Source organism: Delphinapterus leucas, chromosome 1 (assembly GCF_059928025.1).
Source record: "Delphinapterus leucas isolate spDelLeu-1000000601 "Yukka" chromosome 1, BTC_Dleu_Yukka2, whole genome shotgun sequence".
NCBI classification, from domain to species: domain Eukaryota; kingdom Metazoa; phylum Chordata; class Mammalia; order Artiodactyla; family Monodontidae; genus Delphinapterus; species Delphinapterus leucas.
Genome location: NC_143129.1, coordinates 126,220,358 through 126,508,715, shown reverse-complemented (window position 1 = coordinate 126,508,715; position 288,358 = coordinate 126,220,358). Strand labels below are relative to the sequence as shown.

At 35.3% G+C, this 288,358-nt stretch overlaps 1 protein-coding gene across 1 annotated transcript; it reads right to left on the bottom strand.

The window, feature by feature from the left end:
* Positions 1-54,346: 54,346 nt before the first annotated feature.
* LRRIQ3 (leucine rich repeats and IQ motif containing 3) lies at positions 54,347-286,935 on the bottom strand. The gene is made up of 7 exons (XM_089920929.1): positions 280,472-286,935; positions 275,158-275,503; positions 241,499-241,632; positions 184,525-184,681; positions 143,919-144,027; positions 74,835-75,564; positions 54,347-68,824 (listed from the first exon to the last, which is right to left on the bottom strand). The coding sequence occupies exons 1-7, from the start codon at positions 280,717-280,719 to the stop codon at positions 68,668-68,670; spliced, it is 1,881 nt and encodes a 626-aa protein (XP_089777055.1). The 5' UTR covers positions 280,720-286,935; the 3' UTR covers positions 54,347-68,667.
* Between the last annotated feature and the right edge of the window lie 1,423 nt (positions 286,936-288,358).

Below are 288,358 nucleotides of genomic sequence, written 5' to 3'. Positions count from 1 at the left end.
TATCCTCCAAAATTATGATAATGGTGTTGTTAAAGAAAGTACTATGGGTCTGTAGACAATGTCTTCAAGGACGAGAACAACAAGATGACTACAACAAGAAGGTGTTTGGGTTGGCATAATTTTATGGCATGAGATTCAAAGAGGGAGGACTTAGATAAGAGGGAGGAGAGTAAACTAAAAGCAGCTAGGAGAAAAAGGAGGAAAACCATACTTGTTTCCCTTCTCCTGCCCAGGCAGTATTGTACAAGGAGAGTGGGAAAGAAAACAGCTACCACTTGAAATGGCTTCAAGGAAGTAGTGTCATCAGGTGAGAGGTAGATTTCCTATGGAGCAAGAGGGTGAGGATAGAAGACATTTCTCTGAAGTTCACTGTGAGTTGCAGAGGACAAATCATTATGGTTTCAGAAGTTGGAAAAGAGTGACATCAGAAACGGGAATGTACAGTTTTTTGGAGATTGGGTTCTAAAGTCTAAAGAAAGAGTGTGTGGGGGTGTGACAGATGTGACCTTCCTGCGTTAACTAAAATAAAAAGGCTATCTAAATCGGATGTATGTCAAATGCATTCTTGAAGGACAGGGATCTAACAGTTCAGGCATAAGACTCTGGTAAAGGGAACCTGGCCTTTGGGCTGTGGGGCTTTTAAGTTCCTTAATTGAGGATAAACCAGATCCTCTTTTGTCATGATCAGGAGCTGGGATCCAAGCCTTATAGTTACAGCAGTATATAATAAGGTGAAATCTTAACTTTCCACTCTACCCTGCTAAGCTACATTAATTGTTGGATGAGTACCAGCCCTTTCCCTAACATTACCAAGGGATTTAAGAGGATTCACCTTCAGCAACAGAAAAGCTGTATGGCCTATCAGTGACTTCTAGCTCTACTCAGCCACCTCCAAACCACGAATTAACCTCTTGGTTTTGCAGAGGGGCATCTTCCTCTGAGGGCGGGTAAGATTAAGGAGGATTACTTTTACCTCTCAGCCTACACTCATGTATTAAATCCCATTCTCTCAGCTATTGATAAATTTCTGTCCATTATGCCTGTGATGCTAGTCACTGACCATGCTTAGAAGACTCTTGAGGACAGTCAAGACATAAAATAGGAAAGGGAAGGATGTGAATACCACCTGTAACTTTCTACTAATCCAGAAGCCAAGGGAACCAGGACAAAAATGATAGAACAGAACCCAGGTGCTTATTGGGCCACCTAGACAATTATATATGGGGAGACTAATTAACCTTCCTTATTACTGGTATTTACCTATATATAGGGTGAAATATAAAAACCATGTCACATTCAAGAGTCAAAGAAGGCACTTATTCAGAATTACATTCCCATCCAACAAGTGTAAATCAGACTGTTCCAGGCAAATGAATGTATCATCACTTTGTCTATATGCATGTCTGGTCAAGGAGCCAAGCACCCCTTGGCTAGCCAACAAATAACCAAAAAGCAGCTTAATTATCTAAAGTTATGCTGGCCAAGGAGTCAAGGCTAATTGGTTGCCTCTAAGCCTCAGGTCTCTTTAGCTATTTTGCTTGGCATAGTTGACAGATTCTCTATTGTCTTGGAGTTCTGTTACTCCTATACACCCTCCTCCGTAGGCCAGAGACTGGCCATGGGTCCTAGAAGGGAGCCCTAGAAAACTTTGAAAGCCTAGGGTGATTGCTGCCAGGGCTTAGCTCTTATGGATCCAAGGCTGTAAAGGGAAAGATAACTGTATACATAGAAAAAACAACCTATGAAAGTCTTGTTATCCAGTGCAGAAAGGAACATGAATTGTTAAAAGGGTCAACCAATTAGAGGCTATCCTTCCTATAATGAACACAAGCATTGCATGTAGTTGAGCAAGGCTGGTGTTCATGGCTGCAGGGAATTATAGTAAGTGCTGGATAAGAGAGGAATATATAAGGAAGTGTTGTGGGGTAAAGGAGGAACTGATCAATTCCAATGAAGTGAAGGTGCTTTAGATAGTTCTTGAAGGGAAAGTTGAAAATATATGAATATATGAGATAGACAAGGAGGGCACTGTAGGCAGAAGGGATAAAATTTGCAAAGGTATAAAGGAAACATCAAATTTCAGGAAACTACACAATTCAATGTGTCTACCAATAATAGTGATTACTACCATTCATCAAGTGTCTCCTTTATGCCAAGAATTGTATTAAACTCTTTTCAACAATTCAGCATGGTCGACTCTATACCACATCCCCTTCTAAGAAATAATAGTCTGACTCTAGAAGTTTTGAAGAATGATACAGATCTTTCTCAAAAGTTTCTTTAAAAGAAAGGCATGAGAGTTTTACATAGCACTTTATACAGGAAACTGTTGAGCAAGGGAACTATCTAATAGGATTCATAAAAAGTTTCTCAATCTAGGAAGCTCTTTGAATTTTTTTGATGATATTTCAATTTTACTACTGGAAACCAGAAATGCTCAATTTTGTTCTAGCCCTAGGAATATTTTTTAGGCAGGCCATTCCTATCAATTGGTCTGAAATGTGTAGGTAAGAGGAATCATAGATTTACTATACAGATTAAATTATTGTGTATAACAGAATATAAGCTGTAATGTGGAATAAATTATGTATGAATCAGTGAATTTATGTGTGGGTTAGCTTCAACATATGATTAATCTGTTGAACATCTAAAGAAGCAACAGAAGTTGAGGAAAGGATTGACACAGGACTGCACTACAAACTGCAGAAATGAACTCACAACCAGATGGGGGATAAACTATTCCACTATTAATAGAGAAATCACCAACAATGTATCCAAGAATCATTTAAAAATATTAACTTGTGAAGTCCACAATGATTTACAATGTACTTACACATACATTGCTTCATTAGATTCTCAAAACCAAGTGGCATAATTAATATATTTTTCCCATTTACAAATGTAGAAATTCAAGTTGTTAAAGGTCTTGCTAGCTCTGATTAAAGATTCAGCAATACCACAATATCAAAAATGTTGATGGAATGGATGAGATCCTCTTATGATTCTTTCTAATTTGTATTTATTTAATATAGATAATGGCATGGATATAATGTACTAGTTTATAGATTATGCCTGATATAACTTTTCTGGATTAAAAGATCTTCTCATTTAGTTTCATAAGTATAAAACTATTGTAGATTTTACTAATGTGTACAATTCTTAGGATACTCCAAGAACCTGGTATTTTATTAAAGCTCTGCTTTCAACCTATTTCTACTAACTTTCTCTTTTGAAAATATATCACTCATATTTGAATTTATTAAGTATACAGTTAGCTATGCTGATTTTCACCAGATTAACTATTATACATTCTACTCCAAGCTTGCCACGTTCTTCAACAAATTTTTCATTCATTTGGGCCAGTTAACTTAGTCAAACAAGTGGTCATTTACTTGAAAAGATTCAAATGACTTTGGGATAAAATGAGGTGAGCTGTTGATCAAGTTAAACCATCTACATGGCAGCCCTGTGCATTGGCATGCAAAACAAAGCAACAATCCATACTTTTTAAAAGAAGAAACATGCTCCCCACGCAGAGCAGTGAGAGCCTCACAGAGGCAGCCACAGGTCAGACACAGGCCTATTTACTCTGCCCAATAAATCTATGTGGACTAGAGAGACCCTCCCTAAATAAGGAACATGCTGGAACTGCAAGGAATTCTTGTAGGGGGACGAAGTGTGATAAAGGAAAGAGCAAAAGACAGTTCTCCACCAGTCAGGAGACCAGAATTTGAGTCCTGACATGGCTGGTGACCAGTGGTGAGAACATGAGCAGGCCATTTTTCTCAGATTTCTAATCTCATACTTAGAAGTAATAACATTTGCCCTTCCCATTTCAAGGACTGCTCGGAGCCCCAGAAGCAATTATATACATGAGCTCATGTTGAAAAATATAAAATACTATACAGATATGAAAAACATAATTTTCTGCCTTGGTCTCTCTCATGAACTAGTGAATGACATTGAGGACAAAGGGTATACAAGAGAAGCTGAGCTCCTGGTTCTTTAAACATTTTTTGAGAGAGAAGAGATTGAAAATTTTGTTGTGATTCCATTTAAATTTAATAAACATTTATGGAGATCTATATGTATATATATACAACATTATGATGGCCCTTATAAGGAACAGACAATATAAAGGTGATTAGGTGGACCTCCCGAATTCAAAGAAGCTTGCTAAATGAAAGAAACACTGTGGAACTGGAAAGGTGCAAGTAAATTCTCCAACACATTAACACAAGTGTAATGAAGGGGAATTTTTCAGCAGAATCTGAAGGATGATTAAGAGTTTGAGAAGTGGAGAAAAAATAGAAGAAACAATCATACTAGGTAAAGTAACAACATAAGCACAGGGATAGAAATGTGAGTGTAAAATACACAGGAAGGATGAAGAGGAGAAATGCTGAAGCCTTGGATGCAAGGGGGAAATGCAGTGAGGAATCAATACATCAGGTGAGATTAGAGGTTCCTAAACACTTTGTTGTGTGCACTTGCTAATCCGCCCAGCAAAATACCAACACTTTGGTTCAGATATTTGATTTCCAGAGTCCATTCTTTCCACATTAGATCCTGTTGATCAAACTTTACATCTGAGCAGCTCTGGGGATATCTGGCACCTCTCTACTTCCTAGAAAATGTTCAGAGCCAATGCATCCAAATTAGATTATACTTTGATCAAACTGCCATTGAGCTCAATAAAAGGTTCCCTTCATGCTCTGTCATCCAACAAAACAGATAAGTATCAACCAAAAAATTATTTGTGAAGAGAATATTAAAGAATTGAACTTGAAAACAATTTCCAAAAGCCTATTGCCTAAAGGCATTGAAGAATCCTTGGAAATTTTTCTGAGCAGTCAGTGTGTCTGTGCGCAAGTGATCGAATTCATGTGCTTGCTGAAATTATACAATGGAGACATACAGCGGAAATGTAAAACCGAGATACTCATTATCAACATCAAATGGTCTCTGAGAGTCTTCCCACCTTATATTTACATGGGCAAGCGACTTCAGATCCTCCCTAGTGACCCTGGTTTAGCCCAAGTCTCTAAAACTAAAAAGGGATGACTTCCATTACATTTACAAGTGGTGTCACTTTTACCTAAGAATTATGATTTTACCGGACCTCTGTACATAAATAACTTGACTTAGCTTATTCAAAATGAAACTCTCCATTTCCACCCCAAGTCCCGCCTCTGCCACATTCTTGCAGTATCAGTCAGGATAGGCTACGCTGCAGTAACAATCCCCAATACTGTATGTACATACTGTGCTCACTCTGAGAACCACTATCTGGAACATCACTGATCATTACAGAAGACAAAAAGAGAAACATGGAGAGTCTCTCTTGGCAATCAAATGCTTGGCCCTGAACTGAAACCACATTTCAATATCAAAGTCCAGTTTATGGTCGTATCAGATGTTTTATCAGTCTTGTTATCATTTCACATTGATAAAAATTCTCAGATTTTTTTAATAGACTGGTACAAAATCATTTCTTTCCCAAACTGTATTTGTGAAAAGTATATGACTGTATTTATTCTTGAAAGGCTTTTCTTGTTCTTTTTACACCAGTAGTTTTACCCTAACAAACATGTTATCTATCATATGAACTCATATTTCCAGTTTGGGGCCATTTTCTTAAGTGTATTCATTTGTGTACGAGGATTATATTTCTTAAAACTTCTTGAAAGGAAATGATTCTTCTGAGTCAAATCTATTGAAATCTCTTCAAAGTTTCAAAGCCAATACATCAACCACTTTTAACCTGAGTTCTAAGTTGCAGCACCATCTTCCTCATAAGTCTTAAAACTCCAGAATTTTCTAAAAATATTAAATGTGTACATCTAAAACTTGCTTTTCATAGATTAAATTTAGATAATTAAGAGATTTAATATAGATTCTAAATATTATCAGACCCAAAGGAGTATAGTTATAGAACAGATAGGAATGAAAGAATAATAGTAAAACCAGAAATTTCATAATGGTGCACTGCGTTAAGGTCAACTAGGGTGTGATTGATAAGTAGTAAAAATTCAGTTTAAAATATTTTTCTGACTGGTCTTCCAACATACGCAAAAGTTTATTTTTCAAAATACAAAAGAAATTTTGTATCAGACCCTCAGGATAGAGAAAATATCAGACATGGCCACTGCTTCAAGAAATATATTTCCTAAAGTGGGATGAGTAGCAGACATGTTAATCAACAGAGTACCAGAGGTGATTTCAAGTCTGACTACTTTGTTGTGTTCAAAAGGACACACTTATAAGTTTGATTAATAATTTAAACTACTTTTGAGTATATTGGACAAAACTGGAAAAGTGATATCAAGATATCAAACCACAAACCATAATATTCAGTAATTGATCCTTTACTACCAACTGAAATATTCCCCTAGATCCTCCTGTGGAGAATCAGGGTGAGTCCATTCATTGCACTGACCAAACCAACTAGAGCCAGAGTTTATATTTTAAAGGGTTAAAGCTGGAGTAATTGATCCTATAGGAGATGGTCAAGGGTGGGGAGAATCATAGTAGGGAGTCTGAACTAATGTGCACACAGATCACGAAGGCCAAGCCAGGAAACCCAGAATCAGTCAACAAGTCTAAAGAAAAGGCTCAGGGCCAAAGACAATATATTCAGACAACAGTAAGTTGTCAGTGGTAATGAGAAAGAAGAGAGGTTAGAAGCAACATAAGGAATATTCTGGACTGTCTCGAATGGAACTGAAATGTCATCAACTTTGTGCTTACTGTTAGAGTGTATTGAACTGGTTTAAAGTGAGAGAATGTGGTTGGACAAGTTTCTATAACATTTATTGATCTAGTAAGGATTCTTCTTGTTTCTAGTAAGGATTCTTCTTGTTTCAAGGGGAAAATATCTAAATATCTCTGGTATATAAAGCCAAAAAATTGAATTCATTAAAATACTAAAGTTGCTAATAATAACAATATAACATTTAATAATATTACAATCAAAGGAAGAGCTAAGTGACTAAGATTCAGTTTAAAGAGGTAGCAGGCAGGTCCAGACACCAGGATAGCAAGGAATCATGGATCTTGATTCTAGAGTCTAGAGCACTACCATTACCTTGACACAGCTCCAAGGGTCAAATTTCTTATCCTAGATCAATAAACTATGGCCAGCAGGTCAGAGTCATGTAATCCAGAAGGGGAATCAGTGTGGGCTAAATCATCCCAAGAGGTGGCTACTATATTTTCTTACAGTTAGTGATCAAATACAGATGTGAAAGTAACTTTTTGTTGTAAAGAAGCCACATCTAATTTCAAAACCAAACAAATGAAGTAGCTATTATATAGCACAGAACCTCTCAGATAACTGAATTTAAACCAGTAGATTTCCCTGTCCCTCAGCCCTTTTGAGGTCAGTGTTTGCTTTAATGATTCTCCAAATAAAGCCAGTCTTTGTGCAGTAGCATTATGAAGTCATAAAATGGCATTGAGAGATACCTGGCTTTTCTGGATTCCAAGTACCAAGAACAGTGTCTGCACACAGAGGCACTTAATATTTGTTGGATAATGTTAACAAATGAAGAAGTGCTTTCTCTGGTAACTTCTAACTTCCAGAGATTTCTGGAATACAGCAGCCTTTCGATTGGACATTATAGGCAGTGAATATAATTGTCTCTAGATGACCTTATAATTGTTGGCACAAAATCAAATAAAACTCGTGATTGTCTACAGAGGTCTGAGTGTTTCTGGATGAGAAAGTATATGAGAAAGCATATCAACTAAGAAGTCAGGGTATCTTCCAAGACCCAATAGAACCCCTGAGTCAGAGGCTAAGATACTGCTCTGTAGAGCAAGCAACCATGGTAAAGTCAATTGCATGACAGTTTTATCCTTTATTATTATATTTTGCATTGCCTAGGGCTTTATTCTAGAAGCATTCGTTTTGAAAATCCAATAAGATTATTAGTTCTATTCACTTCCTTTACGTGATGGTAGTACACATTTGACTTTGTTTCTGTACTTTATCAGCAGCTGGCCCTTAGGCACAAGAACTTTTGCAGCAAAACACAATAAATAGTGACCAGAATAAGCCAGGGCCTGTAGGGCACAACCATACATTGTTGTGGATACGAATATTGTGCATGCGAACATTGCATTTTCACTTCTGGACAACCTCGTGCAATGCCACAGTTTAATTCTCAACATATCCCAGAAAGAGAACAATTCTTACTGTCCTCAGGGCAAATTTATTAGGGATACAAAGAAGCTAAAGAAATTAAGCCATTTTCTCTGCTATGAGAGAACAACAACGCCAAAATCAAAGGGAGCCATAGTCAGAGTTCAAAGCCTGGGCAATTACCACATACCCATAAACCTTGTTCTCACTCAAGGTCAAAGTTTTCCATTTGGGGAACCCCCTTCTTGTTAAACTACTTTCAGAAAATGAAAATGACTTAAGTACCTCGAGGGAGAGACTCTTTCATTTGGAACACATGGTGCCTACCCACAGGGAAGATAGGAATCAACTGTCTAAATTGCTTCTATTGTCCTCACTACTGCTCTTTTGAGCGCCCTCAAAGTTAACTCTGCCACAAGGCATAGGTGACTAGATAATTGAGGAACAGCAGGGAACAGAGTACTTGCCCCAAGAGCTATTTCTTAAAGGGATTTTATGATCATCATCTTTATAATAGGGGAATTCTAAAAACATAGAAGTTGAAGAAGTGCTATTAAAAGCATTGATAACTCATTTAACATAGCATTTTCCAAAGGCATTGACCTTGGGATTGTTTCTTATAGAACATGTCCTGAGGCACATGCTGCATGCTTTGGAAAATGAAGGATCGGGAGTGCCTGTTGGAGAGCATACGGGTGGTGCTCTCTCTTGAAGACACTGAGTGTCTGATAATCAGCGAATTACCTTTTAGAGCTAACATCCTGAGTGCGACTCCCTCGGTCCTTACCCCACCTGGCCTGCTAGCACATCGTGATTCAGAGACCAGCGAAATCTCAACTGACCAGGTGTAGTTATAGTGAAGCTAAACAGTTTCAACAGCATGCCTCAGAGCCTGAGAGACGTAGAATGTACAAGGAGTCAGCAACCACATTTGAGAAAAGAAATGTATGATTTGCTTCCTGGAAAAGTACAGGAGACCAACAGTGTGTGTGATCAATTTAAGTACTGTACCCCACAGGTGGAGCCCATCTAGCACATTAGCGGAGCATAATTTAGAAAAAAAAGAGGAGGGGGAGCAGGTAGAAAAGGAGAGGGGGAACGAAGAAGAGATAAAAAGGGAATTGAGGAGAAAAGAAAAAGATCATTCAAAAGAAGCCCACTGAGAAAACTTTTATCGGCTTCAACTTAGAAGCGTAGATGTTTTGGCAATTAAGCATTTGGGACGTGAAAAGAGAGAGGTTTCATTCCCCAGGATTGAGAGAGCTATGGGTCCTTTCACCCCTGGAGATCTCGTTCTGAAGTGCATTTACTCTATCAAGGCTTTGGAACACTATTGAGGCTGAAGGAAGCACTTCTACCCTATAGAGATAATGAGCCAATAAGGAGGTTAATTTACAGGAGGGATCAGACTCACAAGCCTAGCTGCAAGAAGGCTTTTAGTCAGAGTAACACATTTCTCAGTACAGGTTTTGTGGGTTGCCCACCTACAGAGTTGTCCAATATTCAACTGAGTCACACCAAAACATTACACAACTATTCTAAGTAGAATACTGCCCATCACAAAGCCCATGTTCTACGTGGTTATCAGGGGAAAAGGGGTATTTTGGGAGCATACAATCTGAGAAGTGATTTCTGCTATGACTTACGTTGTGCTCCTTTCATTCAGGGCTCTGGGCCTTGACTTTAGGCACGTAGGGCTGATTCTGTGGGAGCTCCCCAGACATGAGGCCAGTAGGAGTTAGATCCTTGCATCTTCACTCTGACAACACCTAAAAAGATGCCTTTTTCATAACCATACCCTGATATACCCAAGATTTCTCTCAATTCCTGATCGAATCCATCAACAATATCTATTAGCTTTATCTTTAAAACATACTGTGTATCCAACTGTTTCCTACCATCCCCATTGCTATAATTCTAGTCCAAGTCACCATGATGTGTCTCCTGGACATCTGCCATAAGTTCCAATGATTTCTCTCATTCCCTGTTTTCTCACCACTCTTACCCCACAGTCCATTTCTTGGTTAACAAACTGGCCTCCATACACAGAGGGCAAGGAGAGACCGAAGAAAGAGGCAGTTACTCCAGATTGGTAGGTGGCAGGTTTAATAAGCAAAAGAGAACTTACTTATGAGGCTTGTCTTGGGCGGTTGCAAGATGAGTAGATCTCTGCATACACCTGCCAGAATCTTAAAAGCTTATAAAGGCCTTAGCTGGGTTTAATCACGTATACCATCCAGATGGTCTTAATAACACATTGCTCTCTTAAGGCTGCATCCTCGAAAACAGCTCCAGCTGTGGGAGCGGTAGGCGGAGCGTACATCCAAGGAAAAGAGAGGGAGTAAGGAGCCCGATTGCTCAGGTCCCCTTAACTAGCAGCTACATCCTCTCAGTGACTCCCTCCAACATCATTCTCCACCAAACAAACCGAGTGGAGTTTTTATATCAAGTCTCATCTATTCCCTTTCCTTCCATGACTTCCTATTGCAATTAGAGTAAAAAAAAAAAAAAAAGCATTTTCAAAGCCTACAGTATCCCAGCTTCTGCCCATTTCTTTTAATTAAACTCCTGCTCTGTGCCCCTTATTCAGTATACTCTAGCCACACTGGCCTTCACTTTGTCCCTGGAGCACGTCAAGTTTATTCTCCTTCAAGGCATTTGCCCATGTTGATGGCTCTGCCTGGATTGTTTTTGTACGCAGGTCTCCTTATGACTGCCTTCTTCTCATCTTTCAGGTCCAAGTTTAAAAACTCATTTCCTCAGATAGGGCTTCTCTGATCATCACCAAACCTATCCTTGCCATCACTCTTACCTTATTCATTTTGTTTATATGTTTATTGTCAGACTATTCAATAGAAATGTAAGCTCCATGATTACAAGAACCTGGTCAGCTTATTCACTGATGTATTTTCAATGCCTATAATAGTGATTGATACAAAGTAGGCACTTTAAAAATGTTTCTTAAATAGATAAATGAATGAAAACATGCCACTTGGACTGAAACTAACCTCGGTCAAATCTTGCAACCATAGGAATCCTAAACTAGCCGTGACCTTCTAAGAGTATTGTTGCTGCAGTCTCTCTTCTTATCCTTCCTTGTACAGGATTGACAGGATGCCTACCTGATTGGAGCTTATCTAGCATGTGTATTTTCTCCATAAAGCATATCACAGCCTTTCTGCCCTTAGGAAAACCAGACAGCACTTCAGCACTATGCTTGGGGAACATTTTAAACAGAGAAATTACCCAAATGTGGCACTAAATACACTGCAAAAAGAACACATTTACGACCTGAGAGCTGAAACAAGGCAAGAGTAGCTCCTTGTTCACTGACCTCAGCTGGGAATGAGCTTGTCCAAAGATTCAATTTTTTGGCTACTCTGCCATGTCTGGGAATGACCACAAAAGCACTGTGAGTTGATAGTGAGATTACAAATAAATTTTAGCAAGTAGGTAAATTTGAAAATACAGAATCCACGGGTAATGAGAATCAACTGTATTAGACACTCCCTTATTCAAAGTGCCACCGGCACTCTCTTGCTGGCTTTCTCCCCGCTCCCCATTGCCTCAGACTTTTACCATCTTGATGGTTTATTTCAACTCCCTTCAATTTCCCATATTGTTTTCTCATCCAATTCTCCTAGATTACACCTCTCACACAAATTCTTGTCGTTCTACTATGAGAAGTGGTATATCCAAAGCCATTCTTCAAGAGATACATCTAACAAATGACTACACAGAGCCAGCAATGACTGAGATTATAGCCTTTCCTATTACATAGTGTCTTAGTTTCCTAGGGTTGCCATAACACAGTACCACAAATTGGGTGGCTTAGAACAACATAAATTTATTGTCTCACAGTTCTGGAGGCTGGAAGTCCATAATCAAGGTGATGGTAGGTCAATGTTCCCTCTGAAACCTGATGGGGAGGATCTGTCCTTGCATCTTTCTGGCTTCTGGTGGCTGGCCAGCAAGCCTTGTGATTCCTTAGCTTGCAGCTTCAGCACTTCAACCTCTGCCTCCATCATCAAGTGGCATTCTCCCCACATGTGTCTCTGTATCTCTGACAACTTTTCTTCACCTGAGTGAAGGGAGGCTAGTGAGATGGGTAGATTTTGCAAGCTGGGGAGTGTTCTATCAAATTTCTGAGATGTGTGAATATAGGCTTCAGGAGGCTTTATACATTCCCATGCACTCAAGTATTATGCACTTGGGAACAGTTTACAGTGACAGCTAACTTTCAGCTCTATTGCCCCACTTAAGAATTATTTCCCTATTTCTTGGTGCCCTCATCTGAAGGTAAATAGGAATAGAAAATATTTGTTAAATTCTCTCTCAAACACAGTGACCACCCCCCCTTCACTAAGAACTCTGCTTCTCTCCAAAGGGACGAGCCTCGGCAGCCAAATTTGCAGTATCTGACACTGCCTGATCATATTTGATTGGACAAGGTGTGTACTAAGCTGGACCATTAACATCATCTCTCTCAGAAGTTTGTTTTAATGAGAGATAGATGGTTTCTGCTAGTTAGTTGAATTGAGAACAGCTAAATTTGGCAGCTGTAAGGAAATGATCTTCCATTATATTCACGGAGAAGCAGAAAGAGAAAAATCAAATAGACTTGAAAGGGGAAGCCATGATGAGAGACCATGAGTTCCATAAAAAGAAAGATCAAGAAAGTTTCTACCTGAGCCTGACAATTCATATTTTCATCCTACTGGAGTGTCAAGTATACTTTCTGCCATCGTGCTCCATGGGACACACTTGTGTCCAGTTAATAAGCATTTCCTCCTTTTTTACCCTAGTTTGATTTACTTCTGTTTTTGCAACTAAGTAGTCTTCATTAAAATGAAATTCAGTTAGATCTTTCCATCAGTTGTCAGTCTCCTGGATAAGAGAGTTGAGCTACTAACATGAGGCTAGAAAGAGAGAATTTCTTTAATCTCCTGTAAAAGTTATCTGACCAGCAATGGTGATACATAAATGACTCAACTGCAATATTTTAATCATACGAGAAATGAGATGATTCTTGACCAAAAATGATCCAACTGACATGGGTACTTTTTCTCCTACCTATTTTTAATGAAATACACACTTCTTGTAAAGCAGCGTTAATAAATTTAGGGTCAACCCTTCAATTTAGTACACTGCAAGTATAACTGATTCCTATGTGCCTGCAACATATTTCTATTTTTTTTTTCCTACAATCTACCAACTTGTTCCTACCTCTGCCAGAGGCTAGGATACCTTAAAAATCTTAACAGAGGACTGGTTTAACAGTTCCATCCCAAGTTTTGTCATTTCACATTGATATTAAGCTTAATGAGTTTCAGTTGTCATCATGTTTTGTTAAAACACAAGCCTTATGTTGTTTTTAACATTGCTTTCTTTTTTTAAAAGACATTTTCAAGGTTTCCTAAAATGTTATGTCAGATATGATACACTTGCCCTGGAGCCTTTTATCTTCACAGTGCTCAGAAGCTGGCATCTAAAATGCTGTGATCATGTTCTACAACAGATATTCACTCATTCATTTATACTCCAAATTTTGTGGAACATTCTCCAAAGGCGATGTCTTTGTGAGGCACTGGTCCTGCCTTCAAGAATCTTACAACTTAGTAGGAAAGCTAAGATATATACACATTAATCTAATTAAGTTAGAAAACATCAGTATCTTAAGAGAGAGCATTCAGAGACCAAGATAGCATTACTTCTGGATAAGCAGATTAGGAAATATTTTGTGAAAGAATAAAATTGGAAATATGAGAAACTGAGAAAAGATTAGACTGGAAACAAGATAAAGGTAAAAACTTAAAAATGGTGTGTGGAGTATCTATCTTCTTGGCGTTTTTAAAGTTAAAAAAACAAATATTTTACTTCAAATCCAGCTAAAATATATATCCCTTTTGTTTTTACTGATGGCTTTTAACAACCCTGTGTTTATCAGAAAATCCCATGTTATTTTCATCTTTGCTAATGGCCTTCCCTAAGGTGATTGAAAGTCTTCCCATAGTCATAAGGCAAGCCAGCCCCTTTAGAGTCAACATATTTCATCCCTTTACCATGGTTTATAGCACCTGTTACTAAGCCTCCCAATTCCTTGAAAATTTTGCAGAGCAAACAACTGTCTGTTCTTCATATCTGTCATGTCCTTCAACATGTCTGTCCTAATCATGAATAAACCCCAGTGAATAGAACCCCATTATGAATCAGAGTACTCAGCAAAAGAAGGGCTCAATGAAGAAATGTATGTCTCCAATTGAAGGATATTTGTTTATACCCAGAGTACCGGGGAGAAAATCATTTAAGCTCAAGTAAGAATTCAACTAACCTGCCATTTCATGTGCATGCTGTTTCCAAGTGATAAAAATATCTCACTTGATATTTTATAAGTCTGAATGGAGTATTAGCAGGAAATCCAGGAAGGAGCATGGCTGAATCCCCAAGTTTAAGTTATGTAAAATTAAATGTCTTTTGCCTCATGAAATCTGCAACACTTCAGGGACCAAAAGGTTGCGTAGTTCTCTCCAAGCCGAAGCAAATTCTGCCTTGGTTTATGCTATAGACTATGTAGGATTAAGCTATTCATTTCTCCATCCAAGGAAGAAATATATGGGAAGCTGACATTTAATCCACATTTGTCTTTTCTTCTGTCATCCTGTTTAGAGGACAAGCATCATGCATTATGGATGTACTTTTATGTTAGCTGGAGAGTCTTCCCTCATCTACACTCAATCTGCATCCTTTCCGTCCAAGGCAGAGATAAAGAGCCTCCCTCACCAGTGTGAACTTCCAGTGAATATACGGATGGAAATACACAAACTAGTTGCAAAGATATGAAAAGAGAAGACTAGATTTGATCACCTGAAGGGAGCAAGGATTTCTCTTTCTGACACCAGGAGAGGCTGGATCACCTGACCTCAGCAGATCAGTTCACAAACCCTGAGCTGCCCTGGAACATGAATACTTTCATTTCAGCAGGCCTGGGGCTGTGACCCAGACCTGCAATGGAGGATTCTGCCATTGTTAACCACACAAAGGCATCCAGCTAAGAGGACAAGAGGAGGCTGACATCCAGTTCACAGGCCAAGACATGCTTCTGGAAGAAGTAACATGTTTTTCTAATTCACACAGAAGTGTTCTCCTTTCAGAAACCATGGGCTTGAAGGACTTCACCTGCTCTGATGGAGTGCTTCTCCTAATTCCCTCAGAGGCATGGTATGGGCTAGTATTGGCCTAGAAACAAATACCAAAATAAAGCTGTTTAGTCTCTCTTATTAAGAGATAAATAATACTAAATACAAAGTGGAAATAGTATGTCTTAAACATTTACTATGCCTCTGGCACTCTATTAGTTGTTTTCTTGCAATCTATTAAACCTTCCATAAACTTTATAAGGTAGATGCTATTACAAAAAACCTTCTTCTTAAACATCTTTCACATAAAGGATTCTCTAATCATTTGACATTCTCCACCTCCTCCCTGAAACATACTGAACAATGTTCATCAAACACTGAATGCTTGTAACCACCAGGCCACTCTTTAATACTAAAGAGTACTGAAGAATGCTTTTTCTTCATCCAGAGTTTGAGTTTTATGCTAATCAGCTGAGGTGGATTCTCAACATTTTAAGGTCAGTTGTCATTATTTTGAAATTATGTTATTTTAATAACTTGTAAACCAAAAAAAAATTCCTTAAGAAAGAAAGTTGTTTTCTATAAACATTAAGTAGAATATTTAGGGAGTTGAATAAAGATGGGTCAATAAAAAGAAAATCTGTGGAATTATATGTTTATGCAACCACTTTAAAAACAAAAATAAATAAAATAAAAATAGAGAAATATTGTAAACAGACTACTTCCCAAGTGTCTAAGTTCTCACTCCTTTTAAAGAAACTAAGACTGAAAATCATAGAAGAAACGTAGTGGGTATGGTTTATGCAAGACCTCACAGAAGTCCAATCAGCAGAGCTGTACTAAAATAAATGTTTTTTATTCTTCCTCAAACTATTGGCAAATGAGTATGTGTTTAAGTTATAATCAAATGCTTAAGTCTGTATACATCACTTTTTGTGATTGATCACTTTAACTTTTTAAGAGCATTTCTACTGTATTATTAACATTAGAGATGATGCAAATGAGTCAGCTTGGTATGTGAGTTGCAAAAATATCACAGCAAAGAGACAACAGAGCCCCACATTTACCCTTCTATATCCAGCCCCGAGATACATCTTAAGATCCTGTTAATTTGACCTTGCCTCAGATCTGCAGCCTCATCTACTGCCAGCACTCCACTCATATTCTAAGCTAGATCCACGATAAACTGCCTTGAGTTTCCCTAATGCTCTATGTTCTATCATTCTCTCTGACTTCTAAGCCTTTAAACTTGGAACCACCTGTTAAAAACATTCTTCCCTTTCCATATTACCTGGAAAACATTTATTTAATAGCCTTTAAGTTTCAAAATTGGTGTCATTTCTTCTAGGATTATATCTATGACATTACTCTCACTAAGGATTAAAGCCCCTTTTATACAGCATCTTTATTTAAGCCTTTTAATCTTTCATCATACTAGTTATTGCCTCTTGCTTATAATTTTGTCCCAAATAGAGTACAAGCACATGTATTTTAAGCTCAAGATCTCTGTATAGCCCATCATTGTATACATAGTATCAAATCTAATGTCTGGCACATAATTGGTGATCAATACATATTTGTGGAAGGAAATCAGGAAGGGAGATACTCTGAGAGAATTTTAATCAATCTTTTTTATAAGGTAGGAAAATTATAGTGTCACCAAAAGATTATGAACTGTAAGAATGAATAACATGCCATGAAATTCTATATTTTAAAATTTCATTGCCATTACAGGAATTACATTATTTCAGACTCTGCTAATTAAAAATGTATAATTATTCAGTCATAGACTAGTAAATTGTATCCTTGTAAATTTGAAGGATAAAAAAAGTCAACTTTCAAAGCCAAAGAAGAGTATGAAAAAGGATTACAGGGGAAATATTTATCTGATTTAAAAGAATTACTCAAAACTCATTAGGAGCATTTATCTGCATAAAAGTAACCAATAGTATAAGTGCAATTCATTGTTTTCTGTTTTTTACAGCTGGTTCCTTAGCAGGTTTTCTGTGCAATTCTTTCTTAACCTAGATTAGGTTACCTAAAAGTAATGAAATCCATTTTAAAATTATAATTTAAAATTTTAATCAATTTAAATATCCTATTTCAAGCAGTTCTCAAACTTTTTTCTACAATACACATGAAGGATAATCATTTATCTCATCATTCATATGCTCATTCAATGAGCATTTATTAAGAGCCTACTATTTTCCAAGTCCTTTGCTAACACTGTAAATATAGCAAAGAGCAAACAAATATGACCCATCTTCTCATGGAGCTTATATTGGACTGGAGAAACAGAAAAAACAAACAAACAACAACATGAATAAGTGACAAGTGCTCTATGATGAAAATAAAAGTGTGATGTGACATGGAGTTATTTCAAACTGAATGATCAGAAAAACATTTTTCTGAGGAGGAGATATTTAAAATAAAACTGCATAGTAAAGAGGAACCAGCCATTCAAAATGCAGTCAAAGCATTCCAGGCAGGCGAGCATAAAATAAGGGCAGAGAGATTAGCAGGGACTGGATCATGGAGAGCTTTGTAAACTAAGAGCTTGGGTTTTATTATAAGTGTAATTGTGTGTAACTGGAGATTTTAAAGAGATGAGAGATCGAATGTGATTCCAAATGTCCTACACATACTCTGTAAAGACTGGCTTAGTAGAGACACAGGTTAAGGAGGAGGGGAACAGAATGGAAATACTGAAATCACTAAAGAGGCCATTTTATTTGTCAACATGACACTAAATGGTAGCACTGGAGAAATAAAAGAGTGGACAATTTTAGGAGATTTTAAAGGAAGAGTCTATAGAACTTTCAAATGTTTGTCAGAGGTGAGGAAAAAAGATTGACTCCTATGTTTTGGGGTTGAGCTACTAAATAGTAATGACATTCGCTCAGATGGGACAGATTAGGGAACAATTCAGTTGGGATGGAGGACCAAGACCTCTGCTTTGGATACTTAATAATTGAGATACTTACTAAGTACCCAAATAGATAATTCATAGAGGGTTGGTCCATGAGCCTGGGGTTTAAAGAAGAGATTGAGGTGAAAATAATAGACTTAGGATTCACCAGCAGAGAGATTGAATTTAAAGCCATAAAATTGGATGAAATCACCTAACAAAAGAGTAGAGACTGAAAATGAAAAAAAAAATGGTACCCACAAACAAGATGTATGACACACCAATATTTAAAATTGTGCAAAGGCATTGAAGACAGTGGAAGAGAAGCAGAAGTCATGAGGGAAAATGAAAGCCAACAAAATGTATTACCATAGAATCCAGAAGAAGAAAAAATTCCAAGGAGGAGGCCGTCATCTACTATGACAAATGCTGTTGAAATCTAGTAAAATGAAGAGAGACCAAAGTGGACTACTCACTTTGGCAAGATAATGGTTATTAGATACAAAACATGATGAACAATTTTAGTAGAGTGGTAGCCATGGAGGTCAGATTAACATGAGTTGAAGGAATGATGAAAGTGGAGGAATACAGAGAATACAAATGGATAACTCAAGAAATTTTACTATAAAAAAATGAAAAACAAAATGAGGATATACTTGAAGTGGGACATGACCTCAAAAGAAACTGAGTAAAAAAGACCTGTTCCTCAACCTAGCTCTGACTACTGTCAACTAGTGGGACCTTGGGAAAATTGCATAATTTTCATAAACCTCTGCAAAATGAGATTTCTCATCTGTACCTCACAGAGTTTCTATGAATATCAAATTTGATCACATATATATATATATATATATATATATATATATATATAAATAAAGTTCTTTGTGTAATTGCTGGATTGTATTAAGCCCTCTTTTATGGTAATGTTGTTATTATTATTTTCCTCTTTTCCTTCTGAAAAACTGGCATTAATGAATATTTTCCTCCTTGTCTTCAGCACATCTTACAAAAAGAATCAGGCTTAAAATTCCATTAGGGTATCTGTCAATTCTGGTGAAGGAGAGCAAGTCTCTTATAATATTATTAAGACAAAAAAAAAAAAACTTAAGTAACAGTATGATACCTATTTTATATTTGCTTCCAAAATGATAAGAGGTCAATTTAACATCCAGTTAGAATTACTATATAATCCCAAATTTTGGTTATATTTCTAGCTTGTCAATAGATTTTATTTTTGTAATTATTTTACAAATATATATGACACAGATATATATGTATGTCAAAATATATTTGTCTTTAATTGTGAGTTAATTATAATTTATGGTCAGTTTCAAGAATTCCAAAGATAATAATTAGAGAATCTAAGAGTTATCTTTCAAATATCAGCCAGAAATCTAGTTGGTCCTAGGATGGATTTTGACATTCTCTTAAGTAAAAGTCATTTACAAAGTCCTCACAAAGTTAAAGTCAAGCAAATATGTATAATAAGAAATTTAACTATTAATTTGTTCATTTCAGGATGGAGATTGGAACATTTTATGTTGTTTTGGAATTGCAGCTAAAACCTCAAAGTTCACTCAAAAGAAAGTTACCAAAAATGTGCCCCCAGGACTTACCGAACCATCATTCCTACATAACTCCCTGTCTACCTATTCAAGTAAAAGTCTAGGGAGTTTGAGGAATTTCTCCAAGTAGCAGTTACCCACTAAGAGAAAGAATGTAATCAGAAGACGGTGTTTCCACAGACAATTGAGGAGATGCTCCAAGAGAAACCACTCACAGAGACTGAAGTTGCCTGCATGTGTGGCGTTTTCTAAAAACTAAACAGTTTCTTTTCTAACACTGACCAATTCTCTAATTCTCTGACACCAACTGGGGTTCAATAATTCAATTCAATTCGTATACTAACTACCCAGAGTTAGCACAGACCCCACAGGTTACGGGCTCAGCCCCACAAGCCCGCTGAAAATAGGTGCCCAGGCTACCCACACTTTTGCCCAGATGATTACAAATTCAAGGGTCATCACAACTTCATCTTCAGGTTTGATAATTCAGTAGAATGACTCACCACAATTCAGTAAAGCACTTTACTTACAAAAACCAGTTTATTATAAAAGATAACTCAGGAACAGCCAAATGGAAGAGATGCACAAGGCAAAGTATAGGAGGAGGTGGTACAGAGCCCATGCCCTCTCTGGGCACACCAGCCTCCCAGCACAGTGATGTATTCACCAACCTGGAAAGCACCCTGACTCCTGTTATTAACAATAAATTCAGGTTTCATTATGTGGGCAATTAAATCATTGGCAATTAATTATTGAACTCAATCTCTAGCCCCTTTCTGATCCCCCAAAGCTGGGGGTGGGACTGAACGTTCTAACACTCTAATCATGCATTTGGTTTTTCTGGGGACAAAACCCCATCCTGAAACTATCTAGGGGCCCACCAAGAGTCACCTTGTGAGCATTCCCAACAGTAAATTGCAAGGAGCTCTGTGCCAGGAACTGGGGACAAAAACCAAAGTTATTTTTCATTATATCACACTGCATTAAAGGCAACCTGGCACCTTATTCCTCTTGGATATTTGCAGTGGCCTGATAACTGTCCTTATGCCACTTCCAGAAAGGGGCAGCTTCTGGCAAAGCAGAGAGGGTGCACTGAGCTTTAGTTCTTTTAATATTTGCCTGAAACTTCCTTTAAAAAAGGTAAAGCAAGAATTAACATAACTCATTTGAGCATGTTAAGTAGAGTTTATTCTTCTCTAAATTGGTTATTTATTCATTCAATATGAATTTTTTTAATGCACCAAGCCAAACACTGTTCTAGTTGTGCTGAATACAACTACAAACAGAGCAAAGCCCCTCTTTTGTTCATGGACGACACATTGTAATGGAGGAGACCAGAGAGTAAAGAAGCAAGCACATATATGTAATAGTTTCAAAGGAAAGTGCTATAAAAAAAAAAGCAGGGTAAGAGTACAGGGACTTGGGGTAGGAAAGTGAGGCTATGCTAGAGAGGCCCTCATTGTGGAGTTGATATTTGAGCAGAGATTTGAGGGAAATGCAGAAGCAAGCCACATGAAAATCCAGTGGACTTATTTTGCTATTTCTCAAAATATGAATGAATACGGGAACTTTAAAATAACTAAAGAAGAAATTCAGGTTAAAGTAATGATAGTCTAAAGTAGAAAAGGAAAGCTTAGATAGTCTAATTATCTGATAAGCATGTCTTGTTTACAATTTACCAACAACCTCTCTTTGTGTAGCAATCTTAACAAAAATAAAGGAAACATATCCAATTTTATGTCTTTCATACACACTAATGCTTTACAAGAACTTATTTTTTAAATCATGTAAACTGTATATTGCCTTCCAATCAATATGTGGAAATCAATGATGTAATGATACCTAATGAGATTTGAGGGATGTAATGCTTCTTCTTGTTCTTTAAGTGTGGAAGTTTGAATTATATGGATCAATAGACAATGATCTAAACTGCCCTTTCTAGCAGACAAAAGGGTATATCCAACTAAAGAACTAGGTTATGCAGGCACTTGGTGCAATTACTTTCTCCTTTAAAACCCACTAAAAAGTTTTCTTATTTTTCTGCTATGACATTTCCTTTATTTGAATTGTGGTCAATTCTGGATTTCCCTTTTGACCACTACCACACTGTCTGCTACTTTAGAACAGGAACTGTGCTTTACTCACTGATTTACTCCTCATTCAGCAAGGGCCTGCACATACTAGGTAGAAATAAATGTTTGCTTCATTTAATTTAAAATTCTAGCTTTAATAGATAATATATTTGAATTGTTCAACAATCAAAATGGTATAAAGAGAGCTTTTACTCCCACACCCCTCCATCCCCATTGCCCAACCCCCCACCTTGCCCAACAGTTAACAACTCTCTTGGATCTTTTTTCAGTTTCTTTATCTAAACAAACACAGATATAAATAAGTGTAAACCCTTATTTTCTCCAACTCTTACACAAAGATGAATATAAACCTTTATTGTTTTGCTTCTGACATTTTTCTAATTTAATAATGTGTCTTTCTGTAACCAAATGCCTATATGCTTTTTGTTGCACCTGCATAGTACTCTGTTCTGTAGCTGCATTTCCACTGTCCTAAATGGTATTATAATTAATAACCTTTGCTTTGTGGTAGGTAGAATTCTATGACCACTGATGATCGACACCTTTATATAATCCCCCAGCCCTTGAGTGTGGGAGGGACCTGTGTATATGATGGATTATCACTCCCATGATTAACATGTTATATGGCTCAGTTACCTTAAGAAAGAGGTTCATCTAGGTGGGCCTGACCTAATCAGGCAAACCCTTAAAAGCGATGGGGCTCTTCTTGAAGAAAGGAATTCTTTTTTTTTTTTAAATGTGGTCTGTTCCTTTACTGCTATCTTCCCCACTACCACCACCAAAACCAGGTAGGGTTTCCATTTTCCGTCCCCTCCCCCAAAAGGCACTACCTCCTTCCCAGGCAACAGCTGAGGGAGGACAGGACTTCAGGCTGGAGCTGTCATTAGGCCCTCCCCCAGCCCGGAGCCAGGGAGGGGAAGTGACAGATGGTGAGGGATGGATGGATGGATAGATGGACAGAGGGCTGGAGAAGGTGGGACCAAGAAGGGGACAGGGAGGGCTACTCCAAGCAGAGGCCTGCTCCTTCCAGCCTTGCCTCTGGGGATAGGAGAGGCATGACTGACCATCAGGGTGGGGGTGGTGCCCAGCTGGGCCACAACTCTTCTGGGGTGTCCAATAAACACGCAGACTCAGCACGGCTGATGCCTTGTGTCTCAGGGCTGCAAGAGCCACACACACCTTGGTTTCCCCTCAATAAGCCTAAGGGCAGCAGGAGAGGGTGGAAGAGGAAAGCAGCCCCTGCCCTGGGAGCCTCACAGGCTGCACCAGGAGAGTAGCCAGCCTGGGGTAGGGGCAGCCAGGTCTCGGAAGTGGCTAACCCACACATCATAGATGCTTTTGTTGGGTGGCACCCCCTGGAAGAGGGCGTCTGGATCCCAAGAGCAGCCTTGGGGGACCTCAGGTTTCAGGGGCCACCTCCCAATAGCCTGTGCTGTTTGAGGGGGCCACCAGGGGCAGGAGGTGGGTGGCAGTGGGACCAGTGGCATTACCATGTTGGGAGTGTAAATGGACACGTAGGAGGTGGGCAGCTGCCCCCAAAATGAGGCCCTGTGACCTCCACCAGAGAGTCCCGCAGGGTCTGGGGTACCCTGCAATAGTGGAGGGGCCAGGCTCTGGGCTCAGGGGAGAGGGGTGAGGGCCTGCTCTTTCCACCCTGGGAAGTTTCCCCCTCTGCTCCCATGGGCCCTGGGAGGGGGGCAGATGGGCCACAAAGGCCTCTCAGAGGGCAGGAGTGGAGTGGGTACCTTGAAGAAAGGAATTCTAAGCAAGAAAAAATACTCCATGGCTAGATTTGAAAAAGGGCAGAGACACATGACAAAGAATGTAAGCAACTTTTTAAAATGAGAGCAACCCCAGCTCCCAGCCAGCAAGAAAATGGAGACCTCAGTGCTATTACTGCAAGAAACTGAATTCTGCCAAGGACCCAAAGGAACTTGGAAGGGGACTCTAAGCTCCAGATGATAAGACAGCCCAGCCAGCATCTTGATTTCAATCTGTGACACCCTGAGCAGAGAAGCCAGTTATGTCACAGCTAGACTTCGGACCTACAGAAACTGTGAGATGATACATTTTGTCATTTTAAGTCTTTCAAGTTTGTGGTAACTTGTTACATGACTCCCCTTTATCAGAGTTTCTCAGGCTGTTCTTACTTGCTTAATTATTTTCCATATAAACTTTTTAGCTCTAGAAAAATAAAACTACGGTATTTTTAAATTAACTTAGGGACAATCGATAGTTTATTTAAGCATTATTTTTAATTTTAAGCATCTCTATTTTAAGAACATATTAATTATTTCCATTTTATGTCTACTTTTACTGAAAAAAAAGTATCCATTCAGGAACTATCCAGAGGAAAGTATCCATGGAGGTAACTTGCATTCTCTGTTGTGTAGCATAGATTTCTTTCTAGGAAACTGTTAAGCTTGGGGCTTATGGTAGTTTCTCAGGGCTGCCATAACAAAGTACCACAAACTAGGTAGCTTAAACAATGAACATTTATTGTCTTATAATTCTGGATGCTAGAAGTCCAAAATCAGGGTGTCAGCAGGGTTGATTTCTGGGAGGGTACATCTGTTCCATGCCTCTCTCCTAGCTTCTGGTAGTCTCAGGCTTTGATTTATAGATGATATTTTACCTGTGTCTTTATATCATCTTTCCTGTACGGCTCTCTGTCTCTGAGTCCAAATTTCCCCTTTTTGTGATAACACAACCATATTGGATAGAGCCCACCTTAGACCTCATCTTAACTTGATCATCTATTTCCCAATATGGTCACATTCACAGGTACTTGGAGTGCAACATCTTTTGGGGAACACCATTCAACCCAACAGAAGCCCTCTTCCGTGGTTTTTACACGGATATTTGGTTCCAACTCCAGTAAAAATATGAAGAGTGATTTTTAAAAAATCTTTTCTAAACTCTACTACCTTATAACTAAGTCACAAGAGATTTTTTTATGGAAAAATACTAAAAATAATAAAGAGTTAAACTTTTTAAAGCCCAAGACTCTTCACAATTCTTAAATGATGAGCTCAGCTTAAACTATATAAAGCATGTTTTCTTACAGAAATTTCTGACTCATCATATTCTTGGGAAGAAAAATCAAACAAACTGAACTCCAAACTTGTCAACTACCAAGATACTTGGGGAAAAAAAAAAAAAGCTTAATTTTACTTTATTGCATTACTTGAAGTTTAGTTAGCATTTCATAGGGAAGGTACACCTGATCCTTTCAGAGTTTAATGAGTTTCAGTTCTTAAGTAAACCTTTATTGGAGGAAATTAAGATCTTGCAAGATCTTAAATGGAACAAAAGCAAAATCAAAAGCTAGTGGTGAGGAAGGTCATAACCTCAAACACAATCGTTTAATCATTTGTTACCATATGCTGGGAATTCATTACACTTCAACCAGCAGCTGTTGAGAGCAGGCTCACCTGAGTCTGAAAATAAGAAACGACTTATATGCCTTGGAGTCAAATACAAATCTGGATCAGATCTAATGGACAATTTACTATATTCTGCCACTCTTAATTTAATCTAACACGTGCATATGCGTGTGTGTGTGTGTGTGTGTGTGTGTGTGTGTGACTTTCATTGTGATGAACATGGTAGTCCAGGCTTAAGGAAGAGGAGTGGAAAGAAGGAATGAGATTTATCCAAATTCCTTTTTCCTTTTGATAACTGTAATTCTACTCCTCTGTATGCATGCAATTTTTTTTTTTTTGCTTTTCCCTTCTATTTCTGAAAGAAAAATTGAAAGTCTAAAGCAGCTTCTTTTCTTTCTCTTTCTCTTCTGCTTCCCCCTCTGCCTTTGTCTCCCTCTTCCACTATTGCATCTAATGACTTTGTCATAGACGCTAGCAATCAGCAGTGAAGGCTGATCATCTTATTGGAATCACCTCTGCATTTATAATATCACCCTGAATTCTACCTTTTCTTTGGAAACGGAGCACCCTTGAGTCCATAAAAATTATACCAACTCACTCAGCTTAGGAAAGGCTTCTTATTGTTTTAATTACTATTATTGATATTAATGTCGTTATTTTTATCTTTGCTTATTTTTTTTCCCTTTTCATTTATGCAGATTTGTAGAGTATTGAAGCAAAGGGAGGAGGAGAATCAAGTTGTCCAGAGTAAGCAAGCTTCTAGATGGACAAACTGAAGATGAGATGCTCAAGTAGTCTATGTAGGGCAGTCTGCATAGAAAGACAGACCTTACTTTATCCTTAGTGTAGCCATGATAACATATAACAGCAAGGGAACCATAGAGATCCTCTGGTTGGGTCAAACCTCCACAGATGAATAACCTGAGGCCACAGTCTTGCAAACAGTGGCTATTATAGAGTCCACTGATTAACCCCAATACACATTCTCTCCTCTTCCCTTTTAGCAGTGAATTTTGGCTTCATAGCTAGAGACTATATTTCAAAACTTCCTGAATTAGATTTCTATTGCTGCCATAACAAGCTATCAAAATTTATCAGCTTAAAATAACTCCCATTTATTATCTGTCACAGTTCTGTAGCCAAGAAGTCCAGGTGATTCAGCTGAATTATTGACCCAGTGCCTCACAAAGCCAAAATCGGGATGGTGGTTGGACTAAGCTCTTACCAAAGACCCTGAGCAAGAATCTGCTTCTAGTCTCAGATTGTTGGCAGAATTCAGTTCCTTGACATTTTAAAAACTGAGGTCTGTCTTTCCTTAATACACAACCCTTCATCTTCAAATCAACAATGGCATATTGAATTCTTCTCATGCTTTGAATCTCTGACTTCCCTTCTGTTTCAACCACAGAAAGATCTCTGTTTTTAATGGTTCCTGTGCTTATATTAGACCCAACTGTATAATCCAGGATAATCTCTATTTACCTTAAATTCAGCTGATTAGTCATTTTAATTACATCCCTTTTGACATATAATTAAACATATTCATTAGAGAAACATTAGAGGGCAAAGGTTATGGATAGCACAATTCTGCCTACTACACCTGTCTTGCAGTAGAAGCCACCATGCCAGGGCCACCACTCTGCACAACACCAGGGGGCATCATGATCATGAAATACAATGCAAATGTTGCCTCTTGGAGGTTTACAACGTGGGAGAAGCATACTATATAACTAGGTTTAACCAATGGGATGCAAATGGAAATTATATGTATGACTTCACATTATTTTAAACACAAAGTCTCTTGCCCTGTTTTTTTGTTCTCCTTTTCTGCTAACTTGAAAATGGCAATAATGTGAGCAATCTTATTAAGTAAAAAAAGGAAAATAATTCTCTTGTGTTTTATGGTCTCTTTGTTATGGCAGTTTACCTTGCTAAATGTGTTGCAGAATCAAGATTAAGATCCAGGTCCCTTGATTCCCAGTCCAGGTCTTTTTATTGTCATATTGTCTCTCCTTACTCACATATGTGTTTAGTTCTAAACACTGCAACTAAACATGGAGCTTATTGCTTTAAGTTCCTTCCCACTTGGTAGTCTAACATATTCTGGTCTCTCCTCCATTATCCTCCTCTTGTGCTCTCCAAAAGGTCTGTAAGAGTCTGAGATTGGGGAGAGATGGCAGGCCTGGTTGGAGTTTGAAAAGGCATGGTTTGTGTTAGTAATATTAAGGACAAGGGACTTAGTTGGGTGAGGCTGACTTATGTAACACCTCAAGTCTCTTTAGATAAGAAATATGGGAGTAAAAGACGTTTCATTATCTATACAAATTCCTGAAAAGTGGTGAATAATTTTAGCACAAAATAAAATGTACCATAATAAAGAAAAAGCAAAAGATATGTTCTAGTAAATATAAAGAAAATATCAAGCATGTCCATTTTACACACATCGATGTGAAGAGTAACTAAATAGTTTACAGAAAAAAATTGAGTACCTAAAAGTATGCATTCATAAAATAAAATTATTGGCAATCCCCCATCAAGTAATAGATAGCATTTGTGTATATCCAATAGCTATATTTTTCTGCTTCTTCATTAAATGGCATTCAAAATCTTCGTCATGTTCCAGATTTAGCAATTTCATTAATCTTGGCATCAGTGTGAGTATTGTTCTGATGAAGCCCTCTCTAAGGAGAGAATGCAGCTAATGTCTGTGATCTCTTAGCTCTTTTCATTCTGGCTGATAACTTTCCTCTTGACTCCAATTGCTTCTACAGTGCTGAGCTTCCCTGAAATGTTACTGACGATTTTCAGGCATTATTTATATTAAAGAAGATAAACCTCAGGAAACATGTAAGTGTACAGAGTGTAATCTAAGATAATTTAAGGAGTACAAAATCCCAAGGTAACTGGGAATGCAGATGTTGGCTGGGAAATTGCCTTATATCATGCTGAATAGTTTCATATTAGGTTTCGCCTTGATATTTGGAAGTGCTTTTGAATCAACTAATAGTATGGCTAACAATATAATCCCCACCTTGCAAAACATTATGTAAATTGTGTAATTATACAAGTTATTCCTATATATTAATAAAGGTGCTTTTGTTTTCACTCTATTCTCAAAAAACATGAAATAATTATGGATAGATTGGGTCGCCAGTTTATCAGCCACAGATAGATATTGTTTCTTCTAGGGATGGCTGAGGAGTTAAAGGCGAATGCCTAGGAAAGGTATAAATAATATTAACAAACAGAGAGGAGACAATAAAAGTTAGCAGGGTCCTGGGAGTCAGGCCCTTTGCTATCTACACTGCCTTTTGCAAGTTACTAAATAATTCTGAGTCGGCTTCCTCTTCTAAGACATGGGGATCCTAGTACCTACCTCTCCATGGATTTTTGAGAATAAAATGAGGAAAAGGTAGAAAGCATATATCCATAGTTCTTGAAACCTAGTGGGTACCCGATAATGGTCTTCTCTTAGTTCTTCCAGACTTTGTAGGGGAGACTGAAAAGGTAAAGGTTTAGAGACTGGGATATTCCCTGGGTACGAGTTCATTACCAGCCTCTACTAGTAGATAGTAGAGGAGTACGCCAGGCCAAGCTACTCTTTCTTCAAGGAGGCTATTATAGCTAAATTTACCCCATGTATTAGTTTTCTTTTGCTGTATAACAAATAACCACAAATTTAGTGGTTAAAAGCAACACAAATTTGTTATCTTAGTTTCCATGTGTCAGAGGTCAAAGTGAGGCTTGACTGGTCCTCTGCTCCATGTCTTATCAGGGTATAATAAAGGTGTCAGCTGGGGCCGCGTTCTCATCTGCACTTCATGGTCCTCTTCCAGATTGTTGGAAGAATTCAGTTTCTGCAGTTTTAGGACTGAGACTTCCATTTCTTGATGGCTGTTGGCTGTGAGTCACTCTCAGCTACTAGAGGCCACTGCCAGGTCCTAGCCAAGCTGCCACAACACTGATCCTTAATTCCTCAAAGCAAACAGACCCTTGTATAACACAACCTAACCAAGAGTATAACTGCAAAATCATATTCTCAGGTCCTGCCATGCTTAAGGGGAGAGGACTATATAAGATCCTTATGCCAGTTGGTGGAAATCTTGGGGGCCGTCACAGAATTCTGCATACCATACTCTACTAACTTGTTTCAAAGCAAAGTAATAAGATTCTGAGTCAGGAAGAAATAATATTTTTCCTCCATCAAAGTCTCTTTGTGGACCCAAGTGTTGCCATATCCTGCTGGTGTATCACCCTTCACAAACTGATTAGAAAAATCTTAGATACCAGATTCTAATCCTCTGCCATTCTGAAAAGACATTACTAGTCAGTCCCTTCATTCACATAGAAAATACGTTTTTGTCTTTTATTATTGATGTACAGTTGATTTACAATATTATAGTAGTTTCAGGTGTACAATATAGTGATTCAATATTTTTATAGATTGTACTCCATTTAAAGTTATTATAAAATAATGGCTACATTTCCCTGTGCTCTACAATATATCTTTGTTTCTTATTTATTTTATATAAAGTAGTTTATCTCTTAATCCCCTACCCCTATCTTGCCCTTTCCTACCCCCTATTCCACTGGTAACCACTAGTTTGTTTTCTATATCTGTGAGTCTGATTCTGTTTTGTTGTATACATTCACTTGTTTTTTTTTTTTTATTTTTTACATATAAGTAATAACATAGAGTATTTGTCTTTCTGTCTGACTTATTTTGCTAAGCATAATACTCTCTAGGTCCATCCACATTTTTCACAGAACTAGAATAATCCTAAAATTTATATGGAACCACAAAAACCCTGAATTGCAAGCACAATCTTGAGAAAAAAGAACAAAGCTGGAATTATCATGCTCCCTGGCTTCAGACTATACTACAAATCTACAGTAATCAAAAGATCATGACACTGGCACAAACACAGACACATGGATCAATGGAACAGAATAGAGAGCCCAGAAATAAACCCAGGAACTTATGGTCAATTAATCTATGACAAATCTTCCTTCTGCAGATTCTGAGGAGAAAGTCTGTTTCCTTGTCTTTTTCAGCTTCTAGATTCTTTCCTTATTCCTTGGTTTTTGGCTACTTCCTCAATCATCAAAGTGTAACAACTTCAAATCTCTCTTTTCTATCATTTCCTTCTCCTCTTGCATTTTCCTATAAGCAGCAAGAAGAAACCAGGACACACCTTCAATACTTTTCTTGTAAAGATTCTCAGCTAAATATATAAGTTGATTTCTTACATATTCCTAGAAAACAGGTTAAGGGCATCCAAAATATAATGGTAGGAGAGGCATAGCATAAAAGTTATAGACAACCTCACTCAAAAGGAGAGAAAATGAAAAAGAGAAAAAAAGTCACTGATCTCAAGTAATTTCAAAATCCAACAAAGCCAGCTCCACTACATTTTAAAGCCTAGGAATAATCCTCTGCAACTTGAGCCTCACCCCTCTTGGTCAGCAGCTCCACTCTGACTCATCCTTCCTTTTTCATGAAGGGTAGCATGTTTGTAGCTAAGTGGTTTTCCTCAGCCTATTTCCTGTTTATAGAATTTGGAGACTCCAACAGCCTTCCTTCATTTCATCTCCTCTCCATCCCTTTAGGGCAATGCTGGAAGTATTTCTGCTGCTGAAATAGTCTGAAAATTTTGTGGGTTTTCAGTGAATACATGGGGATTCATTCCATCAAACAGGAAGCTTTTTCACAGGTCTTTCTTAGATTATTCCATCTATATTTTTGGCTCCTCCTAAGTTGTCAAAGGAAATCCATGAGTCACATATCTAATCTCCTCAAAGAGTCTTATGTATGACTGAATACTGTGACTTGTTGTTCTTTCTGGGGTACTAACAAAAGATTGTCCAACCAGACCCTTGGTTTTTCTTCAAAGCACACTTTTCTGACAGTGAATCTCCTAACTGTAGCTTTTTTTTTTTTTTATAATCTAGATAGGCTGAAAAATTTCAAAACCATCAAAACCTGATTCTTTTTTGATTAATAGTTGTTTCCTCAATTTATTGCTTCCTCTCTCATATTACTGGAAGCAGGAAGAAGAAACCAAGCCTCATCTTCAATACTTTGCTTAGAAATATCAGCTAAATATCCAAGTTCATCATTTACAAGTAAGGAACACAATTCAGGTAACCTTTCTGCCATACATAAAAAAGGATCCCCTTTCCTCCAGTTTCCAATAATATGTTGTTTTATTAGATTTTAAGGTTATTTTGATGGCAAGACACAATAGACTGACACTTGAATAGAAGAAAGGCAGAACTCACTGGACAGCTACATGTAAAAGGATGAGATTAGAACATTTCCTCACACCATATACAAAAATAAACTCAAAATGGATTAAAGACCTAAATGTAAGACCTGAAATCATAAAACTCCTGGAGGAGAATATAGGCACAACACTCTTTGACATAAATCATAGCAATATTTTGGAGGAATCTGTCTCCTAAGGCAAAATAAATAATAGCAAAAATAAACAAATGGGACCTAGTTAAATTTAAAAGCTTTTGCACAGCAAAGGAAGCCATTGACAAAACAAAAAGACAACCTAGTGAATGGGAGGAAATATCTGCAAATGATATGACTGAGAAGGGGTTAATACCAAAAATAAATAAACAGCTCAGACAACTTAATATTAAAATACTTAATATTATAAAAACAAACAACCCAATTTAAAAATGGGCAAAAGACCAGAATAGACATTTTTTTCAAAGAAGACATACAGATGGCCAACAGGTACATGAAAAGATGCTCAATATCACTAATATCAGAGAAATGCAAATCAAAACCACAATGAGATATTACCTCACACCTGTCAGAATGGCTAACATCAAAAAGTCTAAAATAACAAATGTTGTTGAGGATGTGGAGAAAAGAGAACCCTTGTGCACTGTTGGTGGGGATGTAAATTGGTTCAGGCACTATGGAAAACAGCATGGAGGTTTCTCAAGAACCTGAAAACAGAACTTCCATACAATCCAGGAATTCCACTGCTGGGTATATATCTGAAGAAAATGAAAACACTAATTCAAAAAGATACATGTACCCCCCGCAATGTTCATAGCAGCATTATTTACAATTGCCAAGATATGGAAACAACCCAAGTGTCCGTCAACAAGTGAATAGATAAAGAAGATGTGGTATACATATACAATGGAATATTATTCAGCCATAAAAAGAATGAAATTCTGTCCTTTGCAACAATATAGATGGAGGGTATTATATTTAGAGAAATAAGTCAGACAGTAAAAGATATATACTCTATGTAATCACTTATATGTGGAAACTAAAAAATAAAACAAATGAATCTATACAACAAAACAGAAACAGACTCACAGATTTAGAGAACAAACTAGTGGTTACTAGTGAGAAGAGGGGTTGGGGAGGGGCAAAATAAGGTTAAGGGATTAAGAGACATAAACTACTATGTATAAAATTAAAAAGCAATAAGGATATAGTGTACAGCACAGTGAAACAGCCATTATTTTGTAATAACTTTAAGTGGAGTATAATCTATAAAACTATTGAGTCACTAGGTTGTACTCCTGAAACTAATATAATATTATAAACCAACTATACTTCTATTAAAAAAATAAAATACATATTCACACACACACACACATACAAGGGAGAGCATCCTTGTCAAGTGCCAGATGTCAGGGAGAAGCATTCTTGTACCATTAATTGTGCTTATATGTTTATTAAAATACACTTTATCAGATTATGAAAGTTTCCTTCTGCTGCTGTCATGCTGAGAATATACACCATGATTGGAAAAAAAAAAAAGAAGAGAAAGGCAGAACTCTTTTCTACTTACAGCTCTAAATGAGAGAAGGCTGCCATGCAGCCATTCAGAAGGTTGCAACCAGGGAGAAGGTAACAGCAGGCTGAAGCTGTAGGGGATGCTTATGTATGGTAAGTGGAGTGAGGCTTGCTAGGTTTCATAGGCTTCCTGTGGATTAGCTAATTTGAATAATTTCTCAGGCTCTGGAGCAAATGGGCTGTCCCTACTTGTCTGGTACCTGGTCCTGTGGTAATTACAGCCGGTGCATAGTGGCTCAGATATGAGTGCCTGATAAAGGAAGTGGTTGAGGTGTGGACTGAATCAGCTGCTACATAAAAGGAGACCTGGAAGGCTTCTAGCCAGGGCCTCAAATTTAGGTGAAGAGAGAGAGAAAGAGAGAAGGATTGAAGGAAGGAAGGAAGGAAGGAAGGGAGGGAGGAAGGAAGGAAAGAAAGAAGGAAGGAAGGAAGGGAGGGAGGGAGAAAGAAAAAGAAAGAGTGAGAGAGAGAGAAAGAAAGGGTGGAGGGAGGGAGGAAGGGAGGGAGAGAGAAAGGAAAAGAGAAAGAAAGAAAGAAGAGAGAGAGAAAGAAAGAAGGGAAGGAGGGAGGAAGGAAAGAAAAGAGAGAGAGGAAGGGAGAAAGAGAGGGAGGGAAGGATGGGAGAGAAAGAAGGGAAGGAAGGGAAAAAAAAGAACTCATGTCACATATGTTTTTAATGTCCTTCTAAGCCCTCACCAACAGATCTTTTAACAGTCTATTTCTACCAACAGTCTGTTCAAGGCAATCTAGGCATTTTCTGTCTTGTTCTTCAAAGTTCTTCCAGCTTCTCTCTACCCGTTATTCAATTCCAAAACCACTTTCACAGACAAGTGTATTCTAAAATTGGCTTTTTCCACTAAATATATATTGGACATTTCACCAAAGTAGTAATATAGATCTACTTATTTTTCATAGTTGTATAGTCTATTCCATTATGTGGCTGTGTTCTCATTTATTTGTAAGTTCTCATTTCTGGGCACTTAGGTGTTTCTTAATTTTTTACTTTTCTAAATAGTGCTACAGTTGACATTTAGAAACTCTTTGAGTACTTATACAAGTATATATAAATTTTAAAAATCAATTTTGACATGAAAGTCTCTATCAGGATTTTGATTGGAATCACATTAAATGTAATGATTTATTTGCAGATAATTAAAGTCTTTACAATAGCACCCACAATATCTTTTATCTAGGTCTTCTTTTATGTCCTTTAATAGAGTTTAAAGTTTTCCCCCAAATTGTGTGCATAAACTCTTAAATTTATTTTTAGATACATCAGAATTATTGTTGCTTGTTGAAAATAGAATCTTACTTTCCATTAGTTTTTCTGGTTGTTTCTGGCTCTATAGAGGAATGCTTATTTCTGTATGTTAATCTTATATCCAGCCTCCTTCAGGACTCTCTTCTTAGTTCTAGTAGTTTGTTGAATTTTATGGCTTTCTATGCAAAGTATTATGTTGTGTGAAAATAATGACTACTTAACCTCTTCCCTCTGTAGTAGGCACTGTTCAGTGTGCCCATCCCCCAGCTGCTATGGATGTTACTGCTAATAGCTCACACAGGCCAGTCTCTCACAGGATGGGTCTTCAGTCGTGACCTGCCTCACCAAAAGGTGTCTGGGAATTATGCTCCTTCCCTCCAAGGGTGACCCATATCCAATGACTGATGGGATGAGACTCCCTTGCCTTGAGACAGAATAAAACTTGGGTTCAATTTACACTTCAGAGATCTTCCCAGGAATTTATTTGAGACTAAACTTCATCTAAAACAGTGTTTGTCAGCCCTTTGTTTTTCATTATTGTTCCCCTAAAGAGCCTTTATAGACAGTTTTGTCCCTAATCACTTACCCCCATGAAATTTTGATACCACAGGTAGATCATCTATCAACTATCTGTTTATGTACTATGGTCCTTTGGAGGGATACACCCCTCTGTAATATCTTTCACCCCTACCCCAATAACCAATTTTCACTCCCTTCAGGGTGATACTGTCCCAATGAAAGCACATAATCTAAACTACATCCTTGCTTAATTTCTTTCCCTAGCGATAGCTTCCCTCCTCCCTTGTAGGTTTCTCCTGAGCACATTCCCTGTATAAATTATTTGTACACGAATACTCATCACATGTTCTGCCTCTAGAGCCTCCAAATTAAGACACCTTACATTCTTGTCTAGTTATATACTTTTTAATCATTGTAATATAAGTTCCACTTTTTTCTTTTGTGTTATGTATTTCTGAGCATTGTTCTATAAGAATTTTAAAATATTTTTGTCAAGGCAAAAAAAAAATACTAATTGGAGCTTGATTTTAATTATATTAAACTTGCAATATAAGTTTAGACAAGCTGACATTTTAACAGTACTCAGGCTTATCAACCAGAAATATGGTATACTCATTTACTGAAGCATTCTTTCATGCCTCTCAGTAAAATAGTACATGCATTTCTCATTCAAGTTATTCCTACATGTTTTACATTATTTGTTACTGCAAATGGAATTTTAAAATTATTAGTAGTATTTTATTTTCTGACTGCTTATTGTTACTATGGAAGTGGTAAGCATTTCTCTTTATAAATGATTTCAAGGATATATTTAAGAGTAAAACCACTGCATTTTCAGATAATGCCAGGTCAAGTAGAATTGCTACTATCTTAAGAATAGGTAAGTAATTCAAAGTTAACAAAAAGTAGATAGAAATAAAATCAGGATCAAAACACAGGTGTGCACTTAATGATTTTTTTTTAAAAGGAGAGTCTAAAGAAAGACATTATAAATAAATCAAAAGAAGATGAAATGGACTGAAGTCACAGGAGTTCATAAGTCTAAGCAGAAATGTAAAGTGTATGATGCTCTCTGAAAACAAACAAACAATGGGCAAGACAACTAGACTGTTAAAAAAGAAAAGGTCAAGCAAGAGCCTGCAAGTAATCATCTTTATTCAGCAATAACTGGGCTCCTGGTATAATAATGAATTGTTGGGGGCCAACATTGCTACCAATAATCGCTTCTTTCATAGTAGTTTACTTTCTTTCACTAAATGTTTTAGAATCATCGAATCATTAATGTTGGAGTTATTTGACAACTTAGTTTGTCTTCCTTATATAAAAAATAAGGGAATGTAAGCTCCAAGTAGGCAAAGTTAAGCTCCAATTAAGCAAAATTATTTTCCCTGATTTCCCTTTTTTGGTTAAAGTCAACAGAATTCATCTAAGCCAGAAATCTGGGTTATCTTAATCCCACATCCAATCAGTGATCCAATTGCTCTTTATTTTTGAATCTTAAACACACACCTCACTAACTCATAGCCACAGAGGTATTTTAGGTCCTCATCATTGTCTCCATTCTTTCATGCCACAAGTATTTCTGTGCAGCTTCTGCCAGACACATACTGCACCAGACACTGCAAATTCAACAGCAAAATTCTGTTCGTCTCTGTATTAGGCTCCCACTTACTCCTTATTTTGATCTATCTTCAATACATTTCCTGAAGAATTGTTACAAAACACAAATCTTATTACAATTTTCCTTGACTAAAATTATCAGTAACTTTCCACTACCTAATGGAACTAACATTGAACCCATTAGCTCTCCTCAATGTGATCTGTCCATATGATTCACCTCCCTTTCCTGCTTATGTATGCTTTTGGTCTACCATCCCACAGATCCTGTGCTATAGCCACAAAGAAGTATTAACGTTTACCCAAATATGACAGGTACTTTCATATTGTAAACATAGAATGTTAGCCTCCCTTTCTCTAGTATATTTGGGGGAAAGTGAGTATGTCTTGTATCTGATCCCGAGTCATCCCTTGGCTGTTGCTGTCATATGAGATATGATTTTCCCTACTGCTCTCAGCTCTAGTTCTGGTCATCATTCACTCTATGGCTGGGTAACAACTGATGTTCCAGGATGCTCTGATCTTCTATATAGTGCTGCCACTGCAGTGCTAGCTGCAGTGGAAGGTGATATGGGGACAGACACTCCTTCCTTTATGGGCCCATCCGTAATTCTCCACAAGAATCAAGACAAAAAGTCTTATGTATGTAACAGACTTTACTGCAGTGTTGATAACTAGAAGAATTAAAATGAAGGTAAACAAATCTAGATGCTATGCATGATTGTTCCTTGTGTTCAAGGAAAAAGAATCCTTAATTCCTTTGTTCCTAGAATTGCTTTCCCATCCTGACATTCCTCCTCTCTCTCTGAAGGAACTGCATTCTTCAGCGCATCCCAGGGTTAGTGTTCATCCCACCCTACCCCTGCCCCCTTCCCACCAGAATACTCGAACCCATCTCTAAACACTGAAGTTGCTCTAGCTTTAGAACCATGAGGCTTCAGCAGTACAGTCCAGGGAGTGCATTAGAAAACTCCAAGGAATGTTTTGTCACATCATGTATATTCCTTTAAGATCGCCATCACGGTGTGAGGTACCAATATACCTCCTAATTCTTCCTGTAGTTTTGGGGTAGGTAACTATTGAGACATGTACACATACAAAGAAGCCCTTTATAAGAACATTAGAAATGAGTCTAAAACCACGTTAAAGCAAGTTTTTTCTATATGCAAAAGGCCTGCACTATTTCCCCTGGTCACAATTTATGTAGAACTGAATCTTAAAAGAGCAAATTTACCTTCTTTTAACATTCTTTTTCTAAGTCCCAGAGAATGCCCAAAGGATTATTGGATCTTTAAAAGTAGGCCATTAGGATACCTTTACAAACGTTAGAACCATCCATTGCATGCTCCTGTCCAGAAAAACAAAAAGCGAAAAACAAAAAACAGGGTTAGCCATGTGAGTGTTAGAGAGAGAAGGAAGAAAAATGATTGCCTTTTTATTTAAAATATTTTCACATCTTTTCACTTATTTCTCCTGCTAAAAATGCCACTTCTTCTAATGAAGAGATTCAAGTTGAAATGTGTTCTCTGGGATGCCTGTCCCTACTCCCCTGCAGTTTATCCAATAGTCTCCCCTGGGCCTCACATTAAATAACCTGCACTTACCTCCACTGTAGCTCTTAACACATTTCTGTGTTTGTTTACACCTGTCTGTCCCATGTAGCCTGTGAGTGAGCTCCTGTGAGGACAAGAGCTATGTTTTATTCATCTTTGTCTTCTAGTATGTTATCACCATAGGTGCTTAATAAATTTTTTGTGAATAAATGAAAGAAGGCATAAATTCCTAAAGTTATACAAGTTAGTGGCAGAGTAGACAGCAAAACTCAGACTTTCTGCCTCCTACTCTAGTATTTTCTACAAACATTACCTAATTTAGTCTCCAAGTAACAATTAATTTCCAAATTGCAGGCTTGAAATTCAAGAGATTTAATGAATTTTTCAAGGTCATACTCATAATGTCAGAAGTGCCATTATTTCAGTCAAGATAGGCTAGATTATGCTGCAGAAATGACCTAAAAATTCCAAAGGCCTAAAACAACAAAGTTCTATCTGTCGTTCCTCCTACAGTTTCACTATGGGTTAGGAGGGGGACTTAACACCTTCATTCAAAGACAAAGGCTGATAGAGCAGCCATAGTTGCGAGCATTGCTTATCTCTGTGCCAGAGGAAAAAAAGTGTTTTGGCACTAGCTGCCGCATGGAAGTTACACATGTTGCTTCCATTTGCAACTCATTGAATAAAACTGGTTATGGTCCCCACCCACCAACAAGGAGATCGTGAAGTACAATTCTACCATGTTCCTAGACGGAGATACTTGGTTAGCAACCATTTTTCATAGAAATTCAGGTTGGTCAGGACTATTGCAGAGATATCTATAAGTATACCACAGATGTTTAAGTTGAGTATAATTTTCATGTCTAGACTAGAATCCTTTCTCCCAAGCAGTTCTGGGATCTCCTTATTTCAGGAAAGATAAAATAGATGTGGGCTATATTTTAAGATGATTCAGATTAAATAAAACAAATGTGAAGCTGTTCAATAAATTATACATCTTGGCTTAAAACTAAGATATTTGAATGAAAAATAGCTGACTTCAACCATAGAGAAGATGATTATAGGAAAAACCATGACAAGTTGTTCTTAGATGACTCAATATAAAGAAATGGACTTAAAGTCAATTTATAAATTTAAATTGGGTGATTTTCATAAGAGTTATATAAAAATGTCATGGCATACAAAAAAAAGGACACAATATTCTAGACCTAAGTTCATCATTAATTAGCTATGTGTCCTTGGGTCTTTGGTAGGCATATATCTTGCTATATAAAATGAAAACTGCAAGAGATGTATAAGGTTCCTTGCAATTTAAAATTATTTGACCCATGTCATTCAGCTTGTCATAATTCAATTTAGGAGTAACTGCTATAGTAATTAGAGTGATAATAACTGCTGTAGCAAGTACACCCCAAAAGCTCAATGGCTTAAAATAACATAATTTTATTTTTCACCCACATAACAGTATTCCTATTTGACAGGTGGCCTTTTTCCATACTCTGATTCAGGGACCCAGATTTTTTCCATCTAGTGACTACATCCTCCACTGGAGCCTCAGAGTTCTCCGCCACCAGTCAGAAGAAGCAGGGAGAAGAGTGGAGAAGCCCAGTCCAGAAGTGGCACACATCACTTCTGCTCACCTTTTGTTGGACAAGGTCCTCACTGGTGAGAACACATGGCCTCATCTGGATACAAGGGAGACTGGAAAATGCAGTCCCCGGCTGCAGACTCTTCTCCCAGCACCAACTTCATACTGTGGAAGTAGGGATTCAAATTTGTGGAGAACATCTAGCCCTCATCTAGTCTTTCTTGATGGCCACCTCCCTCCTTCAAAGAATTAACCACTCCTCTCTGTTGATCCCCTTGTACTCAGACAGAGTGCTATCCTGGTACCTCCATCACTTGATAAATATTCAAGGGCAGGGACCACTTTTTATTTAGTCTTGCACTTCTCAACACATGGTCCTATTCCTGGAACAAAGTAATTATTCAATAACAAATTTTTACTAAATGAATTTTCTCAAAATCCTCTCTGCCACCTTTGTGTTTTTTCACAGTATGTGAACTTGGAAAAGCACCTTAAATCTAAAAGAATTTTGTTATAGAACTTTATCAGAACCCAATGATCCTGCAAAGCTGTTAGGGATATTATATGAAAAAACTTATTAAGTGTCTAGATACAAATGATGATTCCCAGCCCTTAATTCTCCACTGGAAACCACAACCCCTTCATAAGTAGATGGAGGGCAAGGTTCTTTTTGATATCCTGATTTTAGGGACAGGGCTTGAAATACTCCTTCATTCTTTCAGTTTATGTCCATAAACCTTAGGTTTTTAAATGAAAAAGATAAGTCATATCATACCTCTAGAAAGACAGAATAATTAGACTGTGTAAACTTACAAAAAAATATGTATGTGTACCCTGAAAAACAACATTTAGACTTTATAGAAAACACCTAGAAGATTTTGTCCATAAGCAACAATGAGACATTTTGGAAAAATAAAGTTTTAGGTCAATTCTTATTTAGTCCAGACCAAATATATAAATATGTAATGATATGTTTATTGCAGAATCCATTCATTTATCTGACAAACATTTATTAAGCACCTACTTTGACTTATGAATGTAGACTGTTTAGGAAAAAAATCAAGCCATTTTTTCATATTACCTGGATAATTATAGAATGCTCATCATTGGATATGCAGCAAGATCTTTGGGGAGCATTTTAAATTATAACACGTACATGGCTCTTTAAGGACAAGAGGCCACATCTACCCATTGCTTGAATCCCCAATAAATATTTATAGAATAAATTATTATCAAAATAAATCCTCTGGGTTTTCTTCAATCCCTTATTAAAACATTTTACCTATGACAATGTCGAACTTTATCAGAATCCAGCGATTCTAGAAAACAGAAATGTTTAAAAACAAACAAACAAAACATCTTTTTTTGTTCCAGGCAGTGGTTTACTGCCTGGAGTTAGGTAAGAATAATGGATGCTCCCCTTGTTTACCTATGACAGAGCCAAACAAAATCCCTCTCTTTGACTTACTAATGATTAGCTGAACTGCTTGTCTCCACTGATCAATCAGAACAGAATGCTTATTAAGCAAAGTTTGGTTAAGCCTCTCTCCTTCCTGCAGGCCTCTGAACTTTGACCTGAGCCAGCATAAAACTCCTTAAGAACCCATCCTGAGAATAGGCAGCATTAGAGTAACACACTCTCTGATCCACACTTTCATCCCACTTCCCACATTCTGTTTTTTCTAGCCTTATTTTTCCCTATAAAAGACAAAACCCTGTCTGACTAATTTTTGAATGCTTGCAAATCTCATGGCTCATTGCAATAGTCCCCATCCCCCTATTAAAATAGACCCTTTCCCCTGTTGCAATAATCCTTTCCAAAAAGTCTCTTCTTTCTTCCAGTTTTGTTTTTTATATTATACCTACTTTAAAAGAAAATTACTCTCCCCCAACACACCCCATACACAAATGTGAACTAAATATCTAATAGACTCCTGACTTTATTTTTCCATCTGACCTCATAGGTATGATTTTATGACTCTCTGACGTAAAAATGTGTATTAAAATTCAAGCTGAGTAAAGGTAAATATTTATACCAAATAAATATAATTTTGCAAATAAGAGTTCTGCATTCCATCTTTGGGTCTGGGGAGCATTTGTAGAAGGACTACCTGAATGTTAGGGGCTACTCTGTTTTTATTATCAAACTCTCTTTCCTTAAGATTGAATATGTACTGCCATCTACTGGTAAGTGGTGCATAATCAAGTCAATACAAATAGTGTTGCTTCCACAAAATTATGTGAGCATACTTGCTGAAAAGATGGTCTTCTCAAATATATAACAGACTTAACAACAAATATTTATGTTCTGTATGCATTATATATTGATCCACCATGTTTAAATACTCTTTTGTCTCAGATTTTCTCAAAAACATTTTTTAGTTGGTAAAATATTTTTAAATGATTCGGGGTTAAATATCTGAGCAATTCAAATCATTACATACATTGAACAGGGTAGTAAAGTTCAGTATAATACAGAGCTCTGATGCAAAAAGTATGGTGTGTAGACTAGCAGTACCAGTATCATTTGGAAACTTGTTAGAAATGCAGAATCTTAGGCTTCTCCCCACACCCACTTGAACAGAATCTGCATTTTAACAAGATCATTAGGTAATGTATATGCACATTAAAGTTTAAGCACTGATACAAAGTACTGTATAGCACTGTATATCAAAAAACTTTTTTTCTTTAAAGGGAAGTGCTCAAGACTTTTGTCATGGTTTCAGAATTATTTTTCAATCTTCAAATGGATTTCATCTTGCAATTAATTTTTTTTGAATCACTGTAAGATCAATTGAAGCAGTCTTGAAACAAATTATACCTCTGTTAAAGAAAGATAAAGAACAATACCCTCAGACTATATGTTAATATTACATTTGTGCATATTGAGGTTCATTATACTGTTCAGCAGCATTGATGAGACTTCCCATAAGATTAATTACTGAAATAACCATGCCAGCAGCCTTCCAAGTAGGTCAAGGGATAGATAATCAAGGGAAAGATCCAACCAAACTAAGGAGTTGGAGTTGAGAATAAGGTCAATTCAGGCAGTAAATCACATGCACATGGGCACATACACATACATACATTGACAAGGAACTACCAAAATCAAGTTGACAGGCCACAGGAGCCAAACTTTAACAGTTCCCTGGTTGTTCATGGGTCCCACAATTACATGTATTAGAAGGGGGTGCCATTGCCTCAAGCAATTTTATTTACGGTACCAGATGCCTCTTACTTGAAAAAGGAACACAGATAAAAGTGTACATTCTACAGAGTAAAGGGCATAGCCTCAGTTTTTCATGAGCTATATATAAAAGGCCATTTTGGGGGGAAATTTGTTAAGACTTTCTTCATGGTTGAGCACACAATTTTTAAACACTTCATGTATGCTTGAAAATGTGCATTTTCTAGTTATTGGGTGCTAAGTAGAGAAATCAAAATTGTTAATTATGTTGTCCATGTTTATACCATTACTAACTTTTTTCTCTGTCTGACCCATCAATTAATATACATACATTAGTGTCTCCCACTATGATGATGAATTTTTTTAAATGTATCTTGTTCTAGCAATTTTGCTCCCTGAATTTTAAGGCTATTCTACTAGACTGTTTATATTTTTCTGAGGAATATAGTATTAAAATTATATTGTGAACCTCTTCATTTTTAATAATGCTTTCATCTTAAATTTTTATGATTTATACTACCCAAAGTAGGCCAAACCTCACAGGTTAAGGGCACAGCCTTCCACAAGACTTCACTACAAGCAGTACCCAAGAGTTCAGGTGTCCAGAGGGCCACCTTCACTGCTAACCAGCTGGCTATAATTTCGTATAGGTTCTTTATATATGTTGAATACTAACCACTTACTAGATATATGATTTACAAATATTCTCTTCCATTCCATAGGTTGATTTTTCATTTTGTTGATGATCCTTTCCTGTGCAGAAGCTTTTAGTTTGATGTCATCCCACTCGTTTGTTTTTGTTGTCTTTTCTTTTGGTATCAGTGGAACTTTAATTTTCAAAGACAAAGACCGCCTTTCTAGGATTTCCTTTGTGTTGCCTTTTGCAGCAGGATTGAGATGACACTATTCATATCCACAAATAAATCTTCTGTCCATTCTCCTCCAGCAGTTGTTTCAGCAAATGCTCATTAAATTCCTAGCCAGGTGTCATTTTCTAATATCAAGGGTTCTAAGGCATCTAGAAGTCTAGGCATTCTATCATTAGTAGAGGTATAGGCAAAACCTCTCGCTAACTCACAATACACAAAGAGAGGTGGCGAGATAGACATTGGAACTGTAATGTCTCTTCAACTGTCTCATACTCCAGTTTTCTGTTGCCTAAATTAAAGCCTCACAATATTCTGCCTAGATTATTTTTAACAACTTCCTAATGGGCTTCCAATCTTGTCCCCTTCAAACCCATTCTCCACTTTACACGCAGAATGATCTTTCTAAATCACCCACTTAATTATGTCACTCCTGTCCTCAAAATCCTACATTATCTTGCAGCTGCTCTTAGGATAAAGTCCCAAATTCTGATAATACCTTTCTGGCCTTTTAAAAAATGAATTTCAATTAGTTCAATTCACTCTGCTATCTTTGTCCTTCAGGTCATTGCTCTTGCTTTTGTTTCTACCTGGAATACTCTTTCCACATCATCTCTTCATGTGGCTAACTCAGCTAAGCCCTTAATCCTTGCATGAAATGTTCCTAAATTTCCAAAGGCCAGATGAGATGCTGCCCTCCTCTACCATCAAGTACTACCGTAGAACTCAGTACTTAACTCATTGCAGCACTTATCACTCTCTTATAGTTACCTGTGTACTCCTCTGTTTTCTCAACCACTCTAAATTCCTTGAGGGTCAGCATCATATCTTAACTTGTTCACTATTCTATTTCTAACACCTAGCAGTGCATTCACATAGTAAGTGTTCAGTAAATTTTTTCTGCATGGGTGAATTAGTAAAATAACAAAATTATTCAGAAAAAGATATATGTTTGTTTTCTGCCAATATTTTCTTCTGTGAGTAGAACTGTTCCCAAACTCATTTTTAGAGAATAATTTTCACTAATCTGAATACACTGGAATGTTGCTCTAAAGTTAACAGATACAAAGAAGTAACATTTTATGTAAAATAAACTCATGTTGGACTCCATCCAGATAGAGTTAGTTGCTGATGTTCCCCAAAGTACTTCATTATAAGGTGGCCAGATTTGAAAGGCTTGGATGCCAAAATGTACGGCTAAAACATGTCTCTCTTACAAGGTAAGCCTTTCCAGCACAAGAAATGCTCCAGTGCTTTGCTTCAAAACACTGAAGTGCTTGACATGTAAGGAAATTTGTTAAAGATGATAGGTATTTTGAGATATTAAAAAAAGAGTAGAGAAGTGAAGCTTTTGTTCATAAAAGAGAACTCTTTTGTTTTGCAAATCGAGTTTAATTCACACAGACACAAATATCCGCCACTCACTGGAAAGAAAAGTGTGAATTTTTTTTTTTTTTTTAAGGGAGAGAAAAATACTGTACTTTAAATGATCTTATTCTCCTACCTTGCCAAACTGGAATCATGCATAGCTCTTTATAATACTTCATGTCACCTTGCAAGAATGAAAACAAAACAAAAAGCTAGCACATTTTTTTGTAAAATAAAGAAGCACAACCCACACACATATGGTCACCTTATCTTTGATAAAAGAGGCAAGAATATACAATGGAGAAAAGACAGCCTCTTCAATAAGTGGTGCTGGGAAAATTGGACAGCTACATGCAAAAGAATGAAATTAGAACACTTCCTAACACCATACACACAAAAAAGCTCAAAATGGATTAAAGACCAAAATGTATGGCCAGGCACTATAAAACTCTTAGAGGAAAACATAGGAAGAACACTCTATGACATAAATCACAGCAAGATCCTTTTTGACCCACCTCCTAGAGAAATGGAAATAAAAACAAAAATAAACAAAGGGGACCTAATGAAACTTAAAAGCGTTTGCACAGCAAAGGAAACCATAAACAAGACCAAAAGACAGCCCTCAGAATGGGAGAAAATATTTGCAAATGAAGCAACTGACAAAGGATTAATCTCCAAAATTTACAAGCAGATCATGCAGATCATGCAGCTCAATATAAAAAAAACCAAACAATCTAATCCAAAAATGGGCAGAAGACCTAAATAGATGTTTCTCCAAAGAAGATATACAGAATGCCAACAAACACATGAAAGAATGCTCAACATTACTAATTATTAGAGCAATGAAAATCAAAATTACAATGAGGTATCACCTCACACCAGTCATAATGGCCATCATCCAAAAATCCACAAACAATAAATTCTGGAGAGGGTGTGGATAAAAGGGAACCCTCTTGCACTGTAGGTGGGAATGTAAATTGATACAGCCACTATGGAGAACAGTATGGAGGTTCCTTAAAAAACTAAAAATAGGGCTTCCCTGGTGGCGCAGTGGTTGGGAGTCTGCCTGCCGATGCAGGGGACGTGGGTTCGTGCCCTGGTCCGGGAGGATCCCACGTGCCGCGGAGCGGCTGGGCCCGTGAGCCATGGCCACTGGGCCTGCGCGTCCGGATCCTGTGCTCCATGACGGGAGGGGCCACAGCGGTGAGAGGCCCACGTACTGCAAAAAAAAAAACAAAAAAAAACTATAAATAGAACTACCATACGACCCAGCAATCCCACTACTGGGCATATCCCTTGAGAAAAACCATAATTCAAAGAGACATGTACCACAATGTTTATTGCAGCACTATTTACAATAGCCAGGACATGGAAGCAACCTAAGTGTCCATCGACAGATGAATGCAGAAAGAAGATGTGGCACATATATACAATGGAATATTACTCAGCCATAAAAAGAAATGAAATTGAGTTATTTGTAGTGAGGTGGATGGACCTTGAGTCTGTCATACAGAGTGAAGTAAGTCAGAAAGAGAAAAACAAATATCGAATGCTAACACATATATATGGAATCTAGAAAAAAAAAGGTTCTGATGAACATAGGGGCAGGACAGGAATAAAGACACAGATGTAGAGAATGGATTTGAGGACACGGAGAGGGGCAAGTGTAAGATGGGATGAAGTGAGAGAGTGGCATTGACATATATACACTACCAAATGTAACACAATAGCACAGAGAGATCAGCTTGGTGCTTTGTAATCATGTAGAGGGGTGAGATAGGGAGGGTGGGAGGGAGATGCAAGAGGGAGGGGATATGGGGATATATGTATATGTATAGCTGATTCACTTTGTTATACAGCAGAAACTAACTTAGCATTGTAAAGCAATTATATTCCAATAAAGGTGTTAAAAAATAAAAGAAGCGCAAATGTGATAATTTGGTGTATTATTGCAAACAAAGCACACGTTTTGAATGCTTCAGAGAAATATAACACTGTAGGTTGTTTTTTTTTTTTTAACATCTTTATTGGAGTCTAATTGCTTCACAACGGTGTGTTAGTTTCTGCTTTATAACAAAGTGAATCAGTTATGCATATACATATGTCCCCATAACTCTTCCCTCTTGCATCTCCCTCCCTCCCAACCTCCCTATCCCACCCCTCTAGGTGGTCACAAAGCACCTAGCTGATCTCCCTGTGCTATGCAGCTGCTTCCCACTCAAGCTAGTAGGTTGTTTCTTATAACTGTATGCCAGGATGCCTATCAAAAGCACGTGCATGTCTAGTCAAGAGGCTGACATAGTTTCAAAGAGAGGCCATTAATCTGGTGACAGCGCTCCATTAAACTAACTCTGCAAATCATTTTGTTGGAGGAATGAAATATTGAAGTGAGAGTAGGACCCTTGTTTAATCGTCATTATTGACTAATTACAACACGATTGCTTAGGGACAAGCCAATTTTTTGTACCATGTAGAAAGATAACAAAGATAAAGAAACTTATCCCATTTGCAGCAACTCAGCGTTTTAAGGGCATACATTTCTCCTTTTGACTCTCCACAGAAAACAAAGAGAAAGAAACTTGTTCTTCTATTTTAGTTAGGATGGATGGGAGCAGATTTAATTTAAGGTAACTTACAATTACTATAACACATTTTTATTCTGTGAATAAACTATATGAAAAATTCAATAGAATTCTGAATAACTTATTATCTAATATCTCCACTTTACACACTACTAAAGCTGATTATTTGTCTCTCAAAAAATAAAGTTTCTTAGATTTTGGTTTCCAATATAGAGATATGACAATAACAGCCAGAAAAATATTGATGTAACTAAAGGAATTAAATATCTGTTAAGGTTGCATTTACCAGCTTTTTAATTTAATCTAAGTTTGCCATTAGGAAAACTCATGAGATTCTTTGCCATTAGGAAAACTCAGAATGTAGATAATAGCAAAGATAGCTAAATCTACAAATCACCCCCTTGCCTAAACCTCTACTAACAAATTCCACAAAGCAACTTCAAGTTAAAGTATTAATGATCAGGAAAATGACCAAAAGGTGAGTAGCAAAAGAGAAAAGAAAGAAAAGAGGACTCTGGAAAATGCGTTAACTGCAAGATTAACTCTCAAAATACTCCTTTATGAGGCGGTGGGGGGTGGGAGGAGAAGGATTCTTCCATTGAATAAAATGTAGGCCAAAGTTTGTCCTGCTGGGTGTAAGTAATATATACACAGAGATCTAATATATTATGAGATATAAATAGAGTAACTGAACAGGCTGCATGAGACAGTGGAATAAAATTTAGTTTCTGTAACTGCAGAATGATGCAGGAATTGATTAAGTATTTTTCACCCACATATAAAATATCCTGAGTGTCTATAGTTGCTGCGCTAGGTGCAGGAACAGTGGTCAGTAAGACAGGTACAGTAACTGCCTTCATGAATCTTTAGAAAAACAGATATTAGGTAAATGACTACAATTAATTAATAATTCATTCATCAACACTGTGAAAAGTCTATGAGGAAATAAAGGGTGCTATGAAAATACAAAAAAAGGACCTGACTGAGTCTGAGACGGAATTATCCTCCGAGGAAGTAAAACTTAAAGGTGACAAGGGGGTTATTCCATTTAACAAAAACGATATTGAGCATACGCTGTGTGTAAGGTACCACAACTATTCTTCCTGAACAACAGTGGTAGAAGGCATACCTCTAAATGTATTCCCAGGACCAAGAATGGATAGCGAAGTCTGAATGAATAGCTTGCATTCTGCATTCATTAATATCTTGCCCAAGAAAGAGTCCTCTCAACACATGTTCTAGGACCAGATCCTATAATGACGTGAAAACAATGGTCCCAAGAAGCCTCTAGAGCTGGACTTTCTAGTGGAACATGGGTGGTTATAGGGCTGATAATTTGGGTACATGAAGCTCCAGTTCTTCTGGCTTCAAAAGCTTCCATTTTATATTATATATATATATATATATATATATATATATATATAATATATATAATTACTCAGCTGTAAAGGAAGGATAAAATAATGCCATTTGCAGCAATATGGATGGACCTAGAGATTATCATGAAGTGAAGTAAGTCAGACAAAGACAAATATCATATGATACCATTTATATGTGTAATCTTAAAAAATGATACAAAGGAACTTATTTACAAAACAGAAATAGACTCACAGACATAGAAAACAAACTCATGGTTACCACAGGGGAAAGCAGGGGAAGGGATAAATTAGGGACTTGGGATTAACAGATACACACTACCATATATAAAATAGGTAAACAAGGACCTACTGTATAGCACAGGGAACTATATTTGATATCTTATAATAACCTATAGTGGAAATCTGAAAAAGAATATATAACTGAATCACTTTGCTGTACACCTGAAATACTGTAAATCAACTATACTTCAATTAAAAATGCATGAAAAAGATAAAAGAAAATACACCCCCCCCACCAAGAAGAAACCTTCCATTTTATGTCTCTTATTCAGTAGGCTGAATTAATATCACCCTTAGGACATGGGCTTCTGTTTAGGAAAATGGTAGAAACCTGCCAGGCTGTTTTTAGCCTTTATATCAGTAGAAATCCTGAACTCTATAAATCCAATAACATTACATGTATGGACGGTACTTCAATAAGTGAGTACTCAACTGGTAATGATTATCCATGTAAAACAGTATTGGTAATTTGTCAAGCGAATCTGAATGAACAATATGGTTTGCTCCATTCTTTTAAGAAGAAATATGAGTGCCTTAGTAGGTAGATAATGATGAAGATCACCATTCTCATTATGATAAGAACTCATGTTTATTAAGTGCTTACTATGTTGCAGACCCTGAATAAAGCATTTAATATACATGATCTCACTTAAGTCTCCCAATAAGTCTATGAGAAATGCTGTAATCATCTTACAGATGAGAAAGTTTGTTCACTTATTGTCATTCAAAAAGTATATTTTATACCAGGCACATTTTCTGTACTCTGGGAACACAAACCAGATCGGTATTTGTAAAGTGATGGAGGCTACACTCAGCAAATGGTGGACCCAGGATTTGAACCCATAATCTTATCTACCATGCTTTTATCCTCCCATTGTTAATGGTAGTCAATATTCAAAAATTTAATGAAATTTCAATTTTAATTCAACTCTGAGTTGCAAAGTTCAGAGATAAAGGCAGGAAAGAGGTCTCTTGAGGAGAAGTGTTTGTTGTTCTTCAAGTCACCTTCCTTACAGCTACAGTGACTCTCACTTGTTGCACTGGGCCTCCACCACCTTCTGGGCAAAGCAGATCCCATGAAAGCTATGGTCTGCGTGTGTTGTTTGATTTTAATTTAAAAAGGATTTTTAAAGTAGCCAAAAATTTTAAAGTCAGTTTAAGAAGCATATTTTAAGGTTTTGTTTTTTGGGTTGTTTTGTTTTGTTTTACCCATTCATCTGATTCAGTGGCCCTTTATTGACTTTCTCATGTTGTGTCTCCTCTTTGCTGTTTTCTTGGAAAGTGAATCTATTCCTTCTTTATTTTCTTGACACTAATATAGATGGTCCTATCACCTAAAAAGGTAAATTAAACCTGTAAGAGCTACAAGTTTGCTGGTTCAGTGATGACATGCCAGGGTTAAAGTAAGTTGATTACAACTCAAGACACCAGAAATGACCAAAGAAGAATCACTGGTATATGTCCATATTTACTCACTTAATGAAGGAACAAAATGATATTATATGGATGACAAAGTACATTGTAGTAGTGACTAATCTGATTTTAATTGCTCCAGAGTCCTAGTTCTTCCTTTCTCTATTTTTGAATAATGTTCAAACAAATCAATTCTTTTTTCATAGAAGACTTTTTTCACATCATTAAAATTGAGAAAAAATCCTATATGTCATTGTGCTATTGGTTTCCATTTTAAATATGCCTACACATTTTCATTTGGAAATTGTTTGGAATTCTGGGCTAAAGCCTCTGTGAGTATTTGGCCAATTATGCCAAAAAGCTCAAGACAAATGAGACCCCTCTGAATGATCTAGTTTTGCATACAATGGAGATAAAACAATTGATGAGAAAACAGATCATTATCTAAGTCTTGCAGATTTACTTTTAACAATAAGATTGTTGATTTTTTTAACTGTATGAAAAATGTACCACTGTGCCCTTCTGAAAATGAAAATTTCCATGGATACTGTTACAATTTCAAGTACGAGGTCATCTGAAAAACGTTCTTGTGATCATTTCTAGCCTAGCCATTTAGCTAAGGTTAAAAGCAAACAATACCAGTTATTTTTATGTTTATTCAAGTGTTACCTTTTCAAACTTGAATTTATACAGTTTACTTCATATTGTTCACCTGTTTTAGCTATTTTTCATAGTTGGTAAATTCATTTCAGGTACATAAAATGCTTTTTTCTCTCCCCTCCCGTTTTTGCTCATCTCCAGTTTCGGAAGCTTATAGGTAGTATGAGACAGGAATTGATACAGTTGCTGCTGTTAACTACATTCATCAACTGTCAACTGTGTGCATGATATCAGATTGCATTAAGTACTGTGGAAAGTTATAAGTAGATAGATACTTAGCTTCTGCCCTCAATGAATGTGCAGTCTAATGAAATTCATATACACTCCTGGAAAGGTAAGATACCCTAGAGAAACATATTACAAGTATTTAAAGAGCAATATTTTCAAGTGCCAGTTCAACTGTCATAGAGAAATGTCTCTCATTCTTTGCTTAAAAAAATTTCATTGGGATTCCATTGCTAGTACTATTAAGAGCAATAGATATCAAAAGGGCCATGAAAGACCCAAGGATCTACAAAGATAACGTGGTAATTAAATTTTACAGAATGTCTAATAAATGCCAAGCCGGGGAGCTTTACATACATCATTTCACTTAATCCTCATGACAACCCTGCCTACAAGGTTTATCCCCATTTTCCACATGAGGAACTGAGGCTTAGAGAAATTAAGTATTTAGTTAGGTCATATAGCTAATAATGGCAGAGTCTGGAATGAAAACAAATTATTCTAACTCCAAAGTCCAAACTTTTCCCATTTCCCCACATGGCCTCTCAAGCTTCTTTACCTGGCCAATCTAATTTTCTCAACTATTTCTCCCTGCTATATTGTCTATGTCTACTCTCTGACCTCAGCCAATTTTTCATTATCTCCTCCTCTTTCTTTTGCACCTTTCTTCCTGGGCTGAACTGTATGTTGTCACCTCACTGGATGACACCAGCACCACCACCAGGCACTGCAACTTCTTGAACTTCTGTGTGGGGCCCAGCCTCTCCAGCCATGCTTTTGGCTACAGTCAGTGACTGGCTGTCTAATCCACCAGATCCACTTTCAGACTTTCCCTTCCTTCCCTCCTCACACATTCTTTAATCCCTAAACTCCCTTTAATCCCAACAATACCTTTTGAAACTGAGACTTATACAATTCCCAATTTATAAAGCTCCTCTTTCTTATCATCATTCATGTAATTGCAATCAATTTTTAATAGATAATTCTAGGGAAAGGGGATTAGTATTAATTGAGCAGTTTCTGTGCCTGACAGACAATGTCTGCTGGGTCTTGTGCATCTTACCTGGTTTTATTTCCAATAAGTCATTATATCTAAGGTAACTGCTCACTCTCCTGAATGTCCAGGGTATTTATTGACTCAACTCAACAAATGTTTACCAAGTGCTCATTATATATCAGGCACTGTGTGGGTTGCTGATGAGAAAGTGATGAGAGGACAGGTCTCTACCCTCAAGAATCTTACAGCCTATGGGAAGAAAGTCAATGGACAAATACAGCACTATGTCATAAAAAATAATCACAGCCATGATTAGGGTCATATGCACATATGGAAGGGACACCAGACTCAGAATGGGAGTAGGAAGGGTAAAGTGAGAAGGAAAATTTTCCAAGGGAGGTATATACATAGGCTATCTCTCAATTCTGAATATGGCTAAGCCAAAACAAGTAGGTGGTAGGCTAGAACACTGCCGGGAAAAAGAGGCACCATCTTCAGAGTGGCTGCGTGTGACTGGAGAACAGTGTAGTAGATGCTGGTGGCGAGCTAGAGGCAGGAGGAACCACATCTCAAAGGGCTTTGTGTGCCAGGCTAAGTTGCCTAGACATTAATCTTAAGGCAATGGGGAGGAATTAACAGTTTATTTTTAGCTAAGTGAGTCTAGATTTATACTTTAGAAATGTTGATGTGCCTGAGGTTTGGAGATAGAAAAGCTAGAAGAAGAAGAGAATTAAGGAGAGAAGTTAAGTGACTTCTCTGCAGTATATCCAAGACAAAGATGATGAGTGTCTGAACTAGTGAAGGCAAAACGTACTTTGCTTTAAGAAATAGATTTTAAAGATGTTAAATAGAAATGGCCTATAGGTTACTAGATACAGGGAAAAGAGGGGGACAGTGGAGCAGTTGGATCTAGGATGATGCCTTGGTGTCTGCTTTGGATGGTGGGGCCCTGGGGAAGAGCAGCATTGGTCGGATGGAGGAGGAGTTGAGAGTACCTTTGGTTATAGCTTGAGGTATCTACCAAAATTTCAAATGGGAATGCCCAGTGTACATTTCTGTATGAATCGATTGGGATGTATCACATGTTCATTTTTATTGTAAATTACTATCTCATGTGCATTTTTAATCTGACCAAATATTATTTTTTAATTATTTGAGCAAAGAGTGGGCATTGCCTTTTAATTCTTTGCATTCATCACTGATCAAGCACAATATACTGCTTATGGTGGGAGCTCAGTAAAGATTTGTTTCTTGACAATTGAATTGATTGATTAATTGCTATGGGTTGACTCTAATACATACCAAGTAAAGTTAGATAAAGTTTGCCTGCAAAGGCTTCATAAAGGTTTTATGTGTGAAGGTTAGAAGAATAGCAGCATAGTATAATTATGAAAACTTTATGTATTTTTTACATGTAACCCTAAATATGTAGTATCCTGAAAGTAATTATTTATATATATTTTGAGAACAAAGATTGTCTTATTTTGCCCTCCATCTTCTCCCCAGCTTTTATGGCATGAAGTAGGTATTCAAAATACATTTTTTGAATAAATGTGAAAACCACAATCACTAGGTCACAGTGTATTTAAATAGCTATCTACAATTTATATACCACAATTCCAAATTATGAAAACCTATATTTAATAACAGTTACATTAAATAATAGATGGAGTTTACCCAACTTTTACCATCCAATAATCAAAAAGTATCTTTGTTTACTATGTTTGTAATATATTTGCAGTTGGAGTCTGTCCCTTTATATCTGAGCAATTCTGCCTTCTGCTAGTGATGTCAGATAGAGGAGAGGCAGAGAGACCAAGAGATTAATGAAACAACCCATCAAGTTGTTTGAAAGGCAAAAATATATAAGAAAATCAAATCTGTTGAAATGCCCTATCCAAAGAGTGATGGTTGCATATTGTGTAAATTTACAGTTTCTGGAGGGAAGAAAAAAAAAAAACTAAAGGAAAACTTCTGGGAGATAAATTGTTAATGACTTGTAAAGATGTCCATTTTGGAAAAACACAGACTATCATCTTCTCCTCAGTGTCTACGTTACACCCTGGTAGCAAAGAACATTAACTCATTCTGACCATAAAGTGAAATTAACTACACTGGGGAGTACTGAGTCCATTAGTGAAAATAGTTTCCCAAGGCTCTTGGTTAGTGATGGACTCAGGCACCATGAAATAAGGGGGCAAGCTAGTCTTTTCAAAGAAAACTGAGTACTTTAGAACAGAGTTATTGCCTGTAATTTATAGGAGAAAGGAAAGGCAAAATCAGGTGAACCCTGCTGTATCTTACAATTCTCCAGAAAGTAGTAGTGAAAATGGAGCAGAAAAAACACACATACACAATATTTTAGGACAGTACCAGACTTAAGCCAGTGGGAGGTAAAAGGTAAAATAATATCCCTCAAATAGTGCTATAATGCAATAAACTATATTATTCAACTCATCATACAAAATATATTCTAATAGAAATAAATTCATTTTAAATGTTGGTAAGTTGTAAAATTGCATGACAAAGAAATTAGTAATATTTCAAAGGAAAAAATACGGAATGAGAAAGTATGTTTAAATAACAATCATAAGAAGTAAAAATATCTATATATCACTCAAAACAAATATCATTAATAAAATAATCATGGAAACATTCATTAAATTTAGATAATTTCCCTCTTTAAAGAAAACTCCTATTTTCTTAGTTTTCCTTCTCAGCTCCTTCTGAGGCAAGTGACAAGTCGATCTGTAGCTGACAGTCAAATTCTCCCTGGACCTATCTTTGCTTTTCTTGACATTTAATTTCTCAAGGTCAGTTTTTTTGTTTAAAAATATATCAATCCTAGTAAGAATTCTGAGTTCAAATTCTTTTCTAAACCTGGCTCACTTGACAGAATATAAGATTTTTGAAATGCAAAAAATTTTATTTATTAAAAGCCACAATCAGGTCAGACTTGAAAAGAGATATAGAAAGAAGAAGAAGAAGGAGAAGAAGAAGAAGAAACAGGAGAAGGAGAAGGAGAAGAAGAAGAAGAAGAAGAAGAAGAAGGAGGAGGAGGAGGAGGAGGAGGAGAAGAAGAAGAAGAAGAAGAAGAGAGAGGAGGAGGAGGAGGAGGAGGAAGAAGAAGAAGAGGAAGAAGAAGGGGGAGGAGGAGGGAGAAGAAGAGGCAGCAGCAATGCAAAATTATAGTATTAGGACTTACTTGATGTATATTTTAGGAAGACATGCTTGCTTTTTGAGTCTTACAGGAATTAGAGTCACTGTGAATGATCTGTATTCATTCATTTATTCCTTCATTCACTCGTTTATTTTAAAAACATTTTTAAGGACTCTTTATATACCAATTACTATTCTAATTATTAAATATATATGGCATAGATCTTAAGTTTCCATATATGTGTAAATATCAGAAATTAAGTCTCCTTGGAATTAGCAGTTAAAAAGAATGCCCAAATATTCTCCATACTATAGGTGAGTATGGCTGTGCATGTCCCAAAACATTTTATCTGCTTCCCAGCATTTCTTAAAGCCCTTGTGTTAGGCAAGTCCATGTGAAAATTTCTGGACAAAGGGCTAAAAGCAAATGTGACATATATCACTTTGGAGCCAAGAAATTTATGGGCTGTTGGACTATGTTCTTTCCACTATGCTCCCTTTCCTTGCCATAGCAGCCTTGGAGATCATGTGTAACAGATGCTGAAGCTATAAAATGGTGATGCCTTCCTCAGGCCCATCGGACATGTAGTATCAGTGAGAAATGAACTAAGTAGGACTAAGTCACTGAGACTGGAGGGTCTGTCACCCTAGCCTGACTATTTCAGGTCAAACAGCATGAAGAGATTATCCTGAAATGATAGAGGAAGTGCTGATATGAAATACAAAGGTTATATTTCAAACATGTCTTGACTTCTAGAAACTATGCATATCAATTCAGAAGTATTGCATATTATATAAATACAACATTCATTTCTCACCTGGTTGGTGACCATCTCTATTCATGAGAGTATGAAAGAAGGTTCTGTAGCTCTGACAGTCACATTTTCTCAAGGATTCTTTCCTTCCTCATCAAGAGATTTCCAGGTTTCCAGTCTGTGGAGGAAGAGTTATACTGAAGACAAAGGGACTTTTAAATTTTAGTACCCATTGTTTTATAGGCCCCTTCCAAGATCTTTTGCCAAACTTTATATTTGTAATTTCAGATAATTTTTCTAAAAGAGGATTCTCTCAAGTTGAGTAAGTTTCAGGACCAATAAAAACCTGGATCCAGCCCTACCTGGTCTTTTATATTACACTTCTTACCTAGCACTAGGTGTTACCTGTTTTCACCAGGTATTGTCATTCTCTCCAAAAGTAAACTATATGAAAAAGTACCTCTTACCTGGCACTAGGCATTATGCTTCCGTTTTCATCAGGTATATATCTCACTCTCCTAAAGTAAAGTAGATAAAAAGGCCTTTTCTCCTCATGGTCTGGGAAAGTATCATGTATATATTTCCCTTTTAGGCAATTAAACCCAAGAGATAGTTCCCTTGGCTGAGTGTTTAAACCACTGCTTTTCTAGCTTCAGTTATTTTCAGTAGCTCTCATTTGCACATATAGACCGGCACTGCTTATGTTCAAATGGAAACACATACATACACCCACAGACTTAAGAGCACACACAGTAAGTATATTTTATGATGTGTTGTGTTCTTTTTTTTGCCATATATTAAGGTGACTTTATAATAGAGACCTTTACCACAGGCCAATATCAGGTAAACAAGGCCAGTGTCTACAGATTTCTGACACACAAGTCATCCGTTTTCATGAGGCTCAGCTTATCTCCAAGGCCACGTATTGTACTCTGAGGCAAATTACCTGAACAATTAAAAGCCTGTGCTGATGATTTTTTTGGAGCTAGCACTCCCTGGACCTTCAAATATAAGAAAAGCAATGTTTGTATGATAAGCAGGTGGCTTTTGTCTTTTGCAACGCACTTTACTTTGTGTATCATGAGAGTAGTGGCATGATCGTGGCTGTCATTTTCATAGGGAGCCTAACTGCAGTCTGTATTCTGGCTAGCAGAATGGCAGCAGGAGAGGAGACAGGAGGCCAGGAAAAGTATAGTTAACAATTATGCATGCAGGTAGTGTGTTAGGAACTCTTTCCAAAGCTATGATAAAGTACTTCATTCTTTGTTTAAACTCTCATAATCACTCTTCTTCTTTATCTAAAGAGTCACATTTGGAGGGCTTCCCTGGCGGCACAGTGGTTGAGAGTCCGCCTGCCGATGCAGGGGACACGGGTTCATGCCCTGGTCTGGGAAGATCCCACATGCCGCGGAGCGTCTGGGCCCGTGAGCCATGGCCGCTGAGCCTGCGCGTCCGGAGGCTGTGCTCTGCAACGGGAGAGGCCACAACAGTGAGAAGCCCGTGTACCGCAAAAATTAAATTTAAAAAAAAAAAAAAAAAAGAGTCACATTTTTAGAAGAAGCAAAATTCTAAAAAAAAAAGTCAGCTTTCAAGTTTGTTTTTTCCCTCTAAATGTGGGAAAAAGGGAGAGTAGGAGGTTTTTGAAATTACTATAAATGGGGCTTTTAACCTAAACGTTGATTCCTCACCAAAACAGTTGAGATGGTTAATTCAAAGAATAAGGCAGATGAGAGTTTACTTCTTGAAATTTTAGTGGTACTTAATGACTTTATCTCAATTTTATCAGTCTGTAAATTATATTCATCAATCTGTTGCCCCTTCACAGGTGAGAAGATTTTAATAAAAACAAATATCTTAAAGGACAATCCTTTGTTCTTGAAACTATTCCAAGGACTAAATAGTATACAGAGAAAAAAAAAAATTTACTATTTTCTTAGCACTGGGATACAAAATTAAATATAATACTAGTCAAATGGGTGGAACAGTATGTAATTAATTTTGTTGTAATGCCACGTAATAAATATTATAATGGAGGCATGCACAGAAGCACTGTGGGAAAACTCTTGCAGAGATACACTTCAACTCTAAAAGATCAATCAGAAATTCTCCAAGAAGAAAAGAGGATAAGGGAAATTAAGACAAAGGAATTTGAGAATTGTGAATATTCAAATGGCTGGAACATTGGGATTGAGAGTTGGCTAGAAAGGCAGGGGTTGGCAAGGTCATTAAGGATTTTTTTTCTGCTAAATGAAAAGGGTTTTGACTTCATCCTATAACAATGGAGACACAACCAAAGAGTAGATTTGCATTTTAGAAGGATATGCAAGGCAGATTTGAGGAAAGAATTAGTAAGAATTAAACATTGCCATTGGAGAGTCAGAGATGGAGAGTTTTGAAAGCCTAGATAAGAACATGGACAGGATTTGATTATATAAGGTATGAGGTAAAGAAGGATGTTTGGGATGACCCATAGGATAGGTTCTAAACAGAAAGAAAGTTATTTTAGTTCATAGCATGTTGAGTTTGAGTTCTGTGGAGGACATCCAAGTAAACATATGCAGTGGATGGTTAGAAATATATCTGGAGCTCAGGAGCGATGCTTTTAGGACCTGTTAGAATATAAGCTATACCAAAACCATGGCCCTGCATTCTGTCAATCAGAAAACAAATATGGACTGAGAAAAAAATTGTAGACAGAAGGATGAGTAACAACAACATTTAAGGAAAAAACAATAGGAGTGCAAAAAAAGGTCAAAGAGTAAGGAAGAATATGAAGAACAGCACATGGTATCATGGAAGTTGAGGTGTAAAAAGATGTAGCAAAGAGGAAGAAATCAATATTATCCAATGCTTCCACAAATTCCAGAAAAATAAGGACTAAAAATTGCTGATTTAACCAATAGAAGATTATTAGTGATAGTTTTAAAGGTGATGCCACTGGAGTGTCATAGGAGGTAATAGAAATCTGATTTTACAGAATTGACATGTATATTTCAGTATACACACTTATAATAAAAATAAATATATATATAAGCAGTTTTTCTGTTCTTTTTTTGGATGTAGACTTTAAGAAAAATCTTTCAACTTAATTATCAAAGTGAACACACACTAAATCACAGCTGAGGAAGACATCAGTGAATGATCACTGAGGACCACCTATAGTGTATAGGACTCTGCTAGAGACAGCTGGGAACAGAAAAATGTTGACACACATTCCTGACCCCAAGGATTTTATAACCTAACTGGAGATGTTAAACAAGAAGACAGATGATCATAATACAAGGGAAGATGAGTGTCACAGGGCTGTAGCCTCAAAGTACCATGATTGACTTTTAACATGTGTCTTCTCATTACCAGCCTCTGATGCATTCCCTTCCAATTTCCCCAAAAGCTGAAAAGTTACAGCACTGAAAATGATTAACAATAATCATTTATTAATGTAAATATAAATTAATATAATAATTAATAACATTATTATAGCATTTTTTATGGCCCTGGCACTGTTCTGGGTGTTTTACATTCACTACATTCTCCATGATTGGTTATTATAACCATTTGACAAATGATTAAGACAAAAAGCCTACTGTGCCACTTTCAGAAAAGAAACCATTTACACTTGAAAATTAAGGTTTGTTGAGGTCAACTAAGTGTATTAGAATTTTTCTTATTCTTGCATGCAACTGACAACATTGCTAGTGAAACAATAAATGTACTCAGTGGAAGGATATTAGGTAACTCATATCAACAGGAGAAATCTGGGGACTGAGCTCAGAAAAATGAGCTAAAACCAAAGGAGGCTAGGTAGCAGTAGTTCAGGCTGGACAATGCCACAGAAATGATCAACTTTTGGTTTGCTAATCCTGGAAATTTGATGCTGTCACTATTGAACTCTTTTTTTTTTTTTTTTTTTTTTATTGAACTCTTAATGTCACCGTGAATGACCTCTTAATGGTCTTTGGTCTTTGTACCACTTTTTCAGGATGAAAAGTACTAGCATGAGCATCAAATGGCTGGCAGAAGTTGGGGTGACAATTATTTGATCCTTCTAAATTTTGTGTGGGGACACAGGTCCATAGCTCAAAGCATGATCTAACCAAAAGTATTTCCCCTGAAAAAGGGTATTTAGATGATATAGAGACAAAAACGCAAAAAAGAACTTGACAAATACCCAGCTACACCTTTCTTCTGATGCTAACACTTTTCATTCCCCCCAAAAGTGACTCAATTCTAACACAAATATTCTTTATTCAACAAAAAAGCCCCCATACATCCATTTCTATAAGGGAAACAATCCAAAGTCTCATTAGTTGCTATATCCTACTCGGAGCTCAGGATCACTGTACGATGTCCCTTCCTCTTTAGGCCTATTATAATTACATTAATATTACACATATGGACTAGGGGAAATGGAGAGGAAGAATAAAAGATACCAATTAAACTATAAAAATATGTTCATGACACAACAATGAAAATGATATGAGTAGAAGCTATAATCTTTATTTCTGTATGTATTTATGAGGCCATAGTTTAAATATATGACTCCCTCCACTGTGGTAGACAGGCCTGTTTATTCCCTAAAAACCCACAAAGTGGGAGGGTTTTCTGCAATTTAAGAAGGGTGTTGAGATACAGATTTTTTTTTTTAAAAAAAAGGTTAAATGCCCACCAAACTGAGAAAAACATTCTCTAGTCTATCAGTACTTTGCCTCATTAGCTGAAAAAACTCCACTTTCCTAAAATAAGGTAGGAAGATAGATTATTCCCCTATCACTTCTTCCTCTTGGTTCAAACTCAGGATCTGTAGCAGCATAAAAATGGGATAACTCTTTCCCAATATGTGCAAGTACTGCCATTTACACTTCATTCTGCTGAATGACTCTGTATATTCATCCACTTATGATACATGAATTACAATACACAGTTGGTCAGAGAGAGGATATGCTTGGATGTGTTGGGTGATGCTGATATTAACACATATTGGACCTAGTTACCACAGGGGTATGTGTGAGGCCAAAGACAAGAAGAGCTCAGCTAACAATCACGTATCAGTGACCCAGAAAGTGGTAGAGTTGGGTGGAGGGGTTGGGTGGGAAGCAGAGAAGAGAGATTGGTGAAAAGGACACACATACACACCTAAATCTGAAATGAAAGACTCCAAAATGTTAACAGTGATTATCTATAGGTTGCAACCTTTTAAATGCTATTAATTTTATTTTATAAGTTTTAATGTATTCTCTACTTTTCAAAAATGATATTGCTTTTATAATTGAAATACAATATTTTAAGTACTATCGTGGTTCAGAAGGTGTAAAATACATCTAATTGAAATAATCAGGCAAATTTTCATAGACCACATTATTGGGGTATTAGGTATCTTGAGAAATTATTCTGCTAGTATTTGTGATATGGAGCATTCCAGCTGGGAGGGAGAAATACTGACATCAAAGGAGGAAAGCAGAAAATCATGGCATTTTTAAGAACCATTGGTATTCAGCATGATTGGAACATAAGTAACCAAGAATACTAGTAGAAGATAAATACTAGAAACAAATCAGGGAATTTGATAGCACTTCTAAAGAGAGAATTCTGGGCAGAGATCAAATATTGTTCTTTAATTTTTTTTATTGTGTATATGCCTGCACATACATGGAATCTGTGTTTGTCTATGGGTAGAAAGATAAGAAATTATCCTGATTAAGTCTAGAATCTGCACAGAAGGCAAGAGTCATTCTATGAAAGAGTGAAACAGAATTCTAAGAAACTTTTAAAAATGAACTGGCTGGAAGAGTGGAGTAGGGAAACTAATTATATATATATATATATACACACACACACACATAAATTTACATATATAAATGTACATTTATATATAATATACAATATATATTACTATCTCAGTTTAATTGAGAAAAACTTTCTGTGCTGATTTTAGACATAAGCAATCTGAAAATACTGACATTCAAAGGAAGTGGAGGGGACTAACATGGGTAACACTTAAACGCCAGTAACCAGTAACACCAGTAACACTTACATGGCTTTCAGTAATTATTTGTAAGACAGATATGAAACAAGTAAACAAGTATTTGTTATGAATTCTCCATTTATCAATATTCTTTGTTCACTTTGAATTACTTCTAGATGAGAAAGCCTCAAATATTTCATATATATATATATATATATATATATATTTTTTTCCCCTTTGTGTGCTCTAGTTTGGGTAATTTCTAATTTCTCTTGACTGTCTTCAAGTTCTTTCTGCTCTGCCCAGTATGCTAATAAACCCATCCAATAAATTCTTAATTTATTATATGGCATTTTTAACTTCTAGAAATTGACTTGGTTCTCTTTTAGAGATTTTATGTCCCTGTTAAAATTCTCTATCTTTTAATCCATTTGGTTGATTTTTTCCTCTAATTTTTAAAATATTTATGAAACATTTTACATAAAGTTCTTGTCTACTGATTGCAACATCTGGGGCATCTGTGGTCATATTTTCCTACGTACTCATGCGTCTCACAGCTTTCTTTATTGTATGTAAGACACTATGTTTAAAATAACTTGAGAGAATGGAGTACATTTTGTTTTCACTTAAAGAGGGCAAGACCTTCCAGGCTGCTAAGAGCAAGGAATTGTTCACTTCTATCCAATTAAGGATTGAGTAGGATGGGGGACCTATTGCAGCTTTAGTATTTTTTTGTTCTGTGGTTTTGAGGGTGAAATCAACCATATGTATATTACCAATTCCTCATTCTAGCAGGTCTTTGGAATCTAACCATGAAGGTTACACATCTCTCTCTCTCTTTCTCTCTCTCTCTCTGCTTTCAGGCACTGCCTTCCAGCTTCCTGAATTACTAAAACTCAGCAGAAGTTCTACTGGAGATATTCAGCAAGGAGAACTAACTCTGCATCTGAGGGTTTTAAAGATTCTAATCCATTATACCAACCCAAAAGTCTTTGTAAATTTATAAATTATGAAAATATAAATTTAAAATTAACCCAGTAAAATCGCTCTGCCTGATGAGTCCAAGTCTCAGCCTACCCATGCCCAGATTTTGGCATTTCTACTCACCTAGGAAGGGGTCCTCCCTATTAAGAATTCAGTGCCTACACTTTTCCTTGCAACTACAGCTCTCCAACTGTCAGACAGATAGATACATACATGCATAATACATAATACACACATACATGGAGAGAGAGGGAGAGAGAGTCTGAGAGAGAATGGTTATCCATTTTGGCTAGTTGTTATGGGGAAATGTGACTTCCTATTCTACTCCCGCTATTGATTTCGAGTTTCATAGCATTGTGTTTGGAAAAGATACTTGACACAATTTCTATCTTCTTGAATTTGTTGAGACAGGTTTTGTGGCCCAACATATGATCTGTCCTGGAGAGTTTTCTTTATATGCTGGAGAAGAATTCTGCTTCTGTTCAAAAGAATATTCTATGTATGTCTGCTAGGTCCATCTTGTCTAAAATATTCAAATGCACTGTTTCTTTATTAATTGTCTGTCTGATGACTTTTCCATTGTGTGAGTCAAGTATTAAAGTGCTCTATTATTGTACTGTTGTTTATTTCTTCTTTTAGTTCTGTTAGTATTTTTATATATATATACTTAGGTGCTTCAGTGTTAGGTGCATAAATATCTACCATTTTATCTTGTTGTGAATTGACCCCTTATCATTATATAATGACCTTGTTGTCTTTTGTCACCATTTTTAGCCTAAAGTGTATTTCATCTGATATAAGTATAGCTACCCCTGCTCTCTATGGTTACCATTTGCTTGCAATATCTTTTCCTATCCCCTCACTTTGAGCCTATGTGTATCCTTAAAGCTAAAGTGAGTCTCTTGTAGGCATCAGTATCACTGGATCTTATTTTTTAATCCATTCAGTTATTCTATTTCTTGATTGGAGAATTTAATCCATTTACATTTAAAGTAATTGTTGATAGTTAAGGTCTTACTATTGCCATTTTGTTAACTGTTTACTGACCGTTTTACAATTTCTCTGTTCCTATCTTCTCTTGCTGTCTTACTTTTTGATTTGATGACTTCTTGTGGTGGTATACTTTGATTTCTTTACTTTAATCTTTTGTGTATCTACTACAGGTTTTTCCTTTGTGGTTACCATGAGGTTTACATAAAATGTGTTAAAGTTATAACATCCTATGCTAACATATTAACATGATAACAACTTAACTTTGATAGCATACAGAAACTATACTTACCCCCTTACATTTTAGGTTATTGATGTTACAAAATACATCTTTTTATATTGTGTAACCAATAACAAATTATTGTAGTTAGTAATAAATAGTCAAAATAATAGGCAGACTAGCCAAATAATAGGAATAAAACTTTTATCTGGGAACATTTTGAGAGTCTCTTACTATGCTTGCTCTTGGATGATTATGTGAATGAACGTATATTTGCATAATGGCTCCTTTCTCTTGCTTTTGTCTTATCCGTCCCTTTAACCTTCCCAGCAAATGACTTTAGATAGGTCTTTTTAGCTTCTGTAATTCCAAGGCTCACTCCTGCTGGCAGATAAAAATGCAATTTTAGGAAATATTTTTTTCAAAACACAATACAAAGGTATCAAAAAGACACTAGGTGAATTTAAAGAGAATAAGTCATTTCTTATGAATCCATGAAATCTCTACTGCCTTTGTACGTAAGTATGCCGCCATGAACTGAGTGCTTACCGTGATATAGTAATATCCTAAACACTTTACATACATCATCTCATTTATGAATGAAGAAACTGAAATTTCTATTGAACTTCCAAAGAATTTAAGCTCAGGTCTTTCTGATTCCAAAGCCTGTGCTCTTAATCATTGCACTCTATTATTATAGAGCTTGGACTAGTGGATTGATTATCAGACAGAAAATACAAATTTAACCTTGGTTCTAAGAAAGATAAAGAGGAAAAGCTTGCTAAGTGACCTCTTAATTTTCTTCTAAGATGAGATGCTGCTGCTGTAATCTCTGGATACTGCTTCAGGCCTATAGTGGTCACTGCTTCTGTTAAGGAAACTCTAGGAAGAAGTGAAAAGAAATCTTTTCTTCTAACAGTATCTGACTATTCGAAGAAAGTGCTCACAGTATGTCACCTCTTTGGCTCTAATCCCCTTTTTTTTCCATCACCCTCTTTTTTAGTGTAACCTGCTGCTACTTCTTCCTATTAACCTTGACTTCAGTATAGCACTTTCCTATTTAAGCAAATTTTGTCCTGGTGTTTGTACATTGGTTTCAATGATGATTTATTTTGAAATACTTCAGTATTATTATCATGTGTAAACAAAGTTATTTTAATCTGTAAAAATACTTTAGGATAACCTTATTTGCATAAGGAATGTTGTAAGTAGTTATTTATTTGAGAAGTTGGTTATGTTTAACATTTGTATTGGGTTAGAAGAATCTAGCACCCTTGCATATATAAGGTCTAAAAAATTGCAAGCCCAACTATCTATATTAAGGGTCGGAAACTATCACCACCCTTGGGCCAAATCCGACAAACCTCCTGTTTTTGTAAATAAATTTTTACTGCAACACAAGCACACTCATTTTTTTTCATCTTATCTATGGCTGCTTTTGTGCCACAACATGGAATTGAGTAGTTGCAACATATACCATATGGTACACAAAGCTTAAAATATTTACTGTCTTGTCCTCAGTGAAAACGTTTGCCAAGGAACAAAACACGTGTTCTTGATCACACTACAAGCAGTGATTTGGGAACCCAGACTCTTTTCATCTTGTGGCTCAGCCATCTTTAACATGTGTTTTCCAAGGTGGCAAAAGAAGAGGAAAAATAATGGAGGACAGTGCATGGTATATACCTGGAAGGGCTGCCAATCACTTTTACCCAGATTCCATTGGTCAAAATTCAGTCCTTTGCCTTGATTAACTGAGTAAGGAGGCTGGAAAATATGGGCTATTTGTGTCCTGAAGAAACAGAAAATAGGTTTGGTGAAAAGCTAGCCAGTCTCTGCCAAAGAGACCTTCTGCAAATTGAATTTTTGGGCTTCATGTTTAATATGTGGTGAGGTAAGAGAAAGAAGTCAAAGGTATATTCTAAAATTTTAATATGGGAAACTTTAGATGGTTATGAACCTAGGGAAGTTTGGGAATATAGAAAGAGAAGCAAGATTGGAAAGGGAGGGAAATAGTAAAAAATAATAATAAATTCCATCTCAATGTATGATTTTTTAAAAGATTTTATGCATTCAAAGTAGAGGTATCTAGCATGCATTTGGAAATATAGGAGATATATGAAATTTAAGATATAACCTAGAGATACATATTTTTGATTCTTCAAAACATAAACAGCAAGCAGCAGTAAAAGTCATGAGGTTGACCTGGGACCACACATAAATAGGAAAACAGAGCTATAAACAGAAAAAGCATTGTGTGTAATATAATATCTGCATTAGTACAAAGTAATAGAAATACAGAGATGAGTAAAATCGTCTTTGCCTTAAAGAAGCTCACAGTTGGGTGGAAACTAGCAAGGAAATTATCAATTACCTGTTGTGTGATAAAGATTACAAAAGATCTGTAGTATGGAATGGGAACATATAGAAAGGGCAACAAATAGTAAATAAAGGTATTGATTGAATGAATGAATTATATCCAAATATATAATACAAAAAATTCTACCATTCCTTGAGAAAGTGTCCCTTAGCTCTTAGATAGTTGACAAATCCTCCTATAAGTACACAGAAAAGACTTCTGCATCCACTACTACACACTTACCTTTATTAAGTGCCTACTCTGTGGAATGCACTATGTTGCTTTTTGTGTTTTTCTCATTCAAGTCTCATAACAATGCTACATGACATGGACTATTATTTTTAATTAAATGCCAAAAATATATGTATTATTTCCAAATACAGAACAGAAAAACGGGGTAACAGAGAGATTATCTAATTTGTTATGGAAATCTACATCTGTCACACTTTTACCACTTCACTGTATACCCCTTTGTTCTTTTTGAAGAATAATTAGAAACACCAATACGACTTGCTCATTAGTTATCTGCAAATTAACAAGAAAAGGGAGAACTGATACCATGGATTTAAATAGACAGCTATTATTTTACAGAACATAAGGAAAATGCTACTAGCATTTTTTAGCAGTCCAGCATAGAAGCACAATGAACAACTGCTGTTGTAAAATATTTAATTTTGGGAAATTTACCATAGACTAATAAAATTAGAGAATTTTAAAAAGAAACACTTAAAAACTTGCATATATAACTGATGAGTATTAAAGAGAAATTTTGAATGGCATTAGTTACATTGTATTAAGTGAGCAATGTCATAGTAAGTGAGACATTTATCTTTCTAGATTGAAAATACTATTGAAAATCGACTAAAATTTTACAAAGAATTTTTGTATCTTTTTATATTGTTCTTTATTTTTCAAATTCTACACCATGAATATGTATTAAATAGACTTAAAATGAATATATACCATTTCTGAATACTTTATGATCACAATTACTCAATTACATGCATCCTTTCTCTCTCTATTTCTCCTCTCTGCCCCCCATATATGTAAAGGCAAACACATTGAAAGTAAATATACAAAAATCTTACAATCTTCTAGGAAGTTAATAGGAATGTTTAATTTCCCTTTTACAATTTATATTTTCTGAATTTTTATAAGAACATGAGTCACCAATATAATGGTGAAACTTTTATTTTGAAAAAAGAAATTGTTTTAACAAAATAAACAGGAAATATAATTAAATATGTGAAAGCAGGCAAAGAAACTAATCAAAGAACACAGTGTTTTAATAAGTCAATAGCTGGGGCCGAAATTACTATTCTAAGGTTGCCAGAGAAACTGAGAATGGCTTACAAATTGCTGTACTCAGGTTATGAAACAATACAAGCAATGCCTTTGCAGTATTTCCTGCAATAATTTAAATCACTTTTCATTGTTCCTTGGGTATCTGGATATGTAAGGAACCTTTAGGTGAGCCAACTCAACCTGATTTAAGTTAAATTATGATCGAGAAGAGAAACATTTTAATCACTCTTTATATTTTTAGAAGATTTACATACAAATCCATCTTGTGAGATAGAGTACTTCTTCTTTTATAGTATTATTTCAAAGTGCTTTAACTAAAAATAATGGCCATAAATCAAAATGACCATAGACTGTGATCTGGCATTGGTTCACTTTGTCATTCCATCGGGAACTTTAAGGATTAAATTCTTTTTCACAATTGCAGCTTTTGTTTTAGTATCTTGAAATCTTTCACAAGCTTTTTGAAAGGCAATTATATCATTAACAATCTTTTCTTCACAGTGTCTTTTATATATTTCTTGAGCCCTAAGAAGAAAAAAGTAAGGTAACAGAATAAGATACTTTTAAATGACTAAAACCATAACAATCAATCAAATTGTTAATGATAATTAAATGTTTTCAAAATAGATATATACAAAATGGGAAAAAGATAGAACTCCACTTATTGCTTAAAATATTATTATATCATTAAATAATATTCATCTTGGGCTAATATTTCTAAGTTTTCTATTAGCTATAACTGAGAATTTTTACAAATGCTGGCTTAGATTCCCAAAGAGGCATCTAACCAAACTATGCCATGACTTGCAGAACTTTTACTTAAGCCTCACTAAATCCAAGCTCTTTCTAGGACTCTACTATGGACTGAACTATGACCTCCACAAATTCAAATGTTGAAGTCCTAACCCACAGTATCTTAGAATTGACTGTATTTGGAGAAAGGCCTTTTAGAGGTGTCCTTATGAGAAGATGAAGGAACACCAAGGATGTGTATACACAGAACAAAGGCCATGTGAGGACACAGTGAGAAGGCAGGCATCTTCAAACCAAGGAGAGGGGCCTCAGGGAAAACCAAACCTGACAACACCTTCATCTTGGACTTCTAGTCTCCAGAACTTGAGAAGACAAATTTCTGTGGCTTAGGTTACCCAGTCTGTGGTATTTTGTTATGGTAGCCCTAGCAGACTCTGATTAAGTTAGAGAAAGGTGAACCAGGTTACTCTGGCAAACCTGAGAAATGTCATGGGCCTTAGGAAAATTCATTCATTCATCCTCATTCATTCAAGAGTTATGTATTATAATGCTTGGCACTACCCCTAGATCCTGGAAACATAAAGATAAATAAGACATGATATAATTTTGAGAAGCTTGTAGAAAGTAAAGAGAAATAAAGGTATATGAACATATAAATGAAATACATATATTTATTTGTATTTAAGTATACTCAGAAATGTGGACTTAGGGAGTGGAAGAGAGGCCTAAGTCTAGAAAGTCTGCAACTTATTGACTATGTGATTTTGGACAAGTTACTTAAGTCTTAGGGAGTGGAAGAGAGGCCTAAGTCTAGAAAGTCTGCAACTTATTGACTATGTGATTTTGGACAAGTTACTTAAGTTCTCTCTATCTCACTTTCTTCATCTTTAAAAAGGGAATAATTCAACTCATGGGGTTTAGTAAAGGACTAAATGAGTTAATACATTTAAAATCCTTAGAGGAGTACCTAACATTTAATAATTTATTTTATTGTATGGATAACAGTGGCATTCATCAGGATAGGAAACTTAAGAGCAGCCAGATGGGAAGAAAGATTAGAATTCTATTTCGGCAATACTGAGTTTAAAGAGCCTGGCTATCTATATGGAAATGTCTAGGGAGCTGAATACAAAGAAACAATGGCTTATGGTTAGGAGTACACATAGTGAAACCATTCTGCTTGGATTTGAAATCCAGATCTGCAATTTACTGATTGATTTTTGGACAAGTTATTTAAGCTCTACATGCATCATTTCTTCACCTTTAAGAAGGGGCAATCCAACTCATAGGGTTTAGTAGGGAGTAAATGAGCTAATACATTTAAAATCCTTAGAGGAAGGCTGGTATTTAATAATCACTCAATGAAAATTAGCTACAACTCTTTTGAAATAGGAGCTCTGGAGAGTAGTCATGTCTGGACATGCAACAGAGTAGAAGTCACAGAAAAATAGACCTTGCACATGTAATTAATTAATGGTACTAATTCAGTCTAAGACATTTATTGAAATAGCCCTGCTACAGATAACAATTATAAACTTGGACAAAATGTAAAAAACAAACTATTTAAAAGAATTGAAGAGTGAAAAACATAATAATCTATTATATCAATATTTATATATACCAGAATCGAACAACTGGAAAATGAAATTAAGAAATTCCATTTACTATACCATCAAAAAATAAATACTTTGACATAAGTTTAATAAAAAGCATGCAAGGCCTATACCTGAATATGATAAAATATTGCTGAAAAAAGTTAAAGAAAATTTAAATTAATGGAGAGTTATATCGTGTTCAAGGATTGGAAGACAATATTACTAAGATGTCAGTTCTCCCCAAATTAATATGCAAAGAGCTTTTTGGATAGAAATTAACATTTAAATTTGTTTTAAATATATATGTGATTAAATTTAGATTACCATTTATTTTAAATGTATTAACTTTAGGTAATTTGAATGTTTTAAAAGCTAATTGTACATGGAAATGCAAAGGTCCTGGAATAACCAAAGCAATCGTAAGAAAGGAGAAAAAAGGAGTCTGTATTTTCCTATTGCTATAAAACAAACTATTATAAAATGTATTGGCTTACAACAACCATGTATTATCTCATAATTTCCATGGGTCAGAAGTCCAGGAACAGCATGGCTCAGCTGGATTTTCTGCTTGGGTTCTCACAAGACTGAAATCAAGGTGTCAGCCAGGGCCATGGTTCTCATCCAGGTCTTGAGGTTCTCTTTCCAAGATTGCTGGTTGTTGTCAGAATTCATTTCCTTCTCACTTTTTCTACATGGCTCCCTTCATCTTTAGGTCAGCCGTGTCATGTCAAGTCTTTCTCCTACTTTGATTCCCTCTGACTTTCTCTCCTGCCTCTGCATTTCAAGGCTCATGCAATATGCTGCCCCCATCTGAATAATCCAGAATAATCTTCCTATTTTAAGGTCAATTCTCAATTACATGTGCAGAGTCCCTTTGCCATGTAAGGTAGCATATCCATGAGTGTAGTATTGATGGGGACAAGGGCAGGCTTCCCAAAGATATGCCACTCTGGAATGTAAATTATTTTGAGCTAAAAACAATCCAGGTCCAAAAGAACCTTTGAACTTCCCCCTTACTGCCTAAATGAAATTAAAATAGGGGGCCTGTGCCAGGAAGAAGCTGTCACCATAGTTACTATAGTAAAGTATTGGGCATTGTAGACAGGGAGGAACCTACCAAAGCCCATTTGATCAAAGTGCCTTATTGTCTTAGGATGGCCCAGCAAATATGTTTTTACCAAACATTAACTACTTTTGTTCTTCCTGTGAATAACCTTACTTCCCCTTGAAGCCTCAGACCCCCACCTTCTTCTCCTTAGTCCAGAGTATATATATACCTTACCTTGCCTTGCTGACTTTGGAATACTTCATACTTACATGGATTCCCTTTGCACATGTAATACATTTGGTTTTCTCCTGTTAATCTGCCTTATGCTATTTTACTTGCCAGCCAAAGGAACTAATAGGGGAAAGAGGAGAAATTTCCCCTCCCCCACCATCTCTTATCCTATTCTTAGTCCTAGGGCTCAGGGCATGGTATCTTCTTGGGGGCCATAATTCTGCCTAGCACAGAGGTCTTGCATTACCCACTTCCAGGCTTACTAAGAGCAAAAACAGAGGGATTATTAGCTCTTAACAGGAAAATGGGAACCTAATCCTGAGACAGTAGAAAAGGAAATGAGGATAAATATAGGATATGTAGAATTTTATAGATAGGGAATTGGAAAATTGAACAAATTCAAGCTTGAAGGCCTAAAATTCCTTTGGGACAGAGTGACTTGTTGAGAAGGAAAGGTCAGAGGTGGTATGTGCATAGGAAGCTCTATAGCTGATGAGGTTTAAAATCACTTTTGTAGGTAATGGGAGAAAGAGCAAGCACCTGAGGGAGCAGCTAAAGTTGGAGGCCATAGAATTGATATCAGCATAAATCTACAAGTCACTGATGTCTTCTAGCCATTTTTACCTGAATACAAAAAATGAAGATAGATAATTGGATTGTTCCAAGGTAGGGGCTGAGGCGGTTAGCATGGTGGAGGCAATGAAAGAAAAAGACATCAGGGACACTGGGTGAAATGGAAAAAAGAATAATCGAATGAAAGAACCCTGGAAGCTACACTAGAAAGTCTATAAGAAAGGTTATTTGAGGGATGAGTGTCACAATATATTTGAAGAATACATGTGGTGAAAGTAAAGGAAAAAAAGAGTTGAAAAGATAAAGATTTTAGCCATAAGTAAATATATGAGTTTAAAATTTAAGAGGTGGTGCAGTTCCAAGTGATGAGGTGGCGTTTATATATCTATGGAAATGAGTTTAAAGGGTTCTGGGATCCAAAAATGTTTAGGTTAGGTTAGGCAATTGGGAGGGTTGTTCTTCTGAATTTGGAAGTTAACAGTGATAACGGCAGAAGCTGGATAAAGAAAAGCTTTATATATCAGGATATGAGGACCACAGGGAATGAAGAGGGTAGTCAAGAAGGTCAATTGATGACAAAAATAAGGACAAGAAGAAGATGATGTAATTGGATAACTGCCTTAGGTGCCAGATCTTCCAAGCTAAATGATACTCTACTTCAAAATGTACACGATGCTGTTCTGCCCTGAGCAGTGTCATCACTTTTTTCGAGTAGGGACAAGAATATTTGGGGAAACTTATGACCAGCTTTTACCTGATATAGAAATTCTTTCATTTTAAAGTCTCTTTTTAATTCCTTCTTAAACACTCCTATGGGTATTTTATCAATTTCCTAAACTAGAGCTTTATGGTTCCCCTTTCTTCATTCATTTTTCCTCATTCCAGAGCAGGATCAGGAAGTTATATTCTCAGTAATGACTTCACTAGTTATTGAGATTCACCAGAATACTTTTAGGTGAAGTGTTTGATACGTTAATGAAGAATCAAATGGCAGAAAAAGAATTGAGAAACTTCTGAAGTCTCTAGACAGATTTTACTTTTTTGAGTCACAGCTCTTTTCTGCACATTGATAATCTTTATTTGAAAACATTTATAATAAAACTCAGTAATGCCTTTTAGGATACATTATTGACATAACCAGAACATTGCCTTATTCCTGTGTACTCTCAAGGATAATATCTGTGCAGCAGCTTACAAGAGAAGATAATTCAGTTAATACACATTAGGAAGCTCACTTGACTCTGTATCCTCTACAGATTAATGATGGCCAGACATTCAATTTGCTGTAATAAAACTAAGCTGCTTAAATTTTCTTTAACATTGATTTGTGCTAGACTTACATTTTGATATACCAGACTACTAGCTTTCATTCTCTTTTCCAAAATATATATTTTCTATTAAATTATAAAAAAAATTATTTCCAAAATCTTTCTCTCTCTCTCTCTCTCTCTCTCTCTCACACACACACACACACACACACACACACACACACAAAGTATACATTAAGGAAAATGTTTTTAAATTTTGGAGGAGAAAAATATATTTTTCATACTTAAAAAGATATTATATAAAGTACCTCAGTAAATAGCTTTAAATTTACTTATCGCTAGGAAAAGACAAATGCTTTCTTCTTATTTTACACTCCTTTCTAGTACAGACTACTTTTTTTAAACAATAGCATTTTAAAATGTAAATGAAATAACCAGTTATAATGATCTTTAAGTATTTCTAGATAAGCCTTAAACATACGTATTCACAGTTTGGTCACTTAAAATATAACCAGGATAAAACTGGCTGATAAGCTTCAATCTAATATCAGAAGAAAAAAAAAAAACAAAACTGTGAAAGACACACAAGGGTAAAAAAGGGTAAAAAAAAATTACTGGGGGTCCTGTCTGGTGTACCCTTTAGAATTATCTGTGTCTTTTCATCTCTTTGAGCTATTTTACAACTCTATAAGCTGAGGAAGAGGATGACCAAACCTCTAGAAACTTGATGGAGAAGACAGGTGACAGATCGGTATGACAACCTTACCCTTGTTTACTGTGCTTTTCCTGGTAACCTCTCATAATTGGTTCTCCGTCCTCAACACCTCCTTTTGTCTTTAGCTGAAGATTGTATTTAAGGTGATGGCTTCAGCTACTTGGGGGAGTTACTCAGTTTTCCCGGGTCCCTCCCACGTGTAGATGTTATTAAACTTTTGTTTGATTTTCTCCTGTTAATCTGTCTCACATCCATTTAGTTCTTAAACCAGCCAGGAGAACCTAGAAGGCAGAGGAAAATTTTTTCCTCCCCAACAATGTAAAAGCTTCTATTATATCAAAACTGTACCTACCTAATTTCCTTCATTTGTTTAAGTAAATCCTTTTGATATTTTTCAGTTGCCAGTTTTTGCTGAACAATTAGGCTCTTCTCTTTTAAGACAGCCTGCTTCTTCTCCAATCTGTCAATTTTAGTCATTTCTTTGGTCAAAAGAGCGCGCTCATTATTTAAGTTTTGAATTAATAAACGGTCTTTAGCCTTTTGTTTTTTTTCTTCCAGAAACAGGACTCTCCTCTCTTTAACTTTCTCAAGGTAGTTGGATCTGTCCTGCCAAAGTCGTTGTAAACCATTCTGAATGGTCTTATTATCTCTTGCAGTTAGTTTATGTGTAGCATATATTTTCTTATTTAAATTTTCTTGAATAGTTAATCTAACTCGTTCTTGGGCCACTTGTGCCACGCTTACAGCTGTTACTTTATTTTTATAGCTTGCCTGCTTCTTTTGTTCTGAGCAATATTTATCAATATCATAAAGTGCTTGGAGTTTCATACCAGTTCTTTGTGTTGTAAAAAACTCTCTTCTTACACTCTTCTCCAACAGCATGTCTTTTATTTTAATTACTGGTTTTTGATGAGTGGTAGAAAGTGGCTCGGTATACACAGGAAAATAATCTTGTTCTTTTGCTTTCAATAATGCAGCATACCTCAGTGAATCTGAAGTATGTACTGGTAGTTTGAACATTGATATCCTAAAATTGACATCCAATTCTTCATCCTCAATTTTATCTTCAGACGCTTTCTGACCTACATCACACAGCAGACAAATACAATCCATTAAACAAGTGTTAAGCACAGTTTATTTTCTGTCCCAGTTGTTTTGAAAGCCACATTAATAAAATTGACAAGAACTTGTTATTTACTTTATTAAGGGGCATTTTCCCCAACTGATATTCCTTTTCAATTTGTGATTTAATCATGATTTTTGGAGAGAAAAATCACTATTGGAATATTTTAACAAAGAAATGCACTGATTCCTATATTTCCTTTATTATCTCTCACAATTATTTAACTTGCACTGACTTAATAGCAGCATTTTACCTTATACTTATTACTTAATCATACATATTATTTTTACATATAGTTATTATTACCTCATATTTGCAAGGGACTTTGTAATTCATTTTACCTTATTTTTCTTAACTCTGGTGGAAACTAACAGCTGCCTTAAAAGTTGCTTTTCCCTTCACTGGATACTCAAAGAAATGAAATCTCTCAGCCTCCTTTGCTATTATGTGTGGCTGTGAGACTAAGTCTTCTCTAGGACATTGTCAGCAAAAGTTATATGTGTCATTTCTGGTCCAAGGCTATTAAGAAACAAATGTGCTTCCTCTATATTTTCTTTCTTCTTCTGACCCGCTGCACAGAGATTAGGATAAAGTGCTAGAAGATGGTAGATCTACAAGGTAGAAGGACTCTGGCTCCCTGAATCCCTGCTTGAAAAAGTACTCACTGACCAGGATTATCCAACTTGGACTCTTATGGAAGCCAGAAATAAAAGGTAATTATATTTGATCAATATATGTTTCTGGGTTTATTTGTTATCAGAGCCAAGCTATCCAATATAAAAACCTGAATCACATTGTTGTTCATTATTTATTTTCTGACAAACCAGATGATGAATTTAGGACCAGGTGGCAAATACAGGTAAAAAAAGAATGCTTATTAATCTTCAGAAAAGATGTTTCCCGTGTTTGACTGATTCCCTCTCTCTATTGAAATTGAATCTCTGCTAACTCTAGTCTATGAGGGTTTCATCTTTTCTAATCTTTTAATCTTCTAATAGAAGACTCTCTTAAAGTTTTTATATGTCATAATGACAAATCTGATGGTGGAACATTTATGGAAATTAAGGTGGCCATGAAGAAAGGCAGAACCTGTGGGCTAGTCAGGCAGTAGGAAAGAAGTGAACAGGTAGGATTTTCACTTGAGGCCACAGGAATAATAACATTAGAAAAGGAAGCAGAGCCTAGAGCAAAGTAGAAAAATAAGGCTAGCAAGTGAAAGCCAAGGTGTCCAAAAATAAGCATTAAGAGTTTGAATCCAAAGCAAGGCACTAGAGACTCAGAGGAATGAAAGCCAGAATTTCAAGTCTAGAGTAAACAGGGTGTGGTCTGGAACAACTACCTAGAAAATGTACTCTTATGGGTAAATTTAATTTTATGTGTAAACCTTGACATGGGAAACCTGACCAAGAATGAAAGATCAGGGATAGAAAACACAACACTAAAATGTTCCTAAAGGTTCTGGTTTGTGTGGAGTGAGGGAGTTTTCCCATACCACCAAACGACGCTCTGACACAAGCTGGGTGTCCTACAATTCAACCTAATTCTGATACTACCTACCTGGAGATAGGATCAGATCCCACAGGTTAAGAGCTCAGTCCTACCATCCTGCCCTCCCCCTTCTCTCTTTGGATGCTAATTGCAAGTCTGAGATAGGAGGGAAGGGGGCAGGGCACAACCTTTAAAAGAATGCCACAGTACTTGAGGATACACAAAAACTGGTTAGAACCAAGATGGCTTAAGACTGAACTTCCAGTAGATCTTGAGCCTCAGTATACGCTCACTGTAATACATCAGCATGCTAAATGACACTCCCACAGGTGCCATGACAGTTCCTAGGCTGACCATAAAAGGCCAAAAAGTGGGCAGTGGCCTAATTCTTGGAAATCGCTGCCCCTTCCCCAAATTAGTTGGAATAATCCTCCCACTTGTTAGCCTATGAAATTACCCAGCCCATAAAGCTAACAACCCTATATCCTGGGGCCTCTTGCCTTCTGAGACAGCCCACACTCTGTCTATGGAGTGTATATCTCCCTGAATAATTCTGCTTTCACTCTATTTCTGCTCGCTCTTGAATGCTTTCCTGTGCAAAGCCAAGGAACCTCACTTGGTGGTCTGCCCCAAGGACTTGCCCAAGACCTGGGATGTGACCATTCTCTTGCACCCCATTTCCTGCAACAAGTCCATCTTATCATGTGTGCTTCTGACCAACCAGCTATAGATTGGAGGTTCCAACAACCCTCTCCTTGGTATCAATTAATTTGCTAGAGCAGCTCACAGAACTCAGACAAACATTTAAGTGAGTAAATTACTGGTTTGTTATAAAAGGATATAACTCAGGAACAACCAGAGGGAAGAGATGCATAGGGCAAGGGACTGGAAAAGGGTGAGAAGCTTCCGTGCTCTCTCTCTAAGCACATCACTCTCCCTGAAACTCCATGTGTTCACCAATCTGGAAGCTCTCTGCACCCAGTCCTTTGGAGTTTTATGGAGGCTTCATTACGCAGGTGTGATTGATCAAATCACTGGCCTTTGACAACTGAACTCAATCCAGCTACTCTTCCCTCCCCAGAGGTCAGGTTTGGGATTGAAAGTTCTAACCCTCTAATCATGTGGTTGATTCCCCTGGAAACCAGCCCCCATCCTTAGATGAGTTCCAAAAGTCACCTCACTAGCATAACAAAAGACGTCTTTGTTGCTCTGCTTTCATCACTTAGGAAGTGTCAGGAGCTCTATGCCAGAACAGGGGACAAAGACCAAATATATCTTTCTTGTTATAAGTCACAACATCACAGTTACCAATATATATATATGTTTGTCCCTTAATAGTTCAATGTAAGTAAGTCTTGCCTCCTTGGTGAAACTGGAGGCTCTTTGAAGATAGAAGCTGTACTTCATTGTGTATACTAACTATAATTACTTTTTGGCTAATGATTGACATTTTTCTCAGTGGTTGGTTGAACATAATCCCATTAGTACTTTTAAAAACCTCCCAGTTTCCTTCTCTGCTTCAAGATATCACTCACTGCTATACAATTCATCTTTTAAAACTAGGACTCTAATCATGTCATGCCTTCTACCCAGACAAAGGAAAACAAAACCTTCATGGTCCTTTACAGTTAAGCTTAGGATCCTATATTATAGGAGAAGAGCTCCATTTTTTTCCCCCCATACATCTGCCACATCTTTCTATCTTTGGGCTTTTGCTTATGTTATTTAATGTTTTGTCCAGTATGTTGTTTTCCCTATTTACGTAAGTTCAAATTCTATGCATTTTTCAAGGTCTCTTCACATGTCACTTTTCTTTATTCTTTAAATAAGAGTGGGTAGTTTTTAAATTCTCATATCACTTCCTTCCTTATAGAATTTACCACACATTTCATTTATATTAAAGCTCTATGTAGTAATTCTTTGCCATAGTAGCAAGCTAGATATAATTTCCTTAGTGGTAGGGACTGTACTTTTTTTTTTTTCATCCTCCATTCTTAGTATTTTGCAGAGAGTAGGGTTTTCTTTTTAGGGGGGTAGTGGGCTTAACTAAATAGTAAATGCCAATAAATATATTTGTTGGATGGATGAGTAGATGAATGGATGAGTGAATCTGTTGCTCAAGATCAATGTCCTTTGCATAGTGGTGAAAGCCTAAAATCTGGAGACAATTTGGCTGGATTTGAATCTAGTTCTACTATTTACTAAGTGTAGGCAAGTTATTCAATTCTCTGGGCTTCAGTCTGATAACTGTGGATGATAATACCCAATTTATAGGGTTCTAACAGGATTAAGTGAATTAATAAAATGAAAAAAGCCTGATAAAGTGTAATATATAATTATTAGAGCAGGGCCTGACAAAGAGTAAGAACAATATGTTATTGTTTTTTTCATTATATTTGATATGGAAAACAAGGAGTTTATCTTATCTCTTTAATTCCATCAATGGCATAGCATTCAAATAGCCACATAATTTAGTAATGAGTGGGGAAAATACAGCAAAGCATTTTATCACACCCCTCAACATCCACTGGACAGTTAACACAGAACATACAGGAAAGCCTTCTTTGTATGTATATTTTGTTTCAGGACTTTATAATTCATCTCATTCATTACGGTAAAAACAGAAGTCAAGTGATGGAAATGTTCTCATATTTCCATAACCAAATTTATAAACTTGTCTGTACATTCATGCATCTTCTTCTACCCTGATACAATGAAGGAAGCATCCCTTCTTTCAGCAGAGGCCAAATTCTTTACATGTGCTTTGGTCCCATTCCCCTTTAGCTTCGCTTCTGCGATTATCTTAATTCTCTCCTTTATCATCCCCTCACTACTGGATCATTCACAGCCATGTTTAAACTACCATTACCACCTCTACCACCACCAATGCAAGAACAACACCACTCCCCTGACCCTCATTGCCCTCTAGCTACTGTTCCATTTTTCCTGTTTGATTTCAGATTGTCTCCCTGTACTATGTCCTTTTATTCACCTTTTATTAATTTTTCAATTTATCAATTTTTTATTTATATATGGATTTCAACTCTACTGTACTCACCCACCTGTTGAAACTCTCCCTAACAAAAGCTTCTATGGTGATAAATACAAGGGACACTTTTTTTCTGTTCTAATCTTTCTTGAACTCTCAATGGCATTTAACACAGCTGATCATTTCTCCTCCTTGAAATCTTTCTTTTTTCATATTTTCTGATTTCCAGATTCTCTAAAGCTCTCCTGATATCCTGAAGATATCTCTTTTTTTTTCCCCTATGTTGTTTAAAGCTCTCCTGATTTTTCTTCCAGCTTTCTGATGACTTCTTCTTAGTTTTGTTTTCAGACTCTTTCTTTTCACCAAATTTCTGGAGTTGTTGAGGACTTGATACTAGGTCCCCTTCCCATCTCTATTTTCTCTTCTGAAGTGAATCACATTCATGGCTTTAAATATCAATCTCTATGCTGATAACTCTCAAATTTATCATTTCCACTTGGAAGTCTTATAGGTATTTTTCAAACTTGGCACATTCAAAACACATTCAAAAGATCTCAGTTGCTACCAATAATTAATTCCCTCTAAAATCAGCCCTTTATCTCAACAAATAACACCTAATAGTTTATTCATATTATCGATCAGTCTTGTAGAGTTTACCTCAAAAACATAGCTCAGATTAATTGATTCTGTTCTTCCATTTCCTTGCTATCACCCTAATTCAGGTTTCTATCAACTCTTACTTTGGCTATTTGCAATGTCTACTTAAGTAGTCTCTGCGTTTCCCAACACACAATTTCCCACACAGTGATGAAGCCACAATAATCTCTTGAAATTGTGTCTTTAAAGATCTATGGCTTCCATATGCCTTCATGATAAAATTCAAATTACTTGTCATGGCCTATAAAGCCTTGCATGCTTTTATACTTGTTTACTTACCTAATATAATCTTCCAACTACAATTTATCATTTACTTTAATATTGATTACCTCATAAGAAAGATATTACTGATCACCAATCATAACAATACAGTTAATATTTACTGAATGATTGCTACATGTCAAATTGTTCTGAGTCCTTTAAACAAATTATCTCATTTAGTCCTCTTACCAATCTTATGAGGTAAGTACTGTACTATTTTTATCCCCATTTTCAGATAAAGGAACTGAGGCTTAAGGAAGCAGTCAACTGTTGAAGTAAGATCCTAACATCTAGCTAACATCTGGCAAAAAACAAAACAAAACAAAACAAAACAATCCTGAGGACTCTGGAGAATGTTCAAAAGCAAGTAGTTTTTAAGAGTGTGTTTAAAAAAAGTCAACATTCTTATAACAGAATCCAGAGAATTATGTAACATTTGCAATGCCAACAATATAACCCAAAACACATACTATTAATGAAAATTTTTTCATGAAAGATAGCACTTCATATAAAATACACAACTCATGCAACCACATATGCCATTTAGGCTCCTCCTTTCTGTAGTCTCTGTGAAGTGGTACAATATTAAGTAGATTATGCTAAATTGAGGATTTATATTATAATCCCTAGAGAAAATAAATATATAATGTGAAGAGGTTCAATGAAAAATCCAACAGATAAATTAAAATGGATTATAAAATGTATTTGAATAATCAAAAAAACAGGAAAAAAAGAAACAGAGAAACAAAAACTGAAGACATTTACAAACCAGAGCAGAAAACAAGTAAAATGGTCCTGATCTAATAAGATTAATGTCCTTAAAAGAAGAGATACCAGACAGCTTACTTTCTCCACCTCTCCATGCACACAGACTAAAATGGCCACATGAGCACACAGCAAGATGTCTGGCATGTACAAGCCAGAATGAGAGGCCTCCCTAAAAATGACCATGCTAGTACCCTGATCTTGGATTTCCAGCCTCCAGAACTGTGAGAAAATAAATTTCTGTTGTTTAAGCTCCCCATTCTGTAGCATTTTATTATTGAAGCCCAAGAAGACCAATACAAAAGGAGTACTCTCTCTTCTGAATTTCTAAGCACAGTTCCCCAGCTGGTGTGATGTGGCATACTAGTGAGCTGTTAATGAATAACGGAGTGCCCAGAGACACTGATCACCCTTGTGGAGAGTGGAGTTACTACAGCCTCTAGGCACCCCTTTGCCATAAATTTTATCTAGAGCCTTTGGAGTCAAGTGTGATCTGACGTTACTCTACAGTCATGGCAATAGAACGGGGCTCAGGAGGCTTTCTATCACTTGAAAATGTACTTGAGCAGTGAGTTACTGTGTGTGGTGCTATTTACTATCGACAAGAGACTCATGAAATAGGTGCTTAATATTGCACATAGCCCAAGGTGCGGCTGATCTGGGGTAGTGGCTCTCAAATCCAGACTATAGTCATCCCTCCGTATCCACAATGGGTTGATGCTCATGTCCCTTACGTAAAACGGTGTAGTATTTGCATATAACCTATGCACGTACTCCTGAATCATCTATAGATTACTTAAAATACCTAACACAAGGTAAATGCTTTGTAAATAGTTGCCTGTGAGTAGCAAATTCAAATTTTGGTTTTTCAAACTTTCTGGAAATTTTTTTCTGAATATCTTAGATCGAGTTGGTTAAATCTGTAGATGTGGAACTGTCAGATATGGAGGGCTGACTATACACATATATCAGATACTTCAATCCATTTTTGGTTGATAAACATTTTTAATGACATACTTCCTAGAAGCAGAATGGCTTTTCTTCTGTAAATTAGAGTTTCATCATGATTTTGAAATATAGGATGATATAAAAATTCAATTAGATTTGAAGTCCATTCACATTTTCACACACATACAATCAAGGTTATACTTGTCAATGAAAGAAATGGGAAAATAAATTCTTGCACAGAATCTTTCAACTATTGGAAATGTCTGAGTGACTGTAAAAAGTTTTATATTTTTATCAGTTATTCAGCCTAAATTACTTGTTATTGGAGACGATGAAGACTTAAAAATGATTATAATTAAAACTTGGTATATTAAATACCTATTGCTACTTAACGAATTACTCTAAAACATAAAGGCTTTAAAACAATAAACTTTTATTATTTCAGTTTCTTTAGGGTAAAAATGCAAGAGTAGCCTAGCTGGGTGGCTGAGGCTCAGAGTTTCCCAATGATATTATAATTAAGATGTCAGCCAGGGTTGCAGGCATCCAAAGGCTTGACTGCAGTTGGAGGATTCCATTCCAAGTCTGCTCGTTCACCTGACTAATGACAAAGGTCTAAATTTCTTACTGGCTGTTGGTTGAAGGCCTCAGTTCCTTGCTGTGGGTCTTTCAAAATAACTACTTGGTATACATATGTGTTCTTCTGACATGGCAGCTGACTTTCCCCCGATCAAGTGATCTAACAGAGAGCCCAGAGCAGGACAAAATATCTTCTGTGATGAGTCTTGTGAGTCACATATCATCTCTTTTGCCATATTCTATTCTTTATATTTAAGTCCCTAAGTCCACCCCACAAGGGAAGGAGAATTAGGCTCCACTTTTTGAAGGGAAGAGTATCAGTGGATTTGTGGACATATTTTAAAAATCACTGCATCTTGTGTAAATATTTTATGTTCATGGAATTCAAGCTCAAGTCCAACAATGAGATGGTTTTAAAGACATTATTTATAAGTTTTATATAAACTCAAAATTTGATATCTAATATTTTATATTCTATTTTTATTACTGTAATTAGATAATATAAACAATAAATTTTCTACTAATTACAAACTCTCTCTCATTTTAACCTAGCACACTTTACAAATATTATTATTATTGATTTGTGCCATAACTGGAAGCACTGTCTTATAGCAGTGGGACAAAATCCACTCAGATAGTTCATAAAGAATTCTGCTTGTGCTATAGCTGCGCATCTTAACTCTTTCAGTAAGTTTTAGTTCTTAAAGGATAGGGGATATGTTATATATATCTTTATATCCTCTACTACAGTTAGCATAGTGTTCTGCACTTTTGGTATACAATTTAAAAAATTCAACTATTTATTAAATATAAGTATTAAATACAAAACTAGAATTTAAAAAAATACATGTGAAATGACTTTTAAATGTATTAATTTTTCTCAGAGACAGTTTGTGTTTTATAAGGAAGTCAAGAGTTCCACTACAAGATTTAAGTATAGCAGAGGGATGACCAATTTGAATTATCTGATATGTACTTTCCTCATCACGTTAACTTATTCTTTCTTTTCCATTTTTCCCTTCTACTGACACCTTTTTTCCACTTAACAGCATTTTTGCTTCACCTGTGTATTACCTGACAATGGCATCAAGGTTCTTTATTAGATCCAGCTGACAGCATTAAGAGCCAAACAGTGACTATAATAATCCAGGAGGTTGCAAAGTGAACTTTCCATACAAGCAAGTATAAGGTCTACATGTATAACAGCTTTGTATTGGTGACATTTTCCCTGCTTCTTTTATATTATTACAAGACAAAAATAATAATCACAAAAGTCACTTATATACAAGTTCAAATCTGTGAGGCAGATTGGTGATCTGAGCAGCTTCTATATAACCTGGAGTGACTTGATATCCAGTAAGAACTTGTCAGTAACAATAGGCCCCAAAATGGCATTCTTTTTTGTGAATTAGGGAATTGACAATAAATATAATCCAAATGAAAAGGCCTGAAGGTCACCTATCTAATATATATAAGGCAAGCAATACTATAAGGGGCAACATCTTTGAATATGAAGGGCATTGACATAAAATATTGCAAACAAACTGTCAAAACACAGTTCAAATAGAAAAGGAAAAACATGACATGAGGAAGTTTTGGTACTGCATCTCTGACCCAAACTTACCATAGGAAAATGCCTAGAGATAGATTGTTGCATATTTCCTAAACATTGCTTGACACTGTTATGGAGTTAATCCTTTACCTAAACTGCTGAGTCACATAAGAAAATAATTTATATAACTCTATTTAACGCTCCTCCTTTGTATAGCAATTTTTTTCAGAAAAAAAATTAGAACTGGCTACTTGAATTACAGGCTTAAAAATGACAATTACTTGGCCATTGATTTAAAGAACTGTCATAAGATTGAAGAAAATAAGGTATTAACATAGTTTCTAGTTGCACACTTAACCTGAAAGACAAGAGCAGGGTATCAGAATCATGACTGGGTACACACATAGGTGTTCTCAGAAACCCCTGGTTGAATTTTTAAATGACAAGAAGCTCTTTAATACTCACCATTAAATTATTATTTATGCTTCCTCCATATAAAAAGAGATGTTTAACAAATTGTAACTATTAAGCAAATAACATGAAAATCTGAAACCCAGGCAAAATTCATGCTAGGTTTTTTTTTTTTCTTTAATGCTGCTACAAAAAATGGAAAGGAATCTGTCCATTAAGCAATCCTTTAATAAAATTATGGAGTCACATTTGGATGTCATGCCTGCCAATGATTTCTGTTCCAAAATAAGTAGTAAAATGGCCTAAAGACCTTCACACTTAGAGAAACTCCATTGCAAGGAAGTCTTTTATATCTAACACATCACCCCACTTTAAAAAATAAAAAGCAAAAAACACTCAGGGTCCAAATATACTCAGAAGCTTTTCTGTTTCTTTGTTTTCTCTTTCTTTTGCTATTTCTTAAGCAGAAGGCTAAAAGGAGTGCACACACACACAAAATGGTGAAATGTTTAATACTGTTTTGGTAGATAATAGAGGGCATAAAGTAGCTCTCTGTCTTAGTGTCTTAAAATGTCTTAGTACTTATTTTAAAAGTACATAGTTTACCATGTTGCTTTTTAGCATTCTTTTCTTTCAACTTGAAGAACTCCCTTTAGCCATTTTCTTGTAAGGCAGGTCTAGGGGTAATAAACTCCCACAATTTTTCCTCTAATATCAGGAACAAAGTAAGGATGTCATCCTGTCCAAAATAGTACTGGAAGTTCTAGCCAGAGTAATTAGAGAAGAAAAAGAAATAAAAGGCATCTAAAATCAGAAAGGGAGAAGCAAAATTTTCCCTGTTTGCAGAAGACATGATTCTGTATCTAGAAAACTCTAAAGACCCCACCACCACACACACACAAATGATTAGAACTGAGTAATCCAGTAAAGTCACAGGATACAAAATCAACATACACAAATCAGTTTCATTTCTATACACTAATGACAAACTATGTGAAAAAGAAATTAATAAATCAGTCACATTTATAATAGCATTAAAACAATGAAATACTAAGAAATAGATTTAACAAAGCTGGTGAGAAATCTCTACACTGAAAACATTAAGACATTGATGAAAGAAAATGAAGACACAAATACACAGAAAGATATCTCATGCTCAAGGACCAGAAGAATATTGTTAAAATGTCCATACTACACAAAGCAATCTACAAATTCAGTTCAATCCCTATCAAAATCCTAATGGCATAGTTTACAGAAATAGAAAAAGAACAATTCTACAATTGATATGAAAGCACAAAAGACCACAAATTGCCAAATCAACCTTGAGAAAGAACATAGCTAGAAGCATCACACTCCATGATTTCAAAATATATTACAAAGCTACAGTAATAAAAACACTAGCGCACTGGCAGAAAGACTTTTAACAAATGGAGAATAGAATAGAGCCCAGAAATAAATCTGTGTATATACAGTCAACTGTTCTTTAACAAAGGTGCCAAGAATATACTAGGGAGAAAGGATAGTCTCTTAAATAAACCGTGTAGGGAAAACTGGATCTCTACATGCAAAAGAATAAAATTGAAATCTTATCTCATATTAAACACAAAAAATCACTCAAAACAGACTAAAGACTTAAATATAGGACGTGAAACACTAAAACTCCTAGAAGAAAATATAGGAGAAATGTCATGACATCAGTCTTGACAATGATTTAATGGATATGACACCAAAAGCACAGGCAACAAAAGCAAAAATAGAAAAATGAGATTACATCAAACTAAAAAGCTTCTGCACAACAAAGCAAACAATCAACAGAGTAAAAAGGCAACCTATGGAATGGGAAAAAATATTTGCAAATTATATGTCTGATACAGGTTTAATCTCCAAAATAAATAAGAAACTCCTAAAACTCAATAGTAAAAAAAATTAATATTACAATTTTTAAAATAGACTAAAGACATGAATAGATATTTCTCCAAAGAAGATATACAAAATGGCCAACAGACATATTAAAAAATGTTTGGAGGGGGAGGGATAAATTGGGAGATTAGGACTGACATATACACACTACTATATATAAAATAGATAACTAATAAGTACCTGCTGTATAGCACAGGGAACTCTTCACAATACTCTGTAATGACCTATATGGAAAAGAATCTAAAAAAGAGTGGATATATGTATAACTGATTCACTTTGCTGTGCAGCAGAAACTAACACTACATTGTAAATCGACTATACTCCAATAAAAATTTTTTTAAAAAAAGCACGTAGGGGGTAGTGAAAGGCCAAAAAAAATAAATAAATAAGGTTCAATGTCACTAGTCATCAGGAAAATGTAAGTCAAAACCACAATGAGATATTACCTCATACCTGTCAGGGTCAAAAAAACAAAAGACAAGTGTTGGTAAGGATATGGAGAAATTGGAACCCTTGCACACTGTTGGTGGCAATGCAGCCACTATGGAAAACAGTATGGAGGTTCCTAAAAAATTCAAAATAGAACTACCCCATATGATCCAGAAATCCAATTTCTGGGTATTTGCCAGAAAGAACTGAAATCAAGATCTTGAAGAAATATTAGCACTCCTATTTCATTGCAGCATTATTCACAATAACCAAAATGTGGAAACAAATGTCTGTAACAGATGAATGGATAAAGAAAATGTGACATATACATAGAATAGAATATAAAATATACTCAGCCTTAAAAAAAAAAGGAAATTCTGCAATATGGGACAACATAAATGAGCCTTGAGGACATTATTCTAACTGAAATAAGCCAGTCACAGAAAGACATATACTGCATGATTCCATTTATATGAGGTATCTAAAAGAGTCAAATTCATAGAATCAAGTGGAATGCTGTTGCCAAGGGCTGGGGAGAAGGAAATGGGGAGTTACTAATCAACTGGCATAAAGTTTCAGTTAAACAAGATGAATAAGCTCTAGAGGTCTGCTTTTCAACATGGTATCAGTAGTCAACATACTGTATTGTACACTTAAAATTTGTTAAGAGGGTAGATTTCATGTTAAGAGTTCTTACCAGAACAAAATAATTCTTTTTATAAAAGTACAGAGTTAGGCCTAATCCACAAAATGCACCTCCCCACTTTGAATTTAACTAGTGTCTACAATGCAAACAATGATAGATGTATTTCCTCCTTGCTTTCACCCTTCTTTTATATTTTTCTTCAGTTTAAATATGCAGAGACCAAAAGATATTGTCAAGTTTCAGTGCAGCAATTAGAGTAGCCAGAACAGCTAGACCTTAAGTGTTATTTAAATAAGTCCCTTTAAGTAATTCTTAGGATATCAACCTCGAAATGACCCAATTTTATGATAAGATCCAATGATACAAGCTTCAAAGTATAAATCAACAAATAGAAATGTCAGAAACCTCATAGAATCTTCAGAGACTACATACAGTTCACTGTAATGTAGATATTTAGGATTTTTAATTGTTACTTGTGGTCATATTAGAGTTCATTTTTCTCTTTTTTCTCATTACTAAATTATTAATATCTATTTCATTTCTATTATAATTCATTCTGATATGTTAATTATTCTTTTATTTTAATTTCTTTTTGGATAATTTACCTAGTAAGTCCAAGACTCTGTGAGCATTTATCCAAGCTCACATCTCAACTCTCAATTTCAGTGTTTTATTAATGTAATATATACCAATTTCTTCCAATGGCAGCTACTTAAAATTACATATAGTCTCAATGAAGACCTTAATAGCTTCAAGCTTCCTAGAGTCATTTTGATTTATTCATCTATTTATCCATTCTTCCATCCATTCGTATTTCAGTAGCTTGAAAATTCAGTTGAAATTCAGGAACAGGTGTAAAATTTCTTATTCAAACTCCTTCCAGTTCTTAATTTTCCTAATTTTTCCTCTAAATTTTATCTTCCTTTTTAATTGTTTTCGAATTATTCGGTTTCTATGGATATTTTCAATCTTTCTTTAATAAAAAAGTTTTTTGCTGTTAAATGTAGCAATCAGATAACAAATATAATATACATGAAAAATGTATACTTAGCATTGAACATTTGCTATGTGTAAGACACTTTTGTAGACAAGGGAGGTGAGGCACTATGAAAGACACAGTCTTATGGAACTTCTAGTGGGAGAAGACAGATAAAATCATAAACAAGAAAATATCAAGGAATAAGTGCTCTGATGAAAATCAATCAGGTTAAAATGACAGCAAGTCTAGTAATTATATTAGATAGGCAAGAAAGATTTTTTAAAGGAAATTCAATTTTATCTCAAATCTGAAAGATAATAAGGAATATTCAGTGGGAAAATTTTGGGGAAAAGAGTATTCCAGGAGAAATGAGAAGCTACTGAAAAGATAATAGGCAGGAACACATGGTCTGTTAGGGATACAGAAAGAAAGCCATTTTTGCTAGACCTCAGTGAGCAAAAGGAGGGTGGTGTGAGATGTGGTCAGAGAAGTACGGCAGGAACCAGATTAAATGGGACATTGTAGGCCACAGGAAAAAAGTTTGGATATTATTCTGAGATTTAGAGCCGTTTAAGTAGGTGAGTGATATGATGTGTGATTTCACCATGAAGAAAATGGATGTGAACGTGGACCGCGAGAGTTAAAGGAGGGAAACTGTTTTAAAGGCTACCATAGAGGCCCAAACAAGATATGACGGCAGGTAGGGCTAGAGTGAAAGCAATGAAGTTGCACAGAAGAGGAAAGATTTAGGATATGCTTTAAAGGCAAAGCCAATAAGGCTTGATGACAAATCAGATCACAGAGGAGAGGGGAAAAAAATACAATCAAGGATGAATGCTAGCATTTTGGATTGAGGGACTGAATGGATGGCGATGCCATGTGCTGAGACAAGAAATACAGGAAAAAAATCAGATTTGATGACCTAGATTAAATATTCTTATACGCGTTAATCTTTTTGAAGTTCATAGCTTTCATACTCAAACACGAGCTAATGTTTCACTAATGGCGCATTTAAATTCTTTATCTAAAAAAATCATTTTTTGTTAATACAATGTCATTTAAAATATTTTATCCTAAAAATAAGAAGATCATTTTGAACTCATACTATTTGCTTCTGTTTACATGATTACTAATAATACTCAGGTAAAAATTGAGGAAAATGACACCTTTGTATACTTTTTATTTAAGAACACCTGGTAATTTTGAGGTACAGCTACAATTTCCACAAACTGAATTATTCAACGAAGGGCAACACAATTTGTTTAGATACAGTTTACCATATGAAAAATAAATATTTGATAAAAAGAAATTATCCTTATATTTGTACTTCATATTAACTTCTCTATTTAAGAGCAAAACAAGTAGACCACATTATAATCAATTTATTTTCAATTATCTCAACAGTTTTACTGTCACATGAACATTTAGCACTCACAGGAACACAGAAGCCAGTACCATTTGTGGTCAATGGAACTTATCTGGTTATTCTAAATGTATTATACATTTATGAGCCACCTGTGAAGAAACAAATGGTCTAAGACTTCAGTGTAGCTATGATATGAATGCTCAAAAATGGATTTGAAGCAGTTGATCTTTTCAACAAAGTGTCTGACATCTCAGCACAAGTAGATGGCCTTGTGTGGTAAATAGGCTTTGAGGCAGCTTTGAGTTCTGGTGAAGCAAAGAATAGGAAGGAAAGGAAAAATAAAGTAAATGTAAAGAAAAAAGCAGAGACAACTTCTGTCATGCACTGAGTTTTCCCTGATTAAGGCACATAAATGTCACTGAAATTACAGTGACAGTGGCCATTTTCTTCCAAGATGAATTTTCTTAGTAACAATACAAAAGTGTCTGAGTTCTTCCACTACCCCATCCCATTACATATACACACATAATGTGGTATAAATGGCCTAAGATATGATCCAAGATCATCATCATAATTGAAGGTTACAAAAAACTGTATATCTCACATGTAACAGAGTTATATTGGAAACTGACTGCAATAGGATAGAAAGTTAGAAAGATGCAGAGAAATTATCTTTCCACTTAATACCATTAATGTATTTCTGAAAACTAGACATTCTGTGTGAAACTACTATCCAGGAGCCTATTTGTCTATATTCTACATGGGAAAAATTGTAATGTATTACAAGTTAACCACAAAAACCTATAATTTCCAAAAACAATCCCTTGAAAGTGATAGCAGTACAATACATATTTATAAGCACCTTACATACTAATATGTAAAATACTTAAAATATTGTTACTTGATCATCAACTAATAAGGTTGCTTACAAATCGTTGTTTTGATTGCAATGTTGTTTCAATTGCTCCTGTTAATGACAGCAACATCTCAGATAAACATCACCATTGTTGACATCCGCATGTTTTAAAAATGTTTACCTGTGACTTTTTCAAGATATTTACTGAGATATATTTAATATACCATGAAAATTAACCATTAAACCATTAAAGTGTACCATACAATGATTCTAATATATTCAGAGTTCTGCAACCATCACCACAATCTAGATTTAGAATATTTTTATTATGCCAAAAAGAAATGCTACAACCATTAGAGTCACTCTCCAGCCCCCAGCCTCCACCACCTCACCACACCTAGGCAATGACTTATCTACCTTACATCCCTATAGATTTATATATACTGGACATTTATTACAAATGAGATCATAAATATGTGGTCTTTTGTGATGAGTTTCATTATTCCAAAGAACTCAATTGCAGCTTTATGATTTCTTTCCTTTTTAAGTTTGCCTTTTGTATAATTTTAGAAACTTCTACTTATCTGGTAATTTTAGATAGAACAAAATATTCAAAAAATTCCATGCCTAGCCATAAACAGTGAAAACCAAAATAAATTTCTCTCTGGGCAAATGTTGGCTCAGTATTAAGGTCAAACTTTCTATAGGTTCCTGAATTACTATGAATCAGTCTTTTGATGATTATATTATTTTCCTTTACCCAGGTTCACCATTTCTGTAAGCTTCTAAGGAACATGATGCCTCCGTCTATTTTTGCTCCAACAGCAGGATCTTAATTTGAAGATCTAAACTTCTCAACCTAATATCCTGTCAAATATGCGTTCAACTTGGACCACACTGACCACCCAGATCATACTAGTCCAACTCTACTGAAAAAATGGTTTGCCTCTTCCATTCTGTTGATTTTGGACCGTTGGACAGTAAGAATCACTGTTGGATAGTGATTAGGCGAATAAAACCAAGAATAAAATTAGCTGGATTTCTGAAATGCCATATCCTAGTATTTCAGAAAGTAACTTTAAGCAAGATATTTAACTTCCAAGGCCACAGTTTCTTCATCTATAAAATGGAAGAACAAAACTGCCTACTTTACAGATAAGCTGTGAGGATTGAGTGAAAAATGTTTGTCACATTGGAAAAATTTTTTAAATCTAGGTTTTATTATCTAAGCTATAAATTTCACTTTGAACTCTACAAATTCTCACTTCCTTGATGATGACAGACATTTCATTTACACAAAGGCCTTTTTTTCCACACTCCTAGATGTTGTCTCAGAATCTGTCTCAGAATCTCAGAAACAAAAACAGCACTGTAGGAAGAGCGCTGCAATTAATTAGAATACACTGTAAGCCAATACACATTTACCATCTTTATCTGAGATAATAAATTTTGATTAACCTTTTATTATACAATAATTACAAATCCTTTCTGGAGCTTTTCTCTCTTTATAATATACTTGAACTACACTTCTTAGCCTCAAATATCTGTCACACCTGACTATTTTCAAACAAAACAAAATTCTAGATTGTGTAAATCTTAAAACTGATATTAATCCAGATTTGCAATTAATTTTTAGTTTAAAGGTAATTGTTTATCCATTTATTTGTTCACTATTCTTTTTGATATTTTCAAATGACATGTTTATTGAGATATAATTCACATACCAAAGAATATATCTTTTTAAAGTATGCAATTACAGTAATCAAGACAGTGTGGTATTGAGGAAGAACAGAAAAATAGACCAATGGAACAGAAGGAAGAGCCTAGAAATAGACCCACATAAATATAGTAAACTAATCGTTAACAAAGAAACAAAGGCAATACAATGGAGCAAACTAGTCTTTTCAACAAGTGATGCTGGATCAACTAGACATCCACATGCAAAAAAATGAACCCAGACACAGATTTTATGGCCTTTACAAAAATCAACTCAAAATGGGTCATGGACCTAAACCTTAAGTAAGCTTAAAATTACTTTCTGAAATACTAGGATATGGCATTTCAGAAATCCAACTAATTCTGTTCCTGGTTGAATTCTTAGATGAAAATACAGAAGAAAACCTGGATTACCTTGGGTATAGCAATGGCTTTATAGATGCAGCATCAAAGGCACAATCCTTGAAAGGAAAAATTGATATACTGCACTTTATTAAAATTAAAAATTTCTGCTCTGAGAAAGATGACATCAATAGAATGAGAAGACAAGCCACAAACTTAGAGGAAACATTTGCAAAAGACATATCAGATAAAGGGCTAGTATCCAAGATATAGAAAGGGTTCCTAAAACTCAACAATAAGAAAACAAGCAATCTAATTAATAAAATTGGCAAAGATAAAAACAGACACCTCACCTGAGAAGATACATAGTTGGCAAATAAACATATGAAGATATTCAACAGCATATATCATTAAGGAATTGCAAATGAAAGCAACAAAGAGATATAGTACACTCTATTAGAACTGTGAAAATCCAAAACAATGACAATACCAAATGCTGGGGGGGTATATGGAGCAACAGGAAATCTCATTCATTGCTGGTAGAAATACAAAACGGTACAGCTACTTTGGAAGACAGTTTGGCAGGTTCTTACAAAACCAAACATTGTCTTACCATATGATCCAGTAATCATGATCTCTGGTATTTAACCAAATGAATTGAAAACTTATGTCCACATAAAAACCTGCACATGGATATTTATAGCAACTTTATTCGTAATTGACAAACTTGGAAGTAACCAAGATGCCTTTCATACGTGAATGGATAAGTAGACTAGGAACATATACACAATGCAGTATTATTCAGCACTAAAAATAAATGAGCAGTGCAGAAGATCTACAAGGATATAGAAGGCTTCACCAACACTATAAGACCTAACAGACCACCCAATGACAGAATACATATTCTTCTCAAGTGGCCACATTCTCCAGGATAGACCATATATTAGGCTATGGAACAACATCCAATGTGCAAAATGATTTTCTGAGATCATAATTGGTATTGTTTTAAAATTGTAGATCAAGTTGGAATAGTGGTAATATTGTGTCTCCCTATCTATGAAAACAGAATATCTCTCCAATTATTTAATTCTTTGATATTGTCCACCCTAGTTTTATAGTTTTCCTCACCAAGATACTGTATATAATATCTGCATGTAGATAGATAGATAGATAGATAAATTCAGATTTAGATTTTATCTATTTCACTTGGGGGGGGTTGCTAAGGTGAATAGTAAGTTTTTCTTTTCAAATTCCACTTCTTAATTGCTGGTATGTAGGAAATTGATAGAATTTGTACATTAACTTTTTACCATTTAACCTTGCTATAATCACTTAATAGTTCCAGGAGGGCCTTTAAGGAAAACATGTATGCATAGAAAATAATGTTATTTGCAAACAAAATTTTATTTCTTCTTCCTTAACATGTTTATATTTCATTTCCTTTTCTTGTATTACAGCATTAACTACAATTTCCAGAGTGATATAGAAATGCAATGATGAGAGGGAATATCCTTGCCTTGTTTCTGATCTTTGTAAGAAAAACTAAATGGCTGAATGCATATGACAACAAGACTCATATATACACTGCCTAGAGGAGACTCACTTCAGATCTAAAGGCACAAAGAGACTGAAAGTGAGGAGATGAATAAAGGTATTCCATGAAAATGGAAATCAAAAGAAAGCCAAGGTAGCAATACTTATACCAGACAAAACCGACAATAAAATAAAGACTGTTACGAGAGACAAAGAAGTACACTACATAATGAGCAAGGGATCAATCCAAGAAGATATAACAATTGTATATATATGTGCATCCAACATAGGAGCACCTAAATATATAAAGTAAATATAAATAGGCATAAAGGGATATATCAAGAGTAACACAATAATAGTAGGGGACTTAAACACCCCACTTATATCAATGGACAGATTTCCAGACAGAAAATCAATAAGGAAACACTGGCCTTAAATGATGCATTAGACCAACTGAACTTAATTGATATATATAGAACATTCCATCCAAAAGCAGCAGAATACACATTCTTTTCAAGTGCATACCATTCCAAAATCTATGGGATGCAGCAAAAACAGTTCTAAGAGGGAAGTTTAGAGCAATACAAGCTTACCTCAGGAAATAAGAAAAATCTCAAATAAACAACCTAATCTTACATCTAAAGGAATTAGAGAAAGAAGAACAAACAAAACTGAAAGTTAGCAGAAGGAAATAAATCATAAAGATCAGCACAGAAATAAATGAAATAGAGGTGAAGAACACAATAGAAAAGATCAATGAAACTAAAAGATAGTTCATTGAAAAGATAAACAAAATTGATTAACCTTTAACTAAACTCATCAAGAAAAAAGAGGGCCCAAACTGATAAAATCAGAAATGAAAATGGAGAAGTTACAACTGACCCAACAGAAATACAGAAGATCATAAGAGACAACTACAAGCACTACATGCCAATAAAATGGACAACCTGGAAGAAATGGACAAGTTCTTAGAAAGGTACAATCTTCCAAGACTTAACCAGGAAGAAATAGAAAATATGAACAGACCAATTACTAGTAATGAAATTGAATCAGTAATTAAAAAACTCCCAACAGACAAAAGTCCAGGACCAGGGGCTTCCCTGGTGGCGCAGTGGTTGAGAGTCCACCTGCCAATACAGGGGACATGGGCTCGTGTCCTGGTCCGGGAAGATCCCACATGCTGCAGAGTGGCTGCGCCCATGATCCATGGCCACTGAGCCTGTGCGTCCGGAGCCTGTGCTCCACAATGGGAGAGGCCACAACAGTGAGAGGCCTGTGTACCACACACACAAAAAAAGTCCAGGACCAGATGGCTTCACAGATGAACTGTACTAGACATTTAGAGAAGAGTTACACCGATCCTTCTCAAACTATTCCAAAAAATTTCAGAGGAAGGAACATTTCCAAACTCATTCTATGAGGTCAGCATCACCCTGATACCAAAACCAAACAAAGGTATTATGGAAAAAGAAAATTATAGGTCATTGTCACTCATAAACATAAATGTAAAAATTATCAACAAAAATACTAGCAAACTGGTGCTTGGTTCAAGATGGCGGAGTAGAAGGACATGTGCTCACTCCCTCTTGTGAGAGCACCGGAATCACCACTAACTGCTGAACAATTATCAATAGGAAGACACTGGAACTCACCGAAAAAGATAATGCACATCCAAAGACAAAGGAGAAACCACAATGAGATGGTAGGAGGGACACGATCACAATAAAATCAAATCCCATAACCGCTGGGTGGATGAATCACAAACTGGAGAACGATTATACCACAGAAGTCCACCCACTGGAGTGAAGGTTCTGAGCCCCACGTCAGGCTTCCTAACCTGGGGTTCTGGCAATATAGGAATGATCAGTATTGTGAAAATGACTGTAATACCCAAAGAAATCTACAGATTCAGTGCAATCCCTATCAAATTACCAATGGCCTTTTTTTAACAAAACTAGAAAAATAACCTTAAAATTTGTATGGAGACACAAAAGACCCCAAATAGCCAAAGCAATCTTGAGGGAAAAAAACGGAGCTGGAGGAATCAGACTCCCTGACTTCAGACTATACTACAAAGCTACAGTAATCAAGATAATATGGTACTGGCACAAAAACAGAAATACAGAACAATGGAACAGGATAGAAAGCCCAGAGATAAACCCATGCACCTATGGTCAACTAATCTATGACAAAGGAGGCAAGGATATACAATGGAGAAAAGACAGTCTCTTCACTAAGTGGTGCTGGGAAAACTGGACAGCTACATGTAAAAGAATGAAATTAGAACACTTACTAACACCATACACAAAAATAAACTCAAAATGGATTAAAGACCTAAATGTAAGACTGAACACTATAAAACTCTTAGAGGGAAACATAGGAATAACACACTTTGACATAAAGCACTGCAAGATCTTTTTTGACTCACCTCCTAGAGTAATGGAAATGAAAGCAAAAAAATATAAATGGGACCTAATGAAACTTAAAAGCTTTTGCACAGCAAAGGAAACTACAAACAAGACAAAAAGACAACCCTCAGAATGGAAGAAAATATTTGAAAATGAATCAACAGACAAAGGATTAATCTCCAAAATATATAAACAGGTCAGGTAGCTCAATATTAAAAACCAAACAACCCAATCCAAAAATGGGCAGAAGACCTAAATAGACATCTCTCCAAAGAAGACATACAGATGGCCAAGAGGCACATGAAAAGCTGCTCAGCATCACTAATTATTAGAGAAATGGAAATCAAACCACAATGAGGTATCACCTCATACCAGTTAGAATGGGCATCATCAGAAAATCCACAAACAACAAATGCTGGAGTGGGTGTGGAGGAAAGGGAACCCTCTTACACTGTTGCTGGGAATGTAAATTGATACAGCCACTATGGAGAACAGTATGGAGGTTCCTTAAAAAACTAAAAATAGAATTACCATATGACCCAGCAATCCCACTACTGGGCATGTGCCCAGAGAAAACCATAATTCAGCAAGGCACATGCACCCCAATGTTCACTGCAGCACTATTTTCAATAGCCAGGTCATGGAAGCAACCTAAATGTCCATCAACAGAGGAATGGATAAAAAAGATGTTGTACATATATACAATGGAATATTACTCAGCTATAAAAAGGAACGAAATTGGGTCATTTGTAGAGATGTGGATGGACCTAGAGACTGTCATACAGAGTGAAGTAAGTCAGAAAGAGAAAAACAAATATCGTATATTAACACATATATGTGGAACCTAGAAAAATGGTACAGATGAACCAGTTTGCAAGGCAGAAATAGAGACACAGATGTAGAGAACAAACATATGGACACCAAGGGGGAAAAGTGGGGGGTGGGTGATGGGATGAATTGGGGGATTGGGCTTGACATATATACACTGATTTGTATAAAATAGATAACTAATATGAACCTGCTCCTTAAAAATAAAATAAAATTCAAAAAAAATACTAGCAAACCAAATCAAACACTACATTAAAAGGATCATACACCAAGATCAAGTGAGATTTATCCCAGGAATACAAGGATTTTTCACTATTCACAAATCAATCAATGTGATACACCACACTAAGAAACTGAGGAATAAAAATCATATGATTATCTCAATAGATGCAGAAAAAGCTTTTGACAAAGTTTAACATAAATTTGTGATAAAAACTCTCCAGAAAGTAGGCACAGGGAGAACCTACCTCAACATAATAAAGTTCATATAAGACAAACCCACAGCTAACATCATATTCAGCAGTAAAAAGCTAAAAGCATCTTCTCTAAGATCGGGAACAAGAGCAGGATGCCCACTCTTGCCACTTTTATTCAACATAATATAGGAAGTCCTAGCCACAACAAACAGACAAAAAAAAAAAAAAAAAGAAATAAAAATAATCCAAATTGGAAAGGAAGTAAAACTGTCACTGTCTGCAGATGACATGATAGTATATATAGAACATCCTAACGATATCACCAGAAAACTACTAGAGCTCATCAGTGAATTCATTAAAGTTGCAGGACACAAAAGTAATACACAGAACTCTGTTGCATTTCTGTACACTAACAACAGAAGATCAGAAAGATAAATCAAGAAAGCAATCTCATTTTCCATTGCATCAAAAAGAATAAAATACCTAGGAATAAACCTACTTAAGGAGGTAAAAGACTTGTACTCAGAGAACCATAAGAAAGTGATAAAAGAAGTTGAAGACAACAAAAACAGATGGAAAGATATAACATGTCCTTGGATGGGAAGATTTAATATTGTTAAAAAGACCATAATGCCCAAGGCAACCTACAGATTCAATACAATCTCTATCAAAATACCAATGGCATTCTTCACAGAACAAGGACAAATAATTTTAAAATTTGTGTGCAAACAAAAAAGACCACAAATAGCCAAAACAATATTGAGAAAGGAACACAGAGCTGGAGAAATCACGGTCCCTGACTTCTGACTATATTACAAAGCTACAGTAATCAAAACAGTATGGTACTGGCAAAAAACAGACACAAAAATCAATGGAACAGAATCAGGAGCCCAGAAACCAACCCACACACTATGGTCAATTAATCTACAACAAAGGAGACAAGAATATACAATGGAGGAAAAAACGTTTTCTCAATAAGTAGTGCTGGGAAAACTGGACAGATACATGTAAAAGAATAAAATTAGAACATTCTCTCACAGCATATACAAAAATAAACTCAAAATGGATTAAAGACCTAATTGTAAGACTGAGAACCATAAAACTCCTAGAGGAAAGCATAGGCAGAACATTCTTTGACATAAATCACAACAGTAGTGTTTTGGATCTGCCTCCTAAAGCAAAGGAAGTAAAAGCAAAACAGATTGGACCTAATTCAACTTAAAAGCTTTTGCACAGCAAAGGCAACACTGATGAAATGAAAATACAATCTACTGAATGGAAGAAAATGTTTGGAAATGTTATGACAAATAACAGGTTAATATCCAAAATATATAAACATCTCATACAACTCGACATCAATAAAAGCAAACAACCACTTAAAAATAGGCAGAAGACCTTAATAGACATTTTTCCAAAGAAGGCACACAGATGGTCAATGATGGCCAATGGGCATATGAATAGATGTGCAACATCACTAATCATCAGGGAAATGCAAATCTAAACCACAATGACATATCACCTCACACCTGTTAGAATAGCTAGTATCAAAAAAAAAAAAAAAACCCACTAATAATAAATGTTGGCAAGGATGTGGAGAAAAGGGAGCCCTTGTACACTGTTGGCAGGAATGTAAATTGGTGCAGCCACTGTGGAAAACAGTATGAAGGTTTCTCAAAGAACCAAAATTAGAACTGCCATATGAACCAGCAATTCCACCCCTGGGTTTATATTAAAACAAACAAACAAATATGAATTTGAAAAGATACATGAACTCCAATGTTCATAGCATTATTATTTACAAGATATGGAAGAAACCTAAGTGTCCATCAACAGATGAATGGTAAATAAGTAGTAATATATGGGACTTCCCTGGCAGTCCAGTGGTTAAGACTTTGCCTTCCAATGCAGGGGGTGTGGGTTCAATCCCTGGTCAGGGAGCTAAGATCCCACATGCCATGCCTTGCGGCCAAAAAAAAACAAAACATAAAACAGAAGCTATATTGTAACAAATTCAATAAAGATTTATAAAAAAAGAAGTAGTAGTATATATATGATGGAATACTACTCAGCCATTACAAAGAATGAAATTTTGTCATTTGTAACAACATGAATGGACTTGGAGGGTATTATGCTAAGTGAAATAAGTCAGAGAAAGACAAATACAGTATGATATCACTTATCTGTGGAACCTAAAAAATAGAAGAAACTAGTGAAAATAACAAAAAAAGAAACAGACTCACAGATATAGAGAACAAATTAGTGGTTACCAATTAGGAGAGGGAAGGGGGAGGGGCAAGAAAGGGGTAGGAGATTAAGAGGTACAAACTATAATGTATAAAATTAGCTACAATGATTCATTGTACAATACAGGAAATACAGCCAAAAATTTACAATAACTCTAAATGGAGTATAACCTTTAACAATTGTGAATCACTATATTGTACACCTCTAAATTATATAATACTGTACATCAACCATACTTCAACACAAAAAAGGAAAAAAATCCATTCTGATTTTCATTAAAAAAAAAAAAAATTCTAGCTTCTTGCCATTAAGCATGAAATTAGCTATAGACTTTTGTATTCTTTCCCAAGTTGAGGAAGTTCCCGTTTCCTAGTTTACTTTGAGTTTTTATCATCAATGTGTGTTGGATTTTGTCAAATGATTTTACTGTATTGAATGGTCACATGATTTTTCTTTCTTAGCCTGTTCATGTAATTGATTATGTTATTTGATTTTTGTATGTTGAACCAGGTTTGGATACCTGGTATAAATCCCACTTAGTCATGGTTATGTTTCTTTTCATTCATCAGTGGATTCAATATGGCAATATTTTGTTGAGAATTTTTACATCTATGTTTATGGAATACATTGGTCTGTAGTTTTCTTTCCTTGCAATATCTTTTTCTTATTTTCTTACAAGGGTAATTTTGGCCTCATAAAATTAGTTAAAAAGTATTCCCTCTGCTTATATCTTCTGAAATAAACTGTAGAGAATAAGTGTGATTTCCTTCTTAAATCCTTGGTAGAATTGACCAATAAATCCATCTAGGTCTGTTGCTTTATGATTTGGAAGGTTATTAATTATTGATTTAATTTCTTTAATAGATATAGGCCTGTATGATTGTCAATTTCTTCTTGTGTGAATTTTGGAAGATTTTGTCTTTCAGAAATTGATTCATTTCATCTTGACTATCAAATCTGTGGGCATGAAGTTGTTTTATTCATTTATTAGCCTTTTAATGACCATGGGATCAGAAGTGATATCGCCTCTTTATAAATATCTGATATTAATAAAACTGTGGCCTTTCTCTTTTTCTTAATTAGCTTTCCTAGAGGCTTATCAATTTTATATATATTTTCAAAGAGCCAATTTTTTTCTTTTGTTGATATTCTCTATTGATTTCTTGTTTTCAAATTCAGTTATTTCTGCTCTAAATTTTATTATCTGTTTTCTTCTCTTATTTTGAACTATAAATTCGTCTTATTTCTCTAGTTTCTTAAGGTGGGAGATTAAATTATTGCATTTAGATCTTTCTCCTACTCTAAAATATGCATTCAATGCTCTAAATTTCCCTCTAAACCCTGATTTTGCTGTATCCCAGTAATTTTGGTAAGTTGTATTTTCATTTATTTACATATTTAAATTTTCTCTTGAGATCTTCTTTGGCTTATATATTATTTAGAAACATTTTATTTAATTTCCAAGTATTTTGGGATTTTTCCAGCTATCTTTCTGTTATTGGTAGTTTCATTCCATTGTGGTCTGAAAGCAGATATTGTATGATTCCTATTCTTTTAAATTTTAGTGTTTTTAATGGCCCAGGACATGTTCTATCTTGGTGAATGTCCCATGTGAGCTTAAGAAGAATGGGTATTCTGCTGTTGCTGCATGAAGTAATCTATAGATATTCCTTATACCCAGTAGTTTGATAGTGTTTGGGGTTCAACTATGTCCTTACAGATTTTCTGCCTGCTGGATCTGTCCAATTCTGATAGACAGGTGTTGAAGTCTTCAACTATTACAGTGAATTCATCTATTTCTCTTTGCTGTTTTTTTCAGTTTTTGCCTCACATATTTTGATGCTCTGTTGTTAGGCACATAAATGTTAAGGACTGCTATGTCTTCTTGGAGAAATGACCCCTTATTGTTATTTAATGCCTCTATTTATGCCTGATAACTTTCCATTGTCTAAAGTCTGCTCTGTCCACTAACAAGCCCATCAAAGACATTCTTCATTACTGTTAAGGTGTTTTTCATCTCTAGTATTTGCTTTCAGTTCTTTCTTAGAATTTTCATCTCTCTCCTTACATAGGCCATCTGTTCTTTCATGCTGTCTACTTTATCCATTAGATTCCTTAGCATATTAATCATAGTTGTTTTAAATTATGGCCTGATAATTGCAACAGCCCTACCATATCTGAGTCTAATTCTGATCTTTGCCCTATCTATTCAAGTTGTGTTATTTTATGTCTCATAGTTTTTTCCTGATAGTGGACAGGATGTAGTGGGTAAAATGCATTGCTGTAAATAGGCCTTCATTAATGTTTGCAGTAAGGTGTCAGGGAAGGGAAGCATTCTATGGTCCTATTATTAGGTCTCAGTGTTTTAGTGAGCCTTGCCTCCGGACTATAAACTTCACATGTGTTTTCAGTCAACTCCTCCCTTAAGTGGGATAGGAATGCTAGATGGTAGTTGTATTTCCCATCTTCCATGTGGAAAGCTAGACTTGGCTTTGGTTAGGTAGGTATTTTCTTTAAAATCAGTTAGGCTCTGATTAAACCTCAGTAGTTTAGGCTCTTGTTATACAGTTTCTCTTAAGGGCAGACCTTGTTGTTAGGAAGAATAGAATGCTCCTGTGTATTTCAAAGTGATTCCTTTCACCCTCTCTTTGTGAGAAGCCTGAAAGTGTATTTCTCCAATATTTACTGTGAGAACTTATTTAAAGCTCCAGGAGGTAAAACTCACAAAAATGTGGGGGGTCCCTTAATGACTGGGTCCCCTTGTCACTTTTATCTCTCAGACTTTGCCACATTGTGCCTCTAGCAATCCATTAATCATTTCAGGTTTTCCTACTCTGGCACTGGTTCCTCCAGAGGTTTCTGCTCACTGTTTCTCATTGAAAACTGTTCTGATTGCTCCTGAGCATGTGCACAGAACTTCTTGATCCTCAAGGTTGACTGTGATCCCAGGAGTATTCTTTGCTGTCCTTTCCCATGGTATCTCTGTTAAACTTCTGGGTGTTCTGTCACTTCACTTGTTGCTACCAGTTTCATGGAATTATCAACACCCTCTTATTGCTCTCCACCAAAATATCCATTGCTTTAAACAATGTCCTTTGGCATGGAACTTTCCAACTGTTTCAGATAAACTCAATCTTTTTAGTCAGAGATCCAGAACTTTTCATCCTTATGGTCTGCTTCACCTCCTAGGTAGAACTTCTGTTCCACTACATAGAAGGTGGGGTGAGGGCAGGGGCCTGTTTCTACTGGAATGATAGTCCTGCTCTATGAGCAGACGCATAGAAAGAAAAGTGGTAGCCTCTGGTCTTATTTGTTTCCCCCTCCCTGTATGGAAGCTCTGACCTAAGAGGAAGCTGGAGTAGGGGTAATCTAGTCCCAGTTTTCTCACCCTTCCATGCCTGAGGTAGAGAGCTTCCACTTATGAGTAGAGGCTAGGAGAGGGTAGGGGTCTTCTGTCTTTGCCAGACTGGAATACAGCTTCTGCAACATAGGGCTAGGGGAGGGAGAAATGCCAACAGCCTACCCCTCCAGGGTATAACTGTAGCCCTACACTAGGAACTGAAGGAAAGAAGAACACTCTTTTCAGCCTCATCTGTCCAGAGTAGAGTATCCTAGGTAGAGGTTCTGTTTCTTTAACTTGGAGCAAAACTGAAGTGGGCAAAGAAGCAGGTCATGGCTCACATGCCACAAACTCTCACTTTTTACTGAGATTTAGTAGATTTTCTTGAATGAATGTTCTCCATTTGCTATATGTCCTTTGGATAATTTACAGGGACTTTAAATGATTGCTTTTTATAATTTTCACCAGTTAAATGGTGGTTTTGCCGGAGAGAGGGTCTGACAGTCCTCTCTGGAAGTCCCCCTTCTACATAGGATTTCGACTTTATTAAACTTGCAATGTGACTCTAGGCTTTTGCCACATATTATTTTGCTTGGGGTTTGTTGGGGGTTGTGAATGTAATTTTTTTCCTTTATGAATATGGCTAAAAAAGGTTATATTTAAAGATAACTATGAAGAGGAGTACAACAGGGTAGGCCTGAGTTCTGATATTCGGGTTACTTACAAGCCTCTTCCCATTTAGCCAAACTTATCATTCTTCACTCACTATACACTAGGTTCATAGGACTTCATTTTGATCCTCAAATATATGAAGCTTGTTCCTATTTTATAACTTTTGTTGTTGCCTTTGCTTGGCATACTTTTTGGCATACTACAACGTTCACATGGATCTTTCCTTTTCATCACAGAACAAGTACTATCTCTTCAGAAGCGACCTTACTTTTCTAAAGCAGACTGACATATAAAGAAGGTTGTGTTACCTAAAGTACCCCATCACCCTTCCCTAAACACTCTATCAGATTTCTATTTTTAATTCATATTACTTACTACCATTTTTTAACATAGATCTTTACTGGAGTATAATTGCTTCACAATATTGTATTAGTTTCTGTTGTACGACAAAGTGAATCAGCCATAGGCATACATATATCCCCACCTCCCTTCCCTCTTGCGTCTCCCTCCCACCCTCCTTACCCCATCCCTCTAGGTCATTGCAAAGCACCAAGCTGATCTCCCTGTGCTATGCTGCTGCTTCCCACTAGCTATTTTCCATTCAGTAGTATATATATGTCGATGCTACTCTCACTTCACCCCAGCTTCCCCCTCCCCCCTCCCTGTGTCCTCAAGTCCACTCTCTATGTCTACATCTTTATTCCTGCCCTGCCGCTAGGTTCATCAGTACCATTTTTCTTTTTTAGATTCCATATATATGTGTTAGCATATGGTATTTGTTTTTCTCTTTCTGACTTCATTCTGTACGACAGACTCTAGGTCCATCTACCTCGCTACAAATAACTCAATTTTGTTTCTTTTTATAGCTGAGTAATACTCCATTGTATATATGTGCCACATCTACTTTATCCATTCATTTGTTTGTTGTCTATATTCCTGCTTTAGAATGTAAACCCCATGAAATCAGGAATTTTGATTCTGTAGTCAGAGCACCTAGATCAACTTCTTATTCAGAGTATCACTTTATACCTTTAAAAATTGAGAACTTTGAAGAGCTTTTAAAATTTATACCATATTGTAAATTAAAACAGAATTTTAAAAATTATTCATTTAAGAATAAAAAAGTCATTACATGTTAAAGTCAGTGATGCTATCATCACATATGTAGCCTCTGGAAAACTCTACCTATGAGAAAATGAAAGTGTAAAGGACAAATAATGTCTTACTATTATCATGAAAATAATTTAAATTTTGTAGACCTCCAGAAAGAACTGCTGGCCTACAGTGTCTGATATTACAGTAGCAACCTAAAGACAATGTATTTACCACCAAAGAATTACAAACTATGACAAAATAGATGGCACTACAAACCAGCCAATTAATTTTACTGTCTTCTTCATATACTCTCAGCAAATGCTTATCCCAGCTTTTGCTTGCATACTTTCATTGAAGGATGTCACTAATTCTTGAAGTAGTTCATTTTAATTTTAAGCTTCTCTAATTTTAAGAAAGTTTGTGTATCAAGAAAGTCATCCCTTGCTTAATTCCAAGCCCCATAGCATCATAATTATACTTCCCGAAATGATCTTCCGTTGGTTATGATGCTTTTAAAGGGTGAACCATAATCTGAACACAAAGTACTGGTGTAAGAGTCCTGTCATTAGAGTGTAACGATAGGCTTTTCTTTCATTCTAAATGCCATAATATATAAAACCAAAGACCTACCAGCTATTGAACAGGCACAGAATACACTCTCCATTCATAATAAGATTGAGGGCAACTGAAAGTCTAACTCTATATCACATGAATTTGCTTTAAGCCATGTATCCTTTAGTCTGTGTTTAAATGGTTTTTCTAGGTGAAAAGTTTATACCTATTCTTATAAAATATTATTGTATGGGATTGAGCTTATTGTTTCAGTCTCAATATTCATAATCCTATTCTTTCATTGGATATTAGCTAACTCTTCCAGCCTCATGAAATATATAATCATGCTGTTTATACTTTATACTAGGTCTTTCCTAAAAATAGTGAAATAAAGAGGGGGTACCAAGCTATTCCATTAAAAATATAAGTCCAAGTTAATACTGATTCACTTATAATTGTTGTTAAGTATTAGAAAAAACTGTACCTATGTCTAAATATTTTCCACTTTATCCAGAATGTTCTTATGAGAATCTCTTTAATTCAAAGATATGCCTGAAATCAAGATAGACTGTATAGAAATTATCTATTGTTGTTTTAATACATAAAAATGGAAATTAGATTTAATTGACATAATTTGTACTCAGTAATCCCCTATGGGCCTCTATCATTTACCACCTATCTTGGTAAATTCTCAAAAATATTTTATGCAATGGATAAATTTCTTGGTGAAACCACAGAGAAATTTCATAGATAAAAGCTCAGGTCTATCAGCATATGAGGTCTAACAATAACAACAGAAACAATAACAGCAGCAGCTAACATCTATTGAACATTTACTACATGCTAGATATTTTACTGTGTGACTGAATTTATGCCATGTGCTCAGCCTTATGCCAAGTACTATACACATCTGTTATTAATTAATTTTTATAGCAGACTTGTGGAATACCTTTTTAGTACATCCTTTTATTATACCCTTTTGACTAAATAAGATGCAATACTATAGTTAGAATAATTAACACTAGCAGATAAAACTTAAAATCGAATGGTTAACAAAGGTTGATTTTTTACTCATGTAAATCTAAATTAGATGGGACCTCCCTCTTCTACAGTGTAGCGAGACCATCTGAAACATGAGCTCTCCAAGGACTTTGAAGGGAAAAAAGTGAGGGAATGGTGTGCTTAACTACCTTACCCCAGAAGTAACGTACTTACTTCGAATGGCAATCTACTGACTAGAACTAAATTTTATGGCCCCAATCAAACTTCGAGAGAAGCTGGGAACTGTACAGAAACAAGTGGAATATTTTGTAAGCACAAAACCATTGCCAGAGGTCACCACAGATCCTTTCATCCCCTTTTTTCCTAAATATAAAATATACTCCTGAAGAAAATAATTGAAAGTCCCATCAAGTTCAGCATCTCTAGATGTGTGCAACAGTCTATTAATCAGGTCTGGATAAAGTTTTGTCTAAAGACTAATGAATTACAAAGACAAGTCATCTGCCTCCTGCCCCACCCGTCCATACACATACTGAATATACATACTGGTATAGGGAAAAATCAACTAAAAATGGGAAGAACGGGAGGCACACACTAGTCACTGGTACCCTCTGTGAAGCTCTCCTACCTTTAGGTGTGGATGGTTCCTGGATTAGTCCTGATACTGCTTTTTGTGAGGAGTTCTGTCTTTCATTATCCTCCTTGGCCATATCTCAGGTGGGGCAAATTGCCTACTTTGGAGGCTACAAAAGCTTTCTCAGTGTATTTCCTGCTTGTTTGCTAAAGATTGGAGACTCAAGTGTATATTTAAGTCTTGGATGATCAAAGATACTTCAGACTAAGATACTCTGGTAATACCTCTGCATTAAAATTTCAGATGTTGATCTATTTCCTTCTGTCTGTTCCATGTGCCAGTAATCACATTTAGAAGTCTTTGGAATCATACGTAGCCCTCAGATCTGTTTTTTTTTTTCTTACTTTCTTCCAATCTCTCTAGCAATTAATGGAAGTTACTATGAAGCTATCTGCAACAATAGGTGGGAAGCCCACACACTTAATCTAATCTCTGTCCTAAATCACCATTTTCAACTAAGAGGTTTGGGCCTTTGTCTCAAAGCCTTATTAAATCTCCTGTTTTGTTTTACTATTTGGGATTATAGAAGCAGACAGATTTTCCATAGGTGCAAAGCCCTAAATTTCTGAACTCTCCATTCTCTTTTATTTTGCTTTGAAAACCAGCTACTTTGCTGAGATCTTCTTTCTTTCTATAGGGTAATTTGCCAAACACAGTCCAGAATCAATACTCTGTTTTTCAACTTTTTCCCCTAAAGCCATAAGTTAGTAGACACATAGTTTGCCTTCCAAGTTATAACAGGGAAATGCTTTGCTACTACAAAACTTAGATTGCCATTTTTTCTAGTCTCTATCTGCTAGTTTTTTCTCTATCTGACCAGTTTTCGCATCTGGTCACTAAGATGAGACAATATTTAAGGTTTTGCTATGGTATCAATTTCTGTATTTATCAGCATAATTAACCTTAATTTCTATCTCTATAAACACAGTAGCTTAGCACAGTAAAGATTTATCTATTTCTCATCTAAGAACCAATGTGTGTCAGTAGTACCTTTCAGATATGCTAATGGAACACATGGCCTCCAAGATCTACAAGCAGGGAAAGAGAATGATGCTCTTAATTGCTTTTACTCTGAAGTGATTAAGTTTCACTTTTGCTCACCATCAAGTAGACGGAAATAATCACATAAATCCTAAGTGCGTGGGAAACTGGGCAATGTAGGAGAGTATATGGAATATATGGTATTGTCGCTTAGAATCAGAAAGTAAATCCAAATATATCTGACTCAAAAACCTATTTTCTTTCCATCAAGCTATACTTACTTTCATTTGAATTTAACCTTCTCCCTCTCCGTTCTTGGTAGTAAGAATATTAAATATACTTGAAAAGCAATGTGAATTATTATACTGATATAAAATATATTTTTGTTTTCTTTGAATTTTATATCTGGCAACAAAGGTTTCTAGTTTTATATGCATGAGTATACTCTAATTACTCATCTGAAGTAATTTAGTTGATACTGCTTTATATCCTGGACTAAAATTCAGTCATTCCAGCAAACAATTTAGGAGAAAATAAAAAAAAAAGCACCGTTCAAATTGCTTAAAGCACAAATGGATTGAAATCAGCAAGATATGATAAATTGGATGAATTTGGAAGAAAAATGTTGGAGGCAGAAAATGTAATGTGTTTCAATGGAAACCATAAAATATCCTTTAGACTCTTCATTGCAGACTCATAAGTAGATTTAGAAAGACAAAGTATATAATGGAGGTAAAATAACTAAAAGTTGTATAAATCTGATCACAGGCACTTGGATATAATGACCCTCAAATAATTAACCCTGTGACCTTATATTCTGAATTGGAAATAGCAGTTTTGTTCTCAGAAATGTCTTTTATAGTTGGCACTTTCTGAAAAATATCTGAATTTGCTTCCTCATAACTGTACCTGAAATATAAATGCTGTCTGAAATAACTGTATAAAATTGTCCCATCTTTCAGCTATACTTATAATAGAGGGTTAAGAAAACACTAACACACACTTGTAGACACAAGTGTGTAGACATTGTGTGTGTAGACACACAATGTCTATCTGGTATGCCATACTCTTTCAGTATAAATCAAGAAATTTATGTCTAATTTCTAACAATGGAAAAATCTCAAAATACTAGATAGAACAGGTATTTGTGAAGCATCATGTCTCTTTAAAAAATCTGACCTGCAGTATTTCACAAAGAAAAAATAAAATATTTGGTTAAGCAATATAAAATAAAAACTAGAAGTTATTATAGGTTTAATTTAAGTTAAATAAGATAAATCATATATTTATTACAAGCTAGTAATTAGTAAGAGGAATATTGGATAATATAAAAAACAATCAGCAGTTAAGCTGTCATGTATAATTTGACTGATTTATTTGCTAATATAAATGAAACAATGTAGTATATACCCTTATTCATATGTTACAGGTAGGGCTTTTTAACTTCATAATCTTACAGAAGTTCCGCTGACACATGTAATATCATGTCTACCACTAATATGCTAGTTCCATGAGGGTAGGGTTTTACATGCCTTGTTTACTGTTGGATTTTGAATACCTAGAGCTGTTAAAAATTATATATGTAGTAATAACCTAAAGTGTAGTTTTAAAAAATCTAAGTGTAATAAAATACTCTCTAAATTTCAAAACCTGTGGGAAGTGTGGGAGGAAGGTGTTAAAGTATCCGAACAGTGACCCATTCATTCTGTTTATAAGGTGCCCATGGGGAAAGGAAAGAATGCAGATGATCTGGTCTAATTCCCATGCCATCTGGAACTCCAGAAAAAAAAATGGGCAATGATATTTTCTAGGAGGAAGAGACCTTATCTATTGAATGACCTTAGCAGGATGGTGCCTGGCTAAAGGATTGCTTGTATTAAATAAACCTAGAATGTATGAGGTTACACTCTCTGGAGAATGTCATAGAAACTATACAACTTTCTGAAATATAAAGTAGAAATATTTCATAATGGAAACACTTGCCTCTGTGTGAGGTAAACCCATAAACCTCACTAGAGATTTCATCTATTTTGCTGGGCCATACGTGCAAATGCTTCAAGGGAAGAAAGAACCTGGAAAGCCACCCCAACGTCCCAGATCTCTCCCCCTTCATCTGAGCCTCTTGATTATTTGTATCCTTGAAATTATTAGTAAAGTTTTAAATTGGCCTATGGATGAGAGAAAGTGAGAATGACACATAACTTATGTAATCATATAATATATCATTCAATTTGGGACATGTTCAAGGCTGAAAGGCACTATTACTAATAATTACACCAGGCACTAATTGAAACTTTCCAGAGCAAAAGTGAGACACATAGTCATGGTACAAATAGCCATGGGTGCTTCATTCATTAGTGTATTTGTTTATCTGATAAATATTTTAAAAGTTTTGGCAACTTGAAATGTCATGGTGAGAAAGTAAACAGGGAAATATGGTCCCATGTAGGAGTTTCAATACTCAGCATGTATAAACTATGAGTTATTCTGGCTGGTCTTACAGTAACAATATAAGGATCAGAAAAATCACAGTATGACATAATTATATGTTATTTCTAATTAAACATTAAAAATCATATATTACCCTTGTGGATAGTTTGCTTCCCCACATTATGTTTATCCATTTGTTTACTTGTTGCCATGCAATTTACCTCTCTCAGATAAAGATAGTTTTCATTTATACATTGATTCAAGATCACTTAAGAATACTCTGTGTGGGTACGATACACTGCCAAATGTTAGGGAAGACAGAGAGAAAGAAAAGCCAGTCATTATTTTCAATAAATTCATATTTTGGCAGGGGGAAGTTTGCCAAAAACAATCATAATAAAAAGTACATATAGGAGTTCCCTGGTGGAGCAGTGGTTAAGAATCTGCCTGCCAATGCTGGGGCACAGGTTTGAGCCCTGGTCTGGGAAGATCCCACATGCTGTGGAGCAACTAAGCTCATGTGCCACAACTCCAGAGCCTATGCTCTACAGCCCACAAGCCACAACTACTGAGCCCATGCTCTGCAGCAAGAGAAACCACTGTAATGAGAAGCCTGTGTACCAGAACGAAGAGTAGCCTCCACTCGCCACAACTAGAGAAGGCCCATGTGCAGCAATGAGACCCAAAGCAGCCAAAAATAAATTAATTAAATAAATAAAAATTTTACAGAAGTACGTATAGAGTGTTATGAGATGTGTAAGATGAAGGCATTAATTGTAATTATTGAGGAGAACAAAAGCTTCGTGGAGAAAACAAATGTAATCAAGGTATTGAAGAACAAGTGGGTTTCAACAGGCAAAAATGGATACATTTCAGTTGGAGGAAAAAACATAAGCAAAGGCACAGTGTCATGTTCTTGGAATTATAAGCAGCACTGTATACGTAACTGGAATATAGCCTTTGTAAAGAAGGATAAGCATTGAGATATCAGAGAATCTCTGGGAATATGTTCTCACAGGTTAAAATAAAACTGTATCAAGAAAAAGATAACAATCTGGACAACAGATGCTACAAGAAGCAAAATTAGAAAAAAAATTTCAAATAATTATATTGAACTTACCAAAAAAAGAAAAGGGAATAAAAAGTAATATAAAACAAGAATGAGAAAAATTAGTAATAAAGGATATAAGTGAAAATCTTAGTTAGGTAGACGATACAAACAGTAAAATGGATGTTACTAAAGAATAATTCATGAGTTTAAAGATCAGACTGAGCAATTTTCCCAAAAGAAGTCTGGGAAGGATGAAGAGATACAAAATTAAAAAGAAACTGAAAGATACAGAGAAGAGAAGTAAAAGTGCTTAGGTAACTGGTGTCCCAGAAGGCGAGAAAAATAAAAATGGAAAGGAGAAAATATGTGAAGAAATAAATGTAAGATATGCTAAGTAGAAGAAAGAGTAAAAATAAATAAATATATATATATAAATATATAAATATATATATATATATATAATGTAACCATATTGTAGTGAAATTTAAAGACCAAAGACAGAGAGACAACTTTAAAAGCTTCTAAAGGAATAAGAATAAAATGATATCAGGTTTCTCAACAGCAACACTGAATGCAAGAAGACAATGGAGTGATAGTTTTGAAATACAGGCATAATTCAGAGATACTATAGGTTCAGTTCCAGACCACCATGATAAAGCAAATATAGCAATAAAGTGAGACCCACACATTTTTTGGTTTCCCAGTGGATGTAAATTATATTTACACTATAGTATATTCTATTAAGTGTGCAATAGTCTTATGTTGAAAAATGTATATACCTTAATTAAAAGTACTTTATTACTAAAAACTGCTAACCATCATCTGAGATTTCAGCAAGTCTTGGGAGATCTTGCCCTGACGTTGATGGCTGCTGGCTGAAGTGTGGTAGTTGCTGAACATCAGGGTGATTGTGGCAATTTCTTAAAATAAGACAGTAATGAAATTTACCTCATCAATCCACTCTTCCTTTCACAAACAATTTCTCTGTAGCATGCAATGCTGTTTTATAGCATTTTACCCATAGTAGAACTTTCAAAATTAGAGTCAATCCTCTGAAACCCTGTCGCTGCTTTGTCAACTAAGTTTATGTAATATTCTAAATCCTCTGTGGTCATTTCAACAATGTTCACAGCATCTTCACCAGGAGTAGATTCCATCTCAAGAAACCACTTTGCTCATCTATAAGATGCAACTCCTCATTTGTTAAAGTTTTATCATGAGATTGAAGCAGTTCAGTCACATGTTCAGCCTCCACTTCTAATTCTTTTGGTATTCCCACCACATCTGCAGTTACTTCCTCCACTGAAGTCTTGAACTCCTCAAAGTCATCCATAAGGGTTGGAATCAACTTCTTTCAAACTCCTATTAGTGTTGGTATTTTGATCTCCTCCCATAAATCATGAATGTTCTTAACAGCATCTACAATGGTGAATCCTTTCCAGAAGGTTTTCAATTTACTTCGCAAAGATCCATCAGAGGAATTGCTATTTATGGCAACTATAGCTGTACAAAATATATTTCTTAAAATAAGACTTGAAAGTAGAAATTACTCCTTGATCAATGGACTGCAGAATGGATATTGTGTTAGTAGGCATGAGAGAAACATTAATCTCATCATATATCTCCATATGAACTATTGGATGAGCAGTTTCATTTTCAATGAGCAGTAATGTTTTGAAAGAAATCTTTTTTTCTAAGTGGTAGGTCTAAACAGTGGGTTTAATACTCAGGAAACCATGTTGTAAAGAGATGTGCTGTCATCTAGGCTTTATTGTTCCATTAATAGAACACAGACAGAGAAGATTTAGCATAATTCTAAGGACCCTAGGATTTTCAGGATGGTAAATGAGCATTGGCTTCAATTTAAAATCCCCAGCTGCATTAGCACATAACAAGAGAGTCCTTTGAAACCAAACATTGACTTTTCCTCTCTAACTATGAAAGTCCTCAATGGCGTCTTCTTCCAATATAAGGCTGTTTTGTCTACATTAAAAATCTGTTGTTCAGTGTAGACACTTTCATTAATTATCTTGGCTAGATCTTCTGGATAACTTGGTGCAGCTTCTACATCAGCACTTTGTGTTTCACCTTGTACTTTTATATTATGGAGATGGCTTCTTTCCTTCAACCTCATAAACCAAACTGCTAGCTTCAAACTTTTCTTCTGCAGCTTCCTCGGCTCTCTCATCATTCATAGGATTGAAGAGAGTTAGGGTCTTGCTCTGGATTAAGCTTTGGCTTAAGGGAATGATGGCTGGCTTGATTGGCTTGATTTTCTATCCAGACCACTAAAACTTTCTCAATATCAGTAATAAGAATGTTTTGCTTTCTTATTATTCATGTGTTCACTGGAGTAGCACTTTTAATTCCTTCAAGAATTTGTCCTTTGCATTTACAACTTGGCTAACTGTTTGGTGCAAGATGCCCAGCTTTTGACTTGCCTTTCTCAATAAGCTTAATCATTTCTAGCTTTTTTGTTTTTTTTTTTTTAATTTATTTATTTTTGGCTGTGTTGGGTCTTCGTTTCTGTGTGAGGGCTTTCTCTAGTTGAGGCAAGCGGGGGCCACTCTTCATCGCGGTGCACAGGCCTCTCACTATTGTGGCCTCTCTTGTTGCAGAGCACGGGCTCCAGATGTGCAGGCTCAGTAGTTGTGGCTCACAGGCCTAGTTGCTCTGAGGCATGTGGAATCTTCCCAGACCAGGGCTTGAACCCGTGTCCCCTGCATTGGCAGGCAGATTCTCAACCACTGCACCACCAGGGAAGCCCCCATTTCTAGCTTTTGATTTAAAGTGAAAGATGTTTGTCTCTTCCTTTCACCTGAACACTTTGAGGCCATTGTAGGGTTATTACTTGGCCTAGTTTCACTATTTTTGTGTCTCAAGGAATAAGGGAGGCCCAAACAGATGGCAAGAGATGGGGGAATGGCTGGTTGGTGGAGCAGTCAGAACACGCATAACAGTTATTGATTAAATTAATCATCTTTTATGGGCATGGTTTGTGGTGCCCCAAAACAATTATAATAGCAATATCAAATATCATTGATTACAGATCACCATAACAAATATAATAATGAAAAAGTTACAAATACTGCAAGAATTACCAAAATGTGAAACAGAGACACAAAGAAAGAAAATGTGGTTGGAAAAACACTGCCAATAGACTTGCTTGATGCACATTGCCATAAGCCTTCAATTTGTAAAAAATGCATATCTACAAAGTGCAATAAAGCAAAGTGCAATAAAATGAAGTATGTCTGTATTGAAAGAAAATAATCTTAAACATAGACTTTAAAATTTATGGTACTTCCCTGGTGGGCCAGTGGTAAAGAATCTGCCTTACAATGCAGGGGACATGCGTTCGATCCCTGGTCCGGGAACTAAGATCCCACATGCCGTGGGGCAATTAAGCCCGTGTGCCATAACTACTGAGTTTGTGTGCCTCAACTAGAGAGCCTGCATGCTGCAAACTACAAAGCCCACATGCTCTGGAACCCGTGCGCCATAACTACAGAGCCCATGTGCCCTGGAGCCTGCACGCCACAACTAGAGAGAAAAAAACCCACATGACTAAACTAGAGAGAAGCCCACACACCACAACTAGAAAGAAGCCCGCATGCCACAACTAAAAAGAAGCCTGCAAGCTGCAATGAAAGATCCTGCCTGCCTCAACGAAGATCCCATGTGCCACAACTAAGACCCAACGCAGCCAAAAATTAATTAATTAATTAATTTAAATTTAGCCAACTTATTGTTCAAATGTGAGGGTAAAAAATTATTGTCTACGATAAAAGGTAAAAGGTTTTCTACTATAGCCTCATATATTAAACACTTTTGAAGAAAAGTGAGATGAAACAAGATGAAAAATCAGCCTAGGAGTTGCAAATGGTATGGAAAGTAAGGTCAAACCAACTACTTGATAAGATTTATCTGTTCTTAAAAAAAGTTTTTTTTTAAATAAAATCAAATAGAAAATAAGGAGTATATATATGATGACACAACTAAAACCTAAACAATAATAGGACTTGATCCTGGACAAAAAATAGAATATTAGTCAGATAACTGGCAAAACATGAATATGGTTCACAGATAAGATAGTATTGTATGAATGTTAATTAAATTTCTGGTTTTGATAATTGTGCTATGATTATATAAGATGTAATATATGGGGGATGGGTGAAGGATATTTAGGAATAATTTGCAATTTTTGTAACTTCTGTAATTTGAAATGATTTCAAAATAAAAAGTCAAAGGGAAGAAAAAAATGTAGATATCAAATATGAAGAAAAATAAGAAAAAAAGCAGAAACAGAACTGGCAGAACTGGAAAAAAAATGTAGAAGCTAGAAATAGGCCCAACTATCTCAATAAATATAGTAAAAATAAATGGAGTACAGAAACTGGACCAACAATTTCCTATTTTCATAACATATATATATATATATATATATATATATATATAAAACAAAAATTCAAAAGTGAAAAGATGAAAAAATATATTAGGAATATTTTATCCAAAATACACCTGAGCAGCTATACTAATATCAGACAATAGAGGGTATGAGGAAAAAGCATTATCAGGAATAAATGAGATAAATATATAATAATAAAAGATTCAATTTACCAAAAATATGTAGCAATTATAATCATGTGGGTACTTCATAAAATAACTTCAAAATTTGACAGAATTAAGGAGAAGCAAACAAATTCACATTTTTAGTGGAAGATTTCAACATATCTCTTTCAATTCTTGGTTAAGTAGACAAAAGAAAAATCAGCAAAGAAATAGAATATTTGGATAACAATGAAAAGTGTGATCTAATGGACTTAAGAATTTGTCATAACTAGTTTTTTACAAACACCAAAAAATAGGTAGAAGCAGGGATTGAAAAGGATTCGTCTTATGAAAATCATGAAAGTTAAAAGAGGCTGCTTCCTATGGGACTGCAACAGCACTCTTCCCACTCAATACTCTCAGAATTGCTCATCTTTCAATTTAGAGTAAATTAATAAGTAGCCCAGAAAGGTTTGCATCTCAAACACAATGGTTTTACTTAATAATAACTAAATAGTAAAAGGAGGAGACTGCCAAACTTCCTAATCTTCCAAACTAAGGTTTGTTGAACCCATACTTGAGTATGGTCAGAGAAAGAAATTATACCAATCATTCTGAAAGGAAATCTTTATACTGAAGGAAGGAGAAACACTGCTAAGAAGAAAAGGCATTTCTCATCCTGTATGACCTTAACTATATATTTGAATATGTTATTATTTAAAAATTGGTAAAGTGGATTAAAATGATCCTAAATAGAAAAATGTAATAATTGCAAAGTAACAGAAAATACTACTTGGTTAAAGAAAATAAAAGTAATTTTTAATAGTGACTTGATAAAAACTCATACTAAAAAAATAATAATAAACTGTTGAAGCAACATCAGTACAATTTCTGGCTGCTTTAAAATTGACCAATTTGTTAAAGCAAGTATAAGTTAATTGTGATTTAAATAAAATAAATATGGGGGGAATGTTATTTTTACTTTAATTCTTCTAATTATAATGATTTTAGATAAGTAAGATACTCTTTAACTCTCATGGCTTTTTTTAAACATCAGAAACATTAAAATAAATGGGAAATAATTAATAGAATTTTATATAAAATGGGTGGGTCCACAATATTTGGAATGATAGAGGGAGTGACAGATTTTATTAGGTTTCATAGATTCAGATAGCTTAATCTAATACAACCATATTTCCATACATATGATTTAATTATTACATAGTGATACATTTACAGTCCTCAGGAGACATCACGGTGAAACAGAAAGGGCACTAGATTTTGAATCAGGAAACCAAGCCTGGGAATAGTACAGCTCTGAAACTTTTGGATTATGTGACCTTGGATAAATTATCTTAGCTCTTTAGACTCACTTTCCTCATCTGTAAAAGAGAAGTAATAAAATTAAATTAAATGTTACAATGTGACATTATCTAGCACTGGGATGGTTAACACATTTTAATGTTGATGATCCACTGATTGTGGCTGCACAAAGCATTCACTTGAGAGGGAAGTCAATCAGGATTCAGCATGATTTAAAAGTGATGTTTTCCAAGGGTTAAAACATCCCTTGTCTGTAACAGAATATGTGCTCCAAAACTCCCTATTCCCTCCTTTTCACCTTCCTACCTTTCCTTACTTTTCCTTACTTTCATATATTTAATATAAAATGTGAATACAAGTTGGATCAATTTAAAATATCAATATAGATTTCAGATAAAAAAGAAAGAGTTAAATTGTTTAAACATATTCAGTTTTTTTTTGTTTCCTCCCTATACCCCAGTACCATAATCAAAAAGAAAAGAACATGGAAAGACAATGAGACAGAAAGAAATAAAATAGCAGTGACACCAAAAAAAACATTTGGAAGCTGGAAAGCAGATGAATGAAAGGTAACAGACAACAGATATTATAAAGTTTAATGCAAGGAAACAAAGAAGAAGAAAGCTGATTCACAATACAGAACACTAAAAAGGCAGGGAATTTGAAACATGGTTTAAATAATTGTTTGAAAGGCATAATTAGGTCAACAGATCGTTCGGCAGCCATATATAACCAAGTGACTCCTCCACCCTTTTGTCCTGATGGGAGACTAAAATTCATCCTCCAGAGAAGTTAAACCAGAGAGATTCTGCATTCAGGGACATCAAGGACAGCTAAGGATTCAGGGGTACCTGACTGAAAACTGGGAAATGAAACTCCTCATGCCAAGTTTTGCTGAGAACAGTGACAGTTACTCAAATATCACAGGCAAGATATTGGAACAGTCAACTTTTAAAGAAACCACATATTACAGGTCCTTGAATAAAGAATATTTATTCCCCAATTAATTATCCTACATTAAAGCTCACAAATCAATAAAACCCAACCATATGTATGAACAGAGTATCTAAGTGGCATTTTAGAACCTTATCTTTTTTTCTTATTCACTTTTATTTTTAAAATTTTTATTGGAGTATAGCTGATTTATAGTGTTCTGTTGGTACAGCAAAGTGCATCAGTTATACATATACACATATCCACTTGGTTTTTTTTAGATTCTTTTCCCCTATAGGCCATTACAGAGTACTGAGTAGCATTCCCTGTGCTATATAGCAGGTTATTATTAGTTATCTATTTTATATATAGTAGTGTGTATATGTCAGTCCCAATCTCCCAATTTATCCCTCCCCTCCTTATCCCCTGGTAGCCATAAGTTTATTTTCTACATCTGTGACTCTATTTCTGTTCAGTAAATAAGTTCATTTGTACTCTTTTATTTTTTTAAGATTCCACGTATAAGCGATATCATTTGATATTTGTCTATCTGTGTCTGACTTACTTCACTCAGTATGACAATCTCTAGGCCCATGCATGTTGATGTAAATGGCATTGTTTTGTTCTTTGTTATGGCCAAGTAATATTCCATTGTATATATGTACCACATCTTCTTTATCCATTCCTCTGTTGATGGACATTTAGGTTGCTTCCATGTCCTGACTGTTGTAAATAGTACTGCAATGAACATTGGGATGCATGTATCTTTTTGAATTATGGTGTTCTCCGGGTATATGCCCAGGAGTGGGATTGCTGGGTCATTTTAAAATATGAGTGAACAAAGAAGGATTAGCAGAATTTTTTAGAAAATCTCTAAGAATAAAGTAACTTGGAAGAATAGCAGAACATAGTATGCAGAAGAACCACCCACAAACACACAAACAAATCTATATGATATTCATATCCTCAGAGATATAGAGAAGATATTGCATCTATGAACTAAGAACAGTATGTGTGTATTTTAGAAATTTTATTACATAATTAAAAAAATAGAGTTAGAAGAAAAAAATGAGTAAATATCCCACGAAAGTGGATAAATATAAATAGAGATGAGGAAATAAGTGATAAAAAGTAGAAAAATAAGTGATAAAAAGTAGAAAAATAAGTGATAAAAAGTAGAAATCACTACAGAATGACTAAAATAACTTTATAGAAGCTTTGGAAATGAGTCAAAGATTTACAGCGACTAAGCAAATACCCAATCAGGAAGAAGCCACATTCAAAACATTAAGATATTTCATAGCATTTTTACTTGCAGTTTCCCACCCCCACCCCAGTGTGGTGAAGCACAGTCAGGAGGAATCAGCCCATTTTTAGTTTCTCTTCCTTAGGATGAAATGAACAGAGTAGAACTTGTTTGGAATGTTCTAGCCTGTTTCTGGGCTGAAGGAGGACTGGTGTGTGTCTCACCTGACCCAAGGCTCAGAAGAGAAATGGAAATACAGTTTAGACTCCAGGCTAGAAACCAAAGAAATAGTAGTGAGCACCATAAAAACTGCAGGGAACTGCTGATCCACAGACCCCAGGGGGAAAACAATGTGGACTGAGAAATACAATAGAAAAATCTAAGGCCCCAAAATAAAGCTGGCAAGAAACCTTTGGGAAATTAAGACATTTCACCAGGGGACATAAAACAACAATAAACAAATGGGACCTAATGAAACTTAAAAGCTTTTGCACAGGAAAGGAAACCATAAACAAAACAAAAAGACAACCTAAAGAATCAGAGAAAATATTTGCAAATGATGCAACTGACAAGGGATTACTCTCCAAAATATACAAACAGCTCATACAGCTCAATATCAAAAGAAACAAACAACCCAATCAAAAATGGGCAGAAGATCTATAAAAAACATTTCTCCAAAGAAGACATACATACGGCCAAATGACACATGAAAAGATGTTCAACATTGCTAATTATTAGAGAAATGAAAATCAAAACTACCATCGGGTATCACCTCACACTGGTCAGAATGGCCAACATCAAAAAGTCTATAAATAATAAATGCTGAAGAAGGTATGGAGAAAAAGGAATCCTCCTACAGTGCTGGTCTGAATGTAAATTGGTACAGCCACTGTGGAAAACAGTATGGAGGTTCCTTAAAAAACTAAACATAGAGTCACCATATGATCCAGCAATCACACTCCTAGGCATATATCTGCAGAAAGACATAATTTGAAAAGATACATGCATCCCAGTGTTCATAGAAGTACAATTTACAATAGCCAAGACATGGAAGCAACCTAAGTGCCCATCAATAAATGAATGGATAAAGAAGATGTGATATATGTGTGTGTGTGTGTGTGTGTGTGTGTATGTGTGTGTGTATGTGTGTAATGGAATATTACTCAGCCAAACAAAAGAATGAAATAATGCCATTTGTAGAAACATGGATGGACCTAGAGATTATCATAAGTAAAGCAAGCCAGATGGAGAAAGACAAATATCATATGATATTACTTATATGTGGAATCTAAAACAGTGATACAAATGAACTCATTTAGAAGACAGAAATAGACTCACAGACATAGAAAACAAACTTATTGTTACCAAAGGGGAAAGGGTGGGAGAGGAGGGATAAATTAGGAGTTTGCAGTTAAAATATACACACTACTATATATAATATAGATAACAAGAACCTAGTGTATAGTACAGGGAACTATACTCAATATATTATAATAACCCATAATAGAAGTAAATGTAAAAAAATATATATATATATATATATGTACGTATAACTAAATCACTTTGCTGTATACCTGAAATTAATACAACATTATAAATCAACCATATTTCAATAATTTTTTTTTAAAGTACCTAGGAAAAACTGAAAGAAATGAAAAGCCACACATACACTGACCCAGAGAGACTGCCTGCCCAGAAAAGACCCAAGAAGACCTTAAGCATTCACCCTGAGCTGAACTCAAGGCTCAGGATTTCACTAAATAATAAGAATCTTCCATGCAAGTCTGCAAAGACTGGAAAAGGTGGCTATTTTACAAATGTCTAATTTTCAGCAATCAATCACAAGGCATACAAAAGAAATAGGGAAACAAGGCCCATTCAAAGGACAAAAAATAAATCCCCTGAAACCACCCCTGAAGAAACACATATATCAGCCTTACTAGACAAAGATTTTAAAACAACTGTTTTAAAATTTGCTCAAAGAGACAAAAGAAAAATATAGACAAAGGACTAAAGGAAATAAGGAAAAAAAATGAATAAGAATATCAACAAAGACATAGAAATAATAAAAAAGAATCAAACAGAATTCAGGGTGGCAGAAAAATAAAATAACCAAATTGAAAAAGTTCACTGGAGGGGTTCAAAAGTAGACATTAACAAAAGGCAAGCAGAATCAGCAAAAGTTAAAGACAGCCCATTTGAAATAATTGAGTCTGAGAAACAAAATGAAGAGAGAATGAAGATAAATGAACAGAGACTAAGAAACTTATGAGATACCATCAAATGCACTGATATATGCATCATGGTAGACCCAGAAGGAGAAGAGAGAAAGGAGCAGAGAGGTTATTTGAACAAATAATGGCTGAACATCCCAAATTTGAGGAAATACATAAATTTGCAAATCAAAGAAGCTCTGTGAACTCCAAGGAAGATAAACAAAATCAGACCCATATTGAAAGACATTATAAATAAACTGTCAAAAGCCAAAAGCAAGGAGAGCACCTTGAAAGCCAAAAGAGAAAAGTGACTCATCATATACAAAGCATTTGCAATACGACAATAAGCAGATGTATCAGCAGAAACTTTATAATCCAGAAGGCAGTGGGATGATATATTTAAAGTGATGAATAATTTTTTTAAAACTGTCAACTGAAAATTCTGTATTTAGTAAAACTATCTTTGATAGTCAATTTTACGTGTCAGTTTAGGCGATGGTACCCAGATATTTGTTCACACATTATTCTAGATGCTTCTGTGAAGGTATATTTTAGATAAGATTAACACTTAACCAGTAGACCATGAGTAAGGATACTATATAATAAAATAAAGACAAAAAGACATTATATAATAAAATAAGGACATTATATAATAAAGACATTATATAATAAAAGGGTTGATTCACTAAGAAGATATAATAATTATAAACACACATGCGCCAAACATCAGATTTACAAAATATATGATGCAAACATTTACAGAATTGAAAGCAGAAGTAAACAACTCTGCATTAAATAGTAGGAGACTTCAGTGCCTCACTTTCAATATAGGATAGAACAACAAAGAGATCAATAAGTAAACAAAGGAGTCGAAAAAAACTATAGACCAATTGGACCTAAGAGACATATGCAAAACACTCTATCAACAACATCAGAATATACATTTTTCTCAAGTGCACATGGAGCATGATCCAGGATATGCAATATGTTAGGTTGTAAGACAAATTTTAATAAATTTTAAAATTAAAATCATACCAAGTATACTTTCCAATCATAAGGAAATGAAAGAAATCAACAGCACAAGGAAAACTGGACAATTCACAAATGTGTGAAAGTTAAATGGCACACTCTTAAACAGCCAATAAATCAAAGAAGAAATCACAATGGAAATTATAAAATATCTTGAGACAAACAAAAATGAATACACAGTATTTTAAAACTTATGGGATGCAGCAAAATCAGTGCTAAGAAGCAAGTGTATGGCTGTAAATGATTACATTATAAAAGAAGAAAGGTCTCAAATAAACAATCTAACTTTATACTTTATGGAACTAGAAGAAAAAACTAAACTTAAAGCTAGCAGAAGAAAGGAAATAATGAATATTAGAATAGAAATAACCAAAATAGAATTATAAAAACAACAGAGAATGTCACTGAAAACAAGATTTGGTTCTGCAAAAAGATAAACAATATTGACAAATCTTTATCTAGAAAGACTAAAGAAAAAAGAGAGATAAGGATCAAATAACTAAAATCAGAAATCAAAGGGGACATTATTAAAATTTTAGAAAAATTTAAAATATTATAAAAGAGTACTATAAACAACGGTATTCAAATAAATTGGATAACTTAGATGAAATGGTCAAATTCCTAGAAACATGCACCTACCAGTATTAAATCATGAAGAAACAGAATCAGTAATCAAAAACTTCCCAACATTTTCCCAAAAAAAGTCAAAGACCAGATGGCTCTACTAGTGAAGAAGAATAAACAGCAATCCTTCTCAAATTCATCCAAAAAAATTGAAGAGCAAGGATTACCTCCTAACTCCTATGAGGTTACATTAGCCTGATACCTAAGCCAGACAGATAAACTATAAGAAATGAAAACGAATATCCCTTATGAATACTGATGTGAAAATCCTCAACAAAATACTAGAAAATTCAATTAAACAGCACATTAAAAATATTATACACCGAGACTCTGGGAGGGCTCATGCCAAGGAGTACTTGCCAGAACTTCTGCTGCCAGTGTTCTTGTCCCCACGGTGAGCCACAGCCACACCCCGCCTCTGCAGGAGGCCCTCCAACACTAGCAGCTTAAACCATGATGATGGAGGAGGCTTCCGGGTAGATGGCGGAAGCGTAAGATGCGGAGATCACCTTCCTCCCCACAGATACACCAGAAATACATCTACACGTGGGACAACTCTTACAGAACACCTACTGAACACTGGCAGAAGATCTCAGACCTCCCAAAAGGCAAAGAAACCCCCCACGTACCTGGGTAGGGCAAACGAAAAAAGAAAAAACAGAGACAAAAGGATAGGGACGGGACCTGCACCAGTGGGAGGGAGCTGTGAAGGAGAAAAGGTTTCCACACACTAGGAAGCCCCTTCGTGGGCGGAGACTGCGGGTGGCGGAGGGGGAAAGCTTCGGAGCCGCAGAAGAGAGCGCAGCCACTAGGGTGCGGGGGGCAAAGCGGAGAGATTCTCGCACAGAGGATCAGGGCTGACCGGCACTCACCAGCCCGAGAGGCTTGTCTGCTCACCCACCAGGGCGGGTGGAGCTGAATTTCGGCTTCGGTTGGTGCACCGGGAGAGGGCTGGGGTTGGCAGTGTGAACACAGCCTTTAGGGCATTAGTGCACCACAGCTACCCAGGAGGGAGTCTGGGGAAAAGTCTGGACCTGCCGAAGAGGCAAGAAACTTTTTCTTCTCTCTTTGTTTCCTGGTGCGCGAGGAGAGGGAATTAAGAGTGCTGCTTAAAGGAGCTCCAGAGACGGGCGTGAGCCTCCGCTAAAAGCGAGGACCCCAGAGACGGGCATGAGATGCAAAGGCTGCTGCTGCTGCCACCAAGAAGCCTGTGTGCGAGCACAGGTTACCATCCACACCCCCCTTCCGGGGAACCTGTCCAGCCCGCCACTGCCAGGGTCCCAGGATCCAGGGACAACTTCCCCAGTAGAACGCACGGCACGCCTCAGGCTGGTGCAATGTCACATTGGCCTCTGCCACCGCAGGCTTGCCCCACACTCCGTGCCCCTCCCTCTCCCCCGGCCTGAGTGAGCCAGAGCCCCTGAATCAGCGGCTCCTTTAACCCCGTCCTATCTGATCGAAGAACAGAAGCCCTCCGGGGACCTACATGCAGAGGCGGGGCCAAATCGAAAACTGAGCCCCTGGGAGCTGTGAGAACAAAGAAGAGAAAGGGAAATCTCTCCCAGCAGCCTCAGAAGTAGTGGATTAAAGCTCCACAATCAACTTGATGTCTCTGGAATACATGAATAGACAACGAATCATCCCATATTGAGGAGGTGGACTTTGAGAGCAAGATTTATGCTGTATAGCTTTCCTTCCACCATTTGCTCTAGGGTTCTATCCGTCCTTTTTTTTTTTTTTCTTTTTTTTTAAATTTTTTTCTTAATAATTAATGTTTTATATTAATAACTTTATTTTATTTTATCTTTATTTTATTTTACTTTATCTTATTTTTCTTTCTTTTTTTCCTTCCTTCCCTCCTTCCTTCCTTCCTCCCGCCCTCCCTCACTCCCTGCCTCCTTTCTTCCTTTCTTTCATTCGTTACTTCTTTCTTTCTTTCTTTCTTTCTACTTCTACTACTTCGTTCTCTCTACTTTTTCTCTCTTTTATTCTGAGCTATGTGGATGAAAGGCTCTTGGTGCTGCAGCCAGAAGTCAGTGCTGTGCTCTGAGGTGGGAGAGCCAACTTCAGGACACTGGTCAACAAGAGACCTCCCAGCTCCACATAATATCAAACGGCAAAAATCTCCCAGAGATCTCCATCTCAACACCAGCACCCAGCTTCACTCAATGACCAGCAAGCCACAGTTCTGGACATCCTATGCCAAACAACTAGCAAGACAGGAACACAACCCCATCCATTAGCAGAGAGGCTGCCGAAAATCATAATAAGTCCACAGACACCCCAAAACACACCACCAGACGTGGACGTGCCCACCAGAAAGACAAGATCCAGCCTCATCCACCAGAACACAGGCACTAGTCCCCTCCACCAGGAAGCCTACACAACCCACTAAACCAACCTTAGCCACTGGGGACAGACACCAACAACAATGGGAACTACAAACCTGCAGCCTGCAAAAAGGAGACCCCAAACACAGTAAGATAAGCAAAATGAGAAGACAGAACACACAGCAGATGAAGAAGCAAGATTAAAACACACCAGACCTAACAAATGAAGAGGAAATAGGCAGTCTACCTGAAAAACAATTCAGAATAATGATAGTAAAGATGATCCAAAATCTTGGAAATAGAAAGGACAAAATGCAAGAAACATTTAACAAAGACCTAGAAGAACTAAAGTTGAAACAAACAACGATGAACAACACAATAAATGAAATTAAAAATACTCTAGATGGGATCAATAGCAGAATAAGTGAGGCAGAAGAACGGATAAGTGACCTGGAAGACAAAATAGTGGAAATAACTATTGCAGAGCAGAATAAAGAAAAAAGAATGAAAAGAACTGAAGACAGTCTCAGAGACCTCTGGGACAACATTAAACGCACCAACATTCGAATTATAGGGGTTCCAGAAGAAGAAGAGAAAAAGAAAGGGACTGAGAAAATATTTGAAGAGATTATAGTTAAACACTTCCCTACTGTGGGAAAGGAAATAGTCAATCAAGTCCAGGAAGCACAGAGAGTCCCATATAGGATAAATCCAAGGAAAAACATGCCAAGACACATATTAATCAAACTGTCAAAAATTAAATACAAAGAAAACATATTAAAAGCAGCAAGGGCAAAACAACAAATAATACACAAGGGAATACCCATCAGGTTAACAGCTGATCTTTTAGCAGAAACTCTGCAAGCCAGAAGGGACTGGCAGGACATATTTAAAGTGATGAAGGAGCAAAACCTGCAAACAAGCTTACTCTACCCAGCAAGGATCTCATTCAGATTTGATGGAGAAATTAAAACCTTTACAGACAAGCAAAAGCTGAGAGAGTTCAGCACCACCAAACCAGCTTTACAACAACTGCTAAAGGAACTTCTCTAGGCAAGAAGCACAAGAGAAGGAAAAGACCTACAATAATGAACCCAAAACAATTAAGAAAATGGTCATAGGAACATACATATCAATAATTACCTTAAATGTAAATGGATTAAATACGCCAACCAAAAGACACAGACTGGCTGAAAGGATACAAAAACAAGACCCATATATATGCTGTCTACAAGAGACCCACTTCAGACCTAGAGACACATACAGACTGAAAGTAAGGGAATGAAAAAAGATATTTCATGCAAATGGAAACCAAAAGAAAGCTGGAGTAGCAATTTTCATATCACACAAAATAGATTTTAAAATAAAGACTATTACAAGAAACAAAGAAGGACACTACATAATGGTCAAGGGATCGATCCAAGAAGAAGATATAACAATTGTAAATATTTATGTACCCAACATGGGAGCACCTCAATACATAAGGCAAATACTAACAGCCATAAAAGGGGAAATCGACAGTAACACATTCATAGTAGGGGACTTTAACACCCTACTTTCACCAATTGACAGATCATCCAAAATGAAAATAAATAAGGAAACACAAGCTTTAAATGATACCTTAAACAAGATGGACTTAATTGATATTTATAGGACATTCCATCCAAGAACAACAGAATACACATTTTTCTCAAGTGCTCATTGAACATTCTCCAGGATAGATCATATCTTGGGTCACAAGCCAAGCCTTGGTAAATTTAAGAAAATTGAAATTGTTTCAACTAACTTTTCCGACCACAACGCTATGAGACTAGATATCAATTACAGGAAAAGATATGTAAAAAATAGAAACACATGGAGGCTAAACAATACACTACTTAATAACGAAGTGATCACTGAGGAAATCAAAGAGATAATAAAAAAATACCTAGAAACAAATGACAATGGAGACACGACGACCCAAAGTCTATGGGATGCAGCAAAAGCAGATCTAAGAGGGAAGCTTATAGCAATACCATCCTACCTTAAGAAACAGGAAACATCTCGAACAAACAACCTAACCTTGCACCTAAAGCAATTATAGAAAGAAGAACAAAAAAATCCCCAAAGTTAGCAGAAGGAAAGAAATCATAAAAATCAGATCAGAAATAAATGAAAAAGAAATGAAGGAAGCAGTAGCAAAGATCAATAAAACTAAAAGCTGGTTCTTTGAGAAGATAAACAAAATGGAAAAACCATTAGCCAGACTCATCAAGACAAAAATGGAGAAGACTCAAATCAATAGAATTAGAAATGAAAAAGGAGAAATAACAATGGACACTGCAGAAATACAAAAGACCATGAGAGATTACTACAAGCAACTCTATGCCAATAAAATGGACAACCTGGAAGAAATGGACAAATTCTTAGAAATGCACAACCTGCCAAGGCTGAATCAGGAAGAAATAGAAAATATGAACATGCCAATCACAAGCACTGAAATTGAAACTGTGATTAAAAATCTTCCAACAAACAAAAGCCCAGGACCAGATGGCTTCACAAGAGAATTCTACCAAATATTTAGAGAAGAGCTAACACCTATCCTTCTCAAACTCTTCCAAAATATAGCAGAGTGAGGAACACTCCCAAACTCTTTCTACGAGGCCAGCATCACCTTGATACCAAAACCAGACAAGGATGTCACAAAGAAAGAAAACTACAGGCCAATATCACTGATGAACATAGATGCAAAAATCCTCAACAAAATACTAGCAAACAGAATCCAACAGCACATTAAAAGGATCATACACCATGATCAAGTGGGGTTTATTCCAGGAATGCAAGGATTCTTCAATATACGCAAAACAATCAATGTGATAAACCATATTAACAAATTGAAGGAGAAAAACCATATGATCATCTCAACAGATGCAGAGAAATCTTTCAACAAAATCCAACACCCATTTATGATAAAAACCCTCCAGAAAGTAGGCCTAGAGGGAACTTTCCTTAACATAATAAAGGCCATATATGACAAACACACAGCCAACATCATCCTCAATGGTGAAAAACAGAAAGCATTTCCACTAAGATCAGGAACAAGAGAAGGTTGCCCACTCTCACCACTGTTATTCAACATAGTTTTGGAAGTTTTAGCCACAGCATCAGAGAAAAAAAGGAAATAAAAGGAATCCAAATTGGAAAAGAAGAGGTAAAGCTGTCACTGTTTGCAGATGACATGATACTATAGATAGAGAATCCTAAAGATGCTACCAGAAAACTACTAGAGCGAATCAATGAATTTGGTAAAGTAGCAGGATACAAAATTAATGCACAGAAATCTCTAGCATTCCTATACACTAAGGATGAAAAATCTGAAAGTAAAATGAAGAAAACACTCCCATTTACCATGGTAACAAAAAGAATAAAATATCTAGGAATAAACCTACCTAAGGAGACAAAAGACCTGCATGCAGAAAATTATAAGACATTGATGAAAGAAATTAAAGATGATACAAATAGATGGAGAGATATACCACGTTCTTGGATTGGAAGAATCAACATTGTGAAAATGACTCTACTACCCAAAGCAATCTACAGATTCAATGCAATCCCTATCAAACTACCACTGGTATTTTTCACAGAACTAGAACAAAAAATTTCACAATTTGTATGGAAACACAAAAGACCCCGAATAGCCAAAGCAATCTTGAGAACGAAAATCAGAGCTGGAGGAATCAGGCTCCCTGACTTCAGACTATACTACAAAGCTACAGGAATCAAGACAGTATGGTACTTGCAGAAAAACAGAAAGATAGATCAATGGAACAGGATAGAAAGCCCAGAGATAAACCCCCGCACATATGGTCACCTTATCTTTGATAAAGGAGGCAGGAATGTACAGTGGAGAAAGGACAGTCTCTCCAAAAAGTGGTGCTGGGAAAACTGGACAGGTACATGTAAAAGTATGAGACTAGATCACTCCCTAACACCATACACAAAAATGGATTAAAGACCTTAATGTAAGGCTAGAAACTATCAAACTCTTAGAAGAAAACATAGGCAGAACACTCTATGACATAAATCACAGCAAAATCCTTTTTGACCCACCTCCTAGAGAAATGGAAATAAAAACAAAAATAAACAAATGGGATCTAATGAAACTTCAAAGCTTTTCCACAGCAAAGGAAACCATTAACAAGACCAAAAGACAACCCTCAGAATGGGAGAAAATATTTGCAAATGAAGCAACTGACAAAGGATTAATCTCCAAAATTTATAAACAGCTCATGCAGCTCAATAACAAAAAAACAAACAACTCAATCCAAAAATGGGCAGAAGACCTAAATAGACATTTCTTCAAACATATACAGACTGCCAACAAACACATGAAAGAATGCTCAACTTCATTAATCATTAGAGAAATGAAAATCAAAACTACAATGAGATATCATCTCACAACAGTCAAAATGGCCATCATCAAAAAATCTAGAAATGATAAATGCTGGAGAGCGTGTGGAGAAAAGGGAACCCTCTTGCACTATTGGTGGGAATGTAAATTGATACAGCCACTATGGAGAACAGTATGGAGGTTCCTTAAAAAACTACAAATAGAACTACCATATGACCCAGCCATCCCACTACTGGGCATATACCCTGAGAAAACCATAATTCAAAAAGAGTCATGTACCAAAATGTTCATTGCAGCTCTACTTACAATAGCCCAGAGATGGAAACAGCCTAAGTGTCCGTCATCATATGAATGGATAAAGAAGATGTGGCACATATATACAATGGAATATTACTCAGCCATAAAAAGAAACGAAATTGAGCTATTTGTAATGAGGTGGATAGACCTAAAGTCTGTCATACAGAGTGAAGTAAGTCAGAAAGAGAAAGACAAATACCATATACTAACACATATATATATGGAATTTAAGGAAAAAAAAATGTCTTGAAGCACCTAGGGGTAAGACAGGAATAAAGACACAGACCTACTAGAGAATAGACTTGAGGATATGGGCAGGGGGAAGGATAAGCTGTGACAAAGTGAGAGAGAGCCATGCACATATATACACTACCAAACGTAAGGTAGACAGCTAGTGGGAAGCAGCTGCATAGCACAGGGAGATCAGCTCGGTGCTTTGTGAGCAGCTGGAGGGGTGGGATAGGGATGTGTGAGGGAGGGAGATGCAAGAGGTAAGAGATATGGGAACATATGTATATGTATAACTGATTCACTTTGTTATAAAGCCGAAACTAACACACCATTGTAAAGCAATTATATGCCAATAAAGATGTAGAAAAATATATATATTATACACCAAGAACAACTGGGATTTATTCCTGGAATGAAAAAATGGCACAATATATGAAAATCAATGTAAAATACATTAACAGAATGAAGGGAAAAAACCACACAATTATCTTAATCAATTCAGGAAAAAAACTGACAAAATTCAACACCCTTTGATGATAAAAACACCCAACAAACAGGGAATAGGAGGAAACTACCTCAACATATTAATGGTATATAAGAAAAAAGCACAGCTAACATCATAGTCAATGTAAAACACTGTAAATTTTTCCTCTGAGATCAGAAATAAGAAAAGGATGCCCACTTTTATCATTGTATTTAATATAGTGCTTCAAGTCCTAGCCAGAGCATTTAGGCAAGGAAATGAATTAAAACACATGCAAATCAGAAAGGAAGAAATAAAATTTTCTCTCTTCATAGAGTACATATCCTATATGCAGAAAACCCTAAAGATTTTACACACACACACACCCCATACTCACAAAATTCTGTCAGAATTAATAGACAAATTTAGTAAAATTACAGCATACAAAGCTAACACGCAAATATCATTTGTGTTTCTACACATTAACAATGAGGAATACCAAAAGGAAATAAAGAAAACAATTCCATTTATAATAGTATCAAGAAGACTAAAATATATAGAACAAACTTAACCAAGGAGGTGAGCAGCCTGTACACTGAAACCTTAACGTGTTGCTGAAATAAATTAAACATGACACAAATAAATGGAAAGACATCCTGTGTTTATGAACTTGAAGACTTAATATTATTAAGCTTCTATTCAAAGTAATCTACGAATTCAATGCAATCCCTATCAAAATCCAATTGTTCTCACACATACACCCCCATTTTAAAACTTACTACAAAGCTTTGGTAATCAAAACAGTGTGGCCCTGATATAAAGACAGACATACAGATCAATGTAAACAGAATAAGAGCCCAGATGTAAACTGCACACAGGGTCAAATATCTTTCAACATGGGTATCAGAACTATTCAATGGGGAAAGGACAATCTTTTCAACTCCATTTCATATGCAAAAAAGTGGGTTCCTTACTTAACACCATATACAAAAATTAACCCCAAATGGATCAACAGTCTAAACATAAGAACTAAAACTATAAAACTCTTAGAGGGAAACACAGGGCAAAACGTTTCATGACATTGGATTGTGCAATGACTTCTTGGTTATAACACCAAAAGCACATATGACACACAAAAAACAAATAGCCTGTACTTCATCAAAATTTAAAACTTGTGCATCAAAAGTAAAAAGGCAAACGACAGCATGGGAGAAAATATTTGTGCATGGGAGAAAATATTTGTAAGTCATATATCCGATAGACGATTGATATCCAGAATACATAAAAAATCATATAGCTCAGCAACAAATATCAAACAATCCAATTAGGAAATGAGCAAAAGATATGAATAGACATTTTTCCAAAGAAGATATACATACAGTAGATAAGCACAATAAAAGATACCCAGGGAGGGACCTTCAAGATGGTGGAGGAGTAAGACGTGGAGATCACCTCCCTACCCACAAATACATCAGAAATACATTTACATGTGGAAAAATGCCTACACAACACCTACTGAACACAGGCAGAAGACTTCAGACCTCCCCAAAGGCAAGAAACTCCCCATGTACCTGGGTAGGGCAAAAGAAAAAAGAAAAATCAGACACAGAATAGGGATGGTATCTGCACCTCTGGGAGGGAGCTGTGAAGGAGGAAAAGTTTCCACACACTAGGAAGCACCTCCACTGTTAGAGACGGGGGGTTGGGGGGGAAGCTTCAGAGCCACGGAGGAGAGCACAGCACCAGGGGCTCAGAGGGCAAAGCAGAGAAATCCCCACACAGAGGATCAGGAATGACCATCACTCACCAGCCTGAGAGGCTTGTCTGCTCACCCACTGGGGTGGGTGGGGCTGAGAGCTGAAGCTCGGGCTTCAGAGGTCAGGTCCCAGGGAGAGGACTGGGGTTGGCTGTGTGAGCACAGCCTGAAGGGGGCTAGTGCACCACAGCTAGCCGGGAGGGAGTCCAAGAAAATATCTGGAACTGACTAAGGCAAGAGACCATTGTTTCGGGGTGCGCGAGGAGAGGGGATTCAGACCACAACCTAAACAAGCTCCAGAGACAGCCGCAAGCCAAATTTATCAATGTGGACACCAGAGACAGGGGCATGAAATGCTAAGGTTGCTTTTGCAGCCACCAAGGAGCCTGTGTGCAACAACAGGTCACTAACCACACCTCCCCTCCAAGGAGCCTGTGCAGCCAGCCACTGCCAGGGTCCTGTGATACAGGGACAACCTCCCCAGGAGAATACACAGCATGCCTCAGGCTGTTGCAATGTCAAGCTGGCCTCTACAGCCACAGGCTCGCCCTGCATTCTGTACCTCTCCCTCCCCATGGTCTGAGTGAGCCAGAGCCACCTAATCAGCTGCTACTTTAACCCTGTTCTGTCTGGGTGGGGAACACATGCCCTCAGGCAACCTACATGAAGAGGCAGCGCCAAATCCAAAGCTGAACCGGAGGAGCTGTGCGAATAAAGAAGAGAAAGGGAAATCTCTCCCAGCAGCTCAGGAGCATCGGACTGAATCTCCACAATAAACTTGATGTACCCTGCATCTGTGGAATACCTGAATAGACAAGAAATCATCCCAAAATTGAGGTGGCAGATTTTGGGAGCCACTGTAGACTTCGGGTTTGCTTTCTGCATATAATTTGTTTCTGGTTTTATGTTTATCTTAGTTTAGTATTTAGAGCTTATTATCACTGGTAGATTTGTTTATTGATTTGGTTGCTCTTTTCCTTTTTTTAAAAAAAAATATATATTTTTCCTTTTTCTCTTTTTTTGAGTGTGCATACGTATACTTCTTTGTGAGATTTTGTCTGTATAGCTTTGCTTTTACTATTTGTCTTACAGTTCTGTCTGTCCTTTTTAGTTCTTTTTTTTTTTTTACTACAGTTTTTAGCACTTGTTATCTATTAGTGGATTTGTTTTCTGGTTTTGTTGCTCTCTTCTTTTTTCTTTCTTTCTTATTATGTTTTTATTTTTTTACTTTTAATAATATTTTTCTTATTTTAATAACTTTATTTTATTTCTTTCTTTCATTCTTTCTTTTTTTTTTCTCCCTTTTCTTCTGAGCCTTGCAGCTGACAGGGTCTTGGTGCTCTGGCCAGGTGTCAGGTGTGAGCCTCTGAGGTGGGAGAGCCGAGTTCAGGACATTGGTCTGCCAGAGACCTCATGGCTCCACGTAATAACAAATGGCAAATGCTCTCCCAGAGATCTCCATCTCAACACTAGACCCAGCTCCACTCAAAGACCAGGAAGCTACAGTGCTGGACAGCCCATGCCAAACAACTAGCAAGACAGGAACACAACTCCACCCATTAGCAGAGAGGATGCCTAAAATCAAAATAAGGTCACAGACACCCCAAAACATACCACCAGACGTGGTCCTGCCCACCAGAAAGACAAGATCCAGCCTCATCCACCAAAACACAGACACCAGTTCCCTCCACCAGGAAGCCTACACAACCCACTAAACCGACCTTAGTGACTGGGGGCAGACACCAAAAACAATGGAAATTACGAACCTGCATCCTGCAAAAAGGAGACCCCAAACACAGTAAATTAAGGAAAATGAGAAGACAGAGAAATACATAGCAGAGGAAGGAGCAAGGTAAAAACCCACCAGACCAAACAAATGAAGAGGAAATAAGCAGTCTACGTGAAAAAGAATTCAGAGTAATGATACTAAACATGATCCAAAATCTTGGAAATAGGATGGAGAAAATACAAGAAACGTTTAACATGGACCTAGAAGAACTAAAGAGCAAACAAACAAGGATGAACAACAAAATAAATGAAATTAAAAATTCTCTAGAAGGAATCAGTAGCAGAATAAGTGAGGCAGAAGAACGGATAAGTGACCTGGACCATAAAATAGTGGAAATAACTACCACAGAGCAGAATAAAGAAAAAAGAATGAGAAGAATTGAGGACAGTCTCAGAGACCTCAGGGACAACATTAAACACACCAACATTCAAATTATAGGAGTTCCAGAAGAAGAAGAGAAAAAGAAAGGGACTGAGAAACTATCTGAAGAGATTATAGTTGAAAACTTCCTGAATATGGGAAAGGAAATAGTTAATCAAGTCCAGGAAGTGCGGAGAGTACCATAGAGGACAAATCCAAGGAGAAACATGCCAACACACATATTAATCAAACTATCAAAAATCAAATACAAAGAAAAAATATTAAAAGCAGCAAGGGAAAAGCAACAAATAACTTACAAGGGAATCCGCATAAGGTTAACTGCTGATCTTTCAGCAGAAACTCTGAAAGGCAGAAGGGACTGGCAGGACATATTTAAAGTGATGAAGGAAAAACCTACAACCAAGATTACTCTACCCAGCAAGAATCTCATTCAGATTCGATGGAGAAATTAAAATCTTTACAGACAAGAAGAGCTAAGAGAATTCAGTACCACCAAACCAGCTTTACAGCAAACGCTAAAGGAACTTCTGAAGGCAGGAAACACAAGAGAAGGAAAAGGCCTACAATAACAAACCCAAAACAATTAAGGAAATGGTAATAGGAACATACATATTGATAATTACCTTAAATGAAAATGGACTAAATACCCCAACCAAAAGACACAGACTGGCTGAATGGATACAAAAACAAGACCCATATATATGCTGTCTACAAGAGACCCACTTCAGACCCAGGGACACATACAGACTGAAAGTGAGGGAATGGAAAAAGATATTCCATGCAAATGGAAATCAAAAGAAAGCTGGAGTAGCAATTCTCATATCAGACAAAATAGACTTTAAAATAAAGACTATTTATTACAAGAGACAAAGAAGGACACTACAGAATGATCAAGGGATCAATCCAAGAAGATGTAATAATTGTAAATATTTATGCACCCAACATAGGAGCACCTCAATACATAAGGCAAATGCTAACAGCCATAAAAGAGGAAATCGAAGGTAACACAATCATAGTAGGGGACTTTAAGGCCCCACTTTCACCAATGGACAGATCATCCAAAATGAAAATAAATAAGGAAACACAAGCTTTAAATGATACATTAAACAAGATGGACTTAATTGACATTTATAGCACATTCCATCCAAAACCAACAGAATACACTCTCCTCTCAAGTGCTCATGGAACATACTCCAGGATAGATCATATCTTGGGTCACAAATGAAGCCTTGGTAAATTTAAGAAAATTTGAATCGTATCAAGTATCTATTCCAACAAAAATGCTATGAGACTAGATATCAATTTCAGGAAAAAATCTGTAAAAAATACAAACACATGGAGGCTAAACAATACCCTACTAAATAACCAAGAGATCACTGAAGAAAACAAAGAGGAAATCAAAAAATACCTAGAAACAAATGACAATGAAAACACGACAAACCAAAACCTATGGGAAGCATCAAAAGCAGTTCTAACAGGGATGTTTATAGCAATACAATCCTACCTCAAGAAACATCTCAAATAAACAAACTCACCTTACACCTAAAGCAATTAGAGAAAGAACAAAAAAAAATCCAATGTTAGCAGAAGGAAAGAAATCATAAAGATCAGATCAGAAATAAATGAAAAAGAAATGAAGGAAACAATAGCAAATATCAATAAAACTAAAATCTGGTTCTTTGAGAAGATAAACAAAAATTGATAACCATTAGCCAGACTCATCAAGAAAAAAAGGGAGAAGACTCAAAAGAATTAGAAATGAAAAAGGAGAAATAACAACTGACTGCAAAAATACAAAGGATCATGAGAGATTATTACAAGCAACTATATGTCAATAAAATGGATAACCTGGAAGAAACAGACAAACTCTTAGAAAAGCACAACCTTCCGAGGCTGAACCAGGAAGAAATAGAAAATATAAACAGACCAATCACAAGCACTGAAATTGAGACTGATTAAAAATCTTCCAACAAACAAAAGCCCAGGACCCGATGGCTTCACATGCAAATTCTATCAAGTATTTAGAGAAGAGCTAACACCTATCCTTCTCAAACTCTTCCAAAATATAGCAGAGGGAGAAACACTCCCAAATTCATTCTACGAGCCCACCATCACCCTGTACCAAAACCAAAAAACGATTTCACAAAAAAAGAAAACTACAGGCCAATAACACATAGATGCAAAAATCCTCAACAAAATACTAGGAGACAGAATCCAACAGCATATTAAAAGGATCGTATACCATGATCAAGTGGGATTTATCCCAGGAATGGAAAGATTCTTCAATATACACAATCAATGTGATAAACCGTACTAACAAATTGAAGGAGAAAAACCATATGATCATCTCAATAGATGCAGAAAAAGCTTTTGACAAAATTCAACACCCATTTATGAAAAATACCATCCAGAAAGTAGCCATAGAGGGAACTTACCTTAACATAATAAAGGCCATATATGACAGACAGCATCATTCTCAATGGTGAAAAATTGAAACCATTTCCACTACAATCAGGAACAAGACAAGGTTGTCCACTCCACCACTATTATTCACTGTAGTTTTGGAAGTTTTAGCCACAGCAATCAGAGAAGAAAAAGAAGTAAAAGGAACCCATATCGAAAAAGAAGAAATAAAACTGTCACTGTTTCCAGATGACAAGATACTATACATAGAGAATCCTAAAGATGCCACCAGAAAACTACTAGAGCTAATCAATGAATTTGGTAAAGTAGCAGGATACAAAATTTATGCACAGAAATCTTGCATTTCTATACAAGAATGATGAAAAATCTGAAAGAGAAATTAAGGAAACACTCCCATTTACCATTGCAACAAAAAGAATAAAATCCCTAGGAATAAACCTACCTAAGGAGACACAAGACCTGTATGCAGAAAACTATGACACTGTGGAAGAAAAATTAAAGCTGATACAAACAGATGGAGAGACATACCATGTTCTTGGATTGGAAGAATCAACATTGTGAAAATGATGGTACTACCCAAGCAATCTACAGATTCAACGCAATCCCTATCAAACTAACAATGGCATTTTTTACAGAACTAGAACAAAAAATTTCACAATTTATATGGAAACACAAAAGACCCAGAATAGCCAAAGCAATCTTGAGAGAGAAAAACAGTGATGGAGGAATCAGGCTCCCAGACTTCAGACTATACTACAAAGCTATAGTAATCAAGACAGTATGGTACTGGCACAGAAACAGAAATATAGATCAATGGAACAGGATAGAAAGCTGATAGATAAACCCAAGCACATATGGGCACCTTATCTTTGATAAAGAGGCAAGAATATACAATGGAGAAAAGACAGCCTCTTCAATTAGTTGTGCTGGGAAAACTGGACAGCTGCATGTAAAAGAATGCAATTAGAACATTCCCTAACACCATACACAAAAATAAACTAAAATGGATTAAAGACCTAAATGTATGGCCAGACAGTATAAGACTCTTAGAGGAAACATAGGCAGAACACTCTATGACATAAGTCACAGCAAGGTCCTGTTTGACCCACCTCTTAGAGAAAGGGAAGTAAAAAACAAAAATGAACAAATGGGACCTAGTGAAACTTAAAACCTTTTGCACAGCAAAGGAAACCATAAGCAAGACGAAAAGACAACCCTCAGAATGTGAGAAAATGTTTGCAAACGAAGCAACTGACAAGGTTTTTTCTCCAAAATATACAAGCAGCTCATGCAGGTGAATATCAAAAAAAACAAACAACCCAATTCAAAAATGGGCAGAAGACCTAAAAAGACATTCTGTAAAGAAGATATACCAATTGCCAACAAACACATGAAAGGATGCTCAACATCACTAATCATTAGAGAAATGCAAATCAAAACTACAATGAGGTATCACCTCACACCAGTCAGAATGTCCATCATCAAAAAATCCACAAACGATAAATGCTGGAGAGGGTGTGGAGAAAAGGGAACCCTTTTGTACTGTTGGTGGGAACGTAAATTGATACAGCCATTATGGAGAACAGTATCGAGCTTCCTTAGAAAACTAAAAATATAACTACCATATGACCCAGCAATCCCACTAGTGGGCATATACCCTGAGAAAACCATAATTCAAAGAGAGTCATGTACCACAATGTTCACTGCAGCTCTATTTACAATAGCCAGGACATGGAAGCAACATAAGTATCCATCGACAGATGAATGGATAAAGATGTGGCACATATATGCAATGGAATATTACTCAGCCATAAAAAGAAACAAAATTGAGTTATTTGTAGTGAGGTGGATGGACCTAGATTCTGTCATACAGAGTGAAGTAACTCAGAAAGAGAAAAACAAATACCGTATGCTAACACATATATATGGAATCTTAAAAAAAAAAAAAAATTGGTCTTGAAGAACCTAAGGGCAAGACGGGAATAAAGATGCAGACCTACTAGAGAATGGACTTGAGGACATGGGGAGGGGGAAGGGTAAGATGGGACAAAGTGAGAGAGTGGCATGGACATATATACGCTACCAAATGTAAAATAGATAGCTAGTGGGAAGTAGCCGCATAGCACAGGGAGATCAGCTCAGTGCTTTGTGTCCCCCTAGAGGGGTGGGATAGGGAGGGTGAGAGGGAGATGCAAGAGGGGGGAGATATGGGGATATATGTATATGTATAGCTGATTCACTTTGTTATAAAGCAGAAACTAACACACGATTGTAAAACAATTATACTGTATTAAAGATGTTAAAAAAAGAAAAAAAAGATGCTCAACATCACTAATGATTATGGAAAGGCAACTCAAAACCACCACGAAATATGACCTCACAGCCACTAGGATGGCTACCACTACTACAACAATAATAACAACAACAACAGCACAAAATAACCAGTGTTGGTCAGTTTGTGGCGAAATTCGAATTCTTGTGCACTATTACTGAGAATGTAGAATGTTATAGCCACTGTGGAAAAAAGTATGGTAGTTCCTCAAAAAAGTAAAATAAAATTATCATATGATCCAGAAGTTCCACCTCTGGGTATACACACAAAACAACTGAAAGCAGGGTCTCAAAGAGATATCTGTACACCCATGTCATAGCAGCATTATTCACAATAGCTGAAATGTAGAAGCAACCCGAGGGTCAATTGACAAATGAATGGATAAAAATGTGGTACTTATAATGGAATATTATTCAACCTTAAAAAGAAAAACATTCTTAGATGTTACAACATGGATGAACTTTTACGACCTTATGCTAACTAAAATAATCCAGTCACAAAAGGACAAATACTGTATAATTCTGCTTTTATGAGATACCCATAGTAATCATACCCATAGGAATTCTAGAAACAGAAAGTAGAATGGTGATTTCCAAGAGCTGGGAGGAGGGGAGAATTGGGAGTCATTGTTTAATGGGTATAGTGTTTCAGTTGAAGCATATGAAAAGGTTCTGCAAAAGGATGGTCATGATGGTTACACAAGAATATAAATACGCTTAATGTACAGTTAAGATGGTTAAAATGGTATGTTCTGTGTTATATATATTTACCATCAGAATAATACAAGAGAAACATACATAAACGAGGGATATAACAGATTAAAAAGTCACAATAAATTGAATTGAAAGAAAATCTACACAAGCAAACAAAAAAATATCTGAGCCAAATCACTGTGAAATTGAAGAACACCTAGTACAAGATAAAATGCTGAAAGTTTCTAGTCAGAAGAGAAAAACAATGAACAGAAGTTCACACACATCAGACTGAGAACTGAATGGCAATGGACTTCTCAAAGGAAACACTGGAAGCTAGAAGACAATAAAATAATTCTGAGAAAATTCTGAAGGTTCTACACAGTTAAATCATCAATTAAACATAAATGTAGCATAAAGACATGTTTAGATTTTCAAGGTTTTAAAAAATTTACCTCCTATATATAATTTCTCAGTAAACTAATAGAAGAAAGCACTGCATTAACTTAAGAAAATAAACCAAGAAAGAACAAGATATAGAATCCTGGAAACAAGAGTCACAACACAGCATAGAAACAAATGAATTCTCGGGATCACAATTGAAGTGATGTACCAAGATGACAGCTGTTAAGAACAAGTTTAGAAAGCAAGCAGTCCTGATCAGCAAATTAAGGGCTCAAGCAGAAGTATCTTGAAAATAGATATATGTGGGTGTGCTTGGTGATAAGTGGAGGTTTGACTCTTATGAGGTTTCCAAACAAGTTTTAAAAAAATAGTATAAGAAAGAAAACATAGCCTAATATATTGTGCGATTCAGCTGTAAGTAGTATTTACATAGCCATAATAATAAGAATAATAAAAATTAATTAACCCCCAAATAGTGATAATATAATTATATTGGGAGAAAAGAGGAGGGGACATGTTAAGAGTGTGTATTAGGGAGGATTTATAAGATAATTAAACCTCTATCTTTCACAGTAGAAACTGTATATAATATCTAAAATTGAAAAAGAAATTTTAGCAGAATAAGCATATTACTTGGAAATATAAAAGTAAATAACAGAAGAGTCATTAATAATTATTAAATGATTATTGTTTTGGGGTAGCAAGAAGAGTGAGTGGGGAGGTATGGAGCATGGGACTATTATTTTTCCTTCATTTCATTTTGGTTTATAAACCTAGGAGTTCAATAACTGGATTAAAATAAAATTACTTTTAAATAAAAGATGCAGAGCTTTAGGAAGTATATAAAGTACATGAACCTCATAACGAAGTGAGGAAATAACAAAGCCTGACAAATGAGGATCTGGTAGAGTTCGACCAGTTCACATACACAGAAGAAAAAAAAATCAATAAGGATAAAGACACTACCATGAATTTTTAAAAAGGAAAAATAATCAAATATTTCAGAATTAAAAGGATGGAGGGAGGGGAAAATGGAAAATTGCTGTTTAAAGATTATAAAATTCCAGTTTTACAAGATGGAAGAGTCCTAGAGATCTGCTGTACAACACTGTGCTTATAGCTAACAATACTGTATTGTGCACTTAAAAATCTGTTAAGAGCATAGGCCTCATACTAAGTGTTCTTATCAAAATAATGTTTAAAAGGTTTAAGAGAAACCTTGAGAAAAGTTTTAAGACCTTCAAATTATTTTACAAAACTGTTTTTATGATTCTTCTGTGAAAGACAGAGGTAAAGAAAATGTCATCTGATCATAACACATTTTAACAGAAGAAATTCTGCAAAAACAAAATAAAAACAGGTACACATATGATGACCAAAATTTTATTAACAATAAAATGTATTTTTGTGTACAAAAAATAATTATCTTCAAAGCCTGAAAGACATTTAATATCATTTTAACTGAAATAATTTATATTAATTAATCTGATACTTGACAGATTTCCTGAAGGAGGTAACATACTGGCACAGCCATATGGTAACAAAACTATCAATTCAATATGGTTCTTGCTAATACTTATTTCTCCTAATTCCCAACTTCTACTCAAAATCAGGTCCCTCATATCCATGAAACAACTTTCTGCATATATATATTTATAAACTATTGGAAGAGATATGAATATTTTATCTAGAAGTCTCAAAATGTATTTCATATTTATAGTTCAAAATTAACATGCCCAACATCTAACAAATTTAATTACTCTTCATCAAAATATGTTCATTAAATATAATTTTAAATTCATATAACTAACCTTTTTGAATGAGATGTCTTGGTTTTCCTGTTCTTAATTCATATAAAATAGAAGAAACATGTTTTCTCTGTTCACTAGAAAATTTTAAATCAACAGGAGAATGTATATTCTGTGGAAACAAAATAAAAACAATGACAACAATAATATCTCATATATGTTTTAGAGTTCTCAAAGAACCCTCACATGTATTTCAACACATTATCATAATTGACTTTTATTTAAAAAACAACAGCAAAAACCTGTGAGGTAGGCAGAGTTAAGGAAAGATGAAAAGAGTTCCATTATGATTCTGATAAATTATCTTTCTATTAAGAGTTAATGATATACTTTGGACAATATTCTAAGGGAAATTGAGGGGAAGGGGGACCTGTCAGGAGGGTGCCATGACAAAAGGAATCAGAGGGGAGGAGAAATAAGGAATAAACAAAGAGAAGCAAGATAATGTTGCCCAGGAAGGCTGATGGAAGATTCAGAGTAAGAAAGGAGGGACACATTTTACAGAATACTAAAGGATAGTAAAATAGGTAGAAATAAATGGGGCCAGAATTACCACAGGCCTTAAAAGTACAAATGGATCAGATATGTGTGGAAGGGATAATAAGTAGAATATTGATAAGGAGCTTTGTGTAAAGCAGAGGCACTGTCAGATGTAAACTATACAATGTCTGTAAACTGGTTGAGGACGTTTTAATAATTGATACTGTGTTCTCTCTCTTTCTCTTCACAGACCATTCAGGATTGATACAGAGGAACCAGGTCAATAAAGAATCCAGGCTCTTTCAAAATGTATCATCTCTATCTTACTGCATCATCTACATGGCTTCCAGCCTCAAGATTTACTCACGAGTCAAGATAGCTACTAGAGCATCAAACACCATGTCTATATTTCAGTCAGCAAGATGGAGGAAAGGATAAAATGACAAAAGGGCACAGGCCATGTGTCTTAAGAAACTTTCCCAGAGGCCCTTCCAATAATTTCTGTTCATAACTCACTGACCTCCCACAGCTAAAAAGGAGAGGGTAAGAAATGCAGGCTTTTAGCTAGGTACTTTACTTCCTGGAGTAAAATGGTGGGTCTGTTACCAAGAAAGAAGAGAAGGACAGATATTTGTAGGCAACTAACAGTCTGCTACAGAAAATAAAAAAAATCAGAATCTTGGGAAGGGACATATGTTTGTATTTGGAAAAACTTTCCCAGAATATTATGCTTTCCTTGATGAGAACCACTGGTCTAAATTCTGAAGATTCACAAATATATACCCTCAGATAGATCTCTTTTCTGAGGTGCTTGGTTCTGTATATTTGTTTATGGAATACTTGTACAGTGCTTACCATTTGCCATTATTTTAAGCTCTTTATAGATATTAATTTATGCAATACTCATAACCACCATGAGCTGTGTTCTTTCGCCCTGGAAAATCTCACAGACACAACATACTCAAGAGATTTGAAGTCATATCTTTCCTCTAAACCTATTAATACTTATTTCTAGTTGTAGTGAATAGCATTACCTTCATCCAAGATGAGAAAAAGTCACATAAATTCTCTAACGTGATAGCTGATAGAATTTTTAAACAGATAATTTTTTTCATATTTCCCCTGCCTTGACTGTCCACTTATCCAAACCTCCTTTACTCTACAATTTAGAAGAAACACTTGGATATGTGTCCTAGTCTCCTGTACTTACAATTTTATGCCCAAATTCCTACACCATATAATACAGATATATTTAATTAAATATCCTTAAGCTTATTTTATCTTTTAAATTTTATATGTAATGTCCTTTAACTGATTTTTTGAAAACATAGTCTCTATGCAGTGACTCATTGTGCAAGAATTTTTTTTAATGCTCATGATAGGTACTAGGTATTATCTCACCCTGGAATGAATCTGTTTTTATTCCTCTCTAAAAAATCCTTTACTATAACTCTTACACAACACTATTTTCAGTCTTTACCTGACAAAAATATTACTTTTTGCTAGAAAGACAAATAAATAGCTACTTTCGAGTTAACCTATTCTCTCTATATTTAGAAATTTTTTTAGGTTGTCAAGAATAAATATAATATAATAATACACTATCAAAACATGACTATTTTAAATAATGCTGTTTCTATTTTCATTTGGGCTCAAATCTTACTATTAAAATATGACAAAAAATGTAGACCACTGTTTTGCAATCAAATTTGTAACAATCAGTTCTAAATGCTTTTTCAACCTCAGATTTGTCCATCAATCTTCTTCAGGCCATATCATTCTTACATCTTCTTACTTCTATGAATTTTGCTCTATTTTGGTAACTACTCTCTGTCTTTCCCTCCTGACAATGCAATTCATCATATGTTAAAAAATCACCTCAAATTCTACTTCAATCATAGAAATGGACCCTTTCTGTGCTCTAGATCTCACACTTATATTCTCCTCATGAGAAAATAATGAAAGTGGAATGAAAGGATATGTGCAACAATTCTGTTTCCACTAGTACTTATTTCTTTACACCCCCGAAAGAATAAGGAAAAATTTAAAAAGGTATATATCTATCTGTCAAATCTGAGTATCCAGACTCTATCACAAATAAAGTTAATTTGCAGAATCATGAAATTTAAAAGCCTCCAAGTCAAATCAGTAGCTAGCTAGTTCCTTTTAGAAATATATTTTCTTTAGTTTGCCAACTTAGCCGTTTTTATATACTATCCACATATCATTGTTTGTCATCATTTAAAATAACTTTCCCTTCCTTGGCTTTTATAAAAGAAGAACCATGACAAATGGTGCATATGTGAGAGTGAAACAAATCTATAGAAAAATGATCAGAGTGTCTAAAGCCCTAAATGAACTGAGGCTTATACAAGCTGCCATCATAAAGAAAATGGGATGTTTGTTTTATGTACTGTAAGAAAAAAAAGAAAGGATATGCCCATTTATTGATTGATCTTCAAAATGACAGAGAAAACAAGTTATGACAACACTGGAGAAAATCTAATATCTTGTTCTCAATAACAGAAAGGATATTCTATTAACTAAAGTGCCTTAAATTTAACACTGGTCTTCAATAATTTAGGAAAATATTTAAAGGATTTTTGGTAGCATTTGGAAAAGAAATAATCACCAAGGAGCAATATATATTGAAAATAAATGAATTACATCAGATATAATTTTATTTTTAACAGGGTCAGAATTAATTCAGGTTCCAATATCCTTGATATGATAAACCTGCATTTCAGCAGCATGTTTGATAAACACTTTCACTACTTATTGAAAGACAGTATGATTAGGTGGAGATCAAAGATGTTGAGCTATCACATGGAAAAGAGTAAGGATTAATAAAATGATGCTAACCTGAAGGGAGATCTCTAATGTCTTGATATGTGGACATGTTCTTAGCCCTGTGCTGACAATAGTTATATGAATGATGTGAATAAAAATATAAAGAAAATGCTTATCAAATTTTCAAAGGGGGTGGTAAAAGAACAAAATCAGTTAATTCTGGACAAATTTAAAAGATTATCAATAGACTGGAGCAATGGGTCAAATTGAATAGATGAATATTAATAGGAATAAATATTGCAGTTGGGCAAAATGAATTTAATCACTACAATAATATAATTTAAAAACATGAATGATAAAAATTATTTTAGTTAAGAGTAAATTAAAAGTCTATTGTGTGATGACTTTATGCTGTATAAGCATTCCATCTAGAATGAGGGAAATGGCAATCTTACCATTTTCATTTCTGAACCATAGCTGAAGTACTGTTTCAGGTCAGTGAAACATATTTTCAGATGAATATAGATAACCTGGAACATGAAAAGAAAGGAGCCTACCTACTGAATTATTTTTAAAGTAAGCTCTATGTAAATAAGCCATGTATAAATCTAGTGTAGAGAAGAGATAACAAAGAGATCCGGGCTTCTCACATCCTCCAACTGCCATTTTCCTCATCTTGTAAAATGTACCATTATCTTATTCAAACCATAAAAATGTAGGATTTCATCTCTATTTTATCCTTTTTCTGAAACACTTTATCTAAGTCATCAGCAAATCTTGGCAATTCTACCTCCTGAATCTATTTCAAATCTGTTCACTTCTCTCTGTTTTCACTTTACTTCTCTAGTGTAAGCTATAATCATCCCTTCCAAACAGAAATAGCTTCCTATTGGTCTCTGCCTTAACCCTAGCTGTTACAAGATATATTTATATTTGTCAAAAGGTAAATATGATCATGTTTCTCTTTAGCTTTAAAATCCCATAATGGCTGTCCAAGGTGCTCAGTCCTTACTATGAGGTACAAAAACCCAGCAAAATATGCCCCTTGACTACACAAACACATCTTGTGCTACTCTTTGTTCACTATACTCCTGCCACACTGGATTTCATTCAGTCCCTTGAACCCAACTCAACTAAAACAAGTTACTTCACACCTCAGATCCTTGTGTAAGCTCTTCCCTCTGCCTAGAACACTCTCCTTCCTATACTTTGCATGGCTAGCTTCCCATCCTTTAGGTCTTAATTGTAAATATTATCTTCTCAGATAAAAACATTCTGTGACAATCCTATGAGAAGTGGGCATCCTCTTATTATTCCCTATTTCAGAACTTTATATATTTAATTCATAACATCTATCACAATTTTATTTGTTTGTTTACTAGGGTTACATCTTGGTTTTTTTTCTTTTTCCTTAGAATCTAGTCCACAAGGGGCTAAGGACTTTGCTTATCTTGTTTACTCAAAGCCAGGAATGGCCCCTGGCACTCAGCAGATACTCAATAATTATTTGTTACATGTTGAATGAATAGCACTAAAGAGAAGTGCTAGAAGGAATGAGTGAAGGTTTAGGAACTTTGGCTAACATAAAATAATATAATATAAACTTCATTTGTTGGAAAGCGTCTAACAACTAGACATAATTTTAAAATAAATTCCTAGCTTATATTTTTTAAAGGACTCTACCCCAAGTAACACTTTTCAATATTCTATTCTTTCATTCCTGATATTTTTCATACTCTATGGATACTCCAAAGCATTTCACTGAGCAACCCTTTACAATTATCCTATCCCCTTCTTCTAAGCTCTTTATCATGTGCATCAACATGGATTCTCTAAATTTTCTGAAGCATCTTTTACTTTATCATTTCTCAATACCCACAAAAAACATAAACATAACCATCTGATATGAATAATTATGTATTTATTCAGGCACATGTCTCTATCTACCTACATCACAATGACAACAAAAGAACTCTTCTTTGATGGTATTGAGTGGAGGAGCTAAGAAAAAATCATCTATAAGAGGTGTGGAAATAGGGAGAGATAATCTGTATATGATTAAATATCATTCAATCATAATGAGAAAAAAATCCTCAGAGTACTACTGAAAATTGGAATAGATTAACTGAGGATCTATGGAGCTTCCTGTAATTGACAAACCAAACACGTACATGGTTGTAAAATATCAGATGGATGACTGGAGTAGATATTTAATTCTCCAAAGAGAAATGATAATTTATCATTTAATACTAAGGAGTGGTGACAGTGGTAACAATTTCCTCAAACTCCTTTCTAGACCAAGGGTAAATAATTTATGTCAAATTTTCTGTCTTTGAAAATCAAGATTCCTTTTCAACCCTTAGTGGTTTGAGTTTCTAAACTTGGGCTAGTTAGTGTTCTGAAGATTGTTTGGTTTTGTTTTCACATTATATATTATACAAATCAGAGTCCTTTGACTTTAAAGGAAATTATAAGTCTTTGATCAAAGCATATTGTTAACAGAGACTCATTGTTATGTTATCTATCTATCCCTGTACTATCTATACTATCCTATACCTGAGCAAGCGTTTGTTCTGTCTATGTTATATATTATTCATTGTAAGTAGTCTCCATTTCAAGGATGATTCCAAAAACCTCTTTAGAATCACAGCCAAGACACCAGCCCCTTGGTATCCTACCCCATTTGTTTTTGTTCTTGTTTCTGTTGCCTTTCCTCTTCTCAGCCAAGACATCATCTTTAAAAGTGCTAATCCAGATCTTAGGTCCTCTATATAATACTCAAAGAGATAACTTTAGGAGTATGCTAAAAGCAAAACTAAAAAAAGTTGTTCTTTTATGTCTGAATGAAAACCTGTTAGCTCTAGTGTTTGACTACACACCCTCTCATTAACTTAGCAAGCAAAGCCTTCACCAGAGGGGAGGCTAATGTATAGTGATCCATGTGTTGCAAGGTCCACTTCATCTCTGCTTTAAAGAATAAGTGCTAGTTAACAGGAAAAACCATGGAGGAAGGGGCATGGTTTAAGATAAAAATTTTATGAGGAAAATGTTACTTTTTAAGATAGTCCCCTTTAAGCAACTGGCAGGTTTAACTGATATTTGAAAAATTGCTACTACCTTGTATTTGATTCCAATCTTACTTTATCTTAACAATGAAGACTAGAAGTGAAGTGATAATATTCTTGATATGTGGGGAAGAGAATTCACAAAGGATGACCTGGATAAACAAATACAGGAGAAACCTAGTAGATATAGAAAGAAATGTGACATTTCTCTTCTATACAAAAAAGTAGCCACGGGAAATGAGGATGGCTGAAATTATATTTTGCTGCAATTGTCCAGTTAAAGAACATGTGGGAAAAAAGCATTATAGGAAGATATGCTCCCTCAGTTTAAGAATGATTAAAGTCTAAGTTCTATCTTCACCAAGATTAGAGGTGCCAATGAGTAAATCACTGAGGCTCACTCTTTGCTATATGACACTGGTAATACAGCAACTGCTTAGTAGTAGTGGTTGTCAAACCCAGTAAAAAAGAGATGCTGCAAACTTCCAGAGTTTAGACTAAGTTACAATTTCAAGTTCAGAGAACACAACAGTAGTTCATGAATAGTAATAATTGATAGTAGGCAGAGTAATGAAAGTAAAGGGCATGAGGATATTTCGGAGTATACAAGTTTATGTTTCTTTGAAAAATCTCTCCAGAAATGTATCAGATTACTATTTACATGACAATGCAATTCTACTAATAATCCTTTTAAAAATATATTTTTACATTGTCTAATAGACAACATATTATATAGTAATAATTGAAAATAATTCTGTATCTTGTTTGCCTAAGGATCACATTTTAAAAAGAGTGTAACTCTACATAATCGATATAATTTTGTTCATAACTTTCAAGCACTTATTGTGTTCTACCTTATATAATAGTTAAGTACATTTTTTATCCTTAGAAGAAATTATTCTCTCTGAGGACTGAGGCCATGGTTTACTTATCTCAATATGCCTGCACCACTTTGACTGGATTCTTCAATCTCTGTTGCAGTATCAACTCACAAATAACAAAAAAGGATTGAGACATTTTATTAGTTTTTTTCAAAAAATATGTATTGAGTGCCAGCTATATCCATGACACCATGTTAGACATAGGTACAAAGTTATTATTTTGTGAATATTTAAATTCTGTACTTCTCAAAATATGGCATAATTTAATGATTAACCCTCTATATAGATATAGAAAACATGAGAAGCAAGATAAAGACATTGAAACTGAGAAAAACATAGGAGAAAGCACAGGTTGAATGCTAAACACATTCTTGATAAAATGTGCATCTTATTAAACCTCAAATGTTAACTCAATTGATTAAAATAATATTTAGTAAATTATTTAGTAAATAAATAATTTTTAATCTAATCATTTTTAAATGAAAGGGATATAGTATGTATTAGTAATATAAGTTAACACTGCTTAAGTAATCCCCAAATGAGACCACTCACATGCTGGTTTAAAATTTAATGATGGGCAGTGAAATAGAATTTTCTAGGAAAAAAAACCCTTTTTTCCTTAGCAATAAAATATACAGCTCAAGAATCTATATTTCTAGGTATATTTGAACAATGTTTATATTTATGAGAAGAGGAGAAAAGAACAAAGAGACCTCCAATATTTTATGATGTTTAGGTTGATCTCTAACCTACACACCTTAAGCAAATCTAGCATTTTAGAAAGTTTATGGTTTAAATTCGTTTAGAATCTGAAGAGGGGTTTATATTACCATAAAGAAAACATCTCAATAAATTAACATAGTAGCCATATATATAATCATGTTTCTAAAGTAAAGCATATTATAACCAACTTAAATATGCTTTATAAATACATACTTATAAATTATTAAATTGACTCAGTAACAATTACTTGGATAATATTTTCTAGAATTGAGGATTTAGCCTTCCGCAACTGGGAGTAATATACTCATTTGCGGAATTCAGAATATTTGTAAATGTTGCTTCATACAAGCTCTTATTACTAGACTAAGGACTAAAACAACTGTTTCTAATGCCGTATAATTATACTTCTTCCCTCCAAATGATACATATATCTCAGGAACTGCAGGGACTGTTTTGAGCAAAAAATAGATTATATAATATATATGCATGCATATGTGTGTGTGTATAAAACAGTATATGTACACACACTCAGGAGATAGGTAGAGATGTTCAATAAAGTGCTTTACCTGACCCTGAGTTGCCAGCCTGCAAGTTCTACAGCCTCAGTACAAATCACAGTCTGTCCAACTTCACAATGTATCCAGCACAGCTTCCTAAACAACCTCAGCCCTACTGCTCTTATTGGAAATATTTCTGCCATGGTCCAAATGTTTATTATTTACATGAAGTCCAACATTCCTGAAGCTGGATAAAATGACTCAAAACTGTAGTTACCAAACTTTCAAATGCAAACAGGCTTATTTTCAGTTCTTAAGCTAATAAAGTAGGTATTGTCAGAATCCTTACATTTTGTTAAACAAAAACTTATATATAAAGAAATGCCTGCAATTTATTGTGAGTCTCTACAGGCTTTCTAGGTGGATATAATCACCGAAACCCATACTTAGATGGAATATCTCTAAAATTATCTTAAATAGATCAGAGAGCAGCAATATGATTCAATAATTAATATTTTCCATGTCATGGTACCTAAATTTGTTTTGCGAAAATTCAATACTGTCAATTTTTAGGTGAGTCATAGTACACAAATCTTTGTCACTGAAGGCTTAGACAATATTAAAATACATTGAAATAGCCACTCTCTCTTACCTTGAATAAATGAAAATTCATTTTAAGTAAGTGGTAAAGAATGGTCATTTTATTATCTTTTTATTTTAAAAGATGGACAGCTTGAAAAGTTTTGCATTAGCAGTCTTTGCAAAGCAAATTTTTTTATGCTGGTACATTTCACTGGACTTAAAAATGGTAATATTAGCTTTCTCGCATGAGGAAGTAAATAATTTCATGAACAGTTTTATGCAAGTTTCAAATCGTTAAATTATGCTTGCTTGAATGAATTATTAAGTGTATTTCTCTTTTCAACTTTACACTTATCTTGTGTTTACAGCTGATATCCCTAGTGTCCAATCAGAGACAGGTTTTCATCCTGTTGTCCAGGGAATGATGGGCACAATTCCTTTTGACACTGATGAGAGGTGAATACGTAAATCCAGCCCACTTCAGTGAAAATTGACCCATAATTTTTTTTTACCCTGAAGAAAAATACAGTAATAAAGTTTAAAGATGGAAAAAAATACAGTTAAACTCTTGAGGTGTACCATTAGCTAACGATAATCAGCAAACATTATATTTTGCCTTGAGGACAGTGAGCTCCAGATTTGCTTTTCGGTGCTCATGAATTCTAATAATCATGGCTCTCTATATGATAGCAAGAAACCTAAAAACATGAATGATAGGTTTTTCACATTTCAATGAACTCAAAACTTAAAACTAAAAAGGAAAGGCATAATTTTAAAAAATTCTTCTACCTCTTCTCTCCCCTAAGATTTTTCTTATGAAATGAGTGTATGCATTGCCTACAAATATTCAGTAATTGAAAATATACACAATTTCTCTCATAAAGATTATACACCAATTTAAAAACATGTGGATCTTGTATAAAATTCTAGTGGTGCTTCTGAACTAGCATTTTCAAAATTATATCAGCATTCCTAAGATTTAGGGAAAAGAATGACTTGGCATAGTATGTCAGATCAATTGCCCCTAAATCAAATATCCCACCTGTAATAGTAGCAAAAAGAAACACTGTGCACAGTTAAGGCTATCCAGCAAAACCATTTTCATTTACTTTAATATCCCATTAAGGATCTGCTATTAATTAATTTATCTATATAATTTAGTTTGTTTATATCATTGGCCTATAGCATTTCCAGAATGAGTTTTATTCTTATTACCACAGTATGGTAATCCCTTTTCCTTCTCTATCTTTGAAAGGTGTTCTAAGTTCTAGTGTAACAGGACCAGCAAGAAAATCTGTTTTACCTGCATAGTTCATAACTTTGTAAGATCCTTTTGAACTCTGTATTTTACTTTTGTCTTGCATCTTATTTTAATCTATCTTCTTTCAATGATAACCTTAATTCTTCCTGCTCCCATACAAAGATCTCAATGATAAGCAGAATTCTATTACCTACTCTTTTCATACTAGCACAGTGGATTAATATTTTCAGAAAATATACTAAAATGACTCCATGAGTTATAAATTATGACTCAAAAAGTATAAGTAGAGTTTGGATTATACTTCTTGCAAATGCAACGAATAGTATTTTAAATTAGTAAATATTTGTTGAGTGCCTCCTATGTGCATATGACTATGCTAGGTAAAAGGTGGCAAAACAACTAAATTACAACCTGCCATAAAGTGGCTTATATTCCTAGAGTTAAGACATTCACATAATACAGTATGGTATAAATAAATTTAAATAGAAATATGCGTAAGACAAATACTAGTAACAATATTCCAACTAAGAGAAACTAATTTCCTCTAACATTAAAAGAGAAGAAATCTTTGTTCTGGATGATATCAGGGACTTTATCCTTTTATTTAATGCTGTAAGCTGAAGACAGAAATAAAGAGGTACAACTGTAGGAATAATCTCATTCTTAAACAAAAGGAAGTAAAGATGAGATTCCAGGAAGGAGGTTTTGGCCTTGGCACCAAAAACTTAATTTAAGGTGAATGAACAAAGGCATTTTATAGTGCCTACTTTGAGATGGAGACTGTTTGATGGTGTAATTGTAGAAAGGAGGCAATGTACTGGAATGAAGGTGAATTGGAGGGAACACATAGCAATGCTTTTATATATTAGCCCTATTGCTGAAAAAGAAGAGATTTTGCTCTCAATAACTGGCTAACTGATTCATAGCAGCCAAGATCAAATATAGTTAATTCTACCGAGCTTAATTCTCATACTAGAATCTTTCACAGTACGCAGTAATGGTTCTTTTCTGAAGGAAAAACTGCTGGCAAGATATAATGCTCTATTTCTGTAATCATCTTTTCCCTCCTTTGGAGCTACTAAATTTCCAACATACAGACTCCATTCTCCTTCCAATTCTAGGACCTAACTATGATAGGAGATAATAAGACTAAGTCTATAAGACAATAAGACTAGTCTGCAGACTAATACTTGGAGTTCCCTATTAATTTACCTTTGCTCATAGCATAACACATAATTATGGTAATTAGCATTTTGTGTCATTCTGAAGCCTTCACCACTCTGTTCTGCCTTTGAAATGTTCCCAGTTCTACCTTGACATCTGCCTTGGACCATTTCCCAAGCCTCCATTCTAGCAATCCAGTCTTTAGTACCAGTTTTCTTTTTAAAACAGTCATTGAGCACAGTGTCTAGGCTTTGATACTCAATAACAGACTTCATTAATACCAGCTTTCTTTCTCAACCTGACCCAATTTCAATGTTGCTCAACTTTTCATATTAGTTGGTTACTTGCTGCTAGCCGTGTGGACAGTGAATAGAGCTCACTGGATATAAAGCTACTTACCAGACTGACCCTCTTTTGTTAGTTCCTAGCACTATAACCATTCTGTCTCCTGTACTGCTCCAATGGCCAAGTCCAAATTCTTTCTTAGCCTAACCAGTTTTGCTTTAATTAATATATCATTTCCCATGAATTGCAAGATAAAATGCACGTTAAAGTTCCAATTTGCATGATACTTTTTTAAATGTAAATATTATCAGAAAGTTGAGCTCACTGGAAAGCATATTGAAGAAACTGAGAACATGAATTAGGCAGATGTGAAATAAATAGATAATGCTTAATTTACATAAGGAAAACACGAGGCAAACAGGAGACTGAAGAGAAAGGTGAAGAGACTGAACCAGCTGACGTGTACTGTGTACAACAGAATAGTAAGCAAGAAACAGTTAAAAGATAAACTGACACAAAATTATGAAATACCCACAAACTACTGGAATCTATGGTCTCTATTATGCTCTTTCATCTAGCCTCGGGAAACCTTCCTACATTCTCTTGTTCTCTATCTGTGACATTTTAATAGATAGAAAAATTAAGTGATAGCTATAAAATTTCACTCTTTACTCTCTCCTTTACATCATAAATAAAATAATTAGATAATCATCCTAACATCTGATTGCCCATTATCCTACACAAAGTTGAATAGCAAATGTAACTTGTTAATTCTTAGTAATTTGATAGGTATGTAACTGTGCCTATGGTATTAAAATGTATAGAGAGAATTTTTCTTGCTAAATAATCATTTTAAACACTCAAGTGAAAATTAAAATGTCCATTAACGGCCCTATCCAACTTCAGTTTCCACAATTCCTCTCATAGTTTATTTCCCATTCACACATTTGCAAAGCTAATTTTCACCTCCACAACTTTGTTCATATAGTTTTTTTTTTAAGTCTGACCCTTGATCTTTTCTTTTTTGACATTCATTTTTTTATATGTTCCATCACATATTTGGTGCTCATTTATATAGATGTGTTGGTCATTATTCTATTACCTCATCTGAACAACAAATTCCGAAAGAATGAAAATTTCCACTCTTCTTGACTTTCCCATAGTATGCTGAGCACTGAAGTTAGAGCAGAGTACTTGAAATTTATGCTCTGTGGTGACCTAAACGGGAAGGGAATCTAAAAATGAGTGGATATATGTATATGTATAACTGATTCACTTTGCTATACAGCAGAAACTAACAAAACACTGTAAAGCAAATATACTCCAATAATAATTAATAAAAAAATAAAACCAAGTTTTAACACTCATATCAAAAATAGTTATATTGATACCTATTTATATGTATAAATTTATGCCAGTATATATCTATTACGTTTAAAGTATGCAGGCAAAGTTGATTTTGTGATTATGAAGGCCACGAAATTTGCAATATACCATGTGGTCTATCAATGGGATAAATAAATGTTCTATGGATGGAAAAATCAATTGTCTCTAAGGTCTTTGAATATTCTTTCCACTTGTCAACTCTTAGAAACTTTATCTCCACATCAAATTATCTATCCATCCATGAGTCTTAAAATTGCAAACTTTTCAAAAATTTGGAGGTAAACAATATATCATTTGTGCACATGAGAGGAGTTTGTTTGCATGTTGATTTATCTTTGAATTTGAGTAAGATGACATCAAACACAAATTCGAGGATAATAGATTTAAATCTAAACTATAACACAATAGTTAAACTACATTGCTAGAGATTCTTAAGATATTGGGCTTTTTTTTTCAGTAGCATATTATTTAAATAATAAAAATTCTGGGATGACAAAATGATTGTGGGGGATAGATATACAGATCAATGGAATAGAGTCCATAAATAAATCTTTACATATGGTCAATCAAGTTCTCACAAGGGTACCAAGATAATTCAATAGGAGGAGGATGAGGGTTTTTTTTTCCAAAAAAAAAATGGTGCTAGACAACTGGATATCCAATATAAAAGAACGATTTTGAACCTCTATCTCATAGTATATAAAGATTAGTGCAAAATGAATCATATGCCTAAATTTAGGAGCTAAATTTATAAAACTCTTAGAAAAAACCAAAAATAAATCTTTGAGACACTGGTTTAGAAAATGGTTTCTTAGATGTTATAAGAAAAAATTGTGACAAAAATACCCATGTAAATTGGATTTCATCAAAATTAAAAATTTACCATTAAGAAAGTGAACAGACAATCCACAAGATGGGAAAATGTTTTCAAATGATATGTATGATAAGAGACTTGTATCAAAATATATAAGGAATTTTTATAATTCAACAATAAAAAGACAACTTATCAAAGGATTTTTGAATAGATAGCTCTCCAAAGAAGATATACAAATGGCCAATAAATATATGAAAAGATGCTCAGCATTATTACTCACTAGGGAAATGCAAATCTAAACCACAGTGAAGTACCACTTCAGACTCACTATGATGGCTATAATTAAAAATACAGAAAATAATAAGTGTTGGTGAGGATTTGAAGAAATTAGGACTCTCATACATTGATGATGTAAATGCAAAATGGCACAGCTGCTGTGGAAAACAGTTTGGCAGTTCCCCAAAAAGTTAAACATAGAATTACCATATCATCCTGTTATTTCACTACTAGATATATACACAATAAAACTGAAAAGTATGTCTACACAAATATTTGTACATGGATGTTCATAGTAGAATTATTAATAACAGTCATAAATTGGAAGCAACCCAAGTAATAAATGGATTTTAAAGTATGGTATATTCATACAGTAAAATATTATTCAGTTATAAAAATGAATAAAGGACTTAGACATGTTACAACATGGATAAATCCTAAAAATATGCTAAGTGACAGAAGCCATACACAAAAGACCACATATTTTATCTTCTAATTATATTAAATGCCCAGAATAGGCACACTCATAGAGATAGAAAATATCTTAATGGTTGTTAAGGTCTGTTGGGAATACTGCTAATATATATGGGATTTCTTTTGGGGTTGATGAAAATGTTCTGGAATTAGATAGTGATAATGGTTGCAAAAGTTTGTAAAAAGACTAAAGATCACTGAATTGTGTACTTAAGAAGGATGAATTTTGTGTCATGTAAGTTATATCTCAGTAAAGATGTTACAAAAATATTGTGAAGTTAACAATACAGTTTTGGTAGTGCTTGTCAGAATTCTAATGAAATGTCAAAAATGTGAAGTACCAAAAAATAATAAATATAATAGAAAGAGACCTGACTTTCCAGGTGATTTAGTTTTCAAGTTTTCAAAAAACTGTAAAGTATTGTTCTTCATGATAATTCAACAATGTAAACAAAAAGCCAAACAGACATGCAGAATTGTTTTTTAGCATTTGCTAAAACTGAAGCATAAAATAACTAAACTGTGTAAAACAACACATTTATCAAAAATTAACCATATAACACTTCCAGAACCTTTGAATTTATTAATAGAATTTTAATGTTTTTTTCTTTGAATTTATTAATAGAATTTTAATATGTTTTATTTCTTTTTGAATCCTAAATACAAATAATTTAGTGGCATTTACAAAGTCATAATGAATCAAGTTCAAGTTATATTACTTAGAACAGAAACAGAAACTACAAAGCCATTTTTTTTTAAACTGAGGTAAAATGCTATTAGAATTCACCTGTAAAAAAAAGAGTGCTGACAATTATTAGGTACATATTCCCCCAAATACAGAATAGTTGCTCAATATCAAGAAGTAATGTACAACATACATGGGCTTCCCTGGTGACGCAGTGGTTAAGAATCTGCCTGCCAGTGCAGGGGACACAGGTTCAAGCCCTCTTCCAGGAAGATCCCACATGCCACGGAGCAACTAAGCCCGTGCACCACAACTACTGAGACTGCGCGCTAGAGCCCGTGAGCCACAACTACTGAAGCCCACGTGCCTAGAGCCCATGTTCCACAACGAGAAGCCACTGCAATGAGAAGCCCATGCACTGCAACGAAGAGTAGCCCCCGCTCGTCACAACTAGAGAAAGCCCACACACAGCAACAAAGACCGAATGCAGCCAAAAGTAAAAATAAAATAGAAAAAAAATTTTTAAAAAAAGAAGTAAGGTAACAACATACAGACTGTTATGGCAGTGATAGGAAGAAGAAACACTGACTAATAAATTTAACACTTTAAATTATAAAATCAACATAAAGTAAATCAGATTTGAGATTTAAAACATACTCGAAAAAAAAGAGGATGGTTATCAGGTCAAAAGAAAACTGTGCTAGTTATTTAATAACAGAAGAGAAACATGGAGAGTCAAGATGCATCCACAATTGGTAGAACAGAAATTTGGGCCAATTCTGAAGTTTATAAATGCAAGATGAAAGAATTTTTAAGTCTTTTGAAAAACAGGAAAGATTTATCAAGAAGGTCAGGAAGGCAAGACACCAGCGAGGTAAGCCCAGCACTCAAAGCAGCTTTTGTTCTCAGACTACCTGGATATCAGGAAGAAACAACTTTTAAACTAAAGTACAGGTTTGGTGGCTCAGGAGGTCAGGAGTCAAATATCAAAGCCCATGTCCACTCAAGGAGAGGATGCTGTCCACATTCAACTGGGAACTCAAAGGGCTATGTGATGAAATATAAGTGAACAGCCCTAAACTAAAATGAAAGATTCATAATTCATAAAATCCCAAGTTTTGAACTTTCAGGTGGCCCAGTATTGGTGGTACTTGGTGACAGCAATGAAAATATTATCTGGAGGAAAGTATTTTCATTCAAGAGTCCAAAATTCCCACAAATAACATTTCAAATATAGTGAGCAGTACAAAAGACCCAAGTTACTGAAATTAATTGATGCAGACTATAGAGTTACTCTGTTTGCTATGTTTTAAAAAAGAAAAGTCAAGTTTGACATAGCTACAGAAAAAAACAAAAAAAGAAAATGTGAAAAGGAAAGTTTGGAAAAGAACCAAAAAAGCCTTAGAAATCTGAAGAATAAATCCATATCAATTAGGAACAAAAATGGATGATCCAATGACAGATTAGACACAGCTAACAAGAGAATTACTGAACTGGAGGAGAAGCTGAAAAAAAATTTCAGAAAGAATCATGGAGAAACCAAAAAATGAAATATGTAGAAGAGAAAAGAAGGATCATAGAGAATGCAAGTTCATTAGTAATAAATAGTAAACATCCTATTACAAGATTTTTGACATCAATGGAACTTAGCTTTGCTTTAACTGTATCAGGTGAATATATTAATTCAGATGGAAAGCTGCATGTCATCTGACATTTAAGTATTAATTTTATTTCATAATATTGCATCATAATATTCTACATTTATTAAATACTTCCTTTCTTTACTTCTTATTTTCTACCTTCTTTTCCATTTGTATTCTATATCTGCTCTGTAGCAAAGGTGGCTATTTGTTCCCCAATATTGGTTCTTCTTCACTTTCATAATAGAATCCTTGATTTTTGTCTGGATACATTTCTGCACAAAATAAAAGCTACATATTTTAAGATTTCCTTGTAGTTTAATGTAACAATGTGACTGAATTCTGGCCAAAGATATATTGTGAGGCATCATTTAGGAACTTTACTTGAAAAGCATCTACAAGTCTCCTCACTCCCTCTTCCTTGATAGCTGAGGAGTACATATGCTGGCTGAACAAGGGCAGTCATTTTGGATCTTGAAGTGATCTCTGAATGGAGGCTATGCACAGAGAAGCATAAGATAAAAAGAGTATGAGTCACTAAATATTTCATGGAATGGTGCCATCATATCAGTCCTAAACTGTTTACTTTTAGAATTTTATATGAGAGAACAAACTACTACCTTGTTTAAGTTAGTAACATTTTGAATCTCTGTTACTCAGAGCTGAATCTAATTTAAATTGACACCAATGTGGTAGCTGGAGGTGGATGCTACAAATAAAAGGTATAATATACAGCACTATCTTAGTACAGGATACTGCATAACAGGTAGTAAGGACTCAAGATATTGCAGGCTGACGAGCTCATGAGCTCTGTTATTATGGCTTCAAGACATTTCCACTTTGAAAGGCAGACTATATGCTGACTGAGGCTATGACGTTAGAGGAAATTATATAACAAAATATGAATTTAAGAGTTAGATGTTACCTGTAGCTTTCTTTTTTTTTTAAATTTTTATTGGAGTATAGTTGCTTTACAATGTTGTGTTAGTTTCTACCATACAGCAAAGTGAATCAGCTGTACATATACATATATCCCCCATTTTTTGGATTTCCTTCTTATTTAGGTCACCACAGAGCACTGAGTAGAGTTCCCTGTGCTATACAGTAGGTTCTCATTAGTTATTTATTTTATACGTGGTATCAACATTGCATATATGTCAACCCTAATCTCCCAATTCATCCCACCCACCCACTCCTTTCCCCCTTGGTAGCTTTAAGTCTTATGAGAAAAATAAATCTGGCTATAGCTAGCCAGCATGAATCAGAGGTGGAAATAGAATACAACTTTTATAAGGCATGTACTCTAATCTTGAATCTGCAATTTAAGTTTATGTCAACAGCTCTATTCCTCAAATTGAAACATTTTCAATAGGGGCTTCAAAGTGGAAATATTGATATCCGGAGGTATAAATGTCTATAGGCAAAGATAAGATGAAGAATTTTCCCGTCCCTCCAAAGCCTTTTGTTTCAGAGTCCAACCATGGGAGATCATATTAATTAGAAAAAAGAGTCGAGAACAAAAGCCAGTAAGTAAAAGAACAGAGTCTGCAGGATTATAAGCTATGTTTAGACAAGATCATTGTAGTTACCTAACCATAAAACTTACTGAAATCAGGTAAGTCAGAAGGCTATGAAGTTTTTGAAGGAAATGTGTTGCCAAAGAAATTAAAGTCTGGCCTGAAAATGCCTGTGGTTTTTCAGTCTCTAAAGCAACCCATAGGCCCTGAAACCTTTCAAGGCTATAAAACTGTTCTACACTCAAGAAGGACAAATACTCTGAAGTCCACTTCAGATGTGACCATAAATGATTATGGACAGATAAAATCTTTTCACAGAGAAGATCCAAAGAATTTCCAGATGTGCTTACACTACTGTGAAAGAAGAAAGTTTTCACTATTCCTGTCAGATAGATTTGGTAACTGCTATGGGGCCAGTGACAACTCTGCTTCGTACTCCCCTTTTCCAAATGGGAAATTTTAATTTTGGTTATTCTGTTTCTATGCCACCTTATATACTGTGTATGTGGAGGGCATATTTTATATTTTAACTTATAGGTTGCTAGATCATGAAATGTTACCTTTTTTTTTTTTTAGGTGAAGAAGACTGGACATCCACTAGTATAACAACTGAAATTAAGCTTCACTGAGAGTAATAAAATATTCAATTTCATTGATTTCTGCTCTAGTTTTCACTATTTTTTTTCTGATTTGGATTTAAGTTGCTCTTCCTTTTTTCTCTTTTTTCTAAAGTGGAAGCTTAGATTATTGCCTTTAGATCTTTCTTCTTTTCTAATATATGCATTCAATGCTATAAATTTCCAAGAACTGCTCTCGCTGTATCCAACAGATTTTGATAAGTTCTGTTTTCATTTTCAGTTAGTTCAAAACATTTTAAATTTCTCTGGAGATTTCTTTGACCCATGTGTCATTTGGAAGTGTTAGAAGTTGTTTAATCTCTAAGTAATTTGGGATTTTCCAGCTATACTCTGTTACTGCTATCTAGTTTCATTCCATTATGGTCTGAGAAAAGATGTTGTATGATTTATGTTCTTATAAAAGTGTTAAGGTATGTTTTATGGCCCAGAATGTGGCCTATTTAGGTGAATGTTGCATGTGAGCTTGAGATGAATGTGGATTCTGCTGTTGCTACAAGAAGTAGATGCCCATTTTATCCAGTTGATTGATGACACTGAGTTCAACGATGTCCTTACTGACTTTTTGCAGGCTGGATCTGTCCATTTCTGATAGACAGTTGAAGTCTCCAACTATAATAGTGGATTCATCTATTTCTCCTTGGTGTTCTACCAGTTTTTGCCTCACATATTTTTGACATTCTCTTTTTTAGTTGCCTACATATTAAGGATTGTCATAACACCTTGGAGAATACACATTTTTACTGTTGTGTAATGCTCCTCTTTATTCCTGATAACTTTCCTTGTTCTGAAGTCTGCTCTGTCTGAAATTAATATAGCCATTTCCATTTCCTTTTGATTAGTGTTAGCATGGTATATCCTTCCCCAACCATTTATTTTTAATCTATGTGTCTTTAATAATTAAAGCGAGTTTCTTATATACAACATGTAGTTGGATATTTATTCAAAGTGATTATTGTATAGTCAGATTAATATCTATCTTATTTGTTTCTATTTTCCATTTCTTCTGTTCTTTGTTCTTATTTTTGTCTTCTATACTACCTCTGACCTTTGTAGTTTTAATAGAGCATTTTATATGATTCCATTTTCTCTCGTTTCTTAGCATATTAGTTAATGCGTTTTTTAAAACTTTTTTTTTTTTTTTGCGGTACACGGGCCTCTCACTGTTGTGGCCTCTCCCATTGCGGAGCACAGGCTCCGGACGTGCAGGCTCAGCAGCCATGGCTCACAGGCCTAGCCGCTCCACGGCATGTGGGATCTTCCCAGACCGGGGCACGAACCCATGTCCCCTGCGTCGGCAGGCAGACTCTCAACCACTGCGCCACCAGGGAAGCCCTTTAAAACATTTTTAATCATTGCTCTACAGTTTGCAATATAAACTTCCAACTCATCCAAGTCCCCTTTTAAATGACACTATACAGCTTCACAGGTAGCATGAGGGCCTTTTAATAATAAAATAGTCCTAATTTTTCCCTCTTGTGATTTGTATCACTACTGTCATTAGTTAGACTTATATATAAGCAGTCATAAGTGAATATATATGTATATAAGCTTACATCATTGAATACATTATTGCTATTATTTTGAACAAAGCGTTATTTGTTAGATCAATTAAGGAAAAGAAAAACTAAAAATTTTAATTACCTCCACTTATTCCTTGTCTGATGCTCTTTCCTTTTTTATGCAGATCTAAGTTTCTGATTTATATAATTTTCCTTCTCTTTAAATAACTTCTTTTAACATTTCCTGTAAGTCAGATCTACTGGCAACAAATTTCCTCAACTTCTATCTGTCTGTGAGTCTCTATCTCTCCTTCACTTTAGAAGGATAATTTCCCAAGGATCAGAATTTTAGATTGGTGGGTTCTTTCTCTCAACACTTTCCACCCATTATCTAACAGTTTACATGGCTTCTTAGGAGAAGGCAGATGTAATTCTTGTCTTTGCTCTTCTATAAATGAGGCATTTTTTGGCTTCTTTCAGGATTTTTTCTTTATCTGTGATTTTCTGTAGTTTGAAACAATATGCCTATGTGTAGCTTTTTCTTCATTTATCCTGCTTGGTGTTCTCTGAGCTTTCTGGATCTGTGGTTTGATATCTGACATTAATTTGGGGAACTTCTCTGCCATTCTTGTGTCAGGTATTTCTTCTGTCTCTTCTCTGTCTTCTCTTTCTGGTATCCCCATTATGTGTGTTACAGTTCTTAGATATTCTGTTCTAACTTATTCTAATTCTTTTTTTCCAGTTTTTTGGTTTGGTTTTTAATTTTGAATGTTTTATTGAGGTATCCCCAAACTCAGAGATTCTTTCCTCAGTGTTCAGTTCACTAATAAGCCCACTAAAGGCAGCCATCCTTTCTGTACAGTGTTATTTTTTTTAATCTCTAATATTAGTTTTTGGTTCTTTAATGGAATTTCCATGTCTCTGTTTACATTAGCCACCTGTTCTTTCAAGCTGTCAACTTTATACATTAGATCCCTCAGCATATTAATCATAGTTGTTTTAAATTTCTGGTCTGATAATTACATCTCTGCCACATCTTAGTCTGGTTCTGATGCTTGTCCTGTCTTTTCAAGTTCTGTATTTCACCTATTAGTATGACTTGTAATTTTTTCTTGATGGCAGGTATGATGTACTAGATAAAAGAAACTTCCATAAATAGGCTTTTAATAATGTAGTGGTAAGATATGGGTAGAGGGGAAGCATTGTGTAGTCCCATGATTAGGTCTCAGTCTTTCAGGGAGCTTGTGCCTCTGGACTGCAAACCCCACACATGCTTCTCAGACTCTCCCTCCCTTAGGTAGGACTGGATGATTAGAGTGGGCTGGAGTTGGGTATTTCTCTTCCCCTAGGTCAGTTAGTCTCTGATAAAGTCCCAGCAGGTTAGGCTCTGGTTAACTATTTTCTGCTAAGGACAGACCTTGTTAAGAAGAACAGAATGCTCTGGCCTATTTCAAAATGGTTTTCCCTTCTCCCTGCTTGAAACACATGGGGATTTTTCTCACATATTTACAGGAGGTAAACTTACAAAAGAGTGGGTATGAGACCCACTCCCCATCCCCGCCCCTGCCTCCCACCAGCAACTGGGTCACCCTGGAGATTTTATTACTCAGACTTGTCCATATTGAGCCTCCAGGAATTCATCAATTACAATTCAGTTTGTCTACTACAGCACTGGTTCAAACAGTGGTTTCAGTTCGTGGGTTTCTGCTCTGGTAAGTGTGGCTCTCTGTATTTACCTCTCAGTCTCTCAATTTTTGGTGGCAGTGTTTTGTCTGTGACCTTACTTCTCTCACAAATCAAAGAGGGGTTGATTTTTCAGTTTTTTCAGTTTTTTAGTTGTTGTTAGGATGGAGTGGCAAATTTCAAGCTTCTTCTGAGCTGGACCAGAAATGAACAAGTGGTGACTTATTCAAGATAGGAATTTATTTCCATGTTACATGAATATCCAATTGTAAGAAGTCCAGAACTAGTATGACAATTTGCTTCAATCTAGGATACTTCCAGCTTTCCACTCCACCACCCTAACTGTACCTTCATTCTAATGGTCTAATGTGGAATTCCAGCCATAATATACATGTTCCAAGTAACAGGATTGGAGGAAGGCAGAAAAAAGAGACAACAAAGCCATTACCAACTGTCTTTTAGTGAAATTTCCTGGAATCTGCCACATCATACTTCCACTCATGACATGGTGTGGTATGGTAAACTGAATAATGGCCTTCCTAGATGTCTGCACCATAATCCCCAAAACCCTGTGAATGTTACCTCATATGTTAGTCTACTCAGGCTGACATAACAAAATACTATAGACTGGATGGCTTAAACAACAAAAATTTATTTTCTCAAAGTTCTGAAAGCTGAAAGTCTAGGATCAAATGCTAGCTGATTTGATTTCTGGTGAGTGTTTTCCTCCTGGCTTCCAGTGAGCCAGCCCCCTTTTCTCTGTGTCATCACATGGCCTTTCCTTGGTGCATGCATGGAATGGAAGGTAGGGGGAGAGAATACATTCTCCGGTGTCTCGGTGTCTCTTTTTATAAAGACACTAATCCTATCAGATCAGTGCCTCACCCTTATGACCTTTTTTAAACTTAATTATTTCCTTAAAGTTCCATCTCCAAATATAACCACACACACACTGGGCATTAGGGCTTTAAGATATAAATTTTGTAGGGTGCAGGAGGACACAAATATTCAGTCCATAAGACATTTATAAAAAGGGTTCAGAAGTGTGATTAAGGATCTTGAGAACAGTTGATTATCTGGGGGAAGGAGAGTTTATGATTTAATCACAGGAGTCCTTATAAGAGGGGGCCAGGCGATCAGAGAGGAAGTAGGAGCTGTATCAATGGAAGCAAGGAGTTGGAGTGATGTGAGATAAAGGTTATAAGCCATGTACTGCAGGCAGTTTGCAGAAACTAGAAAAGGCAAAAAAATGGATGATCTTCTAGTGCCTCCAGAAAGAACCAGCCCTGCCAACACTTTGATTTTAGTAAAACTAATTTCAGACTCCTAGTCTCTAGAACTGTAAGATAATACATTTGTGTTGTTTTATGTTACCAAATTTGTGATAATTTGTTACAACAGCAATAAAAAACTAATATACATGGCAATATATACTTTCAAGAAAAGTTGGGAAATGTAGATTATTTGAAGCAGCTAAAATATGGGAGTTCTATCACTGAGGAAGAAAGAGAGAAAAGATATTGGGGAGCAACCATCACTCACTGCCACACCCAGAGATGCTGGAATTTTAGCTGAATATAGCAGTGGCATAGCCTTTAGGTTTCCCTCCTTTGGCAGAGGTTTGTGTTCTGTGTTTGGGAAGGATATATGAGAATGTTTGAAATTGTTCTTCAATATTCATTAAAACCTTCCTGTACAATGAAAGAATGCCATGCTTTAGCTGGGCATGTGTCTGGTCAGAATGAGACTATAGTTTTTAGCCTCCTGTAGCCATACGCCTAATTTGTAGTCAACCAGATGTAAGCAGAATATTGAGTGTCGGCTTCCAAGAACTTCCCACAAAGTGAACACAACCCCTTTGCTCCCTCCTCCTTTATCCCCGCTTCTTTCCTTCTAGTTACACTGAAGATCTAATGCCTGGAGCTGGAAAAGCCATCATGGACCATAAAATGACCCTGGGGATAGATGCCATGCATGGTGGGGCAACAGGGTAGAAAGAGTTAAGGACTCTGAGAATGTTTTGATGCAAAGCTGGTATACCAGCCATGCACTATCTCCAGATTTTTATGTGAGAGAAAAACAAATTTCTGTTTTAAGTCGCTGTCATTAGGGGTCAATTACTCCCAATTTTAACTAATGCTCTCCCTTCTTTCTCTTTTAATTCTCTCATAGAACTTTTCACTTTACTTTGCACTGTTTTCTCTAGATACACACCCATGACATGTAGGACAAAAGTCTGCCTTTAAAATATAACACTGGTGCAGTCATTTAAAGATGCATGTCTTGTGAACTATTATAAGTAAGAGATTTAGAAGGAATCTCATTAATTAAATATATGATGTCTAGATAAGTCTCATGAGCAACTGACATTAGGCTCAAAATTTCTAGGTAATTAGTAAGAATGCATCTTTATGTAGACAGCAAATACACTCTAAAATTATAGCCATGTGTAACTACATTACAGCCACATAAGACATAGCATACAAAAAGTTTAGAAATACATTTAGGTCATTACTACTAATAGGTTTATATAAAGCATACCTAATTCAAGTGTTCCTTTATCATTATGTAGTTTCATTTAAAAACAAATGACAAAATTGCATCTGATAGAGTTGATGTTTAACACAGGCTCTCAAATTTTCGGTTACAGGATTCCTTTATACTCTAAAAAATTATAAGACCCTCAAAGAGCTTTTGTTTATGTGTTTATATCTTTCAATATTTACTGTATTAGAAATTAAAAGTATAAATGTTTAAAATATTTATTAATTTATTTTGAAATAGGAATAGCAAATCTGTTCCATGTTCACAGAAGTTATACAATTTTATAAAACAGAACTATATTTCAAAAAGTAAAAAGATTGGGAGCATTTTACATTTTTGCAAATCTATTTAATTTCTGGCTTAGTAGAAGGCAAGTTTTCACATTTGCTTATACAATCAATCTCCTACAAGTCATGAAGTCTCTGGAAAAGCTTCATGATATAAGAGAATGAGACTGAAAAAAATTAATAATGCTTAGTGTTATTATTAAAATTATTTTGGCTTTGGAGATAACCTTAAAGGATTTCAAACATCCACAGCAGTTCCTGGATTACACTTTAAGAACCACTATTGTACAGAATAGCTATAAAAAACAACCTCACAAAATAGAACTTATTATAAGAAGGCCAGTCAAAATGTACAAAAATACTCATAATTGTAAGGGAATACAATTTGGAGATTATATCAAGGTGACAGAGTAGATTCTAAAAATAACTGTTTTCCACAATTTCTCTTGGGTCAAGAGAAAGGGAGAAAAAGGAAAAGAATATTTAGAAAATAATGAAAGTGAGAGTACCTAAATGCATAAAGCAAACATTAACAAACATAAAGGGAGAAATTGACAGTAAAACAATAACATTAGGGGATTTTAACACCCTATTTACATCAATGGACAGATCATCCAGACAGAAAATCAATAAGGCAAGAATTGCTTTAAACAACACATTAGATCAATGGACTTCATGGATGTGTATGGAACATTCCATCCAAAAGCATCAGAATACACATTTTTTCAGGTGCACATGGAACATTCCCCAGGATAGAGCACATTCTAGAATGCAAAACAAAGCTCAATAATTTTAAGAGTATTGAAATCATATCAAGCATCTTTTCTGACCATAATGCTATGAGATTAGAAATTAACTACAAGAAAAAAGCTTCAAAAAAGACAAACACATGGAGACTAAACAATATTCTCTAAACAACCAATGGGTTACTGAAGAAAGCACAGAGGAAATAAAAAAATACCTGGAGAAAAATAAAAAAGGAAACATGATGATCACAAATCTGTGGGACACAGCAAAAGCAGTTCTAACAAGGAAGTTTACAGCAATATAAGTTTACCTCAGGAAACAATAAAAATCTTAAATAAACACTCTAAACCTACACCTAAAGGAACCAGATAGAGAAGAACAAAGCCCAGAGTTAGTAGAAGGAAAGAAAAAAATAAAGATCAGAGCAGAAATAAATGAAAGAGAGACTAAAAACATAGAAAAGATAAATGAAACTAAGAGCTGTTTCTTTGAAAAGATAAACAAAATTGATAAATCTTCTGTTAGACTCAATGACAAAAAAAGAGAGGGAGGGTCAAAATAAATAAAATTAAAAATGAAAAAAGAAGTTAAAACCTACACCACAGAAATATAAAGCATCACAAGACACTACTATGCACAATTATACACTAATAAATTGGACAACCTATAAGAAATGTACCAATTCCTGGAAATGTAAAAATACAAAGGATCACAAGATATGACTATGCACCATTATACAGTAATAAAATGGACAACCTATAAGAAATGTACCAATTTCTAGAAATGTACAATCTTCTAAGACTGGATCTATAAGAAATAGAAAACATGAATAAACCAATTATCAGTAATAAAATTGAATCAGTAATTAAAAAAAATCTCCCAACAAACAAAAGTCCAGAACCAGAAATCTTCACAGGTGAATTCCACCAAACATTTAAAGAAGTGTTAACACCTATCCTTCTACAACTATTCCAAAATATTGTGGAGGAAGGAATGCTTCTGAACCCATTCTATGATACCAGCATCATCCTGATACCAAACCCAGACAAAGACACCAAAAAAAAGTAAAGTAGAGGCCAATATCATTGATGAACAAAGATGGAAAAATCCTAAACAAAATATTACCAAACTAAACTAAACAACATTAAAAAGATTACAGACCATGATCAAATGGGATTTATCCCCGGGTTGCAAGGATGACTCAATATTCACAACTCAATCAATGTGATACACCACATTAACAAATTGAAGAATAAAAATCACATAATCATCTCAATTGATACAGAAAAAGCTTTTGACAAAATTTAATATCCATTTATGATAAAAACTTTCAATGAAGTGGGTATAAAGGAAACATTCCTCAACATAATAAAGGGCATATATGACAAGCCCACAGCTAACATCATACTCAACAGTGAAAAGCTGAAAGCATTTCCTCTAAAAAGAGGGAAAAGACAAGGATGCCCACTCCCATCACTTTTATGCAACATAGTACTTGAATAAGTACGAGTTATAGCAATCAGACAAGAAAAAAAATAAATAAAAGTAATCCAAATTGCAAAGGAATAAATAAAACAGTGGCTGTGTGCATATAACATGATACAGTATAGAGAAAATCCCAAAGATGCCACAAACAAAAACTATTAGAGGGCTTCCCTGGTGGCGCAGTGGTTGAGAGTCTGCCTGCCGATGCAGGGGACATGGGTTTGTGCCCTGGTCCAGAAAGATCCCACATGACGTGAAGCAGCTAGGCCCGTGAGCCATGGCCACTGAGCCTGCGCGTCCAGAGCCTGTGCTCCGCAACAGGAGAGGCCACAACAGTGAGAGGCCTGGGAGAGTCCAAAACAGTGAGAGGCCCGCGTACAGCAAAAGAAAAAAAAAAAAAAACTATTAGAATTCATCAATGAATTAGTAAAGTTGAAGGATACATAATTAGTATACAGAAATCTGTTACATTTCTATACACTAACAGTAATCTATCAGAAACAGAAATTAAGAAAACAATCTCATTTCCAATTACATCAAAAATGATAAAATACCTAGGAATAAATCTATACAAACTTGATAAATTGTAAGACTCTGATGAAAGAAACTGAAGATAACACAAACAAATGAAAGATATACCTTGTTCATGGATTGGAAAAATTCATATTGTTAAAATGATCATACTACCCAAAGCAATCTACAGATTGAATGCAATTCCTATCAAAATATCCATGGCATTTTTCACTAAACTGAAAAAAAATTCTAAAATTTGTATGGAAATACAAAAGACCCTGGGTAGCCAAAACAATCTTGAGGAAGAAGATCAAAGCTGGAGGTGTCACACACACTGATTTCAACCTATACTACAAATCTACAGTAATCAAAACAGTATGGTTCTGGCACAAAAAAAAAACCTTATAGGTCAATGGGATAGAATAGAGAGCTCTGAAATGAACCTACACTTTATGGTCAATTAACTGAAACAAAGGAGGCAAGAATATACAATGGGGAAAAGACAACCTCTTCAATGAATGGTGTTTGGAAAAGTAGAGAGCTACATGCAAAATAATCAAACTAGCCTACTTTCTCAATCTATATACAAAAATAAAATCAAAATTGATTAAAGACTTAAGTATAAGACCTGAAAACTTGTAGGAATAAAAATCCTACAAGAAATTATAATCAGTATGCTCTTTGACATTGGACTTAGGAATGCTTTTTTGGCTATGCCTCCTCAGGCAAGGGAAACAGAAACAAAAGTAAATAAATGGGACTACAGCAAACTAAAAAGTTTTTGCCCAGCAAAGGAAACTATTAATAAAATGAAAAGGCTGCCTACTAGATAGGAAAAATATTTGCAAATGATATATCTAATAAGGGATTAGTATCAAAAATATACAAAGAACTCATACAACTCAACATCAAAAAACAAATAACCCATTTTAAAAATGGGTAGAGGACTTGAAGAGACATTTTTTCCAAGAAAGATATATAGATGGCCAACAGACACATAAAAAGATGTTCAACATCACTAATCACCACAAAAATGCGAACCAAAACCACAATGAAATATCACCTTGCAGTTGTCTAAACAGCTATTATCAAAAAGACAACAGATAACAAGTGTCGATGAGAATGTGGAGAAAAGGAAACCCTGATACACTGTTGGTGGAAATGTAAATTGGTACAGCTGCTATGGAAAAAGTATGGTGGTTCCTCAAAAAATTAAAAATAGAACTGCCATACAATCCAGCAATTCCTCTCCTGGATATTTAAGCAAAGAAAGCAAAAACACTAATTAGAAAAGATATATGTACCACTCTGTTCACTGCAGCATTATTTACAATAGCCAAGATATGGGAGAAACCTAAGTGTCCATTAATAGATGTATGGTTAAAGAAGATGTGATATCTATACATCTATTTATAGATACACACACACAGAATGGATTATTACTCAGCCATAAAAAAGAAAGAAATCTTGCCATTTGTGACATGGTTGGACCTCTAGGGTTATATGCTAAGTGAAATAGGTCAGACAGAGAAAGACAAGTACTGTATGATTTCCCTTGTATGTGGAATCTAAAAAACAAAGTAAATGAACAAACACAACAAAACAGAAAAAGAGTTATAGATACAGAAAACAGGTGTTTGCCAGAGAGGAAGGGGATGTGAGGGGGAAAGAAAATAATGAAAATGAGACTACTATTCTCAAAACTATAGGATATAGTATTATCTTCACTGAAAGGTAAATAAAGGTATAATGTTGAATGTTCATTAGAAATCAGAAAAAAAATTGAGAAAATTATGTATTCAAATAAATAAGTGTGAAAAATATCTTAAAAGTATATCTATAAAAATGCTGGAGGGCTTCCCTGGTGGTGCAGTGGTTGAAAGTCCGCCTGCCGATGCAGGGGACACGGGTTCGTGCCCCAGTCCGGGAAGATCCAACATGCCGTGGAACGGCTGGGCCCATGAGTCATGGCTGCTGAGCCTGCGCGTCTGGAGCCTGTGCTCCGCAACGGGAGAGGCCACAACAGTGAGAGGCCCGCATACCACAAAAAAAAAAAAAAAAAAAAAAAATGCTGGAAAGTCAGAAAGAGAAAATAAAGATAAAATAAACATGATACAAAGTAATAACTTTTAAAATATTTGGTTGAAAGAGACAATTTTAGTTACATTCAAAATTTGTTTACTAAGCCTACTTAAGAATTCCTAAAATCTGAATCATATAATGATGAGAAATGACCAAATTTGTTGTCAAAGATTTATAAGTCTTTGACAATTTAAAAAGTCATATGAACTTGACAATTGCATGGGCAAGGCTCCTTAGTAAATATTCAAGAGATACCTAATTCCTATATTCCTGAAATTGTTTCAAAGTGTAGGAAAAAAGAAAGTGTCTTAAGACAGACCACTGTCCTCAAAAAGCAGGCACCAAAAGAAAACAATACAACCTCACTCATTATTACAGAGGGTAAAATCTTAAAATAAGTATTAGCTATCCCAACTGAGTGATTCCCATTCAAACAAAAACACACAATGACTAAGGTCTGTTTTAAGAATGCAAGCACGGTTCAAAATAACAAGATATATTGATTTAATTCATTACCTTAGTATACTAGAAAAAAAAATGAAGACTCTCAATAGAATTAGAAAAGGCATGTAATAATGTTCAACAAATACTTGTGCTTTATATTTAATCCAACATCTCAATACTAAGATACTTTCTTAACATGATGAAGAGTACCTACCAGAAATTTTGCAATATCATACTTCAAGATGAAATAATAGTGGTATTAGGATCAAAGTCAGAAATAATACAAGAATTACAAGAACACCCATTTACCACCAATATTATTCTTGAATTTGAAATCTACTCAAGAAAACAAGAAAAATAGGAAAAAGTATGATTGTTGAAAAGGAAAAGTGATCTTTTTCTAAAGAATACTTTGACAATCTAACAGAATAAACTGAAAAATCATTTCAAATAACAAGATGGTGACTAAAAAAATCAACACTAGTATTTATAAAAATACTAGTCTGAAATTATAATTTAAAAAAATTTCAAGTCTCAACATAAAATAATTGTTTTTATGTTTTACGTATTATTTTTGGAATAATCTTAAATGTGCAAGAGCTACATGAATAATACTACACAACCTCAGTGAGAATCATAGAAATAACTGAATAAACAGAAATATATACAAAGGTCCTTAAGCAAATTACTCAACATTATAACATGTCTATTCTCCCATAATCACTTTCTAAATACAGTGCCATTAAAATAAATATCCTTTAATATACAAAATGATTTTAAACTTCATTTGAATAAATAAAACACAAAAATAGCCAATAATAATGAAAATTGGTTTGCCTTATCACAAATCAACATCATATAGCTAAAATATTAAAATGATGTTGTTTTCGAATAAGTAGATTCAAGGAGATTATCACATGTGATAAATGTACTATTTTAAATACCTGGTAGAATAATAATTAACAAATGGTGTTGGAATAATTTACTATATATAAAAATATAAAGTTTTTTTCTTTTCCTCTAAAGTTAATTATTTTTTTAAACAATGAAGTACAGTTAATTTATAATATGTTAGTTTAAGGTGTAGATCATAGTGATTCAGTATTTTTGCAGATTACACTTCATTATAGGTTATTAAAAGAGAATGGGTATAATTCCCTGTGCTAAATAGTATATCTTTATTGCTTATCTATTTTATATATAGTAGTCTGTATCTGTTAACCCCATACCCCTAATTTGTCCCTCTCCCTTTCCCCTTCTCCCCTCTGGTAATCACAAATTTGTCTTTTATATGGTGAGTCTATTTCTGTTTTCATATTCTTCAATTTCTATTATTTTTCAGATTTCACATATAAGTGATATTATATAATATTTGTATTTCTCTGCCTGACAGTTCACTAAGCATAATATTCTCTAGGTCCATCCACATTGCTGCAAATGGCAGTATTTCATTCAAATATGTAGTTTTATCCTTACTACAACCCCAAACTAAAATAATTTCCAAGTGGAATGATATATAGAAGTAAAAATATTAAAATGTCAGAATAAAATAACTCATCTTTTTATAAGCCTAGAGTTGTGAAGAACATTTTTTAGCATTCTATAAAGAATAGACACCCCAAATACTCACTGGTTTGACCACATTAGAATTAGTTTTCTGAACAGCAAAAGACACTATAGATAAAACTAATACACAAATGATAAACTGGAAAAAACATATGATAAGGGAAAATTTCACTGAAATTGTCCCTTCTAAGTTAAATGGAATAAAATTCTATATAGCAAGTCCATACCAATAGAACAATGAACAAAGGATATGAACAAATAAAGAAAAAGAAAATAAACAAAAGCAAGTACAGAATAAAAGTGGTCAACATAAAAAAGTTATCTTTTATTAATGATAAGTATGATGTAAGTTAAATCTGCATGTTTCTTAATAAAACTACGTTAGCTTATTTGTTTAGACATTCCCAAAGGAGTTTAAGTTTTACAAATCAAAATCATTTAACTTTTACAAATTTTTAAATTTCATTATCAAATTGTGACATGATAAGAGGGAAGAGCAAATGAACCATGGGATGTCATTTAGAAGGGAAAATTAATAACTTGGAGCATAATGGAAAGAGAAATTACAGTAATAGGTCAGGAGCTTACCAGGAGGGGGGTCTACAGCAAATTTATTTTATATCTAGGCAAGGAGAAGAATAAGCAAAAGGACAGCTATCTGGAAATGTGCAATAGGGATATGGTTTCAGAAGCACAGAATGAAAACCATGATCATGCCAGGAAACCTGTCTTAAAAAAGAGTGGCAAAGTACCTACAGTCTGGAAAATGAGGCAGGACAGAAGGACATAAATTTGAGCCAGTTTTCTTCCTGTTATAAAATCAGTCTTCACCTCTGAGTCAGTTGCCCAAAAAGACTGAGAAACTTTGAATACCGAAGAGAACTAAGGTGAAGGGTACCAGGTAGATTTCCAGTCTCTGCATGAAATAATTCAGGCAGGAATACTCCTTGTAGTCCTTGGAAATGTAGACACAATATCTTTATACACAGAGTAAAAGATAACTTCCACATTGTGTATTTTAACAAAAAATGTTCTGTGGTCACAGTGCCAGTTGTCCTCTAACTGGTTCTAAAAGGTCAGGATAGCATGCAGATATATGAGTGTTCTGGGTAAACAGCTGAGATGGAACTATGATTACAAAAAACATATGTTTCAATAAAGGAAAAATGGACACTTCATTGAATAATATTAAGAATAAAGGAATTTTTACTTACATTTGTATTAAATTGGTCTTGTGACCGCTAGGAGAGAGTCAGTGTATCGTATGTTACTGATATTACAGCTCTTAGGTATGTGCATGGGACCAACAGAATTGATTTTGCAAGATGTTAAAAGATGCCAAGAAAGTTACCATCTGGCATAATTTATAAGTATCTCCCTTATAATTTTTTTTTTTTTTTTTTGCGGTATGTGGGCCTCTCACTGTTGTGGCCTCTCCCATTGCGGAGCACAGGCTCCGGACGCGCAGGCTCAGCGGCCATGGCTCACGGGCCTAGCCTCTCCGCAGCATGTGGGATCTTCCCGGACCGGGGCACGAACCCGTGTCCCCTGCATCGGCAGGCGGACTCTCAACCACTGCGCCACCAGGGAAGCCCCTCCCTTATAATTTTTTTCCTAATTTCTATCTATTTCAGGTTTAAGTCACGTAATTTTCCTTTATTCACCTCAATTCACAAAGTATTTGTTGAAAGGTACTATGAGCACTTCATAGTTCCTGTCCCTATGCCTTTCCCACATGTGTTATGCTATAAGTTGTCTGCTCAATTCTCTCATTTTCCTAGTTATCTCTCTGTTGACCTTGGCAACCCTCACAGTTTAACAACTCAGATTATGTATTAATCTAGCATCCACTTACTGCTTTTTAAAAATAACTCTGAAATTGCTTGGTTGTAAAAATTTTCTTATCCATATCTATGGAGTCAAGCATAATATATGGTGTCACAGGTTTTTCCAGAAAGGAGAGACCAAGACATTTAAGTGTGCAAAAGGTTTATTGGGACGTAATACTCTTTAAAGGAAAACGGAGGAAGTGGATTAAGCAGGGAGAGTCAAGTTTCTGCCAGCCGACCAGGAGCTCTGAAGCAAAGTCTCTCTCTATCTGAAGGTCCAACAATGAGCAGTAATGGCCAGGCCCTTGTAACACTGCCTTACTCAGTAATTGCCTGAAGGCTGCCTAGAGAATAGTGTGACCTCGACTTGAAAGCAGAGGTGGACCCTGAACAATCTAACAGCTGGAGCTCTCAGCTAGCCACACTCCTTGCATCTGAGCAGCCACAAATGGTGTCTAATATTACCCTTGTATGCCTCTGTCCTAATCTTATTCATTTAGCTCCAAGTTTTCTCCTTTCGGTCTCAGTAAAATCTTTGATTAAAGGGGACAGGCTTTACTTATTTTATTTTTACTGCCAGGGACAAGCAGGGGACCTGACATTTAGAAAGCACCTAGTAAATATCTGCGAAATTTTATTAAATGGATAAAGTTAGCCCATTATGTGTTGATTAAGTCAAAAAGCTACAGATTCACTTTTAAGTCATCAGTTTTGCTTCTTTGGACCCCAAAACATAGGTGAATTAAACTTAAATTAAATTACCCTTAGCCCCTGCTAGCCCTTAGTGACTCTTCTGATAAATATCTCATACTTCTACCTGACCCTAAAAGCCATTATTCCCCATAAGTCTTAATACTCAGGACAACTCCAACTCCTTTGATCAGACCCTTAGGTGTACGCAACTGACTAAACTGTATTTGAATTTGTATACTCCTTTCAATTCCATACTTTATATAATCAGTCCCTACCTGGTAAGTTATTCCTATTTCTTTCCCCTCTCCCTACAAGTTCCAGCATAGGAATTGCTTTATGGCAATCTTTAAGGCCTTAAAATTTGTTACAGTGCTAAGGACACTCTAAATATTCAAAAAAATACCCATTTGAAATGAACTGTATTGCTGACGGGGCCTGAAAATGACTGTTAGGCAATAACAAAGAGCATGTAAGAATGTCATTACAAAGCTTTTTTCTTAAGACTTTCCTAAGTTAGTACAACATCCCAGAAACTCATTGATGATAAAGGCCACTTTCCAGTGTAAGGAAAGACTCTTCACAAAACACTGAAGTTAAAAAAATGAAATATCTAACCGTAAGTTTCTTTTTAACTCTCCACATAATAAAATAAGGTGACCCATTCCACATCTCCTGAATCTGATATGAGATCAATGCTCGCAATACTTTCTTAGTATCATCTACTGTTAAACTAAACAGAGAAGAGGGAAAAAGTCATTTCATTATTTTTTGGCTTCTAAAACTATGGAGCTGATTATTCTTTCTCCCTGCCCCCCTATTTACCTGAATTCAAAGTAGGCACAAAAAACCCCAAACTCAAATATAATTAGTTACTTGGATTTGTAAAATTAATATTAGCACAACTTCACCCTGCCATGCAAGCTGTGCTCCACACAACTCCAGGGAACGTCATCCACACAGACTGTGATGTAAATGCACTCATACAATGTGCAAAGCAGCAGCCCTGAGTAAGGTAAAGTCGTCTCGTTCCTCTCTTACTCACATAGGCCATGTGATTATAAATCATTACATTTTTTTAATAGTAAAAAGAGAACTATACCCCACTAAAAGATATACGGATGGCAAGTAAACATCTGAAAAGATGTCATCACATGTCATTAAGGAACTGCAAATTAAAGCAACAATGAGATACTATTGCATACCTATTAGAATGGCCAAAACCTACTTACACTGACAATACCAAATGCTGGTGAAAATGTGGAGCAAAAAGAACCTCATTCATTGCTAGTGGGAATGCAAAATGGTACAACCACTTTGGAAGATAGTTTTGCAGTTTTTTTTTTTTCAAAACTAAGCATCCTCATACCATAAAACCCAGCAATCAAGCATCCTTGTATTTATCCAAACAAGTTGAAAATTTGTGTGCACACAAAAACTTGCACATGGATGTTTATACCCACTTTGTTCATAATTGCTAAAATGTGTAAGTAACCAAGATGTCATTCAATAGGTGAATGGATAAATTGTTGTACCTCCAGACAATGGAATATTCTTTAGTTCTAAAAAGCAATGAGTTAATAAGCCATGAAAAGACATGGAGGAAACTTAAATGCATATTACTAAGTGAAAGAAGCAAGTCTAAAAAGGCTACACATGCTACATACTATATTATTCCAACTATATGACATTCTGGAAAAGGAAAAACTATGGAGACAGTAAAAATATTATAGGTTGCCAAAGGTTAGGGGAAAATAAGGATGAATAGGCAGAACACAGAGTATTTTTAGGGCAGTGAAAACTATTCTGTACAATATTGTAATGGTGGATATATGTCATTACGTATTTCTCAAAACCCATAGAAGGTACAACACCAAGAGTGAACCCTAATGTAAACTGGACTTTGGGTGATAATGCTGTGTCAATGTAGGTTCATTGATTGTAACAAATGTACCACTGTGGTGCAGGATGTGGATAATGGATACTGTACATATGTGGGGACAGGGAGTAACATGGAGACTCTCTATACTTTCTGCTAATTTTGCTGTGAACCTAAAAGTGCTCTAAAAATAATGTTTATTAACTAAGAAAAGAGAATTGCTAATATGGAATATAACACAAAATAGAGGTTCCTGAAGGCAATATTTCTATATTTATGTTATAAAAAATGGAGATAAAATGTTTTTATCCACAATGCAAAATCTTTGTTTTTATTATATAAACAAAACATGATTTCTGATTAGAAAGTACACAAAATTGTCAGAAAGAAAGGAATAATCACCTAACATTCTACCACTTAAATAACCACTATTAACAGATTGATGATTGTGATTTTCATGTATTTTTAATGCATATGTGGTGCAATTAAAAAGTTACTTTATATTTTTGAACCCTTATTAAAAATTATAATATATTAAAAGACAAACAGTTCCTCAGGTATGTATATGTGTGTGTGTGTGTGTGTGTATATATATATATATATATATATACACACACACACACCTTTAAGAAAATGTATTTAATAGTAATCAATGGAAAGGGTTCACAGGAGGATTATCTTCGAGTATATTTTGCTCTATTTTGTTTTACAAAAATGGTATTCAACATGGAATGTATATAGTTCCATCCATATTAGTTATGAGAAAAATGAATCTTTGGAACCAAAAGAAAATCAATAAAAATATCTTAGAATTCAACCAAATCATCAGTTCTAAAGCAAATCTTACTTTAGTATAGATGACTGCCATATTATGTTTCCAGGAACTATAGAATGCCATAAAGGAGAAGAAGATGTGAACATTCAATGCGCTAGAAGTGGTTCAATGTAAGAAATCTCTTCCAGAGAAATTGATTGGATTGCCCTATGGATCTTTTTCCTCATTCTGTTGATAACTAGGGAGAACATATGCACACTCTCCAGAAGATGAGTCAAGATAAAGGGTGTGAAATTCCAATATTAATGCTTCAAGGCAAGAGGGTGTTGCTCAAGTCCTAAGAAAAAATTAGATCATGATTCTAGGAGGTGGGCTGTCAAAGAAAACAGAGATACACAACACATAGATTTGTTCTATCTTTCCATGAGGTTATAACAGTAAGGGTTCCTGGCCATCACTCTTTCTTACCTCTTAGATGCTTTCTTTCCTTCCTAACAACATATGACTAAACCAGCTTAAGGAAGCTTCAAATGTGAGGGTGTGGAGGCAAGAGGAAAAGAGGGCAACTAATCTTCTCTGAGATAAATATATGGCAAATTTCTTTCCTCTGCTCTTAATCTCTCTCCTTTTGGCTATAATGAGTGTGACTTTCTTTCATACTATACCCCTTCTAAAATTCATGTTTGCAATATAGGAAATAACTATTCAAGATAAAAAAGCATGGGTAACAAAGAATATCTCATAGTCTAGCCCAGGTTACTAAAATATTGCAATGGAATTTTAGACCAAAGCCTCAGTTAGGAACTGCTTTGTTTGCTATTACTCCCAGTACATATATTTTCCTTGGTAACTTTTGAGTAAAAGGATTGACTGTGCAAAAGCAGATTTCAAATAGCCTTGGGTGCCCCAGCAAAACCCATCATAATAGTATCTAGATTTCCCTAAAATCCCACATAATAATATACAAATGTCCCTAAGGTTGATCTAATTGACCACCATAATTCTGTATTTATGTCAGTCTATTCAATAACAGAAGAAAAACCACCCTCTGACCAATATCTGTAAGCCATGGATAAATAATATCCCTAGCAATTGTTTTAGATCCTCAATGTCTTCTACTCCAATCCATTTTTTTATCAGATTCTTTCATCATGGCTTCTAACTTTTGGTTCTGTATATCATTTACAGTTTATTTTTGCACCATTAACTCTGGATGTTTATATGGACTTCTGGCTTTGCACCACAGTATTTCCTAAATGAATGTGACTTGAACTCACTCCTCTGGTTCTTTCCATTTTAGGTTACCATTAATATTGGAAATTTTAAGCCCTTGGGAGACCAAGCACGTTTCATCCCCAAACAGGAGCAGATTCAGACAATGATTGCTTTATCTAATTACTGAAACTCGAATTCCATTCTTGATTAAGCTTTACATTACTTTGCTCACAGTATCTTTCTCTAATGCACTCCCAGTATTAAATGCTGATATTTTCTCAACCCCTCCCCTTTCCCTACTCCCTAACTCTTTTAATGTTTTCTGGATCCTAGGTTCTCTTAGGTATTCTATAGTATTAACTGCTCTCACTATAGCTTCTAATAAACCAAGCTCCAAGTCACTAAAGACTAGACATGTGAGTAGTAAAAATAATAAAAGAATAATATATCAACTGAGTGAGCTGAAGAGAAGACTAAAAATGAAGCTAGCAGAAGATGGAATGACAATTATATATAGAAGAAATAGATTCAAAGATGAATCTTACAATGAAAAATTATTTCAGTTACTATAAGAAAGTGAGCTTTGAAGACTTCATAATGTTGTATGAATGGTAGCTATAAACAATGAAAAAAGCATAGGAAAATGTACATATTTATAGACTATGAAAGAATAATTTTTAATAAATGACATTAGTAGTGATACGGTTAGTAGAATTACTAATATCAAAGAGCTTTAGAAAACTCCTTATAATTAATATATTTTAGCAAAAGATTTATAACATTCAAAATGCTTCCAAAATCTTGAAATGGTATATTACATGTAACTTCATAAGTATTAAATAACATAACATTTATAATATATATTATTCCTATTTATGTATATATAATGGTCACTTGCCATAACACAACATATATACAAATATACATATATATGGATATGTATATATACATCTACATTTATATATGGGTGTTGGCTATCAGTATATCCAAATTGGTTATCAGTATACAACATACCCATATCCAACTTGGATATCAGTATACATCAGTGAAAGTCTTCTCTAAAGCTTATAAAAAGCAGGTGACATGCCTGAAATCAACATATTTATATTCTACAAAGAGGGCAAAAGACACTTCACATAAACTTTATAGAGCATACTATCATCTGGAGCAAATTAATACAGTTGGCACTGCATGCTAATGAGGAAAAAGTTTTGCATAAGATACATTTGCCTTTTAAACCTATGTTTTTATTCAATGGATAAATTTTGGTGGGATTTAAGGGCTTGCGGACATTACTGTACTATATCTAGAACACGTGTCCTCAATTACATTGAAATCAGACTAATGTCAGTCTGGACAGTTTGTATTCCCTTCTAATTATGTTAATGTAATGGAAACATTTGTAGCTCAGGCTATTCAGGTACAGGTGCAAATATGAAGGAGTTTACAGACAAACACAGTGCTTTATAAATTATAAAAAGTTCATTCCAGTTAATTATACAATAATGCTGAGTTTTCATTTTTACCATTACCTAATGGTAAAAGCAAAACAAAATTCTAAAAATAAAAAAGCACAAACTTTGGAGTCAGATGATCTCGAGTTAAATCCTACCAATGTCACTTAACTGTTTGGCTTTTGGTAAGTTAATCAACCCCTATGAGCCTTAGTTTCCCTAATCATAAAAAAAGAGGTAAAAATACCTCTTCCAGTATTGTGAAAAATATATTACATACCACATGCAAAATATCTAGCACAGTGCCTGGTACATAGTAGGTACTCAATAAATATACATTTCTTTCTATTTTTATTGTGTCCTTAAAGCAATAGATGATTTTACACAGAATACTGAGTGAATATTATACTATATGTACAATTATCAGCCTTTAATAAACTAAATATTTCTTTATGTTTTCAGCTACTGAGAATATATTTTATATTACTATTAATAACTACTTCCAATAATTAATAAGAGAAAGCACATATATAAAGCATAAATTATAAAATGGTTCTGTTAAGAGTGATTAATACATCACAAAAATTACATTTATACTACATTATATGACTTTTATCACATCAAGAAAATCTCAAGCATAATATTAACAATAGAAGACATTTAAAAGAGATTAAAGAAATTATCACTAATACAACATAAACTATAACTATAGTGTCTTAAAAATATTTCAAAGAAAAGTAATAAAATAATTATACTTACATGTTTCCAACGTGCATACTTTTCTGTTATATTGGTTCCAGGATGAAATAAGAGATCCTTAAAGAGCTTATCTTCAAATCCTTTGTGTTTGTAAATCCATTTTTTTTCACTTTCACTAATAGTTTTTTCCTGATGTTTTTTATACAAGAACAAGTGGCTGAATATAAAGGGGGGGGAGAACAGTCATTTAGTTTTTTTGCAAAAAAAAAAAGAAAGAAAACTACTTATGAGTTCACTTACATCTTACAAAACATAGTGGTAAACTTAATGTAATATTTGTTTTCATATTTTTACTATATAAAGCTAGGCATTAGGGCTGGCTCATCAACATTCATCAAGGGATGAATGAGTGCTGAGAAATCTCTGGGGACATGAATGCACAAACAATTCTGTAACTATATCTGGCTATGCATTTTATAATATAATGTCAGAGAGAACATGACTAAATTATCTATAGAAATATGTTAACCAATATAAACTCTTTTTATCTTTCTTCTCCAGTAAAGAAATAACTTCTTATTTCCACCTAGGAAAACTACTTTACAGCAGTGCTGTCCAAGAGAATATAATGCATGCCATAAAGTAACTTAAAATTTTCTATTAGCCACACTAAGAAAAAAGTAAAAAGAAATAGGCGAGATTAATTTTAATACATTTGACCCTTGAACAACACAAGTGTGAACTGCATGAGTTCACTTATATATGAATGTTTTTCAGTAAAAATAGTACTATACTATCTGTTATTGGTTGAACCCACCACACTGCGGAACCCGCAAGTACAGAGGGACAAGTGTAAAGGACTAGAGCATCTGAAGATTTTGGTATCTGCAGCAGGTCCTGGAACCAATCTCTTGCAGATAGCAAGCGATGACTGTATTACGTTTTATTTAACCTAATGTATTCAAAATATTACTAGATAAATGGCATCAACAAACTAATATCACAATAGTAAAATACTAAATGTTAGCTCTGTAAGATCAAAAACAAGGGAAGGATAACATCTCTCACCCAATCTATTCAACATTGTACTCAAAGTCCTACTCAGTCCAATAAGGAAATAAGAAGAAAACCATATACCAATATAATCTTTGAATACAGATGCAAAAATTCTAAATGCTAATAAAAAGAATCCAGCAATGTAAGCAAAGAATAATAAGACTATGACCAAGTATTACAAAGCTCATTACATAAACAATTTAATGAAGAGAAAAATGTAAGAGTATATAAATGAATGAAGAAAGTCATTGGATAAAATTCAGCAGCCAATCTATTTTAAATTTTTTGTAAGAGAGGATATCAAAGTAAACTACTTCAATATCATGAAGACAGATTACCAAAAACCAATAATATTCATTATATGTGATAAAAGAGCAAAATCATTTGAATTAAAATGATGAAACAAGTAGGAACTTTACTCTTACCATTATTATTAAATAGCAAAAGAAAAACAAAAATGACCAAGGAAAGCAATTTTTCCATTTCTCAGATTTTTAAAGTGGGCTCCACCTGTTCATTCCTTCATTCAAATATTTTCACTGATGATCTACAAATTAGTTAGGGTGAAATATATTGAGAATAAAACTTATACTGGTTCAAATAAGACAGAATTTTACTTTTCTCACATGCAGTCTACACTGGTGGAGCAGCGCTGCTCCATAAAATAATTCAATCTTGCCTCAGCATACTCAAAGACACTGTCATTAACCCACATGACTAATGCATTCCAGCCCATGGGAAGGGAAAGGCATGAAAACAAAGGGGGTACAGTTACCATTTAAGTATTTGAAGCAGCAGTTGTTGTAATTAATTCTGTTCACTTACAAATCTAACAAAAACATAGTCAGATGAACACACTTAGCTGCAAGTAAAATTGGTTAACAAAATCTCTAGTAGTTACTCAACTGCAAAAAGAAAAGAAAAGAATGGATTTTCAAGGAAAAAGTAGTATTTTGAAAATGACCACTATGTGCTCTCTGAAGAGAAGAAAGTCTGTAATACCATGAATGTTATATTCTCTAATAAGTAGAGTTAGACAATATAGAAATAAAACACTAAATATATAATAAGTGAATTGCTTTTCACATAGGCTGGATTGGGATAGTATTGCTAAGAGGAAACAAGTTATAGTGAGAATCTCAGAAAAACATTCTAGTAAAGCAAATGACAAGTACAAAAGGCCAGGTGGAAGTATGCTTAGGGAGGCAAGAACACGCTTGGCATGTTTGAAGAACAGGAAGGTCACTGGGATGGACAGTTACTGCAGAGTTTTAAGCAGAAGAGTGGCTTTGAGATCAGACAAGATCAAGATGGTGAAGTAGGAGGATGTGGAAATAACCTCCCCACAACGAACACATCAAAAATACATCTACATGTGGAACAATCCTCACTGGAAAGTAAGCAGAGACTGGAAGAAATATTCCTGTACAACCAAAGCTGTGAGAAAGATCCCCACAGAATCAGGTAGGAAGGAAGAGATGTGATCAGGTCAGGACCTGTGCCCCTGGGAGGAGACTCAGAAGAAAAGAGATACTACACAGGTGGAGACTCTCCCTGAGGAATGAGCAGTTTGAGCCACATATTGAGCACCCCAGCCCTGGGGTCCGACACTGGGAAGGCAAGCCCACTTGTCTGGTTCCAGGGCTGGTGGGACTAACAGCAGGGCTGTGGGAAGCCTGCTTGTGAGGAATATGCACAAACTCCCTTGCTCCCGAAACAGTGCAGAGGGGGTGGATTGAGACTGCAGGGTGGCTGGCTGATTTCCTGGAACTGTCCTAGCCTGTGTACCAACCTAAGGAGAGTGGTCACTCATGATGCAGCTCCACACTGGGGAAAGGGCTCTGTGGCTGAGGGACAAAGGACACTCAGACACAAAGCAGCAACTGAGAAAAGCAGGGGCAACCATTACCGGTGCTCACACAGGCAGTGCATTGGAAACAGTCCAGGTCCCTGCCAAGGCCGGACCACCAGAGCTTATGCCCCAACCCACACCAAGCCCACACGCTAGCCACTCTGGCCCCATCATTGCTTCCCTCTGGGGTGAGAGTGCCGGTGCTGGGTGTGGGAAGAGCAAACATTTAATGGGAACAGACAGAGCCGGCTTGAACATGACCCCCAGGGCTTCTGCTCCAGCAGCTTGGGACAGGCCCCTTCCACCAACAGGGTGGTGACAGCCACTGAGCAGAGGAAAAGCCCCAGCTCACTCATGGCTCTGGACCTAGCCACTCCTTCTCCAGCCCCACCTCCTACTAAGGTGATAGCTGCAAGCACACCTTCAGGAAAGATGTGACTAGTATTGTCAGATCTAGCTCTCCCATCAAGGCCACTGGGCACACACAGACTGTAGAGAAATGCTTCCACACAAGGACATTCTTTCAGGACTGTAATAAGTTACTGTTTCACCTAATTTCATAGAGACAGAGAAAGTTAAGCAAAATGAGAAGATAAAGGAATTTTGTTTCAATTGAAAAGGTAAGAGAAAACTCCTGAAAAACAACCAATGAAACAGAAAGAAATAATTTACCAGATAAAGAGCTCAAACCATTAGTAATAAGAATGCTAAATGAATTAGAGAAAATTATAGACTAATAAAGTGCAAATTTTAACAAGGAACTAGAAATATAATAAAAGAACCAATCAGAACTGGAGAATACAGTAACTGAAATGAAAAACTAAAAGAAAAACCAACATTTGCATTATAGGGATCTGAGAAAAAGAGAGAAGAGAGTTGAAAATGTATTTGATGAAATTATGACTGAAAACTTCCCAAACATGAAGAAGGAAATAGATATCCAGGTACAGTAAGTACAGTGGGTCCCAAACAAGATGAACCCAAACAGACCCACACCAGGACATATCATAATTAAAATGACAAAAGTTAAAGAGAGGATTCTAAAGGTAGCAAGACAAAAACAAAGTGTCATATACAAGGGAACCCTCAAAAATCAGCTGATAGCCTCATAAGGCTATCAGCTGATTTTTATGCAGAAAAAATTACAGGCCAGAAGGGAGTAGCATGATATATTCAAAGTGCTGAAAGGGGAAAACTGCAACCTAGGACACACTACCCAGCATGACTATCATTTAGAAGTGGAAAGATGACTTCTCAGACAAGCAAAAACATAAAGAGTTCATTAATACTAAACCTACCCTAAAAGAAATGTTAAAGAATCTTTTCTAAGTGGAAAAGAAAAGGCTATAACAAGAAGAAAGAATCTATAAAGGAAAAATCCCACTAGTTAAAGCAAATACATAGTAAAGGATGAAAATCAACCACTTAAATAAGCTAGTACAAATATTTAAAAACAAAAAATTGTAAAATCAACTATCACTACAATAGTCAGTAAAGGATACACATGAAGATGTAATATATGACATCAAAAACAATATGTGTGGGAGGGGAGTAAAAAGTGTAGATATTTTAGAATGTGTTTGAATTTAAAGGACTACCCATTTTAAACAAATAGATATAGTTACAGGTCAACATATATGAACCCCATGGTAACCATAAATCAAAAACCTACAACAGATACACAAAAACTAGAAAGGAACACAGCATTCAATTAAAGAAAATCATCAATTCACAGGGAAGAAACTAATAGAAGAAGAAAACAACAGAGAAGAACTACAAAAGCAACCAGAAAATAAGTGATAAAATGACAATAAGTACATATCTATCAATAAGTGATAAAATGGCAATAAGTACATACCTATCAATAGTTACTTTAGATGTCAACGGACTGAATGCTCCAATCAAAAGACATAAGATAGCTGACTGAATTAAAAAAACAAGTCCTATCTTTAGAAAAAGTAGAACAAATTGAGACCACAGTTAGCAGAAAAAGTAGAAAAAGAATAATAAAATGATCCCAAAGTTAGAAGAAGGAAGAAAATAATAAAGATTAGAGAGGAAATACATGAAATAGAGAACAGGAAAACAATAGAAAATGTAACCAACCTAAGAGTTGGTTCTTTGAAAATATAAACAAAATCACAAAGCTTTAGCTAGACTAAGGGGAAAAAAAAAGAGAAATGACCCAAATTGACAAAATTGTAAATGAAAAATGAGACATTACAATTTATACCACAGAGACATGACACATCATAAGAGACCATTATGAACAACTATATGCCAACAAACTGGACAACTTAGAAGAAATTGAAAAATTATTAGAAACACAACTACTCGAAACAAATTAGGAATAAACAGAAAGTCTGAATAGACCAATTACCAATAAGGAGATCAAATCAGTAATAAAATGTCTCCCAATGAAGAGAAGCCCAGGACCAGATGGCTTCACTGTTGAATTTTACCAAACATTTAAAGAATTAGCACCAATTATTCTTAAACTCTCCCAAAAAATCAAAGAGGAGGAAACACTCCCAGACTCATTTTATGAGGCCAGCGTTACTCTGATACCAAAGCCAGATAAGGACACTAACAGAAAAGAAAACTACAGTTCAATCCCTGTTGAATTTAGGTGCAAAAAGTCTCAATAAAACATTAGCAAACTGAATTTAGCAGCACAGTTAAAGATCCTTCACCATGATCAAGTGGGATTTATACATGGGATGCAAAGAAGGTTCAACATATGCAAATAAATGTGATCCATCACATAAATAGAATGAAAGAAAAAAATCATATGATCATCTCAAGAGATGCAGAAGAAGCATTTGACAAAATTCAACTTCTGTTCATGATAAAAACTCTCAACAAATTAGGTATAGAAGGAATAACACAATAAAGGCCATATATAATAAGCACTCAGCTATCATCATACTTAATCATGAAAAGCTGAAATATTTTCCTCTAGAATCAGGAGTAAGACAAGGGTGCCCACTCTCACCACTCTTATTCAACATAGAACTGGAAGTCCTTGCCAGAGCAATCAGGCAAGACAACGAGAGGAAAGAAAACATAGGAAAATGTTGGAAAAGAGGTAAAATTATCTCTATTTGCAGATGACATGATTTTATATACAGAAAATCTTAAAGACTCCATTAAAAAAAACTGTTAGATATAATTGAAAAAGTCAGTACAACTGTAGGATACAAAATTAACACTCAAAAATCAGTAATGTTTCTACCACTATCGACTATATGGAAAAGAAATAGAGAAAAACATCCCATTTAAAATAGCATCAAAAACAATAAAATATCAGGACTAAACTTAACTAAGGAGGTGAAAGATTTCTACTCTGGAAACAATAAATTATTAATGAAAGAAATTGAAGACACAAATAAATAGAAAAGTATCCCATGTTCATAGATTGGGAAAATGAATATTGTTAAAATGTCAATACATCCAGAAGCCATCTACAGATTCAATGAAATCCCTATCAAGATTACAATGGCATTTTTCATAGAAGTAGGAAAATACCTCAATATTTATATGGAGCCACTATATACCCAAATAGCCAAAGCAATCCTGAGAAAGAAGAACAACACTGGAGGCATTACATGCCCTGATTTCAAACTATATTACAAAGTTATAGTAATTAAAACAGTATTGTATTGACATAAACACAAGCCCATATATCAACAAAACAGAATAAGGAGCACAGAAATAAAACCGTGCATATATGGGTCAATTAATTTATGACAAAGGAGCCAAGAATCAACAATGGTAAAAGGACAGTCTCTTCAATAAACAGCATTGAGAAAACCAAACAGCAACATGCAAAAGAATGAAACTCCTCCACTATCTTACAGCATACACAAAAATTAACTCAAAATGGATTAAAGACTTAAATGTAAGACGTGAAATCCTTGGAAGTAAACATAGGAAAAAGGTCATTGGCATAGTTCTTGGCAATGATTTTTTGGATATGACACCTGTAGTACAAGCAACAAAATCAAAAGTAAACAAGTGGAACTACATCAAATTAAAAAGCTTCTGTGCAGCAAAAGAAATAAGCAACAAGATGAAAAGACAAGCTACAGAATGTGAAAAAATATTTGTAAGCCATATATCTGATAAGGGGTTAATATCCAAAATATATAAAGAACTCATAGAACTCAGAAACAAATAAAACATGAATAATCCAATTTAAAAATGGGTAAAAGACCTGAACAGACATTTTTCCAAAGAAGAATTCCACATGGCCAACAGACACAAGAAAAGATGCTTAACATCACTAATCATCAGGGAAATGCAAATCAAAACCACAATGCAGTATCACCTCATACCTGTTAGAATGGCCATCATCAAAAAGACAACAGACAACAAATGCTGCCAAGGATGCAGAAGGGAAGGAAGGCTTGTGCACTGTTGGTGGGGTTGTAAACTGATATAGCCACTATAAAGAACAGTATTAAGAATCCTCAAAAAATTAAAAGCAGAACTATGACATGACTCAGCAATTTCACTTCTGAACATATATCCAAACCACCCCCCACCCCCAAAAAAGCACCAACTCAAAATTATATCTGAACCACAGACATGCCTTATAAGGAATACTAAAGGAAGTTCTTCAGGTCGAAAGCTAGTGACCACAAACAGTAATTTAAATCCACAAAAAAAATAAAGAGTGCTGGTAAAAAATTGTGTAATTATAAAACAATATAAATTCAAATTTCTACTCGTTTCTTCTCTTAACTAATTTAAAAAACAATTGTATAATATAATATTTATATAATTGTATTTTGTCTAAAACATGTACAAATGTAATGTATTTGACAATAATAGCACAAGACAGCAGGTAGAAGCAAAGTTGTTTTGGAGTAATAAAATAATACTAGATGGCAATTTAAATCCACAGGAAAAAAATGAAAAGAACTAGAAATATGATAAATAGTATTGTCAATGTAACAAACTCAATGAATATATACTTGTTCTTCTTTTTTGCCTTAGCTCCTTTAAAGGACATAACACTTTATAAAGTGATAATTATAATAATATACTTTTGGTTTTGTATATATTTATATATATAATATGTATAACATTAATAGCACAAAAAGTTGGAAGAGGTGATAAACATATACAGAAGTAACATTTTTATTTTTATTTATTTATTTATTTTTGCAGTATGCGGGCCTTTCACTGTTGTGGCCTCTCCCGTTGCAGAACACAGGCTCTGGAGGCACAGCCTCAGCGGCCATGGCTCATGGGTGCAGCCGCTCCGCGGCATGTGGGATCTTCCCGGACCGGGGCACGAACCCGTGTCCCCTGCATCGGCAGGTGGACTCTCAACCACTGCGCCACCAGGGAAACCCCAGAAGTACATTTTTATATCTCACTAGACTTGTCACTATATACCTGAAATAAATAAGTTCAGATGTATATTCTAAGCCCTAGAAAAACACCAAGAAAATAACTAAAATTATACAATTAAAACATCATGAAAGAAATTTAAATGTTACACTATACAATATTTACTCAATACAACAAAAGTAGTATAGGAGTATGAAAGGAACAAAAAGATATGAGACACATCTGTGAATGATGTTAATATTTAGGTTTATCTTAAATTATCTTATGTTTTCGATCTCTTAGATTATTAAATTTACATGGCTCCTATTTTAAATATAATTTTACTTTTTAATACATTTTTCTTTTTAAAAAAATTTCTTATTTAATGACTTATTTTTATAATGACATGAGGTAGATCCATAGATTGAGAAGAGGTAAAAATCATTTCCACAACCTGTTGATATTAAAACGCAGTTTCCTTTTCATCAGAGTTATTTATTCATTTACTCTTTCATTTATTGCTCAAACACTTATTCAAAATGCACTGCTCTAGACTCTGGGAATATTTGTAAAATTCCAGAGTTCCTGGTCTTATAGAACTTACACTGGAGGAAATTCTTGGCAGTAGATTCTCTTTTTCCTTATAATACGAATTATAAGGGAAAAATCTTAAAAAGTAAGTTTTAAAGAGATCACTTATTTCAGTTCAAAAACATTTGCTTAATACTTATATTCCATTTTAATTTTACTTGAGGATCTCTAAGTAATTTTCCAGTTAGGAATTGTCTTCTTATTGACTACTGGCCAGAGGACCTGAATCATCTGGTCTCCTTAAAAACTCTCATTAGAAAATAGAAAATAGTTCATGAGTTTAAAAAAATGTGGGTTGGTTGTAAAACTTAGGTTTGCCTCTTTCATATGGGTTCATTAATCCATCAAGATTCTTCTTGGACAGTGTGAGACGGTCTAGATCTTAAGAAGTCAAGGAAAGTTGGGGTGGGTGGTTGTCCACAGCAGTATTCACATTGACTCTAATTTTCTAAGATTAAAGGCTAAAATGTGAAAATAAAAAAAGTTATGGTATATGCCAGAGTTTAACTTAGAACTGAACCCAGTGAAATTGTAAGCACATTTTATTTGAGTATGCATGTATAGATTACACTGGAAATAATGCCTATAACTTTCATCAGATTTTCAAAGGAATCTGTGACACCCCCCCCAAGTTTAAACCTTGAAACAGACATTAAAATAAATAAGAATGTTCTAAAAGAGTAGAGGTATCAAAGTAAATAACAATAAAAACGATAAGAAAAAGCAAGTCTCAAACATTTAAAATGCATAACGGGTCAGCAAGATGACAAGGAAGAAGCCCTGGGACCCCATTTCCCCCCAACAAACACACCACTTCAGCAACAATTCAGGGACAAATTCCTATTGTGAGAAATCCACAAGCTGATTGAAAGGCTCATGCATCCTGGTGAACATGAAACTAGGCTCACCAAAGCAAGTAGTGAGATTCAGGACATCCTTTCTTCAGAATCCCTACCCCTGGCACTGTACAATATGATCAAGAAGAGAACTCCTAGCTCCCAGCTTCTTCGAGGGGAGGGAAAGAGCTAGTTCACATATCCAGTGTCCCCAACTTTTCCGAGGGACCTCTTCAAAGGGTTGGCTTCTCTCTTGCCATTCTCAGATCTTTGATAGTCTGACACAGTCTAGCCACCTGGAGGAGAATGGAGACAGATGCTTGGGTTGGTGGATGCCATAATTCCTTTCCCCTGGCTCACCACTGAGTAAGTCGACAGAAACCACAGAATGCCACAATTTTTCTTGGGGCTGCCCAAAGTACTGGCTTCTGACTTGCTAACAGTTAAGTGCTGATAAGACCTGGCATAACCTAGCTTCCTGGGGACTAGTGAGAGTAGAGATGGAGATCTGGGTTGGCAGTCACCATATCCCTTGCTCCCAGTTCAGCACAGAGCAAGTAGACAAAATGTCTAGCTCTCAGTGTCTCCCTGAGCAGGTGTGGAAACACTTAATTGCCCATCAACAGCAGAACGGATAAATAAAATGTGACATATGCCTAAAATAAAATATTATTGAGGCTTAAAAAAGAAGCAAATTTTGCAATATGCAGCAACATATATGAATCTTGAAGACATTATGTTAAGTAAATAAACTGGTCACAGAAAGACAAATACTGAATGATTCCACTTACATGATTCACTCTGTCCTTTTATAACTCTGGAAAATTGGAATCATATATTAAGGAATACTATAATGACTTGAAACCTGATGACTAGAAAGCTAACATAAGGCCCCATAAATAGTTTCTAAAATGAAGACATATATTCACCAGATCCAATGCTCCTCCCCACTGATCAAAGATCCAGAAGAAATGTTAGGAAAAGAAACTGTGATTCTTTTCTATGGGATTAAGTAACAACACAAATTATTAGTTACTAATTTAAAATTCAACATAGGTATTATAAATAACAAAATTACAGGATGATTGTTTAAAAGTTAAGTTTGACTTCTTATAGTTTGCTGTTTGTTACCTGGCTTCATCAGGTATATCAAATTATTAAAAAATAATCATTATAGTCAGTAAAACAAAAATAGTCATCTTTAGAACACTTATATCTCAAAATATGATATTATAAAGAGAAGTTAATACAGGAGCAATGATAAATGATTATAATTTTCCAGATAACTTTTACAGTGGTTGAGAGAAAAAATATAGATAGATGTTAAATGTATGCATAGAAATATTAGTAGTTGACACAGCCTTTAAATACTTCCTCCAACCACATTCACCCAAGTGGCTCATTACATTAAATAAAGTTTACTTAATGATAAGATTCTCATCTAGAAAGTATGAAGCAAATTTTAATAAGGTCTTCTTTATTATACTTATTAGCAATAGTCATATTACTAGCAGAAGTAATACAATAACAGCTATTATATTCATAATATTAATATCACATAGTATGACAATTACTACTACTAGTAATAAAATGATAAAAAATAGAAATTTATATATCCATTTATATGCCAATTCAAATTCCAGAAATTGCTTCTAAGTACATAATAATGAATATGCATAAATATATGTTTATGGATTTTTATCCCTATAATTTTTATAATTTGGAGAAAATAAAAACAACATTAATGTCCAACAGGAAAGCTCACCTAAGTAGAATATATCTATTTAAAAGAATACATCTAACTATTAAAAATTCGTATACAATAACATTCAACACTACAGAAAATAAAAACAAGCATGTTAGATAATAAGAGGTATAAATACAATCATTTTTGTAAAAAATTATATACATATATATACATTTAAAGAAATACAGACACAGATTATCAGTCTTTACCATTCCCTCTCCTTACGCACCATTGCCCAACCCCCATCTACACATTTGGTTGTATATTTTTCCCTTCCTCACATGGATACAAACTTTTGCCCTTGGTTGTTTTTTTTTTTTTTGTGCGGTATGCGGGCCTCTCACTGTTGTGGCCTCTCCCGTTGCGGAGCACAGGCTCCGGAAGCGCAGGCTCAGCGGCCATGGCTCACGGGCCTAGCCACTCCGCGGCATGTGGGATCTTCCCGGACCGGGGCACGAACCCCTGTCCCCTGCATCGGCAGGCGGACTCTCAACCACTGCGCCACCAGGGAAGCCCTTGCCCTTGCTTTTTATAAACACTGGATTTTGCTATATATATTGCTTTGTAACTTGCTTTTCTCTTAATAATCACTGAAATCTCTGTTAAATAGATTTTAGAACTGTTATTTTTTAACAACTGTAGAGTATTTTATACTATCTCTGAATCATAAACTTTCAACACAGGATACGTAAGTTTTTCTAGGTTTTTTTTTTTTTTTTTTTTACTACAAATAACACAATTTTGCTCCCAGCTTGCCCCTCACAACTCTCTCCTCTCCCATCTCCCTCCCTCTCTCCCTCTCACACACACATACACACACACACTTTATCTTTCAAGTAGAAATTTCAAGAAGTGTTATTGCTGATGTGAGAGTGCATTAGTCAAACTTCAACAGAGAAACAGAACAAATATACGGTGAGGAGAGAGAGATTTTAAGGAACTGGTCCGTGCAATAATGGGAGCTGACAACTCTAATATCTGTAAGGCAGGTCAGCAGGCTGGAAATTCAGGGAAGAGCCGATGCTGGAGTCTTGAGTCCAGAATCTGCAGGCTGGAAACTCAGGCAGGGTTTCTACCTTGCAGTCTAGAAACAAAATGCCTCACCTGGAAATTGCAGTCTTTGTTCTTAAGGGCTTCAACTAACAAGATGAAACCCATCCACAACATGAATGGTAATCATCACTCAAAGTCTACTGGTTTAACTGTTAATCACATCTAAAAAATACCTTTACAGCAATATCTAGACCAGTTGGGCATCATAGTCTAGCCAAATTGAGACATAAAATTAACCATCATGGGGAAGGGGGCAGGGACAATGAATAGGCGGAACAGATATGAGTTTTAGGGCAGAGAAAATACTCTGTATGACACCATAATGATAGATACATGTTATTATACATTTGTCTAAACACATACAATGTACAACACCAAGTATGAACCATATGGACTTTGAGTGATTATGATCTGTCAGTTAGGTTCATCCTTAAATCCTCATAAGAAACATTATCACAATTTTTAACCTTTGTCAATCTGTTAGAAAAAAAAATGGTATCTCATTGCTTCTTTAATTTGCATATCTTTGACTATTAATGAGATTAATAATCTTTTCATATTTATGTTGGTAACTTATATTTCTTTTATGAGCTGTCTGTTCACATCTTCCATCCATTTTTTAAATCTGAGTTGTTTTTCTTTGTCCTACTATTTGTATGAGCTCTTTATATGTTAACATTTTCTGATTTATCCTGACACATTCTTTTTTGGGTTTTTTGTGGTTTTTTTTGGCTGTGTGGGGTCTTAGTTGCAGCACGCAGGATCTCTGTTGAGGCATATGGGATCTTTCATTGCGGCACATGGGCTCTTCATTGCAGTGCGTGGGCTTCTCTCTAGTTGTGGCATGCAGGCTCTGAGAGCACATGGGCTCAGTAGTTGTGGTGCGTGGCCTCTCTAGTTGTGGCACATGGGCTCTAGAGTGCGTGGGCTCAGTAGTTGCGGCACATGGGCTTAGTTGCTCCACAGCATGTGGGATCTTATTTCCCTGACCAGGGATCAAACCCACATCCCCTGCATTGGAAGGTGGATTCTTTAACCACTGGGCCACGAGGGAAGTCCCTGGTGCATCCTTTTTAATGTAAACACTTCTCTGTTTACAGCTTGCCTCTCTCCCACCATAAGGTTATAAGAATATTCAACTGAATTATCTTCTAAAGTTTTATATTTAATGCTTTAACCCATCTGAAATATATATATTTTAATATGGCATGCAACAGAGAAGCAATTATGGTTTTGTTCAGAAAGATAACCAATTTTGCCATTACCAATTATTAAATAAACCATCCTTTTCCCATCATATTAAAGTATTACTTCCATTCGTTAAGATCTCTTTCATATACAGATCTTTTTAGGACCCTTTATTCTGTTCATCTCATTTCTCTATACCTGTGCCAATGACCAAATATTGATTATAATGGCTTGGAAAATTGTTCTTTTTCAGTTGTTTCTTGACTATTCTAAGACATTTATTTCCTCAGAAAATTTAAAAGCATATTTTCAAGTGTCTCTACAAAACCAGGATTCTAATTAAAATCACTGTAGTACTATAGTATTTACTATTGAAAAACACCCATGCGTAAGTGGACCTTCACAGTTCACACCCGTGTTGTTCTAGGGTCAACTGTACCTATAGAATTATTTTAAAAAAAAAGGTAAAAACGCATTTTCTTCTTAAAGATGTGTGTGTATGTATATATACATATGATATATATAAAAACACAAAGGAGGGGGAAGAACGTGGAGCTCTTTTAAAGAAAGGAAGCTTCCACTTTAAGAAATTTGGGGGAAAAAAAAGAGTAAATCAAACCCACAGGAGGCAAAATGAAAGGAAATAAAGATTAGAGAGGAAATCAGTGAAATAGAAAATTAGAAAACAAATAGGGAAATCCAATGAAATTAATACATGATTTATCGAAAACATTTTTTAAAAAGGCAAATCTCTAGCTACGCTAAGAAAAGAAGTCATAAGTTATTGAAAAAAAAGAAACTACATTACTGTTGACCTTACAGAAATTAGAAGTGCCATAAGAGAACTCTAGGAACAGCATTAGGTCCAAAAAGTAGACAATTTAGATGAAATGGAAAAATTCCCCAAAAGATACAAATTTCCAAACCTAACTTAATAAGTAGAAAAATGAAACAGACTTATAACAACCAAAGAAACAAAACCAAAAAACCCCACTGAATTAGTAATTTAAAATACTACAATAAAGGAAAGCCCAGGCCAAGATGACTTCATTGGTGAATTCTACCAAACATTTAAGGAAAAAATAAAATCCTTCACAAACTCGTCCAGAAAATAAAGGAGGGAACATATCTCAATACTTCGTATGACTCCAGGGAGAGTTTTGCCAGCAGGCCAGATAGTGATGGATTCTCTTTTTTTTATAAAAGGAATGGAAAATTCTTTGTAATATGGAGGTTTCACTGTAAAGGCATTTGCTTTAGCAGGATTACCTTAGAAGCAGGAAGAAAGATGACTTTTTAAAATTACAGGATCCAACTCCTTTGCCAGTTCTGTTATAAGAAAGATAATGATTTAGATACAAAATAGCAGCAAACTGTGGAATCATAGAATCATAATACTTCTAAGAACTAACATTTGTAAAGCACTGCCTATGTACCAATCACTCCTGAGCACCTAACAGGTATTATCTCAGTCTGTCCTCACAAACATTACTGTCCCTGTGTTTTGAGCCTCAGAGGAGATTCAGCTCACTCAAGGACCAAGAGCTGGAGCAAGGGCATACCATACCAGTTCTCCCAATTTCTAGGTCAGGTCACTTCTTACCTCCCAGAGAGATTCTCTGGCAGACCGGTAAGTAACTTTGCAGGACAGCTTTCTGGCACTCTAGTGGGTGGCTTATCAGCAATTTCAAAAATAAAGAATTCCACAGGCATCCAGGAAGAATAGATGTATCTAAGTCAATATATATTAGAGATGGCAAAAATTTCTCGGGATTTTTGGTTATGTGGTTGGCATTGTTCCTTATTTTGAGCATTAATGAGTTCTATCTACCTTCTCCACTCACTACTCACAGTTTTTGCTTTTACTTTGGTTATTCTAGTCAGATTCTAAGAGGCATGTTGGGAAGCCTGTTCTTCGTCATTATTTTTCTTCATTGTGAATAAAAAAATTATCTTATCCTACTTCATTATGTCTCCTCTCTTCAGCAGAAGTTAAGGCTGAAGGGGGAAACATTTTAGTTCATTTTCATATTGAAACTCAAAACCATAAACAGTTAGAACAGGAAAATTTTAGAGTCTTGTTTTCCAGTTTTCACCCTGGATCTTTATTTACCTTAGTGTCAAGTACTAAATTAAGTTTATTGTTTTCCAGTTATTGTTAAAAAAATCTTAAGTATTTTTAAAATGCTGTAAATTTATGACTGTTTCTTTCATTTATGATTTCTTTTGTTTTCAACTGTCAGATCTTATGGGCCAGGAAGGTCTTTATAATTATTAGCATAAAAATGATATATATTTAATAGGCCATATATCTAGCATAATTATAGGAGAAAAGTGATCAAAAATTTAAAAACATCCTGTATTTAAATTTTGTATTCATTCAAATTTGATTTGTAACACTTTATTTTTTATTAAATAACAAAACCCAACAAGACACAATAGTTTGCATACTATTTGCTACTGCAGATGTCATATAATCAGCAACTTTGAATAAACTCTAAAGATATATATGTAAAATCTTAACAAGTATGGAATTGCGATTGCTATTAAAAAGGTAGATAATAACTTCAACCTGCTAAGGAAGGAAGCAAGGGAAGAAAAAGGAAAGTGGAGGGAGGGAATGAGTAAGGTTTGGCTACTATTCATGTAATCCCTTAAACCAAAACCTTTAGTGACACCCACTGTGTACTAAATTTTTGTGTTAATTTTAAAAATTATTTCTAATGAATTTTACATTTTAGAGCAGTATTAGGTTCACAGCAAAACTGAGAGGAAGGTATAGAGAATTCCTATATACCCTTGGCTCCCACACATGCATAGCCTCTTTCATTGTTAACATCCCTCACCAGAACAGTATGTGACAATTGAAGAACGTACATTGACACATCACTATCATCCAAAGACCATAGTTTACATTAAGGTTCACTCTTGGTGGTATACATGCTGTGGATTTGGACAAATGTATAATGACAATTAATCATCACTATGTGAGATACTGAGCATTTCACTGCCCTAAAAATCCTCTGTGTTCTGCCTATTCAGCTCTCCCACACGTCAACCCTGAACCACTGATCTCTGTACTATCTTCATAGTTTTGCCTTTTCCAAAATGTCAGACAGTTTGAACCACAAAGCATCTAGCCTTTTCAATTCTTTCACTTAGTAATATACATTTAAGTTTCCTCCATGTCTTTTCATGGTTTCACAGCTCATTTTTTATCACTAAAATTATTCTATTGTCTGGATCCAACATGTTATTTATTCATCAAGTCACTTAGTAAAGGATGTTTGGTTGCTTCCAGATTTTTGCTATTATGAATAAAACTGCTATAAACAACCATGTACAGGTTTTTGTGTAGGCATAAATTTACAACTGCTTTGGGTAAATACCAAGAAGCATATGGTAACGATCATATGGCAAGAGTATGTTATTTTTTAATTTCATTGATTTCTGCTCTAATTATTTTGTTTCTGTGTACTTTAATTTGCTCTTTTTTCTAGTTTCCTAAAGTGGAAACTTACATGACTGTTTTAGACATTTGTTCTTTTCTAATATATGCATTTAGTCCTATAAATGTCCCTCTAAGCCCTACTTTCTCCACATCCCACAAATTTTGATAAGTCCTGATTTAACTTTCATTTAGCCAAAAATGTTTTAAAATTTCTCCTGAGATTTCTTCTTTAAACTATGTGGTATTTGGAAGTGTTAGAAGTTTTTTAGTCTTCAAGTAATTTGGAATTTTCCAGCTAAATTTGTTGTTGATGTCTTGTTTCATTCCACTGGGTCTGAGAACATAACACTGCATGCTTCCTATTCTTTTAAAGTTGTGTTTTATGGCCCAGAATGTGGTCTATTTGGGTGAATGTTCCATGTAAGCTTGAGATGAATGTGGATTCTGCTCCTGTTGTTGAATGAAGTAATCTATAAATGTCCTTTTTATCCAGCTGACTGATGATGTTGTTGAGGTGAACTATGTTTTTCCTGATTTTCTGCCTGCTGGATCTATTTCTGATAGCCAGTGTTGATTTCTCCCACTATAATAATGGATTCATTTGTTTCTCACTTGTAACTGGTCTGTTCATATTTTCTATTTCTTCCTGGTTCAGTCCTGGGAGATTGTGCCTTTCTAATAATTTGTCCATTTATTCCAGGTTGTCCATTTCATTGGCATATAGGTGCCTGAAGTAGTCTCTTATGATCCATTGTGTTTCTGTGGTATTGGTTTTAACTTCTTTTTCATTTCTGACTTTATTGATTTGAGCCCTCTCTTATTTTTTTCTTGATGAGTCTGGCTAAAAGTTGATCAATTTTGTTTATCTTGTCAAAGAACCAGCTCTTAGTTTCATTGATTTTTAAAATTGTTTTAATCTCTATTTTATGTATTTCTGCTCTGATCTTTATGCTTTCTTTCTTTCTACTAATTTAAGGTTCTATTGTTCTTTTTCCAGTTCATTTAAGTGTAAGGTCAGGTTGCTATTTGAGATTTTTCTTGTTTTCTGACGTAAGTTTGTATTGCTATAAACTTCCCTCTTACAACTACTTTTGCTGAATCCCATACACTTTGGACAGTTGTGTTTTCATTTTCCTTTCTCTCCACGTATTTTTTAATTTCTTCTTTGATTTCTTCAGTGATTCGCTGATCGCTTAGAAGCATATTGTTTAGCCTCCATGGGTTTGTGTTGTTTGCTAGTCTCACAGCACTGGTTGGAAAAGATGCTTGATATCATTTTAATTATATTAAATTTACCAAGGCTTGCTTTGTGGTTAGCATGTGACCTATCCTGGAGAATGTTCCATGTGCACTTGAAAAGAATGTGTATTCTGCTGTTTTTGGACTGAATAAAAAGAATCCCAATTAGAAAAGAAGTAAAACTGTCACTTTTTGCAGATGACATGATACTACATACAAAAAAACCCCTAAAAATGCCACCAAAAAGCTACTAGAGCTCATCAGTGAATCTGGTAAAGTTGCAGGATACAAAATTAATATATAGAAATCAGTTGCATTTCTATACACTAACAACAAACTATCAAAAGGAGAAAGGAAACAATCTCACTTACAGTCATACCAAAAAGAATAAAATACCTAGGAATAAACCTACCAAAACAGGTAAAAGACCTGTACTCAGAAATCAATAAGACACTGATGAAAAATATTAAAGATGGCACAAACAGATGGAAAGGTATAACATATTCATGGACTGGAAGAAGTAATATTGTTAAAATGACCATACTACCCAAGGCAATCTACAGATTAAATGCAATCCTTATCAAAATACCAATGGCTTTTTTCACAGAACTGGAACAAAAATATTAAAAATTTGTGTGCAAACACAAAAGACCCTGAATACCAAAACAATCTTGAGAAAGAAGAGTGGATCTGGAGGAATCATGCTCCCTGACTTCAGACTATACTGCAAAACTACAGTAATCAAAACAGAATGGTACTGGCCCTAAAACAGACACATAGATCAATGGAATAGGATAGAAAGCCCAGAAATAAACCCACATACCTATGGTCAATTAATCTATGACAAAGGAGGCAAGAATAGGCAATGGAGAAAAGACCATCTCTTCAATAAATCATGCTGGGAAAACTGGACAGCTACATGTAAAAGAATGAAATTAGAACATTCTCTAACATCCTATATAAAAATAAACTCAAAATGGATTAAAGACTTTAATATGAGACTGGAAACCATAAAACTTCTAGAAGAAAATATAGGCAGAACACTCTTTAACATAAATCACAGCAATATCTTTTTGGATCTGTCTCCTAAGGCAAAGGAAACAAAAGCATAAATAAACAAATGAGACCTAATTAAACTTAAAACCTTTTGCACAGCAAAGGAAACCATCAACAAAACAAAACAAAATGAAAACCTACTGAGTGGGAGAAAACTTTTGCAAATGATATGATCAATGAGGGGTTAACATCCAAAATATATAAACAGCTCATACAACTTAACATCAAAAATCAAACAACCCAATTAAAAATGGACAGAAGACCTGAATTGACATTTTTCCATAGAAGACATATAGATGGCCAATAGGCACATGAAATGATGTTCAACATTGTTAGTCACCAGAGAAGTGCAAATAAAAACCACAATGATATCACCTTACACTTTCAGAATGGCTATCATCAAAAAGACGACAGATAACAAATATTGGCAATGATGTGGAGAAAAAGTAACACTTGTACACTGGTGGTGGGAATTTATATTGGTGCATCCACTGTGGAAAACAGTACAGAGGTTTCTCAAAAAACTAAAAATAGAACTACCATATGATCCAGTAATTCCACTCCTGGTTATATAGCCAAACAAAAACACTAATTCAGAAAGATACATGCACCCCAATGTTCATAGTACTATTATTTACAATAGCCAAGAGATGGAAGCAAACTAAGTTTCCATCAACAGATGAATGAATAAGGAAGAACAGATGACTGGTGTGTTTGTGTGTGTGTGTGTGTGTGTGCGTGCGTGTGTGTGTGTGTGTGTATAATGGAATGTGACTCAACTATAAAAAAGAATAAAATTTTGCCACTTGTAGCAACATAGATGGACTTGGAGGGTATCATGCTTAGTGAAATAAGTCAGACAGAGAAAAACAAATACTGTATGATATCACTTATATGTGGAATCTAAAAAAATAAAACAAACTAATGAATATAACAAAAATGAAACAGAATCACAGATTTGGAGAACATACTAGTGGTTATCAGCCAGGAGAGGAAAGTGGGGAGGGGCAAGATAGGGGTAGGGGATTAAGAGGTACAAAATACTATATATAGAATAAATAACAGGGATACATTTTACAACAGTGGGAATATACCCAATATTTTCTAATAACTATAAATGGAGTATAACGTTTAAAAATTGTGAATCACTATGTTTTACACCTGAAACCTATATAATATTGCAATTCAACTATACCGCAATTTTTTAAAAAAAGTTATTTTACTTTCACTTATTCCTTTTCAAATGTTCTTCCTTTCTTTATGTAGCTACGTTTCTGACCTAAACCATTTCTTTCTCTCTAGAAAACTTCTCATTTCTTGCAATTCAAGTGTACTTGTAACAAATTCTCTCAGTTTTTGTCTGAGAAAGTTTTTATTTTCCTTTACTTCTTAAGGATAATTTTGCAATGACCAGAATTCTAGGTTGATTTTTTTTTCTCACATTACTTTGAATATTTCACTCCACTCTCTTCTTGATTGCATGGTTTCCTAGGAAAAGTCAAATTTAATTTTTACCTTTGCACCTCTATAGTAAGATGTATTTATCCTCTGGGTTTTTTATGGATTTTTAAAAATTTCTTTTGATTTTTCTTAGTTTGAATATGATATACCTAAGTGTAGGGTTTTTAGCATTTATCTTGCGTGTTGTCCTCTGATGTTCTTGGATCTGTGGTGTGGTGTTTGATACTAATTGGGGGAAATTCTCCATTGTTCTTGTTGCAAATATTATGTCTGTTTCTTTCTTTCTTTCTTCTCCTTCTGGGATTCTTACTAGGTGCATGTTATACCTTTTGTAGTTGTCCCACAGTTCTTGTATAATCTGTTGTGGTTTTTTTCCAGCTTTATTTTGCTTTTCAGTTTTAGAGTTTTCTATTGAGACCAGAAATTCTTTCCTCAGCCATTTATAGTCTTAAACAAACAATACTAAATTATTTTGGAAAATTTGGGCCACATTGTCTTCCTTTGTGAAAAATTTTCCTAGTCCACTATGGTTTTCATTATCAAAGGTAACCGATATATAAACTCAACTGGAGTTTTATCATTTAATCCTGGAGAGAGTAAACTAAGAATAATTACTTTTTCCTCTAAAGCATTCTCATTCTACTCTATTAAAAAATACTGCTTCTCAAGTTCTTAGCTATCCTACTAAATGAAAAAAGGAAATTCATATTCCTTATGAATTTATTAAAGCTTCAATTTAGGCATGCTCTCCTACTGAAAGTATTCTCTGACTTTCTACAAGTAAAGTTAATCTATGACCAGTCCACCCCAAGGAAATACTTCATTGTAATGAGACTGACTGTTTAATAGACTGTCCTCTGAAATAGATAGTCAAAGCCTATAGATCACAGATACAAAGCTGGCTGTTAGAGTAGCTTAAATTTAAGTGCCATGTTCCCCGTGTGATTTATTTTGAATTATATATTTTTAAAGCATACTTGCTTCTCAAATGGCCACACACGTTTGCTTAAGAGAGTCAGAACTGTACTAATCTGAACCCACAAGAGGAAGCAGACAAAGGGGATCCTTCTATGATAGCTTGAATCATCAGGGCATGCACCAAGGTCATGCTGCTCTTATTACACCTCTTGAATTCTGCTGATTGATGTGCTGTTCCTTCCCCAAATGCAGAAAGACCCACTTGATGTTTGAATGAGTCTATCCACATCCCTATGCCATTAGTCAGCTACTGAGTTTAATACGGACAAGGAGATGGCAATAAAGCTTGTTTGTGTATCTATGTAGAAGTCCATTCATTTTGAAAGAAAAAAACATGCAAAATATTCTGAGTCTTACATCACTTCTGAAAATGGAAAACTAGTTTCTAAAAAGACTAATAAAAATTCTGTTTTTTATTCTGAGTTTCAATGGAATAAAAACATCTTGTAAAGTATTAGTACAATTAAAATTATTCTGCATAAACTTGAAATAAAAAGAGAAAATGATTCAGTCTAATTCTTACAACTTAAGTAGAGCCATTATTCAACTTAGTAAGTTGAACATAAGACCTGACACAACCTATTTTATTGATATTAAATTATTAAAATTGTTTACTGAATCATAAGATGTTCTTGATATTTTACTAATATTTTAACAATGAGGATTTTTTGGTTTGCAAATAGTAGAAGAAAGCACATCTGTGTACCAAGATAGCATTAAGCTAAGCTAATTTTAAAGCTGAAAATTTTAGATAACATTGGCTTGAATATGACCTTGAATTTACAAATTATGATTAATGATACCCACCATATGCAAAGTTAGATATTATTTTAAATTGTCTACATCTGGCAAATTCACCTTACTAAATATTTTTCATAGGAATTTTCACTTAAATTTATCACTTAAAATAGAATTTTCTTTAAAAAGAAATTGTGCTACTACTATCTTCAATATACCTAGTTTTTAAGGTAGAAATTAACTTAATTATACATAAATAGTCATTGTTGAATAAAATCAGTATTCAGAATTACATAATTTACTGTAACAAAATGATAGACTATTATAACTTTTCATCTTGTGATTCCAATATGAGGTCTCAAAATGTACTCAAGCAGTGAAGGTAACTACCAACTGAATAATAGACATAGTTCTTAAAAGTTGCATATAATGCTTTTATATTATGAAATCATGTTAAGTACCTTATAAATCCTTATACTTAAAGTAAATCTTTTATGTGAATAATTTGAAAAGATATAATCATTTCCTGATTCCTATATATTGCAATATTACTATGTTGAATACTATTTGATAAATTTATCCCTTTAAAAACTAGTGAAGTATTAATAATGTACATAAAAGGAATGCATTAATAGATGTTAATATTCAAAGTTTGGGTTTCAGAATTAATTACAACCCATTTATTCCCTACCCTGTTTGTGGGCCTTCCAGTTAGTAAATCTTGTTTGTTCTCATTTTCCCCAAAAAGGTGCCCTTAAGTTTGGTGGACCTATTGGCTACCCAGTCCTGACCTATGGTCTAATTCCCTAGATTATAACCAGCATCTCTTTCTTTCACAGGAAGTGTTATTTGCAAAATATTGGCATGATTCCAGAATATTCATATATCAAATACTTACTGAGTAATTAACAATATAGATTTCTAAATTATCAGATCAGAATCTACCTAGAACAAATTTCTGTAGTCCTGTTTAACATGACACACTTCTATGCTTTATATAGATTTTATAGTTCAGGAAAACTAAACTGATATTTTTCTACCAACTTAAAAATTAGGAAAAAATGTTTTGGCTTTCTTGAACACAGGTTCAAGCCACCTCAAATTCAACTCAGAGACCAGTAACATATAACAAAAACCAGCAACAAAATTATCCATCATATCATAAACTTAATTAAATTAGAAGTTTTCTCCTTATCTTCATCATAGTCTTCTATAACAGGGGTCAGAAACTTTCTGTAAAGAACCAGAGAACAAATATTTTAAGCTTTGCAGTATACATTTGGTTTGTCCCATATTCTTCATTTTTTTCAACAACTCTTTAAAAAAGTAAAAAGCATTCTTCTTGGCTTATAAGCCATATTGGATTTTGCCTACAGGCTGTATTTCGCCAACCCCTGATCTATATCACATTCTGAAACATAAATATATGTCTATACATACATACATACACACATTTTCCTCCCATTTTGCCTTAGAGACTTCTAGGGGAGAATGGAAAACAAGTGCATATATACATATTTTAATATAGATACATAAGTACGTATACAAACTTGCTGTAAATTAACTTTTTTTAATATACATATTAATTTATTTATTTATAACTGTGTTGGGTCTTCGTTGCTGCACAGGTGCTTTCTCTAGTTGCGGTGAGCAGGGGTTACTCTTAATTGCGGTGCACAGGCTTTTCATTGTGGTGGCTTCTCTTGTTGTGGAGCACGGGCTCTAGCCACATGGGCTTCAGTAGTGTGGCTTGCGGGCTCTAGAGCGCAGGCTCGGTAGTTGTGGCGCATGGGCTTAGTTGCTCCACAGCATGTGGAATCTTCCCCGACCAGGCATCGAACCCGTGTCCCCTGCATTGTCAGGCGGATTCTTAACCACTGAGCCACCAGGGAAGTCACTGTAAATTAAATTTAAACTATAGAAATGTTCTAGAGATCCCATATTAGTCTTGCCTATTATGATAATATAGCTATACAGGTAAAATGAATTTAGTGTACATTTAGTAGAGGTGCACAGCACCTGAAGAGCCTCCCATTCTGGCTTCCTATATTGATATATTATTATCTTCAATGTATGGATGGCTTAATATAAAAGATATTCCCCTTTTTCATTTTCCTAAGAGCTAAGACATAGTCATATTATCTAGCTTCAGACTATTTAATGCTTTCTCCCTGGATTTTCACTTTCTAGGGAATTATCCAAAAGCACAAGGACAATGAAAGTGTTGACAGCAGCTGCCACAGAATAACAGGGTGACGAGTAGCTAGTAATTACAGACAAATGGAAGCACTCTGAGTAAATTGTTTCTCTGGTGGAGTCTTGGTTCTGTCTTCTCATTGCTGCTCATTTTTCAAGCCCAGTTGTGTGGCTTCCTGAACACTGTGTGAGCTTCCTGGATAAACCTCCAACAAATTACATCATTGCCTAAGTGATTTAGAGTTACTTCTGTTATTTGCAAGAACTCTAGGTGCTACAAAATCTAATATTCCAAATTTTTATGCAGGAAGGATAAAAAAGTAATTGCTTCAATAATTTTATGAAAGAAGTAACAACTCATGAGCTATTCAGCATGATACAACCAGAAAGCCACCATAAACAGATTACAACCTCTCTGAGAGTGATGCTACCTATATAAATTTGAAAAGAGTTTTGTGAGATATTCTACTACTAAAATATAATGGACTACTTTTCATCTTTCTAAATTTATAGTAAATATCTAAATGTGTACTTTCTTTTCTTTTTATCTACTTTTTAAATGAATCCTCAATTGTTTCTATTATAATATCTATCAAGTAGTTATATCTATGTCACATAACTACTGTGAGGATTGAGTGAGCTAACAAATAAAAAAGTAGACTTAAAACCTTAAACATAGAAAAAGTATATTTCAGTAAAAATCTATTAACAATAAAATCATTATAAGTTATTTTTGTAAAGTAATATATAGTTAATGTACCATTATATAACATGTTCCATTATATACAATTATGTGAAAATAAGAATTCCATTAGATTATAATCTCCATGAGAACAGTGATTTTTTAGTGTTTTGTTCACTGTTGTAGCTTTAGGATCTAGAAAGTGCCTAGCCTATAGTAGGCACTCAATAAGGTGAACAGCTGATCTCTCAGCAGAAACTCTGCAAGCCAGAAGGGGCAGGACATACTGAACGTGATGAAGGAGAAAAACCTGCAACCAAGATTACTCTACCCAGCAAGGATCTCATTCAGATTTGATGGAGAAATTAAAACCTTTACAGACAAGCAAAAGCTGAGAGAGTTCAGCACCACCAAACCAGCTTTACAACAAATGCTAAAGAAACTTCTCTAGGCAAGAAACACAAGAGAAGGAAAAGACCTATAATAACGAACCCAAAACAATTTAGAAAATGGGAATAGGAACATACATATCAATAATTACTTTAAATGTAAATGGACTAAATGCTCCCACCAAAAGACACAGATTGGCTGAATGGATACCAAAACAAGACCCATGTATATGCTGTCTACAAAAGGCCCACTTCAGACCTAGAGACACATACAGACTGAAAGTAAGGGGATGGAAAAAGATATTCCATGCAAATGGAAATCAAAAGAAAGCTGGAGTAGCAATTCTCATATCAGACAAAATAGACTGTAAAATAAAGACTATTAGAAGAGACAAAGAAGGACACTACATAATGATCAAGGGATCGATCCAAGAAGAAGATATAACAATTGTAAATATTTATGTACCCAACATAGGAGCACCTCAATACATAAGGCAAATACTAACAGCGATAAAAGGGGAAATCGACGGTAACACATTCATAGTAGGGGACTTTAACACCCCACTTTCACCAATGGACAGATTATCCAAAATGAAAATAAATAAGGAAACACAAGCTTTAAATGGTACATTAAACAAGATGGACTTAATTGATATTTACAGGACACTCCATCCAAAAACAACAGAATACACATTTTTCTCAAGTGCTCATGGAACATTCTTCAGGATAGATCATATCTTGGGTCACAAATCAAGCCTTGGTAAATTTAAGAAAATTGAAATTGTATCAAGTATCTTTTCCAACCACAACACCATGAGACTAGATATCAATTACAGGAAAAGATCTGTAAAAAATACAAACACATGGAGGCTAAACAATACACTACTTAATAACGAAGTGATCACTGAAGAAATCAAAGAGGAAATATAGTAGGCACTCAATAAATATTTTTAGAATGAGCCAAAAAATAAAAATTAATAATTGTATGTCCTACCTGATATCATGCCATGAGACAAATAAGGTACACTAGTATAATTCTATAATTTGTAAATGAAAATTTCATTGAAATATTATTCTCTAAGATCCTAGCAAGTGGTAGCAGAATAATAAAAATGTTTCATTTAGCTCTGATCTGTAAGAGTTAGCGTCCTGTATCTATAACTTACTAGTTTTATAACCTCACACAAGTTATTTATAGGAATGTTTACAGGATTAAATGAAATAGATTACATAAAATGTCTGGCACAAAATGCCAAACCAGAACTTGAACACATGTCTGCTAACTGTAATCCATTGCCAACTTTGGATAATATCAAAAAATTCACTGTAGTTAAGGATACCTGGTTATGCCAAAACAACTTTACATTATTTTCTAATAAGTGAAAGAAAGGGTAGGAGGTAGTCTTTATAAGAATCACCTATGACCAATAAAAATTAAAAACCAAATTTGATCTGGCATTTAATCTCTAAAGCTTTCTACGTTTCTCAGTGTATAAATAAGGAGAATTTTTTTTAATTCTCTATGTAAGAATTTTTCTCCTTTGATATACTCATTTTCTTTTATCAACCATCAAAGATTCTAAAATTACTGATGATTTTAAACCCAGATAATTTGATATTTGATAATAACATAAACTGCTACATAACCATCATAAGTAAAAATAATGTTGTCAAAATGCTAGTCATTTCAAGAGAGCTTTCCAATATCCAACATGATATTCAGAAAATGAAGTAAAAGTATGAGAACTCCTAAAGATTTAATAAAAAATGTATGCATAATTGATACAAAAATAAAATATATGTGATACAGCTTTAACAAAATAAACACTTTACTTTCAAGTGAATTAAAGTAACAAAAATGCTTTTCTCAAGAAAAACTGGGGCAAAATTGGGCAACAGCAATTAACTTCATTTGATTTTTAATGTTTCAGTAATTTCAACTTTGAAAATATGTGACAATGGCTATAATCAGTAGTCCAGGTCTTTTATAAGTGATAACAATTTATTCCATCTTACAATCTTTAAAAATTAAATAAAATTATCTATAAGAGCTACACTTGACATATTTTGCTAATTTTACAGTAGTTACTAGTGAATTAAGCCCCTGCAGATAATTTGTATGCTACTCAATAATTCAAAAAATATATTTCTAATAAACATACTTATCAATTAGCAGCTTTTGGTTATAAGAAACAGAAAACTACAAAGTTAAGGTGGCTTAAACACAAATGAGAAGTTACTGGCTACCAAAACTGAAAAATCCAGGGGTAAGGCTCCAGGCTTGGTTTGTTTGGAACTCAGCCCCATTCCTCTGAAGTTTTCTTGGCTCACCCTTCTTCCACGTGTCAATTCTACCCCAAGCAGGTGTATCTTATGTTGGAAAAGAAATAAGCATAGTAATAATCCAGGAGAAAGATAATAAGATGATACATGTTTACCAAAACCAAAAATAAAACAAAAAGCTTGTACCTCATGCTCATTTGGGTCAAACAGAAATTAATTCCCATGAGCAGGGAACTAGTATGGACTGGATTGTGTAAACCTACCAATCCCTGTGGCAAAAGACATAAATTTACTCTAACTGGCTCAGAACAATCTGGTCCCACCTCTAACATCTGAGTGTTTGATTTATCCTACTCTTCACAATGGTGAGTGGTGGAGTAGATGTTAAGTATACAACAAGAAGGTCCATTAAAATCTACCTTTTTGGAAATCAATATCAATTTCCTTCTCATACACATACCTACCAAATCAGCAATGTCTAGATGAAGTATATGCACCCCTCCTTCAAAAGGAAAGAATCCAAAAACACACCTAACATTGAATCTAGGTCCAAGTTCCGGATCCTTGGTAATTCATGGTCCAGCAACTCTGGATTAATACTCAATTATCCATCCCCAACCTACCTACCCAATATATAAATGTATATAAAAAATCATAATGACTACAGATGAATATAAAGTGGTCACTGGACCATAACATATATCATATCTTGCCAAAAAAGAATAGGTAGGACTTTTTGACTGGGCAGTACAGTTCATCCCCTGGTCAGTAAAGCTGAAAGCATTCCACTGGGCTTTCATCCAGGCACTCCCTTGAATACTGCCCTCTCCTTGAGATGAGCAATTATAAGGGTGTCTGGAAGATGTTACTGTAGCAGAAGACTATGTCATAAGAACTGGAATACTAGATGTGCCAAAGGCCTTGAGAAAATCAACATTTTCAGAAAAGTTTTAGATTTATCTGGCCACTTAATTCCCCTAAACACTTAGTAAGCTGTTCATATTTTCGCTGCCCACTCCCGAAAACAAACAACTTTCTCAATGTAGAAATCTTTCTTCAGCATAAAAACATTATGCTACACCCTTCCCACAGGACTAAGTTTAATGACTTGTATCTTCAACTGGGCTTTGCCTGGGGTTCCACTAATATTTCTTTATGGTTTTATCACCAAATCAAAGGCTCTATCTTCCTAGTGAGGTTTACTATTCTTTGAGTCAGGAAGAGACTGCTATAGCAGGTACTAATTTCTTCTAGTTTCTTACCTTTCCAAGTCCTAAGTTTATCTTGGGGTAAATACATCATCTTTTCTATTGACAGACTCTCAGATTAACAGACATTTCATCAAACTGAATTACAGATCATGGGCGAAAAAGACCCTTCTTAGCAAAGTCATATTTTCTTCCCGCACTGCTTTCATTTATATACATTTCATTATATACAATTAACATTTCAAGTTAGTTATGTATCTTTCCTAAACTAATCTACTATTAGAGTTAAATATAGAGGAGACAAGCAAAATGCTGATGATACATAAGACCACAGAAGTAATCAAAATATTTCAATATCTGGTACTTTTTCCTACTAATCCTCTCAACTTCATACCTTCTGTAGGCAAAAGTCAATGTATAACATAAATAAAAGTTTAGGGCTTCCCTGGTGGCGCAGTGGTTGAGAGTCTGCCTGCCGATGCAGGGGACGCAGGTTCATGCCCCGGTCCGGGAAGATCCCACATGCCGCGGAGTGGCTGGGCCCGTGAGCCATGGCCGCTGAGCCTGCGCGCCCGGAGCATGTGCTCCGCAACAGGGAGAGGCCACAGCAGTGAGAGGCCCACGTACCGCAAAAAAAAAAAAAAAAGTTTAACTAACTATTTCTTAACTACGCAAAAAGAATGACCAACTTGCCAGCTTAGGATAAATAATTTTTCCTCCTCATTCTCTTCCATACCTCAGTTTAGCCAGTTTTACAGTTTGAAGCCTATTCTTTATAGTATCAACTTATTTTTACACATAACAACAAGAAGCTCAAACTGGTATAAATATCAAAGGGTAATATCAGGGGTAGGGTAGAATTAAGGTTTTATTGGGGATTCCAAATCAATTTCTTGAGGACTGTTCAGTCATGTAAACCAATATATCCCTTTATTGTTTACACTAGTTTGTCTTGGATATTCTTTAATTTCTTCTACTTCTTTTATTAAGATAATCAAAACAATCCTAATAAAACAAACTGCCTTGTATCAGAAATTACTCATCTGGGTGTCAAGTGTACGGTCAAATCAGCCCAAATCACACGGTACATAATGGGGAACAGTTAAATATAGAGGAGACGAGTAAAATGCTGATGATACATAGGACTATTGGTTCTATTTATATAAATTTTTATTCCTTAAATCCTGTCAACTATAAAATATTTCACAATAGGTGGTTAACATTGCTGGAATTATCAATAATTGCTTATTTATGTGAGTTTATTTTTAATATTATTAAGAAACATAAATTAGATTTAAGACTATAGAAAGGATGAGAATTGATGCTTGATAAGAGTCTTTTCATTGTAATTAGAGTGTAGAGAGGTAAAATATGTGGCAATTATCTTTCTCATAATGCAGAAACCTAGATCAATTTCTTTTTTAAAAATTTTATTTGTTTTTTAAAATTCTTATATTCCTTAGAATCTAAACACAAATTAAAGCAACAGTTCAAAGAAACAAGAAGTGGATCTGAACCCAGCTTTCCACCTCAGGACATTTACTTCACTCAGATAATCTTGACCTTTGGTATTATTGGTAGGCTTGAGTATTACATGTAGAGAAGTGCTTAGGGTCTCATCAGGATGGAGATTATAATGAGAAACCTTTGCAAAAATCTAGGATCAGATGAAATGCACCTCCTGTGCACCAATATCATTATTCTCCTCACTCTACAAATTGCCAGAAGAAGAAAATTATCATCTTGGACCTACCTTGTCCCTGCATGAAAGAAAGAAAAACAATCTTCACTGAAAATTTTTAAAAGCAGTCTATTCCTCACCTGGGTTTTCATTCCAAATTCAGACTACCGGAGTAATCTGTAAAACTGGAGATGATCCTTTTAAGTTCCAGTATACACTTAAAAGTAATCAAAACATCCTCTATGGGAAAACCAATCTTCATAACAGAGTGTCAAAGAATTTAGAAAAAGTTCCAAGGAATATGAGTTCACACTCAAAATCACAGAACGCAGAAGGGAATGACATACGGTAAGTGAAATCCGCAGTAAAAGCAGACCGTAAAATCAAATCTGTAAAGATAGCAACTACTGGAATTATAAGTTACTGAATGAAATCAGTATGTTTAATATGTTTTACAAAATAAAGGGAGATTTAAAATATGAGGAAAGAGCTATTAAGAAAACAATACGAAAATCTGAAAGAGAACCAAATAATACTTCTACCTATTAAAATTAAAATTTCAATGGCTAGATTAAGTAGCAGATTGATTATATATCACTGAGGAGAAAATTATTCAACTGGAAGATTAATCTAAGGATCCTCCTTATAGGATGTAAAATAGAAATAATTATAAAAGAAAGGTTAACAGACATTGTAAATTTGTATTTGTTGCATGATTTGAGAGTATTCAATTATGTTTTAAAGGGAAAGAGAACAAGGAAGCAGAACAGGCAAAGCTTGTTAGATGCCAAGTATAGATACTGAACTAGCAAATGAGAGCTACAGATAAGATTCATAAGACGTCTTAGGTATACATAATAAGTAAGGTAGTAACCTGAAAAACACATTATATAATAGATGAAGCATAGGTGTGTGAAGAATACTGATATAATGGAAGAAATAATGTATGGAATGACTAAATAACATTTTAAAACATTCATAAGGCATTTATCACATCATTTTCAGATGGACAGTTGTGTCTCCCACCAAATCAATCACCCATCAGCAACCTAATATGACCTCATGCATGCTATTCTCAAAACATGAAAGTAAAATTCATCACTGCTTACTAAGTTAACAGTTACATAGTTTATAGCTAAGGTGAAGGACACTTGCTTGCTCCTACATCTCTCTAAAATGTCAAGAGTGTGTTGGCTCAAATCATTTTCTGGCTGTTGAAGACCCTCACTCATCCTCAGCTCTGGTCCTTATAACCTAACCATCAGGGAAAGCCTGAGGGAACATAGTGAGAAACAGGACATATGAACATTGCATAATGCAGGATTCAGATAGAGTGGTCACTTCACCCCACTTGTACTCATATCTATTCCATTTTTCTCCCTTTCTTCTTGCTGTATGTTTTAAATAGATTAAATAAACTAATTCAAGTATCTTAATTTGATCTCTGAGGCTTTTTACTCTGTGACATCTGAAATAGTCTGCCTGGTAACTTACTTGGAGGTTATAATAGCATCTAGGTAATTTTCCACCACTACAGCTGGCAATAACAATGGGGTGCAATTAAAAGGCATTCTAAGTAAATTATAAGAGAAATAAGATCATGTTTCACAAATGAATTTTACAATCAAAGCAATATTTAAGAGACTGTAATACAAAAGAACTACTAAAACTTACCCATAATACAGAACAGAGAAGAAACTAAGCTAGAGATTGGAAAATAAATCCAGAACAAAACTCAATGGAGGCCTGATTACCCTCCCCAACAAGACCTTGGAATCAACAGGAAGAAACCCTAAGCCAAGGGTGTTACCAAATACCAACATATTAGTCTGTGAAGATGACCTCTGCTGTAGTCTACCTGTTAATATACTTAGAGACCACCATTGCAAAGAGGTAACTTCCCACCATAAGAAAAATGAGGAATATAGTAAAAATATTTTGAAGAGATTATCAATAAATAAAATGACTGGAAATTATCTAGAATTGATAAAAAGAAACCAATCCTTAGATGCACACAGCCCAGCAAATATCAAGTTGTAAAATAAAAATAAATTGATTCTTAGAATTGTCAAAGTAAATATCTTCAGAAAACCAACAGAAATATCTTAGATTTAAAAGTAGTAAGAGAGAAAAGGAAGGTAACCTGTAAAGGAACAATTAGCCTAACAATTTACTTTTCAACAGTAACAATGGAAGCCAAAAATAATGAAAATGTATTCAATGAGCTAAAGGAAAACATCTATCAGCCTAAAATTAGAATTCCCAAAAAAGTATATATCAAGTTTGATAGAGGAAAAAAAAGCCCCTTAAACTCTTTTATCTCCATTCTTTTATTTTTTTTGTTTTAGCTTATAATTTTAGAGGCATTATGGCTATACTTTCATCTCTAAAATAAAACACTAAATATCTCAGTTCAGAATGGAATAGGAGAGTTTAACTGGTTCTAAAACAGAGATTCAATAAATGCTCCTATTTGCAGGAGCATTTACAAGAGGTTCCTAGAATCTTTAAATCCTAATCATTCCTGGGTTCTGCAGTATGCATCAGCCTCAATCTTTGGCTTCTGATACTTTCAGGACAGGCTACAGCAGATGTTGGCAAACTTTTTCTTTAAAGAGCCAAATACAGACAGTAAAAATTTTAGGTTTCTGGGTACTACAATCTCTATCTCAACTACTCAGCTTTTCCATTGTAGCTTAAAAGCACATTGATAGACAATATATAAAAGAATGGGTGTGATGGTGTTCCAATATAATTTATTGACAAAATCAGGTAGCCATCTTAAAGACCAGAGATTTCTGATCTCTAGCTACAGGTTCCTAAGGTCTGCAAAGTCAGTTATACACACCTATCTGCTTCCTAGTTTGCAAAATTTTGTTGTTCTCTTTCTCTTTGCCCTTCTCTTGCCCTCTGCCTTTCTAAATCCTCATACTGTCAGTTTAATAGGATTTAGAGAATGAGTAGAGGCAAATTGAAATGCCAACACAATATTATTTTTCAAAGTATGTGTTATTAAAGGAAAACTGCTAGAATTTTGTTGAGGAATGCACTGCAGAGACAGATCAATTTAGAAAGAACAGACATCTTTATTACATTGATTCATCCAATATCATAAAAATGATATATTCTTATATTTATTTTCATCTTGTTCTATCAGTAATGTTTGGTAGCTTTCTTTTCAGAGGTAATTCACACCTTTCCTTTCATGTATCCTTAGTCCGTGGTTTATGACAGCCATGGAAGTGCGCTGCTCAGATCTCCTTGAAGAGAATCCACTATGAGGAGCACAGCTGACTGACAGCCCCAGCTGCTGCCTCTTTAGATCCATCACTACATTTTTGCCAAGGCTATTCCCAGTCAATGACTGAGGTATTGTACTAGTGCTGGCCCATTTCTGCCTGATGCAGGATTCCTCCAATGTTCAAGTTTTGCTCAGGGATTCCCCAATGGTCTGGCCTAAATTTCTTCAGAATTGTGTTACTGAGTCTCTTTCTGCCCAATCCATTGTCTCTCTCCCTTCACAGGTTGTCAAATTATCATCAGAGTGTGAAGGTTTCTCCCTGCCTATTCCTACTCCTTCCTCTTTTGTCAAAGGTATTTCTCCCAATAAATTTCTTGTACAACTAATCTTGTTTTTGTGTCAGCCTCTGGAAGACCAATCCAACAAATGGTGAGGCTTTTATACTACTATAAATGGTAGCTTTTAATTTCATTTTCCAATTGGTGATTGTTATTATATATTTAAATACTATTGGTTTTTGTATTATTATTTTACTAGCTTGCACATTCAAAATCATGACATCTACAAGAAATTACAATTTTCTTACTTTCTAATCTTTTAACTTCCTTTTTATTTTCCTTACTTTGTTCCACTGATCTATGCTCACCATTGCAGTACTAAATAAAAATGCTAACAGTTGACACCCTTGTTTTGTTCCTGGCCTCAGGGGGAATAATTCCAATATTTCACTACTAAGTATTAATAAATGTGTTAAAATATATGTATTGTTAGATTAAGAAAGTTTCCTTCTAATCCTAGATTCCTAAATATATATATATTTTTGACATTGAGAGGATTGTATACAGGTAGACCTCAGTTTACAAGGTACTGCATTAATGAAACCCTGCATATACCAGAACTATAACCTCACTTTGCACAACTCTATTATATATTATTTTTCTATTACTGAGTAACAAATTGCACAAACTTTGTGGCCAGTCTGGGTTCCTTCTTATCTGGAAAAAATCTGCTTCTAAGCTCATTCAAGTAGTTGGTAGAATCCAATTTCTTGCATAGGACTAAAGTCTCCATTTTTTTGCTGGTTATTGGTGGAGGGTCACTCCTAGCTCATAAAGTCACTCTCATGTCATTTAAATGTGGTCCCCTTCACCTTTAAGACAGCAACAGTACATCAAATCCTTCTTGTGCTTCAACTTTCTCTGATATCCTGTTCTACCATCAGCCAGAGAACACTCTTTGTTTTTAAAGAGGTCATTTGATTAGGTTAGACCCACTCAGATAATCTATCTTAAGGTCAACTGACTAGTACGGAACCTTAATGACATCTGCAAAATATCATCTGCTGCATAATACAACATGATTGTGGGAGTAACACCAGGGAACAAAGATCATATGGGCCATCTTGAAATTCCGCCTATCACAAGTTAGATGAGATCAAATGAGATCAAGTCTCAGTTACTTTGGAACCTTGAAAAATGAGGACACATTCATTCAAAATATACACAAATTTTAGTTAACCTGATACTGGGCAAAGTGAGAAACACTGAGGTGTTTTCCCCCACTCATATTCTGTTATGTGATTCATTTTCTAATGTTAAACTAACTTTTTATTCTTCAAACAACCTATGTTGCTTGATTCGTTTTCTAATGTTAAACTAATTTTTTATTCTTCAAACAAACCTATGTTGGCTATAGGGTATTAACTACTTTATATGTCACTAGATCTAATTTTCTAATATATTTTTAATAATTTTTACATGTGCATACATAAGACAGGCCTGCAATTTTCTTTCTTGTAAGGTCCTTTTCAGGTTTTGCTTTTAATGTTATGCTGACCTTTCAAAACATGAAAAGTATTCTTATTCACTCTTCGGAAATTTTGGTTAAGATGGTGTTATATGTTCCTTAGATGTGCAGGATAATTCACCAGCAAAGTCATCTAGACCTGAAGTCTCTTTGTGGGAAAGATTTTAATAATGGATTCAATTTCTTTAATGTATGAAGGACTATTCAGCATTTTTATTTCTTCTGTCAGATTGAAAATTGTGTTTCTTCAAAGAATTTGTCCATTTCACACAAACTGTGAAATTATTTGGCATAAGTTACTCATTGTATTACCTTTAACTTCTGTGAAGCTGCAGCGATGGTCTTTATCATGGTAATTTGAATTTTTTCCTCTATCTCTTTGTTATAGCAGTCTTGCTAGAGCTTTATCAATTTATTACTCTTTGAAAATAACCAATTATTGGTTTTATTGACTTTTTTAACATCTTTATTGGAGTATAATTGCTTTACAATGGCGTGTTAGTTTCTGCTTTATAACAAAGTGAATCAGTTATACATATACATATGTCCCCATATCTCCCCCCTCCTGTGTCTCCCTCCCACCCTTCCTATCTCACCCCTCTAGGTGGTCACAAAGCACCGAGCTGATCTCCCTGTGCTATGCAGCTGCTTCCCACTAGCTATCTATTTTACATTTGGTAGTGTATATATGTCCATTTGGCTTTATTGATTTTTATGCACATTTTCTCATGTTCATTGTATGCTTGTTTTATATTTCATCTATTTCTGACACTATTTTTATTATTACTTTCCTTTTACTCTTTTTGGGTATAACTTCTGCTACTTTTCTATCTTCATGATACAGATGCTTAGATCCTTGATATGCCAAACTTCTTCCTTTTTTATATATGAATTTAGATCTATTAGGCAATAATTATAATTTTGTCTTTTGCTTTCAAATATGCTGTGGTAGAAACTGCTAACTACCTTCCAATTCAAATCCTCCCTTTTAGCCTTTGTAACAGAAGCCAAATTTCACACAAGTAGCAAAATGGCCAGATAAAAGATCCTATTTCTTAGCATTCCTTGTTGCCAGTGTGCCCATATTACTAAATTCTGGCCAAGGAACTGTTAAGAGGAAATGCTTTATTCCCAATTAGGCTGATTAAAGTTGCTGTTTTAGTGTGGTGACGTGCCCTTTCTGCCATTCAGTACTGCATGAGCCTTCCAGCATGCAACCAGATATAGCAATTGGAACTTTGGCAGCCATTCTGAAACACAAGTGAACTTAGGATAGAACACACAAGATAGGAAGATAGAATAAAAAGGACACTTGGGTCCTGATTTTGTGCAGAGCCACACTTGTACAAAGTACACTTTGTACTTCTTGGACTACAGACTCTTCTAATATAAAAAATAAAACTTTTTCCTAGTTTAAACCATTATTTTAGGAGGTCTCTGTTACACAGAACTGAATCCAGTTATGACTAAAACATACAAATATATTGTTTCTTCTTTTAAATAAAATATTATCAAATTAGATAAAGCTTTCAGTAGTTTAATATAATAATGATGACTACAGGCCTCTGTATTTTGCTCCTGGTCTGAATAGGATCACATATTATTTTCCTATTTATATACATATCTGATGGAACTATTTTGGACTACCATATGGTGCACTTTCCTCCTCAGGTTGCCATGGGACATTTGGCTTAGCACTGAAAATTCTTGATAATAGTGAATGGACACCAATTCTACAGCATTACCTTTCAGACACTGAAGAATCCCTTCTTGTTGTTATGCAACACCTGGCTAAGAACATAGTCATGCTGAATTGTGGGCTTATAAAGCACATGACTATCAAGAACAAGTATATGATGTCTAAGCATGCTAAGATCAGCTCCCTAGCACAGCTGGATTCTGCACTAGTTCAAGATTTAGCCAAGGCTGTGGCAAAGGTGTAATTTGTAAACTTTGGAATGCTGTAATATCTGCAAATAAAATTGGCACCATGTGCCATCTGTACATCTAAAAAAAAGATGTTGGATGTTATACATATGTGATCTCTGCTAAAACCCAGTTTATTACAACACTAGTATGCAGACAATTCCTACTTTAATACTATATGTCAAAAGAAATTTATAACCATACCATTCAGACAATCATAATAGTTAGATATTATTCTTAAAAGACAAGCTGAAACCTGTCTTTCTGAAAGTCCCATCCTTATTCTTGATCCTTTTATCTATTCTATTTACTATTTGTATACAGCATATATATACTAACAGTATACTACACTAGTATATATTGTACATATACTATTTTATAGTCAATATCATATACTATTCAGCTATTTTGAAATATCCTTAAGTAACTCTTTTGATATGTAAATATCCAAGTAACTCTAACCATTCTTTCTTGTAATTGTAGGATATTTGATTTCTGCAATCCTCTTATATTTTTAAGAAATAAATCCAGCTAATACATATCTAAAATATGGAAGTCACAGAAATTTAGCTTATTAGAAATACCTGGTGAATGATGCTGGTCAACCAGCTTCATGTTTTATAAGGGCACTCTGAAATAATAATCATGGCAGTCACATATTTTTTAAATCTACCCATATTCCCATGTAAAAACAGATATAACAACTAGATAGTAAAAATTTTTCATTACCTATAACAACATTATGTGAGAAGATATCCCCAGGAAATCTAAAATTTATAGGAATACGGAAAAACCACTGACATCCTTCAGACCACTGTGATATTAGCAATTATGCAGTAGGAAACAAATGAAAGCAATGCATGTGATGGATAGAAATAAAACAAAAAATCTAAAGACACTTCCTGGAAAGCTTGGAGAGACAATTTAAGAACAGAGCTATTTTTAGTTTTTTAAGGAACCTCCATATTGTTCTACATAGTTGCTGTCCAATTTACATTCCCACCAACAGTGTATGAGGGTTTCCTTTTCTCCACACCCTCTCCAGCATTTATTGTTTGTAGATATTTTTGATGATGGCCAAAATCAACTATACTTCAAGAAATTTTTTTTAAAAACAACAGAAGCTAAATCCTAGTGGGGTTTTGCATATTCTAATAGTGTGTGAATACAAGGGTTCAGTGGTAAGATCTGAAGGTCCTAGATAATTCTGGGCCTATAAACCCACAAAACTAATTAGCCAGTGCTTTCCTCTAGGTTAAAGCCCAAAACTGAGAAGAAACTCCTGAAGACAGAATCAAAATTGAGCAGCACAGAAACAATGGAGAAAAATAGAGAGGAAAAAAAAAGTCTGCATTAAAAAGGCAGTGCTGGGGACCAGAGAAAGAGAATTCAGAAAGTAAGCCATGATACTTTCGGAAGCTACACACACACACACACACACACACACACACACACACACACCAAACAAGAACAGAATAAAGAAATTTAGAACCTGAAAAAAAGCTTCTTAAATTTGATTAAAAACTAATTTCTCATAAAATGGGCAATACAATAGGACCACTATCTAAAGCCATAAAGATTTATTATAGAGTTATTATAAAGCAAAAAGACAACAAGAAGCAAAGTAACATCACTACAGACAATAAAAGCAAGCCTGACAGTGAAGCCCGCAAAAAAGATAAAACTATAACCTATTATTTCAAAATAAACTTAAGTCCCGTTCTGCATATTAGGAGCTTGGAAACTGTCATTCTGTCCTAACAACAACTAAAAAGTTGAATAGATTGAAAAACCAATGACTTTTCTTGGATCTCTAAGACAGAGGAGAACACAGGGCACACTGTTGCCTTAAAGATTTGAGAGACAGGTGAATATAAATCATCACAGATTACCTGAGCAAACAGTCATAAGAGGAAACTGCCACCAAAACCAGTGACAAGGTAGGAAAATCTGAACTGTCATTGACAAATTGCTGGAGGCTCAGTGTGCACAACACTGAGAGTTTAAAACTCCAGGGGTACTCAGTCATAAGGAGACTACCACAGTACTGTGAGATTTACCTCCAGGAGTTCCACCAGATTCCCACAGTAAACATCAGAGAAAAATCTCCTTGTGCTTCCAAAAGTGGGAGGAGAAAATGAAACAATTTGAAATATATCAGAGCACTCTGTTCTTTTTAAACAAGGCCTGCCCTCAGGTGAATGTAATTAACTACAGCCTAACCTACTGGGGTATTATCAGAGCCTAACTGACCTGGGAGAAGGGAAAACCCAACTGCAACTGGCCCAAGCCTTCCACATGAGAGAAAGGAAATAGAGTTGGACCTTGAACAACATGGGGGTTAGAAGCATCAACCTCTCACACAGTCAAAAATCCACATATAACTTTATAAAGTCAACCCTCCATATCCACGGTTCCACATCTACAGATTCAACGAACACTAGATCATGTAGTACTGGAGTATGTATTTATTGAAAGAAATCTGTGTATAAGTGGACCCATGCAGTTCAAACCCATGTTGTTCAAGGGTCAGCTGTACTAAACTCCAGCTCACTCTAGCAATCCAGTCACACCAAAGAGGGGAGAAAAAAAATGAGAAGCTCTTGTCAGTTTATAGTTCACATTCACAGACTCACTAAAAGTCTAAAACTTAATCATAGGAATATAGAATGCTACCCCTCCCCACACCTCAGCATCAATAACCAAGACCTATTTTCAACAGTTCCTTTTACCTGGTACATAATGTTGAGCTATCAGAAAAAAAAATGACAAGGCATACCAAAAGGGAAAAAAAAGCACAATTTAAAGAAACTGAACAATGATCAGAAACACATGGCAGGGAAGTTGGAATTATCAGACCAGAACTTTTAAAACAATTATGAATAATATGCTAAAGGCTCTAATGGATAAACCACACAGCTTACAAGAATAGATGGGCAATGTAAGCAGAGAGAGAAAAAAACTAAGATAGAATCCAAAAAAAATCTAGAGATCAAAACACTGCAACAGAAATGAATATGTCTACAATGGGCTTATTACTAGATTGGATATGGCTAAGGAAAGAACATCAGTAGAATACTTGAAAACAAAAAAGCAAAGAGAACAAAGACGAAGAAAGCAGGATAGGATATGCAAGGGCTATGGAACTATAAAGGTGCAACATACCTGTGATGGAAATACCAGAAGGAGAAGAGATAAATGAAAAGAAGAAATATTTGAAACTATAATGATGGAGAATTTCTCCAAATTAAAGCCAGACAACAAACCACAGATCCAGGAAGATCAGAGGTTACAAAGCAGGAAAAATGCTGAAACTTTACATCATTTTCAAACTAAAGCATATCAGAAAGAAGTCAAGGGAGAAAAATCTTACCTATAGAGGAATAAAGATAAGAAGTATACATGACTTCTTCACAGAAATCATGCAAGCAAGAAGAAAATGGGGTGACATGTTTAAAGTATTGAGAGAAAAAAATCTGCTAACCTACAATTCTATTCCCTATGAAATTATCTTTCAAAGTGAAAAATAAATAAAGACAAAAACCTAGGGAATTTTTTTGCCAGTACTGCTGTATAAGAAATGTTAAAAGAAGTTCTTTAGAGGGAAAAAAAATAAGTCATTATCTTGCATTTACAAAGAGTAAGGAGGAGAATCAAAGAAGGAATAAGTGAAGTTGAAATAAAATCTTTATTTTTCTTATACTTAAGAGGTAACAGTTTGTACAAAACAATAGGATCAATATAACAGTTTGTACAAAATAATAGCATCAATATATTCTATATATATATATATAATATATACACATCTACATACAACATACATACATATAAATGCTAATGTATGTATCAGTGAAATAACTGAAGTCAGTGATACAAGGGACAGGAAGGGGGAATTAGGATTGTTTTTTTATTATATGATACTAATACTACCTGTGAAATTGTATAGTGTTTGAAACTGGGCTTGGATTAGCTATATATGTATATTGCAATCTCTAGGGCAAACACTAAGAAAGTGGTAACCAATATGCGAAGAAAGGAGAGAAAATGGAATCATATAAAATGCTCAATTAAAACCACAAAAGGAAGAAAAAAGTGGAATGTAAAATAGGAAAACAATGGCAACAAATAAAAAACAGTAATGGATATGACAGATATTAATCAAACTGTATCAATTATCACTATGAAGTTAATAGTCTAAATGCACAAATTTAAAAACAGAGGTTGCAGTGTATTGCCAAGATGGAGTAGGAAGATCCTAAGCTCACCTCTTCCCACAGGCACACCAAAATTACAACTATTGATAGAGCAATTATCTATAACAACAACCTAAAGACTAGCAGAAAAGATTTTCTACAACTAAAGATATAAAGAAGCAACCATAATGAGATGGGTAGGAGGGGCAGAGCTGTGATATAATCAAGACCCCCAACCCCAGTAGGTAACTGACAAATAAGAAGATAATAACAACTTCAGAGGTTGTCCCCAAGGAGCAAGGGGTCCAAGCTCCACATTGGACTCCCTAGCCCATGGGTCCTGCACTGGAAAGATGATTCCCCAGAATGTCTGGCTTTGAAGGCCAGTGGGGCTTGCATATGGGAGAGCTTGAAGGCTGTAGGAAACAGAGACTCTGCTCTGTAGGAAACAGAGACACATTGCTCTGAGTGCCAGTGCAAACACAGTAATTTGAAAAGAGCTTGGTCAGATCCACTAACTGACCTTAGAGATCCTCCCAGAGAGGCAGGAGGCAACTGGGATTCCTTATGGGGACAAAGACTCTGGCAGTAGCCATTTTGGGGAGGTCATTCTACCACAAGGACATTAACACTGGCAAGAGCCATTATGAAGTCCTCCGTCTAGCCTATTATTATGCGTGCCAGCCCCAACTGCCAGCACACCTATAGTAGTCAGCCCCACCACATTAGAAGGGCCCATGCAACCCACATAGGAGACATCCCCTAGAGCATATAGCTCTGGTGACCAGAGGAGAGTATGCTGCTGGGCCCCATAGGACATCTCCCACATAAGGCCACTTCTCCAAGATTGGGAAATGTAATCAACCTAATAAATAGAAATAAACATAGAGAATTAGGCAAAATGAGGAGACAAAAGAATATGTTCCAAACAAAGGAACAAGGCAGAACCTCAGAAAAAGAATTAAACAAAATGGAAATAAGCAATCTACCTTGAGGAATTCAAGGTAATGATCATAACAATGCTCAACAAACTTGAGAAAAGAATGCATGAACACGGTGAGAATTTTAATGAGGATTTGCAAAACATAAAGAACCAAACCTAGCTGGAGAATAAAATAACTAAAAGTAAAAATACACTAGAAGAAATCAACAGTAGATTAAGCGACACAGAGGAACAGATCAGCAAACTGAAAGACAGAGTAGTGGAAATCACCCAAGCTAAATAGAAAATAAGGGGAAAAAAGAAGTTTAAAAAATGAGAATAGTTAAGAGAACTCTGGGAAAAATAAAGCATAATAACTTTCACATTATAAGGGTCCCAGAAGGCAAAGAGATAGAGAAAAGGGAAGAGAACTTATTTGAAAAAAATAATTGTTGAAAACTTCCCTAACTTGGGAAAGAAAACAGACATCCAGGTCCAGGAAGAACACAGAGTCCCAAATAAGGAGAATCCAAGGAGGTCCACAACAAGACACATTATAGTTAAAATTGCTAAAATTAAAGTCAGAGAGACAATCCTAAAAGCAGCAAGAGAAAAGCAACTAGTGAAGTAAAAGGGAACTCCCATTAAACTGTCAGCTGACTTTTCATCAAAAACTTTGCAGGGCAGAAGAGGGTAGCACAATATATTCAAAGTGATAAAAGGAAAACCCCTACAACCAAGAATACTCTACCTGTCAAGACTTTATTCAGATTTGAAGAAAAAATAAAAAGTTTTTGCAGACAAGCAAAAGCTAAAAAAGTTCAATATCACCAAACCAATTTTAAAAGAAATGTTAAAGGATCTTTTCTAAGCAGAAAAGACCAGGACTAGAAATATGAAAATTATGAAAGGAAGAATGTTATTGGTAAAGGCAAACATGCAATAAAAGTAGTGAACCAAGCACTTATAAAGCTAGTAGGAAGGTTAAAAGAGAAAAGTAGTAAATTTATCTATATCCACAATAAGGAGTTAAGGGATACAGAAAACAAAAAAATATAAAATATGATGTAGAAAGAGGAAACCTTCAAGATGGTGGAAGAGTAAGACATGGAGATCACCTTTCTCCCCACAAATACATCAGAAATACATCTACATGTGGAACAACTCCTATAACACCTACTGAACACTGGCAGAAGAGCTCAGACCTCTCAAAAGCCAAGAAACTCCCCCACGTATCTGGGTAGGGCAAAAGAAAAAAGGAAAAACAAAGACAAAAGAATAGGGACAGGATCTGCCCCTCTGGGAAGGAGCTGGGAAGGAGGAAAAGTTTCCACACACTAGGAAGCCCCTTCACTGGCAGAGACAGTGGGTGGCAGGGGAGAAGCTTCGGAGCCACAGCAGAGAGCACAGCAACAGGGGTGCAGAGGGCAAGGCAAAGAGATTCCCGCACAGAGGATCAGTGCCAACCAGCACTCACCAGCCTGAAAGGCTTTTCTGCTCACCCGCTGGGGCGGGTGGGGGCTGGGAGCTGAGGCTCCAGCTTTGGAGGTCGGATCCCAGGGAGAGGACTGGGGTTGCCTGTGAGAACACAGCCTGGAGGGGGCTAGTGCGCCACAGCTAGCCAGGAGGGAGTCCAGGAAAAAGTATGGAACTGCCGAAGAAGAAATAGACTTTTTCTTGCCTCTATGTTTAGAGGTGCACGAGGGGAGGGGATACAGGGCGCCACCTAAACGAGCTCCAGAGACGGGCGTGAGCCGCGGCAATCAGCGTGGACCTCAGAGGTGAGCATGAGACGCCAAGGCTGCTGCTGCAGCCAATAAGAAGCCTGTGTGCAAGCACAGGTCACTATCAACATCTCCCCTCCCCGGAGTCTGTGCAGCCCGACACTGCCAGGGTCCCGTGATCCAGGGACAACTTCCCCGGGAGAACCCACGGAGCACCACAGGTTGTTGCAACGTCACGCTGGCCTCTCCTAACACAGGCTTGCCCCACATTCTGTACCCAACCCTCCCCCCAGCCTGAGTGAGCCAGAGCCCCATAATCAGCTGCTCCTTTAACCCCGTCCTGTCTGAGCAGGAACAGATGCCCTCAGGCGACCTACACACAGAGGTGGGGCCAAATCCAAAGCTGAGCCCCAGGAGAGGTGTGAACAAAGAAGAGAAAGGGAAATTTCTCCCAGCAGCCTCAGGAGCAGCGGATTAAATCTCCACAATCAACTTGATGTACCCCACATCTGTGGAACACCTGAATAGACAACGAATCATCCTAAATTGAGGCAGTGGACTTTGGGAGCAACAATATATATATATTTTTCCTTTTTCGCTTTTTCAATGTGGCTGACAGGGTCGTGGTGCTCTGTCCAGCTGTCAGGCCTGTGCCTCTGAGGTGAGAGAGCTGAGTTCAGGACACTGGTTCACTGGAAACTACCCAGCTCCACGTAATATCAAACAGCAAAAATATTCGAGAGATCTCCATCTCAACGCCAAGACCCAGCTCCACTAAATGACCAGCAAGCTACAGTGCTGAACACCTATGCCAAACAATTACAAGGACGGGAACACAACCCCACCCACTAGCAGAAAGTCTGCCTTAAAGCGTAATAAGGTCACAGACACCCTAAAAAACACCACCAGCCGTGGAACTGACCAAAAGAAAGACAAGATCCAGCCTCATCCACCAGAACACAGGCACTAGTGCCCTCCACCAGGAAGCCTAAACAACCCACTGAACCAACATAGCCACTGGGGGAAGACACCAAAAACAACGGGAACTACGAACTTGCAGACTGCGAAAAGGAGACCCCAAACACATGAAGTTAAGCAAAATGAGAACACAGAGAAACACACAGCAGATGAAGGACCAAGGCAAAAACCCACCAGACAAACAAATGAAGAGGAAATAGTCAGTCTACCTGAAGAAGAATTCAGAATAATGATAGTAAAGATGATACAAAATCTTGGAAACAGAATGGAGAAAATACAAAAACCGTTTAACAAGGACCTAGAAGAACTAAAGAGCAAACAAACAATGATAAACAGTACAATAAATGAAATTAAAAATTCTCTAGAATGAATCAATAGCAGAATAACTGAGGCAGAAGAATGGATAAGTGACCAGGAAGATAAAATAGTGGAAATAACTACTGCAGAGAGGAATAAACAAAAAAGAATGAAAAGAATTGAGGACAGTCTCAGAGACCTCAGGGACAACATTAAACACATCAACATTCGAATTATAGGGGTCCCAGAAGAAGAAGAGAAAAAGAAAGGGACTGAGAAACTATCTGAAGAGATTATAGTTGAAAACTTCCTGAATATGGGAAAGGAAATAGTTAATCAAGTCCAGGAAGGGCAGAGAGTCCCATACAGGATAAATCCAAGTAGAAACACGCCATGACACTGATTAATCAAACTATCAAAAATTAAATACAAAGAAAAAATATTAAAAGCAGTAAGGGAAAAACAACAAATAACATACAAGGGAATCCCCATAAGGTTAACAGCTGATCTTTCAGCAGAAACTCTGAAAGACAGAAGGGACTGGCAGGACATATTTAAAGTGATGAAAGGGAAAAACCTACAACCAAGATTACTCTACCCAGCAGGGATCTCATTCAGATTCGACAAAGAAATCAAAACCTTTACAGACAAGCAAAATGTAAGAGAATTCAGCACCACTAAACCAGCTTTACAACAAATGCTAAAGGAACTTCTGTAGGCAGGAAACACAAGAGAAGGAAAAGACCTTCAATAACAAACGCAAAACAATTAAGAAAATGGTAATAGGAACATACATATCAATAATTACTGTAAATGTAAATGGACTAAATGCTCCAACATAGACTGGCTGAATAGATACAAACACAAGACCCATATATATGCTGTCTACAAGAGACCCACTTCAGACCTAGGGACACATACAGACTGAAAGTGAGGGAATGGAAAAAGATATTCCATACAAACGGAAACCGAAAGAAAGCTGGAGTAGCAATTCTCGTATCACACAAAATAGACATTAAAAAAAGACTATTACAAGATACAAAGAAGGACACTACAGAATGATCAAGGGATCAATCCAAGAAAAAGATATAACAATTGTAAATATTTATGCACCCAACATAAGAGCACCTCAATCCCTAAGGCAAATGCGAACAGCCATAAAAGGGAAAGCAACAGTAACACAATCATAGTAGGGGACTTTAACACCCCACTTTCACCAATGGACAGATCATCCAAAATGAAAATAAATAAGGAAACACAAGCTTTAAACAATACATTAAACAAGATGGACTTAATTGCTATTAATAGGACATTCCATCCAAAAAGAACAGAATACACTTTCTTCTAAAGTGCTCATGGAACATTCTCCAGGACACGTGATATCTTGCAACACAAATCAAGCCTTGGTAAATTTAAGAAAATTGAAATCATATCAAGTATCTTTTCTGACCACAATGGTATGAGACTAGATATCAATTATTGGAAAAAAATCTGTAAAAAATATAAATACATGGAGGCTAAAAAATACACTACTTAATAACCAAGAGATCACTGAAGAAATCCAAGATGAAATCAAAAAATAATTAGAAACAAATGACATGACGACCCAAAACCTATGGGATGCAGCAAAAGCAGTTCTAAGAGGGAAGTGTATAGCAATACAATCCTACCTTAAGAAACAAGAAACCTCTCAAATAAACAACCTAAACTTACACCTAAAGCAATTAGAGAAGAAGAACAAAACAACCCCAAAGGTAGCAGGAGGAAAGAAATCATAAAGATCAGATCAGAAATAAATGAAAAAGAAATGAAGAAAATGACAGCAAAGATCAATAAAACTAAAAGCTGGTTCTTTGAGAAGATAAAAAAAATGGATAAACCATTAGCCAGACTCAACAAGAAAAAAAGGGAGAAGACTCAAATCAATAAAATTAGAAATGAAAAAGGAGAAGTAACAACTGACACTGCAGAAATACAAAGGATCATGAGAGATTACGACAAGCAATTGTATGCCAATAAAGTGGACAACCTGGAAGAAATGGACAAATTCTTAGAAATGCACAACCTTCTGAGACTGAACCAGGAAGAAATAGAAAATATGAACAGGCCAATCAGAAGCAATGAAATTGAAACTATGATTAAAAATCTTCCAACAAACAAAAGCCCAGGACCAGATGGCTTCACATGCAAATTCTATCAAATATTTAGAGAAGAGCTAATACCTATTGTTCTCAAACCCCTCTGAAAGAGAGCAGAGGGAAGAACACTCCCAAACTCATTCTACGAGGCCACTATAACCCTGATACAAAAACCAGACAAAGATGTCCAAAAGAAAGAAAACTACAGGCCAATATCACTGATGAACATGGATGCAAAAATCCTCAAAAAAATACTAGGAAACAGAATCCAACGGCACATTAAAAGGATCATACACCATGATCCAGTGGGGTTTATCCCAGGAATGCAAGGATTCTTCAATATACATGAATCAGTCAATGTGGTACACCATATTAAGAAACTGAAGAATAAAAACCATATGATCATCTCAACAGATGCAGAAAAAGCTTTTGACAAAATTAAACACCAATTTATGATAAAAACCCTCCAGAAAGTATGCATAGAGGGAACTTACTTCAACATAATAAAGGCCATATATGAGAAACTCACAGCCAACATCATCCTCAATGGGGAAAACTGAAAGCATTTCCACTAAGATCAGGAACAAGACAAGGTTGCTCACTCTCATGACTATTATTTAACATAGTTTTGGAAGTTTTAGCCACAGCATCACAGAAGAAAAAGAAATAAAAGCAATCCAAATTGGAAAAGAAGAAGTAAAGCTGTCACTGTTTGCAGATGACATGATACTCTACGTAGAGAATCCTAAAGATGCTACCAGAAAACTACTAGAGCTAATCAATGAATTTGGTAAAGTAGCAGGATACAAAATTAATGCACAGAAATCTTTTGCATTCCTATATACGAATGATGAAAAATCTGAAAGAGAAGTTAAGGAAACACTCCCATTTACCATGGCAACAAAGAGAATAAAATACCTAGGAATAAAACTATCTAAGGAGACAAAAGACCTGTATGCAGAAAATTATGACACTGATCAAAGAAATTAAAGATTATACAAATAGATGGAGAGATATACCATGTTCCTGGTTTGGAAGAATCAACATTGTGAAAATAACTATACTACCCAAAGCAATCTACAGATTCAACGCAATCCCTATCAAATTACCAATGGCATTTTTCACAGAACTAGAACAAAAATTTCACAATTTGTATGGAAACCCCAAAAGCCTGAAATAGCCAAAGCAATCTTGAGAAAGAAAAATGGAGCTGGAGGAATCAGGCTCCCTGACTTCAGACTATACTACAAAGCTACAGTAATCAAGACAGTATGGTACTAGCACAAAAACAGAAATATAGATCAATGGAACAGGATAGAAAGTCCAGAGATAAACCCACGCACATATGGTCACCTTATCTTTGATAAAGGAGCGAAGAATATACAGTGGAGAAATGACAGCCTCTTCAATAAGTGGTGCTGGGAAAACTGGACAGCTACATGTAAAAGAATGAAATTAGAACACTCTCTAACACTGTACACAAAAGTAAACTCAAAATGGATTAAAGACCTAAATGTAAGGCCAGACACTATAAAACCCTTAGAGAAAATCATAGGCAGAACACTCCATGACATAAATCACAGCAAGATCCTTTTTGACCCACCTCCTAGAGAAATGGAAATAAAAACAAAAATAAACAAAAGGGACCTAATGAAATTTAAAAGCTTTTGCACAGCAAAGGAAACAAAACGAAAAGACAACCCTCAGAGTGGAAGAAAATATTTGCAAATGAAGCAACTGACAAAGGATGAATCTCCAAAATTTACAAGCAGCTCATGCAGCTCAATATCAAAAAAACAAACAACCCAATCCAAAAATGGGCAGAAGACCTAAATAGACATTTCTCCAAAGAAGATATACAGATTGCCAACAGACACATGAAAGAATGCTCAACATCATTAATCATTAGAGAAATGCAAATCAAAACTATAATGAGATATCATCTCACAGCAGTCAGAATGGTCATCATCAAAAAATCTACAAACAATAAATGCTGGAGAGGGTGTGGAGAAAAGGGAACCCTCTTGCACTGTTGGTTGGAATGTAAATTGATACAGCCACTATGGAGAACACTATGGAGGTTCCTTAAAAAACTACAAATAGAACTACCATACAACCCAGCAATCCCACTACTGGGCATATACACTGAGAAAAACATAATTGAAAAAGAGTTATGTACCACAGTGTTCATTGCAGCCCTATTTACAATAGCCAGGACGTGGAAGCAAACTAAGTGTCCATCAACAGATGAAAGGATAAAGAAGATGTGGCACATATATACAGTGGAATATTACTCAGCCATAAAAAGGAACGAAACTGAGTTATTTGTAGTGAGGTGGATGGACCTAAAGACTGCCATATAGAGTGCAGTAAGTCAGAAAGATAAAAACAAATACCATGTGCTAACACATATATATGGAATCTAAAAAGAAAAAAAAAAAAAGAAAATAGAAGAACCTAGGGGCAAGATGGGAATAAAGATGCAGACCTAGTAGAGAATGGACTTGAGGATATGGGGCGGGGGAAGATTAAGCTGGGACAAAGTGAGAGAGTGGCATGGACATATATACACTACCGAAACAGATAGCTAGTGGGAAGCAGCCACATAGCACAGGGTGATCAGCTTGGTGCTTTGTGACCACCTAGAGAGGTGGGATAGGGAGGTTGGGAAGGAGACACAGGAGGGGGGAGATATGGGGACATATGTATATGTATTAATGATTCACTTTGTTATAAAGCAGAAACTGACACACCACTGTAAAGTAATTATACTCTAATAAAGATGTTAAAAAAAAAACTAACACCATTGTAAAGCAATTATACTACAGTAAAGATGTTAAAAAATAATTTAAAATGGGGGAAAAAAGTGGTTATCACTGCATGATAAGGTAAGGGAAATTTTAATCTAACTTTGTAGCTTTCTATATTTTTGTAACTATCCACAATAAGATATATTATTTTCTTAGGCACAAGGAGAATTTTTTTTTTTTTTTCCGGTACGCGGGCCTCTCACTGTTGTGGCCTCTCCCGTTGCGGAGCACAGGCTCCGGACGCGCAGGCTCAGCAGCCATGGCTCACGGGCCCAGCCGCTTCGCGGCATGTTGGATCTTCCCGGACCGGGGCACGAACCCGTGTCCCCTGCATCGGCAGGCGGACTCTCAACCACTGCACTACCAGGGAAGCCCCAAGGAGAACTTTTTAAAAACTTTTCTATATGGGGATATATGTATATGTATAGCTGATTCACTTTGTTATAAACCAGAAACTAACACACAATTGTAAAGCAATTATGCTCCCATAAAGATGTTTAAAAAAATCTGAGGAACAAAAACAAATAACTAAAAAAATAGGAGATATTCCATGTTCATGGATAGGAAGATTTTATATAGACAAGATATCAGTTCTTCTCAACTTATCTATATATTCAGTGCAATACCAATCAGAATACCAGCATGTTATTGTGTAGGTATTGACAAACTGATTCTAAAGTTTCTATTGAGAGGTACAAAATCCAGAATAGCTAAGACAATTGAAGGAAAAGGACAAATTAGAGGACTGAGATACCACCCAACTTCGAGATTACTATAAAGCTACAGTAATCAAGACAATGTGGTACTGGCAAAAGAATATATCAATGGAACAGAACAGAGAACTCAGAAATAGACAGAAATATAGTCAACTGATCTTTGATGAAGGAACAAAGGCCATACAATGGAGCAAAGATAGGCTTTTCAACCAATGATGTTAAAATAGTCATGTGCAGAAAATGAACACACAAAAAAACTAGACACAGAAATTACTCCTTTCATGAAAATTAACTTGAAAATGGATCTATTACATAAATGTAAAGTGCAAAATTATAAAACTCCTAGAAGATAACATAGGAGAAAACCTAGATGACCTTGGGTATGGCAATGACTTTTTAGATGTAACACCAAAGACATAATCCATGAAAGAAAGAATTGACAAGCTTGGCTTCATTAAAATTAAAAACCTTCTGCTCCACAAAAGACAAAGTTACGAGAATGAGAATATGAGCTATAGACTAGGAACAAATTTTTGAAAAAGGCACCTATAAAAGAACTGTTATTCAAAATATACAAAGAACTCTTAAAACTCAAGAAAAAAAAAAAACTCAACAAGAACTCATTTTTTTTAAAAAGCCAATACCTTAACAGACACCTCACCAAAAAGATATATAGATGACAAATAAGCATATGCAAAGATGCTCCACATTATATATCACCAGTGAAATACAAATTAAAACAACAATAAGATACAGCCACACATGCCAAAATCCAGAACAATAACACCAAATGCTGGTGAAGATGTGGAGCAATAGGAACTCTCATTCATTGCTGGTGGGCATGCAAATAGTATAACCACTGGAAAAGAGTTTGACAATTTCTTATAAAACTAAACAAAATCTTACCATACAATCCAGCAATTGTGCTCCTTGGTATTTATCCAAAGATGCAGAAAACTGTCCACAAAAAAACCTGCACATCAATGTTTATAGCAGGTTTATTCATAAATGCTAAAATATGGAAGTAATCAACACATCTTTCAGTAGGTATATGAATAAAGAAACTGGTACATCCAGACAATGTAGTATTATTCAGCTCTAAAACGAAATTATCTTATCAAGCTATGAAAATACACAGAGGAATCTTAAATCCATGTTACTAAATGAAAGAAGCCAATATGAAAAGGGTATATATTATATGATTCTAACTATATGACATTCTGGAATAGGCAAAACTATGGAGACAATAAAAAGATGAGTGGTTGACAGAGTTAGAGAGGGGGATAGGGGTGACTAGGCAGAGGACTGAGGATTTTAGGGGGCAGTAAAATTAAACAATGTGATTCCATAATGATGGATATATGTCATTGTACATTTGTCCAAACTCACAGAATGTTCAATACCAAGAGTTTACTGTAAACTATAGATTTTGGGTGATTATGGTATGTCAGGGTAAGTTCATCAATTTAAAAAAAAATGTACCACTCTGATAGGGAATGTTTATAATGGGGGAGGCTATGCATGGGTAGGGGCTGAGAGTATAATGGAAATCTCTGTACCTCCTGCTTAATTTTTCTGTGTAACTGAAACTACTCTAAAATAAAATAGCCTTATTTTAAAAAATAAACTAAAAGGTATCAAGAAAATCATAAAAGACATACAAGACCACATAAACTAGAATTAGACTAATTTAGAAATGCAATGATAGGGCTCAGAATAGACATTTAAAACTCATTTTATAAATAAATACTAACCTAGGAGAAGGATAATTATAATGAACATAACAGAAAATACCCTAAGAGAAATGGAAGATGAAAATAAGAAAGATTTTAAAAATTAAAAAGAAATAAAATCATTAGATAAGGAACTAATATACTATGATTATACTAAGTACCCATTCAACAATTATTTTTTAAAAAAACAATTATTTTAACTATATATCTCCAATCTAAAGACAAAAAAATCCTTTAACACGTTTTAACTTTATTAAATGTTTCTTGTTGATAGTAGTTTATGTATAGTAATCCTGCAACTATTTTGTGTTTATTAGGATTCAGCTAATGAGTAACATTACTGATAATGTTAGCAACCAGAATTCACATGGTGGAAGAAGGGAAGTGTAATATGGAAAGAAGAAGTCAGTGAAGAACCTTCTGTGTTGGATTAGCATTAGAAATATGAATTTATGATTTAAAAAATCCATTTTCTATTCTGTCTGCTGAAATAGCCTAAGAACCATGACACTCCAGTAGCAATGAACACATTTAGTGCCCAGACCTTGGTTCCTAAATACCATTCCCTACTAAAAATACTAGGGCTCTTTGGAAAATAGCTGTTTCCAGGTCTTCAGAAATAGAATTAAAAAGAGCACAGAATTTGGGCTATGTTAAACAAAAGAACACTTGTAGATTTAACATACACCGTTTCATCTCTTTATAACTGACCACAAATATCCAACACACCATAGCTGTCTGCCATTGGATACATATCCCAACCTCTCAATCAAGTTTAAATTCTTAATTCTTCATCCATAGGATAGAAAATACAGGACAAATTCAAAAGCTCTTCTGTATTAAATGATATAAAGTGGATTAAAATACCTAACATGGTATTTGCATACCAATTTGCATATACCACACATTCAATAAATGTTTGTTTCCATTCTTTTACCTTTTTTTACATCCCATTGACCCAACTAATAATCCTCCTTGTGACCTCAGTGTAGTTACCCTTACTTAGGTTTAGGAGGCTGCCAATCTGATCCCAATATTTCATTCTAAGAATAAAAGTATGCCTCCCTTGTACCATATCATTTATATTAGAATAATACCACTTCAAAAGATACAGCATCATGTATACATATATCCCCATATACATATAACTGATTCATTTTGTTATATAGCAGAAGCTAACACATTTTAAAGCAATTATACTCCAATAAAGATGTTAAAAAAAGATAACAGCATTAATCATAATAATTTTCTAAATTTAGACAGTACTTCAAGGCTGTATATAAAATTACAACCAGTTTAAGTGAACAAATTTCAAGCAGAGTACAAAATATTTGCACCTAGGGAGACATTTCTCATTGCTAGAAATAGACATATGAGAGGACTACTAACTTGGAGCTTTAGGTTGGAGGAATCCACAGGCACCTCTCAGGGCAGTTTTGCATGTTTCTTAGTTGTTTCTGTTTTTGCTTTTCCACAAATGAATCCAGAAATATTTTTCTGATTCTAGCTTGCACAGTCTCTCTATTTATTAATATATTCATCAATTCAGCAAATATTTTTTGAGCATTTAACATGTGTCAAGCACTCTGTTATATACTATAGATACAGAGTATGTAGTACATTTGGAGATATAGATAATTATGCAGACAACTTCAATTCAGTATTGTAAGTGTTGATAATGAAAGTATGTGCTAAACATTGCAGGGGCAAATATCACAATAGTTTTCCCTAAACAAATTGAGAGCAACTCGAGGATTTTTAGGTTGGTGAATAAGATTAGGTTTATAATTTTGAAAGATTGCTCTGTGCATGCTGTGGTAAATGTAATTGGAAAGGAGCAAGAAATCCAAGGAAAGAGTAAGTTTCCCATAAAATCATATAATGCAGACAGCATAAGGTAGAAGAACAGCAATAATAATATTTTTAAAATAGCAGCTAATAAGAATGTAATATCCACATTTGCCAGATGCTATGTGCTTTATATTCATGATCTCAATTCTCATAAGCAAGCAGCGAACTAAGTACTGCTATTAGTCCCTGCTCTCTACCATTTAACATATGAGGAAATTCAGGCCCAGAGTAGTTAAGTAATGTGCCTAATGGAACAGCATTTTAAAGAGAAAAAGAATTCAAGTCAGTCTGTATCGAACCACTGTGACATATTATTACTACTGACATTTCTCCCCACAAAGCTCATTCAAATTCTTTTCATGCATGCTGAATTTTCAGATATTGTTTCCATGTACAAAGTTTTTATCTCGTGTTATAGGAATATCAAAGGAAATTTGATTCTAAGAGAGAAAAACTCAGTCCCAGGGGCATAAACTAAAGACAAATCCCTTTAATTAGATGTTTATTTCACAGAAAATGCATACTTAATTTAAATGGAACATATGAGATAGAAATAATATTTTAAATAAATACGTACCTGTTAGCAATTGCCTGATTCTTTTCACATCTTTTATTCCAAATCACTTTACTTTTCCCCCACTGATGAACCCACTCTCTCTCACACTTTGACCTTGGTTTGAAAAGTATATAGAACCTCATCCTCAGAAGTTGCAGGCACTATATTATGTTCAGTTTTTTCTCTCATACTATCTCTCTTAATCAGGGCTATTGCCATCTATGATTTAGCACATGCAGGCTAACACATAAGAACATCCCCTCTGTCTTACCACAGAATGTTGAATATCATTTCAGTGAAATGTCCTAATCTTTCTTTCTCAGGGAATGTCTATTTGCCAGCTCCAGGTCTATTTAATCCTACCTATATTTCAGGGCCATGATCTATTTCTATCTTATGAATTCTCCCATTTAGCATCTGAGAATAAACTATAAGAGAATGTTCATTTCTTTTTTCATATGTTTGATGTTTGTCATGACTAAAATAAATTGATGACAGAGTATCCTATCTTATCTCCCCAAATACAATGTTGAGAGGTTCTTATAGGAAAAGTTTTCCTCTGTTTGTAAAATGTCAGCTACTCGAAAGGGATGTAAGGAACAAAGAGAGAGGAAAAAGCATTAATCAAAGGGTAATGTAGACTGATGTGGTACCAGATGTTTTGGCAAAACTATCTTCATATTCAAACAAAATGCAAAATCCTCATATATATATATATACATACATATATATATATATATGGTTTATATTTCTCTCATGTTATATTGTACATGGCTTATATTTCTATTATATCCCATTACATGAGAGAAATGTAATATATATTTTTGAGTAATGTTTTTAAGTTTAATTTAAAATAACTGTCAGAATTACTCAGACAATGATTAATAAAAACTTTAATGATTAGTTATTTATATGGTCAATTTAAAAGAAAAAATAAGAGAATCAAATTTTGATTATGTTCAATGTTATATTACTATAGAATCTGTGGTGTGCTCCTAAAAATTAGTTTAAATAATCTATAAAGTACCATTTTGATAGGGAATACAAAAAAGCATATATTAGAGAAATGTCTTTTAATCATCTTTTAATATTCAAATACTGAAGAAAATAAAACATACCTCACTTTTTTCCTAACTAAGAAACCACGTATCCATCTTTGAACAATCAAAACTGGTGAGTTATGAGCCAGAATTTCATTAATTTTTGAAATAATAAATTTGATATTATCAATTTCATCCTTATAGGTTGATCCCTGTATAAAGAAAATATATTTAATATTTATAGCTCATGAAAATATTTCCAAAAGATATTTTAACTTGGAAGTCTGATGGTATAAACTATTAAAACATTCACGGGTATCTTATTATACACATAACAGTTAAATAATAAATATATTTTCATATCTATTTTTATTAGATCAGAAGACCAAGAATTAGTAGCACCAAATAATTTTAATTCTCTACAAAAAAAATGCAAGATCAATGAGGACAACTTTCTCCATTCTAGATTCTTCTCACAATCTGCTATCATAGTTTTAAAATTTTGCCCATAATCACGTTGATCTCTGAAAGATAATGGCATGAATAGACATCCAATGAAACTCTAAAAGTATTCTGTGGATCATCACAGAGGAAACTGATACATGATGGATTTATAAAACAACTTACAGTAGTTCAAAACTTTGTGGCATCTTAACTAGAATGTTGCACACTTTTACTGGAAGACAGCACATTCCCCTGGGGAAAGATATTCTATATTATATTGCCTTTAAAGAAATTATCTCTAAGATTATTGTTCCTGCAAATTTTTTATTTGGGATCATAGACTCCTTATATCCTACTGATCATTTGACTGGCTAGAAAAAGCCACTTTAGTTATGTCTTGAATGTAAGAATTATGCATTAAAAACCTAACACATTTCTTTGTAAGGTACCTACTCTGAAAACTATCAACCCCATCATGTTTAAAAAAAAACTTTACTACATATACACTTAATCAGCTGCTAAAAAAAAAAAATCACAAAGCCTTGTAGATTAGTGCTACTTCAGATTTATACTTACAAACATTCATTGCTAATTAGCAAATCCTTTACTTGGCCCTGGCTTGCTTCTGTTTCCAACAGGAGCTACTGTAAACCTTCAGTACTATTCTCTATAAAGCCTTTTCCCTAGCACTAACTAAACATCTTGCTTCCTTCTCACAGAGAATATAGGACTATCAAGTCTGAACTTTATCAACTAACACTCCTCCCTTCCCTACAAATTTAACTATATTCCCACTTAACTCTTATATATCTATACTGAATAGAAGCAACTTCTACTTAATCTTAAATCAAGAAGTATCTCACTTCTTGTCCAAGATTGGCTCTCCATCATGGTTAAGTTTAATCTCCCTGTTTTCAATTACTTCCCTGCTACTGTCCCTATGCCTCACTTATAAATATGATGTAGTCTCACCCATCTGTAAAATGCACACACACAAATAATCATACACATCCCAACCCTCCATCCTTTGTATCTAACTTTTATTAAGAGTCCTTGAAACAGAATTCCATATTTGCTGTCCCACCTTCTCTCTTCCTGTATCTCAATCCACTGACTTCTACCCCTATCATCCTATCTAATACTTTTACAAAATTATCTTTGGACATTTCTCATTGAAGCACTTCCCTTGGCTTCTATACACCACACTCTTGGTTTTCCTATAACTAATGTTTACTTCTGGACTTTTTAAAGACCTATCCATACCCTACTTAATGTCACACTGAAAGGATTTTCTCCATTTGTCTTTTTTCAATCTGAACACACTGTCCAGATGACTGCAACCAAATCCACAGCTCCAACACTCACCTATGTCCTGATGTCTCTCAGATTTCTCACTTTAAGCAGGAACTCTCTCTGAAGCTACAGAACAATATGGTCATACTGATTATCCAATTACAGGCTTACCTTGGAGATACTGCAGATTGAGTTCCAGACCACCACAAAAAGGGAATATTGAAATACAGCAAGTCACATGAATGTTTTGGTTTCCCAGTACATATAAATATTATGTTTACACTATAATGTAGTCTATTAAGTGTGCAATAGCATTGTCAAAAAAAACAATGTACATGCCTTAATTTAAAAAATATTTTATTGCTAATAAAGCTAACCATCATCAGAGCCTTCAGCGAGTTGTAATCTTTCTATGGTAGAAACATCAAAAATCACTAATCACAGATCCTCATAACAAATATAATAATAATGAAAACATTTGAAATATTGTGAGAATTACCAAAATGTAACACGGAGACATGAAGTGAGTAAATGCTGTCAAAAAAAATGGCACTTATAAACTTGCTCCATGCAGGGTTGCCACAAACCTTCAATTTGTGATAACTGCATTATGTGTGAAGTACAGTAAAGTGAAGTGCAATAAAACAAGATATTCCTGTAAATTCAACTTGCCCAAACATGAATCTTCTTCCCTAACCTGCTTTCTCACATGCTCTTAGTGGATGGTGCTATTGCCCATATGAACCTAACCCAGAAACCCTAGAACCATCCCAGGCTATCTTTCTCTTTCACTTCTTCATATCCAAATATTGCTAGATCCAATATAGTCAACATCCTAAGCATCTGATCTCTACATTTTCTTCTGTTCTCTACCATTGCTTTATTGCATGTCTTTATCACTTCTCTAACTTACTAAAAATGTCCTGATATCTGAAACAATCCCTACTCCCTACTCCCTTCAAATCATAATATGGACTATTGCTAGAATGAACTTTTCAAAATGCAATATGATATGATGATATGGCATTTTTGCTGGTATATGATTGAAAGATTAATTACAAATTTCTTGACTTGGCACACAAAATCCTTGATCTAGTCCCTTCTTACCTTCTCAATCTCATCTTCCTTCACCCTATATATAATACCTTCCATTCTGGCAATATTCAACCACTTGCATTCCTGAAAACTACCTGATAATCAAACCTCAATGCTTTTTGCATGCCATTCCAGTTTCTTGACTGCCCTTCTCAATTACTTGTCTATCTTAGTCTTTTGGAGACTCAGTTCTTTCCTCCAAGAAGCCTTTCTTGACATTGATCTGAGTTTAATATCCTTCTACAATATTATCCTGTGTTAATAACTTATTTGTCATACTTGGCAATGTTGAATTTTATCTGAGCCCTGTGATCCTGGAAAACACTGAAGGTTAAGAAATCTCCTTAACCCTTTATTTCAGGAAATGGTTTTATACAAAGAAGAACACTTCCACCATATTACTTAGATTGTACCCATGAACGTCCCTCTTGTTCGTCTTTGACAAGGCCCTGACACAGACTTTCTAAATTCACATTCTTTGCCTATTAATGATTAGTTTAACTGCTTTGTCTATACTGAGCAGTCGGAATAAAACGCTTGTTAACCAAACTTTGGTTAAGATTCTCTCTCCTTCCCCTAGTCCCCTGGACTTTGCCCCACCCTCAGCCTGTTACCCTAAACACAAACATACACACACACACAAACACACATATGCACACACACACACACACACCATGAGACCAAATGTGATAAAAAAAAAAACCCATAAAATTACAGGAAATCACAACTATACCAGAAACCAGTAAAGGATAACATTTAAATAAAAGATTATATCATAGGGGCTTCCCTGGTGGTGCAGTGGTTGAGAGTCCACCTGCCGATGCAGGGGACACGGATCCCACATGCCACGGAGCGGCTGGGCCCATGAGCCATGGCCGCTGAGCCTGCGCATCTGGAGCCTGTGCTCCGCAGCGGGAGAGGCCACAACAGTGAGAGGTCCACGTACCAAAAAACATATAATAATTTACTTGCTCATAAGAGGCCTACACCCTCCCTCCCTTTCCTTATTTAGATGGTATATAAGCATGAATTCTCACCTCGGGGAGTTACTCATTTTTCCCTGGGTATCTTCTCAGTATACATGAGGTATAAATGTTAGTAAACTTTTGTTTGTTTTTCTCTTGTAATCTGTCTTATATTACAGGGGTCTCAGCCAAGAACTCAGAAGGGTAGAGAGAAAATTATTTTTGCTCCCCTACGGTAGTTTGGGAGCAGGGAGGTTGATTGCATAAGTAAGAAGGGAGGGAGAAGAATACAGGAGGGAACTTAGATGACTAGGTTTAAGTGGTCCTGGTCAGATGCTGCAGTTCTCACCAGCAGAGAACCATTAAGCTCACACCGCAGTTTACAGCAGAGTCCTGCTTCCCACCAACGTGTGAATAACTCATCTCTTTAAAGAGATAAACGAATAATCATCAGCTGTGGGTGGAGTTAGTGTCCCTGCCAGAAAACAAGTAACCTCAAGACAATACTCAAGTTTTATGATGTCCTAAAACAATTATCCAGTAAAATGCCAATAAAGATATCACTGCAAACTTGAACAAATGGCATAACCATTTGATATCTAAGGACAAATGGATGTATCTACTTTCTAAGGGAAAGTAATGCATTTCCTCCACTATGTGAGTGATGACTCTGGAGAAAAACTGCCTGGGTTTAAATTCCAGTTCTACCACTTGCTAGCTATGTGATCTAGGGTAAGTAACCCACCTGTCCCCTATTCATCATCTGTAAAACAGAGATAACCTCACTGGGTTTTTTGTGAGAAAATATTTGTAAAGCACTTAGAACAGTGCTAAAACATTCCAAGCATCCAAACAATGTTATCTGTCAACAGTTTAAGGACTTCTGTATACCTTATTTGATACTTAAAAAAATTAGTAGAGGAATATACTAAGCAATTTATCCAAACTAACATAATGTAAAATTTAAAAATTAATAAATTAACTATAAAAGATGATTAGTACTAATATTTTCAATCCAATAAAAGGAATTAAAGAATTGTAGAAAAAGCTTAACAAAGGACAACGCATGCTTAGGCAAAATACTATCAAGAATCAACAAAACAGATGATAGAATAATGAAATATCTATACTCTACCACTTGCTATTGTAACCCTGGGATGAAAATAGGGCTACTGTTAACCCTGGTATAAAGCATAATGAGGCATTTCAAAAGAAAAGTAAAGACTTTTGTAAAAATGACTCAGATGGAAGAGAGTATTTTGTGTTCCAACAGGAAGAGTACTTTAAAAAAAAAATCTAAAACTACGTTGCATTCAGACTGCATGTAATTACATAAAGAGATTTCCAATTAATTTGATATTCTCAGTACATTTGTACATATTTAATTTTTTCTTTATTTTTTCCATGTTTTTATTTCTTTTATATTTATCTAGTCCCTAAAGTCTACCATTTTCTATTCCATTTGTTTTTCTTGTATTAGAATTTCCTAATTTGACACAGATTTTCTCAGCATAATGGAAAAATGTAAATCATACTAATCTCACAAGTATTTATTTCAAATAGAATTAACACATGCAGTTTTCACTTCTTTATTACATCTGTAATATATTCACTTTAATAGTCACATGAAATGGTGAGTCCCTGTGTGAAACTCCCCACAAAAGCTAGGAAGATTTTTTATTATTTTATAACTATTTCTAAGGATCACTGGTAAACACTTTGGGAACACATTATAGTCAATTCACAAATCAAAAAAAAAAATTCACCTGAATCAAGCAACATTAGATAACAAAATAAAATTTAGAACCATAATAATAAAACACAATAAATTTTTTAGAAAAGAAGAAAATCACAGACAAGAACAAAAACTTTACACAAATTTCCACCACTTGAAGTACCTATTATCATTTAAAAAATGTTCACTTCCAAATACTTTCCCCAACTCTGAGCTTATCTTTTCATTCACTTAACAGGGTCTTTTACAGAGCACATATATATATATTTTTAATTTGATGAAGTACACTTTACCATTTTTTCTTTTTAAACACTGTGCTTTTAGCATCACGTCTAAGTCTTTGCCTCGTCCTAGATCCCAAAGGTTTCTTTCAGTTTTATTTTCCTAAAAGTTTTTTAGTTTTAAGTTTTACATTTAACTCCAAGATCTATTTTGAGTTAATTTTTGTATGAGCTGTGAAACTTACATTGAGGCTCATTTGTGTGTGTGTGTGTGTGTGTGTGTGTGCGCGCACGCAATTGTTCCAAGTAACATTTATTGAAAAGGCTATATTTTATCCATCAAGTTCTGTGCATATTTTGTTAGATTTACACCTAAGTATTTCACTTTTGAGTGATTATAAATGACATTATATATTTAATTTTGGTGACCAGGTATTCATTTTTCGTACATAGAAATATGATTGATTTTTGTTTGTTTACCTGGAACCCTGCAGCCTTGCTAAGCTCACTTTTCAGTTCTAAGAGATTTTTTTGGTAGATTCTGTGGTATTTTCCACATACGTGATCATTTCATCTGCAAATAGTTTTATTTCTTCTTTTCTCATCTGTATGTTTTTTATTTCCTTTTCTTACTTTATTGCACTAGCTAGACTTTCCAGCAGCATGTTGACAAGAGAAATGAGAACAGGTAACTTTGCTTTGCTCCCAATATTGGGGAGAAAACATTCAGTCTTTCACCATTAAGCATAATGTTGGTTGTAGGTTTTATCTTGATGTTCTTTATAAAGAAGAGGAAGATCCCTCTATACCTATTTTTCTGAGTTTTTTAACGATGAATGGATGTTGAATTTTGTTAAATGTTTTTTTTTCCATGAATTGATATGATATTTTATATATATATATATTTAGTCTTTTGATATGGTGAATTATATTAATTGATTTTTCAAATATTGAACCAGCCTTGCATACCTGGAATAAGTCCCACTTGCTCACGGTATATACTTCTTTTTACATATTGCTGAATTGTATGTGCTAATATTTTGTTATAGATTTTTATGCTTACATTTGTTAGGGATATTTTTATCCCAGGGATAAATCCCACTTCATCATGGTGTATATCATTTTAATGTATTGGTGAACTTGGTTTGCTAATATTTTGTTGAGGGTTTTTGCATTCATGTTCATCAGGTATATTGGTCTGTAATTTTCTTTTCTTGTAGTGTCCTCAACTGGTTTTGGTTTCAGAGTAATGCTGACCTTGTAAAATGAGTTTGGAAGTGTCTGCTTAGCTTCTATTCTTTTGAAAAGTGTGAGAAAAATTGGTATTAATTCTTGTTTAAATGTCTGGTAGAATTCACCAGTAAAGCCATCTGGTTCTAAACTTTTCTTTGTTGGGAGGTTTTTGATTACTGACTCAATCTCCCTACTAGTAATCAGTCTGTTAAAATTTTCTATTTCTTAATGATTCAGTCTTAGTAGGTTGTATGCTTCTAGGAATTTATCCATTTCTTCTAAGTTGTCCAATTTGTTAACATATAATTGTTCATAGCAGTCTCTTATAATCCTCTGTATTTGTGTGGTATCAATTTTGATGTCTCCTTTTTCATTTCTAATTTTACTCACTTAGGTCCTCTCTCTTTTCTTAAGTCTAACAAAGGGTTGGTCTATTTTATCTTTTCAAAAAAAAAACACCTCTTAGTTTCACTTATTTTTCTGTTGTCTTTTTAGTCTCTATTCTGTTTATTTCCACTCTGATCTTTCTTTATTTCCTTCCTTCTACTAACTTTGGTTTAATTTGTTCTTCTTATTTCTAGCTCCCTGAGGTGTAAAGTTAGGTTGTTCATTTGAGTTCTTTTTTTTTTCTTAACATAGGCATCTATCACTATAAAATTCCCTCAAAACAACTTTTGCTGTATCCCATAAGTTATGCTGTCATTCCATTTTCATTTGTTTCAAGATATATATTTTTTATTTCTTCTTCGATCCATTGGCTGTTGTATGTTGTTTAATTTCCATATAATTGTGAATTTTCCAGTTTTCTTCTTGTAATTGATTTCTAGTTACATACTATCATGGTCAGAAAAAATACCTAATATGATTTCAATCTTCTTAAATTTGTTAAGGCTTATTTTGTGGCCTAGCATATGATCTATCCTGGGGAATGTTCTATGTTTGCTTGAGGAGAATGTGTATTCTGCTGCTCTTGGATAGAATTCCTATGTCTGTTAAGTCCATCTGCTCTAACAATTAAGTCCAATTTTTCTTTTTGATTTTCTGTCTGTATGATCTATCCATTGTTGAAAGTGAGATATTAAAGTCCCTTACTATTATTATATTGCTGTCTATTTCTCCCTTCAAGTCTCTTAATATTTATATATTTAAGTGTTCCTATTTTGGGTATGTAAATATTTACAAATGTTATACCTCTTATTGTACTGACCTTTTTATCATTATATAATGAACTTCTTTGTCTCTTATTACAGTCTTCAGCTTACAGTCTATTTTGTCTGCTATAACTACACTTGCTTTCTTTCAGTTACCATTTGCATGGAATATATTTCCATTTGCGTGGAATATCTGTTCTTTTTTATTTTTCAGTCTTTTTTCTCTCTGTTATTCATATTGGGTAATTTCTATCTTTCCTTTCCTTCATTATGTCATCTTTCCCCTCCATTCTGCTGTTTAGTTCATTTACTGTGCTTTTTATTTTGGTTACTGTATTTTTGAGTTCTCAAATTACCATTTGTTTCTTTACTGCTACTGTTACTCTGCTGAGGCCTTCTATATGTACATGTTTCAAGCATGTTTATAATTGCTCATTGAAGTATTTTTATCATGGCTACTTAAAATTTATCAGATAATTTTAACAATTCTATCTTCTCAGTGCTGGCATCTATTGATTGTCTCTTTTCACTCAGTTTAAGATCTTCCTAGTTCTTTGTATGTTGAGTGACTTTTGCCTGAAACCTAGATATTTTTGTATTATAATACTTTCATTGTTATTTAAAATTTCTATTTTAGCTGGCTTTGTCTGACACTGTTCCAGCAGGGGAAATGTGAGTCATTATCATGTTACTTCAAGGGGGAGGTAGAAGTCCAAGTTCCTCACCACTCAAGCCCCTACTAACCCCCAGCTGGGGAGGAGAGCTCATTGTTACTTCTGTGTGTAGCTGGGAGTTTCAACTTCTATGTGCTCTTCATTGACACTGCTATGGGTGTAGTCTTGTTATAGCTGAGCAACTGTGAAAGTCCTGATCTCCATTAGGACTCCTCTGACACCACCCAATAGGTGTTGGGTTGCCTCATTAGAGCCTCACAAGGATGGAAGTCCAGGATCTCCATTCAGGCTTTACTGGGATGGGTGCAGGAAGGACCAGTTTTCTCTCTGTGGTTATCGCCTAAAAGTTATCTGTTTTACTAGACTGAATGTTTCTTGGTTGTTTGGATAGAAAGGATACTTCTATTTGTATTTCTGGTATTTTGTTTTTTTGTTTGCACCCTTTGGCCTTTCTGGGTTACTGCCTTCTTCAGCTAAAATTTTAGGATATATAAAGGAAAAAAAAAAAAAAACAGCAAACTCACTCCATCATTTTCATTCCTCAGGTTCTGATTGCCTTAGCCAGTCAGTTTCTGCTCTTCATTACACATAGTCTTTTTATGTTTGTTCTGTATATAATGTCCAAGGAATTTCTATAATATATAACGTTATATAATACCTTATATAATAAATAATTATATAATGTATATAATGTCCAGGGAATTGAGCAGTACTTTACAAGAGAAACATCTACTCTATCTTCCCAGAAGTGAAATCCTGTACCCTTATTTTTTTTCCTCCAGTTTTATTGAGATATAATTGACATATAGCACTGCATAAGTTTAAGGTGTACAGCACAATTATTTGACTTATGTATATCATAAAATGACTACCAAAATTAGGTTTGTGAACATTCATCATTTCATATAGATACAAAATAAAAGAAAAAGAAAAAAATATTTTCCCTTGTGATAAGAATTCTTAGGATTTACTCTCAACTTTTATAACATGTATAACATAAAGCATTGTTAATTATATTAATCATGTTGTACATTACATTCCTAGTACTTATTTATCTTATAAATGGAAGCTTGTACACTGTGACCACCTTCATCCAATTCCCTCTCCCCCAAGCCCCCTGCCTCTGGTAACCACAAATCTATCTCTTTTTCTATGAGTTTGTTTGTTTTCTGAAGTATAACTGACCTACAACACTATATTAATTCCTGGTACACATGTAGTGATTCAATATTTCTATACATTATAAAATGATCATAACAATTAGTCAAGTTATCATCTGTCACTACAGAAAGATATTATATTATTATTGACTATATTTCCCATGCTGTACATTTCATCCCCATGACAGTATGATTATCTTTTTTTTTTTTTTTTTTTTTGCGTTACACGGGCCTCTCACTGTTGTGGCCTCTCCCATTGCGGAGCACAGGCTCCAGACGCGCAGGCTCAGCGGCCATGGCTCACGGGCCCAGTCGCTCCGCGGCATGTGGGATCTTCCCGGACCAGGGCACGAACCCGTATCTCCTGCATCGGCAGGCAGACTCTCAACCCCTGTGCCACCAGGGAAGCCCAGTATGATTATCTTTGAATACGATAATTTATTAAGATAAATATGTTATGTTGGCCCTATACTATTTTTTATCTATCTAGTCTTACATTGCCAAAAATATTTCTGTTATATATTTTGTAAAATACAATTTTGTACATTAATGCCCAAACAAAAATAACTTTATTGTAGCTGTTATTTTTTATATCAACTGAAACAGTTCCTATTTATTCCACTTAATGTTTTGTGTACTGAATCCTACATTAAGATTAATGTTAAGTCTTTTGCTTTATTCCAATTAATATATATTTGCTTAGCATTTTACTTTTACTGCATTACTTTGGTTTTGGACATGATATTGCTAATAAACATCTTGATTTTGGTTTTTACATTTATTTATAATAAAATTATAACTGATGTACATTTACTTATATGTATATCACATTCATAAATGTAAATATATAGTTTTTACACCTATAGTATTACTTTTGATATGTTGTCTTACAATGTTTTTCTATTTCATATTGACTGTATTTTCCCTTTTATCTTTATTTTTTGGAAAGCAAAACCATTTTAAATATTTACAAACATTATGTAATCTATATTACTCTCTTAAGTCAAGCATGAATTCATTTAAAAATATTAATTTGGTAATTATATATACTATATGTCTATATATGCAGTTTTATTTTTCTTTTGAAATTTACATTGGAATTAAGAATAAAGAGATGTTAAGTGTTTGAGCTAAATATCTCTACCTTGGAATATCAATCCTGTACCGCGTTTTCAATTTTTTCACCTATGACAGAAAGTATTAACTGCCTTCCAAGAATCTATATTCCTTTCCTCCTTATTAATAGAATATTGATGGTCCTGGGACAAGATGGTGGAGTAAAAGGACACTGAGCTCACCTCCACTCATAAGCACACCAAAATTACAACTAACTGCTGGACAACTATCAATAAAAAAGTCTGGAACCTACCAAAAAAAGATATTCTACATCCAATGATATAAAGGAGAAACCAAAAAGAGATGGTAGGAGGGGTGCACTTGCGATATAATCACATCTCATACCACCTGGGTGGCACCTACAAACTGGAGAATAATTATATTGCAGAAGTTCTCCCACACGTCAGGCTCCCCAGACTACAGGCCTGGCATCAGGAGGAGGAGCCCCAAGAGAATTTGGCTTTGAAGGCCAGCAGGGCTTGACTGCAGGGGCTCCACAGGACTAGGGGAAACAGAGACTCCACCCTTGGAGGGGGCACACAAGATCTTATGTTCACCAACACCTAGGGCAAAAGCCATGACTCCATAGGAGCCTGGGACAGACCTACCTGCTTGTCTTGGAGGGTCTCATGGGATTATGGGGGGCAGCTGTGGCCCTCTCTGGGGTCATAAAAGCTGGGGTGGACATATTGAGAAGTGTGCATCTGCAAGAACTCTTGCTGGAGACAGATATTTTGCTTCAATCATTCACACAAACAGCCAGCCCCACCAAACAGGCTATAGGCTCCCGTGTGGAGACGCCTCAGGCCAAACAACCAATGGGGTGGGAACACAGCCCCACCCATCAATAGACAGGCTACCTAAAGACTTCCTGAGCCCACAGCCACCTCTAGACATGCTCCTTTACATGGTCCTGCCCACCAGAGGGCCAAGACCCAGACTCATACACCAGTCAGCAGGCATGGGCCCCTCCTGCTAGGAAGCCTGCACATGGCTCTAGACCATACTCATCCAGGAGAGGGCAGACACCAGAAGGAAGAAAACTACAATCCCACAGCCTGTGGAACTGAGTCCGCAAACAGATCAGAATCTACCATGGGACCATCTGGTCCCTGTCCCTTGGGTGACAAGAAGGGAGTGTACTGCTAGGACATCCCCTACAGAGGGACACTTCTCCAAGGCTGAGAAACATAAATAACCAACTACATAAATAAAAATACAATTAGAAATTTAAACAAAATGAGGTAGCAAAGGAATATGGTCCAGACTAAGCAAGAAAAAACAGCAAAAATACAGCTAAGTGAAGTGGAGACAGGCAATATACCTGAGAAAGATTTCAGAGTAATGATCATAAAGATGATCCAAGAACTATGGAAAAGAATGGAGGCACAAACTGAGAATATACGAGAAATGTTTAACAAAGAGCTAGAATACATAAAGAACAAACAAACAAAGGTGAACAAATGAATAACTGAAATGAAAAGTACACAGAAGGAATCAATAAATGAGGCAGAGGAACAGATAAGTGAGCTGGAAGACAGAATGGTGGAAATCACTGCCATGGCACAGAAAAAAGAAAAAAAAAGTGATAACATTAAACACACCAACATTCACATTACAGGAGACCTAGAAGGAGAAGAGAAAGGGCTTGAGAAAATATTTGAAGACATAATAGCTAAAAACTTCCCTACCATGGGAAAGGAAACAGTCACCCAAATCCAGGAAGTACATAGAGCCCCATACAGGATTAAACCAAGCAGGAAGACACCAAGACCCACAGTAATTAAACTGACAAAAAATTAAAGGCAAAGAGAAAATCTTAAAAGCAACAAGGGAAAAGCAACAAATAACATACAAGGGACTCTCCATAAGACTGTCAGCTGATTTTTCAGTAGAAACTCTGCAGGCCAGAAGGAAGTGGCATGATACATTTAAAGTGATGAAAGGGAAAAACCTACAACCAAGAATAGTCTACCCAGCAAGGCTTTCATTCAGTTTTGACAGATAAATCAAAAGCTTTACAGAGAAGCAAAAGGTAAAAGAATTCAGCACCACCAAACCAGCTTTACAACAATGCTAAAGAAACTTCTCTAAGTGGAAAATAAAAGGCCACAACTAGAAACAAGAAAGTTACGACATGGGAAATCTCATGGTAAAGGCAAACATACAGTAAAGGTAGGAAATCATCCACACACATATATGATATCAAAACCAGTAGGCATGGGAGGAGGAGAGTACAAATGCAGGATATTTAAAATACATTTGTAATTAAAAGATCAGCAACTTAAAACAATATATAGACTGCTATACCAAAACTTCATGGTAACGGCAAACCAAAAATCTATAATAGATATACACACAAAAAAGAAAAAGGAATCCAAACAAAACACTAAAGGTAGTCATCAAATCACAAGAAGAGAACAAAAGAGGAAGGAAAGGGAAAAAGAAGGCCTACAAAAGCAAATGCAAATCAATTAACAAAATGGAAATAAGAACATACATATCAATAATTACCTTAAACGTAAATGGATTAAATGCTCCAACCAAAAGACAAAGACTGGCTGAATGGATACAAAACAAGATCCACATATATGCTGTCTACAAGAAACCCACTTTAGATCTAGAGACACATACAGACTGAAAGTGCCGGGATGGAAAAAGGTATTCCACACAAATGGAAATCAAAAGAAAGCTGGTGTAGCAATATTCATATCAGACAAAATAGACTTTAAAATACGGACTGTTACAACAGACAAAAAAGGACACTACATAATGATCAAGGGATCAATCCAAGAAGAAGATATAACAATTGTAAATATATATGCATCCAACATAGGAGCACATCCATATATAAGGCAAATATTAACAAAACATAAAAGGAGAAAGCAGCAGAATACACATCCTTCTCAAGTGTACATGGAACAATGGAACATTCTCCAAGATAGATCACATGCTGAGCCACAAAGCAAGCCTCAGAAAATTTAAGAAAAGTGAAAATAGAAATCAACTATGAGAAAAAAAACTGAAAAAAACCCCATACAAATGTGGAGGCTAAACAATATGCTACTAAACAAACAATGAATCACTGAAGAAATCCAAGAGGAAATCAAAAAATACCCATAGACAAACGAAAATGAAAACATGGCAATTCAAAATCTGTGGAATGAAGGAAGTTTATAGCAATAAAATTGCATATCAGGTAATAAAAATATCTCAAATAACCTAATGTTACACCTAAAGCAACTAGAGAAAGAAGAACCAACAAAACCCAAAATAAGTAGAAGGAAAGAAAGCATAAAAATCAGATCAGAAATAAATGAAAAAGAAATGAAGGAAACAACAGCAAAGATAAATAAAACTAAAAGCTGGTTCTTTGAGAAGGTAAACAAAATAGATAAACCATTAGCCAGACTCATCAAGAAAAAAAGGGAGAAGACTCAAATCAATAGAATTAGAAATGAAAAAGAAGAAGTAACAACTGACACTGCAGAAATAAAAAATATCATGAGAGATTACTACAAGCAACTCTATGCCAATAAAATGGACAATCTGGAAGAAATGGACAAATTCTTAGAAATGCACAAACTGCCAAGACTGAATCAGGAAGAGATAGAAAATATGAAACGACCAATCACAAGTACTAAAATTGAAACTGTGATTTAAAATCTTCCAACAAACAAAAGCCCAGGACCACATGGCTTCACAGGCAAATTCTATCATTTAGAGAAGAGCTAACACCTATCCTTCTCAAACTCTTCCAAAATATAGCAGAGGGAGGAACACTCCCCAACTCATTCTACGAGGCCACCATCACCCTGATACCAAAACCAGACAAGGATGTCACAAAGAAAGAAAACTACAGGCCAATATCACTGATGAACATGGATGCAAAAATCCTCAACAAAATAGTAGCAGACAGAATCCAACTGAACATTAAAAGGATCATACACCATGATCAAGTGGGGTTTATTCCAGGAATGCAAGGATTCTTCAATATATGCAAAACGATCAATGTGATAAACCATATTAACAAATTGAAGGAGAAAAACCATATGATCATCTCAGTAGATGCAGAGAAAGCCTTTGACAAAATTCAACACCTATTTATGATAAAAACCCTGCAGAAAGTAGGCATAGAGGGAACTTTCCTCAACACAATAAAGGCCATATATGACAAACCCACAGCCAACATTGTCCTCAATGGTGAAAAACTGAAAGCATTTCCACTAAGATCAGGAACAAGACAAGGTTGCCCACTCTCACCACTATTACTCAACATAGTTTTGGAAGTTTTAGCCACAGCAATCAGAGAAGAAAAGGAAATAAAAGGAATCCAAATCGGAAAAGAAGAAGTACAGCTATCACTATTTGCAGATGACATGATACTATACATAGAGAATCCTAAAGATGCTACCAGAAAACTACTAGAGATAATCAATGAATTTGGTAAAGTAGCAGGATACCAAACTAATGCACAGAAATCTCTGGCATTCCTATACACTAAGGATGAAATACCTGAAAGTGAAATCAAGAAAACACTCCCATTTACCATTGCAACGAAAAAGAATAAAATATCTATGAATAAACGTACCTAAGGAGACAAAAGACCTGTATGTAGAAAATTGTAAGACACTGATGAAAGAAATTAAGGATGATACAAATAGATGGAGAGATATACCCTGTTCTTGGATTGGAAGAATCAACATTGTGAAAATGACTCTACTACCCAAAGCAATCTACAGATTCAATGCAATACCTATCAAACTACCACTGGCATTTTTCACAGAACTAGAACAAAAAATTTCACAATTTGTATGGAAACACAAAAGACCCCGAATAGCAAAAGCAATCTTGAGAATGAAAAACGGAGCTGGAGGAATCAGGCTCCCTGACTTCAGACTATACTACAAAGCTACAGTAATCAAGACTGTATGGTACTGGCACAAAAACAGAAATATAGATCAATGGAACAGGATTGAAAGCCCAGAGATAAACCCATGCACATACGCTCACCTTATCTTTGATAAAGGAGGCAGGAATGTACAGTGGAGAAAGGACAGCCTCTTCAATAAGTGGTGCTGGGAAAACTGGACAGCTACATGTAAAAGTATGAGATTAGACCACTCCCTAACACCATACACAAAAATAAGCTCAAAATGGATTAAAGACCTAAATGTAAGGCCAGAAACTATCAAACTCTTAGAGGAAAACATAGGCAGGACACTCTATGACATAAATCACAACAAGATCTTTTTGGACCCACCTCCTAGAGAAATGGAAATAAAAACAAAAATAAACAAATGGGACCTAATGAAACTTCAAAGCTTTTGCACAGCAAAGGAAACCATAAACAAGACCAAAAGACAACCCTCAGAATGGGAGAAAATATTTCCAAATGAAGCAACTGACAAAGGATTAATCTCCAAAATTTATAAGCAGCTCATGCAGCTTAATAACAAAAAACAAAAAACCCAATCCAAAAATGCCCAGAAGACCTACATAGACATTTCTCCAAAGAAGATATACAGACTGCCAACAAACACATGAAAGAATGCTCAACATCACTAATCATTAGAGAAATGCAAATCAAAACTACAATGAGATATCATCTCACAACAGTCAAAATGGCCATCATCAAAAAATCTAGACACAATAAATGCTTCAGAGGGTGTGGAGAAAAGGGAACCCTCTTACACTGTTGGTGGGAATGTAAATTGATACAGCCACTGTGGGGAACAGTATGGAGGTTCCTTAAAAAACTACAAATAGAACTACCATATGACCCAGCAATCCCACTACTGGGCATATACCCTGAGAAAACCATAAATCAAAAAGAATCATGTACCAAAATGTTCACTGCAGCTCTATTTACAATAGCCCGGAGATGGAAACAACCTAAGTGTCCATCATCGGATGAATGGATAAAGAAGATGTGGCACATATATACAATGGAATATTACTCAGCCATAAAAAGAAATGAAATTGAGCTATTTGTAATGAGGTGGATAGACCTAGAGTCTGTCATACAGAGTGAAGTAAGTCAGAAAGAGAGAGACAAATACCTTATGCTAACACATATATATGGAATTTAAGAAAAAAATATGTCATGAAGAACCTAGGGGTAAAACAGGAATAAAGACACAGACTTACTGGAGAATGGACTTGAGGATATGGGGAGGGGGAAGGGTGAACTGTGACAAAGCGAGAGAGAGGCATGGACATATATACACTACCAAATGTAAAGTAGATAGCTAGTGGGAAGCAGCCGCATAGCACAGGGAGATCAGCTCTGTGCTTTGTGACTGCCTGGAGGGGTGGGATAGGGAGGGTGGGAGGGAGGGAGATGCAAGCGGGAAGAGATATGGGAACATATGTATATATATATAACTGATTCATTTTGTTGTGAAGCTGAAACTAACATACCATTGTAAAGCAATTATACTCCAATAAAGATGTTTTTTTAAAAAAAAACAATAGAAAAGATCAAAAAAACTAAAAGCTACTTCGTTCAAAAGATAAAAAAGAATTGATAAACCTTTCACCAGACTCACCAAGAAAAAAAGGGACAGAGCCCAAATCAATAAAATCAGAAATGAAAAAGGAAAAGTTAAAACCAACACCACAGAAATACAAAGGTTCATAAGAGACTACTACAAGCAATTATATGCCAATAAAATGGATAACTAGAAGAAATGGACAAATTCTTAGAAAGGCACAATCTCCCAAGACTGAACCAGGAAGAAGTAAAAAATATGAACAGACCAATTACAAGTACTAAAACTGAATCTGTGATTGAAAAACTCCCAACAAACCAAAGTCCAGGACCAGATGACTTCACAGATGAATTCCAGCAAACATTTAGAGAAGAGTTAATATCTATTCTTCTCAAATTATTGCAAAATATTGCAGAGAAAGGAACACTTCCAAACTCATTCTAAGAGGCCTCCATTACCCTGATACCCAAAACAGACAAAGATATCACAAAAAAAGAAAATTACAGGACAATTATCACTGATGAAAATAGAAGCAAAAATCCTCAACAAAATACTAGCAAACAGAAACCAACAATATATTAAAAGAATCTTACACCATGATCAAGTGGGATTTATCCCAGGGATGCAAGGATTTTTCAATATCCACAAATCAATAAGTGTGATACACCACATTAACAAATTGAAGAATAAAAACCATATGATAATCTCAATAAAAAATAAAAAAAGAGCATCTGACAAAATTCAACATCCATTTATGAGAAAAACTCTCCAGAATGTGGGCAAAAAGAGAACATGTCTGAACATAATAAATGCCATATATGACAAACCCACAGCTAATATCATATTCAACAGGGAAAAGCTGACAGCATTTCCTTTAATATCAGGAACAAGACAAGGATGCTCACCCTTCCCAACTTTATTCAACATAGCTTTGGAAGTCCTAGCCAAGGCAATCACAGAAGAAAAAGATATAAAAGGAAACCAAACTGGAAAAAAAGAAGTAAAACTGTCACTCTTTAAAGATGAAATGACACTATACATAGAAAATCCTAAAGATGCTATCAGAAAACTACTAGAGCTCATCAATGAATTTGGCAAAGTTGCAGGCAGGATACAAAATTAATACACAGAAATCTGTTGCATTTCTTTACACTAACAATGGAAGATCAGAAAGAGAAATCAAGGAAAGAATCCCATTCACCACTACATCAAAAAGAATAAAATACCTAGGAATAAACCTACCTAAAGAAGCAAAAGACATGTACTCCCAAAACTATAAGACGCTGATGAAAGAAAATGAAAACAGCACAGACAGATGAAAACATATACCATGTCCTAGGATTGGAAGAATCAATACTGCTGAAATAACTATACTACCCAAGGCAATCTACAGGTTCTATGTAATCCCTATTAAATTACCAAAGGTATTTTTCATAGAATTTTAACAAAAAATTTTAAAATTTGTATGGAAACACAAAAGACCCTGAATAGGCAAAACAATCTTGAGAAAGAAGAGCAGAGCTGGAGGAATCAGGCTCCGTGGCCTCAAACTCTAGTACAAAGTTACAGTAATCAAAACAGTATGGTACAGGTACAAAAATAGACATATAGATCAATGGAACAAGATAGAAAGCCCAAAAGTAAACCCAAGCACCTATGGTCAATTAATCTACAACAAAGAAGGCAAGAATATACAATGGAGAAAAGATAGTCCCTTCTATAAGTGATGCTGGGAAAACTGGACAGCTACATGTAAAAGAATGAAATTAGAATATTCTCTAACACCATATACAAAAATCAACTCAGAATGGATCAAAGAGGTATGTGTAAAACCAAAGAACTCCTAGAAGAAAACACAGGCAGAATATTCTTTGACATAAATCGCAGCAATATCTTTTTAGATACATCTCCTAGAGTAATGGAGATAAAAACAAAAATAAACAAAAGGGACCTAATTAAACTTAAGAGCTTGTGCACAGCATAGGAAACCATAAACGAAATGAAAAGACAACCTACAGAATGGGAGAAAATATTTGAAAATGATGTGACCAACAAGGGATTAATCTCCAAAATATACAAACAGCTCATATACCTTAATATCAAAAAAAAACAAAACAAAACAACCCAATCAAAAAATGTGCAGAAGACCTAAATAGACATTTCTCCCAAGAAGACATACAGATGGCCAACAGGCACATGAAAAAATGCCCAACATCACAACTATTAAAGAAATGCAGATCAAAACTACAATGAGGTATCATCTCACTGTGGTCAGAAGGGCCATCATCAAAGTGTCTACAAATAGTAAATGCTGGAGTTGGTGTGGAGGAAAAGGAACCCTCCTACACTGTTGACGGAAATATAAATTGATACAGCCACTATGGAGAACAATATAGAGGTTCCTTAAACCACTAAAAATAGAGCTACCAGATGCTCCTGCAATCCCACTCCTGGGCATATATCTGGAGAAAACCATAATTTGAAAAGGTACATGCACCCCAATGTTCACTGCAGGACTATTTTCAATAGCCAAGACATGGAAGCAACCTAAATTTCCATTGACAGATGAGTGAATAAGATATGGTGTGTGTATGTATGTATATGTATATATATATATATATATGCATACATGCAATAGAATATTACTCAGCCATAAAAAAAGAATGAAATCATGCCATTTGTAGCAACATGAATGGACCTACAAGTTATCATACTAAGTAAAGTAAGTAAAGTAAGCCAGACAGAGTAAGACACAGAAAGACAAATATACTGCTTATGTGTGCAATCTTAAAAAATAAAAAAAATGAACTTATTTACAAAAGAAATATAAAAAGAAAACAAAGAAAACGAAACACAGATAAAGAAAACAAACTTATGGTTACCAGTGGGGAAAGAGGGAGGATCGGAGGTTGGGATTAACATATACTCACTTCTATGTATAGAAAAGATAACCAACAAGGACCTACTGTATAGCACAGAGAACTACAATCAACATTTTGTAATAAGGGAAAAGAATCTGAAAAAGAATATACATTTATACATATATATAAATACATACTGTATACAGTATCTATAACTATCGCTGTACTGTATACCTGAAACTGACATGACATTGGAAATCAGCTACACTTCAATAAAATTTAAAAAATAAAACAAAACAACAAAAATAGAACATTGGTTTTGTTTAAGAATTAAATATGCCCAAGTAAAAATACTCATCATAGAAGATTCTCTTCTCTCATGCTAGCCATGTGATCTAGTTCTGGTGGTAGAAGTCTTTCAGGTGGAATACCTAGAGGAGCTACTCTTTTCCTAATACGAAAAGGTAGACTTAACTAACATGTGCTTTGTGTTCCTAACAATCCCCTTTCGCCTGATGTAAGCACATGCCTGGACATGAAAAAGCTCACTTACTATGAGGGAAAATGTTCATTTGTTAAAGAAACATAGCAGGAAGCTAGAATAAAGCTTGGTCCTTCACAACTTCCTTGAGAAGCTACACAGAAGGACTGCCTACCTCTAAATTCTTTGTTTCACAACAAAAATAAAATCCATTTAGCTTGCTCTCTATTACATGCAATCAAAAAACAATGCCAATTGATAGCACTGATTCCTTGCCCAGATCACTCCTATCTTAAAATTATAACTATATATCCCCGACTATATGTTTTTAGATTTTTAGATTGAAAAGCACTTCAAATTTCTAGCTACTTTGGTTTCATATAGTGAAGAAGTACTTGTGTTTTCCCATTTCTTCAAGATATAAGTAATTTCCAACTAGACACCAAAAAACCAAAGTCTATAAATTATATGTCAGTTAAGAATAAACAGGTTCCTTCTAGACAGCTTCATTGTGTTATAGGACACAAGTTTTTTTTGTTTGTTTGTTTGTTTTTAACATCTTTATTGGAGTATAATTGCTTTACAATGGTGTGTTAGTTTCTGCTTAATAACAAAGTGAATCAGTTATACATATGTACATATCCCCATGTCTCTTCCCTCTTGCATCTCCATCCCTCCCACCCTCCCTATCCCACCCCTCTAGGTGGTCACAAAGCACTGAGCTGATCTCCACGTGCTATGTGGCTGCTTCACACTAGCTATCTGTTTTACGTTTGGTAGTGTATATATGTCCATGCCACTCTCTCACTTTGTCCCAGCTTACCCTTTCCCCTCCCCGTATCCTACAGTTCATTCTCGAGTAGGTCTGCATCTTTATTCCCGTCTTGCCCCAAGGTTCTTCATGACCTTTTTTTTTTTTTTTTTTAGATTCCATATGTATGTGTTAGCATACGGTATTTGTTTTTCTCTTTCTCACTTACTTCACTCTGTATGACAGTCTCTAGGTCCATCTGCCTCACAACAAATAACTCAGTTTCATTCCTTTTTATGGCTCAGTAATATTCCATTGTATATATGTATCACATCTTCTTTACTCTTTCAGCAGTTGATGGACATTTAGGTTGTTTCCATGTTCTGACTATTGTAAATAGAGCTGCAATGAACATTTTGGTACATGACATTTTTTGATTTATGGTTTTCTCAGGGTATATGCCCAGTAGTGGGATTGCTGGGTTGTGTGGTAGTTCTATTTGTAGTTTTTTAAGGAACATCCATACTGTTCTCCATAGTGGCTGTATCAATTTACATTCCAACCAACAGTGCAAGAGGGTTCCCTTTTCTCCACACCCTCTCCAGCATTTATTGTTTGTAGATTTTTTGATGATGACCATTCTGACTGCTGTGAGATGATATCTCATTGTAGTTTTGATTTGCATTTCTCTAACAATTAATGATGTTGAGCATTCTTTCATGTGTCTGTTGGCAATCTGTATATCTTCTTTGGAGAAATGTCTATTTAGGTCTTCTGCCCATTTTTGGATTGGGTTGTTTGTTTTTTTGATATTGAGCTGCATGAGCTGTTTGTAAATTTTGGAGATTCATCCTTTGTCAGTTGCTTCATTTGCAAATATTTTCTCCCATTCTCAGGGTTGTTTTCTCATCTTGTTTATGGGTTACCTTGCTGTGCAAAAGCTTTTAAGTTTCATTAGGTCCCATTTATTTATTTTTGTTTTTATTTCCATTTCTCTAGGAGGTGGGTCAAAGAGAATCTTGCTGTGATTTATCTCATAGAGTGCTCTGCCTATGTTTCCCTCTAAGAGTTTGATGGTATCTGGCCTTACATTTAGGTCTTTAATCCATTTTGAGCTTATTTTTGTGTATGGTGTTAGGGAGTGTTCTAATTTCATTCTTTTACATGTAGCTGTCCAGTTTTCCCAGCAGCACTTATTGAAGAGGCTGTCATTTCTCCACTGTATAGTCTTGCCTCCTTTATCAAAGATAAGGTGACCATATGTGCGTGGGTTTATCTCTGGGCTTTCAATCCTGTTCCATTGATCTATATTTCTGTTTTTGTGCCAGTACCATACAGTCTTGATTACTGTAGCTTTGTAGTACAGTCTGAAGTCAGGGAGCCTGATTCCTCCAGCTCCGTTTTTCTTTCTCAAGATTGCATTGGCTATTCGGGGTCTTTTGTGTTTCCATACAAATTGTAAAGTTTTTTGCTCTAGTTCTGTGAAAAATGCCAGTGGTAGTTTGATAGGTATTGCATTGAATCTGTAGATTGCTTTGGGTAGCAGAGTCATTTTCAAAACACTGATTCTTCCAATCCAAGTACATGTTATATCTCTCCATCTGTTTGTAACATCTTTAATTTCTTTCATCAGTGTCTTATAATTTTCTACATACAGGTCTTTTGTCTCCTTAGGTAGATTTATTCCTAGGTATTTTATTCTTTTTGTTGCAGTGGTAAATGGGAGTGTTTCCTTAATTTCTCCTTCAGATATTTCATCATTAGTGTATAGGAATGCAAAAGATTTCTGTGCATTAGTTTTGTATCCTGCTACTTTACCAAATTCATTGATTAGCTCTAGTAGTTTTCTGGTAGCGTCTTTAGGATTCTCTATTTATAGTATAATCTCACCTGCAAACAGTGACAGCTTTACTTATTCTTTTCCGATTTGGAATCCTTCTATTTCTTTTTCTTCTCTGATTGCTGTGGCTAAAATTTCCAAAACTATGTTGAATAATAGTGGTGAGAGTGGGCAACCTTGTCTTCTTCCAGATCTTAGAGGAAATGGTTTCAGCTTTTCACCATTAAGAACAATGTTAGCTGTGGGTTTCTCATATATGGCCTTTATTATGTTGAGGTAAGTTCCTTCTACACCTATTTTCTGGAGTGTTTTTATTATAAGTGGGTGTTGAATTTTGTCGAAAGTTTTTTTTTCTGCATCTATTGAGATGATCATATGGTTTTTCTCCTGCAATTGGTTAATATGCTTTATCACACTGATTGATTTGCATATATTGAAGAATCCTTGCATTCCTGGGATAAACCCCATTAATTATAGTGTATGATCCTTTTAATGTGGTGTTGGATTCTGTTTCCTAGTATTTTGTTGAGGATTTATGCATCTATGTTCATCAGTGATATTGGCCTGTAGTTTTCTTTCTTTGTGACATCTTTGGTTTTGGTATCAGATTGATGGTGGCCTCGTAGAATGAGTTTGGGCGTGTTCCGCCCTCTGCTATATTTTGGAAGAGTTCGAGAAGGAAAGGTGTTAGCTCTTCTCTAAATGTTTGATAAAATTCAGCTGTGCAGCCATCTGGTCCTGGGCTTTTGTTTGTTGGAAGATTTTTAATCACAGTTTCCATTTCAGTGCTTCTGATTGGTCTGTTCACATTTTCTACTTCTTCCTGGTTCAGTCTCTGAAGGTTGTGCATTTGTAAGAATTTGTCCGTTTCTTCCATGTTGTCCACTTTATTGGCATATAGTTGCTTGTAGTAATCTCTCATGATCCTTTTTATTTCTGCAGTGTCAGTTGTTACTGTTCCTTTTTCATTTCTAATTCTACTGATTTGAGTCTTGTCCCTTTTTTTCTTGATAAGTCTGTCTATTGGTTTATCAATTTTGTTTATCTTCTCAAAGAACCAGCTTTTAGTTTACTGATCTTTGCTGTCGTTTCCTTCATTTCTTCTTCATTTATTTCCGGTCTGGTCTTTGTGATTTATTTCCTTCCGCTAACATTGGGGGTTTTTGTTCTTCTTTCTCTAATTGCTTCAGGTATAAGGTTAGGTAGTTTATTTGAGAGGTTTCTTGTTTCTTAAGGTAGGGTTTATTGCTATAAACTTCGCTCTTAGAACTGCTTTTGCTGCATCCCATAGGTTTTGGGTTGTCATGTTTTCATTGTCATTTGTTTCTACGTATTTTTGGATTTCCTCTTTGATTTCTTCAGTGATTTCTTGGTTATTAAGTAGTGTGTTGTTTAGCCTCCATGTGTTTGTATTTCTTACAGATGTTTTTATTCCTGAAATCGATATCTAGTCTCATAGCATTGTGGTAAGAAAAGATACAGGATATGATATCAATTTGCTTAAATTTACCATGGCTTGACTTGTGACCCAAGATATGATCTATCCTGAAGAATGTTCCATGAGCACTTGAGAAGAATGTGTATTCTGTTGTTTTTGGATGGAATGTCCTAGAAATATCAATGGAGTCCATCTTGTTTAATGTATCATTTAAAGCTTGTGTTTCCTTATTTATTTTCATTTTGGATGATCTGTCCATTGGTGAAAGTAGGGTGTTAAAGTCCCCTACTATGAATGTGTTACTGTCGATTTCCCCTTTTATCGCTGTTAGTATTTGCCTTATGTATTGAGGTGCTCCTATTCTGGGTGCATAAATATTTCCAATTGTTATATCTTCTTCTTGAATTGACCCCTTGATCATTATGTAGTGTCTTTCTTTGTCTCTTATAATAGTCTTTGTTTTAAAGTCTATTTTGTCTGATAGGAGAGTTGATACTCCAGCTTTCTTTTGATTTCCATTTGCATGGAATATCTTTTTCCATCCCCTCACTTTCAGTCTGTATGTGTCCCTAGGGCTGAAGTGGGTCTCTTGTAGACAGCATATATATGGGTCTTGTGTTTGTATCGATTCAGCCAATCTATATCTTTTGGTTGGAGCATTTAATCCATTTACATTTAAGGTAATTATCGATATGTATGTTCCAATTACCATTTTCTTAAATTGTTTTTGGTTTATTATTGTAGGTCTTTTCCTTCTCTTCTGTTTCCTGCCTAGAGAAGTTCCTTTAGCATTTGTTGTAAAGCTGGTTTGGTGGTGCTGAATTCTCTTAGCTTTTGCTTGTCTGTAAAGGTTTTAATTTCTCCATCGAGTCTGAATGAGATCCTTGCTGGGTAGAGTAATCTTGGTTGAAGGTTTTTCTCCTTCATCACTTTTACTATGCCCTGCCACTCCCTTCTAGCTTGCAGAGTTTCTGCTGAAAGATCAGCTGTTAACCTTATGGGGATTCCCTTATGTTTTATTTGTTGTTTTTTCCTTGCTGCTTTTAATATTTTTTTCTCTGATTTTAATTTTTGATAGTTTGATTAATATTTGTTTTGGTATGTTTCTCCTTGGATTTATCCTGTATGGGACTCTCTGCACTTCCTGGACTTCATTAACTATTTTCTTTCCCATATTAGGGAAGTTTTCAATTATCATCTGTTCAAATATTTTCTCAGTCCCTTTCTTTTTCTCTTTTTCTTCTGAGACCCCTATAATTCAAATGTTGGTGTGTTTAATGTTGTCCCAGAGGTCTCTGAGACTGTCCTCAATTCTTTTTATTCTTTATTCTTTATTCTGCTCTGCAGTAGTTATTTCCACTATTTTATCTTCCAGGTCACTTCTCCGTTTTTCTGCCTCAGTTATTCTACTACTGATCCCTTCTAGAGAATTTTTGATTTCATTTATTGTTTTGTTCATCAGTGTTTGTTTACTCTTTTGTTCTTCAAGGTCCTTGTTAAATGTTTCTTTTATTTTCTCCATTCTATTTCCAAGATTTTGGATCATCCTTACTATCATTATTCTGAATTCTTTTTCAGGTAGACTGCCTATTTCCTCTTCATTTGTTAGGTCTGGTGGGTTTTTGCCTTGCTCCTTCATCTGCTGTGTGTTTCTCTGTCTTCTCATTTTGCTTAACTTACTGTGTTTGGCGTCTTTTTTTCGCAGACTGCAGGTTTGCAGTTTGTGTTGTTTTTGGTGTCTGTCCCCAGTGGCTAAGTTTGGTTCAGTGTGTTGTGTAGGCTTCCTGGTGGAGGGGATTAGTGCCTGCGTTCTGGTGGATGAGGCTGGATCTTGTCTTTCTGGTGGGTATGTCCAAGCCTGGTGGTGTGTTTTGGGGTGTCAGTTGCCTTATCATGATTTTAGGCAGCCTCTGTGCTATGGATGGGGTTGTGTTCCCAGGTGTTTGGCATAGGGTGTCCAGCACTGTAACTTGTTCGTCGTTGAGTGGAGCTGGGTCTTGGCATTGAGATGGAGATCTCTGGGAGATTTTAACCATTTGATATTACGTGGAGCTGTGAGGTCTCTTGTGGATCAGTGTCCTGAACTTGGATCTCCCACCTCAGTGGCACAGCCCTGATGCCTGGCTGGAGCACCAACAGCCTGTCCTCCACACAGCTCAGAATAAAAGGGAGAAAAGAAGAAGGAAAGAAAGAAAGAAAAAGAAAGAAAGAAAGAAGAAGATAAAATAAAATAAAATAAAGTAAAATAAAATAAAGTTATTAAAATAAAAAAATAAGGAATAATTATTAAGAAAAACTTTTTAAATAAATAAAAAATAAACCAGACAGAACCCTAGCACAAATGGTAAAAGCAAAGCTATACAGACAAAATCACACACAGAAGCATACCCATACACACTCACAAAAGGAGAAAAAGTGAAAAAAATATATATATTGTTGCTCCCAAAGTCCAGCTCCTCAATTTGGGATGATTTGTTGTCTCCTCAGGTATTCCACAGATTCAGGGTACATCAAGTTGATTGTGTAGATTTAATCCACTGCTCCTGAGGCTGCTGGGAGAAATTTCCCTTTCTCTTCTTTCTTCGCACAGCTCCTGGGGTTCAGCTTTGGATTTGGATCTGCCTCTGCGTGTAGGTCGCCTGAGGGCATCTATTCTTCACTCAGACAGGACGGTGTTAAAGAAGCAGCAGCTTCGGGGGCTCTGGCTCCCTCGGGCTGGGGAGAGGGAAGCAGCTTCGGGGGCTCTGGCTCCCTCGGGCTGGGGAGAGGGAAGCTGCCCCTGGAGCACGGGACCCTGGCAGTGGCAGGCTGCACAGGCTCCTGGGAGGGATGGTGTGGATAGTGACCTGTACTTGCAAACAGGCTTATTTGCTGCAGCAGCAGCCTTAGCATCTCATGCCCGTCTCTGGGGTCCATGCTGATATCCCCAGCTCACGCCCGTCTCTGGAGCTCCTTTAAGCGGTGCTCTTAATCCCCTCTCCTCCCATACCAGGAAACAAAGAGGCAAGAAAATGTCTCTTGTCTTTTCGGCAGCTCCAGACTTTATCCTGGACTCCCTCCCGGCTAGCTGTGGTGCACTAGCCCCCTTCAGACTGTGTTCATGCAGCCAACCCCAGTCCTCTCCCTGGGATCCGACCGAAGCCCGAGCGTCAGCTCCCAGCCCCCACCCATCCCGGCAGGTGAGCAGACAAGCCTCTTGGGCTGGTGAATGCTGGTCGGCACCAATCCTCTGTGCAGGAATCTCTCCACTTTGCCCTCCGCACCCCTGCTGCTGCACTCTCCCCGCAGGTATGTGGGGAGTTTCTTGCCTTTTCGGAGGTCTGAGGTCTTCTGCCAGCGTTCAGTAGGTGTTCTGTAGGAGTTGTTCCACATGTAGATGTATTTCTAATGTATTTGTGGGTAGGAAGGTGATCTCCACATCTTACTCTTCCACCATCTTGAAGCTCCTCTTCTGGGCACAAGTTTTTTGTTTTGGTTTTTGTTTTTTTTTGGTACGCGGGCTTCTCACTGTTGTGGCCTCTCCCGTTGCGGAGCACAGGCTCCGGACGCACAGGCTGGTTCATGGGCCCAGCCGTTCCATGACATGTGGGATCTTCCCGGACCGGGGCACGAACCCGTGTCCCCTGCAACGGCAGGTGGACTCTCAACCACTGCGCCACCAGGGAACAGGCACAAGTTTTAATCACATTAATTTGTTCTTTTAGAATGAACATAGACTTCTTAAATTTCTACGTCCATGCCCTTCTGATAAAAGAATAATACTTATTGAAAAAATTGTGTGAAATATTATGAGGTTTATTATAATTTTTCAGTTTTCATAATGTTCTTATACTCAATAAGTGGAACTAAATGTTTTGAAAATGTATTTCAAACACTACTAAATAAATAAATAAATATCCCCATAGGTTGTCATTTATTACTTTCTCAAGTGTTTGTTTATACTGCTATAAATTAAATAAAATCCTTCAATAATCAACAAATAACCAAAAGAACATTGCTTCTATCAAAAATAATGAATAAAAATTTATAGGTAAACTGAAAAACTTTTATTCAAATAGATTTCTTTAAATCTCTACAACTCATAAAAATTTTGCTGGAATTTGGTATACCTATATCTCTTTCAGGCTTACTCCAGTTGTGATGCGTTCTATTAATGCTTTCTCCACAACATTTTTCTTCAATTATTCCCTTTTTTTTTGACATTTTCAACCTCTTTTTAAAAAATTAAAACTAATTTCCCTCAGCTTAAAAATACATTATAGTATCATCTCACTTTTTTTAAGGCTTTCCATTAATCGTATTGTCTACAGTTAAGACATTATGTTTCCTTTGTCCAAAATTTTCTCAGAAAAGTTTCTATACTTGGCAATCACGTATTAACCATTACAATTTCATATACACCCCTACAAGTTAGTGAAATTTCAAAGATGTAATAACCTCTTCACTATCAAAAAGACTTTCAAAATAGTTTTGTGTCAGTGCTACCTTTTATTGGCTCTTTAAAAACATTATTCTATTTTAAATCACTCTTTTCTCTTAAGTGGTAATAAACCATGTCTCTGTTTTTCCCCCTATGTCATTGGATCAATCTCTGTTTTCCTCATTATTTCCACTGCTTTCTATGCACAAAATGAGACTGCACTCTAAGGCTCTGTCCTTAGCTCTTAGACTTTATTGATCCCTACATTTTCGTGTGACAGTTTGGCTTCAACTATGAGTCCGAGCAAATGACTATTGGATTTACATCTTAGACCTAGAACACTATTTCTGAATTTTAGTTCTTCATTTCCAATGCCTGGCTGATATCTCAATATCAATATCCTGCCTCAAATAAACATGACCAAACTTAACTTTCTACCAAAACTCTTCAAATGCCACCATTTCTGTTAACTAGGTTATTTATTTCCCTGATTACTGATTTCCAAAGTTCAAAATGCCAGAGGAGTCTTTCTTCACTTATTCTTCTCCTATTGCATTCAATCAATTTTTTAAAAAATCTTGCCAAATCTTTGTACTGGTCCTTTGTAATGTAATGTTGATTGTAGGACTAAGACCAAGACAGACCTGAAATCTCACCTTCATGACTGTCTAGATGTCTTAGATAAGTTCCTAAACCCCACTATATTTAATTTTCTTCCATAAAATAAGAGTAATACCTTTCCAAATCAAAGGATATGATGAATAGATAAAACACTTTTCAGAAAGTCCTTCCCCATCCACCCTAGCTGAAGTATTAGCCTAAATCTCTACCCGTTTCATCCTATGTTACCATTTTATTTTATTTAGAAATTAACACTATCTGACATTCTATGGTTGACTGATTGACTGTTTTTTGCTTACAAGTTTATTCCCTATGTCTTTCCATTGGAGTTCCTGAGAGCAGGACCTTTGTCAGTGTTATTTACCACAGAATCCAAAATAATCCCTCTCACATATTAGGTGCTCAATACATATTTGGTAAAGGAATGAAGGAATAAAATACATGAAGTGCCTGCCACAATGGCTTTTAGTGTCTGTCCTCTACTTTATGCTGTCTTCTTTATTCTTTGCCACTGCTATCTTCCTGTATCAACCTTAATCACATCATTTCTGGCCTACAATAATTGGTCTCTCTGCCCTCATCTGTCTCCTAATCCCCATTAATCTGCTAGTAAAATCTGGATTAATCTCCTTTAAAAAAACTTTTTATTTATAAAAACAAGTTATTCATAGACACCAACTATGACAGAATGTCTTTTAATTTCCTATTCAAACTACTTCAATAGATCTTCATAACATTTATTAAGAAGTCTAAACTCCTTAGTATATCATCCAAGATTCTTTTCAGTACTCCCCCCCGTCTCTAATTTCCAACTAATTCCTTATACAAAACTCAGTCATTTTGATTGTCCTTAAAAGGGTCATGTCTGTTCCTACCTTTGATTACACCATACCACACAACTAGAATACCTAAATGAAATTCTTCCTTTAGAGTCCTGGTTAAGATACCATACTTAAATACTGCCTTGTTTTATATTTCCCTATGCTTTTTAAACTATTATTATAGAATCATTAATATACTCATAATTTTTAAAGAATCATATGCAGCTATAAAAAGTCTTTCAACTTTCTAATCTCCAGCCTTCCCATGTATAATCACTGTTTATTGTTTATATATCCTTTCAGATGTGATTAATATTCAAATGCTTTTAGATTTTTCATCAATATTCAATGTTTATATATGTATATATGTAGAATTATATATACTTACAACATATTATAAACACTGTTCTGAAACATACATCTTTACTTTCTATATCACGTACCTGACTTGTCTAACACCTGCAGAATTAACCACTGATTTTGAATACTTACATGACTTATTTGCTCTAATATTCATATGACATGAAGCATGTTTTCTTCTATTTTTGTCTATCCATTTAAGTATTTTGCAACCTCCAACTAGATATCAAATTTCCCAAATACTTCTTTCAACATTTTAAAAGTCAACATACAATGGTGATTTGAACATGTAATGTCACCATATTAACTATTTAGAAATTGAATATTTTATCCTCTTCCATTAAAAATCCAAATAATAATCAAATTTCTGGAATTAAACATTGAAAAAAAATAAACTATTTCCTAATGGAATCATTCAAATATGGAAAAAAAAAAACAGATCCACTTTCAATTAAAAAACAAATATTCTGAGTCAACCAAAAACTTCTAAAACTAAGAAATGAGAATAGCAAAGTGGCAGAATATCAGATTAAATAAAATTTTAATTGTATTTCTATATGCTTATAAAAAACAATCCAAAATGAAATTAATAAATGATTCCATTCATAATATCACAAAAATAAATAAAATGCATAGAAATAAATTTTTAAAAATTAAGTGAAAGACTTGTACACTGAAAACAACAAAACTGAGAGAATTAAAGAGTACTTAAATAAAATGACAGTTCATGTTCAAGGACAAGAATACTATTATAAAGATGGTAATTCTCCACAAATTGATCTATAAATTCAATGGAATACTTATCACTATCCCAGCAGGAATCATTGTAGAAACTAACAAGCTGATCCTAAAATTCATTTGTAAATGCAAGGAACCCTGAATAGCCAAAGCAATATTGAAAAAGAAGAGCAAAGTTGGAGAACTCACACTTTCCTATTTTGAAACTTAACTACAAAGCTATAGTAATCAAGACTGTGTAGTACTGCCATAAGGACAGCTATATAGACCACTGGAATATAACTGAGAGTCTAGAAATAAATGCTTACATTTATGGCCAACTGATCTTCAACAAAAAATATCAAGGCAATTCACTGGGGGAATGGGGCTGGTATAATTGAATATCCACGTGCAAGAAATGAACTTAGACTCTCACTTCACACCATGTAAAAAATTCATTCAAGATCAAAAATAGATATAAATTTCAGAGATATAATTATTAAAATTTTAGAACATAAAAGAAAAATTTTTTAGCCCTGAATTAGGCAGAGTTCTTAGATATAGCACCAAAAGCATGATCCATAAAACAAAAAGTTCTAAATTGGACTTCATAAAACTCAAAACTTTTTGCTTCAAAAAAGACCATTAAGAAAATGAAAAGACAAGCTACAAGCTAGGAGAAAATATTTGCAATTCTTCTATCTGATAGAGGACTTATACCCAGATATCTGCTGTTACAAATCAATAATGAGACAAACACCCACTTTAAAAATGGGCAAAAAATTTGTATAGACATTGGACCAAAGATATATACATAGTTAATAAGCAGATGAAAAGATGCTTATCATCATCATTACTTTTTAGAGATATACAAATTAAAACCATTGTGAAATACCCTTTACACCTACTAGAATGTCTATAGTACAAAAGACAGAAAATACTGTTTGCAAGGACATACAGAAAATGGAACCTTCATGCATCAGTGGTTTACACTTTTTAGAAAACAATTCAGTTTCTTAAAAAGTTAAACATAAACTTACCATACGTCCCAGCAACTGCACTCCTAAGTATCTACCCAAAGAAAATGAAAATATATGTCTACACAAAGACATGTAAGTAGGTGTTTACAGCAGCATTTTCATAATAACAAAAACTAGAAATAATCCAAATGTCCATTGGTGAATGAACAAAGAAAATGTAATATATTCACATAATGGAATAATACTCAGCAATCAAAAGGAACAAACTACTGATACATGCTACAACATGAATAAGGCTCAAACACACCACCCTAGGTGAAAGAAGGCAGGTGACAAAGACTACATATTCTATGATTCCATTTTTATAAAACGTTTAGAAAAACAAATTAATAGAGACAGAAAACAGATCAATGGTTACCTAGGACCAAGTTGGGAGTGGGGATTAACTGCAGATGCGAAGGAAGGAAACTGGTGGAGTGGTGGGAATTTCTAACACTGGATTGTGAAGATAGTTATACAGCACTGTTAATTTACCAAGATTATGGAATCATACATGTAAGATGGGTGAAGTTTACAGTATGTAAGCTATACCTCCTTAAAGCTATTGAAACATAATGGAAACCCAAAAAAGTCAAATATTTGTTTCTCTACAATTTGATAATCCTAAACTCAATAATTTTTAGCAGTAGGCATATAAGCTTTTATAATTTTTTAGTTATAAGACATTCCTAATATATTCACTAGTTTACTATATTTTATGTAAATGATAAAAAATACTGGTTTATATATTTTAGGTAAAGAATTTAGAAGCTAAAATTTTACTTCTATACATTTATTTAAAATGAAACCGTAATGAAGCCAATTACCTTTTTCAAAGCAGGGCAGAAATTAAAGAAAAGTCGGTGGTTATATGTTTTGAATCTTTCAGGAAGATGCCAGCTCTGAATTATTTCTTCATCAGAAATCACATGATGATCCAGTGCTTTGAGAGCCCATATACTGTTGACAAGAACATGTCTATATCCTTTTTTAAGGCTTACTGGACAATCAAACATAGTGAGGGCAATGAGGCTTGGACAAGCAGATAATATACATACATTCTTTAACTTTGCAAGCCCATTGTCATGTAGATAGAGAAGTTTTAGGTTCTTCAATCCACTCCAAAATCTGGTATCTGGTAGACTCTTGATCTGAAATATCATTAATAATAATATGTTAAATACAAATTTTCCATGAATTACATTGAAAAAGGAAAAACATTAAACATCTTCTATAGTTCAATATTTTCCCAAATAGCAAATTTCTCATTAGTAAGCAAAAACAGAATTTCTAATTACCCAAATGATGACTGGGGTAAAGCAAAATACACTAGGTGTCTGTAATTACTAGTGTAATTAAATAAACAAACATATATACTCCATTCAATAAAAGTCCCTTTGTAATAAGCAAACTCTTTAAACTTTTATAAAATACTTTCCTTACATGAAAAACTTCAGGGGGTCAAATCAATCAATGTTATAGTGATACTCCACATTAACAAAATGAAGGATAAATATCATACGATCATCACAATAGATATAGAAAAAGTATTTGACAAAATTCAACATCCACAAAAGACAAACCTCAGAATGGGAGAAAATATTTGCAAATGAAGCAACTGACAAAGGATTAATTTCCAAAATTTACAAGCAGCTCATGCAGCTCAATAACAAAAGAACAAACAACCCAATCCAAAAATGGGCAGAAGACCTAAATAGACATTTCTCCAAAGAAGATATACAGACTGCCAACAAACACATGAATGTTCAACATCATTAATCATTAGAGAAATGCAAATCAAAACTACAATGAGGTATCATCTCACACCAGTCAGAATGGCCATCATCAAAAAATCTAGAAACAATAAATGCTGGAGAGGGTGTGGAGAAAAGGGAAAACTCTTGCACTGCTGATGGGAATGTGAATTGGTTCAGCCACTGTGGAGCACAGTATGGAGGTTCCTTAAAAAACTACAAATAGAACTACCATATGACCCAGCAATCCCACTACTGGGCATATACCCTGAGAAAACCAAAATTCAAAAAGAGTCATGTACCAAAATGTTCACTGCAGCTCTATTTACAATAGCCCGGAGATGGAAACAACCTAAGTGCCCATCATCGGATGAATGGATAAAGAAGATGTGGCACATATATAAAATGGAATATTACTCAGCCATAAAAAGAAACGAAATTGAGCTATTTGTAATGAGGTGGATAGACCTAGAGTCTGTCATACAGAGTGAAGTAGGTCAGAAAGAGAAAGACAAATACCGTATGCTAACACATATATATATGGAATTTAAGAAAAAGAAAATGTCATGAAGAACCTAGGGGTAAGACAGGAATAAAGACACAGACCTACTGGAGAACGGACTTGAGGATATGGGGAGGGGGAAGGGTGAGCTGTGACAGGGCGAGACAGAGGCATGGACATATATACACTAACAAACGTAAAGTAGATAGCTAGTGGGAAGCAGCTGCATGGCACAGGGATATCGGCTCGGTGCTTTGTGACCGCCTGGAGGGGTGGGATAGGGAGGGTGGGAGGGAGGGAGATGCAAGAGGGAAGAGATATGGGAACATATGTATATGTATAACTGATTCACTTTGCTATAAAGCAGAAACTAAAACACCATTGTAAAGCAATTATACCCCAATAAAGATGTTAAAAAAAAATCCAACATTCTTTTATGATTAAAACTCTCAACAAGCTGGGTATAGAGGGACTCTACCTCAACATAATAAAGGCCATATCTGACAAGCTCACAGCTAACATCAGTCTCAGTGGTGAAAAGATACAATATTTTCCTATAAGAGCAAGAGTAAGACAAGGATGCCCGCTCTCACCACTTTTATTCAGCATAGCACTGGAAGCTAGAAGTCCTAGACAGAGCAATTAGGCAAGAAGAAGGAACAAAAGGCAACCAAATTGGAAATGAAAAAGTAAAACTGTCACTTTCTGCAGATTACATGATATACAGGCATACCTCAGAGATTTTGTGTGTTGAGTTCCAGGCCACTGCAATAAAGCAAATATTGCAATAAAGCAAGTCACAAAAATTTTTTGGTTTCCCACTGCATATTAAAGTTGTTTACACTATACGGTAATCTATTAAGTGTGCAATAGCATTATGTCTAAAAATACCAATGTACATATCTTAAGTAAAAAATACTTTATTGCTAAAAAATGCTAGCCATCATCTGATAATGTGAGATTGCCACAGACCTTCAATTTGTAAAAAATGCAGTATCAGTGAAGTACAATAAAATGATGCCCAATAAAATGCAGTATGCCTGTATATGGAAAACCCTAAATACTGCACAAAAAACTGTTAGAACTAATAAATAAAATCAGTAACATTTCAGAATACAAAATCAATACACAAAATTATGTTGACTTTCTACACATTAAGTATTAACTATCAGAAAGAGAAATTAATAAAACAATCCCACTCACAACTGCATCAAAAAGAATAAAATGCCTAGGAATATATTTAACCAAGGATGTGAAAGATATGTACACTGAAAACTATAAGACATATTGAAAAGAAATTGAAGAAGACATAAATAAATTGAAAGATACTCTGTGCTTGTGAATTGCAAGAACTAATATTGTTAAAACGTTGATACTACCCAAAGCAATCTACAGATTCAACACAAGCCATACCAAAATTTCAGTGGCATTTTTCACATAAATAGAACAAATAATCCTAACATTTGTATGAAATTACAGAAAACCTCAAATAGGCAAAATGATCTTGAGAAAGAACAAAGCTGGAGCCCTCACACTTCCTGAATTCAAGGATATTACAAAGTTACAGTAAAAAAAAAAAAAAACAGTATGGTACTGGCATTTAAAAACAAACAAACAAACACATAGGTCAATGGAACAGAAAGATAGCCCAGAAATAAACCAACACATATATGTTCAATTGATTTACAAAAAAGGAACCAAGAATATACAAGGGAAAAGAAGAGTCTTGTCAATAAATTGTGTTGGGAAAACTGGACAGACACTTGTGAAAGAATGAAACTTGACCACTATCTTATGCTACACACAAAAATTAACTCGAAATGGATTAAAGACTTGAACACAAAATCTGAAACCATAAAACACCTAGAAGAAAACATTGGTGGTAAGCTCCTTGACATGGGTCTTGGCAATATTTTTTTTGATTTGACACCAAAAGCAAAGGCTAAAAAAAAACAAAGCTGAGCAAGTGAGATGATGTCAAACTAAAAAGCTTCTGCACAGTAAAGGAAACCATCAATGAAATGAAAAGGCAACTGGGACTTCCTTGGTGGTCCAGTGCTAAAGAATCCACCTTACAATGCAGGGCACGTGGGTTCGATCCCTGGCCAGGGAACTAAGATCCCACATGCTGCGGGGCAACTAAATCTGCATGCCACAAATACTGAGCTCGCGCACCTCAACTAGAGAGCTTATGTGCCACAAACTACAGGCCCACGTGCTCTGGAGCCCACGTACCACAATGAAAGATCCCACATGCTCAACAAAGATCTCGTGTGCCGCAACCAAAGACCCAACACAGCCAAAAATAAATAAATCTTACCAAAAAAAAGGCAACCTACTGAATGGGGGAAAATATTTGCAAATCATATCTGAGAAGGGGCTAATATCCAAAATACATAAAGAATTCACACAATAGCAAAAACCCAAACGATCCAACTAAAAAATGGGAAGAGGATCTAAGTTAACGTTCTTCCAAAGAAGACATCCAATGTCCAACAGGTACATGAAAAGATACTCAACATCACCAATCATCAGGGAAATGCATATTAAAACCACAAATTCAATCACCTCACACCTATTAGAATAGCTATTATCAAAAAGACAAGAAATAACAAGTTGGCAAGGATGAGGAGAAAAGGGAACCATGTGCAGTGTTTGTGCAATTGTAAATTGGTGCAGCCACTATGAAAACAGCAAGGAGGTTCCTCAAAAAATGCAAAATAAAGGGCTTCCCTGGTGGCGCAGGGGTTGAGAGTCCACCTACCGATGCAGGGGACACGGGTTCGTGCCCCGGTCCGGTAAGATCCCACATGCCACAGAGCGGGTAGGCCCTTGAGCCAAGGCCGCTGAGCCTGTGTGTCCGGAGCCTGTGCTCCGCAACGGGAGAGACCACAACAGCGTACCACAATTAAAAAAAAAAAAAATTCAAAATAAAGCTTCCATATGATCCGGCAATTCTACCTCCAGGAATTTATTTCAAGGAAATGAAAACACCAGCTCAAAAAGACACATACATCCCCATGTTCACTGCACCATTATTTATAATAGCCAAGATGTGGAAGCAACCTAAGTGTCTATCTATAGATGAATAAGTAAAGAAAATCTTGTGTGTATACACAGTGGATTACTGCTGACTCATAAAAAAGAATGAAATCATGCCATTTGAAACAAAATGGTGGATGTTGAGAGCATTATGCAAAATGAAATAAGTCAGACAGAAAAAGACAACTACCACATGATCTAACTCATGTGGAATTTAAAAAAGCAAACAAAAACCAAACTCTTAGATACAGAGAACTCATTGGTGATTCAGAGACAGAGGGGGTGGGTGAAATGGTGAAGTTGCTGAAAAGATACAAATTTTCAGTTATAAAATAAATGAGTCCTGGGGATATAATACACAGCAGGGTGAGTACAGTTAATAATACTGGATTATATATTTGAAGGTTGCTAAGAAAGCAGATATTAAAAGTTCTCATCACAAGGAAAAAATTGTAACTCTTTGGTGATGGATGTTAACTTGACTTATTGTGATCATTTTGCAATATACACAAATATTGAACCATTATGTTTTATACCTGAAATTAATATAATACTTTATGTCAATTATATATCATTAAAAAATTAAGAAGTCAAGAAGTAGTCTTAAGACTATGGATTTAAGAAGTAAACCAAATCACATACTGTTGGTCTAGATATTTTAAATCAAAAATGTTTGCTTATACCTAAAATTTTTGTGCTTACATATATTTTTTATTTAGTTTTGAATTGTTTATATTTCACATATAAGACTACCCGGGAGAAATACTGTACATAGATAACGTAAGTGCTTATTAAATATCAACTTAATTTATATGCAGATAACTGAAATGGCTATTGCTTACGTGATTTCCATGGAGATCAAGTTTGACTAATTTTATACAACTCTGAAGTGGACGAATATCTGTAATAAAATTGTTTGAGAAGATGCACACTCTAAGAGAGATACAAGATTGAAAACTTTCCATAGATTTTAAATGAAGGCCACTGAACTTCACAAAAACATAATCTTTTTGATCTTCTATTATATTTTCATTATAGTGACTCCATTCTCTATGATTGGTTAGCTCTTCTGTGACTGTTCCATGAAACATCTAGGAAAAATGGGAAATTTTGAACGTTTTTTTTCAACTTTCAAAAATAAATCTATATGAAAAAAATACTTTCTAATAGACAGTGAGAATAAATGGGTAGAAAAGTTAAAATTTTTAAGAATATAATTTCCATAAAACCTTCTATCCCAAAGCATTTTAAATATTAACATGTATATAATTACAACTCAAAAATGTATCATTTCTCTCACCAATGAAATAATCAGTAAGAGGAAGAAAAACTTTCTTTTTCCTGAAATACTTAAAGAACATGAAATTCAGTGAAATAGCTGGGATAAAAACATCACCTCTAGGCAATACAACTAAAACAAACATAGAAAACTATACCCCTCAGACTTCCCTCGTGGTGCAGTGGTTAAGAATCTGTCTGACAATGCAGCAGACACAGGTTCGAACCCTGGTCTGGGAGGATCCCACATGCCACAGAGCTAGGCCCATGTGCCACAACTACTGAGCCTGCACTCTAGAGCCCGCAAGCCACAACTACTGAGCCCCCATGCTGCAACTACAGAAGCCCATGCTCCGCAACAAGAGAAGCCACTGCAATGAGAAGACCGTGCACCACAGCAAAGAGTAATCCCTGCTTGCCGCAACTAGAGAAAGCCCATGTGCAGCAACAAAGACCCAACATAGCCATAAATAAATAAATAAATTTATTTTTTAAAAAAGAGAAAACTATACCCTAACATACCTTGTATAATAATTTTGGTTAAAAGATGTTGTTAAGTAAAGAAGAGCATTGAGTGATAAATCCCCAAGTTAGGAGAGTGATCATCTTTGTGAGAAAGGCTGATAAATGCAGCTAAATGAAATTAAGGGGCAATAAAGGGCTACAAGGATGATTCAACAATGTAAATCAATCATTGTGATAAACCTCATAAATGGAATGAAGGATAAAAATCATATGATCATATCAATAGATGCAGAAAAATCATTTGAAAAAATTTAACATCCTTAAATAAAAATTCTAAACAAAGTGGGTACAAAAGCACTGCAATTCAGCATAACAGAGGCCATAAATTATAACCGTGCAGCTAACATCATACTCAATGATGAAAGGTTGAAAGCTTTCCTCTAAAATCAGGGAAAAGAAAGTGCCCACTCTCACCATTACTGGATATCCTAGCTGGAGTAATCAGGCAAGAAAAAGAAATAAAATCAGAAAGGAAGAAGTAAAATTGTCTTTGTTTGCAGATGACTTGATGTTATATACAGAAAATCCTAAAGACTCCATCAAAAAAATGTTAGAACTAATTTAAAAATTCAATAAAGTTGAAGGGCACAAAATCAACATGCAAAACTCAACTGCATTTTATATTTGTTAACAATGAACTATGTGAAAAAAATAAAGACAATCCCATTATAATAGCATCAAAAATACTCAAGTACTTAGGAATGCATTTAAACAAGGAGGTGAAAGATCTGTACACTGAAAACTGTAAGACATTAATGAAAGGAATTGAAGAAAACAAAAATGATTGGAAAGCTATCTTGTGTTCATGGATTGCAACAGTTAATACTCTTAAAATGTCCATACTACTACTCAAGTCATCTATAGATTCAGTGCAATCCCTATCAAAATTTCAATGACACTTTTCACAGAAATAGGAAAAGCAACTCTAAAATTCATATGGGACCACGAAAAAAAAAATAGGAAAAACAATCTTGTGAAAGAACAAAACTGGAGGCCTCATACCTTCTGAATTCAAAACAACATATTACAAAGCTACAGTAATCAAAATAGTATGGTACTAGCATAAAAACTGGCACATAGATCAAGGCAAAAGAATTGAGAGCCCAGAAATAAACCCATAAATATGCAACAACAATATCTGACAAAAGAACCAAGAATACTCAATAATGAAAGGACAGTATCTTCAAGAAATGGTGTTGAAAAAACTGCCTAAGAATGAAATGTTCACATGCGAAAGAATAAAATTGGACCCCTGTCTTAAACCACTCACAAAAATTACTGGATGGGGCTTCCCTGGTGGCGCAGTGGTTGAGAGTCTGCCTGCCGATGCAGGGGACACGGGTTCGTGCCCCGGTCCGGGAAGATCCCACATGCCGCAGAGCGGCTAGGCCCGTGAGCCATGGCCGCTGAGCCTGCACGTCCAGAGCCTGTACTCCGCAACAGGAAAGGCCACAACAGTGAGAGGCCTGCGTACCACCAAAAAAAAAAAAAAATTACTGGAAATGGGTCAAAGACTTAAATGTAAGAGCAGAAACCATAAAACTTCTAGAAGAAAGCTTAGGGGAAAAAAAGTTTCTTTTACATTCATTCATCCTGGTAATGACTTTTTGGATATGACACCAAAAGCAAAGGCAACAAAAGCAAATACCAACAACTGTGGCAACAAACTAAAAAGCTTCTGCACAGCAAAAAAAAAAAAAATCAAACAAACAACAGAATAAAGAGGAACCTATGGAATGGGAGAAAATATTTTCAAATCATAGATCTGATAAATGGCTAATTTCCAAAATATAAAAGGAACTCATACAAATCAGTAGAAACTGATAATAACAAAAACAACCTGATTAAAAAATAGGCTAAGTACCAGAATAGATATTTTTCCAAAGAAGACATATAAATGTCCAACAGATACATCAAAAAGTGCTCAACAACACTAATCATTAGGAAAATGAAAATCAAAACCACAATGAGCTGTCACCTCACACCTTTTAAAATGACTATATTCAAAAAGATAAGATTATGTGTTGACAAAGATGTGGAGAAAAGGAAACCCTTGTACACTGTTGGCTGTACCAATGTAAACAGTATAGAGGTACCCTGAAAAATTAAAAGTGGAACTACCATATGACATAGTAATCACATTTCTGGGTATATATCCCCCCAAAATGAAGTAATTATCTTGAAGAGGTATGTGCATCCCCATGTTCTTTAGTCCCAATGCCTAAGTCATGGAGGGAACCTAAATGTCCACTGACAGATGAATGGCTAAAGGAAATATGATATCTATTTTATATACACACACACAATGGAATATTATTCAGCCATGAAGAAGAAGGAAACTGCCATTTTCTACAATATAAATGCCACTGGTGGCCAAAATATGGTGCAAGAAATGGGGAGATGTTGGTTAAAGGGAACAAACTTCCAGTTATAAGATGAACAAGTTCTGGGAATATAATGTACAGCATGGTGACTATAGTTAAAAATACTGTATTGTATACTTAAAAGTTACTAAGAGAGTAGATCCTAAAGGTCCTCAAACACACCGGGAAAAAAAAAACAACAGATAATTATATGTGGTGATAGAGGTATTATGAACCTTACCATGGTAATCATTTTTGCAATGTATATATGTATTAAAGTATCATATTATACATATTAAACTTATATAATGTTATATGTCAATTATATCACAATAAACCTGGAAGAAAAGATTTCTAAGTACAAATAATTAGGTATGTCTCATTTAGATTAATATTTGTTGTTAATTCCTTGAAATCCTTCCATTTGAATTTTCTACAACCAATATCCAATGTCCTGCAAAAAAGAATGCACATTCTTTTTTCATTTATTTACACTGTGTAACAAAGCACCCCTAAACCTACTGCCTTAATAAAAACACCATTAATTATTTCTCAGGTCTGTGGCTTAACTTAGTTCAAGTGGGCAGCTCTTTTTCAAGGGATGTTGACTTAATAAGATTCAGTCTTGTGGGGCTCATCCAAACTAACACCTACAAGGTGACTAATTTACATATGTGAAACACTGGCAAGGAGAGCAGGAAGGTAGGTTCAGCTGGAATGCTGGGATATACGGGTCTCTCTCACCATACTATCTTAAGGTCTCTCCATCCACACCAGTACTCACGATGTCATCCTCTCACAGGTCTATTCATGTGTTTCTGTAATAGGGAAGTAAGACTTTCTACATGGTCGACACAGGGCTCCAAAAAGTATAAACACAGAACCTGTCGGGCCTTCTGAAGGTTTAGGCCCATCTGGCAGAGCTTTACCTCAACCACATTCTATTACTTAGAGGAAGTTATTCTGATGATTTGAACCAGTTTATAATGTAGTTAGAGAAAGAAGAAAATAAAATATAAGTTGTTCTGAGCTTGGTGACCTCAGGCAAGTTATGTATATCCTCAATTTGTTATGTATCCAAATTATGTTCCTCAGTTTCCTCATCTATAAAACATGGATAGTAATAGTATTTGATGGAAATAATTGTTGTGAGGACTAAATGAGTTGGCCTGAAGGCTTTAGAACACTGTCTGGCACATAGCAAGCACTGTAAAATGAGTATTACTTAATAAGGCAAATACCTAGCTCAATTAACAACTCAACATAGACTGCCCCTTCAAAAAGTAAGTTAGGGCACTTCTGGTTTCCAGTCCAACATATAAGGAGCTTAGAAGTTGTCACACCATCCTAAAAAGTAAAAGCTGAACAAAATGAAAAAAATCAACACATCTTCTTAGATTCCTCAGTAAAGGGAGGTCACACAGAGAGCCAATACCCTCAAAATCAGAGAGACAGGTAAGTGGATATAGAGATTCAGAACTTACAGGAGCAGAAACTCACCAGCAGAGATCTCTGGAGGAACTAGTGCCTCCTGGGTAGGAAATCCTAAACTATAACTGATAAGTTACTGCAGGCACAGTGTTGACAACTCTGAGATTAAAAATTCCAGGAAGGCCTAGTCAATGAAGGGACCACCTTGCTTTTGAAAGATTAACATCCAGGAGCTCTAACACGTCCTCAGGGTGAATACTGGACAAAAATCCACTCATGCTTCCATAGGGGAGAGGAAATAAATAATTTTGAAATACACCAGAGAATTCTGCTCTTCTTAATAAGGCCTGCCCTCAAGAGAAACTATTTAATGGACACTAAACAACTGAGGTTTTATCAGAGCCTAACTGACATGGGAGAAGAGAAATACTCAACTCCATCTCCCTCTAGCCTTCCATTTGGAGGAAGGGAAGCACCCAACTCCAGCCCACTCTTGCTATCTTGCCCACCTAAGAGTAAGGAAAACTAAGAAGCACTTGTGAAATCCACAGCCCAGGGTCACAGGCTCATTAAAAGACTAAGACCTTAACATATAACCATAGAATACTTTTTTTCTACCCACATCTTACCATCACACCACATCAGTATTTTATAAGAGTTCCTTTTACCAGTACATCATTTCTGGCTTTCAACAAAAATTACAAGGCATACTAAAAGACAAAAAACACAGAGTAAGCATAAGAACCAATATCAGCTATGGCAAAGATGTTGGAAATATCAGACTGGGAATGTAAAACATCTATGATTAAACATGCTAAGCACTTGAATGAAGAAAAGTAGAAAACAAACAAGAACAGATGGGTAGTGTAAGGTAGAGCGATAGAATTAAAAAAGAATAAAAAAAATAATGCTAGAGATCAAAAATACTATAACAGAAACGATGAATGCCTTTGATGAGCTAATTTAGTAGATTGGACGTGGCTGAGGAAAGAATCTCTGAGTTTGAGAATATGTCAATAGAAACTTCAAAAACTGAAAAGTAAACAGAACAAAGACTGAAAAAAGCAGAACAGAATATCCCAGAACTGTGGGATAACTACAAAAAGTGTTCAATATGCATAATGGAAATACCAGAATGAGAAGAAAGTGATAAAGGAACAAAGGAGCATAAAAAATATTTGAAACAGTAATGATGGTGAAATTCTTCAAATTAATGTTAGATACAACCCACTGATCAAGTAAGCAGAAAACACCAAGCAGGAAAAAGGCCAAAAAAAATACAACTAGACATATCGTTTTCAAATTTCAGAAAATTAAGGATAAAGGAAGAAATCTGAAAGATGACATAGGGAGAAAACCTCTTATCTACAAAAAGGGAAAAATAAGAATTATATCTAACTTCCCCTAAGAAACTATGCTAGCAAGAGGAGAGTGGAATAAAGTATTTAAAGTGTTGAAAGGAAAATCCTGCCAACAAAAAAATCTATACCTTGTGAAATTATTCCTCAAAAGTGGATGAGAAAAAAGACTCTCAGACAAACAAAACTTGAGGAAATTTCTTGTCAGTAGACCAGCCTTAAAAGAAATGTTTAAAATAGTCCTTTAGAAACAAGGAAAATAGTATAGTTCAGAAACTCAGATCTACATAAGAAAAAGGAAGAACACTAGGGCAGGCACAAGTGAAGGTAAAATAAAAATCTTTTATTTTTCTTATTCTTAGTTGATATAGCAGGTAAAAGTTTGTTCAAACATTAACAGCAAAAATTTATTTGATTATATATGCATACATATGCTCAGTTGACACTTGAAAAACATGGCTGTGGGTAGGGGTGAAGACCCTTACACAGTTAAAAATCATTTGTCTCTCAGTATCCACCGGGGATTGGTTCCCGGATCCACCACAGATACCAAAATCCATGGACACTCAAGTCCCATAGTGAGCCCTCCACAAAACTATCCAAGGTTCTGCATCTGTGGCTTCAACCAGCACAGATTGTGTAGTACTGTATTTATTGAAAAAAAGAAAAACATAGACGTAGACCCAACAGTTCATACCCATGTTGTTTAGAAGTCAACTATATATTTTTGTATAAGTAACTATGCTATGTATAAATGAAATGAATGACAGCAAGGATACAAGGAACAGGAAGGAAAAATCAGGAATATTTTTTATTATAAGGTATTTATACTACATACGAAGTAGTATAGTGTTATGTGAGAGTGGATTTGGATTATTGCAATCTCTAGGGAAATGGCTTAAAAAGCAAAAAAAGAAGTAAAATAGATATGCTAAGAAAAGATAGAAAATAGAATCATACAATGCTCAATTAAAATCACAAAAGGCAGAAAAAAATGGAAGGCTATAACTGGTACAAAGAACAAGAGCAATAAATATAAAAGATTAACAAATACAGATATTAATCCAACTATATAATCACTTTACAGTAAGTCCCCTACATATGAACGAGTTCAGTTCCAAGAATATGTTTGTAAGTCCAATTTGTTCATAAGTCCAACAAAGCTAGCCTAATTACCCAACTAACACAATTGGCTATATAGTACTGTACTGTAATAGGTTTATAATACTTTTCACACAAATAATACATAAAAAACAAACAAAAAATAAAGAAAACATTTTTAACCTTACAGTACAGCACCTTGAAAAGTACAGTAGTACAGTACAACAGCTGGCATACAGGGGCTGTCATCGAGTGAACAGGCAAGAAGAGTTACTGACTGGATGAGGGAGAGGAGGTGGGAGATGGTAGAGCTGAAGGATCGTCAGCAATAGGAGATGGAGGGCAAGCTGCAATTTCACTCACACCTGATGTTGATGGCTCAGGTTCTGGTTCCTTGCTGGATTCAACTCTATCTACCCTCTTGAAAAAATGATCCAGTGATGTCTGGGTAATAGCTCTTTTTTTCTCATCATAGATGACACAGTAGCACTGGATTGCATCCTGAATGGCTGTTGCAACCTTCGTGTACCATTCTACGTTCAGGTCCTGTGCCTCAAAACTAACTGCCTCCTCAAACAAAGAAAATCCCCTTGCCATTTCCTGCATCGTGAATCTCTTCAGTGCTTCAGCTACTTCTTCTTCCTCTTGTCTCTCTTCGTCCTTTCTCTGGGCCT

Excerpts from the sequence above, each read along its gene's own strand:
- LRRIQ3 (XM_089920929.1), bottom strand. The coding sequence starts at position 280,719 with ATGTTTCATGGAACAGTCACAGAAGAGCTAACCAATCATAGAGAATGG. Across the intron at positions 184,682-241,498 it reads TTAGTTAGGAAAAAAGTGAG|CCACTTGTTCTTGTATAAAA; the intron begins GTATGTTTTATT and ends CTTTATATTCAG. Across the intron at positions 75,565-143,918 it reads AAGACATCTCATTCAAAAAG|GTCAGAAAGCGTCTGAAGAT; the intron begins GTTAGTTATATG and ends TGTGTGATGTAG.